Source organism: Xenopus laevis, chromosome 7L (assembly GCF_017654675.1).
Source record: "Xenopus laevis strain J_2021 chromosome 7L, Xenopus_laevis_v10.1, whole genome shotgun sequence".
In the NCBI taxonomy this organism is placed as follows: Eukaryota; Metazoa; Chordata; class Amphibia; order Anura; family Pipidae; genus Xenopus; species Xenopus laevis.
This window is the reverse complement of record NC_054383.1, coordinates 62,393,051-62,654,997: the sequence shown is the minus strand read 5'-3', so window position 1 is coordinate 62,654,997 and position 261,947 is coordinate 62,393,051. Positions and strand designations below refer to the sequence as shown.

Sequence of the window (261,947 nt, the reverse complement as noted above, 5' to 3'; positions counted from 1 at the left end):
TTGGGGGCAGGCCAGGCAGCATCATGTGCTGAGGGAAATATTATCTGTGCTGCCCTGTGGTGCGGGGCCCCCAGACGTGCGGGGCCCTATTGGGCCCAATTGGTCCAATAGGCCTAAGGCCGGCCCTGGGAGTGATATCACCCCCTCCCTTTTCCCCCCCAGCAGCCAAACAAAAGAACAATGGGAAGGTAACCAGATAACAGCTCCCTAACACAAGCACACAATCAGGGCCGCCATTAGAAATCACGGGGCCCCGTACAACAAAATTTTTGGGGCCCCCTGGGCCCCGCCCACACTGATGACCAAGCTCCACCCCATATCCCGCCCACTCCACATCGCAGTTTGAAAAAAAAAAAAAAACTGGTGGCAGGGGCCCCCTTACAAGTTAAAAAAAATTGGGGCCGCCAAAAAAATTAAAAATTAATTAAAAAAAACAAACAAAAAAAAACAATGGTGGCAAGGGGCCCCCTGGGCCCCGCCCACACTGACGACCAAGCTCCACCCCATATCCCGCCCACTCCACATCGCAGTTAAAAGACCACACAGACATCAGCGCTAAAAAAGTAACCCCCCCACACACAAGTTGTAAAAAGCTATTGATGGTCAGGGCCCCCTTATAAAAAATTGGGGCCCCAAAAAAAAAAATTTACATTTTTTTTTTTTTAAAAAACATTGGTAGCAGGGGCCCCCTTATAAGTTAAAAAAAAACTTGGGGCCCCAACAACAACAAAAAAAGTAACTAAAACAACAAAAAAAACCAAACATTGGTGGCCCCAAAAAAAATTTTAAAAAAAAATAATTTTTTTTTGAAAAAAAAAAAAAAACTGGTGGCAGGGGCCCCCTTACAAGTTAAAAAAAATTGGGGCCGCCAAAAAAAAAAAATTAATTTAAAAAAAAAAAAAACAATGGTGGCAAGGGGCCCCTTACGAGTTAAAAAAAAAAAATTGGTGCCCCAAAAAAAAATGTTTTAAAAAAAAGATTGGTGGCAGAGGCCTATAGAATATTAAAATAATACATTGGTGGCCAGGGGATTAAAAAAAAAAAAAAACACACACAAACTGGTGTTCAGTAGGATTGAACTCATGGCTTCAGTACTTCAACTTCGCCTCCTTTCGTGACTTCGGGTCTTTTCACCGCTTCAGGACTTCAATTTCGGCTGTTTTCGTGACTTCGGGTCTTTGCGCTGCTTCAGGACTTCGGCTGTTTTCGTGACTTTGGGTCTTTTCGGCGCTTCGTGACTTCGGGACTTCGGCTTTTTCCATGACTTCGGGTCTTTTCGGCGCATCGGCTTCGGCTTTTCGGCACTTCCGCATTCGGCAACGCAAGAGGCAAGACGTTCGGCTCGGGCGCTCGTAAGGGGGGCCCGGATCTTCAAAATTCAGCAGCGCTGCCGGGCCCCCCTTCATGCCCGGGCCCGGTACGCTTGTCCCCCCTGTCCCCCCCTGATGGCGGCCCAGCACACAATAATCTATATTCTCAAACTGTGAGGACGTGCTGTAAGTGTGCTCTGTGGAAGTGTGTATCCCCAGGCCCTTGCGGGTCTGGGGAGGATAGTTTTCATTTTTTGGAGTGATTCCCCCCTCCCCCCCTTTCTTTAATTTCACCCCGTGCTTATTTTTTGGACTTTTTGATTTTTTTTTCCACTTAAAAAACCTTGGGAAGTCTGCTATCTTCTCTCAAGGTGAGAAAAAAAACAGAGACACCCCCTGGGAACATGCAGCGTTCCAGGCTGGGAAGTAGAAGGAGGTCTGCAGAGAGTAATCTAGCAGTACCTGGAGACCGGACGAAAAAGGCAGCAAAAGGGAAGGCTCTGAAAGTTGCTTTGGATGAAAGTGGTCTCTCAGCTGGAGAGACTGAAACTGGTGCTGGCAGCCATCCAGAGAATGATCCGAATGCAGGAGCTGCTGTGGGAAGCCATAGCAATTCTGCAGAGGAGACGAATGCGGAAATGACCGAAGTCTCGGGGAAAGCACCGCGAGAGTTCGAGTCATCTGGCAGAATGGAGAAAGCAGCCAGCACAATCGCACACATAGTGGCAGAGAGTGCCCTGCAACAGCCAAGGTCTTGTCTGATCTCAGAAACATCAATTACAGACACCAGACAGGGGGTGAGTGAATCTGCAAAGAATGTGACTGCAGCTTGTGAGAGGGGGGAAGGGAGCTCAGAGACTTATATTAATGAGAGGCAGACTATGGACACTGATCTGAGGTCTGTTTCATTAAAAGAAAAAGAGGGAAATATAAGTGGAACTTTTGTGGCAAGTACTAATTTGGATAACTCTGGACATGCAGGGAAGGACAATGAAAGTACTGGGGGAAGTAATGTAATAGAATATGACAAGATCATGAGTGCTTTAAATGAACTTAAATATTTAGAAACAAAGCAGAATGTACTGACAAAAGGGATTGATGTACTAATTAAGGATTTACGACTGCTTAAAGGAGCCAAAAGGACTAAAGCAATAAGGGAACTGACTTATTTAAATAAGGAAATGGAGGATGTAGAAGTTCAGATTAAGACTGTTCTGGACATTATTGAACCATGGAAGGAACTTTATGCAAATAAAAAACGTTTCAAAGAAATGAAACAAGGTGGTGGGGATGTGGCCGCAAAAAAAACATTTTAAAATATCAGAATTATTGAAAGAAAATGATAACGAAAATGTTTCTCCCCCTAAACAAAAAAAATCTTCTGATGATAACGATTTACCATTAATTGTTTTTGATGATCCAATTGAACAGGTTGTTACTGATCCTATGCCAGAAATGAATGTTGACATCCTCAACCTAATAATATGCCTAATGTTCAGTCTGAAAATGTTGAAAGAAATGCAGATGGTGGAGAAAATAATGCAAATGTTTCTGTGAAACCCAAGGAAGTAGGCAATGTGTGGGGTCAGAAAAAACTGTTTGGGAATGTGAAGACTGGTGGGGAGGAAGAGGAGGATGATTATGGTAAATGTAAAAATGCTGTTAAAATTAAGTGGACAGGAGAGAGGGAAGATTTTCCTAGCAGGAGATTTGTAGCTAAGATTTTGGTGAAGCAGTTACTTGGTTTCTCAGAGGAGGATGTTTATGCTATGATAAGTGTTACAGACATGGAGTTTGATTTGAGATTTAAGTTGTCGCAGGGACTAGAGGAGTTTTGGCGGAAATACAATTTGACAAAGAATGCTAAGGAATGGGGACAATTTAGAGTTATCCCAATTTCCAAGCCAGAGTATAAAAATGTTACTATTCTGATGAAAAATGAGACTGTGCACCAGGTGTGTTTTGATCTGGTTAAAGAGACAATGTACTGTTGTATCCCCTCTTGTCAAGATCTATGATGAGGAAGGTTTCTGGGTAGGTGGCTACAAAGTACAGGTAAAATTTAATTCTGAAGGTTATATACAAAGGCATTTGCCTACATCCTTTTTCATTGGGAAAGACAGGGGAGTTTGCTTCTATGTGGGACAACCTAAACTCTGTTTTAAATGTGGGGCTAGAACACATTTGGCTAGTAAATGCAGTGTTAAAAAATTTACCTTTTGTGGAGTAACAGGACATCTTAGTAAAGAATGTGAGCAACAAATCAAATGCAATCTTTGTTTAAAAACCGGCCATGCTTACAGAAACTGCCCAGAAGCCTGGAGGAATGTAAAAAAAATCATGTCCTAACATAGAAGAACAATTAAAAGAAAATATGGTAGAAACTGTCCCGGAAAAACAAATACAAGTGTGTAAACAAGCAGAAACTGCAGCACAGAGTAACGTTATCCCAACCCCTAGTGAACAACAGAAAGGGGGAGAATGTAAAGAGGTGAGAAGGGAAAATAAAAAAAGGGGAGAGGTGAGGAGGGAAACCAGAGCAAGGAAAGTTGAGAAAAAAAATGTAATCTGCAGAGCCAAAATAGGTACGAGGTTCTGGGAAAAAAATCATGGGGGGAAGAGGTTGAAGAGTTGGAAAAAATGGAGGAGGAGGAGAGAGAAAAAAGAAAAAATCAAGTACAGGACACGAGCAGGAAAAAAGTAAAAAAGATCAGGAAGAGGTGTCCCAAGAACTTGAATGGGAGTCCCTAGATGAAGAGGAGATGATGGAGGTAAATCTAGGCCCCAGGGTACAGGTCAAGAGAGTTGGAGATGAGAGTAATGCCCCTAAAAAAAATAACAATAATGGATTTATCAATTGATTTTTTACCATACATACGAACAGTATCAAAAATAAGAAAACGCGTTTTGTTGCATCTTAAAGATATAGATGCAGATATCATCTCTAAATGAGACAAGACTATCATCTCTAAATGATATAAAAGTGGCAAAGAGAGAATGGAGGGAAGGCCTATCCTTCTGGTCCCTGGGCACAGAACCAGCAGGGGGGGTAGGCATTCTATTTAAAGGCAAATGTAATTGTTAAAAAAATAATTGATGTTTCAATGGGCAGATGTCTAATATTATATATTTCATTTGAAAATAAATTGATTAGACTTATCAATGTGTATGGGCCACATACAATTTATGAAAGAAGATCATTATTGAAAGAAATCAAGCCATTCCTTTTCACATCCATCCCAATAATATTCGCAGGAGACTTTAATCAAGTCTTAGGAGAAAAGGATAGAACTGGCAAAATTAATAAATATGAAAGTTCATTTTTTAGAAACTTGATCTCTGATGCAGGCATGGAAGATGTGGCTACTTGCAATGGGAGGGAAGGCCTCCATACATACAGATGCGGTCAGAGAAGCAGTATGATAGACTTTATATTTGTTAAAAAAGGTGGAGTTCATTCTAACTTTAGAGAGATAGGAGTTGAATTCTCTGACCATGTGGGTTTGTACTTTCATTATGGTGCAGTGGGGGGTTTGGAGTTTGGAAAGGGTCTTTGGAGACTTGGCAAAGAGATACTAGAGGAGGAGGAGACGAAAGTTGCTTTTAAGGAATTTTTGGAATTGCAAAAAACCAGAATAGATTTTTTTGATTCTGTTGTGGATTGGTGGGACTCGGCTAAGGATTCTTTCCGTACCTTTTTTCGCTTCTACCTCTTTTAAAAAAGGGAGGGCCAGAGAAAAAGAGAGTCAATCTTTGAGAAGGAAACTTGAAATCTGTATTTCGAAAGGGGAAGGGGGAGAAAAAGTAAACCAGCTTAAGTATTTGTTGAGACAGCATCAGTATGACCGGTTTAAGTCCCTGGTTCTGGAGAGGGACTATGGGAAGTCTTGTTCCCCGGACCCTTTTCAGAATTGTAAGGAGAGTGTTAAGAGGAAACTGGTTGAAGGTCTTTATGACCCCCAGGGTAAGTTAGAAAATTCTAGGGAGGGTATCCTGGAGGTTGTGGAGACTTACTATGCTGAACTTTACAGAGAACAAGCTTTGGATGGAAAAAAGAATCAAGCTTCCCTAGAGGCGACCCCAGTCACTGACACTGCTAATTTGGACCTATCCCCTTTGGTATCAGAGATCACAGAGGAAGAAGTAAGACAGGCAATTGATAAACAACAGAAAGAGAAGGCCCCTGGACCAGATGGGTTCACCGCGGAATTTTATGTCACTTTTAAGGAAGATCTGTTTCCAGTGTTGGCCCAAGTCTTTAATGCATGCCTGTCAGAAAAACAACAGTCTCCATCTATGCAGTCTTCTTCTCTGATTCTGATATCAAAGGGGAAGGATTCGAGGCACATTGGGAATTGGAGGCCGATTGCCCTTCTTAATTGTGATAGGAAGATTCTGGCAAAAATACTTTCTCAGAGGTTGGGTGCGGTGGCAGGTCCTCTCTTATCTGCATCTCAATTCTGCTCAATAGAAGGTAGAAGTATTTTTGGGGCTATTCTTTCACTAAGGGAAGCACTGGAGAGATGTAAAGCTTGGAAGTGGGGTAGATACTTTCTGTCTTTAGACCAAGCTAAAGCCTTCGATAAAGTCAATCATGAATATCTATGGGCGGTTTTGCACAGATACGGTATTCCGGAACAATTCATAAACTGGATTAAAGTACTGAATAAAGAGGCAAAAAGCTTTCCATTGATTAATGGTTGGAAAGGCGAGGACTTTTCGGTGAAGGCTGGTGTGAGACAGGGGTGCCCTTTGAGCCCGCTCCTGTATGTTTTCTCTTTGGATCCTTTCTTGGGGAGACTGCAGGAGTGTGGGCTTGGGGGTTTTCCGTTTCCATTGGGCCAATCCTTTAAGTCCCTCGCCTATGCGGATGATATAACTCTAGTAATATCAAAACCTGAGGAGGAGGGAAAGGTTTTGGAGTATATCAGAAGCTACAATTTCTTTGTTGGCCCAGCTCCTCAGTGCTTGTTATTCTTTAGTATATCTTAGTATATCAGAAGCTACTCTGAGGCCTCAGGGTCTCAGATCAATCATGAAAAATCAGAAGCTTTTTGGAGTTTAGACGGGGAACCAAGTTTTAGACTTGCGAAATTCCCAGTAGCCTCAGATCTAGTTAAAATCTTAGGGATCAAATTTGGGAAGGGAGATCTTGATAAGGTAAATTGGGAAGAAAAACTGAATACTGGTCTGGCAAAAGTTCAGCGTTGGAAGGCTTGGAAGCTGACCTATAGAGAAAGGATTGACATTATAAAGACTTTCTTGATTCTGCTCTTCCTTTTCATCTCTTATGTCTTCTTGTTGCCAGAATCTTTCTATGCCCGGATCCAGAGCCTCTTCCTCCAAATGCTTTGGGGAAGTAGGCTCAACCCAGTAAAAAGTGGGATTACTTTCCTGCAGAAGAAAAAGGGAGGGTTGGACATGCCGTGTCCTGTGGTTTTCTTCTGCACTATCTTCCTAAAGTTTAACTTTGGAGGGGTGGTGCAGGGGAAAGAATCTCTGTGGGAAGTCAGTGTAAGAGATTGGGCATCACCTTTCATCAAAGATTGGCTACTCGGTGGTAGAGTGAAAGAGGTAAGGATAAGAGGAGGCCTTGTTCCCACTTATCTGCGACAAGCGGTTAAAACAGTAAAAAAAATGGAACATCAGTTCTGATGAATTAAGATCATTGCATAGAAAATTGCTCTATTGGAAAGTTATAGACTTACATTTTGCATCTCCAATAGGAGTAAAAGATTGCCCGGAAGAGAATTTGGCAGAAAGCATTAAGTTGCTTACACATAAAAGAATGCCAAGGAAATTTTGGGACACTGCATGGCTGTCGTTACAGGGCAAGATGTATGTGAGACGCAATTTAAAATACCTCAATGTGGTAGACAGAGAGTGTCCATGGGGATGTAAAGTGGATGAATCTCAAGAGCATTTTCTTGTAGATTGTCCAGTTTCTAGCTCATAAAGAGAAAAAGTGGCAAGACATATGAACCTAAATCTAATAAAAGATTTAGATTTTGCAGAATTTTCTTACGGAGTGGTCAAAGGTAATAGAACTGGTGGAAGAAAAAAAAACACTTTGTGCATCATTATTGCAGTAATACGATATCACCTGTGGCACATGAGGTGCAGAATGACTACAAGTCAGATTGAAATGTCAGTAGAAGCGGTAACAGAGGCAATCAGTAGAGATGTCACTTTTATTAAGTCAAAAGAATTTGAAATTTCAGAGACACATAAAAAAATGTGGGAAGGACTTTGTTTTTCTTGCTGAAATGTAATGTGAAAAATGTAATATGTGACTGATTGTAACTTTTTTCTAGTTTGATTTATTGTACATCTGTATATTTTTAAATAAAATTCCCTAACACAAGATAACAGCTGCCTGGTAGATCTAAGAACAAAACTCAATAGTAAAAACCCATGTCCCACTGAGACACATTTAATTACATTGAAAAGGAAAAACAGCAGCCTGCCAGAAAGCATTTCTCTCCTAAAGTGCAGGCACAAGTCACATGACCAGGGGCAGCTGGGAAATTGACAAAATGTCTAGCCCCATGTCTGATTTCAAAATTGAATATAAAAAAAATCTGTTTGCTCTTTTGAGAAATGGATTTCAGTGCAGAATTCTGCTGGAGTAGCACTATTAACTGATGCGTTTTGAAAAAAACATGTTTTCTGATGACAGGATCCCTTTAAGTAGAGAATGTACCATTAACAACCACCCTCTGTACCCGTTCCTGTAGCTAGTTTCCGATCCATGTGCAAACAAACGAGTTCATTAAGCCCAACAGACCTTAGTTTAGAAAGCAGTCATTTGTGGAGCACGGTATCAAACGCTTTGGCAAAATCCGAATAGATCACATCTACTGCTCCCCCTCTGTCCAGTATCTTACCTCATCATAAAAAGCAATCAGATTTGTCTGACATGACCTATCCTTCATAAAGCCATGCTGATTGCTGCTCACAATGTCATTCACTAGGACAAAATTTTGAATGTGATCCCTTAGCAAGCCTTCACATAAGCCATCAGTGCAGCTATGAATGAGCCATCAGTGCAGCTTTGGAGTGAGCCTGGGATCTTAGATTCCTCTTTTGTATACACTAAAGAAAAGAACTGATTTAGCACATTTGCCTGTATTTAGAACTGATTGCACACATTTGTATCTGTTACAACCATACTAGTACCATTATTTAAAGCAGCAACACTCTCAACCCGCATCTTTTTACTATTAATATACTTAAAAAAAATAAACTTTTTGGCTTTAGTATTCGCCTCAGCTGCAATGTGCTCCTCATTACCTTTCTTTGCCTGCCGGATTGCTGTTTTACAACATTTATTTTAGTGTTTACATTCATTAAATGCAGCTTCTGTCCAACAGACTTGTAGTTTCTAAATGCCTTTCTCATCTTTCCTATTAACTTTTTTACTTCTATATTAAGCCACATAGGGTGATTCTTTGTGCCTCTACATTTACTCCTTAAGGGAATAAATTGAGAACAGTAACAATTTAAAATGTTCTGTGTTTTAGATGAAAACATTATGCCCCAATCTATGCTCTGAAGGGCAGCCCTCAAGGCACTAAAATTAGCTTTTCTGAAATTCATGGTTTTTGTTATCCCAGTGTCCATTTGTTTTTTTGCACCAGCCATTAAAAGATATCACATTATGGTCACTATTACCCTGGGGTTTAATGACTTGCACATTTGCTATATATCTGGGTCATCAGAGATCACTATATCCAGAATAGCATTTTTTCTGGTTGGCTCCTCAACAACTTGTGCCATAAAATTGTCATGCAACAAGTTTATAAATTTGTTCCCAATAACTTTCCTGGCAGTACTGTTGCTCAATATATCCCCCATAATCATTACTTTCCCCAAAACTACCAGCCTTTTTTATTTGCATCAGGAGCTTAGCCTCCTCCTCCTCCTCACTTACATTAGGGGGTCTATGGCATACTCCTATAATTAATTTGCTGGACTCTTTACATCGGTGAAGAGCTCCACCCATAAGACTTCCACCCCCTCATTTTCTAACATCACCTCCTCCTTTATATTAGCTTTTAAAAATCCTGCCTAACAAACAGACATACCCCTCCTCCTTTTCTATTGCCTCTGTCCCTCCGAAATAAAGTATAGCTGCTGATATTAACTGCCCTGTCATGTGACTCATTCAGCCATATTTCGGCCACACCAATCACATCATATTTTCCTTCCAGCACCAGCACCTCCAGCTCTCCCATTTTACCAGTCAGACTTCTTGCGTTTGCAAACATACATTTAATACGAGTAATGGTACCATTTTGAACATATGATATGTGGTCCTCCCTGTCCCTAACAGAACCACTACCCAAATCTCCTCCCTCATTTTCCCTTCCTTTGCCCACTACTTCATCTAACCTGTCTTCCACAGAATCCTTTACTGAACCCCCCTATTCCTAGTTTAAAATCTCCTCCAACCATCTAGCTATTTTCTCCCCCAAAACAGCTGCACCATCATCACTGAGGTGCAGCTCATCCCTCATCTAACCTGCCTTCCACAGAATCCTTTAGTAAACCTTCTTCCCCCCCACTCCTAGTTTAAAATCTCCTCCAACCATCTAGTCATTTTCTCCCCCAAAACAGCTGTACTATCATCATTGAGGTGCAGCCCATGCCTAGCAATAAAGCCTGTAGCCGATTGAGAAAAAGGCCCAGTTCTCCAAAAACCCAAAACCCTCCTCTTTACACCAATCTTTCAGCCATGCATTAATCTCCCTTAGCTCCCACTGTCTTCTTAACATTGCTCGTGGCACAGGTAATATCTCGGAGAAAATTACCTCGCACTCAACTTAACACCTAGTTTTTTTAAATCATTTTTGAGAACTTCACCCCTCCTCTAACTTTGTCATTGGTACCTATGTGTAACAAGACCGCTGGGTCTTTCCCAGCCCCTCCCAATAAGTTGTCCACTTGTTTTTGGTACTTTGAGGGTACTAGTATTTTTGGAAAGAACAAGAGCTAATTTAGAAAAAGACAATGGGTGCAACTTACCAATGTATACAAGATGTATACAAGTTCCCTGTCAGTTCCAGAGTAGTTTTTCTGGTTGCCAACAGTACCTGCCACCATCAAAGCCTCTTTTCCTAACTTGACTAAAAAGGAGAAGAGTTTATGTGCAAACTAGGGCCAGATGAAATTTATTTATTTATTTATTTTGTACTTTGAGGGTACCTGTGTTTTGTTTCTAAACAAGGGGCAGATTGTTCACAATCCATGGACAGAACAATGGCTAATTTATAAGAAGACAGTGGTTCCCTGTCATTTTCAAAGCAAAAAATTCTGTGGACCTAAAAGGGTGTCCAATGTTTCATGTGAAGACTAGGACGATATTTTTCACAATTTAGGTATAATGTATGGGCTAATATAGGATGATCTACTAGGTGCCAACAGTAATCTTTAGGTTTTAAGACCCCCCCTTTTTTTTTACAGTGGCAATGGAGGCTCCTAAAGGGGTTGTTCACCTTATAACACTTTTTTTTTCCATTTCAGTTTGTTTCAGATAGCTTACGATAAATACAAACGTTTTTTCAAATTACTTTATTTGCTATGTGTGACTTGTTTTTTAATATTGAAGTGTAAAGTGTCATTTTACACCTTCTAAAGCAGCTTGGGGGGGTCACCGACCCTGTATACTGTTCTAAATTGAAACATTTAGTTGATATGTTCCTTATCTTTGTCCCTGATGAGCAGAATCTCTGAGTCTCCTTAAAGGCAGCTGATATACCAGAGACAGGAACATTAAACTTTAAACTTAGTAAAAGGATAAAAAAATGAAAAAAAGTAATTGTAACCGTCCCTAGATGAACTCCATGTCAGTACTCATCGGGATAGCCCCTCCTCCCTGCTCCCATTAGAAGAACCCTCCCAAAGCCTTTAAAAGGCCAACCACACCCACTTCCCAGCGTCTTTTTTTTCCTTCTCTTTTGCTTTTGGCTTTGTTCCCATTGGAAGCAAATTTTTCTTTTTAACCTTGGGAAAGCATTAGGCTTGCCCACAAGGCATCCTAGGGACAGGGGTTTTGGTCCATGGGACCTTTTGTTCCCCAGCACACTACCTTATATCTGGAGTCTTCTGAGCTTCAGCTTCCAGATCAGGTAAGGCACTGGTGTGCAATGTTGGCTACTCCTTGTCTTCCTGTGTTTCAGTTGCCTTCCTTTATTGCTGTCAGAGCATTTGGTGGCAGGTGCTTGTCCCCCCATCCGTGTGCCCTCCGACCTACCCAGACAGTGTCCGGTGGCAGTGGTGTGTGTGGCCCCAACACCCCATTTTTTACGGATGGGCGAGGGAAGCAGGCAGTTAGTTTAGGCATAATTAGTTAATGGCCTGAACCTTACTGCCTCCTGTTACTTTTGTTTTCTTTCATGTTTTAATGGGGGCAGGTTTATGGTCAGCTGCCTTCCTCAACAGTCTTTCCTAAGGTGGTTAAACTGCTTATGCAGACATTCCTCGCATAAGTTGCTCTGGTTTTCACCGTTAATTGAGTCTACCTCAATACAGGACCTTACACCGTGTAAGGAATTCTAACCCAATTTATGTCTCAGGTGCCCTTGTCCCTGTTCTTTTAGGATCTGTTTTCTGTTAAAACAGTTCTGACTGCTAGGCATTCTGATATGTAGATGTTTATGGTATATGCCTCGGTGCCTCATGGTACTTTGTATACCCTGCACTTGTTGTTATATTCTAAACAGGTCATACCAACAATTGGTCTGTTCTGGGTTACTCCTACCAAGTGTTTCTTACAGGTACCTTGCAATTTGCACTGAGACTAGGCATACATGTGATGGATGCTTCTTGGTTAGTAGGAGAGTAAGTATTTCAGCTTGCTGAATTCGCCATGTGCAGGAGGGCCTTTCTCTCTCTCTCTCTCTCTCTCTCTCTCTCTCTCTCTCTCTCTCTCTCTCTCTCTCCTGGAAGGGTGAAGTGGTTGTAATTGAACTCACTTGTTCCTCACTCTCTCTATAGTATAGTCTATACTATATGTGGCTATTCTTAGCCTCGTGAACTTATTCTAGGGTTTTCACCTGGTGTCTCTATATTAACTTATAGAGGCTGCATGATTGTGGACTGTCTAGTCAGTGTTATTCTATTCCTGATTACAGATTCTTCTTAAAGTGTATTCCCTCCCATTGGGAAAATCGTAACTTGCTACATCCCAATGAGTACTGACATGGAGTTCGTCTAGGGAAAAAGGAAGATTATTTCATACTTACCGTGATCTTCCTTTCCTGGACGAACTCCATGTCAGTACAGCCCGCCCTTTTTCCGGTAATTTGAGAGCTTGTTACAAAGACATAGTTACATAGTTTCATAGTTAAATTGGGATTTGAAAAAAGACAAAGTCCATCAAGTCCAACCCCTCCAAATGAAAACCCAGCATCCATACACACACCCCTCCCTAATTTCACACAAATTATATATACCCATACCTATACTAACAATAGAGTTTAGGATCACAATAGCCTTTAATATTCTGTCTGTCCCCAAAAAATCATACAAGCCATTCTTAAAGGCATTAACCGAATCAGCCATCACAATATCACCTGGCAGTGCATTCCACAACCTCACTGTCCTGACTGTGAAGAACCCCCTACGTTGCTTCAAATGAAAGTTATTTTCTCCTAGTCTGAAGGGGTGGCCTCTGGTACAGTGATCCTCTTTATGGGTAAAAAGGTCCCCTGCTATTTGTCTATAATGTCCTCTAATGTACTTGTAAAGTGCAATCATGTCCCCTCGCAAGTGCTTTTTTTCCAGAGAAAACAATCCCAACCTTGACAGTCTACCGTCATAATTTAAGTCTTCCACACCTCTAACCAGTTTAGTTGCACGTCTCTGCACTCTCTCCAGCTCATTTATATCCCTCTTAAGGACTGGAGTCCAAAACTGCACTGCATACTCCAGATGAGGCCTTACCAGGGACCTATAAAGAGGCATAATTATGTTTTCATCCCTTGAGTTAATGCCCTTTTTTATGCAAGACAGAACTTTATTTGCTTTAGTAGCCACAGAATTACACTTCCCAGAATTAGACAACTTGTTATCTACAAAAACCCCTAGATCCTTCTCATTTAAGGAAACTCCCAACACACTGCCATTTAGTGTATAACTTGCATTTATATTATTTTTGCCAAAGTGCATAACCTTGCATTTATCAACATTGAACCTCATTTTCCAGTTTGCTGCCCAGTTTTCCAACTTAGACAAATCACTCTGCAAAGTGGCAGCATCCTGCATGGAACCTATAGTTCTGCACAATTTAGTATCATCTGCAAAAATATAAACAGTACTTTCAATGCCCACCTCCAGGTCATTAATAAACAAGTTGAAAAGCAAGGGACCTAGTACAGAGCCCTGCGGTACTCCACTAACAACACTGGTCCAATTGGAAAATGTTTACCACCACTCTTTGTAGTCTATCTTTTAGCCAGTTCTCTATCCAGGTACAAATACTATGTTCCAGGCCAACATTCCTTAATTTAACCAGTAACCTTTTGTGTGGCACTGTATCAAATGCTTTAGCAAAGTAAATCACATCCACTGCCATCCCAGAATCGAGGTCCCTGCTTACCTTCTCATTAAAAGAAATTAAGTTAGTCTGGTAAGATCTATTACGCATAAAACCATGCTGGCATACACTCATAGTATTATGATTTGCTATAAAGTCCAGAATCGTATCCTTTAATAACCCTTCAAAAAGCTTTCCTACTATGGACGTCAGACTAACTGGTTCCTCATTTGTGTAGACAGACGAAAAATATGAATTCAGAATCTGCGCTTTTATTTTGTTTTCATCAACCAGCTGACCCCCCTCTGAAACTAAAGGTCCCACCCCTTCCTGCTTCATTTTTTTTACTATTAACATATTTAAAAAATTATTTTGGATTCTTTTTACTGCTTGCTGCAATATGGGAAGACACCAGTAAGTGGGTGTGGTTGGCCTTTTAAAGACTTGGGGAGGTTCCTTCTAATGGGAGCAGGGAGGAGGGGCTATCCCGATGAGTACTGACTTGGAGTTCGTCCAGGAAAGGACGATCACGTTAAAGGAACAGTAACACCAAAAAATGTAAGTGTTTTAAAGTAATGAAAATATCATGTACTGTTGCCCTGCACAAGTAAAAGTGATCTGTTTGCTTCAGAAACACTACTATAGTTCATATAAACAAGCTGCTGTGGAGCAATGGCGGAAATTGAAAAACGGCTATATGGCACAGGATAACTAATGGATAAAAGATAACACCATTAGAAAGACCGAGCTTATGTGCTATTTGCTGTGTAACCCGAGCCTTTTCTATTTTGAATGGCTGCCCCCATAGCTACACAGCAGCTTATTTATATAAACAATGGTAGTGTTTCTGAAGCAAACACATCAGTTTTACCAGTGCAGGGCAACACTGCATTATATTTTCATCACTTTAAAACACTTTTATTTTTTGACGTTACTGTTCCTTTAAGAATGAAATAATCTTCCTTTATTTCTGTTGAACAATCAGAAAACAATTGAACTGAAAAAAAAGTGTTTGGAAGGTAAACAGCCCCTTTAAAGATTTTTCCTGGTTGCTAACATTGCCTACCACCATCAGAGTATTTTCTCCCAATTTAATGAATAAGGAAATAGTTTTTGTACAAACTAGGTCCAGATGAAATTAACTTTTAGTATGTAATAGAATGGCCTATTCCTAGCAACTTTGCTACTGGTTTTCCTTTTTTGTAATAGTTTTTTAATTATTTGCCATTCTCTTCTGACTTTTTCCAGCTTTCAAATGGGGGTCACTGACCCCAGCAGCAAAAGAACTATTGCTCTGTGAGGCTACAATTTTATTGCCCAGAATAATCACTTACATTCTGATACATTTGTAACTAATAAGATAATCAGGTCTCTTGAACAAACTGTGACTTTCCGCTTAAAGGGCAATTTCACCTTCATTAGCAAAACTGTAATAACACATAAAACATCACCCTAAAACCCTCAGAAACGTGTTCAAACTTTCCATAACCTGCCAAATTTTGTAAAATGGACATGGTATTTAGGAGGTATGGCCACAAAATGTTTATGGTCAAAAAATCATGCAGGTCTTTTGGTTCCTCTTCTCATTTTTCAAATTTTGGGAGGTGTGATGCAGGCCCACTCCTGTTCATATTCCCATTTCTTGTTCAACCTACTGGTAAAACCAGACAGCTGCTGAAATGCCAAGTTGGACAGAGCAGCCAAACAAAAACTAAATAACTGAAAACCATAAAAAAATAAAATATGGAGACAAATTGCTTCATTAACCTGTTAAGTGCCAGCTGAATTTCACATCTCCTTTGCACTCTGTGCTGAATGTTTTTTGAACGTTTCGTGCTCTTTTTAGGGGAATTTCCTGGGAAAAACATTTAGTTTAGCTAGGAAAATTACACATTTATTTATTTTTTTCAGGAGTTTTTATGAATTTCTACTTCTGGTACAATATTTAGAGCTCTACAGTCATATGTGATATGTCATATATGAAAGTTTGAACCCTTTAAAATGTGCTATATTTTTATATGAATATATCATCTGATTTTCACACAAGTCCTAAAAGTAGATGAAGAAAACCTAGTTAAACAAATGAAAAAAAAATTATAATATTTGGTCATGTATTTATTGAAAAAAAAGGTCCAATAACATATATTTGTGTGGCCAGTGAATCATGAAGTAAGTAAATCATGCTCTCATAACTGCAACAAAATGTTTGCGGTAACTGTTGATCAGTCTTTCTCACTTTTTCTCCTCATTTAAAGCCAAAAAGTTCTGAATTTGGCTTCATCCCTGCACAAAAAATTCTTCCAGTATCCTTCTTGTTTGTCCACATGATCTCTAGCAAACTGTAGACGGTTAGCAATATTTTTGGGGTAGAGCAGTGGCTTTCTCTCAGCTACCCTGCCATACACATCATTGCTGTTCAGTCTTCTCCTGGTGGACTCATGAACATCAACATTCGCAAATGTAAGACAGGCTTTCAGTTTTAAGTTACTCAGGGTTCCATTGTAACTTATAAAACTATTAGATGCCTTGCAGTTGGAGTTATTGATTGGTGGAGTCCAAACTCTTTAGAGATAGTTGTATAACCTTTCCCAGCTTTATGGGCATCAACAACTTTTTTTATGAGGTCCTCAGACACCTCCATTGTTCAAGCCATGATACACATCCACAAATGTGTTGTATGTGTGATCAGGATCAAGGTCTCTAACTCACATCTGTTTGTCATCAACACCAGACTCTGATTTCATCTTCAAATTATATGATAATCCTAAGGATTCACTTACTTTTGGCACACGCAGATATGTTATTGCATACTTTTTAATACATACAGTATATACAAGTATTTATTTCTTTTCATTTATTTAACTAGATTTTTTTCATCTAATTTAAGCACTTGCTTGCAAATGAGATGATGGTTCAGGTCACATTCATATAAAATATAGAAAATTTTAAAGGGTTCACAAACTTTCAAGCAATGCTGTAATTACCAACAAAATAAAAAATGACTATTATTCACGATATAAAGATTTATACTAGAAAAATATTTTATTTTATGCATGAAAATACAACTAGTTTGGAAAGCTTTATGTCTCTTGAATGTGCCAGTACCAGATGTATAGTTTTAGGGCGATTTATGACATCTATAGATCAATAACTTTATGGCAGATAACCCCATACTTTAGATTCCCAAGACCAATCCTGAAAATGCCTCAACTTCCACTTTCCAGCCTCATATCTTCCACATATCAGGTACCAAGAAAAAAAAAAATGGCAGGGGCCACCAACCAGTTTGATGACCATTGTACATACGATTACCCAAGTATCTGGCATGTAGAGACCCCAAAGTGAAGTTAGTGCATGCAAATTGTCCTGGAGGTTACCTCGACTTCTGAAAAAGCAACACATTTACTGCAATTTATGTGGGGAGAATACACAAAAACGAGTTTTATTTCTGGAAAGTACACATTACCCAAAATGGCTACCACATCTTTCTACTCCAACCTGTGAGTCGCAAAGCTTTACAATCTTAGCGTTTTTGAAATTTGCCTCAAAGCTTCCATTTTCCAGCATCTTATCTTCCACATATCATTAAGTACTAAGAAAAAAGAACAACCAAGAAAAAAAAACATCCTCAATATAAATGCCGTTGTTAACCAAGCAATTTGATGCCCAATGTGCATAGGATAAGTATCTGGCACTTAAAAATCCCAAAATGAAATTAGAGCATACCATTGTCCTAGAATCTAGCATACTCATTATTATTATGTTGGCTTTGATTATTATTATTAGCGCCCCCCGGTTTTGTAAACGCTACTCCTCCTACAGTTTTAGGGGTACAAGCGCCAAACTTTCCACACCTATTCGCCTTATAGTACGTTGCTTGTGCTTTAGTAAGCGATCCCACCCACTGCACCCGTGCGGCGGATCACCGAAGACGCCGTTTTTCGTATTGACTTTGACAGGGAAAATTTTCAAATCGCTGCCGCTCGTACAGTTTTGAAGCTACACTCCCCAAACTCAGACCACATATTGTTGGTGCCACCCCGAATAAAAATATGTATTTTGGGGGGGCACCCCAAAGTGGGCGGAGCTACCAACAGCCAATGAAATTTTAGCAATTTTCTAAACGCTACTCCTCCCAGAGTTTTATTATTATTTTTTAGTATTATTACGGCGTAAATGCCAAGTGTCCCAAACTCAGCACAATTACTCACTGGGTGACTGTGGTCAAAATTTAGGAAAAGTGGGCAGAGCCAATAACAGCCAATCAGATTTTACCTATTGACTTCAATGTAAAAGTTTCAAATACTGCCATTCTCACAGTTTTAAAGCCAGAGGCCCCAAACTTGGTACAGACCATGACTGGGTGACTGGGGTTAAAATTCGGAAAACTGGGTGGAGCTTAAAACAGCCAATCAAATGTTACCTATTGCTAATCAATGTCAATATATAAGTTGCTGCCATTCTTTCACAGTTAATGGCAGGGACATCAAACTTGGCACAGGCGGTCACAGGGGGACTGGGGTTCAAATTTTAAAAGTGGGTGGAGCCAAAAACAGCCAATCAGGTTTTTTGGATTGATTTTAATGGTACAATTTGATCTGCTTCAATTTTCACAGTTTTAAACCAGATTCTACCAACTTTGTGTACTCTCTATGCACCAGGGGCGACTGGCCCCAACACCTCTTGCGTTTCAAAGCCAACATCTTGTGGTTTCTTCAGAAACGACACCATCTAGTTATTATGTTGGCTTTGAAAAAGCCAACATCTTGATCTACTAGTTCAGCTCGTTCTTATTATGTTGGCTTTGAAAAAGCCAACATCTTGATCTACTAGTTCAGCTCGTTCTTATTCTTATTATGTTGGCTTTGAAAAAGCCAACATCTTGATCTACTAGTTCTTATTATTATTAGCGCCCCCCGGTTTTCTAAACGCTACTCCTCCTACAGTTTTAGGGGTAAAAGCGCCAAACTTTCCACACCTATTCGCCTTATAGCAAAGTACGTTGCTTGTGCTTTAGTAAGCGATCCCACCCACTGCCCCCGTGCGGCGGACCACCGAAGACGCCGTTTTTCGTATTGACTTTGACAGGGAAAATTTTCAAATCAATGCCGCTCGTACAGTTTTGAAGCTACACTCCCCAAACTCGGACCGCATATTGTTGGTGCCACCCCGAATAAAAATATCTATTTTGGGGGGGCACCCCAAAGTGGGCGGAGCTACCAACAGCCAATGAAATTTTAGCAATTTTCTAAACGCTACTCCTCCCAGAGTTTTAGGAGTACAATTATGAAACTTTGCACACTTGTTCGGCTCATACCCGAATAGGTTGCTTGTGCTCTATTAAGCAATCCCACCCTCCGTGGCCCTGTGGCGGCCCCCCAAAGACCCCATTTTTTCCCATAGACTTTAATTGGAAAATTTGAAACTTTTGCCACTCGTACAGCATTAAAGTTACACTCACCAAACTTGGGTCACTTAGTCATGGGGTCAACCTGAAAAGTTCTGTCACATTTTGGGGACTCCAAAAAGTGGGCGGAGCAACAAACAGCCAATCAGATTTTCCCTATTGACTTCAATGAGAAAATGGCCAACACTGTCATTCCCACAATGTTAAAGCCAGAGACCCAAAACTTGGCACCATGGGTCACTGGGGTTAAAATTTTGAAAAGTGGGCGGAGTCTACCACAGCCAATCAAATATTAGCCATTTGTTTCAATGGGAAAAGTTAAAACTGTCGCCGCTCTTAGATTGTTCATGGGAGGGTCCTCAAACTTGGCACAGTTGGTCCCTGGAGGACCGGGATCAAAATCTGGAAAAGTGGGTGGAGCCAAAAACAACCAATCAGATTTCTTTGATGATTTCAATGTGAAAAATTTAAATTGCTGCCATTTGCACATTATTGATGTCATGGACCTCGAATATCACAAATGTGCTCACTGGGTGTTTGCACTTCAAAGTTAGGAAAAGTGGGTGGAGCCACCAACAACCAATCAAATGTCATTCATTGATTTTCAAGAGAAAAACATAAAACTGCTGCCATTTTTACAGGTTAAATGTCATGATTCCGAAACCTTAAAGTGTTAGTCACTTGGTGACTCTGGTTCAGAATTAGGAAAAAAAGGGGGCGGGGCAACAACAGCCAATCGGACTTCAGCCATTGACCTTAATGAAAAACGCCAAATTGCTGCTATTATTACGGCGTCCATGCCAAGTGTCCCAAACTCAGCACAATTACTCACTGGGTGACTGTGGTCAAAATTTAGGAAAAGTGGGCGGAGCCAATAACAGCCAATCAGATTTTACCTATTGACTTCAATGTAAAAGTTTCAAATACTGCCATTCTCACAGTTTTAAAGCCAGAGGCCCCAAACTTGGTACAGACCATGACTGGGTGACTGGGGTTAAAATTTGGAAAACTGGGTGGAGCTTAAAACAGCCAATCAAATGTTACCTATTGCTAATCAATGTCAATATATAAGTTGCTGCCATTCTTTCACAGTTAATGGCAGGGACATCAAACTTGGCACAGTCGGTCACAGGGGGACTGGGGTTCAAATTTTAAAAGTGGGTGGAGCCAAAAACAGCCAATCAGGTTTTTTGGATTGATTTTAATGGTACCATTTGATCTGCTTCAATTTTCACAGTTTTAAACCAGATTCTACCAACTTTGTGTACTCTCTATGCACCAGGGGCGACTGGCCCCAACACCTCTTGCGTTTCAAAGCCAACATCTTGTGGTTTCTTCAGAAACGACACCATCTAGTTCTTATTATGTTGGCTTTGAAAAAGCCAACATCTTGATCTACTAGTTCAGCTCGTTATGTTGGCTTTGAAAAAGCCAACATCTTGATCTACTAGTTCAGCTCGTTCTTATTATGTTGGCTTTGAAGAAGCCAACATACTGTTCTACTAGTTCAGCTCGTTCTTCTTATTCTTATTATTATTAGCGCCCCCCGGTTTTCTAAACGCTACTCCTCCTACAGTTTTCAGGGTACAAGCGCCAAACTTTCCACACCTATTCGCCTGATAGCAAAGTACGTTGCTTGTGCTTTAGTAAGCGATCCCACCCACTGCGCCCGTGCGGCGGACCACCAAAGAAGCCTTTTTTCGTATTGACTTTGACAGGGAAAATGTTCAAGTCGCTGCCGCTCGTACAGTTTTGAAGCTACACTCCCCAAACTCGGACCGCATATTGTTGGTGCCACCCCGAATAAAAATATGTATTTTTGGGGGGGCACCCCAAAGTGGGCGGGGCTACCAACAGCCAATGAAATTTTAGCAATTTTCTAAACGCTACTCCTCCCAGAGTTTTAGGAGTACAATTATGAAACTTTGCACACTTGTTGGGCTCATACCCGAATAGGTTGCTTGTGCTCTGTTAAGCAATCCCACCCTCCGTGGCCCTGTGGCGGCCCCCCAAAGACCCCATTTTTTCCCATAGACTTTCATTGGAAAATTTGAAACTTTTGCCACTCGTACAGCATTAAAGTTACACTCACCAAACTTGGGTCACTTAGTCATGGGGTCAACCTGAAAAGTTCTGTCACATTTTGGGGACTCCAAAAAGTGGGCGGAGCAACAAACAGCCAATCAGATTTTCCCTATTGACTTCAATGAGAAAATGTCAAACACTGTCATTCCCACAGTGTTAAAGCCAGAGACCCCAAACTTCTCACCATGGGTCACTGGGGTTAGAATTTGGAAAAGTGGGCAGAGTCTACCACAGCCAATCAAATATTAGCCATTTGTTTCAATGGGAAAAGTTAAAACTGTCGCCGCTCTTAGATTGTTCATGGGAGGGTCCTCAAACTTGGCACAGTTGGTCCCTGGAGGACCGGGATCAAAATCTGGAAAAGTGGGTGGAGCCAAAAACAACCAATCAGATTTCTTTGATGATTTCAATGTGAAAAATTTAAATTGCTGCCATTTGCACATTATTGATGTCATGGACCTCGAATATCACAAATGTGCTCACTGGGTGTTTGCACTTCAAAGTTAGGAAAAGTGGGTGGAGCCACCAACAACCAATCAAATGTCATTCATTGATTTTCAAGAGAAAAACATAAAACTGCTGCCATTTTTACAGGTTAAATGTCATGATTCCGAAACCTTAAAGTGTTAGTCACTTGGTGACTCTGGTTCAGAATTAGGAAAAAAAGGGGGCGGGGCAACAACAGCCAATCGGACTTCAGCCATTGACCTTAATGAAAAACGCCAAATTGCTGCTATTATTACGGCGTCCATGCCAAGTGTCCCAAACTCAGCACAATTACTCACTGGGTGACTGTGGTCAAAATTTAGGAAAAGTGGGCGGAGCCAATAACAGCCAATCAGATTTTACCTATTGACTTCAATGTAAAAGTTTCAAATACTGCCATTCTCACAGTTTTAAAAGCCAGAGGCCCCAAACTTGGTACAGACCATGACTGGGTGACTGGGGTTAAAATTCGGAAAACTGGGTGGAGCTTAAAACAGCCAATCAAATGTTACCTATTGCTAATCAATGTCAATATATAAGTTGCTGCCATTCTTTCAGAGTTAATGGCAGGGACATCAAACTTGGCACAGTCGGTCACAGGGGGACTGGGGTTCAAATTTTAAAAGTGGGTGGAGCCAAAAACAGCCAATCAGGTTTTTTGGATTGATTTTAATGGTACCATTTGATCTGCTTCAATTTTCACAGTTTTAAACCAGATTCTACCAACTTTGTGTACTCTCTATGCACCAGGGGCGACTGGCCCCAACACCTCTTGCGTTTCAAAGCCAACATCTTGTGGTTTCTTCAGAAACGACACCATCTAGTTCTTATTATGTTGGCTTTGAAAAAGCCAACATCTTGATCTACTAGTTCAGCTCGTTATGTTGGCTTTGAAAAAGCCAACATCTTGATCTACTAGTTCAGCTCGTTCTTATTATGTTGGCTTTGAAGAAGCCAACATACTGTTCTACTAGTTCAGCTCGTTCTTCTTATTCTTATTATTATTAGCGCCCCCCGGTTTTCTAAACGCTACTCCTCCTACAGTTTTCAGGGTACAAGCGCCAAACTTTCCACACCTATTCGCCTGATAGCAAAGTACGTTGCTTGTGCTTTAGTAAGCGATCCCACCCACTGCGCCCGTGCGGCGGACCACCAAAGAAGCCTTTTTTCGTATTGACTTTGACAGGGAAAATGTTCAAATCGCTGCCGCTCGTACAGTTTTGAAGCTACACTCCCCAAACTCGGACCGCATATTGTTGGTGCCACCCCGAATAAAAATATGTATTTTTGGGGGGGCACCCCAAAGTGGGCGGAGCTACCAACAGCCAATGAAATTTTAGCAATTTTCTAAACGCTACTCCTCCCAGAGTTTTAGGAGTACAATTATGAAATTTTGCACACTTGTTGGGCTCATACCCGAATAGGTTGCTTGTGCTCTGTTAAGCAATCCCACCCTCCGTGGCCCTGTGGCGGCCCCCCAAAGACCCCATTTTTTCCCATAGAATTTCATTGGAAAATTTGAAACTTTTGCCACTCGTACAGCATTAAAGTTACACTCACCAAACTTGGGTCACTTAGTCATGGGGTCAACCTGAAAAGTTCTGTCACATTTTGGGGACTCCAAAAAGTGGGCGGAGCAACAAACAGCCAATCAGATTTTCCCTATTGACTTCAATGAGAAAATGTCAAACACTGTCATTCCCACAGTGTTAAAGCCAGAGACCCCAAACTTCTCACCATGGGTCACTGGGGTTAGAATTTGGAAAAGTGGGCAGAGTCTACCACAGCCAATCAAATATTAGCCATTTGTTTCAATGGGAAAAGTTAAAACTGTCGCCGCTCTTAGATTGTTCATGGGAGGGTCCTCAAACTTGGCACAGTTGGTCACTGGAGGACCGGGATCAAAATCTGGAAAAGTGGGTGGAGCCAAAAACAACCAATCAGATTTCTTTGATGATTTCAATGGGAAAAATTAAAATTGCTGCCATTTGCACATTATTGCTGTCATGGACCTCAAATATCACAAATGTGGTCACTGGGTGTTTGCACTTCAAAGTTAGGAAAAGTGGGTGGAGCCACCAACAACCAATCAAATGTCATTCATTGATTTTCAAGAGAAAAACATAAAACTGCTGCCATTTTTACAGGTTTAATGTCATGATTCCGAAACCTTAAAGTGTTAGTCACTTGGTGACTCTGGTTCAGAATTAGGAAAAAAAGGGGGCGGGGCAACAACAGCCAATCGGACTTCAGCCATTGACCTTAATGAAAAACGCCAAATTGCTGCTATTATTATGGCGTCCATGCCAAGTGTCCCAAACTCAGCACAATTACTCACTGGGTGACTGTGGTCAAAATTTAGGAAAAGTGGGCGGAGCCAATAACAGCCAATCAGATTTTACCTATTGACTTCAATGTAAAAGTTTCAAATACTGCCATTCTCACAGTTTTAAAGCCAGAGGCCCCAAACTTGGTACAGACCATGACTGGGTGACTGGGGTTAAAATTCGGAAAACTGGGTGGAGCTTAAAACAGCCAATCAAATGTTACCTATTGCTAATCAATGTCAATATATAAGTTGCTGCCATTCTTTCAGAGTTAATGGCAGGGACATCAAACTTGGCACAGTCGGTCACAGGGGGACTGGGGTTCAAATTTTAAAAGTGGGTGGAGCCAAAAACAGCCAATCAGGTTTTTTGGATTGATTTTAATGGTACCATTTGATCTGCTTCAATTTTCACAGTTTTAAACCAGATTCTACCAACTTTGTGTACTCTCTATGCACCAGGGGCGACTGGCCCCAACACCTCTTGCGTTTCAAAGCCAACATCTTGTGGTTTCTTCAGAAACGACACCATCTAGTTCTTATTATGTTGGCTTTGAAAAAGCCAACATCTTGATCTACTAGTTCAGCTCGTTATGTTGGCTTTGAAAAAGCCAACATCTTGATCTACTAGTTCAGCTCGTTCTTATTATGTTGGCTTTGAAGAAGCCAACATACTGTTCTACTAGTTCAGCTCGTTCTTCTTATTCTTATTATTATTAGCGCCCCCCGGTTTTCTAAACGCTACTCCTCCTACAGTTTTCAGGGTACAAGCGCCAAACTTTCCACACCTATTCGCCTGATAGCAAAGTACGTTGCTTGTGCTTTAGTAAGCGATCCCACCCACTGCGCCCGTGCGGCGGACCACCAAAGAAGCCTTTTTTCGTATTGACTTTGACAGGGAAAATGTTCAAATCGCTGCCGCTCGTACAGTTTTGAAGCTACACTCCCCAAACTCGGACCGCATATTGTTGGTGCCACCCCGAATAAAAATATGTATTTTTGGGGGGGCACCCCAAAGTGGGCGGAGCTACCAACAGCCAATGAAATTTTAGCAATTTTCTAAACGCTACTCCTCCCAGAGTTTTAGGAGTACAATTATGAAATTTTGCACACTTGTTGGGCTCATACCCGAATAGGTTGCTTGTGCTCTGTTAAGCAATCCCACCCTCCGTGGCCCTGTGGCGGCCCCCCAAAGACCCCATTTTTTCCCATAGAATTTCATTGGAAAATTTGAAACTTTTGCCACTCGTACAGCATTAAAGTTACACTCACCAAACTTGGGTCACTTAGTCATGGGGTCAACCTGAAAAGTTCTGTCACATTTTGGGGACTCCAAAAAGTGGGCGGAGCAACAAACAGCCAATCAGATTTTCCCTATTGACTTCAATGAGAAAATGTCAAACACTGTCATTCCCACAGTGTTAAAGCCAGAGACCCCAAACTTCTCACCATGGGTCACTGGGGTTAGAATTTGGAAAAGTGGGCAGAGTCTACCACAGCCAATCAAATATTAGCCATTTGTTTCAATGGGAAAAGTTAAAACTGTCGCCGCTCTTAGATTGTTCATGGGAGGGTCCTCAAACTTGGCACAGTTGGTCACTGGAGGACCGGGATCAAAATCTGGAAAAGTGGGTGGAGCCAAAAACAACCAATCAGATTTCTTTGATGATTTCAATGGGAAAAATTAAAATTGCTGCCATTTGCACATTATTGCTGTCATGGACCTCAAATATCACAAATGTGGTCACTGGGTGTTTGCACTTCAAAGTTAGGAAAAGTGGGTGGAGCCACCAACAACCAATCAAATGTCATTCATTGATTTTCAAGAGAAAAACATAAAACTGCTGCCATTTTTACAGGTTTAATGTCATGATTCCGAAACCTTAAAGTGTTAGTCACTTGGTGACTCTGGTTCAGAATTAGGAAAAAAAGGGGGCGGGGCAACAACAGCCAATCGGACTTCAGCCATTGACCTTAATGAAAAACGCCAAATTGCTGCTATTATTATGGCGTCCATGCCAAGTGTCCCAAACTCAGCACAATTACTCACTGGGTGACTGTGGTCAAAATTTAGGAAAAGTGGGCGGAGCCAATAACAGCCAATCAGATTTTACCTATTGACTTCAATGTAAAAGTTTCAAATACTACCATTCTCACAGTTTTAAAGCCAGAGGCCCCAAACTTGGTACAGACCATGACTGGGTGACTGGGGTTAAAATTCGGAAAACTGGGTGGAGCTTAAAACAGCCAATCAAATGTTACCTATTGCTAATCAATGTCAATATATAAGTTGCTGCCATTCTTTCACAGTTAATGGCAGGGACATCAAACTTGGCACAGTCGGTCACAGGGGGACTGGGATTCAAATTTTAAAAGTGGGTGGAGCCAAAAACAGCCAATCAGGTTTTTTGGATTGATTTTAATGGTACAATTTGATCTGCTTCAATTTTCACCGTTTTAAACCAGATTCTACCAACTTTGTGTACTCTCTATGCACCAGGGGCGACTGGCCCCAACACCTCTTGCGTTTCAAAGCCAACATCTTGTGGTTTATTCAGAATCGACACCATCTAGTTATGTTGGCTTTGAAGAAGCCAACATACTGTTCTACTAGTTCAGCTCGTTATGTTGGCTATGAAATAGCCAACATACTGTTCTTCGAGTTCAGCTCGTTCTTCTTCTTATTATTATGTTGGCTATGAAATAGCCAACATACTGTTCTTCGAGTTCAGCTCGTTCTTCTTCTTATTATTAGTGGTGCTTGCGAAGCAAAGCATCACTACTGTTATCTTGCAAACTTATTTTTTAGTGGTGCTTGCGAAGCAAAGCATCACTACTGTTATCTTGCAAACTTATTTTTATTCTTCTTCCGTATGAAAGTTTGGCGCGTAACTAGTCCCGCACCGTTTGTCCTAGACCCATGAATGAGGTGTCAAATCGTGCGGCTTAATCGGGAATGGGGTGGTATGACTTTTCTAAGGGGTGGGTGGTTAATTGCCCCTTGCGGGGGCAATTAACCAACCCGAAAAGTCCCATAGATTAACATTGAGGCCAACTTTTGACGGATTCTAGCGCAGAGAGGGAATCTTGTAGAAACGTTAAATTTACCACATTTGAAGAGGTTTGCGACCTGTGTCAGATGATACCCCACACGAGGGTATAAGTTTTACCCCCGGGGCAGGAGAGGTCCCCAAATTTGCCCCATTGACTTATAATGGGGAATTTATCGAATAATTAGTTTGTCGCAGACCCATGAATGAGGTGTCAAACCGTTCAGCTTATTCGGGAATGGGGTGTTGTGACTTTTCTGTCCTATTTTGGGGACCCAAAAAAGTGAGCGGAGCCGCAAACAACCAATCAGATTTTCCCTATTGACTTCAATGAGAAAATGTAAACAGCTGTAATTCTCAAAGTAATAAAGCCAGAGCTCCCAAACTTGGCACCGTGGGTCACTGGGTGACTGCAGCCAAAATTTACAAAAAGTGGGCGGAGTCTACAACAGCCAATCAAATTTCAGCCATTCAATTAAATAGGAAAATTTTAAACTGCTGCCGCTCTTAGACGGTTAATGGCAGGGTCCTCAAACTTGGCACAGTTGGTCACTGGGGGACTGGGATTAAAATTAAGAAAAGTGGGTGGAGCCAAAACCAACCAATCAGATTTCTTTGATTGGTTTTAATGGGAAAAATTAAGAAGGCTGCCATTCTCTCAGTATTGATGTCAGGGACCTTGAATATCACAAATGTGGTTGCTGGGGGTTTCCACTTCAAGTTTAGAAAAAGTGGGCGGAGCCACCAACAACCAATCAAATTTCATTCATTGATTTTCAATAGAAAAAAATAGAAATGCTGCCATTTTTACACATTAAATGACAGCATTCCCAAACTTTGGTATGTTAGTCACTGAGTGACTGTGGTTCACAATTAGGAAAAAAAGGGGCGGGGCAACAACAGCCAATCAGATTTGGGCCTGAGTTTTGCCACGGCAAGCACCACCCACATTTTCTTCAGGAAATGTACCTCTCTAGTTATTATTATTATTATTAAAATTATTATTATTATTGGCGAACCCCATTTTCTAAACGCTACTCCTCCTACAGTTTTAGGGGTGCAAGCGCCAAACTTTCCACACTTATTCCTCTTATAGCAAAGTACGTTGCTTGTGCTTTAATAAGCGATCCCACCCACCCCGCCCCTGTGGCGACCCCCCGACGACCCCTTTTTTCCCATTGACTTTGACAGGGAAAAATTTCAAATCGCCGCCACTCGTACAGTTTTGAAGATACAGTCCCCAAACTCGGACCACATATTGTTGATGTCACCCCGAATAAAAATAAGTATTTTGGGGGGGCACCCCAAAGTGGGCAGAGCTACCAACGGCCAATGAAAATTTAGCAATTTTCTATACGCTACTCCTCCCAGAGGTTTAGGAGTACAATTATGATACTTTGTACACTTGTTCGGCTCATACCCGAATAGGTTGCTTGTGCTTTGTTAAGTGATCCCACCCTCTGTGCCCCTGTGGCGACCCCCCGACGACCCCATTTTTCCCCATAGACTTTCATTGGAAAACTTGAAACTTTTGCCACTTGTACAGCTTTGAAGTTACACTCACCAAACTTGGGTCATTTAGTCATGAGGTGAAGCTGAAAAATTCTGTCCTATTTTGGGGACCCACCCCGCCCCTGTGGCGACCCCCCGACGACCCCTTTTTTCCCATTGAGATTGACAGGGAAAAATTTCAAATCGCTGCCACTTGTACAGTTTTGAAGATACAGTCCCCAAACTCGGACCACATATAGTTGATGTCACCCCGAATAAAAATAAGTATTTTGGGGGGGCACCCCAAAGTGGGCGGAGCTACCAACGCCCAATGAAAATTGAGCAATTTTCTAAACGCTACTCCTCCCAGAGTTTTAGGAGTACAATTATGAAACTTTGCACACTTGTTCAACTCATACTCGAATAGGTTGCTTGTGCTTTGTTAAGCGATCTTAACCTCCGTGCCCCTGTGGCGACCCCCCGACGACCCCTTTTTTCCCCATAGACTTTCATTGGAAAACTTGAAACTTTTGCCACTTGTACAGCTTTGAAGTTACACTCACCAAACTTGGTTTATTTAGTCATGGGGTGAAACTGAAAAATTCTGTCCTATTTTGGGGACCCAAAAAAGTGGGCGGAGCCGCAAACAACCAATCAGATTTTCCCTATTGACTTCAATGAGAAAATGTAAACAGCTGTAATTCTCACAGTATTAAAGCTAGAGCTCTCCCAAACTTGGCACCGTGGGTCACTGGGTGACTCGGCTAAAATTTACCTAAAGTGGGCGGAGTCTACAACAGCCAATCAAATTTCAGCCATTCAAATAAATAGGAAAATGTTAAACTGCTGCCGCTCTTAGACGGTTAATGGCAGGGTCCTCAAACTTGGCACAGTTGGTCACTGGGGGACTGGGATTAAAATTAAGAAAAGTGGGTGGAGCCAAAACCAACCAATCAGATTTCTTTGATTGATTTTAATGAGAACAATTAAGAAGGCTGCCATTCTCTCAGTATTGATGTCAGGGACCTTGAATATCACAAATGTGGTCGCTGGGGGTTTCCACTTCAAGTTTAGAAAAAGTGGGCGGAGCCACCAACAACCAATCGAATTTCATTCATTGATTTTCAATAGAAAAAAATAAAAATGCTGCCATTTTTACACAATAAATGACAGCATTTCCAAACTTTGGAATGTTAGTCACTGAGTGACTGTGGTTCACAATTAGGAAAAAAAGGGGCGGGGCAACAACAGCCAATCAGATTTCAGCCATTGACCTTAATTAAAAATGATAAACTGCTGCTATTATCACGGTTTAAATGCTAGGTGTACCAAACTTGGCTCAATTACTCACTGGGTGACTGCGGTCAAAATTTAGGAAAAGTGGGTGGAGCCAAAAACGGCCAATCAGTTTTCACCTATTGACTTCAATGTAAAATTTTTGATTACTGCCGTTCTCACAGTTTTAAAACCAGAGGTCCCAAACTTAGCACTGACCATGACTAGGTAACTGGGGTTAAAATTCAGAAAACTGGGCGGAGCTTAAGACAGCCAATCAGATTTCTTTGATTGATTTTAATGGGAACAATTAAGAAGGCTGCCATTCTCACAGTATTGATGTCAGGGACCTTGAATATCACAAATGTGGCCGCTGGGGGTTTCCACTTCAAGTTTAGAAAAAGTGGGCAGAGCCACCAACAACCAATCGAATTTCATTCATTGATTTTCACTAGAAAAAAATAAAAATGCTGCCATTTTTACACATTAAATCACAGCATTCACAAACTTTGAAATGTTAGTCACTGAGTGACTGGGTTCATAATTAGGAAAAAAAGGGGCGGGGCAACAACAACCAATCAGATTTCAGCCATTGACCTTAAAGAAAAATGATAAACTGCTGCTATTATCACAGTTTAAATGCTAGGTGTACCAAACTTGACTCAATTACTCACTGGGTGACTGCGGTCAAAATTTAGGAAAAGTGGGTGGAGCCAAAAACAGCCAATCAGTTTTCACCTCTTGACTTTAATGTAAAATTTTGTATTACCGCCGTTCTCACAGTTTTAAAACCGGAGGCCCCAAACTTGGCACTGACCATAACTAGGTAACTGGGGTTAAAATTCAGAAAACTGGGCGGAGCTTAAGACAGCCAATCACATTTTACCAAACACTATTCAATGGGAATATTTAAATTCCTGTCAATCTTACACTGTTAATGTAAGAGTGCTCAAACTTGGTCCATTTGGTGAAGGGGTGACTGGGATGCAAATTTTTAAAAGTGGGCGGAGCCAAAAATAGCCAGTTTGTTTGAATGGATTTCAATGGTAAAATTGGATTGGCTTTAAATTTCACCGTTTTAATCCGGATTCTACCGACTTTGTGTACTCTCTAGGCACCGGGGGCGACTGGGCAAGACACCTATAGCGTTTCATAGCCAACATCCCGTGGTTTCTTCAGAAACGACACCCTTAAAAGTGGGTGGAGCCAAAAACAGCCAATCAGGTTTTTTGGATTGATTTTAATGGTACCATTTGATCTGCTTCAATTTTCACAGTTTTAAACCAGATTCTACCAACTTTGTGTACTCTCTATGCACCAGGGGCGACTGGCCCCAACACCTCTTGCGTTTCAAAGCCAACATCTTGTGGTTTCTTCAGAAACGACACCATCTAGTTCTTATTATGTTGGCTTTGAAAAAGCCAACATCTTGATCTACTAGTTCAGCTCGTTATGTTGGCTTTGAAAAAGCCAACATCTTGATCTACTAGTTCAGCTCGTTCTTATTATGTTGGCTTTGAAGAAGCCAACATACTGTTCTACTAGTTCAGCTCGTTCTTCTTATTCTTATTATTATTAGCGCCCCCCGGTTTTCTAAACGCTACTCCTCCTACAGTTTTCAGGGTACAAGCGCCAAACTTTCCACACCTATTCGCCTTATAGCAAAGTACGTTGCTTGTGCTTTAGTAAGCGATCCCACCCACTGCGCCCGTGCAGCGGACCACCGAAGACGCCTTTTTTCGTATTGACTTTGACAGGGAAAATGTTCAAATCGCTGCCGCTCGTACAGTTTTGAAGCTACACTCCCCAAACTCGGACCGCATATTGTTGGTGCCACCCCGAATAAAAATATGTATTTTTGGGGGGGCACCCCAAAGTGGGCGGAGCTACCAACAGCCAATGAAATTTTAGCAATTTTCTAAACGCTACTCCTCCCAGAGTTTTAGGAGTACAATTATGAAACTTTGCACACTTGTTGGGCTCATACCCGAATAGGTTGCTTCTGCTCTGTTAAGCAATCCCACCCTCCGTGGCCCTGTGGCGGCCCCCCAAAGACCCCATTTTTTCCCATAGACTTTCATTGGAAAATTTGAAACTTTTGCCACTCGTACAGCATTAAAGTTACACTCACCAAACTTGGGTCACTTAGTCATGGGGTCAACCTGAAAAGTTCTGTCACATTTTGGGGACTCCAAAAAGTGGGCGGAGCAACAAACAGCCAATCAGATTTTCCCTATTGACTTCAATGAGAAAATGTCAAACACTGTCATTCCCACAGTGTTAAAGCCAGAGACCCCAAACTTCTCACCATGGGTCACTGGGGTTAGAATTTGGAAAAGTGGGCAGAGTCTACCACAGCCAATCAAATATTAGCCATTTGTTTCAATGGGAAAAGTTAAAACTGTCGCCGCTCTTAGATTATTCATGGGAGGGTCCTCAAACTTGGCACAGTTGGTCACTGGAGGACCGGGATCAAAATCTGGAAAAGTGGGTGGAGCCAAAAACAACCAATCAGATTTCTTTGATGATTTCAATGGGAAAAATTAAAATTGCTGCCATTTGCACATTATTGCTGTCATGGACCTCGAATATCACAAATGTGGTCACTGGGTGTTTGCACTTCAAAGTTAGGAAAAGTGGGTGGAGCCACCAACAACCAATCAAATGTCATTCATTGATTTTCAAGAGAAAAACATAAAACTGCTGCCATTTTTACAGGTTTAATGTCATGATTCTGAAACCTTAAAGTGTTAGTCACTTGGTGACTCTGGTTCAGAATTAGGAAAAAAAGGGGGCGGGGCAACAACAGCCAATCGGACTTCAGCCATTGACCTTAATGAAAAACGCCAAATTGCTGCTATTATTATGGCGTCCATGCCAAGTGTCCCAAACTCAGCACAATTACTCACTGGGTGACTGTGGTCAAAATTTAGGAAAAGTGGGCGGAGCCAATAACAGCCAATCAGATTTTACCTATTGACTTCAATGTAAAAGTTTCAAATACTACCATTCTCACAGTTTTAAAGCCAGAGGCCCCAAACTTGGTACAGACCATGACTGGGTGACTGGGGTTAAAATTCGGAAAACTGGGTGGAGCTTAAAACAGCCAATCAAATGTTACCTATTGCTAATCAATGTCAATATATAAGTTGCTGCCATTCTTTCACAGTTAATGGCAGGGACATCAAACTTGGCACAGTCGGTCACAGGGGGACTGGGATTCAAATTTTAAAAGTGGGTGGAGCCAAAAACAGCCAATCAGGTTTTTTGGATTGATTTTAATGGTACAATTTGATCTGCTTCAATTTTCACCGTTTTAAACCAGATTCTACCAACTTTGTGTACTCTCTATGCACCAGGGGCGACTGGCCCCAACACCTCTTGCGTTTCAAAGCCAACATCTTGTGGTTTATTCAGAATCGACACCATCTAGTTATGTTGGCTTTGAAGAAGCCAACATACTGTTCTACTAGTTCAGCTCGTTATGTTGGCTATGAAATAGCCAACATACTGTTCTTCGAGTTCGGCTCGTTCTTCTTCTTATTATTATGTTGGCTATGAAATAGCCAACATACTGTTCTTCGAGTTCAGCTCGTTCTTCTTCTTATTATTAGTGGTGCTTGCGAAGCAAAGCATCACTACTGTTATCTTGCAAACTTATTTTTAGTGGTGCTTGCGAAGCAAAGCATCACTACTGTTATCTTGTTTTTTAGTGGTGCTTGCGAAGCAAAGCATCACTACTGTTATCTTGCAAACTTATTTTTATTCTTCTTCCGTATGAAAGTTTGGCGCGTAACTAGTCCCGCACCGTTTGTCCTAGACCCATGAATGAGGTGTCAAATTGTGCGGCTTAATCGGGAATGGGGTGGTATGACTTTTCTAAGGGGTGGGTGGTTATTTGCCCCTTGCGGGGGCAATTAACCACCCCGAAAAGTCCCATAGATTAACATTGAGGCCAACTTTTGACGGATTCTAGCGCAGAGAGGGAATCTTGTAGAAACGTTAAATTTACCACATTTGAAGAGGTTTGCGACCTGTGTCAGATGATACCCCACACGAGGGTATAAGTTTTACCCCCGGGGCAGGAGAGGTCCCCAAATTTGCCCCATTGACTTATAATGGGGAATTTATTGAATAATTAGTTTGTCGCAGACCCATGAATGAGGTGTCAAACCGTTCAGCTTATTCGGGAATGGGGTGTTGTGACTTTTCTGTCCTATTTTGGGGACCCAAAAAAGTGAGCGGAGCCGCAAACAACCAATCAGATTTTCCCTATTAACACGAGCCAGGTGCGGGGAGCATCACATATCTCTCACACGCTCACCTCCATGCTGCACGTAACATCCGTCCCCCTCGGGGTCAAGTCCATGAAGTTTTATCCAAAACGGAGCACTCGGAGTGATGTGTTAAAATCATTAAACTTTAATAATCCAAGTTAAAAAGCAGCGTGTCAACATACAAAATATCAGATCATACGCTTTACGCGTTTCATGGCTTCTCGCCACTTCATCAGAAGCGTTCACCTGATCCCACTACATCCCCACAATTAAATAGCATCAAGTCCCACCCATAAAAACATTAACCCTCACATGCCATGAATTAGATCATACATTGAATTCACAGGGTATGTATATGAATTGGAAAAATCACATGACTGAATAACAGAATTCTTATTGTCTAACATACAAATCTTTAGCTATATAGTTGTTTCCAATTGCCTATAATAGGACAACAATCTCTAGTGTATATAGGCGGAAAAATGGGACAATATCTGGACATTGCAATGAATGCCTAGTACTGGTTATATGTTTCTATTAATCCTCACTTTTAGTTTATAATTTTTAGTTAAAGATAAATCTCGCTTCAATAATAGCTATCCATATTTAGTTAGAGGATCTCACTTAAAATTAATAATAACAGGATAATTCCCAATCCTTATTTAACCCTTTAAGTGCCAGAAGAATTTCACATTTTGGTTACGTGAAATGCCAGCCGTTTTTGAAACATTTTGTGCTCTCTCACTTTAGGGGCATTTTCTGAGGGGAAACCTATAGTTTACCTAGGAAAACTATACATTGTTTTTTTCGGTAGAAACTGAGCTTTCTAAATCTGCCTGAGTTTTCATGTATTTCCACCTGTGCAAAAAAATTTATAGTGCTAAATACCAAAAAAAAATGAAAAATTACCATTTTTCATCGTATATCAATTTATACCAGAAAAATATTTCATTTTACGGATGAAAATCCAACTGATTTGGAAAGCCTTATGTCTCTCGAACGTGCCAATACCAGATATGTATAGTTTTAGGGAGATTTAGGATTTTTGTACAGCAAAAACTCCCGGCAGTATATTACCGAATTTTGAAAGCACTAAGGCAGAAAACGGCATGCTTTAGATTCCAAGGCAAAAAATCCTGAAACCGTAGGTTTACCCCAGAAAACCATACATTTTTAAAAAGTACACATTCTGCCGATTACAAAATGGGTAACTATGTCTCTCTACTCCCAACTACCAAACATAAAAGCTTGTCTGAACATAGCGGTTTTTCAACAAAAAATTCAAAATTCTGAAAAATCATTTCAAAGGTTTTATTTTGCTGCTCCGCATATCCCAAACTATATTAGGTACCAAGAAAAAGCACCTGAAATATGATTGCCAGGGGTCCACTGAACAATTTGATACCCATTATGCATAGGTTTACCAAAGTATCTGGCATTTAGAGACACCAATATGTAGTTAGCACATCCAAATTGTTCAGGACTTTACTTCAGCTACTGAGAAATCAACACATTGACTGCATTTTTTGTGGGGTAAAAACACAGAAATATATGTTTACCCCCCAAACCCATATATTTTTGGAAAGTACACATTCTACTGAATCTAAAATGGGTACCCATGCCTTTCTGCTCCAAACTACTGAGTCGCAAGGCTTTCCCACAATTGTCGGTTTTGGTGAAATATCTGAAAATTTCCTCAAAGCTTCAACTTCCCAGCACCATATCGCCCATGTATCATTACGTACTAAGAAAAAGCACCCTAAATATGATTGCCAGGGTTCCTCTGAACATTTTGGTGGTCATTGTTCATAAGTTTACCAAAGTATCTGGCATTTAGAGGCCCCAAAATGAAGTTAGCGCATACAAGCAGTCTCGTGGGTAACTTCAGCTAATGAAAGATCAACACATTGACTGCATTTTTGTGGGGTAAAAACACAGAAATATATGTTTACCCCCCAAAACCCATATATTTTTGGAAAGTACACATTCTACCGAATCTAAAATGGGTACCCATGCCATTCTGCTCCAAACTACTGAGTCGCAAGGCTTTCCCACAATTGTCGGTTTTGGTGAAATATCTGAAAATTGCCTCAAAGCTTCAACTTCCCAGCACCATATCACCCATGTATCGTTACGCACCAAGAAAAAGCACCCTAAATATGATTGCCAGGGTTCTTCCAAACAGTTTGGTGGCCATTGTTCATAGGTTTACCAAAGTATCTGGCATTTAGAGGCCTCAAAATGAAGTTAGCGCATACAAATAGTCCTGTGGGTAACTTCATCTAATGAAAAATCAACACATTGACTGCATTTTTGTGGGGTAAAAACACAGAAATATATGTTTACCCCCCAAACCCATATATTTTTGGAAAGTACACATTCTACTGAATCTAAAATGGGTACCCATGCCTTTCTGCTCCAAACTACTGAGTCGCAAGGCTTTCCCACAATTGTCGGTTTTGGTGAAATATCTGAAAATTTCCTCAAAGCTTCAACTTCCCAGCACCATATCGCCTATGTATCATTACGTACTAAGAAAAAGCACCCTAAATATGATTGCCAGGGTTCCTCTGAACATTTTGGTGGCCATTGTTCATAAGTTTACCAAAGTATCTGGCATTTAGAGGCCCCAAAATGATGTTAGCGCATACAAACAGTCCCGTGGGTAACTTCAGCTAATGAAAAATCAACACATTGACTGCATTTTTGTGGGGTAAAAACACAGAAATATATGTTTACCCCCCAAAACCCATATATTTTTGGAAAGTACACATTCTACAGAATCTAAAATGGGTACCCATGCCTTTCTGCTCCAAACTACTGAGTCGCAAGGCTTTCCCACAATTGTCGGTTTTGGTGAAATATCTGAAAATTGCCTCAAAGCTTCAACTTCTCAGCACCATATCACCCATGTATCGTTATGCACCAAGAAAAAGCACCCTAAATATGATTGCCAGGGTTCCTCCGAACAGTTTGGTGGCCATTGTTCATAGGTTTACCAAAGTATCTGGCATTTAGAGGCCCCAAAATGAAGTTAGCGCATACAAACAGTCCCGTGGGTAACTTCAGCTAATGAAAAATCAACACATTGACTGCATTTTTGTGGAGTAAAAACACAGAAATATATGTTTAACCCCCAAACCCATACATTTTTGGAAAGTACACATTCTACAGAATCTAAAATGGGTACCCATGCCTTATTGCTCCAAACTACTGAGTCGCAAGGCTTTCCCAAAGTTGTCGGTTTTGGTGAAATATCTGAAAATTGCCTCAAAGCTTCAACTTCCCAGCACCATATCACCCATGTGTCATTACGTACTAAGAAAAAGCACCCTAAATATGATTGCCAGGGTTCCTCTGAACATTTTGGTGGCCATTGTTCATAAGTTTACCAAAGCATCTGGCATTTAGAGGCCACAAAATGAAGTTAGCGCATACAAACAGTCCCGTGGGTAACTTCAGCTAATGAAAAATCAACACATTGACTGCATTTTTGTGGGGTAAAACACAGAAATATATGTTTACCCCCCAAAACCCATATATTTTTGGAAAGTACACATTCTACAGAATCTAAAATGGGTACCCATGCCTTTCTGCTCCAAACTACTGAGTCGCAAGGCTTTCCCACAATTGTCGGTTTTGGTGAAATATCTGAAAATTGCCTCAAAGCTTCAACTTCTCAGCACCATATCACCCATGTATCGTTATTCACCAAGAAAAAGCACCCTAAATATGATTGCCAGGGTTCCTCCAAACAGTTTGGTGGCCATTGTTCATAGGGTTACCAAAGTATCTGGCATTTAGAGGCCCCAAAATGAAGTTAGCGCATACAAACAGTCCCGTGGGTAACTTCAGCTAATGAAAAATCAACACATTGACTGCATTTTTGTGGGGTAAAAACACAGAAATATATGTTTACCCCCCAAACCCATACATTTTTAGAAAGTACACATTCTACAGAATCTAAAATGGGTACCCATGCCTTATTGCTCCAAACTACTGAGTCGCAAGGCTTTCCCAAAGTTGTCGGTTTTGGTGAAATATCTGAAAATTGCCTCAAAGCTTCAACTTCCCAGCACCATATCACCCATGTGTCATTATGTACTAAGAAAAAGCACCCTAAATATGATTGCCAGGGTTCCTCTGAACATTTTGGTGGCCATTGTTCATAAGTTTACCAAAGTATATGGCATTTAGAGGCCCCAAAATGAAGTTAGCACATACAAATTGTCCGGTGGGTAACTTCAGCTAATGAAAAATCAACACATTGACTGCATTTTTGTGGGGTAAAAACACAGAAATATATGTTTACCCCCCACCCCCATATATTTTTGGAAAGTACACATTCTACAGAATCTAAAATGGGTACCCATGCCTTTCTGCTCCAAACTACTGAGTCGCAAGGTTTTGCCAAATTTGGCGGTTTTGGTGAAATATCTGGAAATTGCCTCAAAGCTTCAACTTTCCAGCATCGTATTGTCCATGTATCATTACCAGCATAAAGCATCTTAAATATAAACATATGGGTCTACTAAACAGTTTGATACCCAATGTGCATAGATATACCAAACTATGTGGCGCACAGAGACCCCCAAATGACAATATGTATAGACATTTTCACGGCTGACGCGCTGGCTGCTGCAATATAACCACCTGGTGTGTGTATTATGCGACATTAGCCCACCTAACAGTACAGAGACCCCAGAAAACCATATATTTTCAGAAAGTACACATTCTGACGAATCCAATATGGGTAAATAAGTGTTTCTACTGCAAACTGCCAAGCAATGCTGAACATAACGGTTTTTATCAAATTTCGGAAAATCGTCACAAAGCTTGAATTTTACCCCATTATATGCCCCACATTTCGTAACTTATCAGCATAAAACATCCTAAATATGAACGCCAGGGGTCTACTGAACACTTTGATGCCCAATATGCATAGATATACCAAACTATGTGGCGCACAGAGACCCCCAAATGACAATAGTGTATATACATTTTCACGGCTGACGCTCTGGCTGCTGCAATATGAGCACCTGGAGTGTGTATTATGCGACATTAGACCCCCCTAACAGTACAGAGACCCCAGAAAACCATATATTTTCAGAAAGTACACATTCTGACGAATCCAATATGGGTAAATAAGTGTTTCTTCTGCAAACTGCCAAACTGCAAAGCAATGCTGAACATAACGGTTTTTATAAAATTTCTGAAAATCGTCACAAAGCTTGAATTCTACCCCATTACATGCCACACATTTCGTAACGTATCAGCATAAAACATCCTAAATATGAACGCCAGGGGTCTACTGAACACTTTGATGCCCAGTATGCATAGATATACCAAACTATGTGGCGTACAGAGACCCCCAAATGACAATAGTGTATATACATTTTCACGGCTGACGCGCTGGCTGCTGCAATATAAGCACCTGGTGTGTGTATTATGCAACATTAGACCCCCCTAACAGTACAGAGACCCCAGAAAACCATATATTTTCAGAAAGTACACATTCTGACGAATCCGATATGGGGATAAGTGTTTCTACTGCAAACTGCCAAACTGCAAAGCAATGCTGAACATAACGGTTTTTTATCAAATTTCTGAAAATCGTCACAAAGCTTGAATTCTACCCCATTATATGCCACACATTTCGTAACGTATCAGCATAAAACATCCTAAATATGAACGCCAGGGGTCTACTGAACACTTTGATGCCCAATATGCATAGATATACCAAACTATGTGGCGTACAGAGACCCCCAAATGACAATAGTGTATATACATTTTCACGGCTGACGCGCTGGCTGCTGCAATATAAGCACCTGGTGTGTGTATTATGCAACATTAGACCCCCCTAACAGTACAGAGACCCCAGAAAACCATATATTTTCAGAAAGTACACATTCTGACGAATCCAATATGGGTAAATAAGTGTTTCTACTGCAAACTGCCAAACTGCAAAGCAATGCTGAACATAACGGTTTTTATCAAATTTCTGAAAATCGTCACAAAGCTTGAATTTTACCCCATTATATGCCCCACATTTCGTAACTTATCAGCATAAAACATCCTAAATATGAATGCCAGGGGTCTACTGAACACTTTGATGCCCAATATGCATAGATATACCAAACTATGTGGCGCACAGAGACCCCCAAATGACAATAGTGTATATACATTTTCACGGCTGACGCTCTGGCTGCTGCAATATGAGCACCTGGAGTGTGTATTATGCGACATTAGACCCCCCTAACAGTACAGAGACCCCAGAAAACCATATATTTTCAGAAAGTACACATTCTGACGAATCCAATATGGGTAAATAAGTGTTTCTACTGCAAACTGCCAAACTGCAAAGCAATGCTGAACATAACGGTTTTTATCAAATTTCTGAAAATCGTCACAAAGCTTGAATTTTACCCCATTATATGCCCCACATTTCGTAACTTATCAGCATAAAACATCCTAAATATGAACGCCAGGGGTCTACTGAACACTTTGATGCCCAATATGCATAGATATACCAAACTATGTGGCGCACAGAGACCCCCAAATGACAATAGTGTATATACATTTTCACGGCTGACGCGCTGGCTGCTTCAATTTGAGCACCTGGTGTGTGTATTATGCGACATTAGACCCCCCTAACAGTACAGAGACCCCAGAAAACCATATATTTTCAGAAAGTACACATTCTGACGAATACAATATGGGTAAATAAATGTTTCTACTGTAAACTGCCAAACTGCAAAGCAATGCTGAACATAACGGTTTTTATCAAATTTCTGAAAATCGTCACAAAGCTTGAATTTTACCCCATTATATGCCCCACATTTCGTAACGTATCAGCATAAAACATCCTAAATATGAACGCCAGGGGTCTACTGAACACTTTGATGCCCAATATGCATAGATATACCAAACTATGTGGCGCACAGAGACCCCCAAATGACAATAGTGTATATACATTTTCACGGCTGACGCGCTGGCTGCTGCAATATGAGCACCTGGTGTGTGTATTATGCAACATTAGACCCCCCTAACAGTACAGAGACCCCAGAAAACCCTATATTTTCAGAAAGTACACATTCTGACGAATCCAATATGGGTAAATAAGTGTTTCTACTGCAAACTGCCAAACTGCAAAGCAATGCTGAACGTAACGGTTTTTATCAAATTTCTGAAAATCGTCACAAAACTTGAATTCTACTGCATTATATGCCCCACATTTCGTAACTTATGAGCATAAAACATCCTAAATATGAACGCCAGGGGTCTACTGAACACTTTGATGCCCAATATGCATAGATATACCAAACTATGTGGCGCACAGAGACCCCCAAATGGATATATAGTAAATAAAATTTACAAGGCAAAACAAAATAAGGCAGTAAAGAGTGAAATGCAAAAAAATCCAATAAAACCACAAAAATCAATGTTTTTTTTTCCAGACTAGTGTTATCGGCCGTCAGAATCACAGTTTGAATATTTTAGCTGGGCCAAACAGGTTATACGGCTAGAAACAAGTGAACACAACATACGCAGAGCTGAAAATGCAATAAAATGGCTAAAAATTCAATAAAATGGCTAAAAATGCACCAAAATACCCAAAATTGCAATATAATCACCGAAATAACATAAAAAAGATATTGCACAGTACGGTTAGCGAATACGCTATTCGTAATGGCAATAAAACATTTTTTTCAGCCAAAAAAAGAAACGATGCGATAAGAAAAAAAAAAAAAATCCACAATGCCATGTATGTGCGTGTGCGTGTGTACAAATGGTAAATTACATGTTATGTGCGCGTGTGTGCGTGTGCACATGTGTGTAAGTGCAGTGAGTGTAAGTGACCCCCCCAATCCCCAAAAATGTATGTGTAAGTGTGTGTAAGTGTGAATCTAAGTGTGTATTACTGTAATAAGTGTGTGTTGGTGTGTTTGTGTGTGTAATTGTTGCACTAACCTGAAAAAGTCGCTGGAGACTGTTGCAGGCGATCTGGAAGGGCCCCAGGAAGAGATCTGCGACGTCCTCTGTGTGCCTGTGCTGTGGGGGCGGAGATATCCAGTGCGGTGTAGGCTGCAGCAGCAGGACACGTAAGTTACACGTGCCTGCTGCTGTTTTTGGGCCCCTGGGCGATCGCGCCCCAGGGGCCACTCGATCCCCTGCTCTGCTCGTTGCCTAGGGGCAGGGGTTCGATGCGGAACGGAGCGAGCGGCTCTAACAGCCGCTCCTCCGCTCCAGAACCCGGAAGTGCTGCAGAACGTAGAATCTACGTTCTGTGGCATTTCAAGTTACTTTTCCACAGAACGTAGATTCTACGTTCTGTGGCACTTAAAGGGTTAAACCCCCTTCACTTTCCAACGTTTTCAAGCGATAAAGTAGCCTTTTATCCGCATCCCCTCTCCTAGTTTGTATCGGCGGTTTATCAATAATTTGGAAGGATATGTGCTTCTTTCCCTCGTGTCTCTCTAGTAAGTGTCTGGCGATTGCGGACCTCCTATCATTTCTATCTACCGCTGCCAGATGTTCTAGGAATCGAGTTCCTGCTTTGCGGATCGTTTTACCTATATATTGGGACCCGCATTCGCAAGTCGCCAAATATACTATTCCTTGAGACACACAATTAAAGTATTGAGTAATTGGGAAGTTATGGCCAGTGTTAGAGCTTACAAATTCTTTGGATTTCTTAATAAATTGGCAGGATCCACATCTTGTCCTACCACACCTATAGATACCACAGTTCCTTAACCAATTTTTAGAAGATGTTATTTCTTTAGAATTAAAAATAGTTTTTGATAAATGAGAACCTAAATCTCTGGCCTTTTTGTAGACGAAGGACGGTTTCTTTTCAAGCTGCTGTTTCAGGACAGGATCCTGCAAGAGTATATCCCAATGTTTCCGTACACTTCGCTCTACAAAACGTGTTCCCTTATTGTACGTAGTACAGAATCGTAATCTGGGGGCTGGTGTCTCTGATTTAATTTTATTTCCATTACTTGAGAGCAATTCAGACCTGTTGCTTAATACAGCTCTATCATATGCTGCCTTAATTTCTGACTCCTTGTATCCCCTTTCAACAAAGCGATCCCACAGTTGCATCGCCCTATTATGGAAATTTTGCCAAGTCGAGCTTGTGCTCGTGCTCTAGGTTGCTTGTGCTCTATTAAGCAATCCCACCCTCCGTGGCCCTGTGGCGGCCCCCCAAAGACCCCATTTTTTCCCATAGACTTTAATTGGAAAATTTGAAACTTTTGCCACTCGTACAGCATTAAAGTTACACTCACCAAACTTGGGTCACTTAGTCACGGAGTCAACCTGAAAAGTTCTGTCACATTTTGGGGACTCCAAAAAGTGGGCGGAGCAACAAACAGCCAATCAGATTTTCCCTATTGACTTCAATGAGAAAATGTAAACAGCTGTAATTCTCACAGTAATAAAGCCAGAGCTCCCAAACTTGGCACCGTGGGTCACTGGGTGACTGCGGCCAAAATTTACAAAAAGTGGGCGGAGTCTACAACAGCCAATCAAATTTCAGCCATTCAATTAAATAGGAAAATTTTAAACTGCTGCCGCTCTTAGACGGTTAATGGCAGCCTCCTCAAAGTTGGCACAGTTGGTCACTGGGGGACTGGGATTAAAATTAAGAAAAGTGGGTGGAGCCAAAACCAACCAATCAGATTTCTTTGATTGGTTTTAATGGGAAAAATTAAGAAGGCTGCCATTCTCTCAGTATTGATGTCAGGGACCTTGAATATCACAAATGTGGTCGCTGGGGGTTTCCACTTCAAGTTTAGAAAAAGTGGGCGGAGCCACCAACAACCAATCAAATTTCATTCATTGATTTTCAATAGAAAAAAATAGAAATGCTGCCATTTTTACACATTAAATGACAGCATTCCCAAACTTTGGTATGTTAGTCACTGAGTGACTGTGGTTCACAATTAGGAAAAAAAGGGGCGGGGCAACAACAGCCAATCAGATTTCAGCCTTTGACCTTAATGAAAAATGATAAACTGCTGCTATTATCACGGTTTAAATGCTAGGTGTACCAAACTTGGCTCAATTACTCACTGGGTGACTGCGGTCAAAATTTAGGAAAAGTGGGTGGAGCCATAAACAGCCAATCCGTTTTCACCTATTGACTTCAATGTAAAATTTTTGATTACCGCCGTTCTCACAGTTTTAAAACCGGAGGCCCCAAACTTGGCACTGACCATGACTAGGTAACTGGGGTTAAAATTCAGAAAAATGGGCGGAGCTTAAGACAGCCAATCAAATTTTACCTAACGCTATTCAATGGGAATATTTAAATTCCTGTCATTCTTACACTGTTAATGTAAGAGTGCTCAAACTTGGTCCATTTGGTGACTGGGTTGCAAATTTTTAAAAGTGGGCGGAGCCAAAAATAGCCAGTTTGTTTGGATTGATTTCAATGGTAAAATTTGGTTGGCTTTAAATTTCACCGGTTTAATCCGGATTCTACCGACTTTGTGTACTCTCTAGGCACCAGGGGCGACTGGGCAAGACACCCAACATATATGGGGTCCTGAGTTTTGCCACGGCAAGCACCACTCACATTTTCTTCAGGAAATGTACCTCTCTAGTTCTTATTCTTATTCTTATTATTATTAGCGCCCCCCGGTTTTCTAAACGCTACTCCTCCTACAGTTTTAGGGGTAAAAGCGCCAAACTTTCCACACCTATTCGCCTTATAGCAAAGTATGTTGCTTGTGCTTTAGTAAGCGATCCCACCCACTGCGCCCGTGCGGCGGACCACCGAAGACGCCGTTTTTCGTATTGACTTTGACAGGGAAAATTTTCAAATCAATGCCGCTCGTACAGTTTTGAAGCTACACTCCCCAAACTCGGACCGCATATTGTTGGTGCAACCCCGAATAAAAATATCTATTTTGGGGGGGCACCCCAAAGTGGCCGGAGCTACCAACAGCCAATGAAATTTTAGCAATTTTCTAAACGCTACTCCTCCCAGAGTTTTAGGAGTACAATTATGAAACTTTGCACACTTGTTCGGCTCATACCCGAATAGGTTGCTTGTGCTCTATTAAGCAATCCCACCCTCCGTGGCCCTGTGGCGGCCCCCCAAAGACCCCATTTTTTCCCATAGACTTTAATTGGAAAATTTGAAACTTTTGCCACTCGTACAGCATTAAAGTTACACTCACCAAACTTGGGTCACTTAGTCATGGAGTCAACCTGAAAAGTTCTGTCACATTTTGGGGACTCCAAAAAGTGGGCGGAGCAACAAACAGCCAATCAGATTTTCCCTATTGACTTCAATGAGAAAATGTCAAACACTGTCATTCCCACAGTGTTAAAGCCAGAGACCCAAAACTTGGCACCATGGGTCACTGGGGTTAAAATTTTGAAAAGTGGGCCGAGTCTACCACAGCCAATCAAATATTAGCCATTTGTTTCAATGGGAAAAGTTAAAACTGTCGCCGCTCTTAGATTGTTCATGGGAGGGTCCTCAAACTTGGCACAGTTGGTCCCTGGAGGACCGGGATCAAAATCTGGAAAAGTGGGTGGAGCCAAAAACAACCAATCAGATTTCTTTGATGATTTCAATGGGAAAAATTAAAATTGCTGCCATTTGCACATTATTGATGTCATGGACCTCGAATATCACAAATGTGCTCACTGGGTGTTTGCACTTCAAAGTTAGGAAAAGTGGGTGGAGCCACCAACAACCAATCAAATGTCATTCATTGATTTTCAAGAGAAAAACATAAAACTGCTGCCATTTTTACAGGTTAAATGTCATGATTCCGAAACCTTAAAGTGTTAGTCACTTGGTGACTCTGGTTCAGAATTAGGAAAAAAAGGGGGCGGGGCAACAACAGCCAATCGAACTTCAGCCATTGACCTTAATGAAAAACGCCAAATTGCTGCTATTATTACGGCGTCCATGCAAAGTGTCCCAAACTCAGCACAATTACTCACTGGGTGACTGTGGTCAAAATTTAGGAAAAGTGGGCGGAGCCAATAACAGCCAATCAGATTTTACCTATTGACTTCAATGTAAAAGTTTCAAATACTGCCATTCTCACAGTTTTAAAGCCAGAGGCCCCAAACTTGGTACAGACCATGACTGGGTGACTGGGGTTAAAATTTGGAAAACTGGGTGGAGCTTAAAACAGCCAATCAAATGTTACCTATTGCTAATCAATGTCAATATATAAGTTGCTGCCATTCTTTCACAGTTAATGGCAGGGACATCAAACTTGGCACAGTCGGTCACAGGGGGACTGGGGTTCAAATTTTAAAAGTGGGTGGAGCCAAAAACAGCCAATCAGGTTTTTTGGATTGATTTTAATGGTACAATTTGATCTGCTTCAATTTTCACAGTTTTAAACCAGATTCTACCAACTTTGTGTACTCTCTATGCACCAGGGGCGACTGGCCCCAACACCTCTTGCGTTTCAAAGCCAACATCTTGTGGTTTCTTCAGAAACGACACCATCTAGTTATTATTATGTTGGCTTTGAAGAAGCCAACATACTGTTCTACTAGTTCAGCTCGTTCTTATTCTTATTATTATTAGCACCCCCCGGTTTTCTAAACGCTACTCCTCCTACAGTTTTAGGGGTACAAGCGCCAAACTTTCCACACCTATTCGCCTTATAGCAAAGTACGTTGCTTGTGCTTTAGTAAGCGATCCCACCCACTGCGCCCGTGCGGCGGACCACCGAAGACGCCGTTTTTCGTATTGACTTTGACAGGGAAAATTTTCAAATCGCTGCCGCTCGTACAGTTTTGAAGCTACACCCCGAATAAAAATATGTATTTTGGGGGGCACCCCAAAGTGGGTGGAGCCACCAACAACCAATCAAATGTCATTCATTGATTTTCAAGAGAAAAACATAAAACTGCTGCCATTTTTACAGGTTAAATGTCATGATTCCGAAACCTTAAAGTGTTAGTCACTTGGTGACTCTGGTTCAGAATTAGGAAAAAAAGGGGGCGGGGCAATAACAGCCAATCAGATTTTACCTATTGACTTCAATGTAAAAGTTTCAAATACTGCCATTCTCACAGTTTTAAAGCCAGAGGCCCCAAATTTGGTACAGACCATGACTGGGTGACTGGGGTTAAAATTCGGAAAACTGGATGGAGCTTAAAACAGCCAATCAAATGTTACCTATTGCTAATCAATGTCAACATATAAGTTGCTGCCATTCTTTCACAGTTAATGGCAGGGACATCAAACTTGGCACAGTCGGTCACAGGGGGACTGGGGTTCAAATTTTAAAAGTGGGTGGAGCCAAAAACAGCCAATCAGGTTTTTTGGATTGATTTTAATGGTACCATTTGATCTGCTTCAATTTTCACAGTTTTAAACCAGATTCTACCAACTTTGTGTACTCTCTATGCACCAGGGGCGACTGGCCCCAACACCTCTTGCGTTTCAAAGCCAACATCTTGTGGTTTCTTCAGAAACGACACCATCTAGTTCTTATTATTATTAGCGCCCCCCGGTTTTCTAAACGCTACTCCTCCTACAGTTTTAGGGGTACAAGCGCCAAACTTTCCACACCTATTCGCCTTATAGCACAGTACGTTGCTTGTGCTTTAATAAGCGATCCCACCCACTGCGCCCGTGCGGCGGACCACCGAAGACGCCGTTTTTCGTATTGACTTTGACAGGGAAAATTTTCAAATCGCTGCCGCTCGTACAGTTTTGAAGCGACACTCCCCAAACTCGGACCGCATATTGTTGGTGCCACCCCGAATAAAAATATGTATTTTGGGGGGGCACCCCAAAGTGGGCGGAGCTACCAACAGCCAATGAAATTTTAGCAATTTTCTAAACGCTACTCCTCCCAGAGTTTTAGGAGTACAATTATGAAACTTTGCACACTTGTTGGGCTCATACCTGAATAGGTTGCTTGTGCTCTCTTAAGCAATCCCACCCTCCGTGGCCCTGTGGCGGCCCCCCAAAGACCCCATTTTTTCCCATAGACTTTCATTGGAAAATTTGAAACTTTTGCCACTCGTACAGCATTAAAGTTACACTCACCAAACTTGGGTCACTTAGTCATGGGGTCAACCTGAAAAGTTCTGTCACATTTTGGGGACTCCAAAAAGTGGGCGGAGCAACAAACAGCCAATCAGATTTTCCCTATTGACTTCAATGAGAAAATGGCCAACACTGTCATTCCCACAATGTTAAAGCCAGAGACCCAAAACTTGGCACCATGGGTCACTGGGGCTCTAATTTTGAAAAGTGGGCGGAGTCTACCACAGCCAATCAAATATTAGCCATTTGTTTCAATGGGAAAAGTTAAAACTGTCGCCGCTCTTAGATTGTTTATGGGAGGGTCCTCAAACTTGGCATAGTTGGTCCCTGGAGGACCGGGATCAAAATCTGGAAAAGTGGGTGGAGCCAAAAACAACCAATCAGATTTCTTTGATGATTTCAATGGGAAAAATTAAAATTGCTGCCATTTGCACGTTATTGATGTCATGGACCTCGAATATCACAAATGTGCTCACTGGGTGTTTGCACTTCAAAGTTAGGAAAAGTGGGTGGAGCCACCAACAACCAATCAAATGTCATTCATTGATTTTCAAGAGAAAAACATAAAACTGCTGCCATTTTTACAGGTTAAATGTCATGATTCCGAAACCTTAAAGTGTTAGTCACTTGGTGACTCTGGTTCAGAATTAGGAAAAAAAGGGGGCGGGGCAACAACAGCCAATCGGACTTCAGCCATTGACCTTAATGAAAAACGCCAAATTGCTGCTATTATTATGGCGTCCATGCCAAGTGTCCCAAACTCAGCACAATTACTCACTGGGTGACTGTGGTCAAAATTTAGGAAAAGTGGGCGGAGCCAATAACAGCCAATCAGATTTTACCTATTGACTTCAATGTAAAAGTTTCAAATACTGCCATTCTCACAGTTTTAAAGCCAGAGGCCCCAAACTTGGTACAGACCATGACTGGGTGACTGGGGTTAAAATTCGGAAAACTGGGTGGAGCTTAAAACAGCCAATCAAATGTTACCTATTGCTAATCAATGTCAATATATAAGTTGCTGCCATTCTTTCACAGTTAATGGCAGGGACATCAAACTTGGCACAGTCGGTCACAGGGGGACTGGGGTTCAAATTTTAAAAGTGGGTGGAGCCAAAAACAGCCAATCAGGTTTTTTGGATTGCTTTTAATGGTACAATTTGATCTGCTTCAATTTTCACAGTTTTAAACCAGATTCTACCAACTTTGTGTACTCTCTATGCACCAGGGGCGACTGGCCCCAACACCTCTTGCGTTTCAAAGCCAACATCTTGTGGTTTCTTCAGAAACGACACCATCTAGTTATTTATTATTAACATGTATTTATAGAGCACCAACATATTGCTCAGTGCTGTAAAGTAAATGTGTTTATACAACTAAATCACATGAATTTCATATAGAATTACATACATTAACAGTAACAAAAGGTAAGGAAGGCCCTGTGCAAAAGGGGTTACAATCGAAAGGGAAGGGAATAAGACACAAGATATGGGAGTGGGCAATATCAGAATTAAGTGGATGAGAGACGTGGTACTGTATGTGGTATTGCATTTGGTAGTTAAGCAGTGTTAGGATTGATTTCATTTAAAAGTGACTGGATACAAGGAGTGAAGGACAGCACAGAGTCTAGGAAAACCCCAAGGCACCAGGCCTGGGGAGACGGGGTGATAGTGTAATTGTTAACTACGATAGATACTTCCGGGATGTTATGGGTGTTAGTTGGAGGAAAGAGAACCATTTTTGTTTTAGAGAGGTGTAATTTAAGGCAGCGTTACAACATTCAAGTAGGGATAGCGGACAGGCAGGAGAAGGCCCGAGTTAGGAGTTCATCGTCAGCATAGAGGTGGTATTGGAAGCCATGCCAGTTGATTAGTTTGCAGAGGTAGGAAGTATAGGGAGTTGTGCCGGTTTTTTAGAAAGGGAGTTAATGAATGAAGTAAAGTATTTTTGTTTGGCTTGGGGAAGGCTGGTGTTATAGGACTGCAGGGCAGATTTGTAGCTACAAAAGTCTGATTCTAGGCAGGATTTGTGCCAGCGATGCTCAAGTGTGTATGAGTGCCTTTGGAGGGCTTTTGGTTTGTCCAGGAGATCAATATATGACAGCAATGCAAAGTGAAACAGGAGAAAAGGGCCTAATGCAATGAGCCTCAAATTAGGAGAATGACAGAGAAGGAACTGCATTTTATGTGGGGTAAATACAGTATACCCCCCAAAATAATATATTTTTGGAACGTACACACTACTGAGTAGCAGAGCTTTCCCAAATTTATGAAATACCTGAAAATCGCTTTAAAATACCCTTAATATGAATGTTAGTGTTCATAAAACAGTTAGCTAAACTTAGCATTTTTTTTATGACATTTCAACTTGTATTTTACAACATTATATGAACTAAAAAATCCACCAAAAATGAATACGTCTGCAAAATATTGTCACTCCTACTTCTAAGTTTGATATATGTATACTGAAAAGATTTCAAGGAGAGGTGCATCAGCTGCACACTAATTATGTATGCACCATTGTAATTAAGATTGCTTCCTCTAGAACAGGGCTGTCCAACTGGCAGATGCGGCCCACGAACCCCCCCTCATGTGGCCCTCCACATCAAAGTCTGCCTGCTGTGTCTGTTTACCATATGTAAAATTTAAAAGGTATCACTACAGAGATTAACTGGCCCTTGCATTGTCTAAACCTCAAATTCAGACTAATTCCCTGCATTGTTCACACCTGTGATCCCCCTGCATTGTTCACCCTTGTGACACCTCTATAGTTCACTAAAATAAAAAGCCAGCGCCAAAGGCACAGGAGACAGACAAACGAAACAAAATATAGGGTAATATTGTTTTACAATGTTTCCACCTCTTGTGTGAAAAGCAAACCAACTGGTTTCACCTTATAAGTGTTACCCTCATTTAGTATTATCCTCCACCAAAGGGTTAAAAAATTTTCCTTAAGTACTTGTTTAGGTGGGTACTCACAACTATCAACTTGCACGATATTCCCTGTTTGTGAGTACCCACCTAAATAAGTACTTAAGGAAAGTTTTTTAACCCTTTGGTGGAGGATAATACTAAATGAGGGTAACACTTATAAGGTGAAACCAGTTGGTTTGCTTTTCACACAAGAGGTGGCAACATTGTAAAACAATATTACCCTATATTTTGTTTTGTTTGTCTGTCTCCTGTGCCTTTGGCGCTGGCTTTTTATTTTAGTAACAAATTTGCGGATTTGGAGGCAGCGCCGATTCTACTTAAAGCGCCGCCTGAGGCGGCTCCTTCAATGCCGCCCCTCCCTCGCCGGCAGGAACACTAATGCGAAGAGTGCAATTGTGCTCTCTCGCAATAGTAAAGCCGAATTTCCGGTTTAAAAAACGGAAATTCGGCTCTTAAAGGTACCAGGAGCGGCTTTTTGCCGCCCCTGGAAACCTCTCCTGCGTTGCCGCCTGAGGCGAGTTTCTCAACTCGCCTCATTGGCGGCGTGCCCCTGCTTGGAGGGATACAAGTGGGAGCCGGCTGGGATTTGTGGACACAATTGAACCTTGGCCTATTTTTCTTCTAGGATACCTCTATAGTTCACTCCCCTAAAGCCCTGTACTGTTCACACCTGAGACCCAGACTGAAACTGCCCACATTGTTCATCTGTTCACACTTTATTCAAAATGCTAATGGTGCACCAGCACTGTGTCACAGTATGTAGTACATATTATCTGTTCTGTCTTCCCTATGCTCCCTGTGTGTGTCATTGTAATGGAAAGTGTAGAATTTACCCCACGGGACATCTAAGATGGCGACCTCCTGCCCCACCATGCGGCTCTTCCTGGTCGTAATATGACTGCGTCAGAAACGTGTCGCCTCAGGATTGGTCGCCGGCGACGGAATGGACGCCGGCGTCAGAATGTGCGTCGGCGTCAGGACGTCAACGTGAGGACGCCGGCGTCGGCGTCATGACGTCACCGCGTCAAGTTTTGGCGCCAACCTTGGACTATTTATTCCCAATTGCCCTTTCTGTCTTTGCCCAATTATAGGTCTATCTTGTATAGTTCCTGGGTGTGATTTCTTGCTATTCTGATTATCCGTGTACCGACTTCTTGCCTGTTTAACGATTCTGATCCTTGCTGCCTGTATTGACCATTTGCCTGCTTACGACTATTCTCCTGATAAATCCTTTTGTACCGCGAACTTGGTGTTGTTGTCTCCTCCTTGGTCCACACTACAACAGAGCCTTCGGGCCCTGACAGTATAATTGGGCCATGGACCCCTCTGAGGAGCCACAAGTTCCTACTGATGTCGGCAGAGCCGTTCGTGGATTGGCTTCCCGCATGCACACCTATGAAGCCCAGCAAACCCACTTCGGCCAGGCACTTGAAGCAATCCTGGAGAAATTATCTGCTTTATCTCCTGTGGCTCCAGTCCCTATGCCGGTTCCTGCAACTCCGCTCCAGGTTTCCGAGCCTCGCATCCCTGCACCTCCTCTGTATATCGGTGATCCAGAATCATGCCGTGGTTTCATCAACCAGTGTGAGATCCAATTCACCCTGCTTCCAGGTCAGTTTGTCTCGGAGCGAGCAAAAGTGGGCTATATTATCACCCGCCTGCAAGGGAAAGCTCTGGAGTGGGCTTCTCCTCTTTGGGAGAAGGAGGATCCGGTAATCGACGATGCCAAAGCCTTCATCCGGGACCTTCGCACAGTGTTCGATGCTCCAGGTCGGGCTACTTCTGCCTCGGCTCGTTTATTCCAGCTGCAGCAAGGGACTCGTTCTGTTCCTGAATATGCCATCGAATTCCGAACTCTCGTGGCAGAAACTTCGTGGAATAATGATGGATACCATGCTGCCTTCTACAACGGTCTGGCGATGCGCATCAAGAATGATCTTGTATCTCGTGAGATTCCTTCTCGATGGGAGGACCTTGTTGCGTTGGCTGTGAAGGTTGACACCCGACAGAGGGAGTTCCAAGTCGAACTTGACAGGGAACGTGCTAGGAAGTTTTCCAGGTTCCAACCCACCCTGGCTCCACGCTTCCAAAGACCCTTACTCCCCAGTCCGGCTTCCAACCTTTTTCCTCCTCCTCCTGCGGCACCTGCTACTTCTTCTTTACCACCTGAAGAACCAATGCAGATCGGTCGGGCACGCCTTTCTGAACAGGAGAAGCTCCGGAGAAGGGCTGCTGGGTTATGCCTCTACTGTGGGGGAAAAGCCCACTTCGCCCAGGAATGCCCAGTGAAGCCGGGAAACTCCAAAACCTAGGTAAGCTTGGGGAGACTTACCTGGGTGGAATTTGTTCTCCTCCCCATTCCTCTGCTCAACGTTTTCTTCTTCCTGTTCAAATCCAGTTCGGCTCCAAGAAGATCTCTTCTCAGGCCTTCCTCGATTCTGGTGCTGCAGGCAACTTCATGGATCGTGCCTTTGCTGATAACCATGCCATTCCGCTCCAACCCTTGGCAACCCCTCTTCGAGTCCTGGCGATTGATGATCGTCCTCTTTCTTCTGCCATCATCTCGCAGTCTACTCAGGAACTTTCCTTCAAGGTGGGCACTATGCATTTGGAAAGACTGTCTTTTCTTCTTATCGATTGCCCTTCAACTCCCGTTGTCCTGGGATTGCCTTGGCTGTGTGTTCATAATCCGGTCATTGATTGGTCCTTCTCACAAATTTCCCGTTGGAGTCCATTTTGTGTACACAACTGTTTACCTGCTGTTCCTGTTTTCAAAGTTTCTTCAGTGTCTTCAAGTTCTTCTCTCCCTCCTGTGTACCAAGCCTTTTCCGATGTCTTTGATAAGAAGTCCGCTGAGACTCTCCCACCTCATCGTCCCTATGATTGTCCTATCGAACTTTTACCCGGCTCTATGCCTCCCCGAGGCCGCACTTATCCGCTTTCTCCCTCCGAAACTTCTGCTATGAAGTCTTATATCCAGGAGAATCTTCAAAGAGGTTTTATTCGTCCTTCTACCTCCCCTGCTGGAGCAGGGTTCTTCTTTGTTGAAAAGAAAGACGGTAGTTTGCGGCCCTGCATTGACTACAGGGGGTTAAATAAAATCACCGTAAAGAACAGATATCCTCTTCCTCTCATCTCTGAACTTTTTGATCAGCTCAAGGGGGCTAGTTTCTTTACTAAGCTGGATCTACGTGGGGCCTACAATCTTATTCGGATTCGTGAGGGAGACGAATGGAAGACCGCTTTCAATACTCGTGATGGCCATTACGAGTATCTCGTCATGCCATTCGGTCTTTGCAATGCTCCTGCGGTCTTCCAAGAATTAGTCAATGACATTTTTCGTGATCTTTTGGGACAGTGTGTGGTCGTGTACTTAGACGACATTCTTATCTTTTCCAAAAACCTTTTTGATCATCGTTGCCAAGTGCGTGAAGTTCTTTCCAGGTTGAGGAAAAACAATCTCTTTGCCAAATTGGAAAAATGCACCTTCGAAGTTTCTTCCATTCCTTTTCTTGGCTACATCATTTCTCCACAAGGTTTTAAGATGGATCCCGCCAAAGTTTCTGCAATTTTGGATTGGCCCCTTCCTACCAGCGTCAAGGCAGTTCAGAGATTTATTGGCTTCGCCAACTATTATAGACAATTTATCAAAAACTTTTCTTCCAAGATCCATCCAATTCTTGCCCTGATCCGTAAAGGGAGTAAACCTCAACTCTGGCCTCCTCAAGCTCTCGAAGCCTTCAAGACCCTCAAGGAAGCCTTTTCTTCTGCTCCAATTCTTAGACACCCTGAACCCCTTCAACCCTTCTTCATTGAAGTCGATGCCTCTGATGTAGGAGCTGGAGCAGTTCTGTCTCAAAGATCTTCTTCTGACGGCAAACTCCACCCTTGTGCTTTTTTTTCCAAAAAATTTTCTTCCCCTGAGCAGAACTACGATGTGGGCAATAGGGAGCTACTTGCCGTTAAGTTGGCCTTGGAAGAATGGAGACATTTGCTTGAAGGTTCATCTATTCCGGTGACAATCTTTACCGACCACAAGAACCTTGAATTTATTCAATCCCTCAAGCGCCTCAATCCCCGGCAAACCAGGTGGGCACTTTTCTTTTCTCGTTTTAATTTTATTATCACCTTTCGTCCTGGCTCCAGAAACAGGAAGGCTGACGCTTTGTCCAGAAGCTTTGCTCCTGAAGATTCCTGCCCCGAAGATCCTGTACCCATTGTGCCCTCTACCAAGATTATTGCTGCCTTTTTTCCCTCATGTGCCTCTCAGTTACTTTCTGCTCAGTCTTCGGCTCCTGTAGAGACTCCTCTTGGTGTTGCCTTTGTCCCTCCGGAATTTCGTCATGCCATTTTATCCCAATCTCACAGTTCCAAACAGGCCGGTCATCCAGGGATTAAGAAGACAACTGAGCTCCTGTCTCGTTTGGTCTGGTGGCCGACCCTAAGGAAAGCTGTCAAAGACTTTGTTTTGTCCTGTTCCACTTGTGCTGTTTCTAAGTCCGGACATTCCCCCCCCCCAAGGGTTTACTCTTGCCACTTCCCATTCCATCTCGACCTTGGACTCACTTGGCGATGGATTTCATTGTCGATCTCCCTGTTTCGTCTGGTCACACTGTCATCTGGGTGGTGATCGACAGATTCAGCAAAATGGCTCACTTCACGCCTCTTCGGAAACTGCCTTCTGCTCCCGAACTCTCTGAACTTTTCATCAAACATATATTTCGTCTCCATGGTTTTCCTGCCGAGATTGTGTCTGATCGGGGTTCCCAGTTTATTTCCAAGTTCTGGAGATCTCTTTGCAAAGCTCTTAACATTTCTCTTCAATTTTCATCTGCCTACCACCCACAGTCTAATGGAGCCGCAGAACGGGTCAATCAGGCCTTGGAACAGTTTCTTCGTTGTCATGTGTCCTTGTGCCAGGATGATTGGTCGGATCTTCTTCCCTGGGCTGAATTTGCCCACAACAACGCTCTGCACTCTTCTTCCCAGAAGTCTCCTTTCTTCTGTGTTTATGGTCTCAATCCTTTGGCTTTTTCCCAGGATTTTCTTCTTACCAATGTGCCTGCGGCCAATGACCAAGCTGCTCACATGTTGGCTATTTGGCATGCTACTGCGGCAAACTTAGAGAAGAGTTCCCTGGTGCAGAAAAAGTTTGCTGATAAAAGAAGGATTTCTTCCCCTCCATATATTTCTGGTGATAAAGTTTTTCTTTCCACACGCAACATTCGTCTCAAGATTCCTACACCCAAGCTTGGTCCTAAATTCATCGGCCCCTTCCCTATCATCGAAATCATCAACCCTGTGGCTGTTCGTCTTCAACTTCCTCCTGAGCTGCGGATACCTAATGTTTTTCATGTTTCCCTACTTAAACCTGCTATGTCTTGCCCCTCTTCTTCTTCCTCTCCAGCTCCTGTTTTGGTTGACGATCATAAGGAATTTGAAGTCAAAAGAATCTTGGACTCTCGTATTTCCAGGGGCTTTCTTCAATATCTTATCGAGTGGAAGGGGTTCGGTCCAGAGGAGTGTTCTTGGATGAGAAGCTCTGACGTACATGCACCTGTCCTGGTTCGTAAGTTCCACCGACTTTTTCCTTCTTCCCCTAGCCTCGGTGGTCCTGAGGCCCCCCCTAAGGAGGGGGGTACTGTAATGGAAAGTGTAGAACTTACCCCACGGGACATCCAAGATGGCGACCTCCTGCCCCACCATGCGGCTCTTCCTGGTCGTAATATGACTGCGTCAGAAACGTGTCGCCTCAGGATTGGTCGCCGGCGACGGAATGGACGCCGGCGTCAGAATGTGCGTCGGCGTCAGGACGTCAACGTGAGGACGCCGGCGTCATGACGTCACCGCGTCAAGTTTTGGCGCCAACCTTGGACTATTTATTCCCAATTGCCCTTTCTGTCTTTGCCCAATTATAGGTCTATCTTGTATAGTTCCTTGGTGTGATTTCTTGCTATTCTGATTATCCGTGTACCGACTTCTTGCCTGTTTAACGATTCTGATCCTTGCTGCCTGTATTGACCATTTGCCTGCTTACGACTATTCTCCTGATAAATCCTTTTGTACCGCGAACTTGGTGTTGTTGTCTCCTCCTTGGTCCACACTACAACAGAGCCTTTGGGCCCTGACAGTCATACTTTGGTATTTGTTCTGGGGGTTTGTTAGCATTTGAAAATTATTGTTAGTGGCCCTGAAGTGTTTAATCATATGCTGGGGTACTGTATTATACACAGGGGAGGAGGAGGCATATGGATTTATGGGTATGTCTTAATATGACTTAGCTTTTTTCACATATGAGTGACATCCTTGCCATGGCAAGCACAAGGTAGTGTATGCACGTCGCGCTGCACAGCACAGAAGGAGTGATTACTTGCCGGCAAGAGGGAGAAAGGGAAGGCGATGGATTCCACCCAACTGGGTGACCATGGTTACCGAAACAAATTATTAAATAAATGCTTGAAAAAAGTGCGCCCTCAATGATGGCGAACTAGACAGCCGCCTACTCTGCCTACCCCTAGTTCTGGCCCTGATCCCTGCAGTGAGCACCAACCATTTGTTTTTTTGGTGTGCTATTAATGTGGACATGGTCTTGGGGTAACATGGGTGTGGTTTAAAGTGGGTGTGGTCTAAAAACAGGGAGTGGCTAACACTGGCTTCCGTTATCGGCCCTCCACCATGTAGATTGGAAAAATTCCGGCCCTCGGTACCATAGAAGTTGGACAGCACTGCTCTAGAAGGAATGTTCAGTATAAGTTACAAAGAATCAGAGACCTCTTGAATTGATTGGTGAATTCTATTCTTTATAAATTACTTTTGCAATCTGTGGTAGAGATATTTTTGCTGAATGAGCCCTGAGATTTGATATTCTTAGCATTTTGGGGATTATATATAAATTGTTGTAATAAGCTTTAAACGCCTCCACTATCTTTGATGGAGGAAGTTGTAATTCCCCTTCTTGATCCCTGATTTAATGAATGTACAAATCTTGCTGTTTATTTTTAAGGGCATCTAATCTGCAGAGTCCAGTAGTTGGGCTTGTTTGCACGCATGGGTAACTAGATAGACTGTACAAAATAAAAAATGTTTCTAATATAGTTAGTTAGCTAAAAATGTAAACTATAAATGCTGGAGTGATTGGATATCTAATATAATAGCCAAAACACTACTTCTTGCTTTTCAGCTCTCTAACTCTGAGTTAGTCAGCGACTTTAAAGAGATACGAACACCAGAAAATAATATTTTTTTTGTATTTGTCATAGCATTGTTTTTTAATGCTATTTATAATTTTGCCATAAAAGTATTTGTTTGATGCTTTTACATTACCATTCTTACTCCCATGTTCCTCTAGGGGAACTGCCATATTTGTGCAGCAGTAGTCAGTTAGCATTATAAACTCTAACTGACAGGCTGAGAAGAGACAGGTTGGCAAAACAGTCAGGTTTAGGAACTTCAAGTAGCAATTACTTACAAAATCTGAACTATCAGCGAAAAACGATCAACATGAACCATAGGCAACTTCTTATGTAGATAAATATTTTAAAAACAGAATTTTTAGGGGCACATTTACTAAGCTCAAGTGAAGGATTAGAATGAAAAAAACTTCGAAATTCAAAGTTTTTTTTTGGGTACTTCGACCATCGAATAGGCTACTTTGACCTTCGACTATGACTTCAACTTTGAATCGAACGATTCAAACTAAAAATCGTTTGACCATTCGATAGTCGAAGTACTGTCACTTTAAAAAAAACTTTGACTACCTACTTCGCCACTTTAAACCTACCGAGCATCAATGTTAACCTATGGGGACCTTGGTTATAATCAGTGGAAACCAATACTATTAAAATCGAGGAGTCTGCAATGAAGTGCCTTCAGTCCCACGGCTTTGCGCACCTGGAGCGAAGGGCAAAGACATGCGCACAATAAAGAATGGTACCTAGTAGCACCACTCTTCCGGATAACACTATAGATACTTAAGAATGATGCTTCTATTAGTGTTTCTAACCTGCGGATAGTGGATTGGCCTAGTAAATCATTGTGCTCTCTTTGGTTTGTAATTATAGAGTATGGTATAATAGACCTTTTATCAACACATATATACCATTTAAAATCAACATTTTTGCATATAGCTATGGCCACTCCTTTGGTGTGGGTTATTACTAGTAAGTACCAAGCATATCTCTGAAGTAGAATAATGTTTCCTTTGTTAGTCCTCTTATGCCCCTTATTTTAAGATTGCCCAGACCATCTATTATTTGAGTAAGCAGTTCAATTGCTTTATCTTGTGTTTTAGTCATTGTTAAGATTAATTTGGTTGTTGTCTCTGCTGCCTTCACACTGGATTTAATGTAGTGATGCAATTTCAGCTTTAGGGCTGTCACCTCTTCTTTCAGCGCTGCTAGCTCCCTTGAAGAATATATGTCCAGCTTGTGATGCTTAGAAAATGTATGCATCGAAGTCCATGTCGCAGCTTTACAAATTTGTTTTTGCTGATGCCTCCACTCTCTGTGCCCACGTTGTCGCTACTGCTCTTGTAGAATGTGGTTTAATTCTGGCAGGAGGAGACAGAATTCTCAATTCATAAGCCATAATAATAACCTGCTTAAGCCACCTTGAAATCGTAGGTTTTGAAGCAGTTAGCCCCTTTGAAGGTCCTGCAAAATTAATGAAAAGTTTATTAGATCTTCTGTATTGTGCCGATCTGGACAAAAAGAACACCAAACAGTGTCTGACATCAAGTTTATGAAGCTTGCATTGTTTATTTCCCACTGGATGTGGATAAAATGAAGGAAGAACAATATCCTGAGACAAATGAAAAGTCAAAGCTACTTTAGGAATAAAGGTGGGTGGAAGCCTCATCACCACCCTATCCGGAAAAATCTGAAGATAAGCTCTTAAATGGAAAGACTCTGTATCTCGCCCACTCTTCTGGTCGAAGTGAGAGCTACTAAGATTACAGTCTTTAAGGTCAGAAATTTTATATGAATTGAAGATAATGGCTCAAAAGGATCTTCAGACAGAACCGACAACAGAAGGTTCAAATCCCATGGCGGACAGATATATCTTCAATCTGCATGTTGCTTTAATAAACTGCTTAACCAGGTGATTCTCACCTAGTGAAACACCTTTCACTGTTCCCAAGGCCGCCACTTAAACCCTGAGAGTAGCTGGTTTTAGACCCATAAGAAAACCATCCGAAAGGAACTGTAGAATCTGAGGAACCGAAGCCTTATGAGGATCAATTGAATGATCTCCGCACCAAAAAGAAAATTTCTTACAAACTCTAGAATAGATTTTATTAATTCCTGCTTTCCTGCTGTGAACCATAACTGCAATAACTTCTGAGGATAACCCTTGTTGGGCTAACGACTGCCATTCAGGATCCACGCTGATAGAGCCAGTCTGCTGGGGTACGGATGGTACATTGGCCCCTGGTGAAGCAGAGTTCTATTAGGACTTAACATCCTAATATTAAATTTATGAATCTTCTTCATGAAGGCATTTAGATAAACTAAATTGATTATCATCAAACTTGCCTGACCGTTTGGGGACCAAAAAAACTGAAGAATAAACTCCTTTCCTCTCTTCGCCTCGAGGAACAGGAACCAAAACACGGGATTGCACAAATTCCTGAATTCCCCTGAGAAGATATGTTCTCTTCACAAACCCTCTGGGAACTCTTGTACAAAGAAAACGAGGTCCTGGGCGAGAGGCCAACTCGAGCCTGTACCCTTCCCTGATAATACTTAGAACCCATGGATCGCTGGTGATCCTGGTCCACTCGTGAAAAAATAATGGAGTCTTCCCCCTACTGGTTTGGACAAGTTGGGGTCAGAACTGATCCGTCTTGCGAGATTCTTCTGACCTGTTTCCCCTTGCGTGAGGTTTACCTGATCTGCCCCGGGTGGGACGAATTAAAAAATTCTTATTTCTAGATCCTTTGAACTGGTCTGATGAATGAAAAAAAATTTTCTGTGGAAAAAAACGTTTGTCCTGAGGTAACAATTTCTTCGTCTCACCTAATTTAGAGACTAGAGCCTCCAGCTCCTTACCGAAAAGGACCCTCAAAGGGCATGGCACAAAGCTTATTCTTCGATGCCAGGTCTGCTGCCCAATGTTTCAGCCATAGTGCAAGCCTGCCAGCTACGGCTAGAGCAGAGGACCTAGCTGCCATTCTGATGGTCTCCACTGAAGCATTGCACAAGTAATCCGCAGCTAACTTGATGATCTCCATCGAAGACTTCATATCCTCTCGGGAGACTCTATCCTCCATGTCTTGATCCAGCTGACTAAGCCAAAGTCTAATAGACCTAATGACACAAGCTGTAGCCGCTCCAGGTCTAAAAGCTGCTGCAGAGGATTCAAATAGTTTCTTGAAAGAAGCATCCACCTTTCGATCCATCAGGTCCCTAAAGCTAGCTCCATCCTCCACAGGAATAGTTGTCTTTTTTGCTAATCTAGCCACTTCCACATCGACTTTAGGCGGGAGATCCCAAGCTGCCGTTACCTTCTCATCAAAAGGAAATAAAGCCTTCAACTTCCTAGGCAGTACTAATTTCTTTTCAGGTTTCGACCACTCCTTAGAAATTATACCTGATATCACCTCATGCACTGGAAAAACTCTGGACAACTTCTTACGACCTAGAAACATCAAATCCTGTTTAGAGCGAGGCTTATCTTCATCTTTTAAATCCATCGAGGATCTTACAGCTTTAACGAGATGATCAATATTCTCCATATTCTCGGAATGGCTCTACTCAGGAAGGAGATGGGAAATGGCATCAGAGACTTCTGATCTCAGGTTGTGCTGTTGTTACAACTTTAATTTTATTGGCAGTTAATAGCCCTGAACTTGAAAAAACTAATATAACCTGCATAAGTGCATAGAAAAGCATCCTGCACAGTTTTTTAAAGATTTATTTATCATTTAATATACATAATACTGTGTGAATCTCTGCAGTCCATCTACACACTATTGTACTATTTTATAACTAGTCAGCATGTTAATACTATATGCATCTTTGCCATATAAAATTACTATTTTGCAGTTCTACATCTATTAAATATATTGTATGTATTGAGAAGTGTAAACTTACTATATGCTACCATGCACTATCCAATATATAATATGTTGTACCTCACCGTAGCATGTAGTTGCTATGTTGTATTATCTTGCACAGCTCGTTACATTGATATTGTGTGAACTTGCAGCCCGGGCCAGGCCAAGCCAACCAGGCACCCTAGGCTCGCCATAACATCGGGGAGGGCAACAAAAAGGGAAATGTGAGGGCAGGGGAGGGACAGAGAAGAGGGGAGGGAAAGAGGGGGCGAGCGACAGGGGTAGGCAAGAACTGCAGATGGGAGTGAATCCAAACTAGGGGTAGACAAAAGAACCTTGAACAGGCACCTGCCCAGCGATTCCACAGCATTGCACCCTACCCCTAGGCAGGTGCCTCTTCTGCCTACCCCTAGTGCTGGTCCTGCTTGTAGCTCATCTATATCTATGTATAGTTGGTTATGTTTTGACTTAACATCCTAATATTACATTTACTTTACAGTATACCATTCTGTGTGGCTGCTTTTCTGCTTTTAAATATATTAACATAATGTGTCTCTACAGTTCATCATTACTATGGCACTATGCGTTACTAAGCAGTTACTAATATGATATATTAGCATATTATCATATAATATGTACGTTTTTCTGTGCATCCAAGCTGTTCTCTCTGCGTTGACTGTTTCTGCTGCCTCCTCAGAGAGTGGGGAGGAATGACAGCCCCCTGGGCAATGAGGCTGGGAGGCTGTCACGTCTGACCAGCAACGCGATCATAGCAGGGCCAACTTCGCGTATCTGCTACCCCTAAGGTTGCTACCTTTTCTGAAAAACTTTAGCTGGTGTGTGGGGGGGAACAAAAGGGGCGAAGTCAGGTAGCATGACACCCAGGCTATACACGTGGCACGTTCTGACGCCAAAAACGTGCACAGCGTCAGGACGCCAGTGCATCAAATGTGCGCAGCATCATGAAGTCGGTTTGTCAAAACGTGTATCGTCAACGTGCAATGTCAGCGTGTGACACATGTCTTCACATTTTGGCGCGAATATCTGCCTATAAAAGACGCCAGAGCCTTGCAATTATAAGTTCAACTTTTTGTGTTCCTGGGTGTGTTCTACTTCTTCTGACCTTGATTCCTGATCTCGACTTCGGCCCAGTGCCAGGCCAGCCCAGTCAGGTGCCCCAGGCAGCCTGGCCGGTACGAGCGTCCAACAATGGCGTAAAAACGTGCACTTGAGCACGCGGAAGGACGCTTGCACTAGGGACCACGCGCATGCGCAAAACCCGATTGAAAAAAAAAAAGATGCGGTGCAAAAATAAGGATGGGACAAGCAGGGCAATCAGGACCGGACTAGGGGGTAGGAGAGGCAGAGAAGGTGCCTGCCTGGTGCCCCCCAGCTTTGCGCCCTAGGCAGGTGCCTACTCTGCCTACCCCTAGTTCTGGCCCTGCTTCGGCCTGTTATATTGACTAAGAACCTTTCTGCCTGAACTGACTACTCTACTACTTAACCCCTTGGATAACGTGAACTGTGTTTGGAACCTGCTGCTTCCTCCTTGGTCCGCAACTCCTAGTGGAGCCTTCGGACCCTGACAGTATAATTGGGCTATGGACCCATTTGAGGAAGCCCAACTAGACTTCGGTAGAGTCTTTCGCGGATTGTCATCCCGTATGGAGGCCTATAAGGCTCAACAAATGCATTTTGGCCAAGCCCTGGAAACCATTCTGGCCAAGCTCTCGGTTGCCACTCCTGCGCCATTACCAGCAGTTCCACCTCCACCTGCTCCTTCCCATGGCCAGGAACCACGAATTCCAGTGCCTCCTCGCTACAATGGAGACCCACAGGCTTGCCGAGGATTGTCAACCAATGCCTCATTCAATTTGAGCTACAACCCGCACTGTATGTGTCTAAGCAAGCCAAGGTGGGTTACATTATTACCCATTTGGAGGCGAAAAAGACTCTCCTCTCCCTTAATTCAAGATGCCAAAGCTTTTCTCCAATCTTTCCGGACAGTTTTTGATGCCCCTGGCTGGGATGCTTCTGCTTCTTCTCGGCTGTTACAGATTCGCCAAGGGAAACAGAGTGCTAGCGAATATGCCATCAACTTCTGCACTAGTTACTCAGACAAGTTGGAATAATGAAGCTTACCATGCAACATTCTACCAAGGGCTATCTACTTGGTTGAAAGATGATTTGGTCTTTCGTGATCTACCTACTCAATTGGAAGCTCTCATCACTTTTGCTGTAAAGGTGGATACTTGTCTTCGAGAGCATCAATCTGACAAAGAAAGGAGTCGGAAGTTTCAACCTGTTGGCTCCACGTTTCCAGAAAACCTTGCTTCCCAGCACTCCTGTTTATTTTTCTCCGACCTCGTCTGACGAGCCCACGAAAAATGAGAGGAACTTGAGTTTCTGATCAAGTGAAACAGCAAAGATGTGCTGCCGGGTTATGTCTTTACTCATTTTGCCTACAATTGCCCTGCTAAACGGGGAAACCTCCACGCATGAGTTTGTTAATGATATCTTTCGAGACCTGCTAAGCCAAATTGTTGTGGTTTACTTGAATATTTTAATCTTTTCTAAGACTTTGGATGAACAATGGCTCCAAGTGAAGTACTCTAATGGTTAAAGGAAAACTATACCCCCAAAATGAATACTTAAGCAACAGATAGTTTATATCAAATTGAATGACATATTAAAGAATCTTACCAAACTGGAATTTATATTTACATAAATATTGACCTTTTACATCTCTTGCCTTGAACCACCATTTCGTGACTCTATCTGTGCTGCCTCAGAGATCACCTGACCAGAAATACTACAACACTAACTGTAACAGGAAGAAGTGAGGAAGCAAAAGGCAAAACTCTGTCTGTTAATTGGCTCATGTGACCTTACATGTGGTTTGTATGTGTGCACAGTGAATCTTACGATCTCAGGGGGCGGCCCTCATTTTTTAAAATGGCAATTTTCTATTTATGATTACCCAATGGCACATACTACTAAAAAAGTATATTATTATGATAATGGTTCATTTACATGAAGCAGGGTTTTACACATGAGCTGTTTTACTCAGTATATTTTAATAGAGACCTACATTGTTTGGGGGGTATAGTTTTCCTTTAAGAAGTTTTGCCAAACTAGAAAAGTGTACCTTCGAAACCCCCAAAATTCCTTTTTTTGGGGGTAGATAATTTCCCAGAAAAGATTTAAGATGGATCCAGCCAAGATCTCCGCAATCCAAGATTGGCCTCCCCCTACCAGTAAAAAATCCATACAAAGATTTATTGGCTTCACCAATTACTACAGTTTATCAAAGGCTTCTCATCTAGAATTGCTCCAATTCTGACTCTTATCCGTAAGGGAGGGAAACCAAATTGCTGGTCCCCACAAGCCCTAGAAGCTTTCAAATCTTTGAAAGAATCCTTCCTCCACTCCACTCCTCAGACATCCAAATCCCCTTCTTCCTTTCTTCATCAAAGTGGATGCATCAGATGTTGGGGCAGGGGCCGTTCTGTCCCAGAGATTACTGTGTGATGGGAAATTATATCCCTGTGCCTTTTTCTCTAAATAATTCTCTCCTCATAAACAAAATTATGACATTGGAAACCGGGAACTTCTTGCTGTCAAATTAGCCTTACAAGGTTCTACTGTTCCAGTGACAATCTTCTCTGATCACAAAAATTTGGAATATATTCAAGCCCTCAAACGTTTAAATCCTAGACAGGCTTGTGGGTACTCTTCTTTTCCTATTTCAACTTCATCGTTACTTTTCATCCTGGTTACAGAAATAAGAAGGCTGACACTTTCTAGAAGCTTCATTCCTGAAGACCCTTGCATTAAGGCTAATAATCCCATTGTCCCCCCCAACTAAAATTGTGGCTGCATTGTTTACTTCCATGGTCTCAGAAATCCTGTCAGCACAATCTTCAGAACCCTCTAATACTCCCATTGGAGTGGCATATGTACCACTGGATAAAAGATGCCAGAGCCTTGCCCAATTATATGTACAACCTTGCTGCCTGAACTGACCTTTGCCTGGATTGACTACTCTACTTTATAACCCCCTGGATAGCGTGAACTGTGTTTGGAACTTGCTGTGTCCTCGTTAGTCCGCAACTCCTAGTGGAGCCATTGGGCCCCAACATACACACTTACATATATTTATCCACTTACACACACATTTTAGTAAAGACTATTTTTTTAATTTTGCACACTTCCTCCATTTTGCACACCAAATTGATGCCTGGACCTCTCAGTTGACTTATACATAAACTCAGCAGGTTTTAGGTGGCGAATAGTTCAACTTTTTAAAGGGCCAGGGTTTGATTAATCTCGATTTTCAAATCGAGTTTGGATAATTCACAATTCGAATTTCAGAATTTTGACCATGAAAATAATTTGAAAATGACTAAATCTGCCCTGTAATTATTACAAGTTGGCTCAAGGCCTCAGTTATATATAATCTTGGCCCAAAAGAAAACATTACCGCCCTTGTCAGATGGTTTCACCACCACATCCTCCCAACTCTGGATCTGTCTGATGGCCACAGCCCCCTTATGGCTTAAATTAGAGGGACCTTTATCTTGTGATATGAGGAAATCTCTCACACAAATATGCCAAAAATCAAGCCTGCGGGGCTTATGTTTTTGAATGGCATAGAAGTAGTTTTAGGTTTAATTGGCATTGCATCCTAAGTTTCCATGAGTAATATATTTAAAGCATTTAACACTTGTATACATATAGAATACATTTCTGACTTTTCAAAACTACTTTTAATGGATTATGGGTGTTTTTTTATCTAAATATAATATATTACAGTTTACATTTTATCTATATGCAAATTATCCTCTAACCTCTTTATTTTGACAGCAGTAAATTTTCCCATTGAGTTTTTTTTTGCAACCATATCATGTGGCTGCTGTGACTGTTTACCACTGTGTAAGCTTTAAAAGGTAGCAGAATTAAGATTAATTGGCCCCATTTAGGCTGTAAAAACCTTGCACTGGTCACAACTGTAAGACCCCTGTAAGCCCTGCATTGGTCACACCTCAGGCTATAAATATCCTCAACTCAGACAGACCATAGGAGCAGCACTGGAATTGTGTAGAGTAGTCATCATCAGTTACTTGTGTGGTCCTGATAGGTTCCCGCGTCTCCTGGACTTTTCTGGCTGTGCCTGCCCAGCTCTACCTTACCTATGTATGCTATACTCTGCCTGCCCTACACTGTGGGAGGTGCACCTGGTGGGGGGTTGTCCTTGGGATTTGTTAGCATTTGGAAACACTAGTTAAGGAGTCCCTAAGGTGTTTTATTATGTGCTTAATAGTGCTTAGTTATGTGATTAGTGAATCAGCAGCTGAGAAAATTCAAATGCACTATTTTTATTTGGTCAGCTTTGGTTTATCCATACATATTGGGCATCAAACTGTTCAGTAGACCCTTGGCATCAATATTTAGGGCGTTTTCTAATTGTATGTAAGAAATTGGGTGAGATAAATGAGGCCAATTGCAATATTTTTAGGCGATTTTTGAAATGTCATAAAAACCACTGCTTTTAGCGTAGCTTTGCAGTTTGGTGTCAATATTTATAGTGTTTTCCAATTGTATGTAAGAAATCGGGTTAGATAAATGTGGCCAATTGCAATATTATATCTTTTATCGTAGCTTTGCAGTGGAGTAGTTTGGAATAGGAAAACATAATTAACCATTTTACATTCTTCAGAATGTGTACTTTCCAAAGATATATGGTTTGGGTCACCATCATTTTTTGTACCTTTTATCCCACCTAAAATTAGCAGTGTTAATAAATTAGTGTAAATGTAAGCCATCAAATAAGTTATGCACAAGGTAGATTTTGGGGTCTTTATAGGCCATGTACTTCTATAAACCTATGTACATTGGGTATCAAACTGTTCAGTGGACCCACGGCTTTCATATTTAGGATTATTTGATGCTGCAGGGTGGAAGTTTTGAGGTGATTTTTCATAAATATCACCAAAATCGACAAATTTAGAAAAGGTTTGCGGTGCGTGTGGTGCGTTGGAGTATCCATGCATACCCAATTTGGAGGAATGTGTACTTTTCAAAAATCTGTGGTTTTCTGGGGTGAACGTACATTTTTCTACCTTTGCCCCCACCCCCAAAATGATGTCAATTTGTTGATTTTGCAGTACCTGAAATAACAGACCATATGGGGGTCTTCATTTTGGGGCTCCTATATGCCACGCACTTAGGTAAAACTATACTTATTGGACATAAAACTGTTCTTTTTATATTTGGGGTGATTTATCTTGATACCTAATAGTATGTGGGAAATAAGATGTTGCAGGGTGGAAGTTTTGAGGTGATATTTGGAAATGCCACCACATTTAGGAAAGGTTTGTAGCTTGGTGCTTTAGAGTAAAAAGGCATGCGTACCCAATTTGGATTTGGAAGAATGTGTACTTTCCAAAAATATATGATTTTTTTCATTTTATTAGACACTTATAAGCCTGTATTTTTTTACAGAAGTGGAATTACACCACAAGCGTATAGTCATATTTTGAAAGCTCAGGTTGTCTTGAAAAAAAAACCAATATATTGTTTTCCTGGGTAAACTAAAAGAAAAGGCCTTTGAAATGAAAGATTACAAAATGTCTAAAATTTGCTTGGCATTAGATGTTCGCATTTAGGGAAAATCGGCTGCAAGCTGCTGCTGACCTCCACTTTCTTGGTAATAGTCAGCATAAGAGAACTTGTGTGTATCTCTGTAACAACACCTGTGTGTAGTCCCTCTCTAAGAATTTATTGGCCATTTCCTGTAAGTCGTCCTCCTTTTGCTCTAGGTCACTGTTTATATAGATTACCCTAATCATTTGTAATTTACGACACTGAGTTTAGTAAAAGTTTAGGATGACGAGGATGTGTAGTTAATTTAATGTTACTAGACCGCATATCAAGGCCTGGAACAACCATTTTTAATTTGTGTGTATTTAAAATAATGAAAAGTCCTCTTTATCAACAACACCTCCTTTCAATTTAGATTTTACCCTATTTAATGCAGGAAAAAACCCCATAAAAGCCCTATTCACTGAACTAACCGTTTTACTGCACCTTTTTTTTTTTAAATTCGGGTAGTTTATTGATTGAATAAAGTAAGCAGTTTACAGTGTAAAGTCAAAAGAAGGAAAAACATTGCATCACATGTGACATGTCTTGTACAAAACAAAGTGTATAAAGCATATTATGCAGCAAATACAGCGTCATAGGAACAACAGTTTACAACCTTATCAGGGTCTTCCTCCAACTAAGGATTCAGACCTAGTTGGACGGGTAAAGCTAATGCACCATTCACCTTCCCTGAACCCTGTTAACCTAAACTGCTGGAAGTTGTCTTGGATGTTGGGGGTAAATGTCGGTCCAAGGTCCCCAAATTTTTTGGAATTTGGTGGGGACTCCCCTTTTTAGGTACATTAAGTGTTCAGTATTACAGGTATCCTGCATAATTGCTTTCCAGGTAGAGAAGGTAGGAGGAGCCACAGCTCTCCAATTCTTGGTGATCAATCTCTTAGCAAGTAGTAATGCCTCAAGAAGGAAAAGTGACTGACAATGATTCAGCTTTAAGTCTTGAATTATGGCCAGGACGCATACTTTGGGTGTCCTGGTAATAGTCACCTGGAGCACCGCATCTAAGGCGTCCAGTACTTCCCTCCAGTATGCGGAAAGCTTAGTGCAGCTCCACAGCATGTGTAACAGAGTTCCCCTTTCTAAAGCACACCTAGTGCAAACATTTGGGGTGCTGGCATTAATGTAGTGAAGTCGGACAGGGGTGTAGTAAGCCCTATGAAGAATATATAATTGAATTAGCCGTAGTCTATGGTTGGGGGATACTAGCTGAGGGGATTCCTGCCATTCCTCGTCTAGGACTGTGCCCACATCCACCTCCCATTTAGATCGTAACCCATCCAGATTATTTCCGTGTACTTCATGTAGCAACTTAGCATATAACATAGTGACCAGACCTTTTGTATGGCCACTCTTAATGTAAAAGGGGTGTGTGGACAGCGAAAAATCATGGTGCTTGTATGTGGTATTGAGAGCGCGGTTGAACTTATGAAAGGTCAGCCATTGGTTATGTGGGATCTGGAATTGATCTTTCAATTGTGCAAAGGAGATTAGTTTGCCATCACGCCATACATCACCAAGGGTATTCACCCCACAGCCCGACCAAAGACTCATTGGACCCAGTTTTACCAACAAGGGGTAGTCTTGGTTGTTCCATAATGGTGTGAGTGGGTCAGTGGTAGGAGATTTCAGAAGTGCATTTGCCAATTTCCACACCTTACGTAGGGAGCTGATGGGGGGGGGAAAGCAATGACTGAGACGTTTTGACAGATTTCCCTAGGATCCAGCTTATTGGGTTATCAGTGAAGCCAGTTAAGTGAGCCCAAAGTGAATGTAACATCTTGTGATGCGAGCCTTCCACCCATGTAGTGAGGTGGGACAGTTGTGCTGCCAAATAATATAGATACATATCTGGAAGGGCCAAACCAGCTTTGTTTTTAGCACACATTAGTTTTTCAAGCTTTAGTCTCGGCCTGGAATGAGCCCACACCAGTTGCCTAAATATAGCATTAAGTTTAAGGAAATAGGATTTGGGTATCCATATGGGGGCTTGCTGCAGTACATAGAGTAGCTTGGGCAAAATAATCATTTTTATAAGATGGACCCGCCCTGTGGGGCCTACCGGAAGGTTAGCCCACGACTTAAGCTTTTGGGATAACCAATCATTTAACGGGTCTAAGTTAAGGGCTAAGTAGTGTTGAGGGAGGGCTGTGACCTTAACTCCTAGGTAAGTAAATTGGGGACTACTTTAAAAGGAAAGGTAGTCATCCTTTCTTCCTCTGTAGGTGGGTCCAGCATAAGGGCAGTGGATTTGGATTTGTTGATTACCAGCCCGGAAACAGCGCCGAACTCAGCCAAGACCTTTAGGACATTGGCCAGTGAGTCCCGCTTGTCCCCCAGATATAAGAGTGTATCATCCGCGTATAACTGAATACGATCCTCCCTGTTACCCAAAGCGAATCCAGTTATATTGTTATGAGATCTGATGAGGCAGGCAAGGGGTTCAATAGCCAATGCGAATAGCAGAGGGGAGAGTGGACAGCCCTGTCTGGTACCTCGGTAGAGGCGGAAAGAAGGGGTAGACATGTTACTTGTTTTAATAGATGCAGTGGGAGCGTTATATAGTAGTTTAACTAGATTGATGTCGTTTGGGCCAAATCCGAATTCTTTTAGTAATTGCCAAAGATATGGCCACTCAACAGTGTCAAACGACTTGGTAATGTCCAGCGCAACCACAGTCCTCTGACCCTGGTTGTCATGAGGGAGGGAAAGGTTAGTGTAGAGTCTACGGCTATTCAGAGCAGTGGATTTGCCTGGCATAAAACCAGTCTGGTCTTCATGGACCAGGTGATGAATTACTTCCCCCAATCTCATGGCTAAGACCTTTGCTAAGATTTTTACATCAGTTGTAAGTAGCGAGATTGGGCGATAAGCGTCACAGTGCTTGGGGTCTTTACCGGGCTTGTTGAGTAGCACAATAGGGGAATTGCACATAGATGGAGGTAGGGATTGGCATTGTATCGCATCCTTAAGGGTCTCACATAATTTTGGGGCAATTTCTTTTTTGAATCGTTTATATATTTCAATTGGTAAGCCATCAGGACCAGATACCTTACCATTAGGGAAGGCATCAATAGCTTCAGAAATTTCCTGCACTGAAATCTCAGCATCCAGGGTTCTGACCTGCTCTACCGTTAGAGTAGGCAGGTGGATGTTAGTAAAATATGCTGCCATTTCCTCTGTGGAGGCTGTAGTTTTAGATGTATAGAGATGGGTATAGAAGTCTTGTAAAATCCCTATTACCTCTTTGGGTTGGTTACATAACACTCCTTGTGAGTTGTAAAGATCAGTAATTACCTGGGGGGCGGTTTGTACCCTGGCCAAATAAGATAATAGTTTTCCGGCCCGTTCACCGTGTTCATAGAGATTAGCCTTAGAGAAAAGCAGTTTCCTTTTAGTTTTGTCATGCATATGCGCCGCATATACCTGTTCTGCTTGGCGTAATGCTATTAATGTGGATGGGGAGGGGTTTGCTTGCATACTAGCAGTAAGGGTGTCAACTTCTTGTCTTAACTGTAATTCGAGGCGGCGTGAGGATTTTTTAACTGCTGTAATCTCAGTGTGGAGAATAGATCTGAGAGTGGCCTTGAAGGCCTCCCAAACTGTTGGGGTGTCAACAGGGGTGTGGTCTAATGAGAAATATTCCTTAATGGAGCTGGCAATTGCTGCATCGTTGTTTATGATATTAAGCCAGACTGGGTTAAAGGACCATTGCCTATTACCTTGAGAGGTGGGACCAGTATGCCAGGTTAACTTAAGTGGGGCGTGATCTGAGATACCTCATGTTTGATAGTGGGCACTTTGTATATTTGAAAGCAGGCCTTTGGAGAGAAATATCATATCTAACCTCGATAAGGACATGTGAGTAGTGGAGAAGCAAGAGAATCCAGGCTGTGAGGGATGACAGTGTCGCCATGCCTCTACCAGAGAGATATCTGCCATCAAAGCTGCTAAATTAGACGTTCTAATACTGGAGGTATTGCCAGAGCTCCTTACTCTATCTAAATTTTCATTTAGAACAGTATTAAAATCACCTCCACAAATTATTTGAGCATATGGGAAATCCGCTACATATTTTACGAAGTGGACAATACATTCATCTGTATACGGGGGTGGAATGTACACATTGGCCAGAACAGTATCCACAGAGTTAATCTTACAATTCAGAAAAATAAATCTGCCCTTGGGGTCAGACCTCAGAGATAGTAATTGGAAGTTTACAGATTTTTTAACCAAGATTGAAACCCCTCCAGTGTACGGAGAGTACGTGGCGTGGAAGGCCCATCCCACCCAAGGACGCCTAAGGGATAGAATCTTACTCCCTGTAAGGTAGGTTTCTTGTAGTAATATAACTTCCGCATCAAGCGATTTGACATGATCTAGTACCAACTTCCTTTTAATTCGGTCATTTAAGCCCCTTACATTCCAGGAGAGTAGGGAAAATTTCAAATTAGATGCCATGAGGAGGTGACGCATATATTGTGATCCTGGGAACAGGGCAAAAAAAAAAACACTTAGACCTGTGACATTCAAAGACATGCAAACATTTCAGTAATGCCAGAAATGTGATCCTGTAAAAAAGGCATGAAGACCACTTGGGCCTGTAAGTAGTATAGACATGTAAACATTTTAGTGCTACCCGTTTAACTTTCAAACTTATTAACTGGTAAATACCCGTCCCTCGCACATCAGTGTGGGGAGTCCCTCCCTTTCTGCCGAGACCCAACTGTGGCAGAATTTGTTCCCTTAACCTACTAACAAAACACATTCTTATTGAAACGTAGTTAAACCGTTCAAATGCTGCGCTAGACATCTGAGAGGATTTTGAGTACAGTCAAAGTATCTTAGGCCCGCCGGCCAACAGCCAGGATATAGATTGCGAGGCATGTGTAGAGAGACAGAGTAGAATATGGATAATCCACACCAAAGTGAGCAAAAGACAAGAAAAATTATGATGCGACACAAATGTGTCTAACATACGGCAATAGGGTTCCAATTAGAAAAGTTAAACAGTACCCAGTATGCAAAAGTAAACAGCATTAGCATTATGGTAACCACATGCTCACGTAAGTAGCCATCACCCGAGAGAAGATGCGGGGGTCCCCACGACCAATACTGGAACAAACAATTTTGTAATCCAAATGGGGGACTGTGAGGCCTGTAAAAAGAAGAGCTTTATAGCGCCGCATTGTCCAGCCAAGTAGAGACCTCTTGTGGGGAAGAGAAAAAATGGGTGTTGCCGTTTGCTTGAATCCGAAGTTTAGCAGGATATAGCATGGCATATTTGATTTTCTTTTCCCTCAGACGTTTTTTAACCTCCTGGAACCGCGATCTCTGCCGTTGAATCTCCAGCGAAAAAACAGGATAAAGAGATATCTTGGTATTCTGGAAAGTGATAAGTTGCATGATTCTTGCCATCCTGAGCAGCGCATCCCTGTCTTTAGCATTTAACAGACGTGCAATCAAGGCTCCAGGTGGGGCCCCTGGAATAGGAGGGCGCATCGGGATCCTGTGAGCCCTTTCCACTGTGAAGGCAGAGGAAAGCAAGGGCACTTCAAAGGTTTCTCGTATCCAGGATTCCAGGAACTTTTCTGGTTCTGTCCCCTCCACCCTTTCAAGAAAGCCCACAAACCGTACGTTATTCCGGCGCAGCCGGTTTTCAAGGTCGTCCGATTTTGCTTGACACACTGTGAGTGCCCGTTGGAGCTCGCTGATCTGTTGGGGAACCGGTGCACAAGTATTTTCCAATGTGTTAATACGGTGCTCAGCTTCTACCGTACGTTCCGGAAGCTTTTGAATGTCCTGTTTAAGTATGGAGAACTCCACTTTAAGCTCTTCAGTTTTGGTAGTAATCAGTGTAGTGCAGGTTTCCCTGGACGCTTTTATTTCTGCAAGCAGATCTGCTAGCGATGGTTCCTGAATTGCAGCGGGGCTATGCGCTGGAGAGGAATCTGGGGAGGAAGATGCAGACTGGTTTCCACTATCTTTGATAGGACCGCTATCTCTGGCGAATCTCCCCAGTCGTGCAGCTGCCTTCGGAGCTTTTTTAAAGGTTTTGATGGGGCCCATTTTGGAATAAGGAGACAAGGCTAATCAAAGAGGCCAGACTGGACAATGCCGGAGCAGTACTTTACCGCACCGGGGGAAGACTTTCGTGCTGGCTGGTGGGACCTAGTAATTATGTCGCCTCTCACATAGATGCGGTAGCCACGCCCCCGAGGGTCTTTACGTAGCCTTTAGATTAGGCCGCAGGCTGGCAAGGGGTCTAAGAACCAGATTTAGTACTGGTATGCATATGGTCAAGCATAGAGCCCCACTGTAGTTGTTGTAGTTGCTTTACTGATCCTTGGGCAAATTGGCTTGCATGAGAAGCTGGATATACAGCTTGTTGTGTGGTTAATAATTCCAAATAGCAGGGGCACTACTGTACAGTTATTCCGTGTTCAAATATGTGCAGTGCATTCAGTCACCCAGGCAGCTATATAAACTTCCACACTTAGCCTGTCCTCCAGCTACTACTTATGGGCGTGTGAACTACACCATTGGATCAAGTCAATGTTGAATGTACATTAAATGCGGTAAAAGGGGGGTCCCTAGGGCTCCAATGCCACTCACCTCCCCAGCAATCCTGCTGGCACTTCGGTGTAACTTTCTGAGCTGCTCCGTAGGGGACCGCGCCGTTGGTGTGGCCTTGGCTGGGAACCGCGATCACGCGAGGCCACGGCTTATCATGCGCCACTAGGCCTCAATCGGCTCCTTGGTGAGTGGAGCTCCCCGAGACTCGCTCCTGCAGTAGAGGGTCGGCAGGACGGCCCCGACGATATCCGGACCCCCTTACAGGATACTAGGTGCAGTGGGAGAGTGATGCGGGGTAGTTTTAGAGTGGAGCCCCGGGAGATCCCTGAAAATGCGGCCGCTCTGTTGCCTGGTCAGCCACGCCCCCCCTTTTACTGCACCTTTAAGTTCTAAAGACCTTCTTAGTAAGAGTGACCATACTTGCACACAAACCGAGGTCACACATACAAGCCAATAAATAGAAAGGGATATCTTGTACTCCAGCACTAATTCCATTTACAGTAAGAAACTGCATTCTTAAAAAAAATGCTGAAAGTTATACCTACTGTTTATTTTCTGAGTCCGTGGGAACCACACAAAACGTTTGAGGGGAATATCATTTGTTATTGTCAGTTTTGGTACTAAGATAATCACTCTGAATGTAAAAGGCTTGAACAGCATAGTGAAAAGATATCTGCTTTTAAAGGAGGCACACAGACTGAAAGCAGACATTTTACTAATCCAGAAGATGCATTTCCGCATCTCTGACTCTCCCAAACTGCAATCTACACAGTACCCTACCTCGTACCTAGCTTCCGCCCCAGTGAAAAAGGCTGGAGTAGCAATTTTGATCCATAAAAACTGCCCTCAACAGGTAGTCAAGACGCAAATAGATCCCAAAGGGAGATAGATCATCATACAAGGACACCTCAAGAACAGGAAAATCATACTAGCATTTGTATACGCCCCAATTAAGAAGCAGATATCTTTCTTAAATGCCACTTTGAAAAGAATTTCAGTCCCGCCATACTCTTTACTCCTAATTTGAGGAGATTACAACTTGTTGTATTCCCCAACAATGGATAGGGAAGGGAAACCAGTGGGAGAGGGAAAGGAGTTCAAAACAATTTAGACAATTTATACATTCCCACAGTCTCTACGACACGTGGCGGGTTTGTCATCCAACAGAAAAAACATACACCTTTTCCTCCCACTCCCATGGCTTCCAGCAAAGGTTAGATTATTTTCTAATAAACCACAATGCTCTAACAGCCTTGAAAAGCTCCACCATACACCAGATTACCTGGTCTGACCATGCCCCTGTTGAGTTGTGTCTAGATATTCTACCTTCAACAAGGAAACCATTTCAATGGTGACAATGAAACTTTATTAGTACAAGCAGAGGTAAAAACACAACTAATAGCGGGTTTTGTGGAATACAGTACTTTACTAGAAACCAGGGCTCTGTGTCCTCTCCCTTCAATGTTTGGGAAGCTCACATAGCGTGTGTCTGGGTAAACTGATTGAAATAGCAACTAATCTTAAAAAATCAACTACCTTCCGTAGGACACAATTAACACAGCAACTTCAAAATCTGTATCAAAAATACAATAGAAACCCAACCATTTCTATGCTAGCACATGTAACTTCTCTCAGAGCACAACTCAAGGCTCTAGCAATCATGCAGGCAGAAAAGGCAATTACGTACACACGACAACGCTATTACGAGTATGGGAATAAAAAAGCTCACACTCTCCTAGCCCGCAAATTACGGGACCAAAAACCCCAAAAGGCAATATTAGTGATTCACACTAAACAGGGAAGCTTGGCCTACACTAGGGATCAGATCGTAAAGATTTTCCAAAACTATTATAATTCTCTATATATATAACCTACCAATATTATCAGCAAAAATAAAAGATCTTTTGCGACAAATACAATGCATGCTCTCATCCTCTAAATTACCCACCCTATCAGAAGATAGAGACAAGCTAAGTGATCCAATTACAAAGGAAGAACTAGTGGAGACACTCAAATCCATGCCAACAAAAAAAATCTCCAGAGCCTGACGGTCTAACTTGCCTCTATTAAAAATCCCTACAGGAAACCCTAGGCCCCCCAACTGCTAACGAACTTTAACGAAATCCTAGATGGCTCTAAACCCCCACCTACCAATCTGTACTCCCATATCTCCCTTCTTCTGAAGGAAGGGACCCTCAATCCTGCAAACGCTACTGCCCAATACTGAATAAGGACATAACATTTTTTTTAGCAAAATCCTAGCAAATCGCCTAACTCTTAATGCTGCCTCTGATTAACCAAGACCAGGTGGGGTTCATCATGGGTAGGCAGGCAGGAGATAACACTAGAAAATCAATTTACCTCATAGATATAGCAAACTCAACAAAGACACCCCTTCTGGTCTTGGGGTTAGATGCGGAGAAGGCCTTTGATCGCCTGAATTGGGCATACATGAATAAGGTGTTAGACCTCACGGGATTTGGGGGCCCTTTCCGAAAAGCCATCTCAGCCCTATACTCATGCCCCTCAGCAGCAGTCGAAATAGAAGGTTACCTGTCCTCTAAGATAGAAATAACTAATAAGACCAGACAGGGGTGCCCCCCTCTTGCCCTTGATATATGCACTCTATAGAACCTCTAGCTGTCACAATCAGAAACTCACCAGATATCAAGGGAATCACCTATAAAAACAGGGAATATAAAATCTCATTCGTGGACGATGTCCTTCTCACCCTCACTAGACTAATGATATCTCTCCCAAATTTGCATGCCCTATTAGATACTTATGGCAAACTGTAAAATCATAAGGTGAACTAAGATAAATCGGAAGCTCTCCCTATAAACATTCCCCAAATACAAGTTAAAGTCCTGAAACTGAACTTTATTATAAATGGAGAACGAATTACATTAATTATCTAGGGATACACCTGACCCCAAGCCATGCTACATTATATAAAGAAAACTATACCTTACTCCTTACACAGATTCACAACGATCTAGACAAATGAAACTCCTATACACTTTCCTGGTTCGGTAGAATTTCAACGGTTAAAATGGTTACCCTTCCTAGACTATTGTACTATTTTGAAACTCTACCTGTTTGAATACCATTCAAAGTCTTGAAAGCAACTCAGGCCAAAATAGTGAAATTTATAGAATTTCCAAGAGGATACTAACCTCTCCTCTCTTGTGTGGGGGAGTAGGTGCCCCTGATATACTTAAAGGGATACTGTCATGGGAAAAAACGTTTTTTTTCCAAAATAAATCGGTTACCGTATATACTCGAGTATAAGCCGACCCGAGTATATGCCGAGGTACCTAATTTTACCTACGAAAACTTATTGACTCTAGTATAAGCCAAGACACAACTACAGCCCTGTTTAGTGAGCTATATTTACATCTGGACATGTTTTGCTCCGGTACATTAAATGCAGGGCATATAATACAGGGATAAAATACACATTGCTTTGCAGTTGAAAGATGTATTTACCCATTTTGGATTAGACAGTGTATTTACTTCCCAAAAATATTGTATATACTTGAGTATAAGCCGACCCGAGTATCAGCCAAGGTACCTAATTTTACCTACGAAAACTGGGAAAACTTATTGACTTGAATATAAGCCTAGACACAACTACAGCCCTGTCTCCCAGCAGCGCACATTCTACCAAACGGATTACTGTGTGCATTGTCCCAATGTCCCACTACCATGTGCAGAGGGTGCTTGTTTGATATTGCCATCACTGTTAATCTTTCGTATAACCAACAGACGGCGCTGTGTGATATTGCAGTCACTGTTATTCTTTCATATAACCAACAGAGGGCACTGTGTGATATTGCAGTCACTGTTATTCTTCCATATAACCAACAGATGGCGCTGTGTGATATTGCAGTCCCTGTTATTCTTTCATATAACCAACAGAGGGTGCTGTGTGATATTGCAGTCACTGTTATTCTTTCATATAACCAACAGAGGGCGCTGTGTGATATTGCAGTCACTGTTAATCTTTCATATAACCAACAGAGGGCGCACTGTTATTCTTTCATACAACCAACAGATGGCGCTGTGTGATTTTGCAGTCACTGTTATTCTTTCATATAACCAACAGAGGGCGCACTGTTATTCTTTCATATAACCAACAGAGGGTGCTGTGTGATATTGCAGTCACTGTTATTCTTTAATATAACCAACAGAGGGCGCTGTGTGATATTGCAGTCACTGTTAATCTTTCATATAACCAACAGAGGGCGCACTGTTATTCTTTTAAACAACCAACAGATGGCGCTGTGTGATTTTGCAGTCTCTCCCCAAGTGAACTGTTGGTATAGGAATGATTAAAAGTGACTGCAATCTCAGCTACACGGGTCGGGCCCGAGTATAAGCCGAGGTAGACTTTTTCAGCACATTTTGGATGCTGAAAAACTCGGCTTATACTCGGGTATATACGGTAATAGTGCTGCTCCAGCAGAATTCTGCGCTGAAATCCATTTCTCAAAAGAGAAAACAGATTTTTTTTATATTCAATTTTGAAATCTCATGGGGCTAGACATATTGTCAATTTCCGAGCTGCCCCAAGTCATGTGACTTGTGCTCTGATAAACTTCAATCACTCTTTACTGTAAGTTAGGGTGATATCACCCCCCTCCCTTTTCCCCCACAGCAGCCAAACAAAAGAACAATGGGAAGGTAACCATATAGCAGCTCCCTAACACAAGATAACAGCTGCCTGATAGATCTAAGAACAGCACTCAATAGTAAAAACCCATGTCCCACTGAGACACATTCAGTTACATTGAGAAGGAAAAAACAGCAGCCTGCCAGAAAGCATTTCTCTCCTAAAGTGCAGGCACAAGTCACATGACCAGGGGCAGCTGGGAAATTGACAAAATGTCTAGCCCCATGTCAGATTTCAAAATTGAATATAAAAAAATCTGTTTGCTCTTTTGAGAAATGGATTTCAGTGCAGATTTCTGCTGGAGCAGCGCTATTAACTGATGCGTTTTGAAAAAAACATGTTTTCCGATGACAGGATCCCTTTAAATACTACTTGGCTGCACATTTGCGGCAAGCGGCGGCATGGTCGGATAGGGTACACTGTGGAAAATGGGTGACTCTAGAAAATGACACGGTCTCCCTTATACTATATCCTTATTATTATAGGCTCCAAAGAGACTCTTGAATGTAAAAGATAAGCCACTGAACTCAGTAAAATTGACTCTTTCCTTATGGAACTATGCTAAGAGTCAATGCAATACAGATCAAGGGCTGTATAGATTAAGCACTATATGGTAAAAGGCAAACGTAACACAGCAGGGATTTCTATAACCCACAAATTGTGCACATTTCAGGAACAAGCTAAATATTGTAATATTGTGCCGTGTTGCTGTACCAATATCTCCAAATCAAACATTTTGCTCTTGAAACAATAGGGGACCAGATACCTACAGAGCACGCACCAATGGATACAATTATGGCAAACAAAGCAAATAGGAAGGGTCTCATATCAGACGTTTATGGTATAATTAATAAATGTTCAGACATGACATTTGTTAAACATGGTTATATGCAAACTTGGGAACAATTGCTTGGGATGGATATTCCTCTTACCAAGTGGTTACTAATATGGGAGAATCTTAAAAAAGCTTCAATGTGTGTTATGCATAAGGAAACAAATTACAAAGTCATTATGCAATGGTATATGACACCCATTAAGCTGCACACAATTTATCCGGATGCAGCACCGGAGTGCTGGAGACAATGTGGAGAAACAAGCACCCTATACTACATCTTCTTTCTACTTGCCCTCTATTAGAAAGCTACTGGAAATAAGTTTTATTCTTATTAGAACCCCTGCTGGACCCACAAACCTTCCTGTTAGGAATGCCATTTCCTAAGCTCAAAAGCATGTACAGAAATTGTCTATTCACATTTTGACAGCATCCAAACGAGTTATAGCATGTAACTGGAAAAGAACACAACCTCCTACGGGTGCTGAACTAAAGTCAGCAATCCAGGACATTCAGCTGATGGAATACCTGGCTGAGCTGCATTGCTCCCAATTACCAGATTTTGAGAAAGTATGGAATCCATGGGACACTTTGCACTGATACCTCCACAAATACCCCCGGACCCAGAAGTTTCAAAATGTTATTTTTCTTCTTTTCCCCGCTTCTACTCTTTTCTGCCTTTTCCCCTTTTGTTGCTTTTCAATTTCCTTCTTCTTTAATCGTTCAACTTTTTTCAACCATATGATTCACATGACTCACCGCTTCCCAATCGGGAAGAGATGTTCCATAATGCACAAGGCGTATTCACATAATGGATAATATGCTTTTCATGAGCTAATGTGTACAATGATAACCTTATCCAATATGTAAAATGTGAAGATATGAATGATATGATACCTGTATACGTATATGCCAATTTAACAGGATTCCTTTATAGGTCACATTTAATAAAAGTCAATCAAAATACAGTATTTAAAGGGGTGGTTCACATTTAAATTTTAGTATGTTATAGAATGGTTAATTGGTCTTCATTTTTTCTTTGTGAATTATTTACTTTCTTCTGACTCTTTCCAGGGTCACTGACCACATCTAAAAACAATGCTCTGTAGGGATACACATATTTATTGCTGCTTTTTATTACTCATCTTTCTATTCAGAATCTCCTATTCACATTCCAGGCTCTTATTCATATCAATGCATGGCTGCTAGGGTTATTTGGACCCTAGCAACCAGATTGCTGAAATTTAAACCGGAGATCTGAATAAAAAAGATAACTAAAAAAAAACACAAATACAAAAGTAAAACCAATTGCAGATTGTCAGAATATCACTCAACTAAAGGTTAATTAAGTAATCAACCTTTGTAAATGTATTCATCATATAATCTAAATGTTCTGTTTCTAGGCAGTTGACTAAAGAAATTTGTTATGTATCATAAGATAGTTATGACAGCAGTACTTTATAATGTATTTACAGTCACACTTGCTGGTCTAACATTGCTAACATTCCACTAAACACACAGCATCTTAGAAGACATTGCAATTATTGCCTGCTGGGAGCAGTGGAAGTCAATAACCGGGTAAATTAAATAACTTGCCTGTACAATTGTACACATGCAGTTACAACCTTCATTAAACCGGTCAGGAGGAATTTAAAGGAGAACTAAACCATACAAATGAATATGGCTAGACGTGCCGTAACTTATATATCCAACTTATTGAACCTGCCTAAAGGTTCAGCATCTCTGATGCCGATTGGATCGGCTAAACTAGTCAGGCGGAAGGTTGAAGTGACGTCATCATGAGCTGTGGGGAATTGCCGGCAATATCATCACTCTCCATGCTCTGAATGCTAAACCTGCTAAAGGACGTGATTATATGTGACTAAAACTGCAATGCAAACTTTTTTTAAAAAAAAAAAAAAAAACTTTTTTAAATAAATAGAATTACATTATGGAATTTTTTATGTTCCCTCTTTGGAGCTAAAGGTACATTGTGAGGAGGACCTACACCGGGGAAACAATATATGCGTTAAGCCAAGTAGGCATTGCTGCTAAACTGGTGAAGGCTGTTGGAGTGAAGCGGTGTCGTCAGATTTAAAGGGAAAGAAACAATTCACCTTATTGCACAAATAGGAACTATATCTCTATACACAGGGTGTTATATAACGTTTGTCACATTAATCATGTGATTGTGATCTCTATAGTAGTACTTAGGCCTTCAAAGTTGTCACAGGAGTTTCTCAACTTGAAGTCTGTTAGACATGTCTGCTTCATGTTCAAGCTAAGTTTACGGATCATCACAAATCATCAAGCAGATTCATATAAGCTGATGCTACAGGGCTGATTATTAAATTCTGATGGTAATTGTGATGGTTTCTGAAGTGGCATTTACCAACAATTATTTACTAATCAGCCTCATATTAAATTTATAATAAATATATTCAGTATCGTGTGCGTTGGTTCCTAAACTCAGTAACTGATAGAAGCACAGATCATGTACAGTGAATCGGCAGAAAAGTTGATGGGCAGCTACAGGCACATCTTTACTGCAATAGTATAGAAGTCCACAAACACAATGTTCATCATATCTAACCAAATTCTTTAGTTAAAGGACATGTAAAGCCTACATTTTCCTACCATGTATACAAGTTCCCCACCCAATCCACATAATTTGTAATGCAGTGGTGTAACTACCGGGGGAGCAGGGGGTGCAATTGGGCCAGTGCCTGCACCCCCTCAGGGCCCCTGGCAGTTCATGCGCACTGATTCCAGACACATTATCGCTGATTCCGGACAGAAAAATCACGTATTGGGGGGGGGGGGGTTACGTTACTGTTGTAATGCATATACCCCTTCCATTTGCCAGCTCCATCACATGTTCCTAAAACAAATAGCAACTTTCACCTGGTGGCCATTTTCCCTGTGACACATAATCAGTAACATTGACATCTGCAAACAGGACATGTATGCTGTAAAGTTCACGCAATGCAGGTATACGCAGGAACAACATACATTGATAAAAAATTCTGCTTGGGCTGAGCACAGAAATGGTTAAGCTAAGCACAGAAGAGTTGGTTAGGAGAAAAAATAGGATCAGACAGCTAGAGTTTATTTGGGAACAGGCAATGTTATCTCTTCATTGGCTATTAGACTGGAGGGGGTGTTTAGTAATCTGAGCATACTCATGAGCCAACAGCAAAAGTAATTCCTGAGGGAGGGGGCAGAGTGGGTTAGAGGAGTAGAAGGAATTCCAAGTGATCTTGTAGCCTTACTGTTAACTTTTAACAATCAGAGTGGCAGTTATCTAAAGGTTTCAAAGATGCTATTCACGTATTCAATTTTTGTGGTGAGGGGTTATGTGTCCTTTAAGCTTTAGTTCTCCTTTAAGAGGACGACATTAAAGGTAAACTAAAAAATTTGCAGGAGCGGGCGCCATGATCCATGTCAATAATGGCTTCTTGGTTGAATGTGGGGCTAAATAATGCAACCATTGGAAATCAAATGGTATAGGCCACAGCTGAAATAAGGTAGGGAACATTAAAAGGGAAGTTCACTTATTTTAAAATCAAATTACTTTTGCTCAGCTATAATTTAAAATACTGCCTACTTTAGTCATTTAAACTACCATCTGGTTGGTAAAGTGAATGACATTATTGTATCTAAAAGAAATACAGAGAACGGTACATGTATCCCCAGTAGCCATGGTCCTTGTGAGGGCATCCTAGAACTACAGATATAACTCCAGATATGAATTATATTTGTTTCTTATTCAGCCAAATCTTCTGTTAAGGATTTGGTATTACTTTTATTTAATATTATTTTTTATTATTTATTAATTATGGATTTAGTGCATCCTTTCTTTAGAATTTATTTTGGATACAATAAAACCCTTATTTATGACATATCCCCTTATACTAAAGGACAGAATAACCAATTAAAGGAGAAGGAAAGCTCCAAAACAGTTTATTGTCAACAGATTAGCCACAATAGTGCAAGCTAGAACGCTATATTTATTCTGCAGAATGCTTTACCATACCTAAACAGTAAACAGCTCTAGACACTGTCTCTGTTTGTTTAGGATAGAAGCTGTCTCTCTGCTCACTTACAGCTCTGAGCTCAGATTACAGCAGGGATAGGGGGAGAGGAGCAAACTGAGCATGCTATAGCCCTGCCCTGGAGGTTTATGCTGAAAACAGGAAGTCTGATACAGAAGCCCATGTATACACAATAAAAGGAAAGAAATGTTGTGTTTCTTTTGACAGAGGACTACAGCATTACTTTGAGGGTTTACTGGTGTATTTATATAGACCTTTCTGATAAAGCTTACTTAATTTTAGCCTTTCCTTCTCCTTTAAAGCTTGACAAAGTGGATATAATCCACATACCTAAAGCACTGTAGTTACAGTTCCTTGCCAGAGCACTAGTCCTTATAAACAGACTAAATTATCATCACTGAGCATATACAAAAATAATGTTTCCCCACAAAAATGCATTATTGTGGCCCAGTACAAAAACTAGATTTTAAATGAATGTCTATTCACCAAAACTTTGCAACCAAACTATGTACATATAATCTGGTAATCTGTCAAGCAACATGAGTACATTTATACAGTACATGTCCAATTTGAAAGGCTTGATTGGCAACACTACAAATGTATTGAATCTTAAGATTCATGATGCAGGGCAGAGTATACTTTTTTAATATCTGTTTCAAGCAGGATGGGTGGCAACTCCCGTTTGATTTTCAGATTAGTAACATTTCAAACACGGACAGTTACTTTTAAAAAGTCACAACACCTATAACATCATTGTCTGCGAGATTAGTGTATATGATCACTCCCTATTGTATATAATGCCACGCTATAATTTCCATAGTTCCCATTCAAACACACCTAACACAGGGCTAAATTACAAAATAATCACTAAAGATATCTCAGATTGGACATGGCCTGAAACCTGAGCATTTTCTTGGAGTCTGTCATTTGTATTATCTGTCAGATCTTGACATCGATTGAACGTTGACTCTTTGACACCCTGAGTCGTGTCTGCCGTTGCCTCTGCATTAGTAGAAAAGTTCTCAGGAGTGAGTGTTTTACAGCAGGATGATTTTTCTTGTTCATTCACTTTTGCAGAATTTTCTACAGATGCAGATTCAGGAGGAGCAAGATGCTTGCGGCTTCTGTGAGCAGCAAGGTTATCACGTTTCTCAAACCGTTGACCACAGATATTACAGGGGAACTGGTAGAAAGTGTCAGCATCATGTTTCTTCATGTGCCAGTTAAGGGAAGCCTTCTGCCTGCAGGTGAATCCACAAAATTCACATCTAAAAGTAAAAAACAAAACAAAAAAAAAAATGAGATAACTGTGGTTGATGCCAAAAGTATTGACACACTTTTTAAATTTATTTTTTGTCAGAAAAACAGAAAAAAATACTGGCAATGGAAGATAAAAAAAAAGGCAGAAGGTAAAAAGTTGGTGCAGGAAGCCTCGGTAATATAAAGGTGTAAAAAAATCAAGGCTGAAAGAGCTAGAGCAGCAGAAATGCGAAACATACAGTGTAGAGTTAGATAATCTACCCTGCCTTCTTTTTTTCGAATACTCTTAAAATACAGGTGTGGCAATCTTTCCATAACATGGAGCACCAAGACATAAATATGCAAAGAACATTTAAAGGAATTGTTCAGTGTAAAAATAAAAACTGAGTAAATATAAATATAACTGTGCAAAATAAAACATGTTTCTAATATAGTTAGCCAAATATGTAATGTATAAAGACTGGTGTGACTGGATGTCTAACATAACAGAACCTAGCCCAACTTCCTACCTTTCAACTCTCTTGGTTTCCACTGACTGGTTACACTGGTTACCAGGCAGTAACCAATCAGAGACTTGAAGGGGGGCTACATGGGTCATATCTATTGCTTTTGAATCTGAGCTGCATGCTGAAGATCAATTGATCAAACTCACTGAACAGATTTGTACCATGTGGCCCCCCTTCAAGTCGCTGACTAGCTCAGAGTTAGAGAGCTGAAAAGCAGGAAGTAGTGTTCTGGCTATTATGTTACACATTCAGTCACTCCAGCCTTTATAGATTACATTTTTGGCTAACTATATTATTATTTTATTTTGCACAGCCTACTATTTACAAAGTTTTTATTTTCACTCTGAACTATTCCTTTAATGTGCTGGTAGACCCGAAACCAGTAGGAACCCAAAGGTTGACAGCCAGGTGGGCAGGTTCAGGTCAGGTGTACAGAGGAAGAAGGCATGGGTTAGTCAACTGCAATGGCAACATGTTGTAAGTAAGGTTTGGGTGCAGGATGAGTTTTTTTTTTGATTGAGTTGCTATGTGTATACACACATACAACAATAGGAATTTGGATTATGATATTTAGGAGAATTCTGGATGATGAAGTAAAATGGCTTTCTAAAATCCAAATAAAGACATGAGATTCTTAACCCTTAAATTAAATGAACAGAATTGCTTTGGGCAAACTTATACTTTGGATACAATCTGCTCAGTTGTATTTTGCTGTGGCTTTTCTATGGTTGTCTATGATGATTCTCATTTATCCAGGTCATGATATACAGTAGTAAAATTAAGTCAAAAACAACTGGACATTTGAGTTTTTTTCTTGAAAACATTTCACTCATCTGAGTATCTTTCAGTTCAACTGAAGTGGTAGGGAATTTCCTGGCAACAGTCATTTTAGTGGTTTTAGAGATTTTTGAAAACACAACTCACTTTCTCTAAAACCATGAATGTCATGATATTTGTAAAAAGATCCGAACAAAAAAGTACACATAGAAAATAATGCTGAACAATCTGAATTTTTTTAACAAATACCTCTAAAAATTCAAGTTTTTTGGACAATTCCTAGCAAAAAAAAAATCTAAAAGCCTCTGAAAGTCCTAATTAACAACAGTCCATTAAGGATTAACACAGCTCCCACTGACTTCTATAGGACAGATTTTAATATTAGATGGGTTGGAGTGGAGTTTATTTTTCAGGCTGTGTATGAGGAACTATGCTCCTGTGGTAATGTACCTGCCCACTGTCCAAGAAACAAACCTGGGACAGTAGGTGAGATTATTCTTTGGATGCGAAAAGCCACATTTCAATTCCCCCACTCTTCTTCCTAGTTGTCTAATTCTTGTGAAAGTGCACTCTATATCCTCTGCATCACTTTCTGGACACCTTTTTATTTTAAGTGGTAGTTCACCTTTCATTTAATGTTTATCATGTTATAGAATGGCATTTTCCTAGCATCTTTCAAATGGTCTCCATTATTCTAGTTTTGAAATTATATGCTTTTCTCTTTTGCCAAAAAACAACTGCTCTTTGAGGCTACAATTTTGTTGTTACTCTGTATTACTTGGCTTTCTATTGAAGCGCTCTCCTATTCATCTTCCAAGTTTATCATTTAAACCACGGCCTGGTTACTATGGTATTTTTACCATTTACATCAGTTATATTTTTGTATATAATCTATACGGTCAATGTACACACCTGTTAAATCAATATTACAGATTTCTATTATATGTTAGCTATTTTATATATAGAGGCTACAGTTCCCAGAATTGCCATTTCCTGTGTGTGATATAAGTGATTACCGGTACTTATTGGCCTGGGCTGCTTCCTGAACTATAGTTTTTATATTGCTGTAAGTGTATTTGTGAAGCAGTTTTTTCCTGTATTAAAGTGAATAACCTTTCTTATATGCACCTTTTCTGATTAAAAGTTACCAGCAACAAAGTATTGTGTGTAACAACACCTCGCTGTGCCAGAATCTCATACCAAGGAACTCTACTAGGTCATCTTATCCTTGAACTTTAGAGCGTTGTACTGTACAGTAGGGATGGGCAAATTTGGCCCGTTTCGTTTCGCCAAGAATTCGCCGCTGGCGAAATGTCGCAGATGTCCATTAAAGTCTATGGCCGTCAAAAAAATTGTCGAGTTGCAAAGTTTTTTTGCCGCGCGTATAATTTTTTTGCCGCACGACTCCATACAAGTCTATGTGCGTAATTTTTGCCGCGAAACAAGGCGAAAAAAATCGCCCATCCCTACTGTACAGTTGCAACATCATTTTCCGGTGCTGAAAAGCTGGAAGGGTGGCACAAAGACTTTATTTACTAGAGGTCAGCAGCATAGATATATTGCAGCAGATTTTAGAGCAGCTTTCACTCAGACAGGCAACATAATATATGAACTGGATAGGAACATGTGGCTCTTAATCTATACAGAGGAGGTAGAAGCAGAGTATGGAACATGGAAATATAGGGAACATAGGACAGAACCCTTGATCGCCCTATTCATGCTACTTAAATCCTGTCCAAAATCTGCCCCAAACATGGCCACTCTGGCCCATATACCCCTACATAAAGTTCAAATCACCATTTTTGACTCTTGGATCCCCCTCTGTCATGAGGCAGCATATCCTGAAATTTCAAAATATGCAAGAATTTTGGTGTAATTCTACTTCTGTAAAAAAATATAGGCTTCTAAGTGTCTAATAAAATGAAAAAAATCATGTTTCACAAAGAACAATCACATATATCAGAAACATAATTTATTTTATGTATGATAACACAGCCGATTTGGAAAGGTCTCTCTCTCCTGAACGCGGCAATACCAAATTTTATATATATATATATATATATATATATATATATATATATATATATATATATATATATATATATATATATATATATATATATATATATATATATATATATAGTGTTTTATGGAGATTTCTCACTTGTATAGATCAAAATCTACACGCAGTACACTACCAAATTTCCAAAACACCGCCAAACGGCATATTTCTGATTTCAAGGCCAAACATGCCGCTAACAGTAGGTTTACCTTAGAAAACTACCCATTATTAGAAAGAACAGATTCTGGTGAATCAAAAATGGGTCAAAAAATATCTTTGTACTCTTTGTGCTCAAAAATGAATCAAAAATATCTTTGTACTCCGAACTACCAAGTTGCAATTGTTTCCTAAAGTTATAATGTTTTATAGAAATTGGTGAATTTTTTGAAAAATGACCTCAAAGCTTCCACTCTACAGCATCCTATCTCCCACACATCATTAGGTATCAATATAAAACACCCCAAATATAAAAGCCTGGGGTCCACTGAACAGTTTGGTGCCCAATATGTATAGGTTTACCTAAGCATGTGGTATAGGGGCCCTAAAATGTAGACACCTCATTTGAGCTACGTATCAGTTCTGTAATTCCAGATACTGCAAAATCAACACATTTACATCGTTTGGGGGGGGGGGGGGGAGGCAAAAGTAGAAAAAAGTACACATTCCCGCGAATCCAAATTGGGTATGCATGTCTTTCTACTCCAAAGCACTAAGCCTCAAACCCTTCCTAAATTTGGCAATTTTGAAGCCATTTTCTAAAATCACCTCAAAACTTCATGTATCAATATAAATCACCCCAGATATGAAAGCCAGGGGTCTCCTGAACAGTTTGATGCCCAATATGTATAGGTGTACCCAAGCACGTAGCATATAGCGGCCACAAAACGAAGACCCCCATATGGTCTGTCATTTCAGGTACTGCAAAATCAATACATTTACATAGTTTTGGGGGGGGAGGCAAAAGTAGAAAAAAGTAAGTTCACCCCAGAAAACCATATATTTTCGGAAAGTACAAATTCCCACAAATTTAATTGGTTATGCATGTCTTTGTACTCTAAAGTACAAAGACGCAAACCATTCCTAAATTTGGTGATTTGGGTGACATTTCCAAAAATCACCTCAAAATTTCTACCCTGCAGTATCCTATTACCCACATACTTTTAGGTATCAAGACAAATCACCCCAAAATCTCAAAGCCTGGGGTCCTCTGAACAGTTTTATGCCAAATATGTATAGGTGTAACCAAGCACGTGGCATATAGGGGCCCTAAAATGAAGACCTCCCGTATGGTCTGTCATTTCAGGTACTGCAAAATGAACACATTTACATAGTTTTGGGGGGGGGGGCAAAGGTAGAAAAAACTAAGTTCACCCCAGAAAACCATATATTTTCGGAAAGTACAAATTCCCACAAATCTAAATTGGGTATGCATGTTTCAAAATTCCTACCCTGCAGCATCGTATTACCCACATACTTTTAGGTATCAAGAGAAATCATCCCAAATATGAAAGCCTAGGGTCCTCTGAACAGTTGGATGCCCAATATGTATAGGTGTACCCAAGAACGTGGCATATAGGGGCCCCAAAAGGAAGACCCGATATGGTCTGTCATTTTAGGTACTGCAAAATCAACACATTTACATTGTTTTTTTTGGGGGGGGGCAAAGGTAGAAAAAAGTAAGTTCACCCCAGAAAACCATATATTTTCGGAAAGTACACATTCTCACAAATCCAAATTGGATTGGTCTGTCATTTCAGGTACTGCAAAATCAACACATTTACATAGTTTTGGGGGGGAGCAAAGGTAGAAAAAAGTGCATTCACCCCAGAAAACCATCTTCCCGCAAATCCAAGTTGGGTATGCATGTCTTTGTACTCCAAAGTACCAAGTCGCAAGCCTTTCCTAAATTTGGCGATAAAAGCAACAGTTTTTACATTTCTGAAAATTGCCTAAAAATACTGCAATCGGCCGCATTTATCTCACCCAATTTCTTAGATACAAAAAACACCATAAATACTGATGCCAAGGGTCTACTGAACCTTTTGATGCCCAATATGCATTGATATACCAAGGCAGCTGGCATGTGCGGACCTCCAATGAAAATAGTGCATATGATTTTTCTCCGCTGCCTTCTGTGAACATGTGACTTGTGACTTCATATTATGTGCCTCAAGACCCTCCTAACAGCAAAGACCCCCCAAAACCATATATTTTTGGAAAGTACACATTCTGACGAATCCAGCATAAGGACAAATCACCCTAAATATGGACGTCAGAGGTCTACTGAATAGTTTGATGCCCAATATGTATAGATTTACCAAAGTATGTGGCGTGTACGGACACCATATGAATTTTCACACTAGCCAACTAAGCTGCAGAAAAGAGAGCCCCAACTGTCCGTTATGTGCCGTAAGACCCCCAAACTGTAAAAAGACCCCCAGAAAACTATATATTTTTTGGAAAGCATATATTCTGGCGAATCAAATTAAGTAAAATTAATCTTTCTATACCAAAGCACCAAACAAAAATACACATAAGGAACAATAATGCAGGGATAAAATTGCAATAAAACCACAAAAATTTTGTAAATCAATGAAATAAAACAATTATCCGACAGCATAATTAGTGGCCGAAATCAATTATCCAATAGTCACGCTGTCAAAATAACATGTTTTTAGGCAAAACAAAAGGTACAATGAATAAGTAAAAAAACAAAACAAAAAAAAACACCTGTTTGTGAGTTTTTGTGTATATACATATTTGTGCACTTCTAGAAGTTGTGCAAATAGTTGTGCAAATACATGTAAATAAGTGTACAAAAGGGACCAAGTGTGCTAAAATAAAAAAATACCAATCTTTACTAAAATGTGTGTGTAAGTGTATAAATGTAGTGTAAGTATGTGTAAGTGCAGGTAAGTGTGTAAAAAAACGTGCACTTACCGTTTTTGTAGCAGGAGGATCGCTGGAACCGATGAAGGCAGCCTGGACAGCGTGTCTGCAGAGTCCCTGCGCAGCAGGAAGTGTGTGGGCAGCTGTGCAGGAAGGAGGAGGCGAGTATGTAGCAGCAGCACCATTTGCAGTGCATTTGCCACTTTAAAGTTGGATCTGCCGATGAGGAGAGAAGGGCTCAGCTACAGGAGAACATACGAGGTACGTTCTTGGCAGCCTGAGTCCTGAACCACCAGCATGTAGGCGCTTGCCAGTTAAAGGGTTAAAATGCATTCTATAGGAGATGGTCTTCACATAATTTGGAGCTTTTGGTTAAAGGGTTCACCTACCTGCATTATTAGTATTCATAGGTAAATAATAGAGTTACTGTGTGGACCAGTTACATAAATTGCATAGAGAAGCTAATTGAAACATCAAAACACAATACCAGAAAGTGATGAAAACAATAAAAACTGCATTATAATACACAGGTAGGGCAGCATGGTGCTTTTTTAAACTCACTGAAGTGGTTTCTCCCCAGTGTGGATTCGGTGGTGGATGATGAGGTTACTGCTGCTACGGAAAGCACGAGCACAAAATTCACAGATAAAATCCCTTCGGTCTAGCAGAATAGAAAAAAAATTATATTAAACCAAATGTAAGTTTAATCATGTTGACACTACAGATATTTGAATGCAACACATAAAAATATATGTAAAATAAAGTTGTAGAAAGAAGTAAACATAAGGATTACTGCTGTGCCTTTTTTCATGTTCCTTTAAATGTTTTTTGAAGTTAAATTTTCTCCCACACTCTGGTACCGGACAGCAAAATGTACGCTGATTCACATGCTGGTATTTCTGATGATACTTTGGAGATAAAAAAGAATGTTATTCTCTTTACAACAATTACCATTTACACACAGTCTACCAAAGTTAACCTTTTCATTGCATACACATTATACTTGCAATGCCTAATGCAACACTATTTTCGGGGACAAGGAAGACATGGTACTGGTATAGGAACAGTTGTCTGGAAACCAGTTATCCAGAAAGCTCAGAATTTCAGAAAGGCTGTCTCCCAAACACTTCATTTTAATCAAGTAATTACAATTTTTTTAATTAATTTTCTTTTCCTCTGTAATAATAAAACGGTACCTTGTACTTGATCTCAACTAAGAAACAATTATTCCTTATTAGAGGCAAAACAATCCTAATAAGTTTATTTAATGTTTAAATTAATTTTCATTAGACAAAGTCTAAAGTCCAGGATTTTTTCCCCTGAAAATTTTGACTTTCCAAGGGGTAGTTTAGTTAAAAACGTAAATTTTCCAGGTTTAAATTTCTTTTTATTTTTTGAGATTTATTATATTCTGAACCTAGAAATACTTTGAATCCAAAAATACTCCAGCTAAAACTTGTCCAGGTCATGTAGAAGTCAATGGCAAAGTTTCCTTCAACCAATTGAAGATGTTTGTAGCCTTGATTTTCAGGGTTTCTTCCGTGGTTTGCAACCAAAAACTCGATAAATTCAAGCAACTGGATTTATTTTCAGTGAACGCTCGATAAATTAAAGTATTCAGGTTTTCCCTCCAAATGCACGGAATAAAGATTTTTTACATTCAAGTTTTTTCATAAATAAGAAAACATTCCAGTTGTGTGTTTATTCAAGGTATAAAAAAACCTCACAAACACAACCTTTGATAATTAACCATGTATGGAGATCCAAATTATAGAAGATCCCTCTGGAAAACACCAGGTCCTAAGAATTCTGAATAATAGGTCCCATACCTGTACTAGTTTCACCAATTACAGGAGGCAGGCCAGCAGATGACATACCCCCCCCACAATGCTTGTAAACTGTATGTAGCATAAAGCTGTATTTATTATATACAACAGCATAGGAGTCAAACCTTAAAGAGATAATACATTAAATAGTCGGTTAAATGTATGTGTAAATGAAAAAGAAAAGTGCAAGTTAATTAGGTCAATGTTTCGGTTCTCCCAGGGACCTTCCTCAAGACCATGGGAATCCCAGGGCGGACAGAAATGTTGACTTATTTTTGCACGTCTCTTTAAAGAAACTTTGATAATGGCCCCAAGGTGGACTGAAAGTAGGCTACAACCCAATAAGTAATGAACCTCAGTGAAATATACATATATTTAAAAATGGCTAAGTGGCAATAACTTTTCCAAACAAAACATCAACCCATTTTCAAGCAACAGGGTTTTCCATAAACATGGTATTTTTCAATTCACAAAACATAGAAAGATATACCTTTCCTTTAGAGTCTTCCCAGCTAAAATGCCTATCACTCAATATATATATGTATTTTTTTATTTCTTTATAGTGCCAGATACATTGCATTAAAAGTGGCATGGTATTCTGTTTCAAACAAAACACAAAAATGCTGCTGCATACTGAAAAATGGTCAGTGATCCATCTCGTTCTGGTTAGAACTACAATTTCTTGTCTTAAAGTGGCCACACAGAGAGAAATCCACTCGTTTGGCGATGTTCCCTGCCGATCAACATCTGGCCGTCACTTGGTTGTCGGAGGGCCCCATACAAAGGCCAATAAGCTGTCAACTCGGTCTGTTGGCAGCTTTTATCGGCCCGTGTATGGCCACCTTAAGAGTTTTATATCTTGTGATGTCAAACGTTGTGCAGAACGCCTCCCCCCCTGGCAGTCTGCAGCCTGGCAGCACTCTCAAATATCTTACACAGAGTCACAGAAAGTTTACCCAGAGGTCCAGGACATAGCTCATCCCACAAGCAGACTGATCATGCATTCAACATGTTCAATGGGCCTGATTCAGAAAGCACCCCCCCCCCCAAAGTCTTGAAAAACACTGTAGACATTTATACATTTACTATAATATCAGGAAATTACTTATAGGACAGGTGTAAGCAACAACAGTAATTTTATCATCACATCCCTTACAAAGATGTAATTAGAATTCCAGCCTTTACTTACATTCAAATACTGTCTCTTGGAGAATACCTTTCCACAGTTATCCACTTCACATAGGAAAAGCTCACTTGGAGTTGATTTCCTGTTCAAAGGAAAAAAAATGAACAAAAAGAAATTCAAATAAATTTATTTTCCTTAGGCAAGTTTATCGATATTATAGTCTTCCAAGTAATCATATGCGGGACGGTCCAAAACCCACGGGTCGGCGGGTTCGGGCCGACTCCTGCACAAAATCTTCGGGTCGATGGCGAGTCCCGGTCAAGCTCTTCTACTACTCTCCCCACCGACGACCTAGCAGTTCCGGCTTCCGGAATTTATATAGACTTCCGTCAACACCTCGCCCCTTTTGTGATGTCACTGCAGTGCGGGCGTGGGTCTATAAATAGAGGGCAGCAGCGGGCCTGGTGCATTTGGGAGGGGGCAGGTTAGTGTTGGGTGCACATTACTACTTCCAAGATAAGCACTGTGGTCCTGAGTTTGATCCTGGTCTGTGCATCTGTGTATCTTGGTACCTGCACAGGTCATGTACTTCCCATGTCTGCATGGGTTTCCTCCAAGGACTCCACAAATGGAAATTTAATTTATCTTCATATTGTAAATTAGATTTTTTTACTAGTCTCAACAGGTCTGTAGAGATGGGCAGTATTGACTATCCTAAACTAGGAGGTAGAACCTATAACACAGCCAATCAACTTAATCATGACCTATACAACTTCCTCCTCACCACTGCCATAGCTAGCATGTCATGTCCTGACATGTCAGTAAAATGAGAAATGGAATTAATAAAATACCGGTACAGATGGGATCAACCAAAGTCATGCACTAAAATATTGAGGATGGGAATAAAATAAACAATAAAACAAACAGACTAACAAGGTCAGTAGTACAGCCATTAAACAGGGAAGTTGATATAAAGTATAGGCTCTGAAAATGAGACACAAAAATTGTTCTACAAATTAGTATAAGAATGCCCCAGGACATAGTGACGGACAACAAGAGCTACAAATTACATACTCAAAACTACCAAACATGGCATATGATGGGAATCAAGCATCACAGCAGGCCCAGACTGGCAATCTTTGGGATCTGGCAAAAACCAAAGGGGTTGATCTAAGACACCATACAGTCACTATCTAGTGAGGTGGTTGGGGGCTGTTTGGGCCTCTGTTTACCTGAAATGCCAGTCCAGACCCACATCACAGAGCAAATAAGGCCCATTCCCTGCTTAACGTGTTCCTTCACAGACTAGAGAGACTTCAACAATATAGCTGTCACCACATAAAACCCCAGCTGGGGAGGCTCCTCTGCCACAGACAAGAAAACTCTTGTCTTTTTCTCTAAAGATGAGAAAACGGTCAAGACACAAATTCCAATTAGCAGCCACATCGAAAACCCTGTTACTAGCCAGCCAGCTCATTAATGTAACCACCAGCAGACCAGATAATCCACAACAGAATCTTGCAACAACTTGGATACATTTACCACTAGCTCTGTAGCTATATACCCAACACTAACCTGTGGCCCTAGATAATAATAATGAGAGGGCAAAAAGGGTAAACGAAGGAAAAATATCCAGTATCGAAGGCTTTTAAGCAGTAAGGTGCACTTACCAATGCTAACAGGGGGTCCAGGTGCTCAAGCGCCATACCTTCAGCTTGGGGAGGTAATGTCATACATTATCAATTCAAAGGTAAGCTGGCACAGAAACTGGACTTCACTCCAAAACATTTTTTTATTACACAAAAAGGAACATCTTAGAGGGTGGCCTTACACATTTCGTGCCTTGTGGACACTTAGTCATAGGCTTGGGATATTCTGTACAATCAGTGAAATTTAAATGCGAACACACCAATAAGAGAAGTGTTTTGGGCAGCCAAGTTAATGTTCCTCCTTTGATGATTTCATACTAGAATCATGCCAATTGTGTAAAAGACTTTTAGAGAGAGGTTACAAAATGACAAATCTAATAAGGGTATGAAGCGGCAGCGTCCTTTTATAAGATATATATCTAATGATTTATGCGACCATTCAGATTCTAACTCATCTTACACTGAATCGTCAAGAACTAAAAATACCAATGTAGAAACTCTATTCTGTATTTTCACCTATAGTTCACAGTTTAACCAAACTAAAAAAAAGATTGTAAATAAAAATTTGCCTATTTTACGTACGAATCCAGTACCTGATAAAATTCTAGGAGCCTCTTGTCGTTTCATCTCGAGACGTTCAAAAACTATTGGTAATTTTCTTTCTCCAAGCCTCATAGAGGACAAAAAACCTACACCTAGCACCTGGCTAACCAGAATCGGTATGTACAAATGTGGGGCTTCTAGATGTATTACGTGTAACTATGTGAACAAGACAACTACCTTTTCTTCCTCTGCATCAGGAAAAAATACAATATAAGACAATATATTAATTGTAACTCTTAAAACGTAGTGTAGTTGATCACGTGTAAAAAATTCCTTCAACAGTATATCGGCCAAACCAGTCGAACCCTTAAAGAAAGAATAAGGGAACATATTTTGAACATTAAAAGCGAAAATAGCACAACTACAGTGGCCCGACATTTTGCAAGCTGTACGAATAGGTCCCTTAATTAGAGTTGGAAATACTGTAGATAGACTCCTAAAACAAGAAGCAAAATGGATTTTCTTTTTAGGAACAAGACAACCCACAGGAATGAATTTAGATTATAATATATCCTGTTTTGTTTAAAAGTCTCTTCAAATTTGGTTTAATACTATATTTAATATTACCTCCAACCATTTAAATACTAAAACCTTAGCAGCAGCAAAACTATAACTTTTACAATTGTTTCACAAAAAGTATTTTCTCATGGTGTAACATGTTTTTTCTGTAAAAATATATATTCTTTTTTTTTAACCTGTTGTTTATATATGTACACATTATGTCTCCCTTGGACTGACTCACCACTTATGTATTAACTTGTCTGATTGGCTGTCCAAAACACTTCTCTGATTGGTGTGTTCCCGTTTAAATATCACTGATTGTACATAATATCCCCAGCCTATGACTAAGTGTCCACAAGGCACGAAACGCGTAAGACCACCCTCCGAGATGTTCCTTTTTGTGTAATAATTTTTTTTTTTTTATTTGCATCATATTTTGGAGTGAAGTCCAGTTTCTGTGCCAGCCTACCATTGAATTGAGATTGCCCTAGAAAAAAAGGCTTGGCACATACTAGCCCCAAGCTCACTGGCAGCAGACAACACCAGTATTGATAGCAGTTAAACCTCAACACCAACCAGAGATCAGCAGATCAACCAACTCATTTCTGATTTACAGCCCATGCAAGGCTAGAACCTAAGACTCAAAGTACTAACTTCAAGAGGCTACCAAACCAGCAAATCAATGGTGCCAAGTTCAGCAACTACGCATGTAAACTGCTGATCAGCAGCCTGCATACCACTGGTACCAACCAGTGAATGAGTACCATAAACTAGCTATTGCCTACACATCTCAGGGCAGCCAACAGCTGACATGTGAACCTACACTGGACCAAACCCACCAGCTGCCAAGCATGCCGAATGCTGATGCAAGTCAGCAACCATGCTGATCATAGCCAAAGTCAGAAGGCTGGACGCACAATAGCAAAGGCCAGCAGCCATGTCAGCCAAGTGACATAGAAAAGGCCAGTTGCCAAGTGAGCCAAGGGCCACGTGAGCCAAAGGTCACAACAAGGGCCAGTGGCCACGCAAGCCAAAGGCCATTACCAAAGGCTAGCAGTCACAACAGCTACAAGCCAGCTGCCATACAAGCCAAGGGCCATAGAAAAAGCCAGTGGTAACATGACCCAAGGACCATAGCAAAAGGCCAGAAGCATTACCTGCTAAATGCTACTGTAGCTAAACAAGGTTAGCTACTAATGTGCTAGTAGATACTACAGTAAATGCCTGTCAATACACAAATTGTGCAGCCAACATAACTTAGCAAGTGCAGTTGAACAGCAAATAGGCCCTTTCTTCTGCACTGGAAAAGCAGGCGAACCAGCAGAAATACAGGATGCCTGTACAAGCATTAACGAGCACTTAGTGAACGCACCTATTTTTTTCCAGTTATATACGGTTTGTATTTGGTGTACCAGAGTGGATACAGAGGAATCATTGCTGGATTCAAGCTTAGTTCTAACTAGTACATATCCATACCAATGGCCCTTTTGTACAAACTTTTAGATATAAACATCCTATATCATGTTTAGAAATAAAGCCTTGCCAAACCATAGAAGAAAGCATGCTAAATTAGCTCTTAGGCTTGGAACGTGGTAATGCCGACGTTATTTATCTTCCCAATAAGCTCAAGTTTGAATCTTGTGCATAATTGGGGTATTTAGCATAGAACTAGGGCCATGGGGCATTGGGTAAATTCTTCTCCATCTTCTCCATCCACACAGAAAAAAAAAACTAAAAAAAAAAAACCCAAAACTGTGTTTCACTTCACACAAAATTTACCTAAGGGTCAGGGCACACGCTCAGATTCTGGGAGATTAGTCACCCAGTGACAAATCTCTTCTTCGGAGCGACTAACCTCCCCGAACTGCCTCCCGCCGGCTAGAATGTAAATCACTTCAAATGATACGATACAAAGCACTGCGTATCTTGACAGCGCTATATAAATAAATGATGATGATGAATACTACCAATTCCTCTTGTTTAATTCCCAAATTCTTAAAACACACAAGGATTATTTATTCAAAATTATATTTAAAAGGAGAGAAAGAAACCTTGTTTGAAAATGTTTAGTTTGTTAAATTGCCATCCCCCACTTGATAATTTTCAAGTAGAGCTCCACAAGTGTTTTTCGTCAGATCGACGCCCGTCGACAAAATGCACGTGAGAAGTCGGATGGAGTCGCACGCGTGAAGATAAAATTGGACTGAATGAAAAGTCTGAGGCAACAACTACACATCAGACAGTCGTGTCGGATGTGGACACAGAAAGCAGCCTCTTTATGGGACCGCCATACCGTGTAGTTGTTAACTTTTCATTCACGCGTGCGACTCCATCCGACTTGTCGCGGGCGATTTTGGCTCATAAGGGCTTAATTTAGAAGTAAATAAGTTAACGGTGAAAAAGAGAATAGCATTTCAAAACCACAGGTCAGAGGGGACAGAAGCTCCATTCAGTGAATATAAACACTATAGCAAGTGTTGTAAAACAGCAATCTGGAAGACAGAACATGATGAGCGCATTCCTTGAGAGGCTTAGCCCCACCAAAGAAAACCAACCCCAAAAAGTTTTTATAGTATATTAACAGTAAAAACATGTAGGATAGGAATGTGGCTTTTTTAAATAATGCCAATAATGTGGGTTTAATGGATACAGAAAAGGCAAATGTGCTAAATCAGTTCTTTTATTAAGTGTATACAATTATGGGAGTCCGTTTCAAGACCCACTCGATAGGGCCACTCACTGATGGCTGAGCTGAATATCGTCAGTGGTTAGAAACTAGATGTGCTATATAAAGGTTTACTCAAAGTTAATGTGAACAAGGCACTGAGAGAGCTTAGTTCAGTTTTAGACTGACCTATAATTTTCTCAGATTCGTTTTCATCTGGTATGGTACCTATGGACTGGAGGAACACTAATGCAATTCCTATATTAGAAAAGGGATTACAGTTTCAGCCTGGCAATTATAGCCAGTAATCTTTCGCAAAGGTTCGGACAAATCCAAAATAGTGGATTCGGTGCATCCCTAGAAATCCATAATGAAAAAGGATCTTTGTATACTTGTAGATAATTAACTTGGCTGTAGCAGTGAGCACTGCAAGTATATACAAGGTTTTGGCTGTATTAAAGGGGCACCGATTTGCAGGAAGAGGGTTTATTCTATTTTAAAGAGCTCTGGCAAGTCCCCATCTAGAATATGGAGTGTGGTTGTGCTTAAATGGGTTATAACTGGATAAGAGAGGGTCCAGAGAATGGAAACTAAGCAGTATGGAAGGTGTCAGTTAATACCTAAGGCATAGAGGAGGGGCAGTCAATATATGATTGCCAGCTAAACATACTAAACAAGTATGGATGTTTTAATTAAAAAAAAAGAATTTGGGTTTCATGTTTAATTTTAAAAGGACTTTTATTAAACAGCTTTTTATGTGTAGGGAACATTTGGGATATATGCTATGTATAAATATATAAGTGAATCATTTGCTTTATTTACTAGTAGGCCCTTACAGCTAACACATGGACATTCATTCAAATTAGAAGAAAGGAGGTTGCATCTAAATATTCGGAAAAGGATCTTTACAGTGAGAGCTGTGAAGTTGTGGCATTCTCTCCCTGAATCAGTTGTACTGGCAAATACATTAGATAGCTTGAAGGAGGGTTGGGTGGCTTTTTCGCAATTACAGAGGTATTGAAAATAGATCTTAGAACTAAATTGATTGTCCGATTGGCATCTTGGGAGTCAGGAAGAAATTTTCCCCCTGAGGCAAATTAAAGAGGCTTCAGAAGAGGTTTTTTGCCTTCATCTAGATCAACTAACAGTTAAGCAGGTTATATATAGACATAGAAGGTTGAACTTGATGGATGTCTTTTTTTCAACCTACCTTAGTGTTACTTATATGGCTATACAAACAGCAGTCAACACGTGGTTGAGATAAAGTCCATATAATATGTACACTTTTTTTGCATTGACTATTATGCAGGGTAAGCATTATTTATAAAAATTTTGGGATATGGGTATTTTATTCCATTGGTTGTTATACGTACGCATTATATACAATCCCAATAATAACATATCTCTCTAATGCTTTATTTACCAGTAGGTCTTTCCAGCTGACACAAGGTCACCCATTCCGATTAGAAGAAAAGAGGTTCCGCCTAAATATTCGGAAGGGGTTTTTTACAGTGAGAGCTGTGAAGATGTGGAATTCTCTACCTGAATCAGTTGTACAGGCTGATACATTAGATAGCTTTAAGAAGGGGTTGGATGGCTTTTTAGCAAGTGAGGGAATACAGGGTTATGGGAGATAGCTCTTGGTACAAGTTGATCCAGGGACTAGTCCGATTGCCATTTTGGAGTCAGGAAGGAGTTTTTTCCCCCTCTGAGGCAAATTGGAGAGGCTTCAGATGGGTTTTTTGCATTCCTCTGGATCAACTGGCAGTTGATCCAGGTTGAACTTGATGGACGCGTGTCTTTTTTCAACCTTACTTACTATGTTACTACTACTAAGCTACACTGAACTTAGTTTTTTACTGTAATTTCTGAAATCTGTCTCAGCTTGAATTTTTACTCCATTATATGACCCACAATTTGTAATGTACCAGTATATAATATGAAAACCTAAATATGAACACCAGGGTATATGTACAGTATTATGTGCCATAAGACCACAAACAGAAAGATCCTAGAAAACCATATACTGTATATACTCGCGTATAAGCCGAGTTTTTCAGCATCCAAAATGTGCTGAAAAAGTCTACCTCGGCTTATACTCGAGTCAGCGGGCAGTAGTTGAGATTGCAGTCACTTTTAATCATTCCTATACCAACAGTTCGCTTGGGGAGAGACTGCAATATCACACAGCGCCCTCTGTTGGTTATATGAAAGAATAACAGTGTGCCCTCTGTTGGTTATATGAAAGAATAACAGTGACTGCAATATCACACAGCGCCATCTGTTGGTTATATGGAAGAATAACAGTGACTGCAATATCACACAGCGCCATCTGTTTGTTATATGAAAGAATAACAGTGTGCCCTCGGTTGGTTATATGAAAGATTAACAGTGACTGCAATATCACACAGCGCCCTCTGTTGGTTATATGAGGGATTAACAGTGATGGCAATATCACACAGCGCCCTCTGTTGGTTATACGAAAGAATAACAGTGATGGCAATATCACACAGCACCCTCTGCACATGGTAGTGGGACAGTGGGACAATGCACACAGTAATCCGTTTGGCAATTCTCTGTCATCATCAACTTTGCAAAGAAGTCCGGTTGATCGTTGGGGGGGTCGCTTTGGCAGAATGTGCGCTGCTGGGAGACAGGGCTGTAGTTGTGTCTAGGCTTATATTCGAGTCAATAAGTTTTCCCAGTTTTCGTAGGTAAAATTTGGTACCTTGGCTTATACTCGGGTCGGCTTATACTCAAGTATATACAATATTTTTGGGAAGTAAACACACTGTCTAATCCAAAATGGGTAAATACATCTTTCAACTGCAAAGCAATGTGTATTTTATCCCTGTATTATATGCCCTGCATTTAATGTACCGGAGCAAAACATGTCCAGATGTAAATATAGCTCACTAAATGTTTGCGGCCAAAAACAAGTAAGAAATTACAATGCAGAACACAACAAAAATCACTAAAATTCAATAAAACCACTTAAATCAATACACTGTCTAGTAGTGTATTGTGTTCAGCATTGCAGAAGGTGGGAATCTATTTACAATATATTAATTTTATCCTTTCCTTTCCTCATCCTCGTAAATACATTCCAACTTACACCAATTCAAAGGAGATTGTCACCAGAGGACAGAGCAGATTTTGTGTGTGCTACAAATCTGCCTAAAATGAATAGGAGGCAGTATTGGCAGTTTTGCCCATTTCCCCAGAGGATGTTTTTTTCTAAGGCAGAGCAACGACAGCAGCACAGAAACATGGGGCTATTAGTTTAAGCAGTGTAATCCTTCAACAGAGTTGAAATGGATCTATCATTTTGTCACTTAGCCAGATGCTGCTGGGAGAGGAAGGGACAAGGGAGGTGCATCATTCTAACTTGTGCTAAAATCTGCACAGTGTGCCTGCACCTGGGTCTTTGCAATAGATCCAGGTGCAATCACAGGGGAGCGCTGAGAAAACCACGGGGGCCGATTTTTGGGCTGTGGATAGCAACTGGAGTGGCAGTAGCCTATAGAATGACTGATGCTTATCAGAACAAAAGGCTGAAGGAACTTGGAAAAGTAAGAAAATGGCTAGCCTGGCATCAAATTTAAATAGAACAAAATCAGTTTGCTCTTTTGCAAAACAGATTTCTGTACAAAGGGATTCTAATGGAGGGGTTCTATGAACTGATTTGTTTGAGGAACAAACATGATTTCCCAACTAAAAGTAAAGACTACAATGCAACTATAGATGGAGGAAAAAAGTTAATGATGTTCATTTTTCACTTGCCTTATCCTCTTTTTACATATTTCAGCAAGTTCTTCATCCACAAAAGGTTTGTGTCTGTGGGTACAAAATAATATTTTAATAAAAATACTTACATATGGATATGAGTAGAACATTTGGAATAAGGATGCACTGAATCCAGCCTTTTTCGACTGAATCAAAGTTCCTGGCCAAACCGTATGCGAATCTTTAAAATCATGCGACTTTTCGTCACATAAACCCGGAAGTAAAAAAAAATAGTTTAATGACTTTCAAGTTTAATTCTTTTTAACCCTTCCTGGCTCTAATTTGCATACGCAATTTCAGGGGTTGGAATCGCTATTTGTCCAAATCTTTCATGAAGGATTCAGCGGACTCCCAAAATAGTGGATTTGTTGCATCCCTAGTGTGGAATAAAGAGACGGTCTCCTCATTGTATACAACAGCAAGAAGGAAGCCATGTTTCACTTTCAACATTTTCATGAAAAATCCAACAGAGAAAAAGTAAGTGTTTTAAAATAATAAAAATATAATGCAGCATTGCCCTGCACTGGTAAACACTACTATAAATATATGATATACAGTATATACTCGTGTATAAGCCGACCCGTGTATAAGCCGAGGTACCTAATTTTACCTACAAAAACTGGGAAAACTTATTGACTCGCGTATAAGCCTAGGGTGAGAAATAAAGCTAAAGACTCTCTGTGTCTCACTTCTGTGTGCTGTGCTCACTGAAACAACACTTCAGTGACAACTCTCAGAGTCACGTGACTCCCCCTCCTCACCTGCAGGTCCTGTACAGAGATCTCCATGTTGGTGAGGTACAGGTAAGGGACTCCACTGCCGGCTCCCTTAAGTATGCTTAAGTATGCTTAAGTATGCTTAAAGCGATTCTGACACGTTCCTATAAAAATCATAGGAACGTGTCAGTATGAAGAAAATGCTGCACATAAAATATTTCTGCAATATTATGCTGCACATACCGGTAAAATATTTCCTGCAAAGGCCCCCCCCGCAAATCCGCCCCCAGCCCTGCGCACCTTTCTCAGCCGAATCGGTTCCTGCACTGACTGATCTTCCGGGTTGCTTCACTGACGCAGGGCTGAGAAAGGTGCGCAGGGCTGGGGGCGGATTTGCGGGGGGGGGGCCTTTGCAGGAAATATTTTACCGGTATGTGCTCAGCCTATGGAAGGATTGCTCCGCCCCCAGCCCTGCGTCAGTGAAGCAACCCGGAAGATCAGTCAGTGCAGGAACCGATTCGTCTGAGAAAGGTGCGCAGGGCTGGGGGCGGATTTGCGGGGGGGGCCTTTGCAGGAAATATTTTACCGGTATGTGCAGCATAATATTGCAGAAATATTTTATGTGCAGCATTTTCTTCATACTGACACGTTCCTATGATTTTTATAGGAACGTGTCAGAATCGCTTTAAGCATACTTCCGGGGTTCTGCAGGTCAGAAGCTGCCGGTCGGAAGCGCCATCAGTAACTGACCCGCGTATAAGCCGAGGCAGCGTTTTTCAGCTTGTTTTGGGTGCTGAAAAACTCTGCTTATACGCGAGTATATACGGTACTATAAATATACGGCTGTGTAGCAATGGGGGCAGCCATTCAATGGACAAACGGCTCAGGTTACACAGCAGATAAGCAATGTAGAACAATGACATTTTCATTACTTTAAAACACTAATTTGGTGTTACTGTTTTTTTAAATATAAAAAAGATCTGTTTGCTCTTTTAAAAAACGGATTTTAGTGCAGAATTCTGCTGGAGCAGCTCTATTAACCGGTGTTTTGAAAAATACATGTTTTCCCACGACAGTATCCCTTTTAAGTTGGAAACTGAGGTGTAAACAATGCAGGGACCAGTTAATCTCCGTATGGATACATTTTAAAGCTTACACAAGGTAAGCAGCAGGCAGACTCTCATGCTCAGGGCCAGGCCAGGTCGGGGGGTCGCAGAACACTCAGGGTTAGTCCACACGCTGCGATGAGTTTTCTATAGTCGCCCGAAGTTGCCTCACTGAGGCAACTTTGGACGACTATTGAAAACGCATCGCCGTGTGTGCTTTAGCGCAGGCGACTTTTCATTGTAGCATATGGGAAAACACAGCAGTTCGTGGAGATTGTCGCTCAGAAGACGAGGTGATTAGTCGCCAGGCGACAAAATCTCCCCGAATTACCTTGTGTGGCCTTACCCTTAGGATTGTTGTATCTTACCAGTGGAAGGAAGCTGTGCAGACAGCAGAGAGTCTCCTTGTCATTTAACTGATAGATAGAAAATAACAGCATAGAAAATTGTATAAAATCGACAGCTTCCCAGTTTTACCTATTAGAGGTCTGGTTTTGTACGTTTCCATCCTCTGGTTGATGCTTGTTCAAACCATGCTCTCCTTCACTGCAGAAAATAAGGAAAGAAATAATTAAAGAACTGGTATTCTGAAAAAAACATTGTAACAATAGTAAGTGTCAATATTACATAGTGGAGTTAAAGTGAAAAATAGTAAACAAATTACTGAGCATATTGAGAATATTAACTCACTTACTAGCATCAAACGGTCTCTTACTTGCTGCAGTTGTTCATCTTAGCCACCTCTGCAACGATTTCATCTTTTTGATCTCTCGCAAGTGAATCACTTAATATTTCACAAATATCTCTGGATGTCTCAACGTAATGTGATTTCTCTATAGTAGTGAATTCTATTTCATGGTCTCGATTATAACCTTCAGCCTGTCGCTCCTTTTCTTTTTCTGTAAGAGGTATAGTTTTCCCATGGGGAGAGCATATGTTTCTGCACTTTCCAGTGCTACAATCTTTATTTTTTTTCTTTGAAGAGCTTAAAGAGGTGCCCTGTTGTTTGCCATCAGCACCTAAATTACCACCAAGACATGTAGTTAGAGCTTTAAACTTACATCTGACCATCTTCATATGTGAATCTTTGACCTGTATCATATCACGTTTACCAGTATGATCAAGTGTATTTTCTGCCAGTGGACTCAACTGCTGATTTTCCACAGAAATTTTCTGTTGCCTCAACTCGCCTGTGAGTTCTGCTGGTGTGCTACCCTCCTTTCTGTGATATGTCTCAGATGGTTTCCAACTTGTATCAGGCATTTGAATGTCTTTTTCTGCATTCTTGGGGCATCCTATATCACTACATACATCAGTGTGCTGGCTGGATCCTTTGACATATGTGCTCTGTGTGTTAAAACTCTCCGATACTTCTACAATCAAGTTACATTTCTCCTGCATAGTAAGGTTATTAGAAAGTATGCCTGTATTACAAAGCAGAGTTTCTTGTTCATTATCACAAAGTTGTCTCACTGTGCTCTCAGAATGCTCTTTCAGTGTAGCACAACCCTCCATCTCTGTACTACATTCTAACGGGTCCCAGTGAAACTGATGGTTTGCTCCACAGCCCCACAGAAATTGTATTTTATTCTTTGTTTCTGTGAAGGAAAAATTTGACAGCAGAGAAAGGGGAGAAGCACAGCTCCTGCCATGATGATGACACAACAGTACAAGATGGTGGAGTGATGCTAGAGAGACTGAAACAAGAGAAATTGCTTCAGGATCTGTGAAAGAAAGATTCACATAATATCAATGGATTTGGCAGAATGAAAATACATTAACACATTCATAAGGGATGCACAAAATTCTCTTTTGCCTTATACTGTACTCCATAAAAAGCCAACTTTGCATATTTAAATTTGACCAAAATCAGAAAATGCTCACCATCTTAAAAAAACTATTGTCTTCAGCTGTCAACCCAAGTATTCGAAACTGTAACAATTCTATATATCTATTTTTTTTTAAGGATCATATTAACGAACATGTTGCAAAGGTTAATTATTGAAGAAAAAAAACTAAAAAAAAAAGAGAAAGGCCTTTACATGCATTTAATATTAATGTACTGTTACACACACGCAAATTAACAGTTGCCAAACGGGTTTCGGTGAGGCTATGCATTGTGGCAAAATGCACCATGTATGCAAGCTGACAACCCAATGCCATATCTGGCAGTGCAAACCCAAGACAGATGGAAGCGCAAATGCGTAGTGCATCAATGTCCAAAATATGCAATTGTGAATCAGAAAGCCCACTATAGTTAATATGAAAAAAAGCTGCTTTGCAGCTGTTAACGCTAAATACAACATGTTTACATAGCAGCAATGGTATAAAATAGAATGTAATAAGTTCTTATTCAGGAAGATAAAAAGTGGTCAAATATCGGTGGCTGTCTACAGAAATTTAGAATGAAAACCTCTATGTATGTGTTCCAGGTTGGCAACAAAAACTCATTTTAGACAATGCTATACACAATAAAGGGCCAAAACAGCTCTTTCCCTGGAAATGGAGAAACCAATGCATGTGACATTAGCCTAAATATAAATATTTTCACTTTATGAGGTTACTGCTCATTTAACACTTTCACTGCCATAATAATTTTGCACTTTGTTTTTTTTTCTTTAGGACAACCTATCTAATGCCACTTCTATAAAAATTTATTAAGGCACACAGACTTTGTGAGGCTCAGTGAGCAAAGTACAATTTTGAGTGGTTGGCATATCTTTTCCCACATTGAAATGAATTCCAGTGTTGGGAGAGGTAGACACAACTGTGCATGCACATAGTTGCAGTCTCTGTCATTTCTGGCACTTGGCATGCAAGTGGCTTTTGCCTCCATTCTTTAGGTGCAAATGTACTGCGCCTATTGATACAGAGTGTGCAAGGCAGGTCAAATGAGGTAGCATAGTAAGGGAAAATGGGGAGGAGATTTTATTGGGGTACTAATGAGGACAGGGAGGACCACAAGTTCTATACGAAATATTTTCAAGCTGGTACCAGTTTGCAATGCAAGGAGTCTGACTAGTAAAATAAGTGAGCTGGAGGTGTGGGCGCAGGAGAGAATGTATGATATGATTGGTATTGCTGAATGCATTTTGGAGGGACAGATGCAAAAGAAAAGGAGGAGAGGTATGTCTATTTGTTAAGCAGGATTTAAAGCAAATATAAAGGAGAAAACGATGATGGAAAATGAGGGAGCTGAAGCCTTATGTGTGGAAAATGTAATGGATTGAGTCCTTTACATTATAGGGGTATGCTAAAGACCTAAAGAATGTAAGTGAAGAAGAATAGGTGAAGCTCCTGTTGCAAACAGAAAAGGCTGCTAGTTTAGGGAGAAAGGATAATGAAGGCTTGATTACTCAGATATTTACTGGAGAAACACTACTGCCAGCAAAGTAAATGTGAACAAGTTTATAAACTTGTTGCGTGACAATTTTATGTCACAGTTTGTTGAGGAGCCAGCCACAAACCATACTGTACGGGATTTAGTAATCTCTAATGATCCAGAACGTATAGCAAATGTGCAAGTGGTTGAACCGCCTGGGTAATAAGAGACCACACTTATCTCATTTAATGTTTGGTGCAAAAAACAAATATACACTGGGGAATACACCCTAAACTTCAGAAAAGCTCATTTTAACGAGAAGGAAAGCTAGCAAAGCAGTTTATTGCCAATAGATTAGCCACGATAGTGCAAGCTATAACACTATTTAGTCTGTAGAATGCTTTATCATACCTGAGTAAACCGCTCTAGAAGCTCTCTCTGTTTGTTTAGGATAGCAGCTGCCATATTGGCTTGGTGTGAAATCACTTCCTGCCTGAGTCTCTCTGCTCACTCATAGCTCTGGGCACAGATTACAGCAGGGAGGGATGGGGAGAGTAACAAACTGAGCATGCTCAAGACCGTGCCCAGGAGGTTTAAGATGAAAACAGGAAGTCTGATACAGAAGCCCATGTAAACACAATAGAAGGAAAGAAATGCTGTGTTTCTTTAAACAGAGGACTCAGAGCAACATTATTATCCACAGGGGAGGATGAGGCATATCTTGGTTTACACGGCCGATGCCCTCCTCTGCCGGCATGTGCCATACTCTAAAATTTCGGCCCTCAGTACCACAGAAATTGGACAGCACGTTTCTAGAGAATGTCATTATGAGCAGTGATCAGCATGTTCAGCGAGTTTGCAATTGATCCTCAGCATGCAGCTCAGATTCAAAATCAACAGATATGGCCCATGTGCCCCCCTCAAGTCTCTGATTGGTTACTGCCTGGTAACTAGGGTAACCAATCAGTGTAAACCAAGAGAGCTGAAAAGCAGGAAGTAGTGTTCTGGCTATTATGTTACACATCCAGTCACTCCAGCCTTTATACATTGCATTTTTGCCTAACTATATTAGAATTTTTTTTTTTTTTATTTTGCACAGCCTATTTACCCAGTTTTTTTTTTTTACACTGAACAATTCCTTTAAGGGAATAAATTGAGAACAGGAATGATTTAATATTTTAAATGACAACCATTTCTGTTGTGTTTTAATCTGAAAAACATATCCCAATCTGATACCCCAATCAATGCTCTGAATGGCAGCCCTCAATACACTAAAATTAGCTTTTCTGAAATTCATGTTTTTTGTTGCCCCAGTGTATATTTGTTTTTTGCACCAGACATTAAATGATACAACATTATGGTCACTATAACCCAGGGGTTCAACGACTTGCACATTTGCTATAAGTTCTGGGTCATTTAGAGATCACTAGATCCAGAATAGCATTTTTTTTCTGGTTGGCTCCTCAACAACCTATGCCATAAAATTGTCATGCAACATGTTTATTAACTTGTTCCCATTAACTGATCTGGCATTACTGTTGCTCCAGTCAATATCTAGGTAACTAAAATCCCCATTTTCATTACTGTACCCAAACAAGGTAAAGTAATGATGATGGAAGGAAGCCTTTTAATTACCAACTACCCTTAGCATTGCGCTGCGATAAGCTTAAGTCTCTATTTACTCCAAGTTAGAGTGATGTCAACCACCCCATCACTCCCTTGCAGTTGATCGGATGCAAACACAAGCAAGTCTGGCCACCCTATCAACAGAACAAATAGAAGGAAACAAGAAAACAACTCTTCTCATAACCTCTCCTGAACGAATCAACTGTAAGAACTGATTCAATCTCTGTGTTTCTAAACTGTTGCCACCACTTTGGGCTAAGGGCCATGGCAGGAGAGAAGATTTGTTGCCTGTGTGCTATCTGCACTACGGATGATGACTTCCTGAAAATACCTCAACTTTCATTATAATGCAAATCGCAGTTAGGTTGGATCCAGTAGCATCTAAATGACATCATAGCCACATAACTCTATGATGTCAAGATTAAATAGATTTGTAAAAATTATGCAAAGTCTCAGTTTTATAGAAAGGCTTCACAATTTGTGGTTGTTTATAATGAAGAACAAGAGCTTTAAAGGATAAGTAAGCCTTTTATGTCTGCATTCTGTCTCAGGTAGATTCTGTATAACAAGCAGCTTGACCGCAGCTCTCTCAGCTACTTTCTTGTCAAGCTCTGCACTTTTTTTCTGAGCTCCCTTCTATCTCTGACTATTAAGACCTCAAAGAGGTGTCTACTGCACATGCTCACTGTCTCTACTCCAATGGATATCAGTCAGGCATACACAGAAGACACCTCTATGAGGTTTTTACATTCAGAAAGAAAAGGGGGAAGAGCTTCATGCTAGACAAGGAAGAAGCTGAGAGAGCTGCAGTTGAGATGCTTGTGATACAGAATCTACATGAGAAATAATTCAGGGAGAAAAGTGTGTTATTCTCGGAGCGATTCACAATCTGTGCTGTGGCTCATTGCAGCAGACATGATGGCTTCCATACAGAGTAGAATGAAGGATGTTCCACAAAAAAAAGAGGTTCATACATTGAGAGCAGTGAAATTATATAATTCTACCCTGAAGTGGCTGTACTGGTAGATACATAAGCTAACTTTAAGAAGGGGTTAAATTCTTTTTTTAACAAGTGAGAAAATAGACAGTAACTGAAAGTAGCCCGTATTACATAAGTTTATCCAAGGACAAACCTACTTGCTCTCTTGGAATCAGGAAGGAATTTCCTCCCTATAAGCTAGTTGGAGAGATTTTGATTTTAGTTTTTTTGCCTTCTTGATCCACTAGCAGTTAGGTAGGTTACATTTAAAGATAAAACGTTGATGGAAACTCGATGTTTTTTTTTTTCAGGATTTCAGCTGTACAACAGTAGTATCTATAGCATTGGGGCACGCTTGTGCGAGTATATGAATAGATGAACAGTGGTCATAGTGGGGTAGTAGGACGCGTGTGGGAGGGACAGATGCTAAGGTTCAGCCCACACCCCGAGAACATCATGCAGAAGTCAGCCCAAACCCACCCGACCCGCAGGTAAACCATCACTATTAGTACTTTAATACTGTATAACCATAGGTTAAATATAAAATTGTCCTTATAGTCATCCGTGTGTTCAGTGCTTCTCAACGAGCCGCAGTCCCCGTGCCAGATTGCAAGGATTCCAAGTAAATCAAAAATAGCCGGAGAGCACACCTTTATGTTTAAAAGGTTTTCATTTTTATTTCGCAGACACTCCTGCACAACATGTTTTGGCTACAACAGCCTTCACACTATTTTTGATTTACCTGTATAACCATAGACCATTTATATTACAATCTGCAGCCCTTCCTGATCAGTAAGTACAGAGGTGGCTTTTGAAGTTCTCCCCCCTTTTCAACACGAGCCAATGAGCAAGGGGGAGTGGTGTTGTTGCAAGTGAGTTACATGTGGTATAAATGGTATCACCCTTTCATCTTCAGTCAAATAGCAGTCCTTTCTATGTTTTTGAAGGCTTCCAGCATATTTTACTTGTCTGTACCCTGGTAGGTGGTAAACACAAGACCACATACACACAATTTGACAACTGTACATATATGCACAATCTTTATTAAAGTAATCTATTATCAAAAAAAAACCAAAACCTTAATTTAAGCATTGTATGGCCCATTGTGACTAGAACTCCAATCGCACTGTAAAATTATGTATTTTTTTCAGAGATTTTTACTGTGCTTAGCAGTGTTGTTGCATCCCAAATCTGTGTTGCTATGGATTGCTTGTTTTTGCCTATAATGTCTTGATTGTACAAAGACACTACTGGAACAAGGAATGGGGCCCCTGATCCTACTGTACTATAGTTTTTCAGGTATTTGCATTTATTGATTATATAACACTGTAGTTATTTTATTGTATCCTGCATTGATATTGACTGCTGGCCCTTAAGAATTGTGTGTGGACGATCCGAGATCTTTCTAACAAAATTCCTCAAATTTTTTTTTTCGGTCAGGTTCACACCTTTGTGTGAGATCAGCTACGGGTATGGGACCTGTTATCCAGAATGCTCAGGACCTGTGGTTTTCCGGATAATGGATATTTTAATAAATTTGGAGCTTCATATCTTAATTCTACTGGAAAATCATGTAAACATTAAATAAACCCATCAGGCTGGTTTTGCTTCCAATAAGTATTAATTATATCAAATACAAGGTAAATTAGGATTATTTGGATAGAATGGAGTCTATGGGAGATGGCCATCCAGTAATTCAGAGCTTTCTGGATACGGGTTTCCGGATCCCATATCTGCAAAGATCAATTTATCCTTACCAGTTAGCACAAAACAACAAAAAAAAATCACCAGACTTAACAGAAGTAACAGTTATTCTACATAATGTGTGGTGTGGATTTGTGGTACAGGTGTGGGATCTATTTTCCAGACTGCTTGGGACCTGGGGTTTTCCGAAATAAGGGATATATTCCTAATTTGGTTCACCACTCCAGTTTAGTTAAAATATTTCAACACTGGGGGAAAAAACAGGATTGTTTTGACGGTACTATAGATAATCAGAGAAAAAGGAAGTCATTATTTGCTTAAAATGGAATCTATGGGAGATAGCCTTTGAAAATTAACAGCATTTTGAATAATGGTTTCAGGATAAAGCATACCATACCTATTATTTTTCAAGTGCTAAAGAAACAAAATGCACAAACATTATGAAAACTCTGCACTGTGTCAAATAATACATTTCTTACCTGCACATAAGTTAGAAGTTGCTCTATACCTGCAAAATCAAACAGACAAGAGTAAAAGTAAAGATACCAAAGCTAGACATAGTTTTAAGGTATATCTATAGGCTATGTGCAACTTTAGGGGTTGTGCTATCTAGCCAGACATTTTGCAGTACTATTTATACCAAACTCACCCCCTTTTAGTGATGTTAGAGATAGGTGGAGTATTTGCAGAGAAATTACTGGAGGGATGAGATAAAAATAATGACATCAAGGGGCTGAGAAAAGACTGGAGACATCAACAGAAATTGCTGGCTGGTAAGAACAATAAGACCCTTCATCTGCCTGTATTGTGTTGTGTCAGCCCAAACTCACACATCACTACAAAAATTTTTATTTTTTAATTGACATCCACTGAACCCACAGGGCTTATTAACAAACATAGCTGCTAACTTGTGCAGTTGTTATTGGTGCAAAGTTGATACCTGTTTTTAAACCAGCCTCCATAATACCACCTGCTGAAAACACATATCACTGACAAATATTTTTCAAAAACTCCCTGTACAACACAGACACATTCTCCCAACCTGCAAAACGGAGTCCTGTCTACAAGATTAGAGACATACGTTCACAAGCCAAACGTTAGTAATTCTTATGGAGTGATGTATTTCCAAGACTTTTTAGTTGCCACTATCCTTTTATAGGTAAAGGTTTCTTTATTCTTAAAGTAAAATAAAACAACTAAGTTTAATTTTGCTCCTGTTCGTCATCAGATATCCTTGTGTTCTCAACAGATGAGCACAAATATGTTATTGTCATCGTATACATAGTTGAAAGCCCATGGCCCTTCTGGAGCTATGGGTTCGACCTAAAATTTTTCATAATTTAGAAAATGAATGGCGAGATACAATCGTATCGCTGATATTATCGCACCAGTTCATTCAGAGAAGATAATTCAGGGCTCAGCTAGTTACCTAGTAGCTCGCATTGCTGCAGCCTAAACTGAACTTCTCAATACCATTTCCTTCCTTCTGCGTCCGTCTGCGTGGTTGTGAAAGGAAGCAACGTGCATTTACGGCGCTCAAAGTTTATTATACCAACAGTAGTGGAAAAGGGGAAAGGACGTACGCACACGCTATACGCACATGGGGCGGGACAAACAAGGAAATGCCGTGGCCAGCTGTCCTGGGTGGGTTACTGGTACGCTGATAAAGAGATAGGTACGGAACGCATTTTAGGACATCCTCCGGAAAATTCCTGTCTTCCGTGCAATGGCCTACGGCTTAGTAATGCCGCATCGGATGCTTTTACCGTCCGTCACTCATCCTCCAAATCTGCAGTCCTTTACCTTCTCTTCTCAGCCGTCAGCTCTCCGTCTTAGCTACATTGTCACAACCAATAATATGACATTTTCTTGTGGGAATATCCCATGTTCTCATTTTTTCTAATAAAGAATCTGTAATTTGCTTGCCGGTGTGCGTTGTATTAAAAGCTTTACATTGCAAAACTGTATTTCTACAACGGAGCTAATATATGATTAGATAGAGTGTCCCATGTGTCACATGCAAAAGTTAGGGCATTTGTTTTGTCAACTGCATATCTAACTTGCAGTATCACTTTATCATGCATGTCAGGTATGACTTTGTTAGAGGAAAAAATGACAAAATGGAATGTTGTACTTTAGTTCTAGGAGATTCCCCAATTGAATAAAGTTTCAAATTTGCTGCCATCATCTTAGCAATTAGCAATGTGAATTTCAACTGTATGAGGGGTAACAGAGGTACACTAATATTTTGGTTTTGTTAACACATTAATTGCTACTTGCTTTAGATTTGAAGTTTGGACACAAGTAGATTTTGGATTGTGTTCTGGACATGGAGGTGCAATACTGGAAAACACTGTAGAGGTGATATTGGTAGTACCTGCAGTAAAACATAGACTTTTCTTTTTTATATTCTGCTGAATGTCTAAGACATAGATGTTTTCACAGTGGTGTACACTGTTTTACCTCTTTGCCACCTCAGGATAACTCTACAGAGCAAATGCTACATTTTTGCTTTCGTTCTGAGAAATGTTTCCAGACTGTTTCTTATAGCAACTGACACTTGCTGCTATAAACTGCAGGTGACAATGAACAAAAGAAATCAGTCTCAGACTGACCACAAGGCTGCCTTAAACTGGATGAGGCTGCCTTAAAGAATATTAAATGGTACACGTAGGAATGGTACACGTAGGGGCAGATTTATCAAAATGTGAGTTTAGAAGTTAATAAAAACTCACCCACGTTCTATTAATTTCTATGGGATTATTAGAACTCACCATTTCATTAATTAAATTCTAAAAATCCAATAGTATATGGAATATTTTATGTATTAAGCTCTAAACTCACATTTTAATAAATCTGCCCCTTAGTGTTTATACTAGTATGGTACACCTACTTCTCTAAAGTGAGTTGTTCAGTCACAAACATCAGTATCATGATTCATGACTAGTCTGCACTATACCAACATGACTTATTTGATTCACAAAATTAGAAAACATTTTTTCCTTTACCTGCCTTGAATGTGGCTTTTTGGCTGGGTAATGGTGATTAATGATGATGTTGATCTGCACTGTCTGTCATGGCTAATGCATACAGGCCAAAACTGTATGTCCAGTGCTTATGGCCATAGACCGTCTAGTGGTAATTGAGGTGGAGTGAGCTATCAGCACAGGAACAATTCTGACTCTGTCTGGACTGAGTAGCATGGAGTCTGATTGTAATATATTACAAACAAACAAAATGATAAAATTTAATAAATTATTAATCATAGCTCAGATGGATGGACTAATAAGTAAAGTAGGCATTAAAAAAGCAAATTTGTAACACCAGTCAATGCCACTATTTCTAGTGACATGATCATCACTTTGTTTGCAACACCAGCAGTGCCATCTTGGGCACTTCATTATTGTTAATATAACTTCCACAGATCATAAAACATTTTATTTGACTGCCAGTTTGTCACACAGAAGGAAATAGCAGCCTTGTTGTCTCTCACCTCTTATGTGATACACCTTGCCTCTACTTCTATGCTGACACATAAAGAGGCAACCTAAACAAAAAAATGTCACAATGGATTCTAGTTGCCTCAGGAGCTTCCTGGGATTGGCAATCTTCTGTGTAAGGTATTATAGACAGCTACTGGGGTGACTATTTGCTGTTTCCACCAAACCTTTCACGTAGTAAATTCGTCATGGCCTTGCTGGAGTAACATTCAACCAGTGCAATAAGACTGTACTGTCACACACTGGCAATGTTCCAGCCAGGGCAAGGTAGTATAACTGTAATTTCATGCCGGTTTCAGTAAATTTTGCTATGCTTCCAGGGAAAAATTGAGTTTGGATTTGGCCACAACCAAATACTTTTAAAAGTACCATATATACTAGAGTATAAGCCGTCCCGAGTATAAGCCGAGGTACCTAATCTTACCTCCAAAAACTGGGAAAGCTTATTGACTCGAGTATAAGCCGAGTATAAGCCTAGGGTGAGAAATGCAGCAGCTTCTGGTAAGTTTCAATCAAAAAATTGAGGGTTTCTGCTCCCATTGGAGGTGCCGGTGTCTCGTTTTTGGACTCCGACGACCATTCTTGGGTGCCGGCGACTATTCTTGGAGACTATTCTTAGACGCCAGCGACCGTTTTTGCGCTTGACCCGAGTATAAGCCGAGGTAGAGTTTTTCAGCATATTTTGGGGGCTGAAAAACTCGGCTTATACTCGAGTATATACGGTAGCTGGATTTGGCCAGAATCTGAGATTTGTCACAAGGTAACAAGGTATTATGTTACTTTGTGATGGTCCACCTTTTCTGCTCCTTTCTTCTTGTACCTTTATGTTGTGTTTTGTGCTTTGATTTTTTCCTCTGTATCTCTACAACACTTACTGTTATCTCTATTTCTCTTCTGTTTAACATTTTTTCTCCCATTTTTAATTCTTTTCTGCCCATTGGTCTTCTGATTTTACCACAGCAACATGTGAAATCTACTCTACATGCCTGCACCTGGGCTGATACAGTGGCTCCAGGTGCAGGCACAGAAGGCCACTTATTCAAGCACTGTAGCTCATTTTTATCCTATGTTTAAGACTCTTAACAGCAAAATGAGCAATACTTTCCCCTTCCCCTCACTTCCTATCTGTTACCATTCTTTATTTTGAACAGGGGAGAGGGACAAGTCCATAAGAGGAGGAGTGAGAATGTGTTACAGTAGTTCAGGTACAATATATATATATATATATAGTACCAGCACTCTGATCATTAAGTTTGTCCGTGGTACACGATCAAATTAGCATAAATAGAGTCAGAAGGATCAGCACTCACTGTATTGATGTGAAGAAAAATCGCTTTTTATTTTCAAGATTTACATTATGATGTAAATCTTGAAAAAAAAGCGATTTTTCTTCGCATCAATACAGTGAGTGCTGAGCCTTCTGACTATATATAGTCACTCACAGGGTTTTAGTGAAAAAACAAAAAATGTTTTATTATTAAGCCTCAACGTTTCGATCCCCCACAGGGATCTTCGACAGGAGCAAAAACAAACAAACATCCAGCACCCACAACCCCCAGAGGTAATAAAGCCTTGAAATGGCGCCAAAATCTGTTGCTAGGCAACCATACAGGTGTCAGTGAAAGTGCTAAAATCTATTGGCCAGTGATATAATCTAAAAGGCACATGGGGAAAGATATAACAGCAGGGTGAAATGCACAAAAAAGTTTAAGAGAAAAAGAAAACAAAAAGAAAACAAGAGCGCAGTACTGTGAGTGCACAGTGTCAGTATGTAGGCCACTCCCCCAACTCCTATTCTAACTGTCAGTGCGTGTCAAAGGCGGGCCTGGCGACCTATCACTGAGCAGTGGTGGGTGTATACTATGTTTCTACTGGGTCTGTGTACTTCTGCATTATCAGTGAGCATACAGTAATTAAGACACGACCGCTGTCCAAGCGGTTCTGCGTGTCACTTATCCAGCCCAGCCATGGAGTGTGTGGTATTCAGGACACGATCGCATCACATCAGTAATCCCACTTGCGGTGGGGGATGGTATGCCCGGCGCTGCACCACTCCGGCAAGGAGTGGGCGGCTATCAGATACACAGATTACTTTGACCACAACCCACGTGCTACTGTGTTGCTAGGACCCGTCACGTATGGAAACACATAGGAGTCTAGTGGCTACTGGTCGGTCCGGTGCCCCAGTACTGCGTAGGGTTAAAAACACAGATAACAGGACAGCACATGGACAATAGGAAAGATGGGGGTAAAGGGATGGAGGAAGCACAAAGAAATGTTTCGATAGAAATCATAAAGCTGAAGCAGATAAAGATAGCTACAAATGTAGCTAGTAAGCTTGTCAGAGAATATTATTAATATATCCATATCGCCATTGTCCAGAGTTATGTACTTAGTGATATAAGCTATCCCCATATAGAAGTTCAATCCAAGGATTCATATAAGGCAGCCAAGAGGGAGGGTTTCGTTCAATCCACGGGGAGCTACTGTGTGTAGGCGATATATCCATCTCGACTCCCGTCTAAGGAGGGCCAAATCTCTGTTGCCCCCTCTCGCCAGAGGGGGTTGGTGATCGATCGCCATACAACGGAAAGTGGGTAGGGTGTGGCCCATTTGTAGAAAATGTCTTGCCACAGGTTGTTTAGCGTTTTTTTCTTTTAGGGCTTTACTTATAGCTGACCTGTGGTTTGCGATCCTATCCTTCAGTGGTGTAGTGGCTTTGCCTACATAATAGAGGCCACACGGGCAAGTTACAATGTAAACCACAAACGATGTGGTGCAAGTCAAGCGTTACTGTATTTTTATGCGTTTTCCAGTATGTGGGTGGGGGAAGTCTTTGCCAGTAAGCATAGATCTACACGTCGTGCAGTCAGGGCACCGGTAGCACCCCAATTTCTGTTGACCCGAGAGCCAATTCGGGGCTTCCTTAGTTCTGTTCACTAAGTCAGTTTTCACCAGAATATCTTTCAGGCTACGATTCCTGCTGTGGCCAAACATAGGTGCTGGGACATGGTGTAGGGAAAGTGTTTCGTCCATGGCGATAATTGGCCAATTTTTTTGCACACACTTCTTTAGGTCCTTGGACAGATGTGAGTATGTGGTGGTGAAAATTAACTGTGTATTCTCTGATTTAGTAACATGCGGTTTTTCACTTATCAAGTCCTCCTGAGTATGTGTTAGGGCCCTCTGCAGTTGCTGGTGTAAGAGATCCTCATTATAGCCTCACATTCAAGGCCCTTAATAATGAAACTCCTCCCTATATTTCATCTCTAATCTCCAAATACACTCCTTCACGAAACCTACGCTCTGCTTCTGATCTTCGCCTCACTTCTCCTCTGGTCACTTCTGCCCATTCTCGTCTACAAGACTTCTCTCGGGCTTCTGCTTTTCTCTGGAACTCTCTGCCACAAGCTGTCAGACTTTCTCCTTCCTTCCAAACTTTCAAGCGCTCCTTAAAGACCCATCTGTTTAAAGAGGCCTATTCGTTGTACCTTAATTAATCATTGCTGTATCAAAAATGACAAAGTGTTTATATGATCCTTTTGTCTCAATTGTACCCTAACCTTTTAGTTTGTAAACCCTATTGTACTCTGTAATCCTTGTCTGTTAGCCACCATTTATTCCCTGTTTGCTATAACTGCAGTAAAGCACTGCGTATCTTGACAGCGCTATATAAATAAATGATGATGATGATGATGATAGCCCCTGTCTAGAAAACGTGTGAATGTCTCTCGAAGTTGTAACAGTGTCTTTTGAGGATTACTGTTGTTGCATATAGTACGTAAGAATTGTGAGTATGGGATGGCTCTGGAGGTGGCTGGTGGGTGGTCGCTGCTAGCATGCAAGATCGTATTACGATCCATTGGTTTCCAACCTGTGGCAGAATTTGTTGACTATTTCTTACAACCACTTGTCACTGAAATGCCATCTTATACCCTGACGCGACACACGTAATCAGAACCCTTAAAGCACTGGGGGAACTACCAGATAACTACTTACTAGCGACAATGGACGTAAAAAGTTTATACACTGTTATACCCCATGACCTAGGCATTCATGCCTGCAGGATAGCACTTGAGACACGCACAGACAAAACTGTACCAACTGAATTCCTATTACAGTTGTTAGAATTAACACTAACTAGGAACTACTTTAGATTCGAAAATACCTTTTATTTACAGGTATCTGGGACAGCAATGGGAAGTGCCCTAGCTCCTTCCTATGCTAATTTATTCATGTTACAATATGAACAAGAAAACATTGCCACTTGGACTGGGGACAATATCATTTTATACTTACGCTACATTGAGGATTTGCTGTTTATTTGGAAGGGCGACTCTGTGTCCTTGCTAAACTTTGGGGAAAAACTCAATACACTTGACACCCCTATCAGACTGACACTGAATTTTGATAACCATAGCATTGAGTTCCTGGACCTATTGATATTTAAGACAGAACAGGGCTTAGGTACCAGTCTGTATAGGAAACCAACGGATTGTAATACGATCTTGCATGCTAGCAGCGACCACCCACCAGCCACCTCCAGAGCCATCCCATACTCACAATTCTTACGGACTATACGCAACAACAGTAATCCTCAAAAGACACTGTTACAACTTCGAGAGACATTCACACGTTTTCTAGACAGGGGCTATAATGAGGATCTCTTACACCAGCAACTGCAGAGGGCCCTAACACATACTCAGGAGGACTTGATAAGTGAAAAACCGCATGTTACTAAATCAGAGAATACACAGTTAATTTTCACCACCACATACTCACATCTGTCCAAGGACCTAAAGAAGTGTGTGCAAAAAAATTGGCCAATTATCGCCATGGACGAAACACTTTCCCTACACCATGTCCCAGCACCTATGTTTGGCCACAGCAGGAATCGTAGCCTGAAAGATATTCTGGTGAAAACTGACTTCGTGAACAGAACTAAGGAAGCCCCGAATTGGCTCTCGGGTCAACAGAAATTGGGGTGCTACCGGTGCCCTGACTGCACGACGTGTAGATCTATGCTTACTGGCAAAGACTTCCCCCACCCACATACTGGAAAACGCATAAAAATACAGTATCGCTTGACTTGCACCACATCGTTTGTGGTTTACATTGTAACTTGCCCGTGTGGCCTCTATTATGTAGGCAAAGCCACTACACCACTGAAGGATAGGATCGCAAACCACAGGTCAGCTATAAGTAAAGCCCTAAAAGAAAAAAACGCTAAACAACCTGTGGCAAGACATTTTCTACAAATGGGCCACACCCTACCCACTTTCCGTTGTATGGCGATCGATCACCAACCCCCTCTGGCGAGAGGGGGCAACAGAGATTTGGCCCTCCTTAGACGGGAGTCGAGATGGATATATCGCCTACACACAGTAGCTCCCCGTGGATTGAACGAAACCCTCCCTCTTGGCTGCCTTATATGAATCCTTGGATTGAACTTCTATATGGGGATAGCTTATATCACTAAGTACATAACTCTGGACAATGGCGATATGGATATATTAATAAGACTTTCTCTGACAAGCTTACTAGCTACATTTGTAGCTATCTTTATCTGCTTCAGCTTTATGATTTCTATCGAAACATTTCTTTGTGCTTCCTCCATCCCTTTACCCCCATCTTTCCTATTGTCCATGTGCTGTCCTGTTATCTGTGTTTTTAACCCTACGCAGTACTGGGGCACCGGACCGACTAGTAGCCACTAGACTCCTATGTGTTTCCATACGTGACGGGTCCTAGCAACACAGTACGTGGGTTGTGGTCAAAGTACTCTGTGTATCTGATAGCCGCCCACTCCTTGCCGGAGTATATATATATATATATACTATATATATACATGAGTTGTCAAAAAACAGCAATTTGTGACAGACATCTTCATACAATATTCACAATCTTCATATAATCTTGGTAGCAGAAGCCCTATCTAGGATCTACACATAAATCACCAATGGTTTGTGCTCTCACTTTTAAATCGTAGCAATCATCCAGTTCTTCCAGATTTTATCATACTTCTTAGCGCATCCCTGGACATATATTTTAGCTTGATGAATGGGAGCTTGGAGGTGATTGATCCCAGCCATCCCTCTAGGGAGGGTGTGCAGGCTAACATCCAATTAATTACTATACATTTCCTGGTCATAAATAAAAGGGCTCTTCTAACGTAACTATGGGGAGGTGGATCTGGGTACAGACCGTGCCCCGGGCCCAGCAACCCTCACTCATTGTTTTTTTAATTTGCGCAAACTGACAGTGGGCTCGCAGGGGATGCGGACCCTGCTACAATTTCACCCTTTGCTCCCCCAGTAGTTCCGCCACTGGGGTTGTTTTAACTGTGGTTCTATGAGTCTCTCGGAAGTAATTCAAACATACCAGCTACGTATAAGCAAAGGTTTATTACATACATAGAATGAAGAAGATATACATTACCGAGTGAGCACAGTATGCAAGCCCCCCTCTCTGCCTGTACGACTGGGAGATCCCTAAACAGTCTGCAGATCGAGGCTCAAACGGTTGACGGAAGGTCCTGCGCCGGCACGCGCAAACACCACAGGCAAATCTCAACTGACCTAATGTTTATATAGGCTTAGCAAACAATGAGCTCATGTAGTATTTTAGTAAGCAGATACAATGATTTGGTTAATAACAGATCTTGCTTCTCATGCGCTCATCAGGATCTGGCCAGACTCCCAACAAGCATATCTGAGGCAGAGATATTATCTTAGCTAACTGGTAGCTGAATAGCATATTGTGCCCCTAGCTACAATAAAGGAAAGTCTGATAAGGGCTGCAGAAATCATAAACATAATACATATGAGAATAATGAACAAGTATTAGGTCATTGAGATGATTACTTCCCATGATTTCTCTTGCACAATGCTTCATTATACAGGATTATAAGGCCAACTTATATACTATAATACAAAGGTTTGTTATACACAATTATACGTTATAAAGCTGTCTTTTTACACTATATTGGGCTCAACATACGACATCGGGTTCAACAGTAGAACAGTTCTTTGTGTTATATTTTTATACAGTTCTTTATCAAAGTATTGCAATGAGCTATTGGGTTTAATTAGAGTATTACCATGAGCCATTATTGAAAAATCTCCTATTAATACAGGGGTTCTCCAGAGATCCCTTTGTGCATTGGTCTAGACTATATCGCCTATGACGCCTAATAGACAAATTTCTGGCGAGAGAATTTCAGGGGAAGCCCGCTGTATATTGTGTAATATATATATATATATTGCATAACAACATTCCAGAACAGGGCTACCTACACAACCATCTCATTGTCAGGTCTAACGGCTCAGGAAGGTAGAAGTAGGGACCAAGGAGGAAGCTGCTGGCAGTCCGATTCACAGTGTCCGAAGGGATAAGAAAGTTTGTAGTTGATTTCAAGGCAAGGGATCAGGGCAGGCAGATAGTAGCAGGGCCAGAGTCAAAGCAGAAGGCCAAAATCCAGGAGAGCGAGTAAAAATAGTAATTTAGAACACTCTTAGCAAGAAGGGCCTATATTCGGGCATCAAATCAGGGTCCCTGGTATCCTTTTATTTTGAATTTTTGTGTTGATATGCAGCAAGATGACATCACACACACCGCAATTTGATGACGTCACGGGACCACCATGACCAGACTTCTAAGGAAATCGTCTTTGGAATTTCTGAATTAAACGTGGAGCATGGACATTGGAGTGTTTTAACCAGGAACATTTCTTGGGACCAAAGCTTTTCCACTTGATGAGATACTCTAAAGCACCCCTGGAGAATCTGGAGTCCAGAATATTCTCAACTTTGTATTCCTGTTGACCATTGACAATAACAGGAAAAGGAGTTGATTGTCCGGAAGAGAAGAGGTTAGAGGTAGCATGCTTAATAAGAGACAAATAAAACACTTTTGGAATGCACATCTCAGGAGCAAGTTGGAGTCGAACAGCCACAGGGTTAACAATTTCAAAAATAGGGTATGGACCAATACATTTAGGGCCCAACTTGGGAGAAGGAATCTTGAGATGAATGTTCTTAGTGGAGAACCACACCTTGTCCCCCACAGAGTATTGAGGAGCTGATTTCCATTTCTTGTTGTCATACCCCTTATGTGCCAAAAAAACTCTTCTCCAAATTTGCTTTAGTGGAGATCCAAATTGCAGACATGTGGGTTACTTGGTCATTGACTACTGGAACATCTTGAGGAAAACCTTGGGGGTGCTGACCAAAGAAAGGATGACCTTCCAGTAAAAGTATGAGAAGCATTGTTATGAGTGAATTCTGCCCAAGGAAGGAGTTATAGTAGGAGTTATATAATTCACACTTACTCTTAAAACTGAAAATTCACACTTACTCAGAGTAAGACAGGAATTTTAAAATAAACACCTGCTTTGAGGACACTGGGAGCAACATCCAAGGGGTTGGTGAGCAACATGTTGCTTGAGAGCCACTGCTTGGAGATCACTGCTCTAGAGCTAACGTGACAGCAAGTAGCTTTTGGTTCCCAATATTGTTGTTTTGCTCAGAAGAGGAACATTTCTTAGAAAAGTAAGCACATGGATGCAGCTTCCCATCAGATATTTGCCTTTGAGAAAAGATGGCTCCAGCTCCAATAGTAGTTAGCAAAGCCAATAAATCTCTGTATGGCCTTGGTGCTAGTAGGGAGAGGCCAATCCTGAATCCTTCCTTGAGAGATGATATAGCCAAGAGAGAGAACCTTGGGATCTTCAAAGACGCACTTTTCCAGCTTAGCGTTAAGAGAATTTTCCCTCTGTTGAGAGAGCACTTCCCGCTCTTTGGAGAAGACAAGAATATCCTTTAAATAGACAACTACAAACTGACTCAGATGATCTCTGAAGATGGAGAAAGGCTTTAGCATTGTGTACCAGAGGAGAGTTATTTTCCCAAAAGAGGGATGCCCATTCCAGCACTTTGCCCTCAAGCCTAGCAATGATGTAACCCACTTTTGCTCACTCTAAAGCATAGCGGGAGGGTTGCAACTCAAATTGGATGAGGCACTGATTTACAAACCATTGATACGTCCGAGTATCCCCATTATAGCAAGGAGGTGGAGAAATGCAGGGTTCATTATTAGATGTAGCAGCCGGAGGAGCAACCATTGCCGAAGAGCTTGTGATGACCGGAGAAGCGGTAGGCATCCAGGATAGAAGGGCCTCCAAGACTTGCCCTATATGGGCCTGCTGAGCTTCATAGGCCTCCATGTGAGTCACCATGCAGTGAAGCATTTTCTCCAGGTTCGCTGAAGCTTCCTCTGAAGGGTCCATGGCCCGAATATGCTGTCAGGCATAACGCCTCAGGAAGGTAGAAGTAGGGACCAAGGAGGAAGCATCTGGCAGAAAAGCCAGATTCATAGTTTCTAAAGGAATAAGAAAGTTTGTAGTCAATTTCCAGGCAAAATTACAGGGCAGACAGATAGTAGCAAAATCAGAGTCAAAGAAGAAGGTCAAAATCCAGTAGAACAAGTTAAAATGGTAATATAGAACATCTAGTAACTCTTAGCAAGAAGGAACTATAGTCAGGCATTGAATCTGGGACCCTGGTGTCCTTTTATTTTTAATTTTTGTGCCAAAACACTGTGCGATGACATCTCTTGCTGCCGCATCACAACACAGTGTGATGACATCACATGCCACCATTTTGCATACGACCCTAGCTCTCTGCAATGTTGTGCTCCTGACAAACATGTGGAAAAAATTATTCACATACTAGGTAGCTGGAGTTATTTGTGTTATCCATATGGATATGGCTGAGAGAGTGACCTATAACTGATGCAGAATCTTAAATTCTATTTAAATTATGATAGTCCTTGGTTATGCTTCCCTACTAGGAATCCAGATCTGAAAACTCGTGTTTTCACTTTTCATATACTTTAGCAAAGGGAGAGTGATTCAAGGCTAGGAGATTGGCATAGAGATTTCCTCTTCTTCTCTTGGTGGGTAGTACTGCCAACATGTGTTGGTTGCTGGGCAAACTGTCCCAGCTTACATGCAGCCTCCACTCTTGATTTTTGTGCCTTGTTACCACATATGGCCTGAGGGCAGCTAGTAATCATGGTTGGCTCCTAATATCGGGGTGTAGGACCAACAGGAAAGTTAAAGTCAGGATATCTAGAGAGGAGTTCAGTAGCACATGTCTGCTCAGGAAGCCATGCAGGCCATGGTCCCCATTTGTTACCTTTAAACCTCTTCATTGTCCATTTTCTTCCCTACTGTGCTTTCCTCTCCTATTTGTTTCCTATTTCAACACTATGTTCTGCTTCTTCCCCTTAACGACTCTGTTTTGCTTGTCTTCTTTCTCTGCACCCACCATCTCACCATTTTTCTTTCCACTATGCTTCATCCTTCATATATTTCTGCTAACATTGAGGACATAAACACACACCCACAGACTGAAACAGATGCAGATAAAAGTCAACTGATATAATATATCTGATATTCTCCAGTTTGGTGCAGAAGTATGATTGGATAAAGTATTTTAGCACTACTGAGCCTGCACCAAACCAGGGAGTATTAAGCTGGCCATAGATGCAAAGATCCGATCGTACAAATCATCGTACGATCGGACTTTCCCATCTCCCGACCCGCCACTAACCATTCAGATCAAAGTCTTACCAGTCAGATTAGTTTTAGAACAGATCAGCAATGTTCTGCCCCTGACAGCAATCGTACGATATCTATGTCCAACCAAAGCTAGTGACAGTCTCCCACTGAAAATCGTACGATCGGCAATACACGCAGAGATATTATTGGCAGCCGACAGAAATTTTCTAACCTGTCCGATCGACCAAACGACCGATCTCCGCCGGACGAAAAATGTCGGGACTCTCCACACACGTTCCGAAAATCGTACGAATCCTCGATTAGTACGATCAGATCTTTGCGTCTATGGCCAGCTGTAGACAACTTTTATCTGAAGCTCATTCAGTCAATTCAGTCAGTGATATACAAATCACACAAGAGAAGCCCAAGAGTGCACAGACTGTGTGAAAACTACTTTCCCTGGTTACTATGGCAGCACTCACACTTTTGGGTATTCCCCGCCCCCACTTTCAATAGGACAGAACTATCAATTAACTAATTAATTAACTATGCTTATATATACCCCTCCTTACCCTCAAACTGGTGTCTTTTTTCTGTCCTCGCTTTCTTGGAGCCCTTTTTAGGGATAAGGATTTTTCTTTTGTGGCTCACGTGGACCCAGTTTTGGGACCTTTACCTGGGAAGTTTTGCCTCTCTTCCTGGTTGGGCTGTGCAGAGCGTTTCCTCCCAGAGGAGATCAGCCAGCCAAATCCCCGTTATTAGGCAGCCCGGGGATTCAGTGTGTATTATTGCCTGTGTCCCAGACCAGGTTATGGGCGGCACTAGCAGGATTCTTTCTGTGAACGTAAGTTTCGGCTTGCGTTCCAACAGACGGAAGTGACGTTTCAGAAGGGAACTAGGTGCGCACAGTTGCGAAGGCGCACTTCCGCATGTGACGTCATTGTGTTGCAACGCGGATGCGGTTGGCACTGTTTGGCGCGGAAAATTTGTTTCTTTGAATCAGATCGTTTCTTTGAAAGTGGATAAAGAATAATCGTGTTGTTTCTGCTATTCAGGTAGTTTAAAGGAGTTTGTTGTGCATGAGAATTGTTTTTTTCTGTGCTGTTGGTTAATCTAGATTTTTGTTTTAGAAATGACTTCTTTACCTCAAGTGCCTAGTAGCCCAGAAAATGCTGCCAGTGATATTAGGAGGTGAGCCACTATTTGGTAAGTGTTTGGGTTTTAAAAGAGTGCTTATGGGTTATTAACATAATTATTATGTTATTTTTCAGTGTGCCTATCCCCAGAAAAGCGATCTCTAAAGAGAAGCATAGAGTCTGTGTGGCTTGCGACAATCCAGCACTTAAACACTCAAAATTGTGTGATCGCTGTACCAGAAGATTGGCGGGAGATGCTGCGGCGGATACGGCAGATGTGATGAAATGGATTAGAGAGGCTGTGACAGAGTGAGTCAAACTGGCCACTAGAAGAGTCAGAGAAGAAGATACTTTTGGGCATTCTTCACAGTTGCCAAATACAAGCTTTTCTTCAGGCTTCCAATCACCAATAGATTCAGATGATGAAGAGCTTATGGAAGATGGGAGTAGTTCAGCTTTTGAGTTTACGCTGGTAGAACCTTTAATAAGAGCAGTGAGAGAACAATTGGAACTTCCAGAAACGTCAGAAAAACAGCCAGTTTCTTCAAATCCCTTTAAATTTTTGAAGAAAGACAAAGCAACTTTTCCTCTTCATGAAGTAATTAAAGAAGTTATAGTGAAAGAATGGAGTAAGACAGATGCAAGAATTCTGATTCCACAGAAAGTACAGAAATTATATCCTTTTGCAGCAGAAGAAGAACTAATTTGGAACAAGCCACCTAAGGTTGATGCAGCTGTGTCGCGAAGAAATTATGGTTACATAATATCGAGACGGCTTTAAAGGAAGGCGTTGATAGAAGAAGTATTATTGATGCACTAGATGAATTGAAGCTATCTACAGATTTTGTCACGGAGGCTTCGGTGGATTTAGTTAGATCCTCTTCTAGAGCTATGGCTTTATCAGTGGCCGCAAGAAGGGCTTTATGGCTGAGATCCTGGAATGCAGACAAAGCGTCAAAGGCGAATTTATGTAATTTGCCTTTTGAAGGGCAAATGCTTTTTGGGTCAAAGCTGGATGAAATTATAAAGTCTGTAACAGGGGGAAAGAGTGTGTTCTTGCCACAGGAAAATAGATCTTTTCGACATTCAGATTTTAGATCAAGTAGATCTTCTTTTCGAGATAAAACTTCCAGTAGAGAACACATTCAATCAAGATCGACAAGAGGAAATGAACAAAGTAGTCATTGGAGAGGAGGGCAATACTCTCTATTTAAGGCGCAGAGAGGTAGAGGAGTCGTTTCCAAACCAGCTAGGAAATTTTGAAGGTTTGACAGCCCAAAACTCAAAAATACCCAGAAGATTAAATCAATTTGCAGAAGTTTGGGCGAAGTCAATAAAAGATCAGTGGGTGTTGCAGGTCATAAATCAAGGATATTATCTAGAATTCGAAAAGACTCCAGTTCACAATCATTTTGTAATGTCGAGGATTCCCAGGCACAGGGAACAGAGGGAGATGATGAACAATTATATACTCCAGCTATTACAAGACGGAGCTATTCGACCAGTCCCACAACAATTTCAGGGAGAAGGAATTTATTCAACTCTATTTATGCTATGCAAAAAGACGGGGGATTTCCGACCAGTACTGGACCTAAGGCCGGTAAATGTATTTTTTCAATTGTGAAGGAAATTCAAGTCGGAGATTGGCTACTATCCTTAGACTTAAAGGATGCGTATTTCCATGTCCCCATAGTAACTTCACATCAGAAATTCCTGAGGTTTGCGATAGACCAAGAAAATCATTATCAATTCACATGCCTCCCGTTTGGATTAGCGACTTCACCTCGAGTTTTTTCAAAGATTCTTCAGTCCCTCATTGCAGAAATCAGAAAACTGGGAATACAAATATTCCATTATTTAGATGATATCCTAATGAAGTCTCGAGATCCCGAAATGTTACTTCGGCAGAGGGCAGAGGGATTATGTCATACAGTTTTTACAGACACATGGCTGGATTCTCAATCTAGAAAAAAGCCAGTTGACACCTACTCAGGATTTGGTATATCTGGGAGCCAGGTTTCTGACAAACCAAGCATTAGTAGTTCTTCCAGAGGAAAAGAAAGAGAAGATCAAGTTAGCTATTTGGAATCTAATAAGAAAATCATCCTGTTCAGCCAGAGATAACAAGCGTTTTGGGTCTTCTGACCTCAACTTTTCCAATGTTGAAATGGGCGAGATGGCATGTCAGACCCCTACAGAAAATGTTTTGAACCAGTGGAATACAAGATTACAGGATTGGAATCAGAAGATACTGGTTCAGACTCAAGTAAAAGAAGAAATGAAGTGGTGGTTAAGCGAAAAGAAGTTAGCACAAGGTCAGGTGCTAAAAGAAATCAAATGGAAAATTCTAACTACAGATTCCAGCCCTTGGGGCTGGGGGGTGCATATAGAGGATACATATCTACAAGATCGATGGTCGGACAGAGAGAAGACACTGCCTGCCAATGTGTTAGAATTGAGAGCAGTGTGGAGAGCGATTCGGAGGTGCAAACACCTATTAAGAGGAACATCGCTGTTAGTGAAAATAGACAACAGGGCAGCTGTTGCTTATATAAAGAGACAAGGAGGAACACACAGCAAGAGTCTCATGGCAGAGCTACATCCCATAATGTGTTGGGCAGAGGAGAATTTGCAAGATATAACAGCTCTATATCTCCCGGGGAAGGAGAATGTGATTGCGGACTTCCTCAGCCGCTCGAGGATAGACAGACACGAGTGGGAACTACACCAACAAGTTTTCTCTCAAATTGTGAAGAGATGGGGCAAACCGATGGTAGATTTAATGGCAAATCCAACCAATCGGAAAGTCGAGAAATTCTTTTCCAGGTATCAATGTCCCCAAGCAGTAGCAACAGATGCTTTCCAACAATCATGGAGCAAGGATCTTCTTTACATATTTCCTCCCATACCGTTAATTCCTCAAGTATTGAGGAAAATCAGGGCGGACAGGGCAAATGTGATAGCCATCATCCCAGACTGGCCAAGGAGATTTTGGTACCCGTTACTGAAGTCGATGTCAGTAGAGAAACCTTTTCAACTGCAGCAGAGAGCAGATCTGTTGATGCAGGGGCCATTGAGGCATCCTTGCCCAAGAAAATTGTGCCTCAAAGCTTAGAGGTTGAAAGGAAGAGGTTGAGTAAAGAGGGATTTTCAGATTTGGTGATAAGTACCATGATGTCAGCCAGAAAATTCTCAACAAATAGAACTTACGATAGAGTCTGGCAAGTGTTCTCACAATGGCTATTATCAAATGGTTATGATGCCGAACAGTTGACGACGGCCCAAATCCTGGATTTCTTACAAGCAGGTTTCGATAAGGGGCTCGGTTTAAGGACACTAAAACTACAGGTGTCAGCAATCTCAGCCTTAACTGGAGTGCAATGGTCCAAGGAAGATAGTATAACAAAATTTATGGCAGGAGTAATGCATTTAAGACCTCCAGTAAGAGTATTGTCGGCCACATGGGATTTGCCTTTAGTTTTACAGGCTCTTACAACGAAACCATTTGAACCAATAGAAGAGATTTCAGAAGTAAATCTTACATTGAAAACTCTTTTTCTTACGGCGATAACCTCTTCAAGGAGGGTGAGTGATTTACAAGCACTATCAGCAGAACTGCCCTTCACACTCATTCAACCACATCAAGTGGTTTTAAGGCCGGTTCCAGAATATCTTCCTAAAGTGGTTTCTACTTTTCATTTGAATCATGAGTCAATTTTACCAAGTTTCTTTTCGGAGCCTGCTTCAAGTCAAGAGGAAATATGGAGTACTCTAGATTTAGTCAGATGTATTTCGACTTATTTGAAGAGATCGAAGGAATGGAGAAAATCTAACAAATTATTTGTAGTTCCAGAAGGGAACAGAAAAGGACAAGCAGCTTCCGTATCTACGTTAAGTAGATGGATAGTTAAATGTATTCACATGGCCTATGAGGCAGTAGGTGATAAAGCTCCAAAAGGGGTGAAGGCACACTCCACGAGGGCATTGAGTTCTTCTTGGGCCTTTCAGGCAGAAATCACGTTGGAGCAAGTATGCAAGTCTGCATCATGGTCTTCAGCTAATACGTTTTTGAAGCATTATCATGTTGATTTATTTTCTCCAAATGATTCTTCATCTGGTAAAAAAGTATTGGAAGCAGTAAAAACTGCAAAATAAAAACCGATACTCTGCCTTGACTGTTGGTATTATGTAATTTCCCACCCTGTCTGACTGCTAAGGTACTGACCCAAAAGTGTGAGTGCTGCCATAGTAACCAGGGAAAACAAAAAATTAATTTCATACTTACCGTAATTTTTGTTTCCTGGTTACTATGGGCAGCACTCACGCTGAACCCTCCCAAAGAAATTCCTAAAGCTCGGACTTAAAAGACACCAGTCTGAGGGTAAGGAGGGGTATATATAAGCATAGTTAATTAATTAGTTAATTGATAGTTCTGTCCTATTGAAAGCGGGGGCGGGGGATACCCAAAAGTGTGAGTGCTGCCCATAGTAACCAGGAAACAAAAATTACGGTAAGTATGAAATGAATTTTTTGTTTTTCTCAGCAGCTTTCTCAGCCTGGGCATTGCTCTGTATGCATCACAGAGCAAAGCTACTATATTGGAGAGGGTTCAGATGGGGCTCCTTATCTGCCCAAAGCAACCACGTCCCTTTAGCAGTGAAGAGCTGTGCCTCTGAAGATGCCCTCATTATCTCCTTATCTTTTTTCTGCTGATCCACAGTACATCCTCTAGGCTGCTGTTGGTTACTTAATTTTTGGAATTGACTCACAATATAATATAGAAAATATAAAAATCACAATACAAGATGGATTAGTAATGACTTCATATTCCACAGCTGTTTGATTTGCACCAGATTCTATAACAGAAATCCCATTTTCAGCTTGATGATTTTTTTCGATAACCATAAGCTTAGCTTTTCCACAGCTTCACAGAGCACTTGTCACAGACACTACAAAACAAAATTGAAAATGGGGAGCTCTTGTGCGTACATTTGCATTATTAGTTTTATATGGTTGCTGAACCGTTAGGCTGGTACAGAAATTTTAGTAAATAAAATATAGAGTTTCATGTAAGTTTTTAGAATTTAGTTTTCTATTGCCTAAGGTGTAAAAAGGTTAATAGTAATGAATAGAAAGCATTTAAAAAATACAAAACAGGTACAGGCAAATACTTTTTAAAAAATACTTTTATTTTTAAATACTAAAACAAGTTTTGTAAAGCAGCAATCAAAATTAAACTGATAAGAAATAACTACGATGCCTTTCTGTTTAAAAAAAGCAGGAAACTATAAGGATTAAAAGAAGATACAGGAATCATAGCAAGGTTGCCACCTTTTTTTCTCTGGGGTATTCGGGTCAGCCTTGTGAAACCCGACCAATAATTTAGCCAGTAACCACCTCTGATGTCAAAACCATAGTAGGATGGCACAAAGATTATTTCATGTATAAATACCCCCAGAACTCATAGTAGGTTGGCACAGAGATTATGTCATGTATAAATACCCCCAGAACTCATAGTAGGATGGCACATAGATTATTTAATGTATAAATATCCCCAAAATTTATAGTAGGTTTGCACAGAGATTATTTCATGTATACATACTCCCAGAGCTCATAGTAGGTTGGCATAAAGATTATTTCATGTATAAATACCCCCAGAAGTCATAGTAGGTTGACACAGAGATTATTTCATGTATACATACCCCCAAAATTTATAGAAGATTGGCACAGAGATTATTTCATGTATAAATACCCCCAAAATTTATAGTAGGTTGGCACAGAGATTATTTAATTTATAAATACCCCCAGAACTCATAGTAGGTTGGCACAGAGATTATTTCATGTATAAATACCCCCAGAACTCACAGTAGGATGGCACAGAGATTATTTCATGTATAAATACCCCCAGAACTCATAGTAGGTTGGCACAGAGATTATTTCATGTATACATACCCCAGAACTCATAGTAGGATGGCACAGAGATTATTTCATGTATAAATACCCCCAGAACTCATAGTAGGTTGGCACAGAGATTATTTCATGTATAAATACCCCCAGAACTCATAGTAGGTTGGCACAGAGATTATTTCATGTATAAATACACCCAGAACTCATAGTAGTTTTTATATTAGGTTGGCACAGAGATTATTTAATGTATAAATGCCCCCAACATTTATAGTAGGTTGGCACAGAGATTATTTCATGTATAAATACCCCCAACATTTATAGTCGGTTGGCACAGAGATTATTTCATGTATAAAAACCCTCAGAACTCATAATAGGTTGGCACAGAGATTATTTCATGTATAAATACCCCCAGAACTCATAGTAGGTTGGCACAGAGATTATTTCATATATAAATACCCCCAGAACTCATAGTAGGATGGCACAGAGATTATTTAATGTAAAAATACCCCCAGAACTCATAGTAGGTTGGCACAGAGATTATTTCATGTATAAATACCACCATAACTCATAGTAGGATGACACAGAGATTATTTCATGTATAAATACCCCCTGAACTCATAGAAGGATGGCAAAGAGATTATTTCATGTATAAATACCCCCAAAATTCATAGTAGGTTGGCACAGAGATTATTTCATGTATAAATACCCCCAGAACTCATAGTAGGTTGGCACAGAGATTATTTCATGTCTACATACCCCCACAATTTATAGTAGGTTAGCACAGAGATTATTTCATGTATAAATACCCTGAGAACTCATAGTAGGCTGGCACAGAGATTATTTCATGTAGAAATACCCCAGAACTCATAGTAGGATGGCACAGAGATTATTTCATGTATAATTACCCCCAGAACTCATAGTAGGTTGGCACAGAGATTATTTCATGTATAAATCCCCCCAGAACTCCTAGTAGGATGGCACAGAGATTATTTCATATATAAATACCCCCAGAACTCATAGTAGGATGGCACAGAGATTATTTCATGTATAAATACCTCCAGAACTCATAGTAGGCTGGCACAGTGATTATTTCATGTATAAATATCCCAGAACTCATAGTAGGCTGGCACAGAGATTATTTCATTTATAAATACCCCCAAAATTTATAGTAGGTTGGCACAGAGATTATTTTATGTATACATACCCCCAAAATTTATAGTAGGTTGGCACATGGATTATTTCATGTATAAATTACCCCCAAAATTTATAGTAGGTTGGCACAGAGATTATTTCATCTATAAATACCCCCAGAACTCATAGTAGGTTGGCACAGAGATCATTTCATGTATAAATACCCCCAGAACTCATAGTAGGATGGCACAGAGATTATTTCATGTATAAATACCCCCAGAACTCATAGTAGATTGGCTCAGAGATTATTTCATGTATAAATACCCTGAAATTTATAGTAGGTTGGCACAGAGAATATTTCATGAATAAATACCCCCAAAATGTATAGTAGGTTGGCACAGATATTATTTCATGTATAAATACCCCCACAATTTATAGTAGGTTGGCACAGAGATTATTTCATGTATATGTAACGCTTTCTTGGCCTATTCTGCCAATTAGGAGTCAAGGGTGACCAGCTAGGTAGTGAGCATGGGTTACATTGCGAATCCTCACCCAGGGCAGAGCCTTCACCAAATGGAAGCTTCCCCTTTAAACTGTAGTTGAACTACAACTCACAGGCATATAAGTGCAAATATAGAATAATGGACGCCAGGAGGTTCTTAAAAGGTAAAACAGGAGCACAGATTTATTATGCCAGAGGCAAATGACCACAGGTTTACTTACAAATATACGAAGAACACAGCAGGTGGAATCACTTTGGACAGTACAAGGTTCACAGTCAAACAGGTGCGACTCCCAAAGGATATTGCAGATAGGTGTACATCAATTCCCAGTTTAACCGACGTTGCACAGTGAGGGGATCAGGATCAATCAGGTAGGGTACAGGTAGTCCTTTGCTAACCTAGATGCCTATCAACTGAGTTCCCTGCTCTAAAGGCAAACAGGCCTTGTGGGAAGCTACTTCCTCCTACAATCCTCATTGGAGCGACAACTGCTCTTTCTGCTACACCTCTCTATCTTTACTCTCCTAGAGAGTCTATAACAAGATCTTACTATCTTAGCTGGTCCTTGTTCACGGGGTTACCTGGTCCCCGACTTAGCACCAAAGGTGTCAGGTCCCTCTGGGGTAAATGCTTACTGGGGCCTATGGTGATTCCAGGCTCAATGGGGATTCACCTAGCAGCAGCACCAGGAGCCAAAGAGGAAGAGGTCCCTACATATAAATACCCCCAGAACTCATAGTAGGTTGACTCAGAGATTGTTTCATGTATAAATACCCCCAAAATTTATAGTAGGTTGGCACAGAGATTATTTCACGTATTAATACCCGCAGAACTCCTAGTAGGTTGGCACAGATATTATTTCATGTATAAATACCCCCAGAACTCATAGTAGGATGGCACAGAGATTATTTCATGTATAAATACCTCCAGAACTCATAGTAGGCTGGCACAGTGATTATTTCATGTATAAATATCCCAGAACTCATAGTAGGCTGGCACAGAGATTATTTCATTTATAAATACCCCCAAAATTTATAGTAGGTTGGCACAGAGATTATTTTATGTATACATACCCCCAAAATTTATAGTAGGTTGGCACATGGATTATTTCATGTATAAATTACCCCCAAAATTTATAGTAGGTTGGCACAGAGATTATTTCATCTATAAATACCCCCAGAACTCATAGTAGGTTGGCACAGAGATCATTTCATGTATAAATACCCCCAGAACTCATAGTAGGATGGCACAGAGATTATTTCATGTATAAATACCTCCAGAACTCATAGTAGGTTGGCTCAGAGATTATTTCATGTATAAATACCCTGAAATTTATAGTAGGTTGGCACAGAGAATATTTCATGAATAAATACCCCCAAAATGTATAGTAGGTTGGCACAGATATTATTTCATGTATAAATACCCCCACAATTTATAGTAGGTTGGCACAGAGATTATTTCATGTATATGTAACGCTTTCTTGGCCTATTCTGCCAATTAGGAGTCAAGGGTGACCAGCTAGGTAGTGAGCATGGGTTACATTGCGAATCCTCACCCAGGGCAGAGCCTTCACCAAATGGAAGCTTCCCCTTTAAACTGTAGTTGAACTACAACTCACAGGCATATAAGTGCAAATATAGAATAATGGACGCCAGGAGGTTCTTAAAAGGTAAAACAGGAGCACAGATTTATTATGCCAGAGGCAAATGACCACAGGTTTACTTACAAATATACGAAGAACACAGCAGGTGGAATCACTTTGGACAGTACAAGGTTCACAGTCAAACAGGTGTGACTCCCAAAGGATATTGCAGATAGGTGTACATCAATTCCCAGTTTAACCGACGTTGCACAGTGAGGGGATCAGGATCAATCAGGTAGGGTACAGGTAGTCCTTTGCTAACCTAGATGCCTATCAACTGAGTTCCCTGCTCTAAAGGCAAACAGGCCTTGTGGGAAGCTACTTCCTCCTACAATCCTCATTGGAGCGACAACTGCTCTTTCTGCTACACCTCTCTATCTTTACTCTCCTAGAGAGTCTATAACAAGATCTTACTATCTTAGCTGGTCCTTGTTCACGGGGTTACCTGGTCCCCGACTTAGCACCAAAGGTGTCAGGTCCCTCTGGGGTAAATGCTTACTGGGGCCTATGGTGATTCCAGGCTCAATGGGGATTCACCTAGCAGCAGCACCAGGAGCCAAAGAGGAAGAGGACACTCCCTGCACAACACTATATAGCAGTGTGGCAGGGGAGTGTCATTACACTCTTTGTCCAATAGGTGTGGGTGTTACACTTTACCAGTTAGAAGGGCTTGGCCCAATAACAAGGGAAAAGAGAACTACATACAAAGGTAGGGGATTAACTCTATAGGGATAGGATATCCTATAGGTCCCTACATATAAATACCCCCAGAACTCATAGTAGGTTGACTCAGAGATTGTTTCATGTATAAATACCCCCAAAATTTATAGTAGGTTGGCACAGAGATTATTTCACGTATTAATACCCGCAGAACTCCTAGTAGGTTGGCACAGATATTATTTCATGTATAAATACCCCCAGAACTCATAGTAGGATGGCACAGAGATTATTTCATGTATAAATGCCCCCAGAACTCATAGTAGGGTGGCACAGAGATTATTTCATGTATAAATACCCCCAGAACTTTGCTGTATTGCCTCTGTATTGCCGCATTCCTTTCCTCAGTCCGTAGTTGAAAGCCGTTCTGTGCAGCAGGAGGGGGGATCAGACAGGAGACACATTCAGCAGTCCTTTGTCACAGCGTGCAAATTAGCCATTGAGGGAGGCACTTCAGGTTTTGCACTTGCAATGAATCGAATGTAGTGCATTTCTGCCACATGGGGACGGTCAACGGGGACAATTTCCACGGGGACAGCACCTCTGAAACAGCCTCGGCAAATGGGGACAAATGGTCACCTTATGCTAACGGACTCCTGCTGCACAAATATGGCAGCCCCCTCATAGAAAACACGGATAGACAATGTAAAAGCATTGGACAAATTCTTAATGGCAAAATTATAAGTAGCATGGAAGGTCAATATTAAGACAGATGTAAAAAAGGTATACTTTCTGGTGTCAGTATCTCTAAGTAAAATGTGGCAACCCTACGTACCAGAGTAAACCTGGCTGAGATTAATGTTAAACTAGATTCCTGCGTGGGTCTGCAAGGGGCTAATTTACCCTTCTAGTTGTGAACCGGCATACCAGGAAGTGCAGTCATTGTGAAGAGAAAGTGACAACACTCCAGAGGAGGATCAACCATGTAAGGGGAAAAAATTTCTTTACCATCAGGGGTGGGGAGTTTCACAGCCACACTTTAGCAGGGTAGCCACATACAACCTGAAACACGACTGCTTTATGTGTTTTCTTCAGGTACCCGAAACAATGGCAGACTGGGCCATAGGGATACAGGGAAAAAACCTGATGGGCCACATCCTTCATGGGCCCCGCCCCGGGCCCACTCCCCATGGCACTGTGGCACCCCTATCACAATCGCAAGTTAAGAAACTAAAATGTTTATCAACATCTGTATTATATTAAATATTTTCTATAGAATCCAATACCTCATCTCCCGCCCCTTATTATTCTTTTATATTTTATATTTTTAATATAATTGCTAGGGATGCACCGAATCCACTTTTTTTGATTCGGCCGAACCCCCGAATCCTTCATGAAAGATTCGGCCGAATACCGAACCGAATCTGAACCCTAATTTGCATATGCAAATCAGCAAGGGGGAGGGAAAAATAGTGCCACACACTAACAAAAAACTTTTACTTCCATGTTTTGTGACGAAAAGTCACATGATTTTAAGGATTCGAATTCGGTTTGGTGCATCCCTAATAAGTGCCCATATGGTATTTTCTCTTCCCAAATCTTAAAAATCTGAGACTCCTTATCCTTTTCAATATAAATTCAATGTCAGTTCTCTGGTAATTATAAATCAGCCCTCATATCTTACTAATTCTTACTGAACTACATAACTAACCATAGTAGTAGTAGTAGTAGCTTGTATAGTGGTAACTCATACATAATCACAACAAATAGGTTTTAAATTTTTAATTACCACAATGAATTTTAAATGAAACAACTCAGATGCAGTTGAACTGCAGACTTTCAGCTTTAATTTAGTGGGTTGAACAAAAAGATTGCATAAAAATGTGAGGAAGTAAAACCTTTTTTTTTAAACACAATCACTTCATTTCAGGGGCTCAAAAGTAATTGGACAATTCACTCAAAGGCTATTTCATGGGCAGGTGTGTGCTTTCTTTCCTTTCAGGATGTACCAAACTGTAAATTTTGCCACTCCTAATATTGTAGCAATTTCTCTGATATGTTTTTTCTGTTTTTGCAGCTTAATGGTAAGGACACACTGGCAGATTCGGGGAGATTAGTCACCCTCGCTGCACTACGTTTTCCGAACTCGACCCAAGTTTACTCATGAGGCAACTTCGGGCAACTTCAGAAAATGAATCGCCGCGAGTGCCATCCCGCTGATGATTTTTCATTATAGCCGGCGGGAAGGTGGGAAGGCAGTTAAGGGAGATTGTCGCCCCGAAGAGCCGATTTGTCACCGGGGTGACTAATCTCCCTGAATCTGCCCATGTGTCCTTACCCTAAGGATGGCTTGTTTCACCTGCATGCTTCTTTGACCATATGTTGTCTGTTCACAGCAAAATCTTCCACATACAAGCACCCCCCCTCTCAAATCAACTCCAGGGCTTTTATGTGCTTAATTGATAATGACATAACAAAGGGATTGCCCACACCTATCCATGAAATAGCCTTTGAGTCAATTGTCCAATTACTTTTGAGCCCCTGAAATAAAGTGATTGTGTTAAAAAAAAAGGCTTTAGGGCTCTTACACATGAGCGTTCTGACCTGCGCTCCCCTGCGTTCCGTTTTTTGGCGTTCAGCCGCAGGGGAGCGCAGGAATAGACGCAAGTCATTATTTGAAATGGGGCTGTACTCACTCAGGTGCGTGTAGGCGCCAAACGCAGGAAAAATGCAGCATGTTGCGTCTGAATCTGCGTTCGGCGCCTACACGTGCCTGAGTGAGTACAGCCCCATTTCAAATAATGACTTGCGTCTATTCCTGCGCTCCCCTGCGGCTGAACGCCAAAAAACGGAACGCAGGGGAGCGCAGGTCAGAACGCTCATTTGTAAGAGCCCTTAGTGCCTCACATTTTTATGCAATCTTTTTGTTCAACCCACTAAATTAAAGATGAAAGTCTGCAGTTTTGGTAAACGTTAGGTATAGAGATCCAAATTACAGAGAAACCCCTTATCCATAAAACCCTAAGTCCCAAGCAATCTGGATACCAGGGGGCAAATTCAATAAGATTCATAGTTGCGCCAGCGTCTGCTTTGCCGCACTTCGACAGGCGTATTTTCGCCAGCGCTACGCAAATTCACTAAAATCAGAAGTTGCTCTCAGGGGAAGCGTAAGGTTGCGAAGTTGCACTAGTGTTAATTCGCCAAGCAAAGCGAAGTTACGCTAGCGATGCTTAATTTGCATACGGCGCCAAATTGAAGTTACAATGGAGGTATATGTAGCATCACTACACAAGCTTGGGTAACCTTCAAAACAGCAAATTTTGCCCTACACATGTGCCCACTGTATAGTTAAGGTGCCATGAGTTAGGAAATGTAGGGGGGGGAAGGAGGGTAGCCCCAAAAATTTTTTCGATCTTTTTCAGCCTATCACCCATAAAAAAAAGCGTTTTTTGGGACTTGGAAAATTTTTTAACTTTTTTTGAAGCTATCCCTATCTACTCTATTGCACTTCGCCTGGTCTGAGGTGGCGAAGGAAGTCTGGCATAAAAGGTAGCGTTCAGAAAAATGCGCGCGTCAGTGATTTTGCGTAGTTACGTCCGTTGTGCAAATTTGCCAGGCGTAAAGGTGTGAATTAACACTAGCGAATTTACGCCAATTTCCGTTAGTGAATCGGCGAATTAACGAAAATGCGCTACGCTAGCGAATTAACGCTAGCGTTAGGCGCTTCGTCCTTTAGTGAATTTGCCCCCAGGTCTCATACCTGTATATATATTTATACATACAATTTATAGTCCTTTAAGCTGTAAATTATATTGCTTTATCTTCCATAATGCATGTTTTCTTTAATTCTTGCTTCTGTATTATGCGCAAAGAATGTAGTAGGTGAGTCTCCTGCACTGTGTTTCAATATTTATTTCTAAAAGAGAAGAGGAGATTTTATATTAGAAATGCAAGGTTGATGTTCAATTTTAATCTCAAATATTTCACCTCTTGCCTGCCAGACACCTTTGACCTTGCCTTAAACCAGAATCTACAGTACTGGCAGTCTCTGACAGCAAGTGCTGTACATTTTATGATTTATAGCTGGCAAGGTATTACTATAAGGTATATACTATATGGTATAGAGTAAGCAACACATACAGATAGATAATGGCAACAATAAAGCAACAGATATAGTGCATTTGTAAGTAAATTCCAAAATATTCTTAGAAGCTACATATAACATTTTTAAAAATTCAACCTCATCAAATAGCCAATAAATTATAAATGTAAATTATATAAGGATGCACCGAATCCACTATTTTGGATTGAGCCGAATCGGAATCCTAATTTGCATAAGTGAATTAATTTGCATATGCAAATTAGGGGTGGGAAGGGGTAAATATTTTTTACTTCCTTGTTTTGTGACAAAAAATCACACGATTTCCTTCCCCACCCCTAATTTGCATATGCAAATTAGGATTTGGTTCGGCCAGGCAGTTGGATTCGGCAGAATCCTGCTGAAAAAGGCAGAATCCCGAACCGAATCCTGGATTCGGTGCATCCCTACTTTAAGTCAAGAATTTAAAAATTAGCACCTGCTTTGAGGTCACTGGGAGCAACATCTAAGGGGTTTGTGAGCAAAATGTTGCTTGCAAACCACTGGTTGGGGATCACAGGTCTAACCTGTGTAGAAGGTAACCCCTTGTAACCATACCCAAGAGTCAAGTGCGGATGAGAGTGCCATTTTCATGATAATAAATCAAATAGAAAATAGCTGATTTATCAAATAAAGGAAAAACAATTTGTTTATTTACTTTTTTTTACCAAATATCAAGGGGAACAAAGTTGACCTTTCATTTGGGAAAAATTATTTCACAGTGTAATTAATAATAATTATATAGAAATTACCTCAGATTTTTTTTACCTGCAGATTAATACTCATAATCAAAGTTTACAAATAAGTGTGTGATACAGTATACAATATAATAATAAAAAATTAAAATCAGTTACCAGCATTAAGTATTGGTTGTCTTTTAGAACTTTCCTTCCCAAAATAATGACAGAAATAGACAATAAGAATGCTGTTAGAGAGAGCAGAAGTACCACGGAATTCACTGCCAATCGGAGAACCTGTTAAGATAAGTGAAAAAACTGAATATTAACCAGGTCTAAAGGCTAAATGTAATTAAATAAAATATAACAAGCCAGGCTTTCTGAAGGCTGTAAAAAGGTCTGTTGTTGAAGAGGCTCATTACAACCCCACACCAAAAGTTTAATAATCTTATATTTGCAAAAAAGCTGGTTTGGATTGAATCAAAGGACAGTGGAGATTTAGCAAATGACAACTGGTAGATCCAGCTTGTCTAGCCCATTGGAAATCACTTTATCTTTAAATGCATCTCTCTCCCTCTCTCCTTTTGTGGTAGCTATAGTCCAAATTGCACTCTGAGCAATTTTCAAAACTTCTCTCCTTGGTGTCCAAATTCTTGCTTTCTTTCTCTTCCTTCCTTTCTCTCTCTCTCTTGTCTTGTCCTGCTTTTACCATTTCATTCATGAAAAAGGTGGTGGTGGTGGGGTTGTGAAAGTAATCCATATATTTGTTTGTGTTGCACAAACAGTTTGCTGTACATTTTTTTCAGTGTGTAGTCAGGAGCCAGTGTATTGCCAGGTGTAAAATAAAGTTGGTGCACTAATGGATAACAAGCAAAGAGAACCAGCTACTGTAACCAATACCTATTTGTTCTATATGTGTAACCTTTTTACCAGGCACATTTTGTGCTCAACCTAACTTCTTTAATTTGGCTCTGATTGAAATAGTAGAAGACTGAAAAATCACAAAGAAAGTGATTCAAATCATGGGCAGATAAATTATGTCTGAATGTTCTTCCATTCTCTCACTGGTGTTGTGGCATATGCACTATAGTTGGTGTTATGCCACATCACTAACTGTTTCCTAAATTTCCCCTGGCTAAAACCCCCAAAATTCTGGTGGGTTGGCGACAGTTCCTACCGTCAGCCACACATCTTACTCTCTGTGTGCTCACTGACTTGTACTCCAATTTCGTTGTGGTGGAGAGGCAAACAGCAATGAGCACAAGGAGTGGTAGCATCATAAAGCAAACCCCAGGACTGTTTACCCCCCCCCTCCAACAGGTCCTCCTGCAGTCACAAGGGGTGACTTTGTAAGTGCATGAGTGGACAGCTGGGGGTGCGTGATTAAGGGGGGTGAGGGTTTTGTGGAACCTGGATCAGAGGTCTGAAATGCAATGACATGGGCGGAAAGTGGTGCTAGCCAAAAACAAGAGGTCTAAGATGCAAGAAGACAAGCTGTACCAGGGATATGCAAAACAAGGAAGACTTCCTACATGAGTACTAATGGTTTTTATGCTACCACAAAGCACCTTGTGTAACATAAACTTGAACAGCAGGATTAAGCATTACACACAGGCAACAAAAAAAGTTGTAACATTTTTAAAGTATCATGTGTGAATAAATCAAGCCAAATAATGAACTCAATAGACAAATCTAGACAATAAATACAAACTGGAATATACTAGGCTAACGATCCCTCCTATGAAACTTTTTAGGAGCAAATTGTCCTAAAGGGCAAGTCAATCCCTAATAAAAGAAAACATAATTCTAAGCAACTTCCCAATATATATTTATTAAAAATGTTCAGTGTTTTTAAAGTTATTTGTCAAAACAATAGCTATTTTACAGCAGTGTTTGCTTAACTCCTAGTTGTTACTTTTAAAACACTGTTGCAAAAGTCTTAAATAGGTCCGTTAATCAGCTGGCTTGTCTTATAGTGTATCAACAGTCTGAGCTACCAGTGTAGAGCATAGAAAGGGACAGATAGTCACTGCTTATATCAGCATAACATCTACAAATAACTTAAAAACCAGAGACAATTTATAATGTATATTGTTTTCTTTTATTAAGAAAATTAAAATAAAAATTGGGGGTAGACAGATCTGTCCTTTCTGTCATTCTGCTATTCTTATTTTACTATATTAAACATGCTCAATATGTGCTTTAATCTGGCCATAGATGTTCAGATTTTATTCCTTGTACGACAAACATTTGTGTATTGATTGTTTGTTTCAATGCAACTATCTGAAACTAACCATTCAGATTTAAATTGTAGGATTAAAGTAACAAAACAAAAAAACTCCCAAAAACAACAAATTAGATTCTGGCTATTAATTAGACTGCAACTGTATAAAAGCTATGTCCTGGAAATAGTAGTGGCTGTCACCCAATATAATCAGATATATGCAAAGATATTGTCGATATCTGACAGAAATTTTCAAACCAGTCCAATCGACTAAACAGCTGATCGCCGTGATATGAAAATGGTTTGGAATAATTATATTTGCACATCTATGGCCAGCTTTATTTTAGTTCTTGTATCCTCTGAAATTGGCATGATTCAGTTGTCAAGCTGACATGAAAAGAAAATGAAAATAAATTTGATTTTATGTTTGGGAACCAGTCAGATAACAGTTTGATAAAAAAAAATTCACATCTTTTTTTAATTTGACAGCAGAAATCCACAGCTGAAAATAATCACCCTATTTACCTTACCTACACAGCAAATATTTTTCAACAACATTTTTCATTGACTGCTGTCTTGTAGCATCTACTGCCATCACAATTTCTGTATAGCTACTTGCCATGCCAAACTGTCTAGTTCATTAGGCCATCAATTTCAGACATTCTGGAATACAGACTGACCTTACATGCCAACATTTGGCCTTACCACGTAACACAGTTAACAAGGTAATAAGAGTAGCCAGGATACCAAATAAATCTACCCTCTCAAAAGTTTGCCTAATTAGGTATTCAGGTAGAGCAATCCATAAGTTAGTTTGAAAGTTGTGTATTAAGCCTACTTGTGATATTGTTGCCCATTTTAGCTAATACGCTGTAGTATTCTCTCACATTTATTAGCTTCTACAAGTTAAATAGGATCTGATTTGAATTGTCAGACAATCAGTGGCCCCATTTGTTGGGATAGAAAAGGTCTGTTGCAATTTTTAAATCTAGTACTGCTTAAAAAGAAACTTGGAAGGCAGATAGACACGTGGTTGACTGAAATCACATTCCATAAGGGGACTTTAAGTCTGCTCATTGATACCGCCCTCGTCCCAACGTCTTGTATCCCCATCAAAAGCAGTTCAGCCCAAAAAAAACCTCTCACATCACTTGACTGGTGACAGCGACGCTTCAGACCCTGTTTGGCCTTTTCTCAAGCTTGAGCAGGGTTGCTCTCACATAATAACAGTTAGCATGGGAAACATTTGGTCTCAGGCTCACAGAGACCCTTGATTACATATCTCACCAGGGTGGCTGTGGAAAGGTGACATCCATATCTGCCTTCTGAGACAATTTGGAGTAACACCATTTGGGCAAGGAAGCTGAGCCAGTCAGTTCTTTGATCAGTTGATCAAAGAACAGAGCTGTGGACCTAGAGCAGCAGGGGGGGGGGGATAGTTAGTAGAAAATATGGATTATAAGAAAGGATCCATATCTCCTGTGTCATAGGGTTCACATCCTCATAACTTACATATTGGTTATGAGGAGATCACATGCTTCCTAATGATATCAAACAGGGCCAGCCTATACCCTCCAGTTAGGAGGGATGGTTCCTGGGGGACTGGAATATGCAACCACATTAGTGTTTGGTATCAATTTGATCGCCCACATATGGATCACAGCCTGACCATGTTTTTATTATAATATTGGGTACTGGCAAGTACCAATATTATATTGGGGAATCTTGCTTGAAAATAGCAACCCCCCTGCAGGTGGTCATAAATGACACTTTCCTGGGCACTCCTACCTCATGCATAAGGTAATGAGGGGAATGTCCCAGCAGGCAATAAAAAAGTGATAGACCCAGTAACCAATGTCATGCAAAAGAGGCTTCATACCCGTGGATTGTATGCCCATTGTTTCCTAACTCTTGCCTCAGAGGACACAACAGGAAATTCTAAACTTGGTAAAGTAGGACTTTCTTTGTGTTTTACTCCCTTTTATTTTATTTACTGTATTTGCAATTTTATGTCTTCTTTGTAATATATTCTTTTATATACATGCATTGTTACTTTTAATATTAAATACATTTTAATAAGTTTTGTCCTTGTGCTTTAACAAACTCATAGTCCATATGAATGCTTGTGCCTAAGTGTATTAATTCTGTGTATGTGTGGAAAGAGAAAGTTGCCTATTTATATGTTGAATAAATAGTACAGCTAGCAGAAAAGTGTGTTTGAATGTAAATGAACCCTTTGGCTGCCGGAGTGCTTGTTGAACTAGTAGGATCTTACCCTGACTAACTACAATAGGAGAGAGTGTTTCATGCATTTCTGTAGTGTGAGTGTCAGATTAGGTTTATATCGCCAGTTAATAATAGATTTGGCAGTGAATTAATTTTGCGGGTGTTGGTGTGTTTTAGGGTGTCTGATGTTAGTCTAACCTGTGTGTTAGGTGATTGAGAGACTGAGAATAACCCCTTATAGCCAAAACCCAAGAGTTATGTGTGGTTGAGAGTCCCATTTTCGTGACAAAAGTGTTTTAAAGTAATACAAATATAATGCAGTGTTGCCCTGCACTAAAAAAACTGGTGTGTTTGCTTCCGAAACACTACTAGGGTTTATATAAATAAGCTGCTGTGTAGCAATAGGGGCAGCCATTCAAAGGAGAAAAAGCTCAGGTTACACAGCAGATAGCAGATAAGCTTTGTAGAACATAATGGTGTTATCTGTTATCCACTATTTAACCTGTGCCATATCGCCTTTTTTCAATTTCCGCCATTGCTACACAGCAGCTTGTTTATATGAACTATAGTTGTGTTTTGGAAGCAAACCGGTCAGTTTTACCAGTGCAGGGCAATAGTACATAATATTTTCATTACTTTAAAATACTTTCATTTTTTGATGTAACTGTTCCTTTAAAGGAACTGTTTAGTGTAAAAATTAAACTGAGTAAATAGAATGTGCAAAATAAAAATGTTTTCAATATAGCTATAAAGGCTAGAGTGAACTGATGTCTAATGTAATAGCCAGAACCCAACTTCCTGCTTTACATATTTCTGACTGGTTACCTATCAGTATCCAATCAGTGACTAGAAGGGGGCCATATGGGGCATAACTGTTCAGTTAGTTTGCATTTGAACTTGACCTGCAAACTAAGGAGCAAAGGCGAACTTACTGAATGCTTATGTTCCATGTGGCCCCCCATCAAGTCACTGACTAAATGGTTACAGAGCTGCAAAGAAGGAAGTAGTGCTCTGGCTATTACATTAGCTATCTGTTTACTCCAGCGTTTAAAGATTACATTTTTGGCAAACTATACTGAAAACATTTATGCAAACTAAGGAGCAAAGGCGAACTTACTGAATGCTTATGTTCCATGTGGCCCCCCATCAAGTCACTGACTAAATGGTTACAGAGCTGCAAAGAAGGAAGTAGTGCTCTGGCTATTACATTAGCTATCTGTTTACTCCAGCGTTTAAAGATTACATTTTTGGCAAACTATACTGAAAACATTTATTTTGAACAGCCTATATACAGTGTTTTCTGATTGGCAATACATTGAACAGTTCCTTTATTAATACTGTGTTACTGCAATTGACAGATAAATAAAAGAAACAGTGGTGCAGTGCCCCCCCAAATCAGAGGGCCCTGGGCAGATGCACCTTTTACCCTTTTTAAAAACATCACTGAAAGTGCACTGCCATGAACACTCATTCATAAGAACAGTGTGACTGCTGAGCACACAGTCATAACCTCATGCCAAAGCAGCAGTTGTCCAACAGAACATAACTCAAATCACATGTGTGTTATCAGCCTTTAAGCCTCAATTTCTCAGGTACTACTCCCAATATCAAACCCCTGTGATAGGCTAAAAAGCCTATTACCTCTAGTAGGCTTTGGATAATTTTACAAAATGAACAATTTGTACACTTCCAGTAAATAGCTTTCCATAAACTATACACATAATCAAGTACTAAATTAAATCTGTTAAATCCAGCATTAGTCCAGCAGCACACTTTGACTAGGCTGGGCAGAATCAAATGCTCTCTATGAATTTTGAATTAAATGATCAATTTTCAATTCCATGACCCATATCTATTAAGGGCAAGTAAATACTTATACAGATTCCTGTGTGCTTAATACAATTATTTTTTGAAAAAAATCTGTTTATAAGTGGCCCAATAGTGTAAAATTAATGTTACTAAAAAAAATTACTCGGCTAACAAATAAATATAATATTACTTATAAATTTAATATTACTTATATTTAAAACGTTATCTGGTTGTTGTGCATACTGATGCCAGCAACCATAAAGCATATGTTTTTATTTGGCTGGTTGATAATCGAAGTACTGTCTCTATAAAAAATACTTTGACTTCATACTTCGCGACTTTAAACCTACCGAGCTGCAATGTTAGCATAATGGGGACCTCACCCAGCAATTTTCTAAGCCTTTTTTGATCAAATGAAAATCCTTCGATCGATCACTTAAAATCGTTCAAATCGTTCGATCGAAGCATTTGTGCTAAATCCTTTGAATTCGATATTCGAATTCGAAGGATTTTACTTCGAAGGTTGAATTCAACCCTTGATAAATCTGCCCCTAAGCGTCCTTAAAAATGTGTTTATAGTGCAAAATAAATATATCTAACTCACCAAAACGTCAACCTCATTTCTTTCATAGTAGAAGTAGTCATATTTGTCTTGATTTGTTACATTGTTGCAGTAACTTGCTACTTCATAGTTCCTTCTTATCCAAGAAAGCTCTGTTTCTAGGTACAACTGAACCATATACAGGATAAGGCCCACTGCTCCAAGAACTGCGTTCACAGCAATAAATCCCAAAGAAGCCTTTACCTGAAATAATCAAAAAAGATATTTATTATTGGTGTCATATCAACCTACATACATGCAGCACTGTATATAAATATATATAGAATATATAGAATATATTGGGAAAGTGTAACGCAGGGTATCCCAAACTCAGAACAGACCCGGTCACAGCTCACTCTTCCATCTATAACAGCCACCTTTGGCTTCGGAACTAGCCCTCTGCTACTTGGATGCCGTCAGGTCTTAATGTGAGAGGCCCAAGGAGTGAGTTCTGAGCAAGCAAGGGAACCGATCGTGAGGTAGTAGAATGGGAAACAAGAAGCGTAGTCAAAAGCCAGGCCGGGTCGTTAACAGTCAGACAATGGAATACAATGCAGTAGATGAGAGAGTAGTCGGGGTCACAGGCTGGATCAAACACACCAATATCGCAGTACAGAAACGAAGTCCAGGAGAATAGTCAGATAACAGGCAAAGATCAGGACATGTGGCTTGCAAGACAAGGTCAGGGACAGGCAGAACTAAGGATCAGTGTAACAGACTTAGAAAATACACCCAGGAACTATGAATAGACCTTTACGTTAGGCAATGCACAATTTGAATTTCACTCCAGCGCGATGGCGTAGAATATAGCTGAAAATGGCAGAAGATGTGCGAAAGCCAGGATGGACGCAGATCTGCACCCCCACTAGACCACCAGGCAAATTTCTCACAGAAAGAATACAAACAGAATAAACACAAACAAATAATTTAAAAACCAATGGACAAAACATAAACAAAGACATAAGATCAGAGGGCCCTGCCTGTGAGGGTTTTGGTTAATTGTACAAGGGCCAGGTTGAAAAATATGGCATAAGGACCCCTCTTTCTGCCACTCATAACCCTAGCACATACCTCTCAACGTTTAAAAAATAAAAAGAGGGTCAACAAAAACCACACACACACACATTTTGACCACGACTCCCACATAAATACCACATCCATTTTACCAAAACATACTGGATGCATGTCTACTACATGTCTATTGCAGGACAGTCTGGATTTACAGAGTATAGCCTGCTGCCTTCAAAAATCTTTCTCTTTAAGAATGCATATTGTAATGTTCAGGGAAAGCTTAGGTGGAAAAACAATGCTGAGAGAAAGGAGGTTTGATGCTGAAAAGTTTGTTTGAAGGGAGACTCAAGTTGTTGAAGGTGGAGGGAGAAGGCATAAGCACTGAATGGGGATAGTGGCCCCCTACACGAAAGTCTGCTTGCTGTATCTGCTTATGTATCTCCATATGTAAGCTTTAAAAGGTATGTCAATAATATGACAATTTGACCCAGTCAGCTTGTCTTATTACGATGTTGTCATAATTTTCTAAACTTTTTATGCATTACATTTTTTTAAAGTAAGATTATTTTATCACTCTAGACAAATTTTAGATAGACATTATAAATATGTAACCAGGAAAACAGAAAACTTGTGTAACAAATTATCCCACAGCCTTATCCAAACGTAACACAAAAAGAGACACTTGGCTTTCACCTAAAGGCATGTTTAAATGCTGCTCTAGGCAATGTTAACAAAACACAAACTTTCACTTCATCAGTCACTGGAAAAACCAAATAAAGCATTACATTAACTGTAATACAGAGTATGCAAAAAACAATACCAGGCGAAAATTAAAAGAGAGGATCCAAGATCACCTTTTGAACTTTACAGATACCATAAGTAAAGCAACGGTTGTGACATTTTTGTGAATGTTCAAATAGGCCCCTGTCCAATTCAACAGTTACAGGTATAGACAAAGTGAGCCCAGAACTTAGAGGGGGAGATATAACTACTCAACTAATTAAAAATGGAACTAGAAGGATTTTTCATCAAGGAACAAGACAACCTGGAGAGAGCAGTATTTCACTCTAGTGGACTGTGGTTTTCTCTAATTTCACTCATTTATAAATATACCCCAATGTCTTTGATACTGGTTGTTTCTTTTTGAAATAGGATTGGCTAATGGTTTTTTAAATATTTGTGTGTTTGTGCTTCATTTCAGCCTCTGATTTCATGCCCTCTTTGGCACGAAATGCGTAAGGCTTTTTATTGATAAAGTACAGAATATAAATAAACCAGAAGGTTCTTAACTTAACATAGCTGTTTTTTTACTAAAAAATTACTCTTGCTGCCGAAAGTACCAGACTGCTTGTTTTGTGTGAACTACAATAGGTACCCTGTTGTTTTCTGACGTTTGTTTGTATCTGGGTATTTGAGTTACTCTGTGGATTTCATCATCAACAATCTGCGGATGGTAATCCCTGAATAACAAAACAATTTCCTTAAAGAGATACTGACACCACACAATAACCTTTTTTTTATATCCATCATAACATTATCTTTGAATACTATTTATAATTTTGCCATAAAAGTATTTGCCTGATGCTTTTACATTACCTTTCTTACCCCCATGTTCCGCTATGAGGGGGCTGCCATATTTCTGCGGCATATTTCTGAGGTTTAGGATCTTCAAGTGACAATTACTTACAAAAGCAGAACTATAAGCAAGAAATGATCAAGCTGACCAATATGTAACTTTTAATGTAGATTAATATTTTGAAGAGAACATTTTTGGTGTCACTATCACTTTAAGGAATGGAAATGTTTAGGTTTAGCTTGAAAACAACATATTTTTTATGTGATGAGGATAAGAGAGCTAATTATCAGTGCAGATGCAATAGTGCTCTTATGAAACAGTGATGAAATAGCTTTTTTAACCCCAACCAGGGTTCTAACTTCCATCTAAGTGAAGTTAGAGATCACCACAGTCCACTAGAATGAAATACCGCCTCTCTCCATTAATTTCTATGGCATTTAAAGGTGTATTTAGCAAAGGGTGAACTTTCACCCTTTGATAAATACGCCTTTAAAAATCCCATACAGATGAATGGAGAGAGGCAGTATTTTACTGTAGTGGATTGTGGTTATCTTCACTTCAGCCTATGATTAAGTGCCTTCTTTGGCACCAAACACGTAAGACTTTTTAATGATTACAGAATTTTAATACACCTGAATGTTCTTAACTTTACATAGCTGTTTTTTGACTGCAAATTACTCCTGTGGTTCAGAAGTGGCAGGGGTGCTTCCTCAATGAGGTGAGTTGAGGCTGTCGCCTCAGGCGGCAGCGTCCCACTAGGTACCAGGGGCAGCAAAAATGCTGCTCCTGGTACTTTAAGAGCGAATTTCCTGTGGAGGGGGGGGCAGGATCGCCCCTGAGAAGTGGCAGACTGCTTTTTTGTGTGTGCTTCGCTGAATGGCTACCTTACTGAAGGTCTGGGGCTTGAGCACCTGTACCACAATGGAAAAAGTGGTAAGCAACTACATAACTGCCTTTTCATATATGCGCACCTATTGTAGTTACCAACAATCCACAACTGAACACTATTATAAAAATAGCCTGCAACCCATGCTCCATACAAATACCAAAGGAAGTATTCCCGAAATTATCTGTCTTATAGACAACCTCCTAATCTGAGGAATATGATTGTTAAATGTGCTCTTCCTCAAGCAACTGAAGCAGGCACATTTTATGCTCAAAAAATAGACACAATGGGGTATATTTAACAAAGAGTGAAGTTAGAGATAACCACAGTCCTCTAGAGTAAAATTCTGCCACTCTCCATTCATTTCTATGGGATTTTTATAAGAGCATTTATCAATGGATGAAATTTCATCTGTTGATAAATATGCCTTTCAAAATCCCATAGAAATTAATGGAGAGTGGTGGAATTTCACTCTAGCAGACTGTGGCAATCTTTAACTTCACTCTTTGATAAATATACCCCCAAGTCCTTGGTTGTTTCTTTTTGAAAATATTTGTGTGTTTGTGCTTCACTTCTGCCTGTGATTAAGTGCCCTCTTTGGCACAAAACACATAAGGCTTTTTATTGATAATGTACAGAATATAAATAAACCAGAAGGTTCTTAACATAGCTGTTTTTTTACTACAAATTACTCCTGCTGCTGGAAGTACCAGCCTGCTTCTTTTATGTGAACTACAACAGGTACCCTGTCATTTTCCGACTTTTGTTTTTATTCCAAGAGTGTATGTATCTGGGTATTTGAGTTACTCTGTGGATCTGTTACTCTGTTGATCGTCAATAACCTGCTGATGGTATCCCTGATTAACAAAAAAATTTCCTTAAGGAATGGAGATGTTTATATCTATCGTTAAGGTTTAGCCTTGCTAAAAACAATTGATTTTTGTGTTATGTGATGAGGATAAAAGAGAGAGCTCATTTTCAGTGCAGATGCAATAGTGCACCCAAGGTGGTGTTCGTTGATGAAATAGGATTTTTTTACCCCAACCAGGGTTCTATTAACCCCCCGCCAGTAGAATTAACAATTTTTGTAATATAGGTTCCATTTACCTTCGAAATGCATATCCTTAAAGGACCAGTAACATCAAAAAAAACTATTTTTGCTTTGCTGGCGAATTCTATTGGCAGAGACAAGGAACATCTATGGGTGCAGCGGTCGCTCCTTCCTTTGCCAATATTTTCGTCCACAGGTTAGAGAAACATTTGTTTCTTACTGACCCCTATCTCCAACACATATTGGGGTACTATAGATTTGTGGACGATATATTGGTGATATGAGACGGCCCCATTACTGGGTACAATGAAATGGTACAATCAGCAAATAAAGCTGATTAATACAGAGCTGTACCGTAAAAGTACAAATAAAAACAACATTTTACATGCCTGTAGCTATCACACACCGAAGGTGATTAAGGCTTTACCAAAAGGCCAATTTATTAGAGCTCGGAGAATTTGCTCAAAAGATAAAGATTATGAAAATGCAGCTATCACCTTAAAAGAAAGATTTGTGAAAAGAGGGTATAGACCTTAGATAGTGGAAGTATGTGCTAAAGAGGTAGGGGATATAACTAGAGAACAATTACTTACTTACAAAGTTAAAACTGAACAAAAATCCCTGCCATTTGTTAGCCAATATAATAACTAAAGCAAAGATATTGAACGTATAGTATATAGATACTGGTCCATATTGCTACAAGATAAGTGCTTAAAAAATGCGCTTATTAAACCACCTTTATTCAACTATATTAAGGGTAAAAGCCTCAGAGACACCCTGTGTCAATCTGAAGTTGTATTATTAAAAAAGGTACCCAGAGATTCCTAGGGAAGCCAAAAATGGGAACCTATCCCTGCCTAAATTGCATTTGTTGTCCATCCATCATTAAAGGAGAAGTGCTATGGCATACTACACAAGGCACCCCCAATAAAATGCAGACATTTCTCACATGTGATACATGCAATGTTATTTATCTACTGAAATGCCCCTGTGGCAGGGGATGTGTAGGACAAACCTCGAGAGCAATTAAAACACGTATTAAGGAACACAGAGGCAGTATACGGAATTTTAAACAGGGGACAGCAACAGACACATCAGTTGCACAACATTTCCATGAAGTAAATCATAATCTCACTCAGTTAAAGTGGACCGTACTTGAGGTAACACAACCACTAACTAGAGGAGGAGATATGAAAAAATTTTGCTTACAGAGAGAAGCATTTTGGATTAAAAAACTAGATACACTACAACCAAAAGGTTTAAATGACAGCTGGAGTATAAAATGCTGACTTGGATGACTTTCATTTACATGTGAACATTGATCACATATTTTTTCCTTGCAGATAAAGCTATACTGCTTATGAGCCCATTTAAATTGAACATGGACTAGTGAGTATATCACTTACATAATATGTATTAATGGTTAAGACTATTGGGCATTTATTCCTTCCTATGTTTGTTCTCACTGCATGTAACATCACGTTCTGTGGTAGGCCCTAGTGTAGGCCCTTGCAAGATGAGATGAATTCAATCTTAATAGGATGCTAATTAGGCTGCACCAGGTTCTTCTTCTGTTTGGAGAGATTTTCTTATGGGCAAAGTGCAGAAAGAGAACTTGCCTGATTTCCAAGTCTTGCCTTATTTCAACCATTTTACTTAACAAAAGGTTTGGCAGCTTCCTTTGAGCATACCTATCTAGTAAAATGTCCATTCATGCAACTCTTACAAGTAACACCTGTTTCTAAGAGTTGACACATTGGTTAATCCTATCACAGTACACAGAATCAAAACCTCTGTAAATTTCAGATGTCACCTCTTTGAAGAGTTACAATGTGCCATTGTGATTGGATAAATGGAAGAGTTTATATGCCGAGAAATTCCCACACCAGTCAGTTGAACTGAAGAAGCATCTTGGATAAGTAGTGAAACGTCTTCAATGATTACTCAGCAAGTGCAGTTGTTTTAGATTTACCTATACTAGATATTCCTGTGAGAACTTACGCATGCGTCCTGTTCGGCGCAGGCGCGGTAATGCGCACCGGCGCGGTAATGCGCGCCGGCGCGTGACGCGGACGCCGGCCACGGTCGCAGACGCGGAGGCGACGGTCGCGGGCGCAGGGACGTAGGCGGAAACGCCTGTGACGGACGTGCTGGCGTCAGTTCCGCGACGTCAGCACGAAGACGCTAGTTTGGCGCCAAAAGATATGTATTTAAACCAGATCCAGACTGACATGCATTGCCTGGTTATTAGGTTATTTTACTGAAACCCTAGCATCTCTTACTATTGAATTTCCTGTTGTGACCCTGCCTGAACCTGGACTACGATTTCTGCTGCCTGCCTCGACTCTTCTGCCTGTCTTATCGTTACGAACCTCGCTGCCTGCCTTTGACCTCGGACTTCCTGACTACGACTTTGCCTAATCCTCTGTACCGCGTTTGATAGTCTCATTGGCTACTCTCCACAACCCTGCTCCCTGTTCCATTCCAGGTGGGTAGTTGTTGTGTGAGGCGCTTGTGAGTTCGAAATCTTCAGCTCCAGCTCCTTCTTCGTCTGGATCACACCGGTAAGCCTGACAGTATAACCAGGCCATATGGATCCAGCTGAAGGGTCTTCTCCGTTTGCTGTTCTAACCCAGCAGCTGTCTTCACTCACGCAAGCGGTCCGGGAGCTGCAAAGTGGATATGCTCAGCTACAGGAGCATATCAGATCTCATCCGCCTGCTGTACTCCCTTCCACTTCTGCTGCCACTCCTCCTGTGCCAACAGAGGTTCAAGTTATTACGTCTGAAATCTCTGAACCAAAGGTGGCTTTCCCAGAAAAGTTTGCTGGAGACCGGAAGATGTTTCGAAATTTCAGGAGCAACTGCAAGCTGCTGTTTTCTCTAAAGCCCCACACTTACCCTACTGAGCAAACCCGGGTCGGGGTTATTATCTCTTTTCTTACGGGAGAACCACAGACCTGGGCCTTTCGTCTCATGGACCGCCACAGTCCAGTCTTGGCTTCGGTGGATTCATTTTTTGACGCAATGGCGGACATTTTTGATGATCCCCACAGAGTCGCTACCGCTGAGGCTGCCTTACGTGCCCTGAAGCAAGGGGTCCGCCCTGCTGAAGACTATACGTTGGAGTTCCGGCAATGGGCGGACGACACTGAATGGAATCCTGCAGCACTAAAGAACCAATACCGCTTTGGACTTTCTCCCGAATTAAAGAATGAATTGGCCCGTACTGGCATCCCGGACAGTTTGGAAGACCTCATCCTTCTCGCTATACAACTTGATCAGAGGCTCCGGGAGCGTAGAGAGGAAGAAAAGGCGGAGAAAGCGGGTCTTTCACCTCAGACCTGGATGTTACCATCCGCTCCTCCTCCGGTTCGAATGCCGTCCACTTTTTCTTCAGCCGTGCCTCCACCTGTCTTCAGTACAGCCCCAGAGCCTATGCAGATTGGTGCTATTAAATCTGCTTTCTCTCCAGAAGAACGTATCAGGCGCCGCAGACTGAATCTCTGTCTTTATTGTGGTCAAGCAGGCCATTTGCTTCAGGGTTGTCCGGTCCGCCCAACGGGTAAGAAGTTGCTCGAAAAAGACTTTACCCCCTGCCATGTTCCTGTGCCTCTCCTGACAGTCTCTTTGTCTTTACAGTGGGGAGACCAACAGCAAGCAATCCTTGACTCTGGGGCCAGCGGATGTTTTCTGGACAATAGAGTAGCACTACGGTTCCAGATACCGCTCCAGACCAAGAAGAATCCCGTAGCTCTCCGGGTGGCTGACGGGTCTCTGATTACCTCAGGCCCTGTGGTGCAAGAGACCGTCTCTCTTTTCGTTTTGTTGAATAAAGGGCATGCTGAAATTATGAACTTTGATGTGGTTTCTTCTCCTTTATTCCCCGTTAATCTGGGATTACCCTGGTTGCAGAAGCACAACCCATCCATCAATTGGGCTACCGGTGAAGTAAAATTTCTTTCAAATTTTTGTTCTTCTCATTGTATTTCCTCTTCAAAAAAGGTCTGTTTTTTATCCCCTACCTCGGAAATCCATGAACTTCTTCCTCAGGTTTATTGGGAGTTTTTGGACGTTTTCAATAAAAAAGGGGCTGACAAGTTACCTCCTCATCGCATTTATGATTGCCCTATTAATCTTCTTCCTGGGGCCCAGATTCCGTTTGGTCGAGTTTACCCTTTATCTGAGTCGGAACTTGTGGAACTTCGCTCTTATTTAGATGAAAATTTGGCTAAAGGGTTCATTAGACAGTCTTCTTCTCCAGCAGGAGCCGGGATTTTCTTTGTCGAGAAGAAAGATCATTCATTAAGGCCGTGTATAGACTACCGGGATTTTAACAAAATTACAGTCAAGAATCGTTACCCACTTCCTCTCATTCCTGAACTATTTCAACGTTTGGCGGAGGCTAAGATCTTTTCTAAACTGGATCTTCGGGGCGCTTACAATTTGGTCAGAATAAGAGAGGGCGATGAATGGAAGACGGCTTTTCGTACTCGTTACGGGCATTTTGAATACTTGGTCATGCCCTTTGGTCTCTGCAACGCTCCTGCAACGTTTCAACATTTTGTTAACGACGTTTTCAGAGACTTCCTCGATATATTTGTCATAATTTATTTAGATGATATTCTTGTTTTTTCTAATTCTTTGGAAGAACACAGATTTCATTTGAAGAAGGTTCTGGCCCGTCTACGCACTCATCAGTTATATGCTAAAATTGAGAAATGTGTGTTTGAACAATCATCTGTGGATTTTTTGGGGTTCTGTATTTCTCCTCAGGGTATCCAGATGGACTCCAGGAAGATTTCTGCAATTCTTAACTGGCCAATTCCGTCTTCTAAGAAGGCCGTTCAATGTTTTATCGGCTTTGCAAATTTTTATAGAAAGTTTATAAAGAATTTTTCTCAAGTTATCCTCCCAATCACTGAACTGACGCGCAATAATCAAAAGTTTGTTTGGTCTACACAGGCTCAGGAGGCTTTTGAGAAACTGAAGACACTTTTCACTTCAGGCCCAATTCTTCACCATCCAGATGTTTCCCTTCCTTTCATTCTGGAGGTAGATGCTTCAGAACTTGTGGTGGGTGCTGTGTTGTCACAGAGAACTGGGTTTCAAGAGGATCTTCATCCTGTTGCTTTCTTTTCTCGTAAACTGGCCAAGAGTGAGTGCAATTATGATGTGGCTGACCGCGAATTACTCGCTATCAAGCTGGAACTTGAAGAATGGAGGTATCTCCTCGAAGGGTCTAAACATCCGATTCTCATCTTTACAGATCACAGGAATCTGGAATATTTACGTTCGGCCAAGAGGCTTAGACCCAGACAAGCAAGGTGGGCTTTATTTTTCATGAGATTTAATTTTCATCTTACTTACCGACCTGGATCAAAAAACGTTAAAGCAGATGCTTTATCTCGAATGTTTTCTTCTGAAGACGAGGTTTCCTTGGCTCCTGAGACGATTTTAAACTCCAATAACTTTCTTCTGCTTCAATCTACCCTGGTGGATAGAATTAAAGACGCTTCTTTAAACATCTCTGAACCATCGTTACTGCCTAAGGAGGGTCTTCTTTTTCATCAAGGCAAAATTTTTGTTCCGGAAACCAATGCGTTTGGAGGTCCTTAAAAATAGTCATGATTCTAAATTGGCAGGTCATCCAGGTATAAAAAAAACTTTTATCTTGGCTAAGAGATTATTTTGGTGGCCTGGGATGGCTAAAGACTGTTTTAAATTTGTTGCTTCATGTGAAATCTGTTCTAGATCTAAGGACTCTCATTCTAGGCCTATTGGTCTTCTTCAACCTCTGCCAGTGCCTTCCCGTCCATGGGGATCAGTTTCTTTGGACTTTATTTCTGATTTACCACTGTCCTGTGATTGTTCCACCATTGTTGTTTTTGTTGATCGTTTAACCAAGATGGCGCATTTTAAATCTTTACCAAAACTTCCTTCTGCCTCCGAGACTGCCGATACTTTCATTAAAGAAGTGGTAAGACTCCATGGCCTTCCAGATGAAGTAGTGTCTGATCGGGGACCACAATTCACATCAAAGTTTTGGAAATCATTGTGTGAAGCACTCAAGATTTCGGTGTCTCTTTCCTCTGCGTTTCACCCTGAGTCCAATGGCCAGACCGAGCAAACTAATCAGACTCTCGAGCAATATCTGAGGTGTTATTCTTCTTACCTCCAAGACGATTGGGTCAATCTTCTTCCTTTTGCGGAGTTTGCTTATAATAATTCCCATCATTCGTCAATCAATCAGTCCCCTTTTTTCGCAAACTATGGTCTTCATCCAGTAACTTTTCCCTCTGTCATTGTTTCTGATATTTTAGTTCCTGCTGTCAAGGACAGATTAACTTTTCTATCGAATAATTTTCAAAGACTCCAAGAAAACATGAGGAAGGCTCAACAAAATTTCAAGACTTATGCCGATCGGAGGCGGAGAGGCGACCCAGAGTTCAAGGTGGGTGACCGTGTGTGGTTATCAACTGTTAACCTTAAGCTTTCTTGTCCCAGTAGGAAGTTGGGTCAACGTTTCCTGGGTCCTTTTCCTATCATTCGTCAAGTCAATCCTGTGGCCTTCCAGCTTAAACTTCCAGCATCCTGGCAAATACATCCAGTATTTCATGCTGCACTTTTAAAACCGGTTTCGACGTTCCGATTTCCTGCGCGTTCGGCTCCTCCGCCGCTTCCAGTGGTGGTCGACGGTCAAGAGGAATTTGAGGTTGAAGAGATCCTGGATTCCAGATTAAGAGGCAAGCGGCTCCAGTACCTGGTGAGGTGGAAGGGTTATGGTCCGGAGGAGAATTCTTGGGAACCGGCATCTAACATCCACGCTTCAGAGTTGCTGGAAAAGTTTCATGGAACTTATCCTGGTAAGCCTGCTGGTTGTCGCGTCCTGAGGCCGCTCCTTGATGGGGGGCAATGTGAGAACTTACGCATGCGTCCTGTTCGGCGCAGGCGCGGGCGCGGTAATGCGCGCCGGCGCGTGACGCGGACGCCCGCGACGGTCGCAGACGCGAAGGCGACGGTCGTGGGCGCAGGGACGTAGGCGGAAACGCCTGTGACGGACGTGCTGGCGTCAGTTCCGCGACGTCAGCACGAAGACGCTAGTTTGGCGCCAAAAGATATGTATTTAAACCAGATCCAGACTGACATGCATTGCCTGGTTATTAGGTTATTTTACTGAAACCCTAGCATCTCTTACTATTGAATTTCCTGTTGTGACCCTGCCTGAACCTGGACTACGATTTCTGCTGCCTGCCTCGACTCTTCTGCCTGTCTTATCGTTACGAACCTCGCTGCCTGCCTTTGACCTCGGACTTCCTGACTACGACTTTGCCTAATCCTCTGTACCGCGTTTGATAGTCTCATTGGCTACTCTCCACAACCCTGCTCCCTGTTCCATTCCAGGTGGGTAGTGGTTGTGTGAGGCGCTTGTGAGTTCGAAATCTTCAGCTCCAGCTCCTTCTTCGTCTGGATCACACCGGTAAGCCTGACAATTCCATACAGGATGTTGCCACTTTGCAGCGAGATTTTACTAAATTAGAAAAACTGAGCAGCAACACTAGTTTCAATGTTGATAAGTGCAAAGTTATGCACTTATAATAATATAAATAATATACATGCAAGTTATATACTTATGATGATATTGTGTTGGGGGATCCTTTATTGGGAAGGATCTAGGGATTTTTGTGGATAAGCTGTATAATTCTAGGTAGTATCATTCAGTGGCTACTAAAGCAAATAAAATACTGTCTTGTATAAAAAAGAGCATTAACTTGAAGGATGAAAACATAATTTTGCCTTTTAGAGGTCCCTGGTAAGGCCATGCCTTGAGTATGCAGTGCAGTTGGCCTCCAGTCCTCAAAGAAAAACTATACCCCCGAACAATGTAGGTCTAAAAAAAAAAAAAAAAATTGCATAAAACAGCTCATGTGAAAACCTTGGTTCATGTAAATAAACTATTTTTATAATATACTTTTCACTAGTATGTGCCATTGGGTAATCCTAAATAGAAAATTGCCATTTAAAAAAAATAAGGGCCATCTCCTGGGATCCTACGATTCACGGTGCACACAAACAAACCAAATAAACCATACAGGTTAGGTCATATGAGCCAATTAAATTACAGAGTTCTGTCTTTTCATTCCACACTTCAAAACAGCCATGAAATTAGTATGCATAAGGTATATTTGGGGTCTCTACATACCATATACTTTGATAAATCTATGCACATTGGGCATTAAAATTGTACAGTAGACCCTAGCATTCATATTTAGAATGCATTGGGCCAGATTTAATTCAATGAGAAATTCCAGATTTCTCCATAAAGACAGATGAATTAATTGAGAAAATGTATCTGAATGCTTATCACGTGAAAATCCCTTTGAAGTCTATGGGAAAAACTGGAACCGAGTACATGATAAGCCATAAAAATGTTTTTCATTTATTTGAATCTGGCCCTTTATCTTGGTACCTAGTATACTGGATGTACAAAGCTGAAAAGTATAAACTTTAAGGTGCCTATATCTTTGTAAAGTATTGCTGCACATGCTAGGTGATGTGTGGGAATATGATAAGATGGCAAAGCTGCAATCTGTTTGATTTTTTTTCGTAAACAAGTGCAGTTTATTCTGAAGCGGTGCACCAGCCCAGGCATAAAAACAGCCTTCATTGGGAGGATACCTAACATTTTGACACCCTGCAGTGAATTACCTTTCCCTTGTCCTTTAAAGTTTCTTGTAAAAAAAAAAATGTGTGACTTATGAAGATAATAATTGATCTACAGTCTGGCTAAACTTACTGGTGAGATTTTTTTTTAACATCTAGGAGAGGGGCAACTGATTGATATCCATTACATTGACTATTTCTATTTTAATTCTAATTTACCAAGGTCACATATCTAGTCTGTATATTTCCACCTCAACCCACTATACGATACCACACCTGGGTATGGTCCCTGTGTAAATTCTTTATAGTCTTTGGGAATCCATGCCACAGGCCAAAATGTACTTTTTAAACCCTAAAGAGCAGATTTTAACTGTGCCTAAAAATTCTGTTGCATAAATCCCTAGAGCCGTGGAGTAAAAGAGGTATGAAGAATGATTGCTGCTTAAAATTATTCAAAACCTTTGTGCGGCTAGAGGTTGCCGCAAAAGCGCTGAAGCTTTTAAAATTAGGCTTTTACAAAATATAAGAGCGGGGGATTGCCGACACGCGTTTTGCGTATGCTTTCTCAAGGCAAAATTGGGCTCAAAAGTCTCCGTATCTCTCTTTATGGCTTCCGCGTGTGACGTCATTCAATTATCGCGAGAACGTGATGATGCACACTTCGAGACCGCAGTCCTTAGAGTCCTGCCTTTCTCTCTGGGTGGTGTCCCAGGACATTAGACAAAAAAAAGCATTATTTAGGAGATTTTGGGACAACTCCACCTCTAATCTATTTTCCTTTTCCATTCTTTTTTATTCATGAATTGCTGAGATATATAGGATCCTCTTTTTATAATAATATCACATTTACATCATATTTATTAGCACCAGCACTTTAACTAATTAATGGATAATCAATGAATTCTTAAATCAATTGAAGTTTTATATAAGCACTTGCACTTTTTGAATGAACTATGATGTTTTAAATGAATTCATGAACTAATTTTGGTAAAATTAATTGGTGTTGTGTAGGTATAGAATTAATTTAACGGCACATGAAGCACTACACTTTTTCTAACTGTTGCACCTTAAGGGTAAATTAATTAGTAAATTAATTCTACAACATATTTTTAACGATATTGTGGGGTTACTACTTTTTTCTTAATTTAATTCACTATATACAGATTATAATAATAAAGTTAATAATTGGTGTTAAACACCATGTTTTTATTACCAGTATGATATTTTCTGTTGTTTCCAAAGCCACTGTGATGCATCCTGCGAGAATGACCTTTGGAGAAAAAACAAATACTTGTAAAAAAAGTTTATAAACTTGTTGCATGATAATTTTATGGTACAGGTTGTTGAGGAGTCAACCAGAAAACATGCTATTGTGGATCTAGTGATCTCTAATGACCCAGAATGTATAGCAATGTGCAAGTAATTGAACTCCTGGGCAATAGTGGACATAATGTTATCTCATTTAATATATCTCAAAATAAAATATACAATGGGGCAACAAAAACCCTGAATTTCAGAAAAGCAATTGTAGTGCCTTAACAGCTACCCTTCAGAGCATAGATTGGGGCATTATGTTTTCTGCTAGAACAATGGTTGTCCTTTAAAACAATATTAAATCATTACTATTCTCAATTTATTCCCTTAAGAAGTAAATGTAGAAGTACCAAGAACCACCCTATGTGACTTAATAAAGAAGAAAAGAAGTAAAACACTATAATAAATGTTGTAAAACAGTGATCCGGAAGGCAAAGATTGGAAATGAGGTGCTCATTGCTGCAAAGGCTAAGACTAACCCCAAAAAGTTTTTTTAATTATATAAATAGTAAAAAGATGTGGGTTGAGAGGGTGACTCTTTAAAAAATGGTATCAGTTTGTTTGTAACATATAAAGAAAAGGCAAATGTGCCAAATCAGTTATTTTCTTCAGTGTATACAATAGAGGAGTCAGTGTTTCTAGACCCACCTCATAACTGCCCTGTTGGTTCAGCTCAATCTAGTCAGTGGCTGATTTAGACTATGGTTCATAAAGCTTTACTAAAAATTTATGTGAACAAGACACTAGGATCAGATGGAATGCACCTTCGGGTTCTAAGAGAGCTTAGTTCAGTTTTAGACCATTCTCTATTTATGATTTTCTTAGACTCACTTTCATATGGTATGATACCTTGGGGCTGGAAGAAAGCTGACGTGATTTCAATATTTAAAAAGGGATTATGATCTCAGCCTGGTAATTACAGGCTAGAAAGTTTATTAAAACCAAAATGTATTCTTATAGTTAGTTTTATTTATCACATTTATTAGATACAGATATGTAGAGGTATAATTACTATTGATCACTTAATTAAATTGAAAGAAAAGTAGTAACCCCACAATATCGTTAACAATATGTTGTAGAATTAATTCATTAATTAATTTACCCTTAAGGTGCAACAGTTAGAAAAAGTGCTTAGTGCTTTATGTGCCGTTGAGTTAATTCTATTCCCACACACCACCAATTAATTAGTTCAAGAATTCATTTAAAACATCAGTTATAATTCATTCAAAAAAGTGCAAGTGCTTATATAACATCAATTAATTTAAGAATTCATTGATTATCGATTAATTGGTTAAAGTGCTAATAAATATCAAAAATTCATTCAAAAATGTGATATTATTATAAAAAGAGAATTCTATATATCTCAGCAATTCATGAATAAAAAGAATGTAAAAGGAAAATAGATTAGAGGTGGAGTTGTGCCAAAATCTCCTAAATAAGGCTTTTTTCTATCTTATTTAGGAGATTTTGGGACAACTCCACCTCTAATCTATTTTCCTTTTACATTCTTTTTATTCATGAATTGCTGAGATATATAGAATTCTCTTTTTATAATAATATCACATTTTTTAATGAATTTTTGATATTTATTAACACTAGCACTTTAACCAATTAATTGATAATCAATGAATTCTTAAATTAATTGATGTTTTTTGAATGAATTATAACTGATGTATTAAATGAATTCTTGAACTAATTTTGGTATAATTAATTGGTGGTGTGTGGGAATAGAATTAACTCAACGGCACATAAAGCACTAAGCACTTTTTCTAACTGTTGCACCTTAAGGGTAAATTAATTAATCAATTAATTCTACAACATATTGTTAACGATATTGTGGGGTTACTACTTTTCTTTCAATTTAATTAAGGCTAGAAAGTTTGACATCTATGGTGGGCAAATTATTTGAAGACTTGTTAAGGATCACATTCAAAATGTTGTCCTAGTGAATGGTATTATGAGCAGCAATCAGTGTGGCTTTATGAAGGATAGGTCATGTTAGACAAATTAGCTTTTTTGCTTTTTTGATTAGGTAAGTATGATGCTGGACAGTGGGGAGTAGTAGATGTGATCTACTGTATTTGGATTTTGCCAAAGTGTTTGATACAGTACCCAGAAACAACTGATTTCTAGACTAAGGTCTGTTGGGCTGAATGAAGTTTTTGCACGTGGATTGGAAACTGGCTACACGATTGGGTACAGAGGGTGGTTGTTAATGGTACATTCTCTACTTGGAGTAAGGTTCTTAGTGGGGGTGCCTCAGAGCTCTGTATTGCGTCCATTTTTATTTAACTTGTTCATTAATGACTTAGGGGAGGATATTGTAAGTAATGTATCAGTGTTTGCAGATGATACAAAACTATGCAGCCCAATTAATTCCAAGCAGGTTGCAGCACCCTTGCAGCAGAATCTTGACAAACTGGCAATCTGGGGGGCCAAGTGGCAGATGTGATTCAATGGTCATAAATGTAAAGTCATGCACCTGGAATGTAAAAATATGCCACTTATTGGGACTGTACTATGCAATTCCATAATGGAAAAGGATCTTGGAGTCATCAGCTTCAAAGGCAAATAAGGTATTGAGCTGTATTAAAGGGGCATAGATTCATAGGGGAGGAGGTTATTCTTCCACTATACAGAGTGCTGGTAAGGCCCCATCTAGAATATGTTGTACAGTTTTGGTCAAATGGGACATTACTGAATTAGAGAGGGTGTAGAGAAGGGCAACTAAGCTGATAAAAGGTATGGAAAATCTCAGCTATGAGGAATGACTGGCTAAGCTGGGGCTGTTCACACTGGAGAAGAGGTGCTTAAGGGGGGATATTATAACTATGTATAAATATATAAGGGAATTATATAATTACCTATCTAATGCTTTATTTACCAGTAGGTCTTTCCAGCAGACACAAGGGCACCCATTCTGTAGAAAGAAGGTTCAGTCTAAATATTCGGAAGGGATTTTTTTACAGTGAGAGCTGTGAAGATGTGGAATTCTTTCCCTGAATAGTCGTACTGACTGATACATTACATAGCTTTAAGAAGGGGTTGGATGGATTTTTAGTAAATGAGGCAACAAAACAGCAAAGTCAATGATCAGGCAGTGGTCAGGAACAAAGGAACACTCAAGGACCATGATGGAGATACCTACATTGAGTCCACTTGCTGCGCCGAATGGAATAAAATACCTCTGCGGGCATCCCCACGGGTAAAGTGGTGGGTTTCACGTCGCCCCGTTAGACAACCATGTACGGTAATAGCAAGATTCTGCTGGAGGAGCTCTATTAACTGATGCATTTTGTACTGTTTGTCTATGGGCAGACCTGGATTTGTGGAAAGGCCACAAAGGTGTGGGCTTAGGGCAGCAAAATGTTCAGGTTGGAAAATCAAAACATGTATACCAAAGAACTTAGTTATCTAACTTGCAGAGTCAGGAGTGCTTCTCTTTATAGCAAAGTTAGTGACGTCATCATGCCACATCATGACACAGACGCCTGACGTCTTCATTAAGAGGAAGAGCCTGAGATACATATTTTAGCCCAATGGACACATGAGCACTCTGGACATTGAGTGGTTCAAGGCACTATGGACTATGCAAAGCATAAAGGAATGCCATTAACCACTGTACTTGCTGAAGACATTGTGCAACAATGCCCTGTATGTCAGAAAGTGAAGAAAAGATCTTCATTACATAAACATTCTAGAGCATATGGAACACTACTGACAATGGGACTAATTTTACTGGAGTGGGCATCTCAACAAGGAGTATATTGGATGCTCCTTATTTCATATTATCCGCAAGCCACAGGATTAACTGAATACATTAATGGTTTGTTAAAACAGCAGGTAAAACTTTTGGCTCCAACTCATACACTTAGGGGGATGGAACAAGGTACTGTTATGGGTGGATAATGGGGTCATGGAATATACTTCTGAGAGTAAATGTGTGTTTCAAGCTAGCAATGATAGTGTGAAATGGGAAACGGAACCTGTTTGGGAGAATTGTCTATTATATGTGCAGGGGGTTATGTAACATCTCTTTGGATGTGTGTGAAGAAGATACTAATCTTGTTTTATCTTCCAGCCTACTATGAATAGAGAGGGTCGATATCCTAAAAACATGGCTGGCAACATGGTTATGCCTTTTCTGATGATTTGTGTGCTCTGCTGTGATATAACTTTTGGTTTATGGCAAGAGAACTTGATTCTACAAATGCATATACAGACTGCAAAGCAGCAAAATGAATCTAATTGTTAGGTGTGCTCCCATGCGCTTACTCGTGGATTGGGAACTTCTTCTTGGGGGCATCATTAACATGGACTGCACTAAGGGACGGTTCTTAATTTCTCTTCAGTGGTTAATGCTTCATGGATGGATTATTGGAAGGAACATCATATGAAAGCACTTGCTTATTGGACTATAAAATATAAAAGATACAGATTTGGTGGATAAACAAAGTCTTCCATAGAATAATACACAAATTATTTACTACTGATGATATGATATGGACTTGGTTTGCATCTTGGACATGGTGGGGCATGAAATTCTGAACAAGTGGGTGCATGTACCTTCATCCCTGATAATGAGGATGTCATTTTAAGCCAGATTGAGAAGGTTAAACTGTAGGAAAAAGCTAGAGCTATTGCTAAGGATGGTCAAAACCCTTTTAAATGGATAGGACCCTGATTCAACCAATATTATTTATTTTATGCTTGTGTTTAGCTTTATCTATTATTCTGAAACTGATTTAATCTATCAAGGCTAGTACCATATCTGACAAGCGTCAGGTATTGCCCATACGTGTCACTGCTTTTGAATTGATTGCCTATCATACCTCTCTGTGAATCATGGGGTGGGATGTAAGGAAAATGAGTGATTCACAGAGCAGAAGATAGAGAGAATACAGCAACACCTTAAAGATGGCGTTTAAAGCTTTTAGCAATTCAAGGAATGTGACACTGTTTAATGCTTGATTTTCACCATTATAGTGTGCTTACTAATAAGATGTACTAACCATATATAGTATGCTTAGTGATAACATATATGCAGTAATGATGTATTTTTACCATATATAGTATGCTAGCTGCTAAAATGTATATACTTCTTATTTACTATATAGGGAAAACATATATAAAGCTTCATTTGGGGGGAGGCTCTTTGACTTCTGCCTGGACTTCAGAGTGCCTAGTTATGTTGGAATTGCTGCTGAGCCATTTTATGGAGGGGTCCCTCAGCTAAGTATCAATAAATCTCTTATGTGTGTCTTACTTTACTTGTGTGTCAGTTTAATCACTCTACATACTGAACAAAAGCCCATCTCAATACATCAGCATTTAGGCATATTGGAGGAGGGTGACAGAAACCGAAAAAACCAATAAGGAGTAGGCACTCAATGAAGGCAAACTTCCACCAGGCAATAGTTCATAGTTCACAATGCATTTCATGTCATAAACACTTATTCATAGAGCCTATGATTAAGTGTTTATGACACAAAATGCGTCAGGCTGTGGACACAATAAACTTTCTTCACTCTGAACTATTGCCTGGTGGAAGTTTACCTTCATTAAGTGCCTGCTCCTTATTGGTTTTTCGGTTTGTCCACTCCCCGTGCTGCGGGCTCAGGGCGGTGAACCAGGGCCACTTCCCCTGTGTTGTGAGTAATCATTATACTGTTTGGAGACCCCAATATCATAGATGTATTTTCGAGGGTGACAGAGACCTGGGTTCAATGTCGAGATATAGATCTTTCTTGCTAAAGTTCCTGGGTGCTCCTAAATTGTAATTCTGCCTTGATCCTTCAGTTCCTGGCCTCCTGCTTTTGACCTTGCCACTTGCTGCATGCCCAGATTTTTGCCTGGACTACAAACTCCAATTATCCTTCGGATGCCTCAAATTAGACTTTCTCTGCATACTGCTTCCTCCTTGGTCCTGATTACAACCTACAAGTGCCGCTTGGCCTTGACATTTAGTTTATTTACCATTGCTCCTCTCTTCCACACATGCTTAGCTTAATGTGCCATGGCAACTCTTGTCTGTTCTTTTGCTAAATTATCTTGTTTGGAATAAGAGGGTATTGCTTCCAGGAATTTGGGGAGGGGGCAGCATAGCAGCTGGGCCTAAAGGGACAGCAAAAGTAAATTCAAGCCTGTCTATGGGGAATTCTGACTTTGAATCACCCAAAAAAATTATTCAAAATCCTATTATCACATTAGTCAAGCAAAATGAACTTTAATTACACTGTATAAATTATTTGAATCTTGTTTCCTTCAGTCTGGTTATTCAAAATGATAGCAAACAGGCAGCAGCCATTTTGTGGACACTGTTATTAAGACAAGCCTTGCATCATCTCAAAATCTTGTTTGTGCCCCAGAATGGGGGACCCGATGTCCATTTCTATGCACTGGCTACACAATTAAATGTTAAAGAGAACGGGGGAATGTGGGGAGAGCAGTGATATCTAGGAAGTGCTGAATGGAAAGTGAAAGTAATTGCCTGCCCCGCCTCTATGCTCATGGCATAGAGGAGGGGCAGACAATATTTGATTGACAGCTGATATTTTTAAATGAGCTTACAACGGCCATGAATGCTTTAATAAAAAATAGAAATTGGATTTCATGTTTAATTTGAAAAGGACTTTTATTATACAGATTTTTGTGTCTGGGTGACAGGTCCACTTTAAATTGAATCTTAGCCAGAGTTTCCATGGTATGAGTAGTCAGCAAAACAGGGAGACAGTAATGAGTGACATACAGAAAACATTTTAATAAAAATTACATTTACAAATATCATTGAAATAATTGAAAATATATAATTTGTTTGGAAGAATATCCCCTCTACAGTAATGAGCAGATTTAACAAAGGTCAAATTTCGAATTTATGTGAATTTCTTTTACTCTAATAAATTCAAATAAACTTACAACTTGAAAAACGTCTAATATTCGAATGCATAGTCCCGACATTAAAATTTGAATCAAATTCTAATAGAGTTTTACCTGAAAAAAAAATTTGAATGTCAGGAAGGCAATTAACATATTCAAATGGTTCAACAGACCTTTGCCATTGATTTGTAAATTAACTCAGCAGGTTTTAGGCGGTGAATATTCTAATTAAAACTGTTTCCAAAGTTGAGGTATGATAAATCTCACATTCAAAATTACATTAGAATTGGGAGATTCAATTCGAATGTGTGAATTCCAAATTTTTTAAAAAAAAAATTTGAATAAACCTGCCCCTAAGTGTTAATCTGTAATCTCTCATTTGAAAAGGGACTGAGATGTATGGGAAACATACCTAAAAATTCTATGTTTTACATACATTGTAAACAGGGCAAATATCTTACCACCAAGCCACCCCAAAAGTAAACTCCACTTCGTACAGTTAATGAATATAATTCCTCTTCGGCAATATTCATGATTACTCCAAAACTTTGCTGTAGCAAACCAATGAGGATCAGCACAGTCTGCAAAAGAAAACAAGTCTCTTACCACATGGCACTTAATCTCTGTATATTAATACTTATTTGTTTATTATAATTAGTGATGGGTGAAATTGTTTGGCAGGTTTCACCACTTAAATTTACTTCAATAATGGCAGGGGCTTAAAAGCTCCCTGCTTTCTCACTATAGCTTCTTAGTTAAGGGTAAGTGTTGGTCTTACTGGGCTGGCGGGACACCAGGAAAAAACCCGGTGGGCCCCGCCAGACCGGATCTTCTCCATGTTGTAGATCTCCCTCCCCTGGCGTGCTGATGGTACTTTAAATTTACGCGCACACAGGGGAGGGGGAAGGGCGGGTTGCAGCCCTATAAAGGGGTACAGGTGGTGCATGAGAGGTGCTGGGGCCCCTGAGACAGCAGCCCGGTAGACCCTGCACCCACCAGTCTGACCCTGCTTTCTACTCAGTCACACTGTTTGCAAGGGGATTTTATTTTAAATGCACTACATACTGAATGTTCTATGAGACCCAGCAGGTGAGGATGATTACAGAAGCTGTGTATAATCAATAGCACAGGTGTTGTAAGTGACACAACACTGGGGGAGGGAAGCTTTCTGCCAAGTAAGCAGGAAGTCGGCGAGGTTCTTCTCTGAAGTAAGGGATTGGAAATACTCCTGTGCCAAGTCTGATGTATGTACTAATGGCCTAAGTGGGGCTAGAACAAAATTGGTGTGGTCAGTCTGCCAGTAAACCAGGCTGTTAATGAACAAGAACTGTTGCTATTAATTTGTTATGTATGATTACAAGTTACTTCTCTCTTGAAAACCTCCATAGTGAATAAAACAGATGGATTTCTGTTCAAAGTTACCTTGGATGTTGCTATCTTTTACTTTGAGAAGACCCAGACCCTTTGAGTGAATTCCCACTTATACATATATACTATATATATATAATACACAAAAGCTGTGAATATCCTGTAAATTATATCCTTATAAACGGTGAGTAGTGATGTCATCAGTTATAAACGGTGAGTAGTGATGTAATTTCTGTCACATGACTCACTAAAATTTGTGTATTATAATTAATAAAGTACCCCCAGTTGTAAAATATGAGGATATTATAAGTTACCTCGGAGTTCCATGACCTGTATAAAAACACTCGGCCTTCGGCCTCGTGTTTTTATATGGTCATGAAACTCCTCTGTAACTTATAATATCCTTATATTTTACAAGAGGGGGTACTTTATTCACTATATATATTTATTTATTGTATGGACCCATAGGGTTAAAGCTCCCCTAGCATGGTGAGGTCCTTGGCGAAATCGGGATACAGGGACCCTGTGAATGAGGTGTAGTCAGGACAGGGTAGTTCTCTGTAATAGCACTTTTCAGGAAGGTGAAGCAGATAGAACTAGTAAAGCAAGAAGAGCCTGGCTCCAACTAGGAGAGTTAGCAAGGGGGTAGTCCTCATGCAAGACTAGCCTGTAGTGTAGTCATATGGTTTTTAACGTGTCTTTAATTGCTTGTGTTTGCATGGCTCACTAATAAACATCAAGGAAAAAACTCACTGGCACACAAGACTTGTATCTGCAGGGTAAGCCCTTGCAAAAGTTTTACTTTGGTGGTGCAACGTTTCGGGGCTCCACCCTTTGTCAAGCATGAGCCCCGAAACGTTGCATCACCGCAGTAAAACTTTTGCAAGGGCTTGCCCTGCAGATACAAGTCTTGTGTGCCAGTGTGTTTTTTCCTTAACAGTACATTGGGAGGTTGCCGTATCCTCCAATCACTGGGCACTGAGCAAACCTTATTATCCACATAACGGGTGTGCGAGTGTCCTCTTCAATTGAATAACTATTAAACATCGCCATTTTTGCTATACTCGATATCGATTAAGTACAATATCACTTTCTGGGGATTAAGTCCTATTGTGTTTTTGGTTTTATATTATGGTAATTTAAGTAGTGACACCCTTGATTATAGCCAATTATATCTCCACTATTATTACACTATTAGTCATTTTTGTTACTTTAGCAGATTGTTTTGTTAAACCCTTACTAATTAAAGCAAAGCAATTAGTGTTTTTATGTAGAGCACCTAAGACATGTTATTAGTATATATGGATATTTTGGGAATTCACTAACAATGGGGTTTTCATAACAGTGCAACAGTACATAACCAATAAATAAACTCACACATCCTCTGCAAATATTACAGACTTGTTTTTCTGGATGTCTGCATACAGATATATGTATGGTATTGGCTCTTAGAGATAGTGACCACTAGAGAAGTGGCACTTGCTCTTTGACTTTCATCTGCTGACCATGGTGGACGTGTCTGTTTGGGGAGCCTGGGATCAACAAGGCCCATTAAAGAGCTCTGCTCTAGAGGGCCAACTACCAGTTATCCAAAATGCTTTGGACTTTCCAGATAAGGTTTTTCTGTAATTTTCGTCTCCATATCTAAATTGGCACACGCTCAGTATAATAGAACAAATGTCTGGGTGCACAAAAGTCATATGCAGAAATAAGTTTGCAAAGAAAGAATTCAAACAATGCAGGTAGGACTCCCCTGGACATTTACCATTCACTTATTATGTTAAAAAGGATGGAAACTGACTTATTGTTACATGCCACTAATTAACTCTAATTATTATTAAAAAAAAAACGGATTCCCCAGGGATTTAGAATCAAGAATATCCACACTATCAAACAGACAAACCCTTAATGCTGTGGAAAGTGGTGTAAAATTCTAAATAAATACTCGCTAGACTTTATTCTTCTGGTGGTGGAACAGGTTGGCAAAGTGTATGCAAGTGGTGTGCAGGTTGACAAATTGAGGACCCACACGAAACCCTAACCCACTGCTCTGTACCCTGCTCTGCAGGTCCACACATCACTAGTGTACTTATCGATTCTCACATTTTCATTAATTATACCTAACCACACTAACTAAAGGATAAGTCCATGGATTTGGGGAAAAAGGTTGACAAGACCATCCATAGATACAAAAAGGAATTGACAGCATTCAAAGAAATGCTCTGCCTCTCCCAAAGTCTGTATAGACTGTGTAATTCGAGATTTGGCTGTGTAGTGTTGCAATGGCAACCATATTTTGTTGTGGGTAGCTCGCTTGTTTCCCAAAGTAGCTGCTATATCTTCCATTTGTTCATAGGAGGTAAGTAATGTGAACACTTCCAGTTTCCATTTCCTTGATGTTATTGTGGCAGCTGCAGTGAAGATCGGAAATAGAAGTTTTGACTGTGACATTGTAGAATATGGTGAGGGACATTTAGGAAGGTTATTTTTGGTTTGAAGGGAATTGTCCATTCAAGGTCCACTCGTAGAAAAGTAAATATGGAGTCCCAGACATGAGGGCACTCCCACCAAATGTGCAGTATGGTACCAGCAATATCGCAGCCTCTCCAGCATTTGTTATTATAGGCAAGGTCAATGTGTTGTAGTTTAGCAGCTGTTAGGTGCCATCTGGTGACACCCTTGGATGCTGTGAACACGTTGTACCACTGTTGTGGTATAAAGTGTATGTTTTAGTCCAATTCTCATCTGAGTCAGTATAAAAGTTTTTGATCAGAGTCTTTTTGCATGAGCAGTTTGTAACAGTCAGAGAGCACAACTCTCCCATGTCTGCTTTCTCTGCAAAGGAATCAATGTAGAGTGTCAAAGAGTTTTGTAATCAGGGAAATATGACCGTAATAAATGGGTTATTTGCATCAGTAGGTATCTTGCATTTTCGGACACCTGATAATTCCTTTGAAGATCCTAAAAGGGTCTCCAGGATGAGGCAAAGTATAATTCCCTCAATTGTATATATACCTTTAGAGAGAAGTTCACCTATGTTAATATCCAGGATCAGATGTTTGAGAGTAGTTAAAGGGGTATGGGTTGATGGAAAGTCCCCAAAATTTTGATGTCTAAGACACATGTCCCAACGCTAAAAAAATAACCTAGTTGGCTGCAATGCTTTTGATGAAGCTGACCATAGTTTATGGGGGATCCACAGAACGTATGCTATTGTGTGGCCTATACTATTATTTTTTAACCCGGTGTACATGGCATTTTTATCACATTCTCAAGGATGGACGCCTTGTGTTAAAGGGAGATATTAGAGATGTTAGTCCTCCCAAGTGAGCAGGGAGTTTTAGGGTTTTGAGGGTTAATCTGGGGTTCTTACCCTTCCATATGAAAGTCTGAAGTATTCTTTAAAGATCTTTAAAGGAATTCAGTGTTCTAAATGTAGATAGAGGATATGTGGTAGAATTGTCATTATGGTTGTAGCTATCCTGCCGAGCCATGAAAGCTCTAGTGTTTGCCATTTATTACAGTCTGATCTGATGGCATTTAGTTGTGGGACATAATTCAGATTGTATGTGAGGCTAAAGGTTTTGGAGATTTTGACTCCAAGGTAAACTATATAGTCACATTGGTATGTTTGTTGTAGTTGTTTGTTTATGTTATGTTTGAGGCCTATTTGAAGGGCCTGTGTTTTGTCATTGTTTATCTTATACTACAATATGTTTTGGAAGGTTGTTCCTGTCTGGGTTCCCTCAATGACAGGGTGGGAGGGTATTCTCTCCCAAGGGGTTCTACCATGAGTACAAAGATACCTTTGTCTGGTTCCATTTGTTATGCTAAAGGAGTTTGACAGGGCCCCCTGATGGTGTAGTGTATAGGAGCATAATAGCATTAAGACTATTTGCTTAAGTCATACTTATTCCAAGACTTTTCACATATACAGTATAGCCAGTTCACTCTGTCGAACACTTATTTTTCATATAATGATTAAATTAGAAATTCGGATGATTCCTTTTCAGCAACATGTATCAAGTCCAGTAACTTCCTGGTGTTTTCAGGAGCTTGTCTGCCCAGGCCGAACACAACCTGAAAGTTTTGGACTAGTTTGGGAAAAGTGGAGCTAGTCTATTAGCCAATATCTTGGAATTCAGTCTATGATTGGAACAGCTGTCATGTGCCTTACCTAATTTTGGGGTTGGTGTGTTTGGAAAAATTCCAAACTTAGAGTATTTTCCATCACCCAATAGTTAAACAATTTAGTGAGTTTGGGTATTTACATGGGGCAAAAATCTTATAGTAATTATCCATCAGGACCCAGAGATTTGCCTACCTTCAGGTTTTTAACCGTAGCTTTCTGTCAGGGCCTAGCAGCTGTGGAAGGTTGGAGTCAGGACCAAGGAGGAAGCTGCTATGCAGATTGGCAGATAAAAGTCCAGTTTGCGGTACACAAGGGCTAAAACTGATCAAGGTCGAAATCTAGGCAATAAGTCAAGGGCAGACAGCAATCAGCAAAGACAGTAACGAAGCAAGAAGGTCGGAATCCAGGAATCAATCTGGAATTAAAGAGCACCCAGGAACACTTGGGAGTAGACCATATATTCAGGCAACCCAGGCACTTCAGTAGTTTTTATTTTTAATTTGGCGCCAAACCGATATGGCATGAAGTTACTAAGCCAAAGCCGCAACACATGTGGACACAATAGGCGCTAACATCTTGCATTTGCCACCAGAGAGAGGAGAACCAGTCAATGCTCCTTACAGTACACCATCCCCGGGGGGGGGGGAGGACCACCATGACCAGGCTTCTATGGAAATTGTTTGTAAAACTGTTGTATTAATCGTGGAGCAGAACAACAGAGTGTTAAAGCCAGGAACATAATTCTGTTCCAAATCCATTCCATTGAATAAGACAGCAGTGAGCCCCTTGACATTCTTGAGTCCAGAATTTTCTCAGCTTCAAACTCCTGTAGACCATCAACAATGACAGCCGCAGGAGGAGATGATCCAGAAATTACGGGCTTGACAAGAGACATGAAAGATATCGGGAATATGCATCTCATGAGAGACTTGAAAACTAACAGCCACAAGGTTGACAATTTCTACAAAAAGGAAAGGGCCAATAAACTTAGGGTCCAATTTGGGAGAACAAATTTTTAGATAAATGTTCTTAGTTGAGACCCAGACTTTGTCTTTGACGGAATATTGAAGAGAGGATTTGCACTATTGGTACCATTGGGCACTTCATCAGAGGAGATGTGGCTGTTGCAAGACACATCCTTATAAGGATGGGTTGGAGGTTTGTAAATTACCATATAGTATGGATATAATATAAATACTTAAATAACAAACCCTGTAATATATAAAAAACAATTATGCAGGTATTTAAGGGTTGTGTCTTGCAAAAGTCACACCTCCTCTGATGAAGCACCCAATGGCGCGAAGCACGTCAGGAGGGAGTGGCTGACATGAGGTATGCAGACAGGGGGGAGACACTGCCATGTGGTTTGATATGGGTGAATATTTTATGTAGATTTTTTAAATTGTATTATGCTGATTTAAATGATATTGGTGAATTTGGACAAATATTTGAAGTGAGCTATTGTGCATGTTTCTAATTTTGAGCGATTGTTCTAGGAAAAAGATGGATGGGGCAGGCATAGAGGCTATGAGGAGGAAGAGTTTCGGCTGACTTTAGACTTTAGAGAAGACATCAGAAGGCAGGGCTAAAAGATCAATAGAAGCAAATGTCATTCGACTAATATAGGTTGAGGGTACATAATTGTTGACACAAAAAAACATTGGAGCAGAGGGACAACTGATGATGAGAAAAAAAAATTTCTTTATGCACGGATCCAGCTGTAAGAGGCAATTCCCCCCATTGTCGCAGAGATCTATCATCAATCTCTAGAACCCACATGGGAGTAGCCAAAGGAAAAAGGGAAATACCCAGATGCTTGGCTCAAGGAAGGCTTGCAAGTTCACAGTTTTAGAAGCCAGCTGAAACTTCATAGGAAGCAGGATTCTATGTGAGTTCTTTTGGGGAGCAGGTTCAATACCGCCCAGATAAGACACCCCAGTTTTATCTTCACGTTGGTGTTTCCCTGTTTGATGGGACAGTTATAGGCAAAGTGAGTCCCAGTATAAGCACAAACCAGTGGAGCGTCTCTGGAGTTTGTCCTGTTCGGAAAGATGTGCCTTCCCAATCTGCATGGGTTCATCAGATAAAGTGGAAGGAGACTGTGGAGAAGAGCTCAAAAGAAGAGGCCTTTGAAATCCAAGAGGCTAAAATATGTTGGAATTTCTTGCCCCAATCTTTATGGGTGTTCCCTAAGGTGAGTGTCCACCTTGATGGCAAGAGCAATCAGATCCTTCAGCTTCTTGGGGAGATCTTTTGACACAAGGTTGTCTTTTAGCTTATTAGACAGTCCCTGATAAAAGACAATCATGTAAGCCTCATTATTCAAATTGATTTCCGCTGCACTTGCACTGCAATTTCCTTGGAGGATCTGCTGGAGGTGAGAAAAGGCAGAAGCAACACAGTCAGGAGCATCAAAGTCCAGAAAGTCTGGTGGAAGGCCTTGGCATCATGGACCAAAGGAGAGTGTTTTTCCCAGCAGGGAGATTTCCATTCCAGCGTCTTGCCCTCTAATATCCCACTTTAGGCGCTCAATACCCTCTTGTGAAATAGGGATTTGGGTTAGGCAGGCAGCAGTTTGAGGACCCCTGAATTAGAGGGAACATTGGGTGTAGTAGAGCATGAAATAGTAATGGTAAAAATTGAGCAGTAACATAATCTGTGATAACATTAACAAATAACAAAAACTGAACAAGAGATAACCTAATGTGGGATTCGCAGTCATTGTCTTGAAGCAGTTGCATAGTTGTATACAACGTATACAGCTGTAGAAACCCCATTTTACATCTTTCAGGGGGACCAGAAAAAAATGGTGTAAAATCCAGGAAAAATGTAAAATCAGGGAAATGTATTATACATAATATATAGGTGGGACCACAAGAATGAGGGAAACTTAAAATTAGGGGGATGTAAAATGGGGGTTCTACTGTATTTATCAAAGGGTGAACCCATTGATAGATACTCATTAAAAATCCCATAGAAATGAATGGAGAGTAGTGCCCCTATGAATGAAGTGGGGAATTGCAAGCACGGGATCATTTTTTTTTATTAAAATGGTACAGATTTTTTAATGACATATACAGTATATTGGAAATAGGATTCCCTGGAACCTGGACCATTAGGGCCTCCGGCCACCAATGCATGTTTTGATTTTTAAATAATTTTGTTATATGGGGCCCCAGTGATTTCTGATGGTGGTCTTGATTGCCAGGGTTCTCTCAGTTTTCTCTGCCATCTTTAGCTTTTAGCCAATTTTTTCTGGTATCATCTGGGGTAGCAAATGTGAAGGGTAAGCAGGTGTATATTTGCGAGCAGCTGCCTCCACCACCAACTTATACTCTGTCTCTGTAGCTGCCGATCCCGATTTCCGGAAGCCCTGATGCTTTTGCCCCTTGAGCCCCAGCTGCAGCGCAGCAATCACAGGCTCGCTGTCCCAGCAGCACCAGGAGCTGACGTCGCTGTTCAAGTGTCTGATCTGTTTCAACTATGTCCATGCCACATGTCCAATGCCACCAGCAGCTGACCTGTTGCACGACTTGCAGGGTCTCCCTCACCCGAGTACTCAGAACCTGGCAATGGAGGAAGTGGCCTCGGCTGTTTTCTTCCTTTGAAAGGTATGCTCCATCCTATTTGCTTCTTTTATTGTCACCTTGTTTCCACATCTGCAACTTCCACTGTTCTGCCCAGCACTAGCACTAATGGTTCTGACTCCTGAAACAGTGTAGCACCAGGCAGGACCGCCATCAGAAATCGCAGGGCCCCATATGACAACATTTCCTGGGCCCCCTTAAATGTCCATGCCTTCCCAAAGTCAGCAGCTCTCAGAAAGATGGGGGGGCCCGGATAATCAAGTAAGTGTGGCGTGGCCGGGCCCCCTTACCCTCAGGTCCACCTACAACTCTCCCCCCTGTCCACCCCTGATGGCTGCCCTGGCACCAGGCAGCTGACTAATAGACCTAAAGTGGATCTGACTTCTGCTACAGTAAAGAGTCACAGCCAAAGAACAAACATGTTAATTTCAGTTGCAATGACATATACAAATAAGCACTGAAAATATGTATTAATTCTATATTGGTCTGTTGATTAGAATTAGAATTGTGCATTATGCAGGGAAAAATAACCCAGTTTCCCCTGTTCATGGAATCTTTGCTGCGGCCCAGGACTTATGCTCAGTAGAGTTAATTTCAGCTTGTTGTGTTGAACTACATTTTACTCTGCTGCACACAAACCAGACTGCAGCCACAAGGCATCACTGAAAAACAGTAATAATAATTGGAAAGTGGTGCATGACATTGTCGATGATTAATCGTTCCCTTTTTATAATCTGATAACTGTCACTTTTTACACAGAAGTTCACACTACATTTTGAGTCAGAAATTCTTCACGTATTCCAGGTTGTAACTTCGTAAATATGCCTATACATTAGAGCGGCACTGCGTCCATCGTCATTAGCGTTGGCTGGGGGATGTGCAGATACATGATGCGATGGGGCAGAGTCCGGCCCCCCAAAAGTCTAAGGGACTATTAACTGGCCCCCTGTTTAAAAAGTTTGAGGACCCCTGCTATAATTCTTTTGTGCGCTAATTTCAAAAACTTCGTGCTCAGGACAGAATTAATGTAAAATGTTATGTTTTCCCACAAAATTCTTTGTAGTACACACCACAAAGTTTTTGTGTGCGCTGGCCTCAAAATATGTGTGTACACTCAATTGCACACAGAGGGAAAATTTCTGCCACATGCTTTCGCCCTTCTCCTGTTATTTGAACTTTGCCCAGTCTACCACTTGCCCTGACCCATGGCCTGTTATCTGATTTTGTCTTGCTTGCAACTTGTCCAGAACCTGTGCTTGCTATCTGGATTTTGTCTTGTCTGTAGTCTGCCTTGACTCCTGGCCTGTAATCTGGACTTGCCTTTGTTAATCAGCCATGAATGGAGAGTCCGATTTATTGACATTATGGCATATGGGCTCCCTTCCAGCTACACGTATCCTTCCTTACCTTACATCCTGAGGATATTTCACGTAGACACATTTTCACCATTTAAAAAATAAGAAAAAAATTTATTAATGCTGCAGTTAAGTTTACCTTCATTTGTGTACATGATAAAACACAATTACTAACTTTCCAACCCAGACATTGGTGAGCAATGAAATACAATATATTTTCAATGACAATATGATTACCAAGTCATTTTACTCACACCTAGTGCCTTCATATGCAGGTTCTTATGTCTCCTAAAGTGTGCTTGGGTCTTTTTAGCAACAGAAGCGTGTGCAGCATCTACATCTGTTCCTGGCAGAACCTGAGTAGTAATGCACAGATTTCCCATATGGGTAGTGCTGACAGACATTTTGGCCCAGGGTGTTGTTTCTGTATGTAAAGAATAGAAACATTTAAAAAGAAAGTAATTTTTTTGGCAGAAAGGAGTAAATTAAACATGTTTGGTTTTATGACATTAGAAATGTTTGATTTAATGCCATTTGGCAGCAAAACACAATTGTTAACCATTATAAATGACAATCACGGTATATTGCATACCTAATTATATCTTTATAATACACAAAAGCCATGAATATCTTGTAAATTATATCCTTATAAACGGTGAATTCTGATGTCATAAGTTGTAAACGGTGAGTTCTGATGTCATTTCTGTAACATGACTCACTGAAATTTGTGTATTATAATAAATAAAGTACCCCAGTTGCAAAATATGAGGATATTAGAAGTTACCTCGGAGTTCCATGACCTGTATAAAAACACTCCGTCTTCGGCCTTGTGTTTTTATATGGTCATGAAACTCCTCGGTAACTTATAATATCCTTATATTTTACAAGAGGGGGTACTTTATAAACTGTGTATGCAAACTGCAAAAAAATTGGCTTAACCTGCCTTTTTTTCTATATACTTTGTGCCTTCTATACAGACAGGGTTGACTTGCGTCCACCGAGTTGATGTACAAGCACAAGGGTGCACATCTATTTGCAACAGGTGCAAAAACACTGCTTTATTGGTAAAACATGGTGAAATTATGCTTTGCACACTGTGCTCGTTTTGACTTGTACAACCTTGTTTACAAAAAAGTTTGGACACTGTGTAAAATATAAATAAAAACTTTGCTTTTGGCACAAAGGATAAGATAATTTCTGAAAGCTTAATGCTGAAGAATATTTTTGAGAGGGAATCATAAAAGAGAAGTGAGGAAATGCTTTTATACAGTAAATTGTTACAAAGTCACTGGCTGGACTTTCAGAATGTCAGAAAAACCTGTCTTGTGAAAAAATATTCAGACAGCTTGGAAAAAACAACATTTTACACGAAATGTAAGTATACCTTAATATAACAGTAATTATTTAAAAACAAATAGTTGTTTTGCAATGTTTATAAAGAAGCACTGTGTATTAATGTGCAGAGTGGTTCCATAACATACACTGCAGACCTGAAAGCAAACAGTGTGGTACAAAGTCAGATAAAAAAGATGCATGGAAAATGAGCAGGAGACATATTATACATTTTGTACAGGTATGGGACCTGTTATCTAAAATACTCAGGACTTGGGGTTTTCCAGAATAAAGGTCTTTCCTTTAATCTTGAATATTCATACTCTGTCTACTAGAAAATCATATAAACATTAAATAAACCCAAGGATTAATTTTACAGGTATGGTATCCGTTATCCAGAAAGCTCTGATTTACGGAAAGGCCATCTTATCCAAATAATCCAAAGTTTTAAAAATTGTTTCCTTTTTATATGTAATAATTAAACCTTGTACCTAATCCAAACTAAGATATAACTAATCCATATTAAATGCAAAACCTGCCTATTGGGTTTATTTCATGTTTAAATGATTTTCTAGTAGACTTAAGGTGTGAAGATCCAAATTATGGAAAGATCCATTATCCGGAAAACCCCAGGTCCAGAGCATTCTGTATCTAAGTTTGGATCAAGTACAAGTTAATTTTATTATTAGAGAGAAAAAGGAAATCATTATTAAAAATGTGGATTATTTGGATAAAATGGAGTCTATCGGAGACGACAATTTGTTAATTCTGAGCTTTCTGGATAACAGATTTTCCGGATAACAGATCCCATTCCTTAAGAAGGAAAACAATCTGTTTTTAAAACATATACAAGGAAAATGGGCATCAATCATGACCCTAAACAGCTCATCTCATATTCATAGTTCCTCCGGCAGCCCCTGTTCCTTTAGAATTTTGTACAATATTACTGCCAGCCAAATTTGCAATAGTTTGTGCTTATTTTGGACTTATTGTACACTTCTGTAGGTTAAAGGACTCTTAACACCTAAAAAAATGTTTTAAAATAGTTTTTTTTAATAATAATAACAATAATAATAATAGTATAGAGAAGCATATCAGAAATATACGTTATATGCATAAAACTACATCAAGTTTGGCCATATGCACATTTATATGAATCCAAAAAGGTTAAATGTGTCTTTCTACACCAAACTGTAAAGTTTGGCTAATGTAAGCTGTTTTTATTAAAGGGCAAGTCAACCCCAAAATTAATTTAAGAGAAAACATAATTCTAAGCAACTTGCTAATATACATTTATTAAAATTTTCAGTGCTCTTCAAGTTACTTGTAAAAACAATTGCTGTTTTAAACAATCTTCCAAAAGTCTTAGTTCCCCAGCAAAGACAGGTTTGTTAATCAGCAGCTTGCCTATTGTATCAACAGTTCGGGCAGACAAACACTGCTTTCAAAAACAATAACTTAAAACCATCGAAAAAATGTAATGAATGTATATTGCAAAGGTGCTTCGAATTATGTTTTCCTTTATTAGGCATTTTTTTTTATTTTGGGGTTGACTTGCCCTTGCCCTTGCATAGAAGGTACAGCAACCTGGAATGTGATTTTCATTGAATATTCCTCCCTATTGCAAGATAAACATATTGCTTACACCAGGGGTGTCCAACCTTTTGGCTTCACTGGGCCACATTGAAAAAAGAAGAATTGTCTGGGGCCACACATGAAATACGCAAACACTTTTGATTTGTGAAAGTAAAGAAAATACACAGAAAATAACTACAATACCAGTTGGATAACCAGATGGAGCTATACACTGGAATATGGGACACCTGGATATTAAATAGACTTATTATTATATTATTATGACGTTTCCTCTGGAACTGAGCATTTCAAGCTGGGCCTGCATTCATATCCATCCTGGGCCGCAAGCGGCAATTTCCGCGTAATTCCGCACATGCGTAGTTTTCGCAAACTGGTCCAACTGCGCAGGCGCAGATATACCGATCTCCCAATCAGCTTACAGAGGACGCAGAAGATGGATGCGTGCAACTACGCCGGAAGAATCTGCGGCGAGGGGTAAGTATGAGGGGGTAGTTAGCCTGGGGGGAGGAGGGTCTACCTGGGGTGGGGGGTTCTGTTTTTGTAAGAAACCTGACTGTATGCAGTGAAATTCTCCCTTCATTTACTGCTGTGGATTGGAATTTTCAGACGGTCCCTAACTACTGGGCAGGGAAACAATCATACTTATGAACAGCAGGGTGAGCCCCCTCCTTACTTCCCAGCCATGCAAAACTCAAGCAGCTATGTTTGGTTTCCCTGTAGAGCAGTCGGCAACTGTGTAGAGATTTGTATTGGATTTTATTTTTGCCTTTACATCCCCTTTCCTGTTTCTAACTCCAGCTGCAGGGACAAAGATCATGGAGCCAGATTTAAACAAATAAACTGGGATTCTATTTGGAGGATTATTTTGCTGCAGCCACTGGTTTTGGAGAGTTGAAGAAAGTTTGTATTAAACAATATAAAACCCTATAAATTCCACATTAGATTATATGCCAATACAGGACCCAGTGCAGTCTGCATATTCTGATTATTAATCAGTCTTGCTGTATCGGCTTCTGTCAGATATTATTTGACTTGTGCTGTTTGATAATTTATGATGATCTAAGCAGCCCAGACCAAACTGTGCACAGTCTTGGTCTTGCAAAGATGTTTAACAAAGTTACAAGATGGTGACCCCCCTGTGGCCAAATCATTTGTTTGCTTAAGCTGGCTGTAGACGCAAAGATCCGATCATACGAATCTCAGTTTCGTATGATTTTTGGGCCATGTGTGGAGAGTCCCGACATTTTCCGTTCCATGTCGATTGGTCGTTCACCAATAATATCTCTGCATGTATTGCCGATCACAACAAAGGCATTAAATGCATACATAGCTACTTATCTGAAAATGACCTTCCTACATATAAGGTTACTTTTATCTGTCAACTACTGAGATGGTTTTTAACAAAAATTACTTTGTGTATAAAGATCAATCTTTTTTTACAGTTACAGGGCTGCGCCATGGGTGCTAACATAGCACATGCATACGCCAATATTTTATGGACCACTTTGAAAAAATGTACATCTTTTCTAACTGCGATATTAACCATTACATACATGAGTACATGAGATATGTGGACAATACCTTTTTTATATGGTCTGGGACTATAGATAGGCTACAGGAATTTGTTTCCTATCTTAACAGGGTACATTCTACCATTAAATTCACTTTTGAAGCCAATTCAGTTGAACTGCATTTTCTTGACGTGAACATTGAGGTTAACAGGTCTACACTCGTTAAATCCTTGTATAGTAAGCCTACCGATAGGAACAACCTGCTTAGACCCTCGAGTTTTCATCCACCAGGCTTTTTTATGGACTTCCGAGTAGTAAATTAATGCGGGTCAAAAGGATCACTTCCACTCCTGAACTCTATAGTACAGAATCTTTTAAAATGGTTGATAAATTTGTTGAGAGGGGTTATAATCAATCCACACTTTTGGCCACATGAAGGGAGGTAGAATGTATCCCTAAGGAGCAGGGCTGTATTTAGGTCCGATGCCGCCCTCGGGGGCCTATATATAAATACGGCCCTGCTAGGGAGGATTCTTTTATTAAAATTTTTTTTGGAGTTTTACAATTTTATGGAAGGAAGTGAGAAGAGAGAGAGAGAGAGAGGGAGAGAGAGAGAGAGAGAGAGAGAGAGAGAGAGAGCGAAGAAGATGGTAGAGTACTGGCTTCTTACATATTGAGGTAAGTATGTACTTTGGTTCATCGTGGCTGAAGAGATTGTTATGTTGAGATGCACTGTCTTCTGGCTTTATATGGTTTGTTGGTCTTTACTGTCCAAGGGTAAGTTGGGAGTATGTGTGTTCGTATAGCTGTATACGCTCTACTTCGGCTTTTATTTCCTTATATGTCGGGAGAGTGGTCTTTCTCCAGCTTTTTGCTATTAGGCTTCTGCTTGCTAATAGTAGTTGTGTAGTTACTCTTTTTGTTTTTTTGTCTCTTTGTTCTGTATCATATCCTAATAGGGCTAATGCAGGTTGGAGCCTAATACGTTGGTCTGTGGTTTCCTTTATAAGTTGGTTGACATTTTTCCAGTAATTTATTGCAATTGGGCAGGATGACCATACAGTATATGTAGCAGGGTACCTTCTTGTTTTTGACATCTTCAACATAAACTGCACATGTTGGGGAAGGCTTTGTGTATTCTTTCTGGGGTCATGTACCATCTGTACATAATTTTGATGGTCAGTTCATGGTGGTTAAGCGTTCGTGAGTATTTGGATGCATGTGAGAATAATTGGTTCCATTTATCTGTAGTTAGTGGTATTTGTAAGCCCTTTTGCCATTTTTCCATTGCCGGTGGAGATTTGTCTGTGATATTTTATTGTAATAGGTTGTAGATAGTCCTGGTTCCTTTCTTTTTTCCTATTCCTATGGGCGTCCATAGGACACCCATAGGTTTGGTTGGTGTACTCCAATCCATTTGTTTGTGTGGAGATAATGTCGTAGTCTTTTATACCTATATAGCTGCTCGCTAGTTTTTGTATATTGGAGAAGGTTTTCAGTCCCTCCTGGTCATAAAGGTCTCCTAGCTTTGTTATGCCCATTATTTGCCATTGGTTTAGTTTTAAGTCTGGTATCACTTCCTCCAAGGTGCTAATTGGCATGAGTGAGGACAGAGGGTTAGTTGCGATTGGCTTTGGTCGTGTACCAGGTCCGTAAGGTTGCTTGGATAGATTGAGGCATATTGTCCAAGTTTGTTCAGTGGTGTTTACTCATAGTCCATAAGTGTGCTATGGCTGTGTGGCAGAAGTGGGTTTTATAGATCCAGTTTTCCATGTCTACCCATTTCTTGGTTCCTGTAGGTATATGCCAGTCTACCATTTGGTTGAGGATAGTGGCCTTGTAGTACTTTTGTAGATTAGGGCAGGTAGCCCAGCTTTTTGTTTGATAGCATACAGAATTTCTTGCAAGATTCTTGGTTTCTTTTGATACCATATGAATTCTTTGGATTTGTTGAAAAAAAAGGAGTTGTGTATCGGAATGGGTAATGCTATAAATTTGTACAGAATTTTTGGTATCAACAGCATTTTGACGGCATTGATTAGGCCTAGCCAAGATACATAGGTTTTCCATGATTGTAGGGTTGTTGGGTGTCCTTCTGTATTTGGTCATAGTTCTGTTGGTAGAGATGCATATGATTCTCTGTTATTTTAGTTCCCAAGTGGCTAATTACTATTGTTTTACAATCCAATTTGTATTCCTTTTTCAGCTTGTTAATGTCCAATGCTGGCATGAGGATTGGTAGTGCCTGTGTTTTGGTGATGTTAAGTTTGTAATGTGATAAAGTACCAAATTGTCCAATCAATTCAGATAATTTCTGCAAAGCAATGTCAGGGTTAGTTATTGTTAATGCAATGTCTTCGGCAAACAGTAATATCTTATGTTCCTGGGGTCCTATTGTAATGCCTCTGATTTCTTGTAAGTGCCTTATGGCTTGGGCTAGTGGTTCTATACTTAAAATGTAAATAATAGGTGAGAATGTGCACCCCTGCCTAGTCCCATTTGTTAGAGAGAAAGGGTCTGACAAGAATTTATTTACTTGGGCTGTCGGGTCAGAGTATAATGCCATAATAGCAGTTATTAGTGAGGTAGGGATTTTGAATGCTTCTAGCACTAATCTAAGATATTTCCAATTCACTCGGTCACGTTACTAAAGGTTTTATAGTACATGTTTGTGTATCCATCTAGGCCTGTGGCTTTGATTTCTGGCATGGTTCTTTGGCATGGTTCTTATCACATTCAGGACTTCCTCTGTCCTTATTGGGCTAGTTAGGGTGGACATTAGTGTTAGGTAGATTTAGTAACTGTAGCTGTTCTAAAAACGTACAGATGTCTTTCTCTGAGGGCATAAATTTGTAAAGAGGTTTTCCTTGAGGTTATAAAGGTCACTATAAAATTTGGTAAACGTGCCTGCTATATATTTGGGGATGATTTTGAGTTCCTGGGAAGCAGTTTGTATTTTCCCAATTCTATGTTGTAGGGTTTGCTGTACTAGTTTTTTTTAGGATAGCTGTGGCCCTGTTTCCCATGACATAGGTTCATACTTTTAAGTTTTATAAGCTGAGTTTGGCATCTGCCTAGGATGAGAAGGTTTACTACTTCTTTGAGCTTGTTTAATTCCTCTATTATATTGGGTGAAGGAGCAGTTCATTTTTGTTGTTCCAGATTGTTAATTTATATCAGTAACTGTTCTTGTAACTAGTTTGGTTTTGTGTAATGCTATACTGATCAGTTGTCCTCTAATCACAGCCTTATGGGCACACCAGAGGTTTAGTTCTGCTGTGTCTGCGCTGTCATGGTTAAATAGGGTTGAAAAAAGACAAAGTCCATCAAGTTCAACCCAACATCCATACATACAGCCTTCCATACTTATATATACCTAGATCTATACTAACAATAGCCTTTGATATTATGTCTGTCCAAGTATTCATCCAAGCCACTCTTAAAGGCATTAACAGAATCAGCCATCACAACATCAACCCGCAGTGCATTCCACAACCTCACTGTCCTTACTGTGAAGAATCAACTTCATTGCTTCAAATGAGTTCTTTTCTTCTAGTCTGAAGGGGTGGCCTCTGGTACGGTGATCCACTTTATGGGTAAAAAGGTCCCCTGCTATTTGTCTATAATGTAAAGTGTAATCATGTCCCCTCGCAAGCGCCAGAGAAAACAATCCCAACCTTGACAGTCTACCCTCATAATTTGTCTTCCATCCCTCTAACCAGTTTAGTTGCACTTCTCTGCACTCTCTTCCCTCTTAAGGACTGGAGTCCAAAACTGTACTACATACTCCAGATGAGGTCTCACCAGGGACCTATAAAGAGGCATAATAATGTTTTCATCCCTTGAGTTAATGCCCTTTTTTTGCAAAACAGAACTTTATTTGCTTTAGTAGCCACAGAATGACACTGCCCAGAATTAGACAACTTGTTATCTACAAAAACCTCCAGATCCTTCTCCTTTAAGGAAACTCCCAACACACTGTCATTTAATTGAGGGAGAAAAAGTCTGTTATGCTTGTCTCTAGTTGTTTATGTATGTTCTTATCTCATAAAAGGTCTTGTGGTACATTGATGTTTTTCCTGAAGTGTGAACTCTTAACAGTGAGTGGTCTGTCCATGTTGTGTTTTTAATTGTACACTGTGGGGCACATTTACTTAGCTCGAGTGAAGGAATTGAATAAAAAATACTTTGAATTTCGAAGTGTTTTTTTGGCTACTTCGATCATCGCATTGGCTACTTCGACTATGAGTTCGAATCGAACAATTCGCACTAAAAATCGTTCGACTATTCGACCATTCGATAGTCGAAGTACTGTCTCTTTAAACAAAACTTCGACCCCCTAGTTCGCCACCTAAAAACTACTGAGCATCAATGTTAGCCTATGGGGAAGGTCCCCATAGGCTTTCCAAGGTTTTTTTGATCGAAGGAATTATGAGTTCGAATCGAACAATTCGCACTAAAAATCGTTCGACTATTCGACCATTCGATAGTCGAAGTACTGTCTCTTTAAAAAAAACTTCGACCCCCTAGTTCGCCACCTAAAACCTACTGAGCATCAATGTTAGCCTATGGGGAAGGTCCCCATAGGCTTTCCAAGGTTTTTTTGATCGAAGGAATTTTGTTTGATCGATGGATTAAAATCCTTCAAAACGTTCGATTATTCCTTTGATCGTTCGAACTAATTGCGGTAAATCCTTCGACTTTGATATTCGAAGTCGAAGGATTTTACTTCGACAGTCGAATATCGAGGGTTAATTAACCTTCGATATTCGACCCTTAGTAAATGTGCCCCACTGTGAGGTTAATTTTAGTGTTTGTGGATGGGTCAAAAATAAATCTATTCTTGTGTGTGATTTATGTATGTGAAGTCCTTTAGTGTGGGGTTGTCTACTCTCCATATATCGTATAGGTTGTATTGCTCTAAAAGTTTGGTGAAATGTAGGGATTTTAGTTACTGTTCTGCTGTAATGTTTGGATAATATCTTTGCTTGAGGAGTTCTGTCCATACTTGGGTCAAGTATATTATTGAAGTCTCCCCCTATTATGACCGTACCTTGCTTAAGGTTATGTACTTGTTCTAGAGCTTGTTTCAAAAATAGGTTTTGTTCTGTATTTGGGAGTAAAGGTTGACTAGGGTATATTGCTGTTGGTTTATATTGCAAATAACAATTAAGCATTTGCCTTTGGGATCAGCCAAATGTTGTTATGTTTAAGTTTTTTTTTTTTTACTATGATAGCCACGCCTCTTTTTTTGTTTTCAATGTTGCAGCTGCTATCATTTTGTAATGTTTGTTTTCAATTGTACTTTGGTCTTTTGTTCTGAAGTGTGTTTCTTGGATCCAAATGAGGTCTGCATGTTGCCTTCTACATTCTGCTAGTGTTAATAGTCTTTTGCTGGGAGTGTTTAGGCCTCTTGCATTTATACTAACACATTTAAGTACCATTTACACTTTTTACTTTGCTAAAGTGTGTACATTTGGCTGAACCCTTGGCGTCAGTTGCCCATACATCATTATACATCATGCCAGTCTCCTGAGTAAAGCAAAGTCATGTGAAAAGAAAGATGTTTGCAAAAACATAACAATCGTACTTTATATACATTTTAGCCAAATCTTTTGGCCGTTCTCTTTTTGCATACATGCCCTGTCTGGGCAGACAGTTCAGCAGTGAGAGAAATACATGGGGTATTTAGGATCTGTTGTTGAGATCTTTTGCATCTTCGTTCCGGTGTCTGGAACTGTAGTCTGGGTAGGTGACCCAGGGCTGGAGATTAATGTGTTAGAGTGTAGTTTGTATGTTTAGGTTTGGGCTTTTCTCCATTCTCTCTCAATGTGCATTTGCCCTTGTGGTGATTGTGGTTTTTGTTGCGCTTCTGCTGGGATGTTCCACTGCTTGAAAGCTGTTTTTCCCTCTGCTACATTGGGAAATGAGTGTTCTGCCATTGGCATTGTATTGCATTCTGGTGCAGGGTTTGGGTTATCGCTGCTAGTTCACGCCTCTTTGCCATGGTGGCTGCTGATAAGTCTGCTTATACTTGTATTTTGTCGTATGGTTGTGGAATCGTTTTTTGCTGTCTAGTAAAGTTCATCAGGTCTTCCTTTATATGAAAGAAGTGGATCCTGAGAATCGTGTCTCTGGGTGCTCCACTTGGCGGATTCTTGGGCTCTTCGCTGGTATCCTCCTCAGCTTCACATTTTGCAGCTTATCTAGCTCTGTATCCTGTGTGTTGACCGTGTCTGCCATTGTGTTGTGCATTTCTACCAATTCTGCCATCTTGTTCTCATGATGGTTAGTGCATTCACCTATGGCTTGCATTACGCACATAGGGTCTGTGCAGATGTCCTCTCTGTGCTGTGTGAGCATTGCCTTTAAGTTTGCCTGTGTTAAGATTTGCATGTCCTCAGCATACTTATCTGGCTGTTGCTCTGTTTCAGCTTTGGTTCATGCTGTTGAGGATGCACTGGAAGAGGATCGGGCACCATCTTGACTGATGTCCCGAAGTGAGATCTTCGGCTGGGACCCATAAAAATCCGTAAGTTGCACGGCGCTGTTTACATTTCCGGCGGTCACAGTGAAGATCCAAGATGGCGGCGCCCATGCTGAACACAGGGCTGCAGCGTCGCTGCATGATGATGTCATCACTGGTGCCGGGATCTCGTCATAAAAGGGCGCACAAAACATTGTGACGGCGCCCAAGAATAGGATTCAAATCACTACTGATCCTGGGTTCCTGTACTGCCTGTTTTCCAGCCTTGATTCCTGCTCCCTGTCTGTTTTTCCCATTACCTGCCTGTGTTATTGAACTCTGCCTGGACTTTGGACTTTTGCATCTGATCTGCCTGCCCTCGTTAACTCCTGCCTGTGACCACTACTACTGATTCTGCTTAACCCTTCGGATACCGCGACCTTGCTCCCACTAGAGGGCTTCCTCCTTGATCCTGACTACCTCCCTGGAGGGAGCTTCCGGCTCCCTGACACAGGGATTGCTTCTTGAGTCTCCTCCTGGTCATGCTGCCGGGTGTTTTTTCACGGCTTGTGTCTCCAAGGAGATGCGTGTGATTACATGCTCGCGCAAACCACGCCCCCCTGCTAGGGAGAATTCTTTATCTAAAAAAATTTGATGAGAAAATCTGCAAAGTCCCAAAGAATTCCATTTGTAACATCCTTTGATTCAAATTCCAAGTTTCCCTGTAATATTATCTTAAAACATTGGAAAATTTTGAGCACAGATTCGAAACATGGTCATTAGTTTAAGGCACTGCCCCTTTTTTCTTATAGAAGGGGAACTTATTAAACATAAGGCAACCCCACTTTTCCTGGATGTTTTTACTTTTTATGGACACCTGTTGACACTAAAGGCTGTGAAGCTTTACACTCCTCAAGTAGGGTGAATTTTTCCTTAACAACTTTTTTCTAAAGGACTTTTTTATATAGGTCTTTTTCCTAAGGACATTGCTTTTAATCAGTGGATGGCACTTTTTGTTACAGAATATAGACTATGAACTTTTATGAAGTTACTGGATTCTTTGTGTTTTCTTTTTTGTATCTATTTTTTCTATTGGTCAATTGCACGTTTAATTACTTTAATATGCATTTGCTGTTATGCCCATTCATTATGTCATGTTAGTTGCTTAAGCTTTAAATTGCTTTGTGCATTATGTTTCTGAATGCTTGACAATGGGGTTTACAGGGTCCCGCCGGGCCAGACCCCCAATCGTGGTATTTAAAAAAAAAAAAAAAAAGCCGGAGCGCCGCGCCATCTGTGCATGCGCGCCAGCGTGGAACACAAGGAGGGAGCGCACGGCATGGTGCGGTGCAGCAAGGGGGGCGGGGGGCCCTGCACAGCAGTCCCGGTGGGCCCCAGGCCCCCCAGTCTGACACTGGGGGTTTAACCTGAAACATTGCATGCTGCAATAAATTCTTACCCTGCCAGCATTACCTAGTGTGCCAACAATTTCTTTGTCCTATGCTGACAGGCCAAACCCATGACTTTCAGCAGCATCGGACTAGAGGGCCTACTGGGCCTGCAGCCTCAGGGCCCCTGTACCAACTGCCGCAAAGTGTACTTTCTCCAAGCCCCTCCCCCCCACACACATACCTTTATTTGTCGTGCTAGGGACATGACCGGGTTAGGGAGGGATGTCAGGAGAAGGCGTCCAGGAAGCAGGTCTGAGCCGACAGGGTCCACCGGGTTTTATCCCGCTGGCCCAGTCTGACCCTGCCTTTCAGTGCACACATATACAGACGGTGGAAGGCACTGGATAACCTTTTTTCCACCGATGTATATGTCATCAGAGAACACAGTCCATGTGCCAAAACATGAATTGGAATACTTTAATGAGAAAATACCACATATATGATGCTTATATATGCAGCTAAGAGTACCAGAGAAAACCACTACAATAGATTTAAACCACGGTGTGCTTACAGGGTTTGAGGTAGGCAACAAACAAGAGCAAGTCTGTGTAGCAGGCCAGGGGTCAAACCAGGAAATCAGACAAAAAAGGACAAGGCAGGCACTTAGGGGGCAGGACCATATAACAAAGATCAGTGATCAAGAATTGAACAGGAGTATGTAGGCTAATAAATTCATTTAAAGGGGTGCTTCACCTTTAATTTAGCTTTTAGTATGTTAGTATGCTAATTTTAAGCAACTTTTCAATTGGCCTTTTTTATATAGTTTTTGAATTATTTGCCTTCTTCTTCCAACTCTTATCAGCATTCAAATGGGGGTCACTGACCCCATCTAAAAAAAAAAAAAGCTCTGTAAGCCTACAGATGTATTGTTACTGCTACTTTTAGTAACTGATCTTTCTAATCAGACCCTCTCTTATTCATTTTCCAGTCTCTTATCCAGATCAGTGTATGGTTGCTAGGGAATTTGGACCCTAGCAACCAGCATGCTGAAACTGCAAACTGCAGAGCTGCTGATTAAAAAGCTAAATAACTCAAAAAACACAAATAAAAATTGAAATCCAATTGAAAATTTTCTCAGAATTTATGCATCTTACTAAAAGTTAATTTAACAGTGAACAACCTCTTTAAGTGACAGCAGAATTTCCCATTTCATTTGCACTCAGTGCCAGCCTGTTTTTGAACATTTTGTGCATTTCCTGGGGGGGGGGTGCAGGGGAGCTTTCGTTTACCTAGGTACATAATACATTGTTTTTTTCATGAGAACCTGGGCTTTCTAAATGTGCCAGAATTGTTGTGTATTTCCACTATTGGAGCAAGATTTAGAGTAAAAAAATGCTATTTTTCATGATCTAGGAAATTGTGTAGTTTCCAAAAAATATATGGTTTATACATTCAGATGAATCAAAAATGGGTACATAGTTAAACCAGGTTGAAAAAAGACCTTCAAAGTCCTTCAAGTTCAACCCCTGCAAATGAAACCCAGCATTCTTGTATATTTTGCATCTGTTAAGCATTACCAGAATCAGCCATCACAACAACATCCGGCAGGGCATTCCACAACCTCACTGCCTTCAGTGTGAAGAACCACATATGCTGCTTCAAAGGAAAGTTTTTTCTCTAGTCTGAAGGGATGGCCTCTTGTGTGGTGATCCTCTTTATGGATAAAAAGGTCCTCTGCAATTTTTCGGTAATGTCCACGAATGTACCATCATAATCATAATGATCTACCATCATAATTTAAGTCTTCCATCCCTCTAACCAGTTTAGTTGCATGTCTCTGCACTCTCTCTAGCTCATTTATATTCATCTTAAAGGGGAACCAAGGTCTAAAATAGAATAATGCTAGAAATGCTGTATTTTGTATACGAAACATAAACATGAACTTACTGCAATTAATTAAACAAATGATTTATATTTTCAAAGTTGGCCACAGGGGGTCATCATCTTGTTCTTTTGTTAAACATCTTTGCAATATAAGCACCTGTTCAGTGTGGTCTGGGTGTCTGTTGGGATGTTAAGCTTAGGGATTGTCATAAATAATCAAAACAGCACAAGTCAAATGATATCTGCTATAGTAGCTAATACAGCAAGACTGATTAATAATCAGAATATGAAGACTGCAATGGGCCTGTGGATACAAATCTCTACACAGTCGCCGGCTGCTCTATAGGCAAACAAACATAGCTGCTTGAGTTCTGGGAAGTAAGGTGGGGGGCCCCCCTGCCGTTTGAAAGTATGGTAATTTCATTGCAGAGCAGCTAGGGACTGAAGTTTCCTATACTCAGCAGTCAGAGCAAGTAAAACGAAGGGGAATTCCACTGCATACAGTCAGGTTTATTATAAAAACGGTACACAATTTATAAATAAAGTATATTGGAGATAGATTTGATTTTCATTAAAGAAAGCAAAAATTGGATTTTATTTAGGACTGGAGCCCAAAACTGCACTGCATACTCCAGGTGAGGCCTTACCAGAGACCTATAAAGAGGCACAATTATGTTTTCATCGCTTGAGTTTATGCCCTTTTTGTGCAAGACTGTACTTTATTTGCTTTAGTGGTAACAGAATGACACTGCCTGTAATTAGACAACTTGCTGTCTACAAAACCCATAGATCTTTCTCAGTTAAGGAAACTCCCAACACACTGTCATTTAGTGTATAACTTGCTTTTTTATTATTTTTGGCAAAGTGCATAACCTTGCAATTATCAACATTGAACCTCATTTTCCAGTTTGCTGCCCAGTTTTCCAATTTAGTCAAATCACTCTGCATAGTAACAGCATCCTGCATAGAATCTATAGTTCTGCACAATTTTGCATCATCAGCAAAAATAAAAACAGTACACTCAATGCCCTCCTTTAGGTCATTAACAAACAAGTTGAAAAGCAAAGGTCAGAGCCCTGCAGTATTCCACTAGCAACACTGGTCCAATTAGAAAATGTTCCATTTACCACCAGGTACAACCCCAATGGTCCCAGGTAGCGCTCTTGCCCAAATACCTCTCCCTGCTGGGCAGATCTGCTCCCACTTGGCAGGCACACAAAAACCTATATCTCAAACATGGGTTCTGCTGGGTCCTTTCCATTTCTACCCTCCCACAGGCAACTCACCCGGCTCACACAGAGCTGGAACAGGCATCCACAAAGGCTCCAGGCTGTCCTAGCCAAGCCCACAACTTGCTTGATCCATATGACAATGGTTGCTTAATCTATAGCTGAACTTTAGTTCCCAGCACTGCCTATAGCGCGAGCACTTTGAATCCAGATTTGGAATTAGGGAGCTGCAGACCCTCCTGGTCTAGCTCCCAGTCATGGGGTCGCCTACCCCAGCCTCAGAGGGCTCTTGCCTCTACATCTTGGCTGCTAAAATCTCTCTCTCCTCAGTGAAGTAGTTTCCAGCAGTAAGGTCAGTAATGGCTGTATGAGCACATGGCTCTCCTATTTATAGTCATGTGCACAGGCACAAGGGCTCCTGCCCCTGCCAGAACCCTAGGAGACCCCCATAGCTCTAGTCCAAACAGGGGATTTCCACACCATGTGGTTTAGACCATAGGGAATTAACCCTACAGGTCCCTACACTTCTGTGTGGCACTGTATCAAATGCTTCAGCAAAGTCTAAATAGATCACACCCACTGCCATCCAGATTTGAGGTCCCTGATCACCTTCTCATAAAAAGAAATGAAATTAGTCCGGCAAGATCTATTATGCATAAAACCATGCTGGCACAAACTCATAGTATTATGATTTGAAGTTCAGTATCTTATCCTTTAATAACCCTTCAAAAAGCTTTCATACCACTGATATACTAATCGGCCTATAGTTTGGAGGCTGAGAATGGGATCCCTTTTTGAATAATGGCACCACATTAGCAATTCAGCAGTTTTTCTGCACCATGCCAGACCTCAATGAATCTTGAAAAATTAAGAGGTTTGGCAATTACAGAAGCTCACTAAGTACCCTGGGATGAATACCATCCGGCCCCAGACCTTTGTTTATCTTAACATGTTCTAGCCTCTTTTGTATTTTCACATGTGTGAACCATGCATTATTAGTTGTATTACTAGAATTGGGACTATTAAGAAGGAAATCTTCATTAACATTTTAAAGACGTCCCATCTTTGTTCCGTTTAACCGTGAAAAGCCTTTCCCACTTAATATGTTGCAGAGATGCCCTTATACTGTCAAAGTTTGCATGTCTAAAATTTAGTGTTTTAGTTACTCCCTTATAGAGTACTCTCTGCAACATAATCTCAAAGAGACCATATTATGATCACTATTCCCATAATGCTAACCCATGCAAATGCTAGAGATAAGTTTGGTATTATTAGTTATTACAAGATCCAAAAGAGAATCATTCCTAGTAGGTTCTTGAACAAGCTGAAATAAAAAGTCGCCATTAAGCAAATTTACAAACCTACTAGCTTTTCTTGACAACCCCATTACCCTAGTCAATGTCTGGATAATTGAAGTTACCCATAATGATAACTTGACAAAGTTGCGAAGCCACTTCTATTTGTAAAAGTAGCTGGGCTTCATTCTAGACACTTATACAAGGTCATTTGTATCATACACAAATGATAATTCTCTTTGTAACCAGCCCCCCCAGTGCCATTAATGGTTGTTTCTTTAGTGCATGGCTTTAATTCAGGCTTTACATACAAACACACTCCTACACCCTTTTTTAAACCCTCTGTCCCTCCTAACCATTTTAATTCACAGCCCAGTCATATATTTCATCCCACCAGGTCTCAGTGATACCAATTACAGGTATATCATAGCTTTAGAGCATGCAATTAACTCCAGGTCTCCCATTTTACTTGACAAGCTCCATGCATTTGCCAGCATACAGCGGAGATTATTACTTTTCCTTTTGAAATTTGCATTATGCTGCTGGGAGCTGCTAAGCGAGTGTTGCATGTGATCTAAGTGTTGCATGTGAATTAAGTGTTAAGCAATGTTAAAAACCTTAAGGTGTTGGTGTTTGCTGTGCATGGGTGCTGGGTGCAAGAAGGGAGTAAGTGCAAATAACTGACTGCTGTGTGCCCTGAGTGTATCTGACTGAGACAAACAGCTTTTTCTTTTCTCTGTTTGGGGTAAACTCATAGATACATTAAGTGCATTTATTTTCTTTTTGTGTTTTAGCTTTAGAGTTTCTAATAGGAGCATTTTATAAAAAAAGTTAATACGGGGTTGTTATTTTACTGCTGGTAGCAAACAGCATTTTTCCCCCTCTTTCTTCTAATTAAGGGGGAGGAGTCAATCAGGTAAATTCTGATCAGGCTTTGTGTGCTCTGGTTGAATCCTTAACCTTGTGAATTCAAAGCGAGCGTGGGAGCTGCTAAGCAAGTGTTGCATGTGAATTAAGTGTTAGGCATCGTTAAAAACCTTAAGGCGTTTGTGAGGAATTGCATTTGGGAGATTGTTAGTACCCAGTGTAAATATGAGTGCAAGTAAGTTTGCTGGTATCACTCAGTGTGTGTCTTGTCACATGTATGTGGTGTTGGAGCAGCAGTTCCATTCAGTATTTACATGTGAGAGATGTCGGTGGGTTTTCATCTTGGAATCCGAACTGCAGACTCTAAGGGGTGAACCTGCAGCACTGAGAGCAGCGGCAAACGAGGGGGAGGAAAGGAGGCTCGCAGAGCAACCACTGGCAGGGGCTAGTGGAGTGGGGGAGGAGAAGGGGCAGTGTAGGCTAATGAGGGAGGAAGGTTTGTGACAGTCAGGAGGGGAAGTAGGGGGACAGAAGGGTAGGGGGGCTGGTCCACAGCTTGTCCAAAACAGCAAATTCGCCGTATTGGCTGAAGATGCTGGGGAGGAAAACTCTGAACTGGCATGTATGGAGCAGACTGACTCTCAGAGCACCCTGGGAGGCAGTGGTTCTAATACGGGTGGTGGGGGGAGTGCAAGGAAGGAAAGGCAGTTTATAGTTATAGGGGATTCAATTATTAGAAAGGTGGATAGGGTAATCTGTTGCAAGGCCCCTACATGCTGAACAGTCTGCTGCTTACCTGGTGCTAGGGTTTGGCATGTGGTGGAACAAGTGGACAGATTATTGGGAGGGGCTGGGGAAGACCCAGCGGTCTTGGTACACATACTGTAAGTACCAATGACAAAGTTAGAGGAGGTGGTGAAGTCCTCAAGAACAATTTTAAAAAACTAGGTGTAAAGTTGAGGGTGAGGACTTCCAAGGTAATTTTCTCAGAGATATTACCTGTGCCACGAGCAACGCTAAGGAGACAGCGGGAGCGTAGGGAGATTAATGCGTGGATGAGAGATTGGTGTAGGGAGGAGGGTTTTGGGTTTTTGGAGAACTGGGCTGATTTCTCAGTCGGCTACAGGTTCTTTGCTAGGGATGGGCTGCACCTCAATGATGATGGTGCAGCTGTTTTGGGAGAGAAAATGGCTAGAGGGTTGGAGAAGATTTTAAACTAGGTGTGGGGGGGAGGGTTCAGTAAAGTATTCAGTGGAAGACAGGTTAGATGAGATAGTGGGCAAAGAAAGGGAAAATGGGGAGGAGATTTGGCTGGGGATACTGTTAAGGATAGGGAGGACCACATGTCATATGTTCCATATAGTACCAGTATTAAATGTATGTTTGCAAATGCAAGGAGTCTGACTGGTAAAATGGGAGAGCTGGAGGTGCTGGTGCTGGAGGGAAAATATGATGTGATTGGTGTGGCCGAAACATGGCTGAATGAGTCGCATGACTGGGCAGTAAATATCAGTGGCTATACTTTGTTTCGGAGGGACAGAAGCAATAGAAAAGGAGGAGGGGTATGTCTGTTTGTAAAGCAGGATTTAAAAGCTTATATAAAGGAGGAGGTTATGTTAAAAAATGAGGGGGCAGAACTCTTATGGGTGGAGTTCTTCACCAATTGTAAAGAGTCCTGCAAATTAATTGTAGGCGTATGCTATAGACCCCCTAATGTAAGTGAGGAGGAGGAGGCGAAGGTCCTCATGCAAATAGAAAAGGCTGCTAGTTTGGGTAAAGTAATGATAATGGGAGATTTTAATTACCCAGATATTGACTGGAGCAACAGTACTGCCAGATCAGTAAATGGGAACAAATTTATAAACTTGTTGCATGACAATTTTATGGCACAGGTTGTTGGGGAGCCTACCAGAAAAAATGCTATTCTGGATTTAGTGATCTCAAATGACCCAGAACTTACAGCAAATGTTCAAGTCATTGAACCCCTGGGTAATAGTGACCATAATGTTATATCATTTAATGTCTGGTGCAAAAAAAAAATATATACTGGGGCAACAAAAACCATGAATTATGGAAAAGCTAATTTTAGTGCCCTACAGAGTATTGATTGGGGCAGTAAGTTTTCAGCTAAAAACACAGAACAGAAATGGTTGCCATTTAAAATTATATTAAATCATTACTGTTCTCAATTTATTCCCTTAAGAAGTAAATGTAGAAGCTCTAAGAATCATCCTATATGGCTTAATACAGAGGTAAAGAAGTTAATAGGAAAGAATATATATATTTTAAATATATTAATAGTAAAAAGATGCAGGTTGAGAGTGTTGCTCCATTAAATAATGGTACCAGTATGGTTGTAACAGATACAGAAAAGGCAAATGTGTTAAATCAGTTCTTTTCTTCATTGTATACAATAGAGGAGTCTGAGTTCCCAGGCTTACTTTATAGCTGCACTAATGGCTCAGCTCAATCTAGTCAGTGTCTGACTCAGGATATGATTCATAAAGCTTTAATAAAAATTAATGTAAACAAGACTCCAGAGCCTGATGGCATACACCCCCGGGTTCTAAAAGAGCTTAGTTCAGTTTTAGACCAGCCCCTATTTTTGATTTTCTCAGATTCACTTTCATCTGCCTATGGATTGGAGAAAAGCTGATGTTATTCCAATATTTAAAAAGGGATTATGATCTCAGCCTGGCAATTATAGGCCAGTAAACCTGACATCTGTAGTGGGCAAATTATTTGAAGGCTTGTTAAGGGATCACATTCAAAATGTTGTCCTAGTGAATGGCATTATGAGCAGCAATCAGCATGGCTTTATGAAGGATAGGTCATGTCAGACAAATTTGATTTCTTTTTATGATGAGGTAAGTAAGATGCTGGACAGTGGGGGGCAGTAGATGTGATCTATTTGGATTTTGCCAAAGCATTTGATACTGTGCCCCACAAATGAGTGCTTTCTAAACTAAGGTCTGTTGGGCTTAATGAAGTCGTTTGCACATGGATAGGAAACTGGCTACAGGATGAGGAAGAGGGTGGTTGTTAATGGTACATTCTCTACTTGGAGTAAGGTTCTTAGTGGGTCCCACAGGGCTCAGTATTGGGTCCACTTTTATTTAACTTGTTCATTAATGACTTAGGGGAGGGTGTTGTAAGTAATGTATCAGTTTTTGCAGATGACACAAAACTATCCAGCCCAATTAATTCCATCCAGGATGTGGCATCCTTGCAACACGATCTTGACAAACTGGCAATCTGGACAGCTAAGTGGCAAATGAGATTCAATGTTGATAAATGTAAAGTCATGCACCTGGGATGTAAAAATATCCAAGCCACGTATACTCTTAATGGTACTGCACTAGGCAAATCCATTATGGAAAAGGACCTTGGAGTCCTAGTAGATGATAAACTTGGCTATAGCAAGCAATGCCAGTCAGAAGCATCAAGGGCAAATAAGGTCTTGAGCTGTATTAAAAGGGGCATAGAGTCACAGGAGGAGGGGGTCATTCTTCCACTTTATAGAGCACTTGTAAGGCCCCATCTAGAATATGCCGTACAGTTTTGGTCTCCATCACTCAAACAGGACATTATTGTATTAGAGAGGGTACAGAGAAGGGCAACTAAGCTGGTGAAGGGTATGGAAAATCTTAGCTATGAGGAAAGACTGGCCAAATTAGGGATGTTCACGCTGGAGAAGAGGCGCTTAAGGGGTGATGTGATAACCATGTATAAATATATAAGGGGATCATATAATAATCTCTCTAATGCTTTATTTACCAGTAGGTCTTTGCAGCTGACACGAGGTCACCCATTCCGATTAGAAGAAAAGAGGTTCCGCCTAAATATTCTGAAGGGATTTTTTACAGTGAGAGCTGTGAAGATGTGGAATTCTCTACCTGAATCAGTTGTACAGGCTTTAAGAAGGGGTTGGATGGCTTTTTAGCAAGTGAGGGAATACAGGGTTATGGGAGATAGCTCATGGTACAAGTTGATCCAGGGACTAGTCTGATTGCCATTTTGGAGTCAGGAAGGAATTTGTCTACCCACATACCTCCAAACTGTCCTGTTTTTAGAGGGACAGTCCCTGATTTTACAGCTCAACCGCAGTCCCTCGTTTGTACTGGAAAGTTCTGTTTTTCTCTACACTGAGCAGCCAGAAAAAGAAACAAAGTTTCTTTTGGCAGAGAGCCCAGAACAGTCACAGCAGAAGATAAAATACTTTTGTTACAATTTCGAAATAAGCAAATAAGTAATTGTAACAATATAAGATAACAGGTCCCTTGGGAAAGTTAGACTCACAGCTTAAAGGGCAATTCACCTTCATTAGCAAAACTGTAATAATTGAAAAAAAAAACAGATATATGTTCAAACTTTCATAACCTGCCAAATTTTATAAAATAAACATGGTAATTAGTTGGTGTGGCCACAAAAATGGGTGTGGTCAAAACAATTTAGCCACTCTACGTGCTGCAACTTTTGTGTCCCTCTTTTTAATTCCAAAATGTTGGGAGGTATGTACCCAATCAATCACATGCCAAACCCTGACACCAGGAAGACAGCAAACAATTCGGTTGTAATGATCCAGACAACAGATTACCCTATCCACTTTCCTAATAATTGAATCCCATACAACCACAATCTGCTTAGGTCTGGCTCTGCTCTCCTCCCCACCACTACAAGAGAAACTGGCCTTGCGGCTGTTAAAGAGCTCCCATACATATATATCCATATCTGGCCATTTGGCCATCTTAAATATATTGCAATATATGGACAAACAATCCCTGTTTTGTTTAAATGGTAATGCTTTTTTAGTAGATATATGCACAAAATGTCTCAATGTCTTAAATATATTGATAATATTGAGTGCAGAGGACCTCTTGTATTTGTCTATATGAATTTTGTGGTCACAGCCTCATTGCACCCCGCCTCGTGGTTTTAAAAATTTGCGGATTTGCATTATTTGTTTATAATCTAGTCTATGGGAGATTACTTCTCCGTAATTCGGAGCTTTCCGGATAATAGGTTTTTTGGATAACGTTTCCCATACCTGTATTAGAATAATATCAACTGAGGTTCAAAAAGGTTTTTGGATAACGTTTCCCATACCTGTATTAGAATAATATCAACTGAGGTACAGAGGTTCTAAAATAACCCAAATCTTAACATACACAAACACAGATTAAGACACATGTACACAAATTCTGATATAATTAGGTATACCATACCTCCCAACATTTTGGAATTCAAAAGAGGGACCACGCCCATTTTTGTGGCCACACCCCCTAATTACCATGTTCAGCAATGCACTAATGACACTTACAAGCTGCTACCTACAACTTTAGAAGAAGCAGTTTCTGGCCATATCTATAGCTGCACAAGTCTGTATGTCAGATGACAGAAAACCAATATGTTCTGATGCAAGATGCAAGTCAATCACATTTTGTAAACAAAGGAAAAGTGTAAGGAAGGAAACCTAATTCTGTAATAGGTTGAAATGAAAAATGGTCCCTTAAATCGCACTCTTGTAAATTTCTTATTAATGAAATATAATAATCATTAATTATTTAAATGGAGTAAATTGATTTAAATTAATTGAGGTTTTTTATTTCATCACACAATATATATAAAATCATGTACAAAATTAATTTATCAAATTTCATATGTAGCAATTAATTTATAGCATTAAATTCATATTATCAATTTGTATATAAATATTTATTTCATCTTGATTATCTTAGCAGTAACTTAAAGCATAAAAAGTTCTATATTAAAAATAGACTTATTCTGTAATAGAACTGAAATGGTTTTCACTTTGTAGCAAGCAGGAAAGGGACATAAAAACATCTGTAACATGTTTAGAGCACTTGTGATTATGCACCTCCAGCAAATCTGCAACCTGCTTGTACATATTTCTCTACATGGCTGATATACACTACAGCACATCTGCAGGGGAAATGTTAAAAAAAATGTACATACCAGCTAAGGAACAGATCAGCTGGGACACATGCAGCACGGCAGGCAGCAGCGGCACGAGCACAGAGAGGAGTGGGAGGGGGCGGAGCCACAGTGGTAGATAGGATGGTGGAGCGGTCCTAAAGCCCGCCGGATCTATCAGGAAGCAGCCCACTTACACAAGATATAGAGCGACCGCACGAACAATTTAGATGATGGTCAGTCCGGGCCTGCTGTGAAGCATGAGTTACGAGCAGCGGAGAGGATGAGGACGAGGCAGAGGCAGAAGGCGAGGCAGACGCCGGGGCAGAGCAAGAAGCGGGACATCTTCACCTGCTATCTGGGACTGTGGGACAGGCAGGTAAAATCGTGACTGTCCCGCCTAATCCGGGACACTTGGGAGGTATGGGTATACCCAGGATTATTAAGGCAGGAGCACACACAGAGATGCAGTAATACTGGAGAAGCAGTGAAAATGTACACACATATTAGGCAGCAACATAGATACACAACATATAAACATTCTTAGGCAGCCCACAGACTCACACACATATACACACAATCAGAGTCTCAGACAGGCCCCACACTGATTCAAAAGGGATTTGTAGTTGTGCATCCAGATATATACCAGGATCTCTCAAATATCCACACCTGATGCCGTAAGTTTCCCAGGGGCAGCTTCTCTGCCCCCAGTGCACTGCTCCTTTCTAAGAACATGAAGTTGTTATAAACAGACAGAAATCAAAAGGACTATGCTAAATAACTTGGGCAATGGAACACAAGCACATATAAAACATAACCAACATTATGTTGAAAAATCACTGAGTATTTTATCAGACAACTAAAGTGTTTTGACTTATGAATAACTATTCAACCTGATCGTATAGCAAACAGCTCACATTAATTATCATACATATGTAATATATATACAGAGACATGGGCTGCAGCAGCATTGACATTCACTTCTCATATCATCTGTACTTGGACCCATCACTGGCACGATTATCTGTTTTCATTGTTGGAAACCTGACCCTGCTGGTTTGGGAAGGCTAAGCCTCTCCAAGCCTTCATTATAATCTGCCCATAGTGGAGGAAAAGAGTCTTGTATGCAGCTGGAAAAAAAGAGTGATTCACCCTGTGTCGGAGAGAGCTCCAGACGGACTGGAGGGGAAGAGTGTCTTGAGTGAGCCCTGAGAGGATTAGTTGTGTCCAGTGAGGGCTAAAAATGTTAACGTGTACACTAGTAAGGGTGTGAAAACGGGCTGTTACTGTGAAGCAAATGTGATGAAACTGCTACTTGTGTTGCAAATAAAAGCCAGCAAAGCTGCAATTTGAACATGAAAGGTGGTGTCAGTATCCTTTTCTGTGCTAAAAAAAACTGTGCCGTGGCTATGGTTTTCGCTACCGGAACCTCACAAAATATATAGTGAATAAAGTACCCCCTATTGTAAAATATAAGCATATTATAAGTCACCACGGAGTTCCATGACCATATAAAAGCATGAAGTTGAAGGCCGAGTGCTTTTATACAGGTCATGGAACTCCGAGGTGACTTTTAATATCCTCATATTTTCCAACAAGGGGTACTTATTTTATTATAATACACAAGTTTTAGTGTGTCATGTGACAAAAATGACATCACTGCTCACTGTTTAAAACTGATGACATCACTACTCACAGTTTATAAGGATATAATTTACAGGATGTTTGTGGCATTTGTGTATTATATATATATATTATTATTATTTTATTAACATGTATTTATATAGCGCCAACATATTGCATAGCACTGTAAAGTAAATGTGATTATACAACTACATCACATGAATTACATACATAGAACATATGGAGTAACAAACATCACAATCAATACAGGTACAAAAAGGTGAGAAAGGCCCTATATGCATAGGCTTACAGTCTAAAGGGAAGGGAGTAATACACAAGAGAAAAGAAGAAAAGTATCCCCGTCTTCTTAATCAGAAAAGTTACAAAAGAATATATATTATCACTGTGTATCAGTTAAACCATTAAAAATCTTGAAAAAAGTTGATAGCCAGCAACAAATAACAACTATTAATCTGTCACTTGATCCAATATCTATGAATTCCCTCTTTTTATTTCATTAATTGATCCCACAAAGTGCTAGTGCTTAACCTCAATAAGTTAACATTAAATAGAGTAAAACTAAAACACAATTCATTTTCCTTTTAATTATTGTGTATATTAGGTAAATTCTAACTCATGAATAATTCATTTAACATTAATTGATAATTTACTAACAACCCACTAAAACACCAATAAGGATGGTAAAGTGCCACCAAATGTGATCAATTCACATATAAATTACTTAAAGTGCAATTATGAACATCTCTGATTCCAAGAAAAGGTAGGAAAAGGAAATTGGTAGAAGGGTGGAGAAGTCCCGTATTGTCTAGCTGGTTGTTTTACTAACTGCGGGACCCCACAAAGGAGGAGAAGTCAGTGCTTCTGGAACTGTGGTCTCAATTCTATTTTAACTGTCTAGATTGAGAAGCTGTCTTGTCTAAAAAACACACAAATTCCAGAGCACTTATAGTGAAAACAGTAAACAAGAATACAGAAGAGGAATCTCCTATAATCTGAGCAGAGAGAAGTGCCCAGATCACTATAAAAAAACATTTTTGTAAAAAGAACCCCCCAAGGTTTTATCTAAAATTGGTATAAAGCAGTAAGAATGGCAAGCCAACGTTTTTTTATAGTGATCTGGGCACTTCTCTCTGCTCAGATTATAGGAGATTCCTCTCCAGAAGCACTTATTTCTCCTCCTTTGTGGGGTCCCGCAGTTAGTAAAACAATCAGCTAGACAATACGGGACTTCTCCACCATTCTACCAATTTCCTTTTCCTACCTTTTCTTGGAATCAGAGATGTTCATAATTGAACTTTAAGTATTTTATATGTGAATTGATCACATTTGGTGGCACTTTACCATCCTTATTGGTGTTTTAGTGGGTTGTTAGTAAATTATCAATTAATGTTAAATGAATTATTCATGAGTAAGAATTTACCTAATATACACAATAATTAAAAGGAAAATTAATTGTGTTTTAGTTTTACTCTATTTAATGTTAACTTATTGAGGTTAAGCACTAGCACTTTGTGGGATCAATTAATGAAATAAAAAGAGGGAATTCATAGATATTGGATCACGTGACAGATTAATAGTTGTTATTTGTTGCTGGCTATCAACTTTTTTCAAGATTTAACTGATAACAGATCACAGTGATAATATATATTCTTTTGTAACTTTTCTGATTAAGAAGACGGGGATACTTTTCTTCTTTTCTCCTATACAAAATTAAATACTGATGGAAGTCAGATCCCCTCCTCTTGGTCAATTTTTTTATATATCTGAAGTTAGATCATTCTTTTTTTATTGTAATACACAAGGTGTGGGAGTGGGCAAGATCGAATTAAGTGGGTGAGAAATGTGGTATTGTATGCGTTTGGTAGTTAAGCAAAGTGAGGGTAGGCTTCTTGAAAGAAGTGCGTTTTCAGAGATTTCTTGAAAGCAGAATGGTTGGGAGAAAGTCGGACAGACCATGGGAGAGCGTTCCAGAGGAGGGGTGCAGCCCTTGCAAAGTCTTGAATGCGAGCATGTGAGGAGGTAATGAGAGAAGAGTTGAGTAGCAGGTCAGTAGAGGAGCGTAGTAAGCGATTGGGTGAGTATAAAGAGATGAGTTCAGAGATGTAGGGTGGGGCAGAGTTATGAAGTGCTTTGAAAGTCAGTGTCATTAATTTGAATTTGATTCTGAAAGGTAACGGAAGCCAGTGCAGGGATTGACAGAATGGCGAGGCAGAGGAGGAGCGGTTGCTGAGGTGTATGAGCCTTGCAGCAGTGTTCATTATGGACTGGAGAGGTGACAGTATCTGGAGGGGGAGGCCAATTAAAAGAGAGTTACAGTAGTCTAGACGCAATATGATGAGAGAGTGAATAAGAATTTTGGCAGCGTCTTGGGTGATAAATGATCGTATTTTGGATATGTTCCTTAGGTGGAAGTGACATGATTTAATAAGTGACTGGATATGAGGAGTGAATGACAGGGCAGAATCTAGAATAACCCCAAGGCACCGGGCCTGGGGAGAGGGGGTGATAGTGGAATTGTTAACTATGATAGATACTTCCGGGATGTTACTGGTGTTAGTTGGAGGAAAAAAAACCATTTCAGTTTTAGAGAGGTTTAATTTAAGGTAGCGTTGCGACATCCAGGTAGAGATAGCGGACAGGCAGGATGAGACGCGAGTTAGGAGTTCTGGGTTGAGATCAGGAGATGAGAGATAGATCTGAGTATCGTCAGCATAGAGGTGGTAGTGGAAACCATACGAATTTATTAATTTGCCAAGGGAGGAAGTATAGAGGGAGAATAGTAATGGTCCCAGGACAGAGCCTTGAGGAACTCCAACAGAAAGAGGTAGGGGAGAAGATGATACTCCATTGTAGGAGACACTGAAGGAACGATTGGTGATGTAAGAAGAGAACCAGGACAGGGCTTTGTCACGAAGGCCAAGTGACTGGAGGGACTGGAGGAGGAGAGGGTGATCTACAGTGTCAAATGCGGCTGAGAGATCAAGCAGTATTAGTAGTGAGAAATGATTGTTGGCTTTAGCGGTTAAAAGGTCGTTAGTTAGTCGAGTCAGGGCAGTTTCTGTGGAGTGTTGTGGCTTAAAACGAGATTGTAGGGGGTCCAGCAGGTTATTGTCAGAGAGGATACATTTCTTCTACCAAAATAAATACTGCCTGATTTATGTGGCATAAAAGCAGCAAATTAGTAAGTCAACTCCAGAAAACCATATTTTTTTCCCAAAAGTACACATTCTGACAAATCAAAAATGGCCAAACCAACAAATCCTTCAACAAAGAATCGACCGAATACTGAACCGAATGCTAATTTGCATAAGCAAATCAGGGTAGGGGAGGGGAAAAGAGCCATGCATGCAGCACCGAATCTGAATCCTGCTGAAAAAGGCCAAATCCTGACCGATTATCAAACCGAATCCTGGATTCGGTGCATCCCTAGTAAATATGCATTCTATGGCAAACTACCAAATTGCAAGACCATGCCAAACATAGTGGTTTTTATGAAATTTCTGAAAATCGGCACAAAGCTTGTGTTATACTCTATGCATCCACGGCTACCCAAAACATAACAATTGGCGACGAGGATGGGAGTCATCAAGGAATTGTACGTACAAAACAAAGACTACGAGAACTATACTGGTGGCCAGCAATGGATGCTGATGTGGTAACTGCCATTCATTCTTGTGTTACTTCTCAGAATCATGACAAAATAGCTATCACACATACACCACCACTTCTGCCAGTACCATTCCCGGATTCAGCATGGGAAAAACTTGCTATTGATATTGTCTGTCTTTTTACAGATGGCCTGAAATTGCATTTGTTTCTCATATAACATCAGCTAAAGTAATAACATTTCTGTCTACAGTCTTCAGCATAGAAGGTAATCCAAAGGAGTTAGTATCAGACAACGGATCACAGTTTGTCTCATATGAGTTTGAATCCTTTCTGAGAGATCTTCAGTGTATTACCCACAAGCAAATGGAGAAATTGAGCAATTCAACAGAAGTCCGAAAGAAGCACTACAGACAGCAAACCTTACTGGGGAATCTTGGAAAGTATTTACAACAGAGTTCCTACATAACTACAGAGCAACGTGCCATGCAACAACCCAATTATCTCCAGCTGAATTATTACATGGCAGACAGATGCGCACTAAGTTACATGTTGCAGACATCAAACTTCCACAAAATATTGTGCCTACAAAATCATCTACTGCTGACATTGTGAAACGTCAACAAGCCAAATGCAAGGCTTATACTGACAGAAAACGTGGTACCAGAGAAGTACAATTTCAGCCTGGATCTTTAGTCAGAATTAAGAAACCAGGAATACTGAACCAAGGACAATCTAAATTTACTACACCACTTGAAGTGAGACGCCAGCGAGGACCATACACATATGAACTGTCTGATGGATGCATATGGAATGCAAGTCATCTTGCTCCTGTTAGGAATGACTTTGGAGAAGCTCCATTTGATGAAGGACATTTTCCTACTCCTGATGTCAACTGCAATATGCCTGAAGAAAGTGGACCTATAAGACATACTGAGAGAATCAGAAATCTGCCTGCATGGACCCAGGACTATGTGATGTGAATAATGTATATTATTGCTTTAAGATGCATTGTTGTTGTTTATTACATTTGCCCAAATGCTTTCCTACTATAGGGGGAATATGTGGTGTTTATACAAATGGCCTGTAGATGTCACTGTGCCCAGACTTATACTGCGCATACTTCACTTAAAAGTGAAAGTTACTGTTGTGTAATGGCTGCAAGATTCTGATAATAAAGCACTGTTATATTCTACTCATCCTTGGCTACCCAAAACATAACAGCTTACACTCATTGTATACCCCAGATTTCGTAAGATACCAACATAAAATATCTTAAATAAGCACGTCAGGAGTCTACTGAACACTTTGATGCTCGGTTTACATAGATTTACCAAACGATGTGGTGCCCAAATGAATATAGCACTTATGAATGTCCATGTATGACACCATGGGTGGATTATAATGATGGCTTAACCTTCCCAAACCAGCAGGGTCAGGTTTCAAACACTGAAAATAGGGTATCTGCCTTAAACAAAATCCTAACAAGAATCATTAGCCTGCAGCCGAAACATCTTTAAAATACCTTATCTAAGCAAGGAGCAGTCCCACAGAGTGTGTGTATTCTGGCAGGATGAAGCAGATTGGAGAGTGCTACTGCAAATCTAAAATAGTGGAGGGAGGAGGTAAAAGGAGCAGAAAGAGAAAGGAGGAGGTGGGAACAACAGGGAGATACAGATAATCCTGCCAGTTAGGGGTCCAAGTTCAGACGATATGTGAATGTCAGTGCTGCTGCAGCCCATGTGTCTGTATATATATTACATATGTATGATAATTAATGTGAGCTGTTTGCTATACAATCATCAGGTTGAATAGTTATTCTTAAGTCAAAACACTTTAGTTACCTGATAAAATAGTCAGAGATTTTTCAACATATTGTTTGGTATGTTTTAGTAAATATAAACATTTATATGTGCTTGTGTTCCATTGCCCAAATTATTTAGCCATTTGATTTTTGTCTGTCTATAACAACTTCATGTTCTTAGGAAGATGCAGAGAAGCTGCTCCTGGGGAAACTTATGGCATCAGGTGTGCAGTGTCGGACTGGGACACCAGGGGCCCACCAAAGAACCTTAGACCGGGGGCCCAATATAAAACCTTAGACCAGGGGCCCACTCTCAGTACTAATATTCTTCATATCCTCAAGCAACCTCTATTCTCCTAGTCTGTTTTCTTTATACTATAATCAACTGTTCCATCTATTTAGCCTCTTTGTTCTCATAGAAATAGGGAATGGCCATGAAATAGGCCAAACGTTTAGCAGCATGAGGGCCCACTGACACCTGGGCACACTGGGAATTTTCCTGGTATCCTGGTGGGCCAGTCTGACACTGCAGGTGTGGATATTTGAGAGATCCTGGTATATTTCGGAATGCACAACTACAAATCTCTTTTGAATCAGTGTGGGCCTGCCTGAGACTCGGAGTGTGTGTATGGCAGAGTCTGTGGGCTGACTAAGAATGCGTATATGTTGTGTATCTATGTGCCTGCCAAATATGTGTGTACATTTTCACTGCCTGCTCCAGTATTACTGCATCTGTGTGTGTGCTCCTGCCTTAATAATCCTGGATATACCTAATTATATTAGAATTTGTGTACCTGTGTCTTAATCTCTGTTTGTGTATGTTTATATCTATCTGAGTTCCTGATTTAGTATAGTTAATATTTGGGTACTTTTAGAACTTCTGATCCTAAGTTGATATTATTTTAAAGTATACAGGTACGAGATCCATTATCTGGAAACCCGTTATCCAGAAAGCTCCAAATTACAGAAAAGCCATCTCCCATAGACTAGATTATAAACAAATAATCGACATTTTTAAAAACATATTTTCCTTTTTCTCTGTAATAATAAAACAGTACCTTGTACCTGATCCCAACAAAGATATAATTAATCCTTATTGAAAGCAAAATCATCCTATTGGGTTTATTTAATGTTTATATGATTTTCTAGTAGACAGTGCCAGGCCAAGTCGGTCGGGCGACCTAGGCAACCCGGCCGACTACGTCGCCCATCACTGCTCGTAAAAGTGCTCAAGTCGCGAGGGCGTTCAAGTGCGCATGTGCAAAAGAACGGCAAGAACGCGCGAGTGCGCATGCATCAGAGAGCACCGTGGTCGTGCAAGTGCGCCTGCGCCGAAGAGCGCACACAAGCAAGAATTGCTCCGCAGCTTCTGAGCACAGCGGTAGAAACTAGGGGAAGGCGTCAGAAGAGGTACCGTGCCTGACGCCCCTCAGCCTTTGAGCCCTAGGCACTTGCCTCTTCTGCCTACCCCTAGTTCCGGCCCTGCTAATAGACCAGGTATGAAGATCCAAATTACAGAAAGATCCATTATCCAGAATACCCCAGGTCCCAAGGATTCTGGATAACAGGTCCCATACCTGTATTTGGGAATACATTATTTTTTTTACACATTTACATATAATTAATAATGCATGTCATTTGCACTGCATTTATTCTGGAGTGCATAATGATGCATGAAGGTAAACCAGGCTTATTTATAAACAGTGGGCACATGTGCACTTGGGCAATAGCCCATGGCAATGAAGTTTTGCTTTCAGTGTGGAACCTGAAGCTGGCTAAAAATTGCTTATCACATATTGGTTGCTATGGGTTACAGCCCAGGTGCATATTTGCCCACTGTCCATGAATGACTCTTGTTTTATCTACTTTTTGTGTGATTTGACTATGAAACAAGTAGTGGAAGGTATAGCATTGACCAGCCTTCCAAAACAAAAATATCACCCTCCGCCTATGAATGACACTCTGGCTGCTGCAATATAAGCACCAAGTATATGTATTAAGTGCCAGAAGACCCCTTAACAGAAAAACATATATTTTCCAAAAGTACACTCTAACAAATCAAAAATTGGCAAATATCTTTCTACGGCAATTTACCAAACTGCAAGGCCATGCCAAACATTGTGGTTTTTATAATTTCTGCAAAAGTAACAAAGAAGAAGGCGAAATGCAATAAAATTACTAAAATCATGTTTTTTTTGCCTAGTGTAATCAGCAGTCAGAATCTTAGTCTGATTATATTGGGTTGGCCTAATTATTTTTACAGACACAAGTAACAAAAACCTACACAGAGATGAAAATGCAATAAAATGCACCAAAATCACCAAAATTGTAACATAATCACTAATATAACAAAAAAAAGCTATTATGCAGTGTATTATTCCCAATGGCAATAAAACGTTTTTCAGGCAAAAAACCCCCAAAACACACTATACATTAGAAAAAAGCTACACAACTGTGTAAGTATTTGTGTACATTTGGCAAATTACATGTTATATATGTGTGCAATTATGTATGAGTGCTGTGAATGTGTTAAAGCCCCCCATCCCCCAAAAATGTATGTGAGTGCGCGTAAGTGTGCATTAGTGTAAAATGTGTGTTTAGTGGCACAGGCAGGAAGGCAGTCTGGAGGTAATGAGGAGCTGCACCATCAGTAAGGGTGTCCACTGGGAGGGCGATCCTGGAGGAAGTGCTGCCTGGGGAGAAGGAGGAGCAGCTTTACAAGCCAACTCTCCTCTCCCGAACTAGGAAGTGATGCAGAATGTAGAATATATGCTCTGTGGCACTAAGAGAATTTTATCCACAGAATGTACATTCTATGGCACTTAAAGTGTTAATTGGGCAACTGCCTGCAGTTGGGCCTAATGCAAATGCAATTGCACCTGCGAGCAAAGAAACAGGCTGAGAGAAGAAAAATAAAGCAAATTATAGCTTAAAACTTTCACACCCACCTGTTGCTCAGATAGGAGGAGCACAGAACTGTCACAATGGGTGGGGGGGCATAGGGTTCAGTAAAGGATTCTATGGAAGATAGGTTAGATGAGGTAGTGGGCAGAGGAAGGGAAAATGGGAGAGGAGATTTGGATGGGGGTACTGTTAAGATCAGGGAGGACCAAATGTTATATGTTCAATATGGTACAGTATTAAATGTATGTATGGAGTCTGACTTGTAAAATGGAAGAGTTAAAGGTACTGGTGCTGGAGGGAAAATGTGATGTGATTGGTGTGGCTGAAACATGGCTGAATGAGTTGCAAGACATATCATCAGCCTATACTTTGTTTTAGGGACAGAGGCAATAGAATAGGAGGAGGGGTATGTCTGCTTGTTAGGCATGATTTAAAAGCTAATATAAAGGAGGAGGTGATGTTAGAAAATGAGGGGGTGGAAGACTTATGGGTGGAGCTCTTCCCCGATTGTAAAGAGTCCAGCAAATTAATTGTAGGAGTGTGCTATAGACCCCCTAATGTAAGTGAGGAGGAAACTCCTGATGCAAATATAAAAGGCTGCTAGTTTGGGGAAATTAACGATTATGGGGGATTTTAATTATCCAGATATTGACTGGAACAACAGTACTGCCAGCACAGTTAATGGGAACAAGTTTATGAACTAGTTTTATGGCACAAGTTGTTGAAGAGCCAACCAGGCTGAGGCAAAGACTAATCCCAAAAAGTTTATTAAGTATACTAATAGTAAAAAGATGCGAGTGGAGAGTGTTGCTCCTTTAAGTAATGGTACCAGAAAAGGCAAATGTGCTAAATCAGTTCTTTTCTTCAGTATATACAATAGAGGAGTCAGAGTTCACAGGCTCACTTCATAGCTGCACTGTTGGCTCAGTTCAATCTAGTCAGTGGCTATGTTCATAAAGCTTTAATAAAACTTTATGTAAACAAGGTGTCAGGGCCAGATGGCATACACCCCGGGTTCTAAGAGAGCTTAGTTCAGTTTTAGACCAGCCCCTATTTCTGATTTTCTCAAATTCACTTTCATCTGGTATGGTACCTATGGACTGGAGAAAAGCTGATATTCCAATATTTAAAAAGGGATTACGATGTCAGCCTGACAAAATTGTGTCCTATTGAATGGCATTATGAGTAGCAATCAGCATGGCTTTATGAAGGATAGGTCATGTCAGATTGCTTTTTATGATGAGGTAAGTAAGATGCTGGGCAGTGGCATAATCCAAATAGATCACATCTACTGCTTTTATTTAATTTATTCATTAATGACTTAGGGGAGGGTATTGTAAGTAATGTACCCAGTCTAATTAATTCCATCCAGGATGCAGCATCCTGGCAACTGACAATCTGGGTGTCACGGTCGGCACCCTAAACCAGAACTAATGCCAAGCTCCCTGGTCTCGGCTCGTCTTCACCAGTAGTGTGACCGCCTTTGGCTTCAGGAGGAGCCCTCAGCATACTCAGATGCCACCTGGACTTTTCGAGAGGAGCAAGGAGAGGAGTTCTGGCAAGCAAAGGGGCATGACTGTTGTTAAAGTCAGTTAGGCCTTAGGTCGTGGTACAATAACGTAAGACAGATTCGTGGTCAGACAGGCCGGGTCGAGGCAGGCAGATAGCTAGAGTCGTCAGGCAGGCAAGGGTCAAACCGGGTAATCAATCAGATGGGCTGAGGCAGAATCAGAGTCAAATAACAGGCAAAGGTCAAACCAGAACGTCAAACAGGAGGGTTAAGCAGAGTCAAGGTCGGTTTCAGGCAAGGGTCAGGTTCCAGAGATCAGAGTAGTCAAACAGGCAGGCAAGGGTCAAAACAGATAATCAGGATCAGATTCAAACTGAATAGCAACAGCTAATAGCACCAGGAACAAATCCTATCACGGGCAATGACATAAAAGAAAATGTCTCTTCAATCCATTTGAATTTTGCGCCATTGCGCACTGACGTAATCACGCCAGCACGCATGCGCCTATAAAAAAAAAAGTGCTCGCACGGCGCGCATTAGGAAGCTGGCAGGGAAGGAGGATGGTGCGGCGGGGTCCCCGCCGCACCACCACTGGACCACCAGGGTAAGGATTCCTTACATTACCCCCCTCTCCAGGGGGGGCCACTGGACCCCCAGGCTTCTCAGGAAACTTAGCATGGAATTGCCTCCTGAGGTGGTCAGCCTTGATGTCATCAACTGAGACCCAAGAGTTCTCCTCAGGACCGAAGCCCTTCCACCTAGTAAGATATTGTAGCTTACCTCGCACCAGGCGGGAATCGAGGAACTCTTGGATCTCATATTCAGGCTGACCTTCAACCAACACTGGGGGAGGAACAGACAAATGACGAACATTAGTGGCAGGTTTTAAAAGAGAGACATGGAAGGAATTAGAAATTTTAAAATTAGCGGGTAATTGAAGACGTACAGAGGATGGATTGATTATTGCAATGATGGGGTATGGACCAATGAATCTGGGACCCAATTTGGGAGAGGGAACCTTCAGCTTGATGTTCTTTGAAGACAACCATACTAAGTCCTCCACCTTGTATTGGGGTGCTTCCCTACGGGATTTGTCAGCAGCTCTTTTCTGAGCAAGGGAAGCTGCTGACAAGGAATTGTGCACCTGAGACCAAATTTCAGAAAATTTAAGAACAGAGGAATTGGCAGAGGGTACAGGAGAATTAGAGCCAGAAAAAGAAAATGCTTTGGGGTGCAACCCATTGACAATAAAGAAAGGAGACTCTCCTGAGGAGGAATGGGTAGCATTATTGTATGCAAATTCCTCCCAGGGTAACAGTTCGGATCATGTAGATTGATTATTGGACACATAGCACCTAAGATATTGTTCAAGGGACTGGTTTACCCTTTCGGTTTGACCATTCGTTTGGGGGTGATAGGCAGAGGAAAAAAATAATTCAGTTCCAACCAGAGAACAGAAAGCACGCCAAAATTTTGAAACAAACTGAACCCCCCTGTCAGAAACAATATTTTCAGGAAAACCATGAAATTTAAAAACATGAGTAATGAATAAGTCAGCCAGGGTTTTAGCAGAAGGGAGATGTGGAAGAGGAATAAAATGAGCCATTTTACTGAACCTATCGACCACCACCCAGATCACAGTCTTACCCTGTGAAGGGGGCAACTCAACAATAAAATCCATGGAAATGTGGGACCAAGGTTTCTCTGGGATGGGAAGGGATTTAACAGACCTTGGGACAGATGATGAGACAGATTGGACAGGAGTTGACAAAAATTTTGGTATCCAGTTTGGGAGAAGGCCACCAGACATGACGGGACAATAGAGAAACAGTTTTAGCAACCCCGGGTGTCCCACCATTTTAGAATCATGAACCTCCTTCAAAACCTGCTCCCTAAGCTCCTCAGGAACAAACCATCTCACAGGGGTAGTATCAGAAGGAGCAAATGTTTGTAAAGGAAGTAACAAGGAGGAAAGGTCAGATTCTAAAGTGGCCAAAATTAATTCTTTGGGGATGATGGGAGTACACTCACTAGAGTCGGAGGGAATAGATTCAAAACTCATAGAGAGTGCATCCGCCTTGGTATTTTTGGAACCAGGCCTGAAAGTTAAAGAGAAATTAAACCTTGAGAAGGATAAAGCCCACCTGGCTTGCCTAGAATTCAAGCCTTTAGCAGACTCAATATAAAGTAAGTTTTTATGGTCTGTATAGACCGTCACCACATGTTTTGCACCCTCTAAGAGATGCCGCCATTCCTCAAAGGCCAATTTGACAGCCAACAACTCCCTGTTCCCTATGTCGTAATTTACCTCTGCAGGTAAAAACTTCTTAGTGAAAAAGGCACAGGGGTGCAATTTGTTGGTTATCGGGTGTCTTTGAGAAAGGACTGCCCCAGCTCCTACCTCAGAAGCATCAACCTCCACAATGAAGGGAAGAGCTGAATCAGGGTGTAGAAGAATAGGGGCAGAACTGAACTCCCTTTTGAGGGTTTCAAAAGCTTGTAAGGCTTCAGGAGGCCATATACTGGGATCAGCGCCCTTCTTAGTTAAATTTGTGATGGGGGCCACAATAAGAGAAAAATTCTTAATAAATTGACGATAATAGTTGGCGAAACCAAGAAATCTTTGAACTGCACGTAACGAAAGGGGTTGGGCCCAATCCAGGACAGCTCTCACCTTGCCTGGATCCATTTCTAGACCATTGTTGGAAATAATAAAACCCCAAAAATTGAACAGAAAAGACCTCAAAGGTACATTTCTCCAGTTTCGCATAAAGATTATTTTCCCTTAGCCTTTGAAAGACTTCACAAACATGATTACGATGTGTACTTAGATTGGAAGAGAAAATAAGAATATCGTCAAGATAGACCACTACGAATACCCCCAACAGATCTCGAAAGATGTCATTGACAAATTCTTGAAAAACTGCAGGGGCGTTACAGAGCCCAAAGGGCATTACTAAATATTCGTAGTGGCCATCCCTGGTGTTAAATGCGGTTTTCCACTCATCCCCCTCTCTAATACGAATGAGATTGTAAGCACCTCTAAGATCAAGCTTGGTATAGACTTGGGCACCTTTAACCTGGTCAAATAGCTCAGAAATTAGAGGAAGTGGGTAGCGGTTCTTAATGGTGATTTTATTTAAACCCCTGTAGTCAATACAAGGACGAAGACCACCGTCATTCTTACCCACAAAGAAAAACCCAGCACCGGCAGGAGAATTAGAGGGCCGGATGAAACCTCTCTCAAGGTTTTCTTTGAAATAGTCCCTCATAGCTTGGGCTTCAGGTAAAGAAAGAGGGTAAGTACGACCACGAGGAGGAGAGGAACCTGGAACTAGGTCAATGGGACAGTCATACTGTCTATGTGGGGGTAAGATTTCTGCAGCTTTCTTAGAAAAGACGTCGGCATATGCCGAATAGGCTGCAGGTAAACCCTCTAGTGAGGTAGTTGCTATTATTGGAGGGATACAGACGCCCCCACAATTTGAACCCCACTGAGAAATCTCCCCCGTAACCCAATCAATATTGGGATTATGAACCTGGAGCCAGGGTAACCCCAAAATAAGAGGAGAAGAGGCACCTTCAATAAGAAAAAGGGCTATCTCCTTGCAGTGAGAATTGTTAAAACACAAAGATAAGAAGACAGTTTTTTTGTTTACAATACCTGACCCTAGGGGTCTTTTGTCTACCGCTAAAATTCTCATGGGGGTACACAGAGGGACCAAAGGAATGCCATGTTTGGCTACCAAAGCGGCATCCAAAAAATTACCCTCCACCCCAGAGTCCAAAAAAGCGGAAAAATTCACAGAGCCCATAGGCCAGGACAGTTTAACTGGTAACAAAACCTTGGAGGCAAATTGGGGAGAGGAAACGCCTGCACCCTAATGGAGCTCCCCTTCTCCATTTAGGCTTGGGCTTTTCCCGGCCTCTTAATACATTGTTTAAGGAAATAACCCTTATCCCCACAGTATATACACAGCCCAAGGGTACGCCTGTGTGTCTTTTCCTCAGGAGAAAGATGTGATAGACCTAATTGCATAGGCTCCTCCTGAGGTGAAGACACAGAGAAATCAGAAGACTTAACATTGGTCAAAAAGTTAGGTTTTACATTAGAAACCCCAGAAAAATGAGAATTTCCCCTTTCACCCCTTCTCTCCCTTTGCCTCCTATCGATCTGAATGGCTAGGGACATGAGATCATCCAGATTGGATGACAAGGGGTAATTCACAATGCTATCCTTAATAGAGTCAGAAAGCCCAATACGGAACTGGCTGCGAAGAGCCGTGTCGTTCCAGCCAACTCGGTGCAATACACCTCCACATCCTGTTTTCCCTGGCGTAATTTAGGAATTGCATAGTCGGCAGAGGATGCACGATCCGGGTCATCGTAGAGAATGTGTGTGGGAAAAAGCTAAGATACAATTTGCATGCCTCTTTAAAGACAAAAAATTGGGTTCTGTCCCCACTGAATTTTGTAGGGAATGCAATCTTGGGTTCATGGGGCTTAGCAGTGTTACCCCACATGGCAGGAGAACCCACAGGAACAGGCAGCTGCTGAGGAGCTTGCGGAGTCTCCAACTGGCGGGTTAAGTTGTGAAAACCCTGCAGGAGATAATTCTGTTTTTGCTCCTGATCCTCTAAGCGCTGAAGCAGAGTGGTAAGAAGCACTTCGGTAGTGGTTGGAGTGGACGGAGCAGCAGCGTCGGCATGACCTTCGTCTTCCATGGGCCCGTGATAATGTCACGGTCGGCACCCTAAACCAGAACTAATGCCAAGCTCCCTGGTCTCGGCTCGGCTTCACCAGTAGTGTGACCGCCTTTGGCTTCGGGAGGAGCCCTCAGCGTACTCAGATGCCACCTGGACTTTTCGAGAGGAGCAAGGCGAGGAGTTCTGGCAAGCAAAGGGGCACGACTGTTGTTAAAGTCAGTTAGGCCGAAGGTCGTGGTACAATAACGTAAGACAGATTCATGGTCAGACAGGCAGGCAGATAGCTAGAGTCGTCAGGCAGGCAAGGGTCAAACCGGGTAATCAATCAGATGGGCTGAGGCAAAATCGGAGTCAAATAACAGGCAGAGGTCAAACCAGAAAGTCAAACAGGAGGGTTAAGCGGAAGTGCACGTGCGGCGCGCATTAGGAAGCCGGCAGTGAAGGCGGATAGGGTGGCGGGCGTCCCTGCCGATGGCGCGGCGGGCGTCCCCGCAGACCACCAGGGTGAGGATTCCTTACACTGGGCAGCTAAGTGGCAAATGAGATTTAATGTTGATAAATGTACAGTCATGCACCTGGGATTCAAAACTATCCAAGCCACTTAATGGAACTGCACTAGGCAAATCCATCCACACTGGAGTCCGTGTAAATAATAAACCTGGCTGTAGCAGGCAATGCTACTATGTTACTATGTAATGCTCCTGGACCTGACACCTAATTTTTTAAACTAATTTTTTAACCTTATTTATGAGTGTAAGTTAAGTTTTGAATGACCCAATGGAAACAAAACACTGTAACAGTTCTTTGTTACAAAAGTGAAAGCAGGCAATGTTTCTTGTCTTACCCTTTCTCAAGGCTCAAGCACGAGAAGTCCTGTTACATGTTTTTTGACCTGATGCTTTTTTTACTTTTGCAACAAGGAAGTGATTCAGCAATTTGCTTCCAGTGTATCAGTTTACTGTTTATACCAACAAACTACAGTAAAACATATACACATTTTAATTTCTTAAATTAAAAAGACAGCTTATATAAAAATGTAAGGGAGCAAAAGTATCATTTTGTTATATATCATAATTATAATAAGATCTACAGAACAAGCTGTGAATACTGCACTGCAGATGGCCACTTATACAAACCCAACTATTTTATTTGAAGCCCAGAAGAATAAGCTCAACATATACTACCACTGTTAAAGGAGAACTCAACCCCCAAACCCTAGCCCTCCTCAACTTTCCTCCATCAGCCCCCTCACCTTCCCTCCTCACTGAGTCTATACACTTAAAAACATCCATATTTGTAAACCTGTTGAAAGAATGCAGAGTTGCAAATTCATTGGTGACGTCTTTGGATCCTCATAGTCACTGTCCAGTGCATATGCAGGAGCATGCACAGTTGAATTTGAACTGGACCTAGTTTCAACTGTGCATACTTTTGCAGCCTCAGTGTTGATCACTTTATAAAAGATTAATAGACTCTGCTGGGAGAGAAAAGGGAGGGGGCCCAACGGAGGCCCATTTAAGGGGGCTGGCATTTTATGGCGTGTTGTTCTCCATTAAAGTTATAACAAGTAGTTCAGCTACCTTTGCATTTGCAGCTTCCACTGAATGCTGAAGGATGTCAGGAATTTTAGCTTAGCAAAAGAAATGTCATCTTGTTTCTATTATTTAGTTGCTAAAATGCCTATGAGCATAAAAGGCAAAATAGGAAAATACATTGCTGCCATCAGTGCTGCTGCCAGTGGCTTTGTTTAGCTTGATGCATTAGAAACACATAATGCAGACACTGATATAAACCCTAAACAAAACATTGTTATTTACATGCAACACTCACCAACAATCAGTCGTATGCCTGCCTGAGCTGCAGCTTTCAAAACAATTATTAAAGTGGGTGGTTCCTTTGTCACTATGTTTTCCGTTTTCGTTGAGAGAGAGGAGTGAAGGGACAGGCTATCCCTTGCATCATATTTGACCATATGCCAAGTGGACGATTAAAGGGGTGGTAACCCTTTATGTTAACTTTTAGTATGTTATAGATTGGCTAATTTTTTTCTTTTTTATAGTTCTGACTCCTTCCAGCTTTGAAATGAGGATCAATGACCCCATCTTAAAGAGAAATGCTCTGTAAGGCTTCAAATTTATTGTTTATTGTTATTGCAACTTTACTACTCATCTTTCTATTCAGGCCCTCTCCTATTCATATTCCAGTCTCTTATTGACATATATTAATGGTTTCTAGAGACATTCTAGCAAACTGGTGAGCTGCTGAATTCATAATATAGTTATTAGTTGAAACCCATTAATAACATTTAACCTCTGCACAGAGCCATGAATGAATGGATTCTTATTCACTCTCTCATCATATCACATCTAGACTACTGTAACTCTCTTTTAATTGGCCTTCCCCTTCAGAGACTGTCACCTCTCCAGTCCATAATGAACACTGCTGCGAGGCTCATATACCTCAGCAACCGCTCCTCCTCTGCCTCGCCATTCTGTCAATCCCTGCACAGGGGCAATCCTGGCCCCTCCGCCGCCTTAGGCAGCAGCAGTTTCCGCCGCCCCCCCTCCCTCGGGCGCTTACCTTTTTGCACCTGAGAGGGTCCACGAGGGCGGCAGAGAGGGCCAGTACACTAGCGCAAAGAGCCTAACTGCACTCTCTGTGCTAGTTGAGCCTGAAATTCGGCTCCTAAAGTACCAGGAGCAGCATTTTTGCTGCCCCTGGTACCTACTGGGGCGCTGCTGCCTGAGGCGACAGCCTCAACTCACCTCATTGGCAAAGCACCCCTGTCCCTGACCTGGCTTCCGTTACCTTTCAGAATCAAATTCAAATTAATGACACTGACTTTCAAAGCAGTGCCCCACCCTACATCTCTGAACTCATCTCTATATACTCACCCAACCACTTACTACGCTCCTCTACTGACCTGCTACTCAACTCTTCTCTCATTACCTCCTCACATACTCGCATTCAAGACTTTGCAAGGGCTGCACCCCTCCTCTGGAACTCTCTCCCACGGTCTTTCCGACTTTCTCCCAACCTTTCTGCTTCGAGAAGCCTACCCTCACTCTGCTTAACTACCAAACGCAACACCACATACAGTACCACATTTCTCACCCACTTAATTCGATCTTGCCCACTCCCACACCTTGTGTATTACTCTCTTCCCTTTAGAGTGTATGCCTATGCATAAGGCCTTCCTCACCTTTTTGTACCTGTATTGATTGTGATGTATGTAACTCCATAAATTCTATGTATATAATTCATGTGAATTAGTTGTATAATCACATTTACTTTACAGTGCTATGCAGTATGTTGGCGCTATATAAATACATGTTAATAATAATGATAAAATAATAATAATGACATTTAACCCTTGACTTTCCACCTGTTAAAGGAGATTTATCCTCAATCCGCCATTTTTTAAAAGAAGGGGAGGTATAATCACTGGGGTTGATTAGATACCCCCACATTGATTATAATCATTTACCTGATACCCCATGCTAGTGGCACACCTATTCGCTTAAAGGAGAACTAACCCCCCAATAAGAAAAGCCCATACCTACTACCACATATATCAGAAACATAATTTATTTTATGTATGAGAACACAGCAGATTTGGAAAGTTCTATTTCTCCTGAACGTGCCAATACCAAATTTATATAGTTTAATGGAGATTTCTCACTTGTATAGATCAAAATCTCCATGCAGTACATTACCAAATTTTCAAAGCACCGCTCCACAAAACGGCATACTTCTGATTTCAAGGCAAACACTCCACTTATAGTATGTTTACCCTAGAAAACATGCATTATTAGAAAGAGCAGATTCTGGCAAATCAAAAATGGGTAAATATATCTATGTATGCCAAAAAACCAAGTTGCAATTCTTTTCTATAATTTTTTATAGAAATTGGTGAATTTTTTGAAAACCTCAAAGCTTCCAATCTACAGCATCATATCTCCCACACATTATTAGGTTAAATGAATATGATTGCCAGGAGTCCACAGAACAGTTTGATACCAAATATGTTTAACCTAAAAATCATGATTAGGAGTATTGGGAGCTCTACAACAGTTTATATAAACAAGCTGCTGTGTAGTCATGGGGGCAGCCATTCAAAGCTAAAAAAGGAGAAAAGGCACAGTATGCACAGTAAATAGCAGATAAGCTCTGTAGTATACAATGGGATTCTTAAAAACATATTTGTCATTTACTGTGTATCATGTGCTTGAATGGCTGCCCCCATGGCTATCGAGGAGCTTGTTTATATAAACTATAGTAGAGTTTCTGAAATAAACACACCAGTTTTATGAGTGTAGTGCAACAGTACATTATATTGTCATTCATTTAAAACACTTTCTTTTTTGGTGTTATTGTTCCTTTAATATTAACAATTGTGTAAGAAATACCTTGAATTTCTATCTCTATAACAGTTATAGAGATAGATTGATGTATTGAAATTCTGGCCTACGTGGTAGAGGGCTGATAATGGAAGTCAATGTTCATATATCATAGAGAAGAAAGGAATAAACAGCTTCAGGCAGTACTTAATAAACTGCAAGTGTTCATTTATTAGCAGTGTGCAACACTACATGTTTCGGGTACAAACCCTTTTTCAAGTTTTCAAGGGTTTGTACCCGAAACATGTAGTGTTGCACACTGCTAATAAATGAACACTTGCAGTTTATTAAGTACTGCCTGAAGCTGTTTATTCCTTTCTTCTCTATGATATATGTACTTCGGGAGTGTGACACAGACTCCAGGGAATCTACAGCAGTACCATTTAATGACCAGGACACACTGGAGCCAGCAATCCTCCTTCTTTGGAAGTCAATGTTGACCACTGCCCCTTTTAAAACACACCTACTGTAAACCACACCCACATTACCACAAGAACTTTTAAGATCATATCTGTCACGTTTGGCACCCTATATCCAGAATCCTAGCTAAGCTCCCTGGTCTCGGCTCTCAGTTCTGCCTTTAACCGCCGCCTTTAACCTCGGGAGGAGCCCTCGGCTAATTGGATGCCACCAGGTCTTAACAGAGAGAGGAGCAAAGCTAACGGTTCTGGATGAGCAAAGGGGCACGATCGTCTCACCAGGATACTGGAAGGAAGAACACCACCAGGAACAGGCAGGCCAGGCCAGTACAAGCAGATAGAATGGTCAGACAGGCCGGAATCAGGATAGAGAGCGTAGAATAGTCGATGGACAAGCAAAGGTCGGATTGGAGAGGTCAGAATAGTCACAGACAGGCAGGATCAGGATTGGAGAGATCAGAGTAGTAAATCAGGCAGGCAAGGGTCAAAACACAATAGATCAGTCAGGATTGACAAGGAATTAACACCCAGGAACTTCTAAATAAAACCTAACAACGGGCAGTGTGCTGTAACCTAAATTCCCCTTTTAATCATTTGAATTTGGCGCCATTGCACGCTGAGCACTGCACCTTTAAAAGACAGACGTGCGCACGGCACGCGCCTTAGAGGAAGCCGGCACAGGAGACAAGGGAGCAGCGGGAGTCCACACCGAGAACGCGGCGGTGGACCCCGCTGCCCACTAGACCACCAGGGTAAGGCTTCCTTACAATATCCACATTAACGGTGGTAGCACACCAACAAACCAAATGGTTAGTGCTCACTGCAGAGCTATCCCTCATGAGTTATATGTATCTAAATAATTTGGGCAATCGAACACAAGCACATATAAATGTTTATATTTATTAAAACATACCAAACATTATGTTGAAAAATCACTGAGTATTTTATCAGGCAACTAAAGTGTTTTGACTTATGAATAACTATTCAACCTGATGATTGTATAGCAAACAGCTCATATTAAAGGGATCCTGTCATCGGAAAACATGTTTTTTTCAAAATGCATCAGTTAATAGTGCTACTCCAGCAGAATTCTGCACTGAAATCCATTTCTCAAAAGAGCAAACAGATTTTTTTATATTCCAATTTGAAATCTGACATGGGGCTATACATTTTGTCAATTTCCCAGCTGCCCCCCAGTCATGTGACTTGTGCCTGCACTTTAGGAGAGAAATGCTTTCTGGCAGGCTGCTGTTTTTCCTTCTCAATGTAACTGAATGTGTCTCAGTGGGACCTGGGTTTTTACTATTGAGTACTGTTCTTAGATCTACCAGCAGCTGTTATCTTGCGTTAGGGTCGGGAGCTGCTATCTGGTTACCTTCCCATTGTTCTTTTGTTTGGCTGCTGGGGGGAAAAGGGAGGGGGTGATATCACTCTAACTTGCAGTACAGCAGCAAAGAGTGATTGAAGTTTATCAGAGCACAAATCACATGACTTGGGGCAGCTGGGAAATTGACAATATGTCTAGCCCCATGTCAGATTTCAAAATTGAATATAAAAAAATCTATTTGCTCTTTTGAGAAATGGATTTCAGTGCAGAATTCTGCTGGAGAAGCACTATTAACTGATTCATTTTGAAAAAGATTTTCTTTCCCGTGACAGTATCCCTTTAATTATCATTAGGGTTGCCACCTGGCCAGTATTTTACCAGCCTGGCGGGTAAAAATGATGGCTGATCCCAATGTTATTAATAGGGAAAAAAGATAAAAATATAGGAAGGCCAGTATTTTTTTCCAGAAAAGGTGGCAACCCTAATTATCATACGTATGTAATATATATACAGACACATGGGCTGCAGCAGTACTGACACTCACGTCTCATATCGTCTGAACTTGGACACATCACTGGCACGATTATCTGTATCTCCCTGGAGTTCCTGTCTCGTCCTTTCTCTTTCTGCTCCTGCTCCCTCCTCCCACCACTATTTGAGATCGACAGTAGCACTCTCCAATCTGCTTCATCCTGCCAGAATACCCCCCCCCCTGGGACTGCTCCTTAACTCTTGCTTAGATAAGATACAGATGTTTCGGCTGCAGGCTAATAATTCGCTACTATTTTGTTTAAGGCAAATACCCTATTTTCAGTGTTGGAAAACTGACCCTGCTGTTTTGGTAAGGCTAAGCCTCCCAAGCCTTCATTATAAACCACCCATGCAGAGAATGGAACACACAAGCAGCACTGGGCAAGCAGAATATGGCACACACAAGCAGCGCTGGGCAAGCAGAGTATGGCACACACAAGAAGCATTAGGAAAGCAGAGAATGGCACACCCAAGCAGCACTAGGCAAACAGAGAATGGCACACACAAGCAGCCCTGGGCAAGCTAGTATGGCACACATAGGGAGCCTAGGACAGGGAGAGTATAACACACACATCTTACACATGGTATGCAGTCACAGCAGGTGGACTTTCATGTGGGGGGACAAAACAAGGTGGATCACGAGCCGCATGCACAGGGGCAAATTAAACCTATGGGTCCCTACATATACTTGGGGTTAAAACCCATTTTGTCCTAACAATTGTGCAAATAAATACACAAATCTCAAATAAAATTTGAAAATAGTGCAAATAAGGACAGTAACATTCTCTTGGGTATCCTCTCCTGAGAAATACCTGGGTGACAATGGTTACTGTGGAGGAAAAAACAGTAAAGAAATACACAATACTGCATAGGATAAGTTTCAGTGCAATAATTGTTTCAGTTACTTAAAACTTTATTACAATTAATAAGTGTCTGTATCAGATCACTCAGGCACCTTACTTATGGAACACTTGGGATCATCCTGCCCTGCATCCGGAATTAACCCAGGCACATACTTGTGGAACACTTGGAAACACTTGGAAACATCCCGTCTTACATCAGGAGTTCCAGGCACTTGACTTAGAGATAGTACCATAGTACCATAGTTGAGTGCAACACTCATTGTTAATGTGACATTTTGATCAATAAGGCCCCACCATAATCAAAACATTATTCCAGCATCACATCCCCCCCTATTCAAGTGTCCAATGCTTAAGGTTAAAGGTGCTACTCAGAGTAGTTAGAGGTAGAAGATTTGTGGTGGGGGCTCAGCAGTCTCTGTCTTGTGAACCCAACTTATGTTCTTTCAAAACTGAAAAACAGAATAAAGGCCATTTCCTAGGCCAAAATGATGGAAGCAAAGGAACTGCTCAATTCAGCAGAGTTAAACGTATTGTGAGTGATGAAAAACTGTTGGGTGATAGATTGGACGAAATGCAGGAAAAGGGAGAGAGGTTACCCCAGCAATCTTTTACTAAAGCAACGGGAGGAGATAGAGCATTCAAAGAGTAAAAATGTAAGCAAAGGCGACAGCCAGGACACACTGATCGTATTCCCTTCGTCTCAAAATATAATGTATTAAGCCACCAGGTGGCCAATATTATAAGCAGACACTGGGGTGTTTTGAGGGATTGCATCCCAGGTGTAACTTGGTTTGAGTCACCACCAATGATGTCATATAAAAGGAATAGGCCAATTGGATCTATGCTAACCAAGTCAGATTTTGGAGAGGAAAAGCCTAAACAGAGATTTCTGGGTCCGGTTAAATGTGGTACCTTCCCGTGTATGAGCTGTAATTGCTGTTCGAACTGCCAGAAAGGTGACACAATTTACCATCCACGCATGGGCACCCCTAGTAAAATTCGGGGATATTACACTTGTGCAACAACGTTTGCCAGTTATGTAATAAAATGCCCATGCGGACTGATGTACGTGGGGCAGACAAGCTGAACAGTTAGGGAAATCATCAGGGAACATAAGTCAGCCATATGCAGGCAGTCGCTTCACATTTTGTAGAGAAGGGCCACGGAGTGCAGCAGTTAAAGTATCAGGTTATTGATCATGCACCTAAAATGAGACGAGGGGGGACCAGATTAAAGGGTTTCTTAAGAAAGAAGCCATGTGGATTAGAAGACTAGAAACCCTCACACCCCAGGGATTAAATAGGGAATACGATCTACAAGCTGTTTTCTGGGTTTAATTGTTTTTAATTTTTTTTTAAATTTGTGTCTTACAGATGTTTAGAACTTGGGCAAACTTGTGATGGTTCAACCATTTAAGAGTTAACGGGATATCTACTTGTGACATTGTAGCAAACCTGTTGGAAATTGTAACAAATTTGTAACAAGAAGCCAGTCGATGGCGCAATATGTTTCTCTATAAAAATCTGTATTGTTGAAGTGTCTGGTAAGCTTGAAAAAAGGCTCTGTGTAGCCTGAAACGTCACTTATCCAGGTCCTACCAATGTTGCAATAAAGGCATTTTTATTTATAGAAAAGACTTGTGGTGCTTTACTCCAATCAATACTTAGCAAAGGAGCTGGATGAAATTTTATTCATTACAACCAGGATAGGCAGGCATTCAGTCTCAAACTACAGGAGTCCTTGAGAGCCATGGATCCTTTAACTTACAAAATGGAGGTCCCAAAATACTCGGGGGAAACAGATTTCACACATACCTCCTAGGATAGATAACAGTTGGTGTGCAACTTGTCAATGCGGCCTCATTGGGAAGAGCTTCACTGAGGCGGAAATGTTGTTCTTCTTGAAGCTTGCCATGGCCGTACCACCACTCATGCACAACGTTATCCGCATGTGGTGGAACGAGTGGACAGATTATTGGGAGGGGCTGGGGAAGACCCAGCGGTCGTGGTACACTGAGGTACCAATGACAATGTTAGAGGAGGTGGTGAAGTCCTCAAGAACGGTTTTAAAAAACTAGGTGTAAAGTTGAGGGCGAGGACTTCCAAGGTAATTTTCTCAGAGATATTACCTGAGCCATGAGCAATGCTAAGGAGACAGTGGGAGCGTAGGGAGATTAATGCATGGCTGAGAGATTGGTGTAGGGAGGAGGGTTTGGGGTTTTTGGAGAACTGGGCTGATTTCTCAGTTGGGTACAGGTTCTTTGCTAGGGATGGGCTGCACCTCAGTGATGATGGTGCAGCTGTTTTGGGAGAGAAGATGGCTAGAGGGTTGGAGGAGATTTTAAACTAGGTGTGGGGGGGGAGTGTTCAGTAAAAGATTCTGTGGAAGATGAGATAGTGGGCAAAGAAAGGGAAAATGTGGGAGGAGATTTGGCTGGGGGTACTGTTAAGGATAGGGAGGACCACATTTCATATGTTCAATATGGTACCAGTATTAAATGTATGTTTGCAAATGCAAGGAGTCTGACTGGTAAAATGGGAGAGCTGGAGTGCTGGTGCTGGAAGGAAAATATGATGTGATTGGTGTGGCCGAAACATGGCTGAATGAGTCACATGACTGGGCAGTTAATATCAGTGGCAATACTTTGTTTTGGAGGGACAGAGGCAATAGAAAAGGAGGAGGGGTATGTCTGTTTGTTAGGCAGGATTTAAAAGCTTATATAAAGGAGTAGGTTATGTTAGAAAATGAGGGGCAGAAGTCTTATGGGTGGAGTTCTTCACCAATTGTAAAGAGTCCAACAAATTAATTGTAGGCGTATGCTATAGACCCCCTAATGTAAGTGACGAGGAGGAGGCTAAGCTTCTGATGCAAATAGAAAAGGCTGCTAGTTTGGGTAAAGTAATGATAATGGGGGATTTTAATTACCCAGATATTGACTGGAGCAACAGTACTGCCAGATCAGATAATGGGAACAAGTTTATAAACTTGTTGCATGACAATTTTATGGCACAGGTTGTTGAGGAGCCTACCAGAAAAAATGCTATTCTGGGTCTAGTGATCTCAAATGACCCAGAACTTATAGCAAATGTGCAAGTCATTGAACCCCTGGGTAATAGTGACCATAATGTTATATCATTTAATGTCTGGTGCAAAAAACAGATATATACCGGGGCAACAGAAACCATGAATTTTGGAAAAGCTAATTTTAGTGCCTTGAGGGCTGCCATATAGAGTATTGATTGGGGCATTAAGTTTTCAGCTAAAAACACAAAACAGAAATGGTTGTCATTTAAAATGATATTAAATCATTATTGTTCTCAATTTATTCCCTTAAGGAGTACATTTAGAAGCTCTAAGAATCATCCTATGTGGCTTAATACAAAAGTAAAGAAGTTAATAGGAAAGAAGAGAAAGGCATTTAAAAACTACAAATCTGTTGGGACAGGAGCTGCATTTAATGAATATAAACACTGTAATAAATGTTGTAAATCAGCAATCCGGAAGGCAAAGAAAGGAAATGAAGAGTTAATTGCGGTAGAGGTGAAAACTAAACCTAAAAAGTTTTTTAAATATATTAATAGTAAAAAGATGCAGGTTGAGAGTGTTGCTCCATTAAATAATGGTACCAGTATGGTTGTAACAGATACAGAAAAGGCAAATGTGCTAAATCAGTTCTTTTCTTCAGTTTATACAATAGAGGAGTCTGAGTTCCCAGGCTCACTTTATAGCTGCACTATTGGCTCAGTTCAATCTAGTCAGTGGCTGACTCAGGATATGATCCATAAAGCTTTAATAAAAATTAATGTAAACAAGGCTCCAGGGCCTGATGGCATACACCCCCGGGTTCTAAGAGAGCTTAGTTCAGTTTTAGACCAGCCCCTATTTCTGATTTTCTCAGATTCGCTTTCATCTGGTATTGTGCCTAAGGATTGGAGAAAAGATGATGTTATTCCAATATTTAAAAAGGGATTACAATCTCAGCCTGGCAATTATAGGCCAGTAAATTTGACATCTGTGGTAGGCAAATAATGAATAGTTGGAAACAGTAAGTAATAGGTGTCCAAGTCTCAGTCAATAAGTAGAGTGCAGTATCCCAGTGAGGTGTTTAGGTTGTAAAAGAGTGGAGTTGCAGAAACAATAATGAACAATCCCTTAGAATGATTAAAAGACAATGCCTTTGATTAAAAGTTAAAGCCAACTCTTAGAGGCTGACATTGCAGGGATCACTGTTTGGTGGAGTGTTAAAATCTTGCTCACAATCTTCATTTATGTTTATGTGCTGGTTTGTTTTAGTATCTAGTATGGATGCTTCTGGGCTTCAGTGTCGGACTGGGGTGCTTGGGGCCCACCAGGAAATCTCAACTCAAGGGCCCAAACCCCCACCCCACTACAAAATAGTGCCCACAAGATTTTTTTTACATTTAATTTTGAAATCTGGCATGGGGTGCCCCAGGTGCCCCCAGTCAGGTGACTTGTGCTCTGATAAACCTCAGTCACTCTTTACTGCTGTACTGCAAGTTTGAGTGATATCACCCTCTCCCTTCTCCCGGCAGCCTAACAACAGAACAATGGGAAGATAACCAGATAACAGCTCCCTAACACAAGATAACAGCTGCCTGGTAGATCTAAGAACAGCACTCAATAGTAAAATCCAGGTCCCACCGAGACACATTCAGTTACATTGAGTAGGAGAAACAACAGCCTGCGAGAAAGCAATTCCATCCTAAAATTCTGGCTCTTTCTGAAAGCACATGACCAGGCAAAATAACCTGAGATGCACCTACACACCAATATTACAACTAAATACACTTGTTGGTTCAGGAATGAAACTTTATATTGTAGAGTGAATTATTTGCAGTGTAAACAGTGTCATTTAGAAATAAACCAGAATCCCTTTAATATTAACTTTTAGTATGACCCAGAGAGTGATGTTCTGAGACAATTTGCATTTGGTCTTCATTTTTTTTTAATTTGAGTTTTTTAATTACTAAGCATTAAGCATTTTGTTCAACTCTCCAGCACTGATCTGGTTGCTAAGGTCTAAATTACCCTAGCAACCAGGCATTGGTTTGAGTCAGATGAAGAAGGCAAATAGCATAAAAATAAATATGAAAGAGGCAAAATAAATAATAAAATAAGGCAAATAACGAAGAGCAATTAAAAAGTTGCTAAGAATTGTCCATTCTATAACAAGATAAAAGTAGGGATAGGTATACTATCCCTAAGAAGTTTAAAAAAACTTGCAACTTGTCTGCTCATTCCCACCCTCGTAACAGTGACACAAATACACACATTTATTTTTTTTAAATAAGTTTTTTTAGATTTCGGTTTAGGTAGACCAAAATCAGTACCTGTGCCACCTTCTGTTATAATGCTGCAGCAGGGGGTTCACAATTGGAGGCTCCCGAGCAGCCAGTTACTCCCTATTTTATTTTGCAGTTGATTTGTTTTTTTGTTGGTAAGTTAAAGCTGTGACCCTTAGTCATTTGACTAAGAATGGTTAGTTATAAAGACAGTTAGAATTTTAGTCATAAAACAGGCCAGAACTGCAGTTTACAATGGTTATGAAATAGCATCTGTGCCTATGGGACAGAATGTTCTTTTATACAGATAGCTAGAATCTCAGCTGCCATAAAGCAGGATGGGACTGTTGCTTACAATGGGGATCAGATAGGATATGTGCAGCCACTCAGACAGATAGCTAGAATCTCAGCTGCCATAAAGCAGGACGCGACTGTTGCTTACAATGGGGATCAGATAGGATCTGTGCAGCCACTGGGACAGAATGCTCTGTTATACAGACAGCTAGAATCTCAGCTGCCATAAAGCAGGACGGGACTGTTGCTTACAATGGGGATCAGAGAGGATCTGTGCAGCCACTGGGACAGAATGCTCTGTTCTACAGATAGCTAGAATCTCAGCTGCCATAAAGCAGGACAGGACTGCTGCTTACAATGGGGATCAGATAGGATCTGTGCAGCCACTGGGACAGAATGCTCTGTTATACAGATACATGTAGATAGAATCTTAAAGTAGGGCTGGGCTGCCGCTTACAATGTGGATCAGTTAGGATCTGTGCCACTGTCAAAGATTGCTCTGTTATAAATATAATTAAGATCTCAGCCATAAAAAAAGATATGACTTTGTGACCACTGTCAGATAATGCTTTTTTATTAAAACTATAAAACAATATGTAAGAGTAAATAAAGATAACCACCAGAAATCCATCCATGGGCTTTCGTGAGTTCACATACAACCACTGCAGACCTCAGTACATACACTTCTGCTCTGATTTCACTGCCCCCAAAACCAGCCTGGTTCCTACCTTCGCTATTCCTCTGTTCTGTTGACTTCACCTCTTCGCTTGTGGAACAGACAGCCATTGCTATCTCTTCCATGTGCACATAAAACTGACCTTTCTAAAGTTGTAGGGATGGCTGATGAACAGCCGATACTGACCCGCAGCACGTTAATCACTTGACTACATTGCTTACAACAATAAACAAACTGTGTCTTGTAGGGAGCCCTTCAAAGAAAAGAATTTGCCAATGTAGAGCTAAGAGCTGCTGCATCTTAAATCTTCAGTCCTGCTACAGAACTGCTGCAGCCTCGCCACGGCCGCGTCTCGCTCTCCTCCACCACAGGACGTTCCGTGACGTCATCACCAGGCGCGGTCGCACAGCACAGCAAAGGATGCACGCACGGCACAAGCAGCAGCAGCTGCAGCAGGATCAGTGTGCAGGTTTGACAGCAGCGGCGCGGTAGGAGTAGGAGCGGCAGCGCTGAAGGGCCCATTGCTCCAAAAAAAAAAAAACGGATCGCTGACAAAAAAATATTAAAAAAATAAGATAAAAAATAGAGCGTGGTCGTGGGGGCCCACAAGGACTGGGGCCCACCGGGATATTTCCCGGTGTCCCGGTGGGCCAGTCCGACACTGCTGGGCTTCGTCTTAGTGCAGGAGTGCTGAATTATGGGAATTTCTTATCTAATTAACTAAATGGCTTTAAGTGCCAAAAAACATTCTGTGAATTTGTGAAGTGGCACAGATTGTAGATTGAACATTCTATGGCACTTCTGGACAGGGGAGCATCTTTTAAAGCCACTACTTTGTTTTCTGCTCGTTTCCCAGCCCTTAGGCTAATGGCCACCTTAGGGGGTTATTTATCAAAGTCCGAATTTATCTCAATATTTTCTGAAAAAATGCCGACCAAATCCAAACAGGTTTTTGGGCTTATTTATTAATACACTTTCCGAAAAATTTTGCTTACTGGAAAAAATCAAAAAAAATCTGATTTTCAAGATTTTTTCATATTTTTCAACCAAACACTCAGAATTTTGCCGAAAACTCAGAAAACTTCGGAGTATTGCCAAAAACCCAGCTCACATGAAGAAATCATTGGGACTTCTCCCATTGACTTATATGCAACCTTGACAGGTCTGAGATGCCGGATTTTCAGATTCATACCATCCTCGGGGTTTATTAAACCCTGAAAAATTTGATTTGATTTTTTTTCGTGATTTTTGCATTCGGAGTTTAGTAAATAATCCCCTTGGGGTCCATAGCCAACCGCACGAGAGAAAGGAGGCAAGTCCCGGGCGCTCCTGGGGCCACCGAACGATTTTCTGGCCATCCGACTTTTACAGGGGTACAAACACCCCCAACCACATTGGTGGAGGCTCCACAGGATGTCCGAGCTAATCTCCCACTGGAACGGGTGCATTGGGAGCTAGGAACTGAACGCGGCCTACCATTTAGATGGAAGACCGGGACTTGAGTAGGCGTCAGGCCGGGTACCGTCTGACGGGTAGCCAGCTTAATCCAGGTTGGTGCCGGATGAGCACCCTCAAACCTCCTACCTGCTTGGGGCTATTTCTCTGTCCTCCTCGCAAAATACAGACACCATGGCACAGCCACGTGAGCCCTTACAATCTGCCTGATTGCTGCCTCCCTCGACAAAGCAGGCACACACTGCACACTGTGAAAAGGCAACTCCTGAGCCTTGTGCTAGTCCCCCCCGGAGTACCGCTGTAGACACGTATTTGCCTACCATATATTGCACCACTGGGGATAGGCATACAGGGCAGCCATCAGGGGGGGACAGGGGGGAGAGTTGTAGGGGGCCCCGAGGGTAAGGGGGCCCGGCCATGCCGCACTTTCTTGATTAGCCGGGCCCCCTTGCTTTCTGAGAGCTGCGTAAGAGTAACATGGTAGGGCCCCCCTAAAGGTAACCCTTTGTGGTCCCTGTTGTGTGGTGGGGCCCTTTGCACCAATTTTTTTTTAAACTTCTGGGGGGGGGCAGTTTTTTTACATGGATGTTTAAGGGGGGCCCTGGCCACCAATTTTCTTATAACTTGGTTGGGGGCCCTGGCCACCAATTTTTTTTCCCCATGTGGGGTCCTAGCCACCAATATTTTTTAATGGGGGGCCCTGACCACAAATGTTTTTTCAATGGGGGGGCCCTGACCACCTATTTTGTTTATTAACATGTGGGAACCATAGCCACCAATGTTTGTTTTTTTTAGTGTGTGTGGGGGGTGGACCTGTGGGGTGGGGAGGGTGGTGGGCGCAGCCCAGGGGGCCCAGGAAATTTTTTCATATGGGGCCCTGCGATTTCTGATGGCGGCCCTGTAGGCATATCTATATAAGAACTACTGAATGCACTACTCACTCTTCTAATAAGTGAGGAATTCATTGACTCTAATTCTGATTATTGCCCTACCGTATGGGACACCTTGACAGCACTGTGATTGGGACACAAACTTATACCTTGCAGGCTGCTGCAGGCAACCTGTACCACACTGCCCGAATAGTCCAATGCCATGAAGTAACACAGTAACACAGTAAGTAAGGTTGAAAAAAGACACACGTCCATCCAGTTCAACCTTTTTTTTTATAATTATTATATCTGCCTAACTGCCAGTTGATCCAGAGGAAGGCAAAAACACCTATCTGAAGCCTCACCAATTTTCCTCAAAATCCCTTCCTGACTCCAAAATGGCAATCGGACTAGTCCCTGGATCAACTTGTACTATGAGCTATCTTCCATAACCCTGTATTCCCTCACTTGCTAAAAAGCCATCCAACCCCTTCTTAAAGGACCAGTAACACCATTTTTCATAAATTAAAAAAACAAAAGTATATACATAACTTACCTACAATATGCTGATTTTTCCTGCTGTTAGGGTAAGAGTTTGGAGAAATCTCAAACCGGCACTGTCCCACGGCGTCCAAGGGGTCTCCGCCATCTTCTTCCTTGTTCTTCTTCATCTTCTGTACGTGCGCGCTGCTGTGGCTCTCTTCCGGGACAGACTTCCTGTTTCGGGACATCACTTCCGGAAGTGACGCCACGTAGCAACCGAGTCTTCAGGTGGCGTCGGTAGTGCGGCTTCATTTCCCAGCTGCATCTCCAAGGAAACGGACGTCTTTGGGCTGCTCTCTCTTCACTGCTGACAGGAACACGCTGCTGACAGGAACACGCTGCTGACAGGAACAGGCTGCTGAATCTTCACGCAGGATCTCTGCTTCACTTTTGGGTCATCTGATCTGAGGTCTGTTATTTTGGTCCTGATCTGAGGTCTGTTATTTTGGTTCCACAGAAAAGGGGGGGGCGTCTGGTCTGGGGTCTGATTTTATTATTGGTACATATAGCAGGGGGGCCGCCTGGTCTGTGGTCTGGATTTATTATTGGTACATATAGCAGGGGGGATACCTGGTCTGGGGTCAGATTTTATTATTGGTACATATAGCAGGGGGGCCGCCTGGTCTGGGGTCTGGATTTATTATTGGTACATATAGCAGGGGGGCTGCCTGGTCTGGGGTCTGGATTTATTAATGGTACATATAGCAGGGGGGATACCTGGTCTGGTGTCTGGTTTTATTATTGGTACATATAGCAGGGGGGATACCTGGTCTGGGGTCTGATTTTATTATTGGTACATATAGCAGGGGGGATACCTGGTCTGGGGTCAGATTTTATTATTGGTACATATAGCAGGGGGGCCGCCTGGTCTGGGGTCTGGATTTATTATTGGTACATATAGCAGGGGGGCCCGCCTGGTCTGGGATCTGGTTTTATTATTGCTGCAATAAAGCAGGGGGGATATCTGGTCTGGGGTCTGGTTTTATTATTGGTACATATAGCAGGGGGGATACCTGGTCTGGTGTCTGGTCTTATTATTGGTACATATAGCAGGGGTGATACCTGGTCTGGGGTCTGATTTTATTATTGGTACATATAGCAGGGGGGCCGCCTGGTCTGGGGTCTGGATTTATTATTGGTACATATAGCAGGGGGGCTGCCTGGTCTGGGGTCTGGATTTATTATTGGTACATAAAGCAGGGGGGATACCTGGTCTGGGGTCTGGTTTTATTATTGGTACATATAGCAGGGGGGATACCTGGTCTGGGGTCTGGTATCATTATTGCAGCAATAAAGCATGGGGGCCGCCTGGTCTGGGGTCTGGTTTTATTATTGGTACATATAGCAGGGGGGCCGCCTGGTCTGGGGTCTGGATTTATTATTGCTGCAATAAAGCAGGGGGGGATACCTGGTCTGGGGTCTGGTTTTATTATTGGTACATAAAGCAGGGGGGCCGTCTGGTCTGGTTTTATTATTGGTACATATAGCAGGGGGGATACCTGGTCTGGGGTCTGGTTTTATTATTGGTACATAAAGCAGGGAGGCCGCCTGGTCTGGTTTTATTATTGGTACATATAGGAGGGGGGCCGTCTGGTCTGGGGTCTGGATTTATTATTGCTGCAATAAAGCAGGGGGGATACCTGGTCTTGGGTCTGGTTTTATTATTGGTACATAAAGCAGGGGGGATACCTGGTTCAGGGTCTGATTTTATTATTGGCACATATAGCAGGGGGGATACCTGGTCTGGGGTCTGGTTTTATTATTGGTACATATAGCAGGGGGGAATACCTGGTCTGGGGTCTGATTTTATTATTGGTACATATAGCAGGGGGGAATACCTGGTCTGGGGTCTGGTTTTATTATTGGTACATAAAGCAGGGAGGCCGCATGGTCTGTTTTTATTATTGGTACATATAGCAGGGGGGCCGCCTGGTCTGGGGTCTGGATTTATTATTGCTGCAATAAAGCAGGGGGGATACCTGGTCTGGGGTCTGATTTTATTATTGGTACATAAAGCAGGGGGGATACCTGGTCTGGGTTCTGATTTTATTATTGGCACATATAGCAGGGGGGATACCTGGTCTGGGGTCTGGTTTTATTATTGGTACATATAGCAGGGGGGATACCTGGTCTGGGGTCTGATTTTATTATTGGTACATATAGCAGGGGTGATACCTGGTCTGGGGTCTGGTTTTATTATTGGTACATATAGCAGGGGGGATACCTGGTCTGGGTCTGGTTTTATTATTGCTGCAATAAAGCAGGGGGGGATACCTGGTCTGGGGTCTGGTTTTATTATTGGTACATAAAGCAGGGGGGCCGTCTGGTCTGGTTTTATTATTGGTACATATAGCAGGGGGGATACCTGGTCTGGGGCTTGGTTTTATTATTGGTACATAAAGCAGGGAGGCCGCCTGGTCTGGTTTTATTATTGGTACATATAGCAGGGGGCCGCCTGGTCTGGGGTCTGGATTTATTATTGCTTCAATAAAGCAGGGGGGATACCTGGTCTGGGGTCTGGTTTTATTATTGGTACATAAAGCAGGGGGGATACCTGATCTGGGGTCTGATTTTATTATTGGCACATATAGCAGGGGGGATACCTGGTCTGGGGTCTGGTTTTATTATTGGTACATATAGCAGGGGGGCCGCCTGGTCTGGGGTCTGGATTTATTATTGGTACATATAGCAGGGGGGCTGCCTGGTCTGGGGTCTGGATTTATTATTGGTACATAAAGCAGGGGGGATACCTGGTCTGGGGTCTGATTTTATTATTGGTACATATAGCAGGGGGGATACCTGGTCTGGGGTCTGGTTTTATCATTGGTACATAAAGCAGGGGGGCCGCCTGGTCTGGTTTTATTATTGGTACATATAGCAGGTGGGATACCTGGTCTGGGTCTGGTTTTATTATTGCTGCAATAAAGCAGGGGGTCCGTCTGGTCTGGGGTCTGGTTTTATTAGTGGTACATATAGCAGGGGGCCGCCTGGTCTGGGGTCTGGATTTATTATTGCTGCAATAAAACAGGGGGGGATACCTGGTCTGGGGTCTGATTTTATTATTGGTACATAATACAGGGGGGCCTCCTGGTCTGGTTTTATTATTGGTACATATAGCAGGGGGGCCGTCTGGTCTGGGGTCTGGATTTATTATTGCTGCAATAAAGCAGGGGGGGATACCTGGTCTGGGGTCTGTTTGTTCTTTACACATTTTATAAATTAAACATTTTATAAATAATTTTCTATGTTGTGCTTATAGGGATTGGATACTTCATCTGGATCGCTCCACCTAGATCGTTTTGCTTGGATCGTCTTCACAGATCGAATCTGTTGCATCTTCCTGACTTCAGCTTGGATTGCTTCACTTCTACTATTTTTGGATACATTGGGAGGGGGGGCACCTGGTCTATAACTGATAACTGTTCTTCACACAATTTGTGGTATATATATCAATACAATTTTCTAAATAAGTTTCTGCATTGCAGCTCACAGGGATTTGATCGCTTCTTCTGGAACGCTTCACTTGGATCTCTTCTTCTGGAACACTTCACTTGGATCACGTTACTTGGATCATCTTCACAGATCGAATCAGTTGCATCTTCCTGGTTTCCAGAGTTCCTTTGACATTCAATTCTGCATCAATTTCGGGTCCCCACTGATCTGAGGTCTGTTATTATGGTACCATTCATTCGAATTGATGTATTTCATCCAGTCTGGGGTCAGCCGCTAATATTATAGAATACAATGGGGGGGGGGTCTGCTATAACTAAAGGCATCACTTACTAATAATATATTATATTGTACTATACACATTTTACTAGTGTTTTTTTTGGGGGGGGGGGCATGGTACGGGTCTTCTATAACAATATGTGCCTTCCTTACTGATAAATGTTGTTGTTTACACATTTTGTGGTATATATGTCCTTTTCTGAATACATTTCTATATTGCACTCCCAGGGATTGGATTGCTTCTTCTGGATCATTTCATCTGGATTGCTTCTTCTGGAACACTTCACTTGGATCGTGTTACTTGGATCATCTTCGCAGATCGAATCGGTTGCATCTTTCCAGGTTTTCTTTGACAGTCAACTGGACTTCACTTTCGGGCCCCCCTCTGATCTGAGGTCTGTTATTTTGGTACCACTTGTGTGATGGGCATTTCTTCAAATTGATGTATTTCATCAGGTCTGGGGTCAGCCGTTACTATTATAGAATACACTGGGGGGTTGGGGGTCTGCTATAACTAAAGGCATCACTTACAAATAATAAATTTTATTGTTCTTTACATATTTTGTGGTAAATATATCAATAAAATGTTATAAAAGACACAATGAACTGCGTTTTACTAGTGTGTTTTCTTGGGGGAGGGGCTGCTACTACTTACATTCTTTGGAGGGGGTGGAACATAGTCTGGGATCTGTTACTACTGTAATGGGGCCAAAGGTCTGGGGTCTGCTACAATTATTATTATTTCATACATGGGTGGGACACATGGTCTGGGGTCTGCTATAACAATAAGTGCATCACTGAAAAATATTACTGATAAATGTTATTGTTCTTTACACATTTTCTGGTAAATATACAGTATAAATAAAATGTTATAAATAGACACAACTGTGTTTTACTAGTGTTTTATTATCAAAACAAGGGTGAAGGGAGGAGTCAAGGCAGAGATTATCGGGGTCACTTCCACATGGGGCAAGTGCATGGGTACACCGTTGTAGGTGTATACTATAACAATGCTGATTTTGGGTATATGCTTACCGTATATAGATTTTTTTCTTAGTAGAAATCATGCCCAGCTGCATTGTGAGTGGCTGCTCTCACTGCAGTGGCAAAAAGTCCTCTAAAGGCATCATAATGCACACCTTTCCAGTATGGCTAATGAAGATTAAAAGGTGGCTTCGTCAGATCGCACTACATACAAATTAAGATTTTGGTGAGATTGACGGATTTGCCCAAACAATATTGGATAACAAGAAAGTGAGTTCTTATCGTGTATGCAGTGATCACTTTAGTAACGAAAGCTATAAAGTGATAGGCAAGAGAAGATCACTAAAAGCTGATGCCGTACCAAGCATTTTCAAAATATCAAGTTACAAGATGCACCAAAAGAATAACTCCTCTTCAGTTTGTGATCAACCCTCGCTATCAGCCACGCACTCTTCTTCAGTTTGTGATCAACCCTCAATAACAGCCACGCACTCTTCTTCAGTTTGTGAACAACCGTTACTAACCACCACACAAGTTAAAATGGTTGATGCCAGCACAGGCACCGAAGCACATCTTTTCCAAATGGATAAAGCTGTACAATGGCCAGAATATGAGTTCAGCACAGAAGGAGAGGAGTGGAAGGTTGAACATGATCATATCTATGACACTCGTCCATGAATACTACAATCAACCCCAATCAAAATTCACAGCCATTAGTGAATGTTGGCTCTTTGCATGACACTGCAATGTCACCAAACCTTCACAGCTCTGTACACGAAGACCTAAGTTGTACCGTAACATCAAAGTGCTCCCCAGCTTCTGACCCAGAATATGTTCCAGACACAGATGAGTGTAATGAATTTTCAGTAACTGACACATCGACTGTTATTGAAGAATATGAGCAGAGCTTTGTGAAAGAACGGAAATTTATTGTTTTTGAGTCTTGTCTTGATTCTTTGATCAGAAAGATATCCTGCAGTGTTGTGTGCAACAATCAAGATATTTGCAATGCTCCGTTCATAGAAATTAAAAAACATTCACAAGGCACATTTGTTTCAGTGTCAGTCGTTTGCCTGAATGGACACACCTACACATTGTGGAAAAGTCAAACTTGCATCGGAAGGATTGCAGTTGGAAATGTTTTAAGTTCAGCTGCAATATTATACAGTGGCTGCAATTTTTATAAAGTCAGAGAAATGTTTGATTTATTGGGGCTTGGATTCATATCCCATAATACATACTACAGATACCAGCGTGAGTTACTTTTTCCAGTTATTGATGTACACTGGCAGCAAGAACAAAGAAGACTACATGACACATTCAGTGGCATAGAGTTGTGCCTTGCTGGTGATGGACAATGGGACAGCCCTGGTTACAGTGCCAAGTATTGTGTGTACAGTTTTATGGAAGTGGACACAAAGAGAATAGTGGACTTCGAGGTTGTTCAGGTAACAGAAGCCAAGACTTCTGCAGCTATGGAAAAACTTGCATTCACAAGGTGCTTGAACAGGTTATTGGCTCAATCATATAAAGTTACTGCAATAGCAACAGACCGTCATTCGGGAATTATAAAAATAATGCGTGAAAAGTACAAAGGCAGAGGCATTGCACATGAGTTTGATATGTGGCACTATGCCAAGAGTTTAAAGAAACGCTTGGTTGCTGCAAGCAGAAAGAGAAACTGTTCTGCTATAGCTGAATGGATCCCAGCAATAACAAATCATCTGTGGTGGTCCTCCAGCAAATGTGATGGTGACTTATGTATGATGCACAAAAGGTGGCAATCGGTTGTTCTGCACATAACAGATCAGCATGAATGGGATCATGGAAGAAAGTACCATGCATGCACACATAAAGAATACACAGATGAGGAGCGAAGTCTGCGACCATGGATAGAAAAAGACTCTCAAGCCTATTTATCCCTGGCTGAAGTAGTCCTGTCAAAGAAAATGACAAAGGACCTTGAGCACATGACAAAATTTCACCACGCTGGAGCATTGGAAGTATATAACAGCTTTTCCCTAAAGTACCGGTCTAAAAGAATCCATTTTACTATGGATGGAATGGAGGCCCGCACGAAGCTTGCAGCTCTAGCCCATAATGCAAATGTGCATAGACCGCAAGCTCAGGTCCGATTGCCCAGTGATGGAGGGAACCCTGTTGGCTCACTTCGACATAGACTTGTGTTTCCCAAATTCAAAAAGAAATGGGTTGCTAAAGCACTATATGAGCCCACAACCAATGCACATGTATTTCCAATGTTGGTGGATGTGCTCAGATTACTGGAGGGCAAATTGACCCATAGTTGGGATCCCAGAAACAGCACTATGCCAGACAACATTGCAACAGAAGAGAGACCAGATAAAAGTGGCAAAAAGTCCTCTAAAGGCATCATAATGCACACCTTTCCAGTATGGCTAATGAAGATTAAAAGGTGGCTTCGTCAGATCGCACTACATACAAATTAAGATTTTGGTGAGATTGACGGATTTGCCCAAACAATATTGGATAACAAGAAAGTGAGTTCTTATCGTGTATGCAGTGATCACTTTAGTAACGAAAGCTATAAAGTGATAGGCAAGAGAAGATCACTAAAAGCTGATGCCGTACCAAGCATTTTCAAAATATCAAGTTACAAGATGCACCAAAAGAATAACTCCTCTTCAGTTTGTGATCAACCCTCGCTATCAGCCACGCACTCTTCTTCAGTTTGTGATCAACCCTCAATAACAGCCACGCACTCTTCTTCAGTTTGTGAACAACCGTTACTAACCACCACACAAGTTAAAATGGTTGATGCCAGCACAGGCACCGAAGCACATCTTTTCCAAATGGATAAAGCTGTACAATGGCCAGAATATGAGTTCAGCACAGAAGGAGAGGAGTGGAAGGTTGAACATGATCATATCTATGACACTCGTCCAAGAATACTACAATCAACCCCAATCAAAATTCACAGCCATTAGTGAATGTTGGCTCTTTGCATGACACTGCAATGTCACCAAACCTTCACAGCTCTGTACACGAAGACCTAAGTTGTACCGTAACATCAAAGTGCTCCCCAGCTTCTGACCCAGAATATGTTCCAGACACAGATGAGTGTAATGAATTTTCAGTAACTGACACATCGACTGTTATTGAAGAATATGAGCAGAGCTTTGTGAAAGAACGGAAATTTATTGTTTTTGAGTCTTGTCTTGATTCTTTGATCAGAAAGATATCCTGCAGTGTTGTGTGCAACAATCAAGATATTTGCAATGCTCCGTTCATAGAAATTAAAAAACATTCACAAGGCACATTTGTTTCAGTGTCAGTCGTTTGCCTGAATGGACACACCTACACATTGTGGAAAAGTCAAACTTGCATCGGAAGGATTGCAGTTGGAAATGTTTTAAGTTCAGCTGCAATATTATACAGTGGCTGCAATTTTTATAAAGTCAGAGAAATGTTTGATTTATTGGGGCTTGGATTCATATCCCATAATACATACTACAGATACCAGCGTGAGTTACTTTTTCCAGTTATTGATGTACACTGGCAGCAAGAACAAAGAAGACTACATGACACATTCAGTGGCATAGAGTTGTGCCTTGCTGGTGATGGACAATGGGACAGCCCTGGTTACAGTGCCAAGTATTGTGTGTACAGTTTTATGGAAGTGGACACAAAGAGAATAGTGGACTTCGAGGTTGTTCAGGTAACAGAAGCCAAGACTTCTGCAGCTATGGAAAAACTTGCATTCACAAGGTGCTTGAACAGGTTATTGGCTCAATCATATAAAGTTACTGCAATAGCAACAGACCGTCATTCGGGAATTATAAAAATAATGCGTGAAAAGTACAAAGGCAGAGGCATTGCACATGAGTTTGATATGTGGCACTATGCCAAGAGTTTAAAGAAACGCTTGGTTGCTGCAAGCAGAAAGAGAAACTGTTCTGCTATAGCTGAATGGATCCCAGCAATAACAAATCATCTGTGGTGGTCCTCCAGCAAATGTGATGGTGACTTATGTATGATGCACAAAAGGTGGCAATCGGTTGTTCTGCACATAACAGATCAGCATGAATGGGATCATGGAAGAAAGTACCATGCATGCACACATAAAGAATACACAGATGAGGAGCGAAGTCTGCGACCATGGATAGAAAAAGACTCTCAAGCCTATTTATCCCTGGCTGAAGTAGTCCTGTCAAAGAAAATGACAAAGGACCTTGAGCACATGACAAAATTTCACCACGCTGGAGCATTGGAAGTATATAACAGCTTTTCCCTAAAGTACCGGTCTAAAAGAATCCATTTTACTATGGATGGAATGGAGGCCCGCACGAAGCTTGCAGCTCTAGCCCATAATGCAAATGTGCATAGACCGCAAGCTCAGGTCCGATTGCCCAGTGATGGAGGGAACCCTGTTGGCTCACTTCGACATAGACTTGTGTTTCCCAAATTCAAAAAGAAATGGGTTGCTAAAGCACTATATGAGCCCACAACCAATGCACATGTATTTCCAATGTTGGTGGATGTGCTCAGATTACTGGAGGGCAAATTGACCCATAGTTGGGATCCCAGAAACAGCACTATGCCAGACAACATTGCAACAGAAGAGAGACCAGATAAAAGTGGCAAAAAGTCCTCTAAAGGCATCATAATGCACACCTTTCCAGTATGGCTAATGAAGATTAAAAGGTGGCTTCGTCAGATCGCACTACATACAAATTAAGATTTTGGTGAGATTGACGGATTTGCCCAAACAATATTGGATAACAAGAAAGTGAGTTCTTATCGTGTATGCAGTGATCACTTTAGTAACGAAAGCTATAAAGTGATAGGCAAGAGAAGATCACTAAAAGCTGATGCCGTACCAAGCATTTTCAAAATATCAAGTTACAAGATGCACCAAAAGAATAACTCCTCTTCAGTTTGTGATCAACCCTCGCTATCAGCCACGCACTCTTCTTCAGTTTGTGATCAACCCTCAATAACAGCCACGCACTCTTCTTCAGTTTGTGAACAACCGTTACTAACCACCACACAAGTTAAAATGGTTGATGCCAGCACAGGCACCGAAGCACATCTTTTCCAAATGGATAAAGCTGTACAATGGCCAGAATATGAGTTCAGCACAGAAGGAGAGGAGTGGAAGGTTGAACATGATCATATCTATGACACTCGTCCAAGAATACTACAATCAACCCCAATCAAAATTCACAGCCATTAGTGAATGTTGGCTCTTTGCATGACACTGCAATGTCACCAAACCTTCACAGCTCTGTACACGAAGACCTAAGTTGTACCGTAACATCAAAGTGCTCCCCAGCTTCTGACCCAGAATATGTTCCAGACACAGATGAGTGTAATGAATTTTCAGTAACTGACACATCGACTGTTATTGAAGAATATGAGCAGAGCTTTGTGAAAGAACGGAAATTTATTGTTTTTGAGTCTTGTCTTGATTCTTTGATCAGAAAGATATCCTGCAGTGTTGTGTGCAACAATCAAGATATTTGCAATGCTCCGTTCATAGAAATTAAAAAACATTCACAAGGCACATTTGTTTCAGTGTCAGTCGTTTGCCTGAATGGACACACCTACACATTGTGGAAAAGTCAAACTTGCATCGGAAGGATTGCAGTTGGAAATGTTTTAAGTTCAGCTGCAATATTATACAGTGGCTGCAATTTTTATAAAGTCAGAGAAATGTTTGATTTATTGGGGCTTGGATTCATATCCCATAATACATACTACAGATACCAGCGTGAGTTACTTTTTCCAGTTATTGATGTACACTGGCAGCAAGAACAAAGAAGACTACATGACACATTCAGTGGCATAGAGTTGTGCCTTGCTGGTGATGGACAATGGGACAGCCCTGGTTACAGTGCCAAGTATTGTGTGTACAGTTTTATGGAAGTGGACACAAAGAGAATAGTGGACTTCGAGGTTGTTCAGGTAACAGAAGCCAAGACTTCTGCAGCTATGGAAAAACTTGCATTCACAAGGTGCTTGAACAGGTTATTGGCTCAATCATATAAAGTTACTGCAATAGCAACAGACCGTCATTCGGGAATTATAAAAATAATGCGTGAAAAGTACAAAGGCAGAGGCATTGCACATGAGTTTGATATGTGGCACTATGCCAAGAGTTTAAAGAAACGCTTGGTTGCTGCAAGCAGAAAGAGAAACTGTTCTGCTATAGCTGAATGGATCCCAGCAATAACAAATCATCTGTGGTGGTCCTCCAGCAAATGTGATGGTGACTTATGTATGATGCACAAAAGGTGGCAATCGGTTGTTCTGCACATAACAGATCAGCATGAATGGGATCATGGAAGAAAGTACCATGCATGCACACATAAAGAATACACAGATGAGGAGCGAAGTCTGCGACCATGGATAGAAAAAGACTCTCAAGCCTATTTATCCCTGGCTGAAGTAGTCCTGTCAAAGAAAATGACAAAGGACCTTGAGCACATGACAAAATTTCACCACGCTGGAGCATTGGAAGTATATAACAGCTTTTCCCTAAAGTACCGGTCTAAAAGAATCCATTTTACTATGGATGGAATGGAGGCCCGCACGAAGCTTGCAGCTCTAGCCCATAATGCAAATGTGCATAGACCGCAAGCTCAGGTCCGATTGCCCAGTGATGGAGGGAACCCTGTTGGCTCACTTCGACATAGACTTGTGTTTCCCAAATTCAAAAAGAAATGGGTTGCTAAAGCACTATATGAGCCCACAACCAATGCACATGTATTTCCAATGTTGGTGGATGTGCTCAGATTACTGGAGGGCAAATTGACCCATAGTTGGGATCCCAGAAACAGCACTATGCCAGACAACATTGCAACAGAAGAGAGACCAGATAAAAGTTTGATTGTTCAGCATCATTTGTCAAGATTTCAAAACTGATGCATGTAGAGTGCATGTTATAGTGAATGTAACAGTACTTGTGAATTATAATTGTTGCTAAGCGATGTTTGTAATGTGTTCCAGTGTACTTTATGAAACCTGTCTTGTAACGATCTAAGCACCCCTGTTGTAAAAAAACTGTATGATGAAATGTAGACCCCTGACCCTGTATATGCCAGCTGTATGCACTAATAAAATTAGCAGACCCTGTAGCCCAAAGCACTTTGCAGTAGCAGCTGTCCCGCCCAACGCTCTGTGTACTTATAGTAACTGCTGACCCCCCACAACGCTCTGTGCACTTATAGTAACAGCTGACCCCCCCACAACGCTCTGTGTACTTATAGTAACAGCTAACCCCCCCACAACGCTCTGTGCACTTATAGTAACAGCTGACCCCCCCAATGCTCTGTGTACTTATAGTAACAGCTGACCCCCCCACAACGCTCTGTGCACTTATAGTAACAGCTGACCCCCCAACGCTCTGTGCACTTATAGTAACAGCTGACCCCCCAACGCTCTGTGTACTTATGGTAACAGCTGGCCACCACAACGCTCTGTGTACTTATAGTAACAGCTGACCCCCCCAATGCTCTGTGTACTTATAATAACAGCTGACCCCCCCAATGCTCTGTGTACTTATAGTAACAGCTGACCCCCCCACAACGCTCTGTGTACTTAGTAACAGCTGACCCTCCCACAACGCTCTGTGTACTTATAGTAACAGCTGACCCCCCCCAACCTCTGCCGCAAATGGTAAATGAACAGTACTTGTGAATTGTAATTGTTGCTAAGCGATGTTTGTAATGTGTTCCAGTGTACTTTATGAAACCTATCTAAGCACCCCCTGTTGTAAAAAAACTGTATGATAAAATGTAGACCCCTGACCCTGTATATGCCAGCTGTATGCACTAATAAAATTAGCAGACCCTGTAGCCCAAAGCACTTTGCAGTAGCAGCTGTCCCCCCCAACGCTCTGTGTACTTATAGTAACTGCTGACGCCCCCCCAATGCTCTGTGCACTTATAGTAACAGCTGACCCCCCCAACCTCTGCCGCTAATGGTAAATGAACCTGTTTTGTAACAATCTAAGTACCCCCTGTTGTAAAAAAAACTGTATGATAAAATGTAGACCCCTATGTTCCCAACTGCATTTTAGGAAACTTGTGTTACAAATACTTGTGTGTATCTACAGTATGTCCACTGTATCATGTTGTTTGATTAAAAGAAGAACAAAGAACTAATGTTTGTACGTTTTTTATTGAAAAAAAATCATAAAGAATAATAAATACTACAAATTCAAACATCAATGAAAAATAAACAATCACAAAAGGCATCAGTCCAAAGCCATATCAAAAGCATTATAGTCAAATGCCTGTAGAAATCCTCTGTACCGGCCTTTGGGATCTGGATAAGAGCTGCGGACTTTTTGAACGACACAGGCTGGAATAGGCACCCGTTTCTTGCGCCCTAAGTAGCCATAAATCCAGGCGATGAATGACCCATAGGAAATCTGTCGTAATTTTCTGTAGAAGAAAGAGAGGATTAGTGATCTGTACAAAAATGTTGCTCTGCACTAGTCATCACACACTAAGGGGATAGGTTGTGTGACATTATTTTATATACGGCTAACACTGGCAGGACTTTATGGAGCAAACCGTTGTTGGAGCTAAAGTGGATAAAAAAACCATGACCAATTGTGCCATTTACAAAGCAGTTTTGTCTAGAACAGATGTTCTTCACATAAGGAAGTTCAACTTTGGCTCCCGCACACCCGGTGCACAAAGGTAGAGGATCGGCCGCCTCACAAACAATCTAGCAGGAAGAATCCCAAGGCAAGGCAGCTTGCTTGCATTTATCCTGTGTGCCTTGAGATTCTTTCTGCTTGACATAAGGAAAACACACCGAAATGATTCCCATAATCCTCAATCTATAGGTAAAAGTCAGATGAACTTGCCTGTTGTGGCTGCTTATTCCACCTATGGGGCGTTGCATGTTCCAAAATATTTTCAAGTATTCCAGGTGGGATTTACGAAAGCCACCCCCCATTTGTCTCTCTACCCCCACAGCAGTTCCCCCCCGAGCATTTCTCTCTCACCCACAGCAATCTCTCTCCCCACAGTAGTCTTTCTCAGCCAGCACTCCCCCCCCAGAGCATCTCTCTCACACAGTCTCTCTTCACCCACAGCAGTCTCTCCTCCAGCAGTCTCTCTCCCCACAGTAGTCTTTCTCAGCCAGCACTCCCCCCCAAAGCATCTCTCTCACCAGTCTCTCTTCACCCACAGCAGTCTCTCTCCCCACAGTAGTGTCTCTCAGCCAGCACTCCCCCCACCAGAGCATTTGTCTCTCTCCGCCCACAGCAGTCTCTCCTCCAGCAGTCTCTCTCCCAACAGTAGTGTCTCTCTCAGCCAGCACTCTCCCCCAGAGCATCTCTCTCACCCAGTCTCTCTTCACCCACAGCAGTCTCCCCCCCACAGTAGTCTCTCTCACCCACAGCAGTCTCTCCCCCCCACAGTAGTCTCTCTCACCCACAGCATTTTTCTCACCCAGTCTTTCTTCACCCACAGCAGTCTCTCTCCCCACAGTAGTGTCTCTCAGCCAGCACTCCCCCCCCACCACAGCATTTGTCTCTCTCCGCCCACAGCAGTCTCTCCTCCAGCAGTCTCACTCCCAACAGTAGTGTCTCTCTCAGCCAGCACTCTCCCCCCCAGAGCATCTCTCTCACCCAGTCTCTCTTCACCCACAGCAGTCTCCCCCCCCACAGTAGTCTCTCACCCAGAGCATTTCTCTCTCACCCAATCTCTCTCCGCTCACAACAGTCTCTCCTCCAGCAGTCTTTCTCCCCACAGTAGTCTTTCTCAGACAGCACTCCCCCCCACAGCATCTCTCTCGCCCAGTCTCTCTTCACCCACAACAGTCTTTCTCCCCACAGTAGTGTCTCTCTCAGCCAACACTCCCCCCCCTACAGTAGTCTCTCTCACCCACAGCATTTTTCTCACCCAGTCTCTCTTCACTCACAGGAGTCTCTCCTCCAGCAGTCTCTCTCCCCACAGCATTTGTATCTCTACTCCCACAACAGTCTCTCTCACCCACAGCATTTGTCTCTCACCCAGTCTCTCTCCGCCCACAACAGTCTTTCTCCCCACAGTAGTGTCTCTCTCGGCCAGCACTCCCCCCCCACAGTAGTCTCTCTCACCCACAGCAGTCTCTCCCCCCCCCACAGTAGTCTCTCTCACCCACAGCATTTTTCTCACCCAGTCTCTCTTCACCCACAGCAGTATCTCCTCCAGCAGTCTCTCTCCCCACAGCATTTGTCTCTCTACCCCCACAGCAGTCTCTCTCACCCACAGCATTTGTCTCTCACCCAGTCTCTCTCCACCCACAACAGTCTTTCTCCCCACAGTAGTGTCTCTCTCAGCCAGCACTCCCCCCCCTACAGTAGTCTCTCTCACCCACAGCATTTTTCTCACCCAGTCTCTCTTCACTCACAGCAGTCTCTCCTCCAGCAGTCTCTCTCCCCACAGCATTTGTCTCTCTACCCCCACAGCAGTCTCTCTCGCCCATAGCATTTGTCTCTCACCCAGTCTCTCTCCGCCCACAACAGTCTTTCTCCCCACAGTAGTATCTCTCACCCACAGCAGTCTCTCCCCCCCCCCACAGTAGTCTCTCTCACCCACAGCATTTTTCTCACCCAGTCTCTCTTCACCCACAGCAGTCTCTCTCCCCACAGTAGTGTCTCTCAGCCAGCACTCCCCCCACCAGAGCATTTGTCTCTCTCCGCCCACAGCATTCTCTCTTCCAGCAGTCTCTCTCCCAACAGTAGTGTCTCTCTCAGCCAGCACTCTCCCCCCAGAGCATCTCTCTCACCCAGTCTCTCTTCACCCACAGCAGTCTCTCCCCCCCACAGTAGTCTCTCACCCAGAGCATTTCTCTCTCACCCAATCTCTCTCCGCCCACAACAGTCTCTCCTCCAGCTGTCTCTCTCCCCACAGTAGTCTTTCTCAGCCAGCACTCCCCCCAGAGCATTTTTCTCACCCAGTCTCTCTTCACCCACAGCAGTATCTCCTCCAGCAGTCTCTCTCCCCACAGCATTTGTCTCTCTACCCCCACAGCAGTCTCTCTCACCCACAGCATTTGTCTCTCACCCAGTCTCTCTCCGCCCACAACAGTCTTTCTCCCCAGAGACTTGAGGCTGCATGGGTCATATCTGTTGCTTTTGAATCTGAGCTGAATGCTGAGGATCATTTGCAAACTCACTGAACAGATATGTACCAAGTGGCTCCCCTTCAAGTTGCTGACTGACTCAAAGTTATAGAGCTGAAAAGCAGGAAGTAGTGTTCTAGCTATTATGTTACACATCCAGTCACTCCAGTCTTTATACATTACATTTTTGGCTAACTAACTATATTAGAAATATTTTTTATTTTGCACAACCTATCTATTTACCCACTTTGTTTTGTCACACTGAACTGTTCCTTTAAATTCTCTTTATTTCTGTTTAAGCATGCATGTTTACAGGTGGAGCACACTCCATGCTCAACCACAGTTTTGGGAAGTAGCCCACCAAGTTGGGTGGTCAGGCAGGCTAGGTTTGGGAAAGTTTAATTGTATTGAAGTGTTAACTTTTTTGTTGCCTCTCTCCTGCTCATTTTATTTTACCCCCCTCCCCTCACTCCCCTCCCTACAAGGCCGTGGGGATTCTTACGGGACACATTATGGGTCACATGGAATAATGAGAGACCCTAGATGAAAGGGGCTTGTGTTGGCAAGGATATGCATGTCTGTAGGAGGTATGTGCTAACCCGTGGGAATCAATTATCATTCAACAGTGCTTATGGCCCACCTTAAGCTTATTTCCTGGAATACCAGGGGTTTAAACTCCTAAATTAAAAGGGGACTTGTCTTCCAGTACCTTAAAAAACATTCTCCAGATTTGGTACTACTATAGGAGATGCACCTTGTGGGTAGTAAGGTCCTGGCAGTGAAAAAAGCATGGGTGGCCAGGGTACTTCATGCCCCCTATTCCACATACTCCTGTGGGGTGGCCATCCTCATTGGTAAATCTGCTAATATACTGATCCAACACATATGTACCGACCCACAGGGTAGATATGTTCTTATGAGGTGCCTATGGGGAACCAAACCTAATATTATTGCCAACGTTTACCTTCCACCACCAGCTAATATAGAGGTTCTCTCTCTAATACTGGCTAAAATTAGCAGCTGGGTCCCGGTACCACTGATATTAATGGGAGACCTAAACCTAGTTCTGTCTCATTCTTGGACAGGCATGCCTCCACAGATGTGACTACTAGCCCATTAACCAACTGGTGTGATACATATAATTTTATAGACCCATGGAGATACAAAATTCATGTTACTTGGCCTCCCACAATGTGGCATCTAGAATTGATCTTGCTGTAATTTCCAGGCCCATATTGGCAGAGTTAGCCAGTACCAACTATCTTCCAAGTGGTATATCAGACCACGCCCCCCTCTACGGCCCCAGGGTGAGACCAGCTCCGTGCATTGGAGACTACACCCCAAGTGGCTATAGGTCACAGAGGTAAAATACCAACTGATTAAAGAAATGGGGGAATATTGGCCACTTAATGAAGGCTCAACCTCTGCACCAACGGTGTGGGAAGCCTCTAAGGCATATTTGAGAGTCTCCTGTATCAGGGCTGAATCCAGCCACAGGAAACGGCTTAATCAAAAATCGGAGGAACTGGAGGCAGCCATATGTTTGGCAGAGGGGGAATTTGCTAGGGATCCCTCTCCAAATCACCATCAACAGACAGCACAGGCCCATCAATAGTATTATATGCACTTACTTGACAAAACAAAGATAACGTTTTTATATACTAGTTTTTATATACTAACCGCCTCCAGTAATAAGGGGGGCAAGTTGCTGGCCTTCCTACTCAGGAAATCTAATGCCCCCACCCCAATCACACAGATACAGTCTCCCCTGGGAGATCTGTGGGATACCCCTAGAGGCATTAACGAAGCCTTTGTCCTATACTACCATAACCTCTACAAATCCACAACCACTATGTCGTATCAGACCCTAAGTGGCTTTCTGAGTAACATCCCCCTGGAAACCCTGACACCACATGAAAGTCTCTCACTGGAAGAGCCATTATTACTCACTGAAATAATGGATGCTATCTCATCCTTCCCTCCGGGTAAGACGCCAGGGCTGGATGACATCCCAATAGACTGTTACAAGCTTAATCTAGATAATATAGCCCCTAGACTACTTAATCTATATGAAACTGCAATGGAGGCCGGTATGCTACCCCCATCACTTAGGGAGGCACTTATAGTTCTGATACCCAAAAAAGGTGGTGACCCACTAGAAGGTGCAGCTTATAGACCCATCTCGCTCCTCTGTAATGACGTTAAGATCCTGGCAAAAGTACTAGCCAACCGCCTCTGTAGTGTGCCCCAACCAGTCTGGTTTTATGCCTGGGTGGGCAACTGATATTAATATACAAAGATTATACACCAATATTGACCTAGCCTAACTGGGTGGTTACCCAGGGGTAATAGTCTCCCTTGATATAAGGTAAGCATTTGATTCAGTTGAGTGGCACTTTCTGTGGGGTGTGCTAGCAGCCATGGGCTTTGGTCCTAAATTTATAAGCTGGACCCAACTGTTATATGCTAGTCCAACAGCCAGAATCCGAACTAATAAGTTGGTCTCCGACCCTTTCATATTGGGCAGAGGTACTAGACAGGGTTGTCCGCTCTCGCCATACCTGTTTGCACTGGCTATAGAGCCTCTGGCAACCTTGATACATACAAGCCCACATATCACCGGCTTGCGCTTTGGTGGGGTGGAGGAGCGTATATCCCTGTATGCCGATGGTGCCCTGGTGTATCTATCAGATGCCGGACAGTCACATGGGGCCCTCCTCAGGATAGTTGACCAGTTTGGAGAATTCACAGGGCTACAAGTTAACTGGCGTAAATCTACCTATATGACTATAAATGGTCACCAGTCCCCCTCACACTCTTCCTCTACAGATTTGAAATGTGTAGAGACATTTAAATACTTGGTAATATGGGTCTTGCCAGACCCGTACAAATTTAAAGAATTAAACATAGACCCAGTAGTCCAGCGACTGACCCCCCCCCCGTTACCCCTCCTTCTTTTACCCCTTTTTTAAAGGTTAAAAATGCTTGATCTATCTTTGGCTGACCTGACCTTGGTCAGTAACACTGATGGGACAACTGTGTATGAATATGATAGACCATTGTATATTTGAACTTTTTGTTATTGTTCATTATGGATGTATCAAGCTGGGAATTTTTTCCCCCTCTGAGGCAAATTGGAGAGGCTTCAGATGGGATTTTTTTTTGCCTTCCTCTGGATCAACTAGCAGTTAGGCAGGTTAAAAAAGTTAAAAGGTTGAACTTGATGGATGTGTGTCTTTTTCAACCTAACTTACTATGTTACTATGTTAGGCAACGTGAAATGTTGGGTAGTGAGCAGGCCCTGATGCATGATCACCCAGTACAAGTCTGCTGCTGCCTGTAGTTTCTGTGCCCCAAGCATCACCGAGCTGAATCCTGTGAGTGATGGTGGCCCTCCTCCACTTCTTACATCATGTCTGCCTCCTTCTCCTCCGGATTTCCAGCCAGCATGTCGCAGGTAAGTGTCAAACACATAATTTACACTAATACAGACTTGCATTTACACTTACACACACACTGAATAATTTTTGTTTTCAGCATACTAGTTCTATCTCATATATTTTGGCTTACAGCCGTTTAGTATTTTAAAATGCTGGGTTTGTGAGATATGTATATACTGTGGTCAAAGTTAGGATGAGTGTCTGTGTAACGAAGTGCATGGTCCTGATAGGTTTCTGTCTCTTCCCTGCTCTGCCTGTTTCTACACTATGCGGTCTGCCTGCCCTATGCTGCCTGTGTGTGCCCTGCCATATGCTTCCTGTGGGAGGTTAGCCTGGTGGGATTGTCTTTCAGATCAGTGGCGGAACTACCGGGGGAGCAGGGGGTGCGAGCGGGCCAGGGCCTGCACCCCCTCAGGGCCCCCACTGCAGCCTGTGCGCCACTGAAATGCGGGCCGTACGTAGGAGAGCGGGGGCCCAGCTGTGTGTCACGCACCAGGGCGCCCGCCCCCCTCTAGCTTTCAAAATAATCAGGGGTATTAAAAGGGAAATATATCTTAATTTTACAAACTCTAGATTATCTTCTAGACTTCACATTCTGAAAACAATGTGATAATCTCCCTTTAATTAATGTGCCACTCTAATATTTACAGAGCTTCAGTGATGTTATGTGGCCACCAGCAGATATCTATCCTTCTGCTCAGACAATAAACAAGAATAGCAATGCAGGTATTGAATGATGTTTAATTTAAACAACACAAGGTTACTGTTTTATTGTCGAAGCAGAGGAGCAGAGGCGTGCCAATGGCCCTAGTTTTACATAATATCTCTGGAAAATGGAATTGATAAGCATTGATGTCAAATCAATAAATAGTATTTTTTTTTTTTTTTAAAATGGACAAATTATTACATGCATATTGTTAAAGGACCAATATTCCCTTTCTCATGGGAAACAAACAGAAAGTGAGGTTATATATCTCATTCCCTTTCCCGTCGTTATGTATGTAACTCTGCATGTTCTATGAATGTAATTCATGTAATTTCTTTGTGTAAACACATTTATTTTACAGCGCTGCACAATATGTTGGCGCACTATATATACATGTTAATAATAATTATATAAATATTTATTGTAAGATATGTGTGCAAAAAAGGGCACAATATTGTGTATATTTCACCAGCATTAGGCTGGTAAAATGAAAACTTCAGGGAGAAGTGTATTGCTGCAGCTAGTAAAGCTGTTTAAATTGTGAACCAGTTTAGCAAAAGATAGATTATGTGTTCCTGTAGTGCAGTGCTGTCCAACTTCTATGGTACAGAGGGCCGGAATATTTCCAATCTACATGGTGGAAGGCCGATAACGGAAGAAAGTGTTAGCCACTCCCTGTTTTTAGACCACACCCACTTTAAACCACACCCATGTTACCGCAAGACCATGTCCACATTAATAGCACACCAAAAAAAACAAATGGTTGGTGCTCACTGCAGGGATCAGGGCCAGAACTAGGTGTAGGCAGAGTAGGCAGCTGTATAGGGCTCCATCATTGAGGGGCACACTTTTTTCAAGCGTTTATTTAATAATTTGTTTCAGTAACATGGTCACCCAGTTGGGTGGAATCCATCTCCTTTCCCTTCTCCCTCTTACCGGCAAGTAATAGCTCCTTCTGTGCGGTGTAGCGCGATGTGCATACACGCGTCAATGAGGTGTCACAAGTGTGAACAATGCAGGGGGATCACAGGTGTGAACAATGCAGGGGATTAGTATGAATTTGTGGTTTAGACAATGCAGGGGCCAGTTAATGTCTGTAGTGATACCTTTTAAAGTTTACATATGGTAAGAAGACACAGCAGGCAGACTTTGATGTGGCCACATGAGGGGGGGGGGCCCGCGGGCCTCCAGTTGGACAGCCCTGCTGTACTGAATGGAAGAGAGCAGGGTGGGATTCCATTCCTTGCTCCATGTTAAGTTTTGCAGCTGCCTAATTAAAGGTAGTTTGCTAATTAATTTGTAGTTAAAAGGAGGTGTGGAGCAACACCTCAGAGCTTTCCCCTAGAGACCTCCTTGAGTGGAGGAGGGTGAGGGGGCCACATGAGAACCTCCTTGAGTGGAGGGAACGAATTTGTGTGCAGCTATGAAGAGAGAGTGATTCCCCCTGAGTTGGAGAGAGCTCCAAAGGACTGGAGAGGAAAAGAGAAACCCCGCCCAGGAGTCAAGAGTGTCTCGAGTGTGTCCCAGAGAGGATTCTGGGATTTGTGTCTGCTGAAAGCCAGTGAGGGCTAAGGAAAACTGTTAACGTGTACACCCTTGATGGAGTGAATTGGGCTTATGTGAAGCGAACGTATATATATATATATATATATATACAGTAGAACTCTGAGTTTATGCCTGGATTTGACATTTTCTTGTAATTTACATTTTTAGCGGTCCCATGCAGGCAAGCAGTGTCTTTTTTCTAGATTTCACAATTTCTTGGAATTTACAACATTTTGCCGCCATCCTGTAAAATCGAGGTTCTACTGTATAATTAATATATGGTGGTCTTGATAAAGGTATTAGAAAACGACTGAAACGTTGACCTTTTTAAAATGTGATTAATAAAATCTGTGGTTTTTAATGTTCAGAATGACTCACACTGGTTAGTGAACCATCACATTAGGGCCTATATCCTTTATCTATCTTTAGGTACTTTTACTACAGTATAAAACAATGCTGTGGACCCATGAAGATGTGTTTAAAGGTCAAATTATATTAAAATGGTGTTTTCATAAAAAGAAGTCTTGGAGGAGCCAGTGGTTTATACACACACAGGCATTTTCTGCACTTTTTGAGTGTGGCAGAATGCATATATTCTATTGGTGATGTGTTTTTTAACACAACTAATTGCATTTTTGCAAGGCAATGACCACAATTAAACTTGATAAAGTGCAATTTCAAATGCACATGAGTATAAATAAGTAGAATATAGTGCTCAAACCTGCATCTCAAATGTGCAGAAACTTAACATGTACCCCAAAAAAGTCTCTGTAAGTGTCTAAGAACCCTTATCTAGCCTGGGGGCCTAAAAATGTATATGCTTTAACAGGTGTTAATTTATTTATTTAAATTAATATAAATTATTTTATATTATTATATATAATTATTTATATAAATTAATTGTAATAAAAGTATCAATGACAACACAAATCTTAAAGTCAACTGACCACACAGTGCTCTGGGAAGTTGGGGTTGTTTAAAAATTGTACTGTTAGGATGTTACTATATACTTAAGACTGCAGTCATTGAAGTTGATGCTAGCACCTGGCAAAACACCTGTCACCTGTCATGTGATCTGGATAATCCTTTTTATATTGTATAGACATAGAACATGATTTCACCTTGCTACATATTTCTTGTGTAATATAACAAAGTCTGAATACAAACACTTCATTAGTTGCTATGGGTTATTATACCTAGTGCAACTTTTACTACATTACCACATTAAGCTGACCAGAAACATGCAGACTATTAGGCTATATGGGATGAATGAACACCTGTTCCAATCTTCTGACCGGCAACTAACCATTCAGAATAATATAAAGTAGTAAAGAGAACAAATCACACAATGCTCGGGCCATT

The 261,947-nt window shown here is 41.1% G+C and overlaps 2 protein-coding genes across 6 annotated transcripts; both read right to left on the bottom strand.

Moving 5' to 3' along the window:
- Window positions 1-85,341: 85,341 nt before the first annotated feature.
- On the bottom strand, window positions 85,342-115,968 carry LOC108696315 (zinc finger protein 239). Of its 5 annotated transcripts, XM_018225571.2 has the most exons (12): window positions 115,612-115,968; window positions 114,832-114,879; window positions 114,662-114,690; window positions 107,664-108,275; window positions 107,267-107,570; window positions 107,029-107,097; window positions 104,727-104,780; window positions 95,589-95,667; window positions 93,367-93,481; window positions 93,135-93,234; window positions 92,625-92,789; window positions 85,342-86,347 (listed from the first exon to the last, which is right to left on the bottom strand). In XM_018225571.2, exons 1-12 carry the CDS (start codon window positions 115,623-115,625, stop codon window positions 85,933-85,935), a joined length of 2,004 nt encoding a protein of 667 aa, XP_018081060.1. In that variant the 5' UTR covers window positions 115,626-115,968; the 3' UTR covers window positions 85,342-85,932. The 5 variants fall into 5 exon arrangements, with proteins under 5 accessions (XP_018081060.1, XP_018081057.1, XP_018081059.1 ...); XM_018225568.2 differs by having other exon boundaries at window positions 107,267-108,275; window positions 115,612-115,967; XM_018225570.2 differs by lacking the exon at window positions 104,727-104,780 and having other exon boundaries at window positions 107,267-108,275.
- Window positions 115,969-143,105: 27,137 nt separating this feature from the next.
- Window positions 143,106-206,337, bottom strand: LOC108696313. Its single transcript, XM_041569101.1, has 7 exons — window positions 206,264-206,337; window positions 182,971-183,140; window positions 172,736-172,855; window positions 165,298-165,354; window positions 150,901-151,101; window positions 144,215-144,334; window positions 143,106-143,138 (listed from the first exon to the last, which is right to left on the bottom strand). The coding sequence occupies exons 2-7, from the start codon at window positions 183,118-183,120 to the stop codon at window positions 143,133-143,135; spliced, it is 654 nt and encodes a 217-aa protein (XP_041425035.1). The 5' UTR covers window positions 183,121-183,140; window positions 206,264-206,337; the 3' UTR covers window positions 143,106-143,132.
- Window positions 206,338-261,947: the final 55,610 nt, after the last annotated feature.

Coding starts and splice junctions, on each gene's coding strand:
- LOC108696315 (XM_018225568.2), bottom strand. Junction 114,691..114,831: donor TCTAACATCACTAAAAGGGG/GTGAGTTTGGTA, acceptor TTGATTTTGCAG/GTATAGAGCAACTTCTAACT. Junction 104,781..107,028: donor CAAAACCAGACCTCTAATAG/GTAAAACTGGGA, acceptor TTGTACCCACAG/ACACAAACCTTTTGTGGATG.
- LOC108696313 (XM_041569101.1), bottom strand. CDS start 183,120: ATGTCTGTCAGCACTACCCATATGGGAAATCTGTGCATTACTACTCAG. Junction 151,102..165,297: donor CAACAGAAAATATCATACTG/GTAATAAAAACA, acceptor TGATTATTTCAG/GTAAAGGCTTCTTTGGGATT. Junction 144,335..150,900: donor GAAATGAGGTTGACGTTTTG/GTGAGTTAGATA, acceptor TTATCTTAACAG/GTTCTCCGATTGGCAGTGAA.